Below are 243,793 nucleotides of genomic sequence, written 5' to 3' on the forward strand. Positions count from 1 at the left end.
TCATAAATATAGTTTCACTCTGTCTGAGGCTCAGGATTAAGTTTCCTCAGGAGTCGATAAACTCTAGAAAATAAGTCACTGGGCTTGACTGGCCAATCAGAGTAGGACTCATGCTTGGCTCTCAGTGTAGTTCTGTGCTACAGCTCAAGTATAATTGTACCATCCTTTGGTGTTAGAGTCAAAGGTAAACACTGCAATAAACCAATGAAGTACCGCAATAATACTACCAACTGATGCTGAAAGCTGTTTAGTAACAAAGCATTCTTCACATTAGGTATTAAAAATTAGATACATATAAAACATAGTGACAGCATTATGAGCATTTCTCTCAAGGGTAAAAATCAGATGACTTCCAGAAATATTTCTTTCTCTATATCTCTCTAAAAGGAGGAAGATGAGAAAGATATAATGTTAACCCAGAAACTCAATAATCTCACAATCTTCATCATAAAAATAAATCTGTGCTGACCAATTTAGTAGATAAACCTTTTGTTTTGAAAATGAGCTGAGAGTATCAGCTTACATCTTAGCTTTTTTTTCCTTTTGTGAATACCAGTCCTTTTCAGGAGAAATCCATTTGGGAAATAATGACCAGAATGATATAGTGGAGGAAAGTGGCCATTTATAGAACCTCAGACCTTAGAGAGCTTGAATGGAGGAGCAGTTACAGATTTCATTTTTCTTCATCTTACATCCTAATGATTACTCCTCTCTCAGGAGTCGCACATTTAAGAATTGATTTTCTTAAAAGCCTTTCCAAGTCAGCATGCATCCTAAAGAAAGGTGTTCAGATGCCGATGCGACAGGGAAAATAATTGTGTGGTAGAGCTTCATGGATTTCTGGCAGCCAGTAATTATGTCCACACTGGTCTTTCGGCGAGGAACAAAACATAAATTTTCTGTGGGTTGCACGCGAGGTTTTTGCAAGTGAAAAGCAGAACAGAACGAACAAACAAGCTGTACTTGATGACCTTTTGACACCCACAGAAATCCCAGGGCGATATTGTTCATTAGTCTCAGCATCAGATGATGTGACAGTGTGCACTGGAAATAGCTTTTTAAATAAGGACGCCCCCAGAAGCCTGCCAAGGCTCAGAAAAAAAGCCCACCTGAAATTGGAGCACAGACAAGAACAATAAAGTGGAAAAACATAGAGAATATATAACTGCTAATCCAGATCAGAAGCAGTAAATATTTACATTTCCAAAATTATGGAAGCTTCTTAATATTTAAGGTTTTCTTTAGTGCATGTGCATTGAACTCACAGAGTTCAACCATCAACTCCTTTATGTTTTATAGTTCTTACAGTATGGGTTAGGTAATGAAAACATGATGATATTGTCATTACACAGGACAGAAGGACCCAGTATTTAAGGTGAGAAAGACAGTGGGATAATTCAAAACATTTATCTTTAAAATGAAGAAGCAGAGCTGGGGATTTGCAGCGGCTGTGGCGGGGCACCTTCCATCACTGGAAACTCTGGTTGGAGAAAAACACAGATAAGTGACCATGCAGTCTGACGGAGGAGGGTTATCCATGTGAGTCACTTACCTGGTTTATCAGTTCAGTCCATCTCTGTACAACGCGGAAGGATCCAGCCGTAGGGCTGGCAAATAGATGCTGTGGGTGCCGTCCGGAGTGTCCCAGGAAGCTGCAGTCCCAGAGGGCAAGCAGGAGTCCAGAAGTCCAATGCCTGATCAAGGATACAGATCAGAACAGGAACAGCCTGGTTCCGGGTTCAAGGAATGCACAGAGATGTCAGGCAGAACGTTCAGATGGGAACAGGCAAGCTCAGTGGTTGAGAGGCAGAACAGGTGAGGATACAGTACCAGGAACACCACGGAAAGCTAAAAACTTGCTCTCTCCACTCAGCCAAGACAGGAAGAGACACGTTCAGTGAATAAGAGGCAGATCAGGATCAAGATCTACGAAACACTGAAAGCCTCTCTCACCACTAGCTCCAGAGAACTAGAACATGAACCATGGCAGCAGCAATAATCTAAACCTCAATGATCTGGCCCCGATAGCTGAGACTGAGCCATATATCAAGAAGCAGGAGTAGGTGATTAGATGAGTGGAAATTGGAAACCAGGCAGAGTTATGCAGCTGAATGAAATGAGCAATTAGGCCAGCCCTCAGAGCCATGATTATGACAGATATAGGAATAAATCATTCATGAATGGATAGATAGATAGATAAGTCTTTATTTTGGATAAATACATATATGCAACCCTGCAGAATCAAAAAAACATTCAGAAAAAATATTTTACAATCAATCAGTATCCAAAAAGGGATTCATGCTAATCTAAGATGGATGTACAGTAGTAGGCGTCTGCAGTACATTTAAGAACAGGCGACAGTTCAAAATTTTTAAGGATAAAGGGGTAGGAGTCTGATGCAGCCCTAATGTAAAAAAAAGAAACAACAACAACACAAAAGAGAGGAAAAATAAGATTGACGATTATTCTCCAAAGGATTTTCACCTGTATTTCAATCCCTTTTGAAATAAAAACAATGCACCTGCTTGACAATACAACTGATAAAAACTGCCTCAGCAGGTTATACTTTGTAATAGTATTTTGGGGTTGGGTCTTTGCAAATCTACCTAATAAATATTTGAGCCCCTATTTAATTTGCTTAGTAGCTCAAGTAGAGTCAGATGGGAAATGTGTTCATTTATATTTATATACTGTTATCATGTTTTGTAAATCGCTAATTTTATTTGGTTAATTTTAGGTGATTCAAAGAAAAGGTAGATAACCCAAGCAGGTGTTTTTCAATCCAAGTGAATTTCAAGTGAACAAGTGAAGTGTGAATATGTTACAGTAGAGGTTCCTTAGATAAAAAAAAAAAAAACACAACTATAGAAAGCGTCATCAACATTTAAAGCTACAGTGTGTAACTTTCAGCGACATCTAACGTTCAGACTGCAGACCGCAGCAACATGAACATCTCCCCCCACCGCTTCTCCCCCCAGTACGGCGAGCGTTACGGGACAAAATGTCTTCCACGACGTCCGCATCACCTACCTTCTGAAGTGATGAGGTTTGTTTACATAGATAATTTTAATTCTGCCATCTGTTGTTCAGTACCGTCTCAGTTCATCTCTCTCAACTTGCCGTAGTTACTTTCGAGCGTAATGGGCGATCTCGCAATGGCTAGTTTGTTGGCTCTGCGCTGCCGTAGCGCAAAGATGTCTGCCTCCATGGCTGCGAGACCCACTCCTATGTAATTATAAAGAACGAATTCTAAGGCAACGCAAATATTAAGGTTAAGAGGCTGAGCTCATAGATGATGATAAATAACATAGTTATGTATAATATATTACATTTCTGACTGTATATCCCTGTAATTATTACACACTGTAGCTTTAAGGTTATTGGAAATTAGCATAAATATCTATTGATATTTAAATCAACATGGGTCATTTATGGCATTTGCAGTTTGGTGTCTGCTTGAAATACATTACAGCTATTTGGATGTTCAGCTTACATCAACTCATTACAGCTGCTAAGTGAATGTCTTTGTTCATTGTTCATGCAAACCAGTTTACTGGCTATCAAATATAATTTTAAGCTTTGTATCAAAAAGAAATATTGATCAAATTGCAGTGCGTTTTCGTTTTTACAACAACTGAATTTAACTAAACGTGGTTAGAGTTGAGTCTGACCGAGTCAGCAAATGACTGACTGTTAATCATAGTTTGACCCAAAGTAAAATGTCACTTACTTGCAGGAACTGTCCCCTCGTTTTCTCTGACAGAAATTTTTGGATTTTGAATTGCAGACACATTAATGTCACAGGTATTTTGCAGAAAAACATTGACAAAGCGTTTTTCACTCACGGCCAAGGTGACTTTATGGCCCTCAGGACTGGATTGACTATAGGGGAGAATTTGGCTTTTGTCATTGCAGCTCTCAAACTATAGAATGCTTTGTGACTGCAAATTAGAAAAGCCTCTTTAATCGAATTTTTTGAATCTGTTCTTAAGATCCACCTCTTTTCTTTGGTGTTTTAACATGTTTAAACTGTTAACTCATGTAATATTAGTTTAAGGTCTCTTTTTAACTGTTTCATTTGCTTTACTACCTGCTTTTATCTTTATTTACTTTTACTCTGCTTTTATTTTTCTTCTAATTTTTTGCTAATTCGCGTAGCATTTTGAATTGTCTATGTACTGAATTGTGCTATACAAATAAACTTGCCGTGCCTCGCCTTGCCTTAAAGTGTTAATCAGTTTTATTTTCTTCTGGTCAGTGGTGTACATACATTTTGTTGCTTAATGGTCATCTTATTTTTTGTAGACATTATTGTTTTTTTATTTTTATCTTTCTTTCTTTTAATTTAGCACTGGAAAAGCAGCTGTAGTAAGCTTATTGCCGTGGTGTTGGAGTTAAGGAATTCATTATACAGCTGCTTCAATAAATGTACTGCTATTAAGACAAGGGAGACAGCACTGTGAGGATCAGGTGCTTTGCTGTCTCCAGTGCATTTACACAATTCAACCTGATTTACTTTGGGGGGAACTCCTTAAGATTGAGGTAGAGGCATCCAAATTTCCTGGATTAACGACTACTTGACAAACAAACCACAGTTTGTTCAGTCAGGCTCATTCAGATCTGGCGCAAGACAGACCGCTAGGAGATCTTAACTGCCTACAGCTATCAACATCTACAACAACTCATTAAAAGAAAAAAGGAAAAGCCAAAGAGTTACTAAAACATTTAATTTCCCTTTGGGATTAATAAATTTTTTTTTATTTGAATTTAGCTAGTCCCAGCTGTTTTAATGTGCTCTATAAATAAGGTTGGAATAGCTTCGCTCATCATTCTTTCTGGCTGCAGAAGACTTGAAATACCTTCATGGATCCATGGCACCACTCACTACAGAACATTTCCAGCTTATTGACTTAATGTTGGCTCATAAGGCACCTCAACCAGGGTCAGGTTCAGACATAAACTTCACAATTTCTCCCATTGCAGCTAATTTGTGTAGTCAGAGGTCATTTCACCCTGGATTACATTTCCTCACAGCCGGAAAAAATCTGAAAGCTCATGTCATTTAAATTGGTGGGTTGGAAATTAAAACTCTGCGATGGACTGGCGACCTGTCCAGAGTGTGACCTGCCTCTCACCCATAGTCTGCTGGAGATAGACACCAGCGTGATGGATGGATGGATGGATGGATGGATGGATGGATGGATGGCTGACAGAAGCCCTCCATTAGTTAGCTAATAAAGTGAATAGCATTGAAATGTGCTTTTTACTTAATGTAACTAAATTGGTTAATAAATAACGCATTTATTTGAAAGGAGGATGGTGTTGAAAATAATATTGTAAAACCATCAAACCTCATAGACAAATAGTGGCCCAGTATATTTCATTAACAAAGATGAAGGTGAATCAAAATTTGCTATGGTTTTATTTACTTTATTTCATTTGGTGTAAATGCAACTAAGAAATAAGTTTTATGAAAACTGATTATCATATTTTGTTCAGATATGCATAATTGCTAACCGATAATAGTTTTTGCATGTTCAAATATGATTGATGTGCCTTTCTTTTTATATGAAACCTTTTTTGTGATTCAGTAGTTCCATTGCATCTAGAAAACAATATGTTAAATCAGTCTCAGTCATCAGATAATGTTTGTCTTTATTTGTTGTATTGTTATTTTTAAGTCTTTCGTTTTGGTAATTGGTAATTAGTGAATAGCACTAACAATTCTTGGATAATTGGCAACCCCAGGTGAATCCTGTTTCTATGTACAATGCCTGTTTAAATGATATACTGTCATGATCTGGCCTGTTTGCTCTCCCCTAATTAGTAATTCCTATCACCTGCCCTCTTCTTTCCCTGCCTCAATTATAATTTATTCCCCTCACCTGGATGCTCTGGTTTATATTCAGTTCAGCCTGAGCATTCAGGGCCAGATCATTGCTTGTCTTTCTGTCAGTCTTTCTGTTCAGTTTTTATTTGGTTCATGTCCTGGATCCTGGCAGCCAGTGGAAAGAGGGTTTTAGTGTTTGTCTCGTCTCCTGATCGTCCACTGTTCCTCCCCTGTGGAGTCCTCTGGGTTTTTGGCTCATTATGGGGGGAGGTTCAGTTTTTATCTAAGTAAGCCTGGCTCCTGGGTGGAGACCAGTTTAAAGTCTGCTTCAAGTTCCGGTTCCACGTCCTGTCTCGGCTACCCTCTTCCACTGAGCCTGCCTGTCTGCACCTGATCCTGTCTGCTCCTGTGCGTGACCAACTGGTCATGCTTCTGGTCCCAGTAAGACTCTGGACCCTCCTGGAAGCCTGTGGATGCCTGGAAGTCTGGACCCTGTCTCTGTTCCTGCCTGATCTGGATCCTGCCTGTTTCTGTCTGTTCCTGTCTGTTCTGGATCCCTGACCAGGATCAGCTTCCACCATCACCTCTGGGACTGCAGCACTGGGACACTTGTGGTCTGGACTGTTAAACCAGGTAAGTGACCAACACAGTTAATCTTCTATTGGTTGATCGTGGTCACTTACCTGTGTTTCCTCCCTAGAGTGTCTGAGATTGGGCGGTGCCCAGCCCCCCCCTGCCTGCAGTGTCCGCGAGCCACAGCTCCGCTTTTGTTTTGTTTTTATTTTAATAAACCTTTTGAACTTTCCTACTGACTGTCTCTCCTGAATACTGGGTCCATCTGTCCTCGGTTCATGACATATACATGTTTCAAAGAACATCAGAAAATTTGGTCCTGAAGACAGAAAAGGCATATTTATAAAACAAAAAAAAACAAAGATGTGCATCTATACATAGTACCACAGAAGATGCTGTAGTATTTATGCTAGGCCGACAGATGAGCCAAATGCATGCTTTGGTATCTGGTAGAGAGAGATGGGCCTACACTGATGTATGGCAGTATTAGGCTTGTCCCGATCCGATCCACGTATCGGATCGGGACGCCAATATTGGCAAAAAAATGCGTATCGGCAAAGCATGTAAAATGCCGATCCAGACTGCCGATCCGGTTTTTAAAAAAAAATCCAGTCCGTATTTTCCAGTTTCGCCGATTGAAACGATCAATTCCACTATTTTGCGCCAGTGTTCCCCTGTTTTGCATTTTTATTCAAACTTACAGTAATACTTGCACCTTTAACTGTTTACGGTTTTACTGCTCACTGTGCAATTTCAGATTGCTATTCATAATTTTGTCCAGTTTGTGTTTATCTCTTAAACAGGTAAGTATGTTGTTACCAAGCATTGTGTTTTATTCAATCTCACCTAATTTAGCTGGCTAGATGTTATCAAGAGTACTAAACCCCTTTTCAACATGAGTCTTACAACTAAGGCTAAATACTTTAACTTAAACTTAAATACATGCTCGGATAGGCTGGTATCGGTCGGTATCGGATCGGAAGTGCAAAAACCTGGATCGGGACATCTCTAGGCAGTATCATTTTAGATTAAATTGTGTTTTAAAACCCAGTTTCAAGAATGATTGCTTTTGGTTTCTTAAAATGCCAAATCCATTTGGACACAATGGTTGAATGACAAAATACCCTTTTTGATACAACATATATATATATATATAGCCACATACATAAAGCTATAAAGAAATATTTATATAAATACACTTATGTGGAGGCAAGTCATTGTGGTAGACATAGGGACATCACAAGGGACAGCAACATCAGAAAAAAAAAACATGAGAAACTAGACAAATATACCAGGGGCTCTGAGAAGAGCTGGAGAAAACCTGGAGGGTCAAAGTATCAGTGGTGCATGTGGTTGTTGGGGGCACTCAGGGCAGTGACCCCCAAACTGGTGGAGAGGCCACAGTACAATACAATACATCAGACATCTCGGTCCATAAAAGTGCAGGTCTTGGAACAACAAAGATACTGTGCAGTATGTGTATGTACATACATACACATAAATGTGTGTATGCCATATCGTAAGTGTCCTTGTTGGCTTGACCTAATCCTTTTATGAGATGAGTTCTTGCAGATTTAATTTAGATGTAGATGACAAAAGAAAGATGAATCCAGGAACAAAAAAACAAATCAAAACCAGGAGACGCCAGGGGGAAACACACATGAGGATCAAAGCAATGAAGAGAAACCAGTACTGAGGAAGTGAACAGGAAGATTATATATGAGGCAGAGCAAAGGGTGGGGTAATTAGCTAATAAGGAGCAGGTGTGGATAGAAGCAACTAGAAGCTAGGGGAAAGGAGACTGGCACAAGGGGGTAACAGAGAGCAACAAAAAGCAAAACAAAACAAAAAATACAAAACTGCTTAAATATAATAAGAGAACAGCTACAATGACACAACACAGAAACAAAGAAACCAATTAGCAAGAAAACACAAAATCCCAGTTTAACTGAAACCCCAAAAGAAACCATAACATCAAGGGGATTTAAAAATAAACCTGTTTTTTTTTTTTTTATAAATCTCAAATTATGTTTCAAAGCTCTTGACAACCTAAGTCATTTATAGTTTTGAGAAGATATAATTGAATGCAGCTCTGAGTCCTTTATTTTATGTGTTGATCTCGCATTGGATCTCGCTATTTACCTCTGCATTTAACCCATCCCCTTGCGGAGCAGTGGACTGCCATTATGTAGCGCCTGGGGAGCAGTTTGGGGTTAAGGTCTTTGCTCAGAGACCCAAAGTGAAAGTCTGTGGGAGTGGGGCTCGAATTCAGAACCTCAGGATTCCAAGCTCTATGCCCTAACCACTAGGCCACCACTCCCACTTAAAAACAAAATTGTAAAAAAACAACAACACATTTTTCCCTAAGTAAGACTGTAGAGCACAGCAGTTTATTCTGACATTAACTAATCATCCCTCTGTCACCCTGGGCAATGATCAATATTGCTTATATCAAAAACAACCACTGCTTGATAGTTTGATTATTACTGAAATTCATTAATGAACTTTATTGAAATATAAACTGAAATCTTTTGATACATCTGGATGTAGACCAGATATTTACCAATGGAAATGTGTGATTCATCCTCTAGATTGATTTTTGATAGACTATGATACTGATTGTTGTATGAAGTGCATGATATTTAAGTTAGTATCTTCAGCATTTTGCCATCTGAAATTAAAAGAGCTAGTTTTAGAAATCAAAAGAAGTTATATGCCTAAGGTAGTGTAACAAAACTGGTGAGACTATTCCTAAATAGAAGTTTACTTTCTTTTCATTACTAAATAAACTCTGGATAGAAATAATGCACAAGAGAAAAATGCTTTCTCTAAAATGGCCTCCAAAAAATAATTTGATCTGGAATAATTAATTCATAAAGTTAAACACTTCAGCTTACGAAATGCAGGACAATGTTTTGGAGGTAGTTTCCTGAAGTGCTGTGACAGGTGCAAACTCCAGGTACCTGACATGATGCAGGGAGACAGGGCGATGAGTCAACCAAGCCCTGAGCAAGCTCCCTCGTTTTAACCTGCAGCAGCGGCTCCAGAGCAATTATCTATTTATAACCTTCCACAGCAGGCCCACATCCACTGACAGGCAGAGATATCTGTCTTCAACCGTGCTCCTTCTGGCTCAAAAGCGTGTTAGAAGCATAATGCTAAATTCTCTTCCGCCTAATAAATGGTTTAATGGGTTTAATGGTACTGTCTTTAAGAGGAAATCTTCAACATATGCAGACTGCTTCCATAACTTGTTGGATACAGCAGCTCAGCAGCACTTTTTGGTGCATAAAAGTGGTAATTCTTCTTATTAAGCTAATAGGAGGGAGTGTAAATAAGACCCTCTCCCTGCAAGATGTACAGCATAAAGCCAAGATTCATCACCTGGCTTACCCGCAAAAACACACCTAGGGATTAACTCTAAGTTGTTCTTAAAAGAAAAATAATACATGAAAAGACACACTGTCAGTTTATGAACTATATCACCAGCAATGCATGGAGCTACAATAAATTTCACCCCTTTTTCCTTTTCTTCTTTTTGGCTCACAATCTCTATAGTGGAGAAAATCAATCAAGTTAAGTATCCTGCAACTGCTCTGTTATTCAAAGAGAGGCAGCCCCGCTGTCCAGATAAATTATCATTAGTCTTTCATTAATGAAAGTTTTCAAATCATGCCACAGTGAATTTCTGTAATTTAAACCCCAACTTGTCACTGCTATCCAAGTGACATGAGTCTCTGAAGGAAGGGGAGGGAAATATGGGTAGAATATCACATGATATGATGATTACAATGTACCAGTGCATATGCTGACTTTACACTTAAAAGCAAACCAGATTATTCTAAAGACAGCCAATAACCTTTGTTTAATGAGCTTAATATAAGCCACTTGGTAGCTATAGTAGCTGCAGAAAGGAGGGGAGATCTCATGTTATGTCTTTTGCATAATAGGCAAAAAAAAAAACATACCTGCTGGTGCAGTCCAAGTCTCAGGTGAGCACTTGGTAGTCTTTGCTTATTAAAATGTCCTTGATTTACCTCCACTGCCTGTTCTTCAGTGAGGAAGTTGATAGTGAAATTATAAAAGCAGTACGCCATAGATCAGTGGGCAAGTTTAAACAGAAACACTTTTTTCCACTTCATTTAAATAGCAAATCTAATAGATACAAATAAAACATTTTACTGGGATCTTAACTCAAACTAGGAATACATTTCATCCCTCACTAATAAGCTAAAAAAAAAATCCTAGATCCATATGAGAGTATAGATCAGGATTTAATAGAGATGATATTGCTAAAGTGCAGCTCAATGGGCCAGTGGGTAGCACTGCTACCTTGCAGCAAGAAGGTTCCAGGTTTTATTCCTGCCCTAGGGACTTTTATGCTTGGGGTTTGCATGTTTTCCCCTTGCATGTATGGGTTCTCTCCGGGTACTCCAGCTTCCTCACAAAGTCCAAAAACATGACTGTTAGGTTAATTGGCTTCTCTAAATTCTCCTTAGGTGTGAGTACGTGTGTTATTGGTTGTTTGTCTCTGTGTTGCCCTGTGATAGAGTGGTGACCTGTCTAGTGTACCCCCCCCGCTGGGATCGATCAAAAATGGATCGATCTTATTAATTCCTGATTCTCAAACTGTTGCACAAGTACATCAGATGATACTTGAGCTGACACTACTGACTCTCAGAAAAAGGCCTTGTGTTTCTGGCCTAAATAAATTAGCAGCTTCAGGATCTTTGAGACACAACAAACCCAATTAAATTACATTTGAATTTCAAGTTCTAAAGATTGTGGAATTTGCCAACAGACTGCTCAGTTACCAATTAACTCAATTATGAACATTTATTTGTTTTCTTCTAATTTAGTATGTATAAGTCATATAAATCTGACTTATAGTATTATTTAAGGCAGCTGACTTTTAGGACAAGGTCGCTAAGAAATTATGCATTAGATTTAACCTTTTTGTGGACCATACTTCTAACTTTTCTTAGCCAAGAACCAAAAAACTACAAAATGTTGATTAATTTTAACCGATCAAGCATTACCAGTCAATAAAGATGTTGTTTTCCATTGCTTTGGCTTTTTAAAGATTGTAACGAAGCTCAGATGCAAAATCGCCTTATATGTCTGTCAAGATGGTGGCACTTGAAATTAATCTACATATTTACTAAGGTACCAGTCTTTATAAAAGTCTGAAGAATGTTCCTGTGAAATAAATGCAGCTTTGGTATGTTTTGATCTAATCCTTCACGTTCTATTATTGTTAGATTTCCCATTGCTTTCTGAGTATGGGAAAGTGTTTCTGGATAGAATCCTTCCAAGTATCAAAACATCTTAAGCATCACTACAAAGTGGTATTCTGTCTGATAATGACCTTTCCCCTCTCATGATGGAGCACTTTTAGCTGATTTGGCACATATTGAATTTGTGTGTTGGATAATTGCTGGTCCAAAAGCCTGTCAGTCTCTTGAGACTCCTGGCATCTCTTGTCCCACCCTGGCAAGTGGCGTCTAGACACACAAAGGCTAATATCCTGAGTGAACGCTCATCGTGGGACCTTGAAAAGTCACATACTGTGCAACTTTTGAGCACTTTAAAGACATTGCTTTGCATAATGCTGGAATTCCACCAGCTATTATGTTTTTCATTATGACAACCTGCAATGGGACTCATTATATTAAGCTCATTTTCATTTTCTCTCTAGAAGTAAGAGGGTAATAAATCCATTTCCTTTAACATAATCAAGGCCCTTATTTTGCATTGGACCTTTATAAGTAACTGAATAATATGTTCTGCATAGTCCTCCCTAAAAATTACTTCTATGGGCAGCTCACTGTAGCATTTTATTGTTATAAAAGAATAAAGTATTCTGTTTCACTTGCTCTTTACGTTTTCTGTGAAAAAAGCAGCCAGTGCGTGAAGCTGAACTACATCTTTTTCGCCTATCCACTTTAACTTACTGTTCACCTCAAAGTTTCCTTATTCATCTGGCAAAAAACTTTTTTTTTGTTTAGGTATTATATCTTCAATATGAAATTTAAGCTATGGCTCAATAAGTTAGTAACGTCTGTTTAAGGCAAAACCTTCACTATATGCTGAGCTCCCCCCAATCTCTGCACCTGAGCCTCAAGCTGCTCATGCTGAAGTCAAGCTGCTTTCTGTACAATGACCTGTTTGGCCAAATGGATGAGCTTCTCACAAAACACCAGGCATCTGCACTCTGCAGTGCACAACAGCACCAGAAAATGGTTCACACAAGCATAAATGTGTTAAACAATAAATGATTAGTTCTCAAAAATCCTACATCCTATAACACCGGCCATATCTTAAACTTTACATTCTAGGGGTGTGAATACTAAGGTGCAAAAATGTTTTAATAAATCAAGACTGGAAGAGCTGTATGGTGATAAAACAGAAAGGACAACTGGGAGGATGTAAGTGTGTAATGGGTGCAAACCAAGCATGATAAAGATCAGGATAGCAAAGTGTTATGACATAAGTGATCTGCGGAAAAGCAAATTGAAGGACTCTGTTTTATTATAGAAGTCCTTGAGATTTAGTAGAAACCTATTATACATGGCTGTCACCCTTTTTCTTGTTTGCTGGTCGCTATCAATTGTACACTGTCATAAGTTTTAATTAAACTCTGGTGTACAACTCCTTATTAATACATATGCTGTATGTATAGAATTAATATAATTTTTATTTATTATAATATCTATCTATCTATCCATCTATCTATCTATCTATCTATCTATCTATCTATCTATCTATCTATCTATCTATCTATCTATCTATCTATCTATCTATCTATCTATCTATCTATCATCTAGTCTATCTTTCTGTCCACCATCCATCTAGATAGTCATACAGATAGTCATACAGATATGTACATATATACTGTAGATATAAAATTAAGGCGAATCTTTTCCATTTATTTTAATTGCTCACATTATGATTATTACTGGGACTTTGATCTTTAACATACTATAATACTGTTGTTTTTTCTGTTTTTTTTCATTAATTACATTCTGTAGCATTTTGTATCTTTTTTTTTTGACTTTTTGATTTGTGTCCTGCCTTGCTAGTGTCTTTTTATTTTATAAGGGTGAAATGATTTTATATGATAAAGACATGAAGGTGGGGTATTAAAGCTAATATCTGGATTAAACAGCAATAATGATGGAGACGCCTGTAGGTGTCTCTCAGTAAAATAGGAAATTGTGAAGGTTGGTAGGTGTTGTGGAGGAGGGGCTGAGGATGCTGTGGGGGTGATAAGGAGACTGATGAAACAGGATGGTTGAAGAAAAGCAAAATATGTGCAAGTACTGAGCCTGTTTTCTTGCTTCAGATTTGATCTTCTCATTCAAACTGACAGGTACAGACAATCACATGTCCAGCTTTGTGGATGTGATAATATATAGCCTTATGTATAAAAACAAGCATAAACATAAATTTTTTTTTTTACACAAATAGGCTAAATTAGATAAATTAAAAGCTTTTAAATTTATTAATAAATCTTACAAACCATTTACCATTGATATTTTTTCCTTTGGCTGTTTTGCCCATTAAAAGTCTTCATTAGAACATTGCTAAAATGTGTTGTCAATCAGGAAGTAACTCAAATGACGGACACATGGAAAAGCTGCTTATAATGTCCCCATCCCCACCCCTCCCCTTTCCGTGTAAAAGCCGACCAGGCCAGATCAAATTAAGTGGTTTGATACTTTCCCTGCCAATCCGATTAGGCCGATTAATTCCCAAAAGTGTTCAAATGATTAAAGCTGGTTAATGGGCCTGGGGAAGGTTCATGGTATCAGAGTTGGCTGCAGTATCCTACAGTGTCAGAGAAAAAAAATCAATATAAAAAGGTAACTGTAGAAATGGGCCTTCGTCTGACTTTACTTTTAGTTAATAGAGTCGTAACATGCTTGTATGGATAAACCTATGGGTGTTTTTAGTTTCCTTAAATCACGAAGCTTTAAGGAAATCACGGATGATAAATAGTGCATCTGCTCTGTGGTGACATGACGCCTAAATATAGAGTAGAAAATAGAGCAAAAGAAAGGGACACTGGGTAAGCCATAAATATTCACAGACCATCCTTAGTAATACTGAAAGAAATCAGGTTTTATGAATTATTTGATGTGAGTTTAATAGGGTAATAATAAACCCTAGGAAGGTATCACATTGATGGATCATGTTGATGTTTAAAACAAGTTTAAAGAAAAGAGAATTCTGCATAATTTTTACCAAAAAAGATATATGAGAAAGAGACAATTGGATTGAGAAGGTAAATAGTTGCAGGTTCCCTTCCAGCCTCCACGCTTTCAAACCATCACTCTGTCTTCTAATACACTCATCTCCGCAGGGAGCAGTATCCATCACAGGAGACGGCTGGGATGTTATGCTGCACAGTTGTGTGTATGTGTACACAAGGTGACTCAGGGAGCGACATAACTTGTGTGTGCCCTGTCTTATAAATGCAGCCCCATGTTTCCCCCATAAAGTGTCCATCAGCACCTTAATGCATTGCCCAGTGAATGTGACACAGCCTGGGCTTCCACATTATTAACTCTGGGTGTTTTTATGAGCCTGTGGATTGTGGAAGTCTTTTTCAAGTAGACATGTGTTATGTGTGCCCAATCGCTCTTTTAGTCTCTTTGGCATGTAGCATCAGAACCTTTTTAACCATTTCATATTATGAATCTAAACTGTAGACCATATGGCATTTAGGGAAAACAAAACCCATGGGGGAAAGAGGTCAGATAAAAAAATTATTAAAAAAATACCTTTCAGCCTTCCATGCCCGAACAAAATCTATGCTGATATATTTGTATTTTGAACACCACAACATCCTAACTATGAAACATGGCTAAGCAGTATTGTGCTGTGGGTCTATATAGCCCCAATTCACAACTTATGTCATCTCAAGCAATTTACAGAGAAAATTAAACCAGATCATTCAGTCAGATTGGTTAGTTTTATATCTAAGGAAAACCAGCTGATCGAATCAACTCATTGACTCTTCAGCAATCCCTCACACCAAGCATGCTTGTAGTGACAGTGGAGAGGAAATACTAACTTTTAACAGGAGGAAACCTCCAGAAGAACGAGGCTCAATGTGAGCAGCCATGCACCAAGGCCGGCTGGGCTTCAAGGAGGGAAGCCGACATAACGAAAGAAGCAGAGATACAAAAGGTAACTGTTAACTAGCTCCAGAGGCAGCCCCATCCAGGAAACAAACAGCCAGGCAGACGAGCTCCGAGCCTGCTCCCATGTCAGAGGTTGAAAGGGAACACACATAATGAGTCACAGTTAGAGAAAAAGGACTACACTGAAAAACAGGCCAAGCTCCAACAGCTCCAACATGCCATAAACAAAAGTGTTGATGGCAGCAGCACAGCTGATGTTTATCTCAAGGATGGTGTCACAGCCTAACAGGAACAGACCAGATGGGAAAAGTAGGGAAAACATAAAATTAGGAGTTTACCAAACAAATACTGAAGAATGGGAAATTAGAAATAGAATTAAACAGAATGAAAAGTGGCCCCTATGTCCTCCAGCAGCCTAAAACTATAACAGCATAACTATAGAGATAACTCATGACCTGACCCATTCTAATTATGGGCAATTTGGCCAAAACCGGTGATTTAAACAATGACAGGTATAAATTACTATATCATACACTGCCTGGTCAAAAAAAAAGTTGCCACCAAAATAAAAGGTTACTCACTCTAACACTTTGTTTGACCGCCTTTAGCTTTGATTACGGCACGCATTCACTGTGTTTTGATAAGCTTCTGCAATGTCAAAAGATTTATTTCCATCCAGTGTTGCATTAATTTTTCACCAAGATCTTGCATTGATGATGGTAGAGTCTGACCGCTACGCAAAGAACTCTCTAGCACATGCCAAAGATTCTCAATGGGGTTGAGGTCTGGACTCTGTGGTGGCCAATCCATGTGTGAAAATGATGTGTCATGCTCCCTGAACCAGTCTTTCACAATTTGAGCCCGATGAATCCTGGCATTGTCAACTTGGAATATGCCTGTGCCATCAGGGAAGAAAAAGTCCATTGAATAACCTGGTCATTCAGTATAATCAGGTAGTCAGCTGACCTCATTCTTTGAGCACATACAGTTGCTGAACCTAGACCTCATCAACTGCAGCCACCCCAGATCATAACATCACCCCCACAGGCTTGTACAGTAGGCACTAGGCATGGTGGGTGCCTCACTTCACCTGCCTCTCTTCTTACCCTGATTCGCCCATCACTCTGGAACAGGGTAAATCTGGATTCATCAGACAACATGACCTTCTTCCATTGCTCCACAGTCAAATCTTTATGCTCCCTAGCAAATTGAAGCCTTTTTTTTCCGGTTAGCCTCACTGATTAGTGGTTTTCTTATAGCTACACAGCTGTTCAGTCCCAATCCCTTGAGTTCCCTTCGCATTGTGGGTGTGGAAATGCTCTTACTTTCAGTATTAAACATAGGCCTGAGTTCTACTGTTGTTTTTCTTCGATTTGATCTCACCACACATTTAAATGATCGCCGATCACGATCATTCAGGATTTTTTTCCGGCCACATTTCTTCCTTGAAGATGATGGGTCCCCACTATTCTTCCAGTTTTTAATAATGCATTGGACAGTTCTTAACCCAATTTTAGTAGTTTCTACAATCTCTTTAGATGTTTTCTCTGCTTGATGCATGCCAATCATTTGACCCTTCTCAAACAGACTAACATCTTTTCCACGACCACGGGATGTGTCTTTCGACATGGTTGTTTAGGAAATGAGAAGCAAGTCATTGCACCAGTTGGGGTTAAATAACTTGTTACCAGCTGAAAGATAATCGCCCATGCAGTATTTATCCCATAGGAGGCTCATACCTATTTGCTTAGTTGAATTCACATGGCAACTTTTTTTGGGGGCCAGGCAGTGTACTTTCTCAATGCAAAGGCTCTAACCTTTAATGGACCTTATGTAAGGGATTATGTGTTAGGTAAACAATGTTCTAGGGATAGATTGCTGTAAGTCATAAGTTAACATCTATAGTGTCAGGTTCATGTGAATGCACAGATTTTCAAACATTAGTCAAACCAAGAGAGGCGTTTATTCTAATAATGTTTTCATTTTGAGCTATATATAGAATCAGCTTGAATGCAGTTCTTCATGTAAAGAGAGAGAAGGATGCATAGGAGTGAGGGAGCATTTTGTTGTTTGGCTCTTTCACAACGTGGGCGTTCTCAGCTGGGGATGAATAACACTCAAGCAGATTGTGAAAGAAATCAGCCCAAGTGGCTCATATGACATAAAACAGGTATAAGTAGCTTTCTCAGGAGCCAATAAAGGACAGCTTGTGCAACCGGAACCATTGGACGCGGGAGTGCGTAAAAATACCTCAGCCGGTAGACTAACTGTGTGAACTCAGGGAGATATGCACAAGCAACCAAGTTCGGAGATGTGAAGTCGACAGTAGATTTTACAGCGCACCGCCCACAACCACTAACTCAGCTGGAGTCAGATCTGCCTTCGTCGGAGTTGTTTGGCGCTCAGAGAGATAGACTGTGCGTAAAATCAACCAGCCAGACGCAGCAGCGCCAGTAGTGCCATGACATGCAGGATTCAGCGCGCCAAGTCCGAGAAATTTTACCATTTTACCCACACGGATATCTTGCACTGCAATGGTATTTGTTTCTCCAAACTGAGCGGAATCTGAGGTAGAGGATGGTCGGTTGGTCAATGCCTCTCTGTCAGCTCACCTGCGCTGAGGAACAATGCTGAGCAAATCTCCTGTTGGTAAGTTATCTGTATAATCCACCTTGTTTTGTGCGCAAACAGGATCCATATGCTTTTATGTCTATTTAGTGTTCACAGAATTATAACTCTGATTTGAAAAAAAAAGAAAAAGAAAAATCACCTGCGCTCATGTTTTGCGCATTTAGTTTATCACTTTTAAGTGAACCTACGTATCTCATAATTGGAAAAAAAAAAAAAATCTGTTTGAATACATTTAGAGACGATGAAGTAGAAACTGCTGCGGTCTAACATAACAGAGATTATTATTAACCCTGGAGTGTGAGCCCTCACTCAAGTGCACTTATTCTTGGATGTGTGTTGTGGCTTTTCTTGTCTAATGTAGTGTGTAATGGAATTCCTTGTTATCTGGTGTTGAGCTCATCCTTGGAGGCATGTGAGGATGGACACTTTGTTGTATTGAGTCTCATTATTGTGTGTGTGGGGTATGTGTGTGCATGTAGGCTCAGATTCAGTCCATATTAGTCAGGCATCTCCACAGCAAACAGCTGTGAAATCAAGCTTGGCTGCCTGAGTTTTGGCTCTCTTGAGGTCAGAGGTTTTAAAGGTCTGCTGCACATCGGTAGGTCATCTCCGCCTCTGAATGTCTGTCTCATAAATCATGCCCTGTACAGTTTTTCTTCTTTCTTGTCATCTGGTAGAGCTTGTTTCTTGGTTAATATTAATTTAGTGCTTCTGCCTCACTGGATGTGATTTAATTGTATAATCAATTAAATCATGAGAGATGGATTTGCTAGATTTAGGACTATCAGACTTGATGGCGTTGGGTTTGAAACACAAAACAGACCATTTATTTACTCAAATCGGGAAATGCTTTTGATTGCACATATTCTTCTTACTCTTTTGCTTTTTTAATCAAAGGAATAGTTCTGGATTTATGAAGTAATTCTCTTTAAGTAGTCCTGCAGTGAACATAAGCCAGGATTGGATTTCAGGTATTATGATGGGATTTGAAAGCATGTTCTAACTTCAAAAAGGCAAGAAAATATCCCATTTTCTGGTTTCTCTAACTGAATACAGGTTTTTAGATGCTTCAACGATTCCCTGTTTCCCTGTGATAGATTAGCCACCTGTTCAGGCTGCACCCTAGAAGCAGCACCCCTGTGACATTGCATAAATAAAGCAGTTTAAAAGATGGATGAATTCAAATAGATGAAAAGTAAAATACATTTTATGGCTCTAAATCGTTAAATTTAGAGACAATGGAGTATAGTCCAGGGTTATGTTAAAAACTAAAATTATACTCTTCTTATAGGAAGCTCTGAAGCATCTTTAATTTCATTTGAGCAAAAAAAAAATGCCTTGAATTTTTTTTATTGTATCCATTATCATTTATTTTTTACTTCGATGCACACATGTAAAAGCAGTGGAATTAGGAAATTCTTCTTAGATAAAGCATAAAAGCAATTGAAGAATTACTTCCTTTGTTTTGATGTCTTCTGTAGTCTAATGGCTTGACTATTGGAGACAACCAAACTTCCAAAAACCTCACAGAGATGTCTGCTAATGTTATGCAGTAAGAACATGTCATCATCCCGTCTGCAGTGGATGTGAATGATAATCATCTGTAATGGAACCAATCAAAATATTTCCACTCAAAGTAACTGTCTGATATAAAAGTTAAGCGATGCAACAAACATAAATGTGTTGCTAACTGATCAGGTTTCTGCTCTGACCATATAAACTTTTAATGTTCATCTTTTGGTGCATGTTTAAAAACCCAGTAAAGGATTAATTAATGATTGGAAGTCCTCATTAATTTCACTAATCAAATAACTCCAAGATAAACAAAAGCATAATCGCAGATGTCTGAGGTTGTTCATGTGGCTCTCTTAGAAAGTACAAATCTTTGTCTGAAAGCAGTATTCAAAAACAGGAAAATGTCATATATCTAAATCTGGAAAACTTTGGATAGACAAAAATAGAGCAAAAGGAATGATTAGATACTGTATGAGCCACCATTTCAGTATGTTGCTATATAACTATCCCTATAACGCTATTTCAATCTGAGAAACTCACACGAAAAGACAATTATGAGAAATTTATTGATACAATTACTTTGTCTTTGGCGCTCAGACCTCGGCAGGAAACATAGCACTTCATTTTGATAGATATGCATGAACAGGAACAAAGAATGGGGCTGTTTCCCCCCCAGGCCTGAAACTGGTGGTGGAGTGGAGATAGATGAAGTTGGTCAGTCTGTAGACTGCTATTGGTGCTTCTAATCCAGCTTGGTTATAGTTTTGTTATCAAACAAAAGTTATAATTAAACGCAGCAGGTCCTTTTTTAGATCTCAGGAAATATATACCTGAAAGAGTAAAAGGCGAACTGTCATTTCTTTTTTTCTCACTGCATTTTACTGTCATTACACTGTCACAAGTAAAGTACAACAAAATTCCCTCTCTGCATTTAACCTATCCCCTTGGGGAGCGGTGGGCAGCCATTTTCGGTGCCCGGGGAGCAGTGTGGGGTTGAGAGTCTTTGCTCAGGGAGCCAAGGTGGCCATCTGTCAGAGTGGGTTTCGAACTCGCAACCTCAGGATTCTAAGCTCTATGTCCTAACCACTAGAACACCCCTCCCCACTAATCAACTATTCAGCGGCACAGTAGCACAACAAGGGACGGTTCTTCCACCATTCCTTTTTTCTTTGCATATCTCTGACTTCCAGGAGAAGACAGAGTCCTCTACAGTTGTTGCTCAGGTCATAGATGGACAACTGCTGGCAAACTGCTTTGTGATATAGTGTGGAAATAATCTGATCCTGAGTGACAAAAAAAAAAGATAATAGATTTTAGAAGAAACAGTAACAAGTCAAATCCTATCATGGGAGAAGAAGTGGAGGTATTGATGAGTATAAACGCCTTGGTATTCACCAGGACAACAAACTGGACTGGAGATGCAAATGAAGCCGTCTACAAGAAGGGACAGAGCCGAGTCATCTACTTCTTACTTCTTAAGGAAGTTCAGCTCATTCAGTGATTGCAGCAAGATGCTGCATATACTCTATAATCTGTTGTGGAGAGTTTGATCTCTTCTCCCATCATCTGCTGGGGTAACAGCATCAGAGCAAAGACTTGACAAAGCTTAACAATCTGATAAAAAATGCCGGCTCTGTTTTAGGAACTCCACTAGAACCTGTTTAGATTATTTCACAAAGAATGATTTTAAATAAAATAAGATTATTTTAGACAGCACTGGGCATATTCTTCAAAAGACTGTTAAACAAAAACAGACTGTCTTCAGTCAAAGGCTTCTCCACTTCCTTTGCAAGACAGAAAGCTACAGGAGATCCTTCCTGCCTACAGCTATGAAAATCTACCTGTTAAAAAAAATCATAGGCATTACCATAGCATCCCGTTTGAATATTGAGTATTTTAAAACATCACTGATGTTATTTTAAAGTGCAAAGTAATATCACACCATGCTAAAAATTGTGCACATAATGGCAAGGTCTGATAAGCTCGTCTTCATTATCAGAACAATGTGACAGAATTGGTTTACTGATGATGAAGGTTGAGATATTATAGGCAGAGATTATTTTATTTTTAGATTACACGGCATTAGTGGTCTTATTTACAGTTATTATGAAAAAAGCGGTCCAATAAAGGCATGGGCTGAATTTATTTACAGATATATTAGTCTTTTATGAAAATCACTGTTGTCTTTATACAGTTTTTGTTTTAAATAAAACATTTGTTTTCCCTGTCATTGAAACCCTTTTATTCTGCATCAGACTTGTACTGTTGTACTTTATGTTTGCCCTTCTTCAGTATTATCCAGAGTATTTTTCACTCTGACATCTATATTTTTCAACTAACCTTTTTATTAAACCAATGATGATTTTCTCAGACATCTGGAAGGAAAAAGGTTATGCCTCTTCAACTGAAAGATTACCGGTGGCTCACTGCCTCCTACCTCAATTTCTCATAAAAAACAAAACTCAGCTTCTGTGTAATTAACCTCCTACTGAAAACGAGATCATGGTTTAAAAGATTTAAAAACTAGAATTTATATACGCTGCTATGAGATATCAGGGACTTGAGTTGTTTTAAGATGGCTGAAGTCATCTTTAGTCTTCTTAGACTAGATGTTAGCCCCTAAAACAATAATGGCTGTCTATACATCTCTATCAGAACTTCACTTAAAATCCTAAACAATCAATTTATCTTGTCTTTCTCATTCAACCTCTGGATGTGTGAGAGCATTAGAAAAACAAAACAATCAGTATACCAATCATTTTCTGACAGCAGGACCTGCTTTGTTTTCCTAAGGTTTCAGTATAGCCAATGTTAACACCTTTGAGGGATGTTTTTTCATGTTTGTATGAACTATGGAACTGTGTAAGTGATGCAACAGTAGAACATGCAGCAGATGGTGATTTCATGCCTCAGTCTGCTGAAAGCTTGTGAGAGGAACGCCTGTTGCCAATGTAAATGAAACACTTCCCGCAATGAACTACTAGAAATATACCCAAACCCGAAAGCTTTGTTTTCAGATTTAGCTAAACTCCAAAGCAATGCCCAATTTAAAAGGCATGCGCCACAGTGTTTTGGGGTTACTTTTGTTTTAATGTTGGTCAATAAACTTGTTTAATTTGTTTTTTTTCTGTTTGCAGCCACCAGACTGACGGAAATTCACTGGACCTCCACATTTTAATCCAATCCATAAGTCATGGAGAGCCTGAGCGAGCTTCAAAACCCCCTACTTGACAAAGCCACAAGACATGAGCTCCAGAATGACTACCAGGGGTATCAGTGTGACTACTCAAACCAGCCATACCAGGACAGCCTAATTGATTACTACTACACTGGAACCAGCAGCAAGCACAAGCCCCCCCAGTTCCTGGATGCAACCTCTCTCCATCTAGCTGTGGAGGCTTTTTACAGACCCAACTTCATCCTGTTCAAGGACAACGTCAGCCTCCACAGCAAGGACTCTAAGAATGAGAGCTTTGAGACCACTTTCACCGAGTGTAAAGACACTGTTTCATTTGGAGTTCCGTCAGAAAACACAGTGGACCTCAGTGTGCAGGGAGAGAAGGACCTTAAGATCCAGACGGTGTCATACGAGGTGGAGGAGGAGCAGTGTCCTGAGTATGAGGTTTGGGATCACACAAAAAAACAAATCATCTTTATTTAGCAGGCGTGGCAGTAGTCTTTGCTCCAGTAACAGGATACAGTTTGATTCAGTTATGCTTTATGTATTTACTACAATATAACACCTAAAGTGATCTAAAAGCACAAAGAACGAAAACATCTAAAGACATTCAAGGAATAGCCAGGAAAGGAAGGAATAGAAACACACCATCAGTAAAAATTTATATAAAGCCAAAAATAGCTACATGGATAAAAAGACCCAGTGGCTGCAGCTCAGCATTTCATTTATACCAGCCTGACTTAAGTGGTAGGCTATGTTCACCCAAAAGAGGAGGTTTTAATTTCTGTTTTAAAAATTAAGATGGTGTCTACCTTTAAAGTCCATACTGAAGGTAGTTCCTCAGAGAGACTCCTGATAAGCAAAGCCATTATCTAAAGTTCTGTCTCTAGAGCTAAACATTTGAAAGGGGATTTTTCTTATTATTCTTTTCAAATACTTATAGATGTTTTTGTCATAGATGAGAGGTTGAGATCTTAAGTGCTAATTGCCATCTTAACATTCTCTCACATTCAATAAATTGAGCTAATAAAGAAACACAACTTTTGAATCCTAACTTCAGACATTTCGTTGTAAAGGTATTTATAACCCTTTTACATTTTGTTCCTAATGCTACCACAAACTTAAATATTTTTCTCTGGGAATTTTATGCAATTAATCATCATAGAGTAGTGAATAATAGGGAAGTCAGATACTTTGCATTCATCCATTGTTTATGCTCACTTGTTCAAATAGGTTTGTGGTGTATCTGGTGAGCATGAGGCATTTACATACTAGAGGCTGTTCCATAGATTACCACAGGGAAACACACAGACATACAGGATAAACAACCACGTACAGACACACTTACACCTTAACCATTTTATAGAGACCAAGTATCAAATGATGTTTTTGGACTGTGAGGAAAGCCAAAGCACCTTAAAGGAACCCATGCATACATTAACAGAACAGGCACAGATTTTGAACCCAGGACCTGCTTGTTGTAAGGGATTAATTCTTCACCAACGTGCAGCCTACAGTATAAAATCAACTTTTATTTTAGTCACAGCCAGAAGTCTGGAACTTTCTTTTCCAGCATTGCTTTTATAAGGACAGACATTTATTGGCAAAGCTTGAATATAGCTCAAGTTCATCAGGTTGGAGAGAAATTGTCTGTGAACATGAATTAGATTAAACCACAGCTGTCGAACTCCAATCCTTGAAGCCCACTGTCCTCTTAATGAGCTGAGGCATATTGAAAAGAGCATGACTGCATGAGGAGATAGTTCAGTGATTTTATTTATCACACTCCAATGGCATATTTAGGGTCATTGTCTCCAGAGGGGGTCAAAATGTGCCCTAGTATCAAGTCTTGCTGCAGCAAAAAGGTTTTCTTCCAGCATTTCTGGAGTTTATATTTACCTATATAGCCATACGCTCTAATCTAATTCCCTGTTTCTTCTGTGAAAACCATTCCCACCGGATGATGTGTCCGAGTGGGAATGGTGTGGGTCCAGGATGAAGTAGCATTTGGTTTCTGCCAAACAAATATAGGGTGTTTTTCAATGTTTAAAAAGACTGCTTTTGATAAGTTTCTGAATAAAACTAAAGATGATTTTACATTTAGTATTGAGTTTAATAATGTAAAAGAAAATGTACAATAGTATCATGTAATATTATTATAATTTCTCTGAAGAAGGTTTACTTACTTAGGCTCCTGAAATTTTCATGCAGCATATTAGTCTTCTTTTGTTTTATTAATTTCCAAGAAATTTGCCTTGCTGATCTAATTAGTCCTGACCCTTTTAGTGTGTGGAGCAAAACTCCCTCAAAATGAGAGAAAAAGAAAAGCAGCTAAAGTCTTTTCAGAAGTGTAGAAAAACTAATTTTAAGCAAGGACGCTTATAAAATACCCAGGGCTCTGAGCTGGCAGAGGAAGAAGTATAGCACCCTAACTGAGCTGATGATCGCGCCAGCTCCTTTCACTCGGAGGCCTGGCAGATGGATAGGGACACTGAAGCAAGCTCCATTAATGCTGAAACTAATGTCCTGCTTTGAGGGAATTAGGCTCGACTCGACTGATGCATGACCCTTGTAGCAGGTAAGCCTTGAGCCAAAGTTTCAGTTCAAATAAACACAAATAAATCTGATGAATAGAGCTTTGATTTAAAAAACAAACTAAGAACAAACGTGGCTTTCTAGCTCCAATGTAAGTATGTCAGGCTCAGAACAAAAGGACACAAGTATTCAAGGTCGAAATGTCATGATGGGTTTTCTAAAGTTAAGCCCAAGATGCAGAACACTCACGGAGACACTGGTAAAAGTCCAAAGAGTTTATTTAATGACATAAGCACATGGATAATAACTGAAACAGTTCAGGCAGGGGACTGGTTCACTGGGGTCTGTACGGGGAACGGGAGATGGCTGGTAGCTGAGTTCATGTGAAGCTAAGCATTTAGCTTTAGGCTTAGCCTGGCAGTCCTGGGTTTGAGCTTCCAGCTCACAGCAGAGAACATCAGGGGAAAACACAAAGGATTACTCAGGCTGAGCTTCCAGCTCTTAGCAGGGAACAACAAGGGAAAATCCACGTGGGAACCTCTAGGGAAACTCCACACAGAAGTCTTCAGGCTTCATCCACGTAGGAATCTTCGGGTTGGCTCACCAGGGCAGATTAGCTGGTTAGACTCTCCTAGAGCTTCTGGCTTGAGACTAGTTTCCTGTGATGCAGCTCTCCCAGAGCTGCAAGCCAGAGACAGATTGCCAGAGGGACTGCTCTTCCAGAGCTTCACGAGGAGACAGGAGGTTAAGCTCATCCAGAGCTTCACGAGGGAACAGGAGGTTAAGCTCATCCAGAGCTTCACGAGGAGACAGGATTCCTGTGAGGCAGAAACAAGGAAGAGTTAGAATCTGATCTCACTCTAGAGATAACCAAGATTCTTCTGTCACAGAAGCTCAGGACGCTAACCAACAAAGATCAACACTGCGGCGTGGAATCAAGGTCAGGCAGGAGCTTATAAAGGAGAGGTCTTCTGATGAGAGGATTAGGAACAGGTGTGCAGGAAGGTTTCAGCTCCAGAAGACCCACGGCGCACTCTGCTGGAGACAGAGGGTAGTCTCCAGATTCCCACAGTAACTCAACCCTAAGGGAAAAACACAGAGCAGAAGAGGATCCTCGGCGCCCTCTGGAGGGCAAGCCTGAGGATCCTAACAGGAAAGACTGTCTGAAAGACGATTTTAATAAAATGTTTATTTATGATGGAACGGCAGCGTCTAAGTCAGGATCCCCTGCAGAGGGAGAACACACGTTAGTGACCACGTCTATCTGGCGGAGGATGATAATGAGTCACTAACCTGGTCTTATAGTTGAGTCTGTGGTCTGTTGGTTCGAGCCAGTCGGCTGCCAATAAGACGCGGCAGGCACTGCCCAGAGAGTCCCAGACACTGAAGTCCCAGAGGTTGGAGAACAGGCAGGAGATCAGAACCGAGCAGACAAAACAAGGCAGGATAATCCAGAAGGTGAAGCCAGGCCGGTGTCAAGGACATTGCTGCGGGTCAGAGCCAGGAGATCAGAGGTCCGAAGAGGTACTGAAGGGAAATCCAGGACGGTGTCGGGAATCAGTTCCAGGTTCGGTACACAGACAGGCAGAAATTCAGCAGGAGTCCGAGGACAGGTCAGGCAAACAGATTAGAGTGGGAACAGGCAGGCTCACAGGTCCAGAGGCAGAATGGGTCAGGATCAGACAATCAGGACGCAATCAGGTACGCTAGAGAACTCTCACCAAAAGCTTGAATAACCTGGAACTTATAACTGGTTAGAAGGCTGGGGAAATAGAGGCTGAAGCAGGTGGATAAGATGAAAGGTAATGAGTACTGGGCGGAGCTAGGAAAGTGAATGAAATGAATAATCAGACCAGACATCAGCGCCAAGATCATGACACAAGTACTTGTTTCATTCACTTTTCAACACTCCTCTTTGAGTTATACAAAATAGGTGGAGGTCTAAAGCTTATGGATATCAAAATAAGAATAAAAAAAAAGAAATGAAAAGCAATACAAGAAATTAAAAATTTACCAGGAAATTAAACTATTTTCTGCAACAAAATGGAAAATATAGCTAAACACACAGATGTTTGATATGAGTTTGACAGGAGAAAAATAATGGCAAAATCCCATGCTGGCCTCAGTCAACAGGGTGGCATCTGTGTTGAGGCGACTGTCCCCTCCTGAGGCCAACAAGGCATTGGAGAGAACCGTGACAGGGTTTATTAAAGGTTCAATGTCTCAGTGGAGCCCCCATCAGTTATACAGACAGACAGGTCCAGGGAGAGCAGCAAACCCAGCCAACAGGAGCTGGACTCAAAGAGACTGTCTGGAGGACTGAATGCATTAGTCTCTATGTACTGTTATCAGGTGTTCGCCACAGAGATAACAAAGGATTACACGTGTTTGTAGGTTATTTTTATGCAGTGATGACCAGCTGTTTGATTCATGTGGGCTGAGTTCATAGGACAGATAACAGGGAACCTTTCCTTGGCAAAGCTTGCCATTTCTAAACTGCTTGTAAAAGTGTTCCAATCTCCTGTTTCCCCAAACCATATAAATACAGGTACATTCTAGTTATGAGAAATTGACAAATACAATTTTTTGTCCTAAATCTGTTTATTGTCTTACAGCTAATGAAAATTCATTATGTGAAACCAAAAGAGTATTTCTACACAGAGCAAATTTGACCACTGAAGCTATTTGAATACCTCAGCAAGCAATGCACATAATCAAAGTTTTCTGAGGTCCAGTATGAAGGTTTGCAGTTAGTGATTATTTGGGGCAATCTACAGCACGTTGTAATAAAATTAAAATACCATTTTCCTGCCAAAATGATAAATAATAACAACTGTTGCAGTAAGCAAATCTCAGTATTTGTAGGCTACCATCAAGAAGAATAGACAAGCTTAGGGAAACTCAAACCAACCTACTATGCAGTTAAACCACAAACTCATAGCCTTGAAATAAACTTATTTAATTTATCCTGTAATTTTCTTAATTTTCTACCCTATATATATACTTTGGTTAAAAAAAAAAGAAAAAAAGAACAGCTTCTTTAGATTAAATTTCTTAACTTGTCCTCCTTATGCTTACTGGTTGTTCAAATTATCAGTCTTTTTCATACTTGTGTAGGCCATGATGTGAGTGACTGTAACAACATGGTTCTGAATTATGTTTAAATCAATTGATCCTTTGAAATTGCCTGAGCCACTGAATTTTGATCTTTGAATAACCAAATCAATCATTTGCCTTTGCATCATTGTGTGTGGAAAAAAAACTAAATTGATATAAGTTTAAATATTAAACTTTTAATGTATTGAAATGTACCTCTAATGATTTTTGCCAAATTAGTTGAAAGTATTTAATTGTGCTGTTTGTTTAGTTCAGAGGAAAGAAGAGAAAATTGACACGCAACAAGGATAACTTTGCATGCTTCAATGTCTCCTCACTTCTTTCTTCCCAGACTTAATTACCTGTAAAACGCTTGCTTCAGGTCCTGCCTTTTGCATTGATTTTTTTTTTCCACTCTCCTTTTTTTGTCCGTTTCTTCGATCCTTGAAGGCAGCAGCACGCCTCACAAATGAAACCTGCTCCTTATGGAGGCTATTTATTCAGAGAAACCTCCTCTAAGTCTCTGGGACAGCAGTGAAAAGTATAGCCTCCCCCTCTTAAAGGTCACTCAGACTGTCACACTGCTATTGTTGCTGTAGGCCCGATGGGTGCATGTAAGTCAGAGCAGCATTTAAATCCTCCATTCATTAGGCTGCAGAGCCTGTGGCTTTGAATTTTAGCATTAAGGGACAGTATATGCAGCCTGCTGAACACTCTCTGCCCTGTAAGACGCTTTGCACATTAAGGAAGGATTGTGAAGCTCTCTCAGGCTGGAAAAGCAATTTAGTACATAAATGACACTGTCTTCTCACTGTGTCTTGTGTCACCTCATGATGATGGAACAATCCGTTAATCCTGAGTTATCTGTCACCCTGTTCATGGGTGTTGACAGAGGCACCAAATTGGTTCCAGCCGACTGAATACGTCCTGTCCTAGGTGGTTTTGGAAAACAAGGGCAGAGACCCTGTCCGGAGAAGAGAGGGAAGGAGCAGGAAACATAGAAATGGGATGATGTGTCTTGTTAAGATACAACACTTTGAACAAGTTCAAAGAACATCTGACACTTGCATTCTGTAGGTGTCTAGGTCAAAATCAAAGCCTCATTTTCTTTTTTTTCCACTTTAAAATACGCATTTTAAAGCATTCTAAAATCTTATTTCTGCTTTTATTGATCTCTGTAAATGTGCTGTTTTCCAGAGTGACAGCTCCAGTGACAGTGAAAGTGAGGACAACTTCATCGTGCTGCCCCCTCGGGACTACTTGGGCCTGGCCATCTTTTCCATGCTCTGCTGCTTCTGGCCACTGGGCATCATTGCCTTTTACTACTCTCACAAGGTAAAGGGCCCAGAGACCCCGAGCCTGTCATTAATTCTGATTGCACTGCGTTCTCTTTAAGGTCAGCAGGCACAAATGCTCAGACAAGTGTCTGCCGCAGCCCATTTTCCACCCTGTGACCCTGTTTGCAATTGTTTTCTATGACTGAGTACATAATTTCAAATAATGCACCAGGCATGCAAAAAAACATTAACAGTGAGGTCTTTTTATTGCCTATGAGAGAAATGGGTTTTACGCATATTATTTTGAAGCTTTTATGTCATATTATTCAACATATTGGTTGATTTCCGATATATATATATATATATATATATATATATATATATATATATATATATATATATATATATATATATATATATATATATATATATATATTTATATATATATATATATGTATATATATATATATATATATATATATATATATATATATATATATATATATATATATGTCGGCCAGAATATAAAAACTAAACCTGAACATTAACATTCAAAGTATATGCACTGTCCAACTATAGTCCTTCTCAAATTCTTATAATAACCAAAAATATGTTTTTTTATATATATATATTAAAAACAAATGTATTTAAGACAAAGAAACAGAACATAGAACTATAGAATTAAAATGAGCAACTTTATTTTGAGCAGTGTGAACATAAGATTATAAATACAATAAAAGTTTGTGGTGCTGATTTAGATATCTATTTTTTTTTGTCTTGCCAGTTCTAACTTTAAAACTTTAACCCTACAGATGCTGCATCCAACATCTGTTACATCAGGCTCCACACCTGACTGTTCCCTTCTGCCTGTGAAATTTACAGTATACATACATACATACATACATATATATATATATATATATATATATATATATATATATATATATATATATATATATATATATATATATATATATATATATATATATATATATATATATATATATATATATATATATATATATATATATATATACATTTATTGTATTACATTTCAGTTCCACAGATGATCATTTAAAAAATGAAATGACAGGCTGCATACAGCTTAAAGTGAAAACACACAGGGTAATCAGAGGAATTTTGTATTTAATTGTTTTTTAAAAGACTTATTGACAAAACACTTTGGCAACTTTAGATGTTTGTTCAATTTTCAAGCAACTGAAATGTTTCCTCCTCCACTAAAAAGAGGGGAATAAACTAGATTTAACTTGAAATACTGCAGCTTTTAAAGCATTCAAACAGGATTACAACTAAACACATAATTGGAGCCTTTAAATATTAATTTAATGAAAACAAACTTTTGAATTTTGGAGGAAGTGTAATGAGACATATTATAACAATCTTATTTTCCTTCTAAAATTTTGTTTATTTCACAGAGCTAAAATGCTAATATGTTCACCTAAACTTGTGCATATGAAATATTTAAAATATATTTTATTGCATACAAAAAGGTCTGCTCACCTTAATGCACCCTAACAGCGTGTTACCACGAGTTGTTTTGTTGTCTTGTTGTGTCAACCTGTTTCTCTCAGCTGTCACTGAAGTTATCTGATTTTAAACTCCATCCAAACTGACTTTTAGTTTACTGAAATGCTTTATGACGTGTCATCAACCCATCACTACCATGGAGTAAACTGCTTACTTTCCCCCTCTTCATCCACATCTCCATGCAGCAGCTGTGAGCCTGTGTTTGTGGGGGAGGGTCGGTGCAGAGAGTGCGAGGGATAGGCAGAGGAGCAGAATCAGCACGTGGAAGAAGTTTCTCTTTGCTGTTTACAGCAACAAAAAAAATCGATATTGGCCATATTTTGGCCCATGTCAATTAATGAGCCAGATGTCTGATACATCGGCCTGCAGATTAATCAGTCCGGCTTTATTTCCCACACATTATGGTTCGTAAAAAGTCGGATAATTATGGAAATATATTGTTTTTCCAGACTTGCTACCCAGCCGTCAAAAAGTAGTATCCTGTTAATCCATCCTTCTGTCCATCAACCTGTCGGTCCTTGAACCATCTCACCATTAGTCTGTTGATCTGTCATCCATCCATCCATCCTTTTATTTGTCAGTCTGTTTTTTCCTCTGTCCATTGGTCCTTCTGTTAAAATGTGTATCCTTTCATCCATGCAGGCATTACTCTGTGTTACAGTCCAGTTCTCCTTCCATCCATGCATTGATCCCTCATGCAATCAGTCCATCCATCAGTCCATTTTAATTCATTTTAATTTCTTATAACAACCATGAAAACTGACGTGTAAGAAACAAGGACTTTGACAAGAAAAGGTGTTTCTTCCTTGAACAGTGTTTTACCATAGCCTGATAAACGAGACTAAATGTGAGTTTAAATTGTAATTTAAAAAGTGTAATTTTTAAAGTGTAATTTACTCAGGCCCTGATGAATGAGACATCGGAAGATTGTTAATGAGAACAACTCATTGTTTTTCAAACCTTGTCTTTGCCTATTGGCCAACGCTCTGACCAATGAGCACAACTGACTGTGACGTAGTAAACGTGACAGAAAGCTGGTGGGGGAGAGTAAACAAACAGCCTGTTGGTAAAACGGCGAATACGTCCTTCTTAAAAATTAATGAGCGTAGAGCCTCTTCCTGCTCATGTTTCAACGAAAACCCCAAGACTAATCCTTCCAAAACTGATTCCAAAGCTGAGTCAAACGAGAACTGTTCAATAGTTGTTGCCATCTTCCTAGTTGTGTTTTATCCAGCGTCGCGCCCACTTTGCATCCAAATATTCAAAACACATCTCTGCGTTGTGATTGGCCCGCCAGTTCTAGGGCCTGGGGCATTGACCGAGGCTAGACCAACTGGCAGGCAAAAAGGATTTTGGCCGGTGGTGGGTGGGGCTAGTTTACTAGGCTAGTTTTACCACATGTACCCCATTTTCTGTTATTCAGTTATTAAGAGATAAAAATATAAGGGAACAAAATCTAATGCATCAGAACAATAAAAAAGAGGTCTGGCTTTTCATTTATTCAATGACCAGAAAGACCAAACAACAGATTTGTCACTGTCAGAGGCATAATGACCTAATTGCTATGGTAACTAATGGCTCTGTAAGAGCATTTCTTGTTTTTTTCTCTTTTAACTGTGGCTTAACACCTACTCATACACTCTGTGCTGATGAGTAACACACAGCAGCTCATATCACTCTCTGCTTTGTTTTTTTAGACAGGCAAGGCCATCGCTAAGGGAGACTTCTCCAGAGCGGGAATGAGCTCCAGAAGAGCCCTGTTTCTGGCCGCCCTGTCCATTACGGTTGGAGCAGGGATGTACGTGGGGGTGGTTGTTGCCCTCATAGCCTACCTGTCCAAGCCTGGACATGTATAGCGCTTGGATCAACTGCTGTGGGGGAAGGGATCTGTTTCCCTGCATAAGCCTGTGTGAGGAAGAGAGGAAACGGTGCAGAGAAACATACCTAAACCATAAAGAGCAGAGGATGGAAATACTCCATGTGTGGATGGAGCATTATTTCAACCACATATTGATCCACACTTACTCTTTATTTCTGGTATGCAGCATTTCCAGCCAAAGGAAAAAGAAAAAAATAAACAGTTGTAGAAAAAAACACGATTTAAAAACTGAATTCAAAGAAAGATTACCTATCTCTATCCTCTTAGGCTTTCACAACAAGTGAATGTAAATTTTGGTGAATATGTTTATCCGTCTATCAGTGTCTCATCTACCTTGTAAATAGATTTATTGGTAAGCCTTTAGGAAGGTAGGCTTTATGGATTTTTTCCCCCCTTTGGGAATAAAGCAAATACTGATCACAACACGAGAAGCAAGAAGACCACAGAGAAAAGATAAGAGGTAGGAAGAGTTAAATAACACAAATCTGCAAAACAGCAGACATGGAGGTTATTTGTGTCTGTTGTGTGCTGTACTTGGTCAATAAATGCATTTTGCATGAATAATGAAAGATCTTTCATGTCTCACAGTCCCTTATTTTCATCAGAGCAGCTCTGCAGGTGCACAGCCAAGAGAGGAAAAATGGGATTTGATAAAAGCCTGAATCCAGAATATTTTTGCCACCAAAATATGAGCTAATTGTGTTTTTTATGGTAATCAAACAGGAAACGATCAAAGAAAGAATTAGGGAATTGATTCAAAAAATGGCTCTGAAAATGTGACATCTGTTCTACCGTTATACCAGGTGCCATCCATTGAAAGTACTTTTTAAACTTTCTTAATGCTCTTATTTTACATATAGTAGTGTCTGTTGAAAACCTCACATGTGCTTAGTGCTTTTTCTAAAGAAAAACATCTATTTAAAATGCAGCAGGTGTTCATCTTACACATTCTCATCATCAGCTTGATTTGTTTTTTAAATGAAGGTCCGGTGGTTATTTATTTAACATATATATGACTAGACATTTACAAAATATAAACAGAGGATTTTAATTAATATCCTCCAGAAAGTTAAGCCTCCAACTGACTGGGTATTGGACCATTTCACTTGGAAGAGTTTATTTAAACTCTGAAGTTTCTGGCATGGACGAGACTCGCAAGCAAAGTTGCTGAATTTAGGGTTTATATTGGCCGCATTAAAGAGGCATGATATTATCCTTTTATATTGAGTCAAAAACTGGTTTCTGCGCATACTGTACTTGTTATAATTTGTTAAATTTGCTAATCTTTTATTGTTTGGAAACCCAACTCTCTCAAAGTATCAGCTGTGCAACTATTTCATTTTGACACCTTCCACTGCAACTATACCGAACTATATATCGAACTATACCTAGAAAAGCAAGATTGCCCCGATTGGACAAAACCCAGTAATGGAGGATAACTATCCCTATGCATGGTGCATTTCTATTCTGCATGCATGTGCAGTTATTACAGATACAAATTTATAATAATTGTAGGAAATAGATAATTTTACACAGGTTTAGCTACAACTATGCCAACATTTGTAGCTGCACAAAAAATCCAGACCAAGGGGTGAAACAAATCGGTATGTTTAAAGTGGCACCCTAACGTGGGTCTTTGTCCAGCAAACCTGATTTAAAAGATACTTTATCTCCTCGATAAGTCAACACATTTTTCAGAAGCCCTAAAAAACCTAAAACAATCAGGACAATAGGACTAGAGAAACTTATCACCAAGTACTTTTTATTTTTGGGTCGTTCTTTGTTTTTGTTTTTTTTTATCTTACAGTGAAAATCTGATCGTTGAATGTTTGTAAACAAGTAAAGAGAGGATCCAAAATCAATATCTGAAATGTGCCCATAATCACTTGAAACTAATGTCTGACTGTGAATGCATATTGGAATTATAAATTTGCAGCTCAAATAGCAAATCCTGAAACAAGAAATTTGCATCTAAACATTCACTGAATCAAAAATCCTCCAGACAGTAATTTAGAGACTTAAAAACAAGTGACATGGGTCACAGTCCTTCATCACCATTTTCTTAAACACATGAGCATCTGTGGTTTATAACTAGAGAGAATTCTATTTAAAGCCTTAGCTTTAAAAAGTAGTATAAGCTTTAATAAGTAGTATTTTTTTGTGTTAATAAATAAAACCAATTTTCTCTTTAGAGTAAAGAGATACTTAAATCCAGACAAAGACATTTAGAGCAGCCATCATAATTCTTTGATGGAGCGTTTATACCCTGAGGGGAGTAACCCTTCCCGAAATAAAAGTGCTTTCATTCACTTTTAATGGTGGAATAGATTACTGAAAGGCTTGATAAATATGCTCCGGCTCATACCCTCTCCAAGTCACAGATTTTTTAGCCTTTGGTTATTTTTGAAATGTTTCTCCATTTATTAGATGGTAAAAATTCTGACTGAAATTAGCTAATCTTACTCTCATAAATAGCATTGTAATTTAGCTATTTCTATGTTTTTATTAACAGTAGCAGCATATATATAACACAACAGGATGAACAACAGCATACAGTATAGAATATAAACACATTACAGATTAATTTCTAAACTAAATGAAATAAAAAAATTAGATAGAAGGTGATTTTTTTATTAAATGTGAAATTGAAAAAAGTATAATATATCATATTTAGCATTGCAGGGAAATACAAACATTACTGGAAGAAGTAAAAATTAGCATTCAGAATATGTAAAAAAAATCTTAATACCTTCAACCCCAAAAATATTGATATTCAGCTCATATCCAGGTAATCTCAAGATAAAAAGACTTACAAATGTCCTGATTTTTATCGGCACAAAGAAAAATTTCACTGAAAAATATTTAAAAGACCAAAGGTCAGTGAATAGCTTCAGATTTATCTCCAAGCCTACCTTAAGAAAAAAAAATCTATATTGTAAAACATCAAGAACATAAATTCAATCAAATAGGGAAGCCTTTTATTTTATACACAGAAAGAAAAGATTTGACATATAATGGAAATGTAATATAATAAATATCATGAGTAACCACCAATAAAGATTCATGAAAGGAAATCAATTAAACTAGAATTATCTAAATTTCCAGGGTTTTATCAAATAAAATGTAAAGGTTAAAAAAGTAAGATGGATGATTTGAGTTAGTAGTTATTTTATGCTTAAGGTTTTTTTTTTCATATTTCAGAGACAATAATAAAAATATGAAGAAAAGCAAGGTTAAGCTCTATTCTAATGCATATGAAGATACCTGCTTTGCATTGAATTTTTATTAGGATTGCTAATGTTTAGAAGGCTACAGCTTACAAATACTGTAGCATCTAAACTTTACTAATTACAATAAACTTTTCTACTTCTAAAACCTACCTCTAAGTTTTTAATCTGAGGAAGCTACAGACTGGTGGGCCTCACTTCAAGCTTTTATTCAGCTTGGAGTTTTTTCAAGCTTAATAAACGTCAGAAATTATTAAAAGAATGATTTGCCAATGGTTTGTGCAAATTCATTTTAAATTCATCTTTGATTGTATTATGGAGCAGATGTCGAGGGAAAGTTTACCTTTAGCATTAGAACAGCCACAAACCAATGTATTGATTTTTGTTTTACTGTTGCACTTGCAAGTCTGCGCTTTAGCTGGCATGCCTCTTTAATGTCTCTGGGCATCACTCATTGCTAAGCCTCTAGGTGACTTTTGCTGCCAGAAGCAGGAACAAAGGATGTTCTCAAAAGTCAGGATGTCAGAACAAAATGAAAGCAGCACTTAAGGACTCCAGCACCGGGGGGAAACTGCCATGCATTTTTCGTTCTCTTACTACACCTGCTATCCAATCAAAGCACTCACCTCCAACGCTAGAATATTTAAAATAACTCTGTGATCCTTTAGTCCCCACACAGTTTTGCCAAGGAAAGCTGGATAACCCAATGTGAGAAAGAATTGCTCCTATCCATCTCAAAAACAGATATAAACTGTATTTTCTATTTAAAGATAAACCTACTATAGAGTATCACATGATACAGGGAAACAAACAAGAAGATAGTCTCCTAAATCTATATCTTTTGTAGCCTCCCTTCAAGCAAAGCACTAATGCATAAAATGCGGGTCGATAAGGGGGTAGACGGGGGCGAAAGAGCCACTCTCATCAATGGGAGCTGTATGGGGTGTTGGAGTGGGCTCACTCTGCAAGAAAGTGCAGGGCCTCGCTTGGTTTTTCTCTCCCTCGGTAGATAGGAAGCATCTCCCACGCTTGCTAGCACTCACAGCATCAATCTCTGGCTCAGACCACCAGAAGCAAACCGATTTTATTAGTCATCCACCCCCATGTGAACAAAAACCTTCAAAGAGGCAGTAGCAGGGTGAATGTAAACGCTATATTTCTTAAATGCAGTCAGTAAAAGTTATTGTTTTAAAATCCACTTTAAGTTTACTGCTCTAACTTTTTTAATCTTTCTAAACACAATATCCTATCCTTAACTAGCAAGTGAGCTTTTTCCAAGCTAAATTGCGTGAAAAACAAAGTGACAATATGGCCTATATCTTTTAATGTAAGTCCATCAAGTTCACAGAGACTTCCAGGATGTACTTGGCCACAAGATAATCTCATTTTGGCTTTATAAAGGATTGCAAACCATGATAAGATGACTTTAATCTGATCATGCATTTCTCCGATCAGATATGTATGAAGGATTGTCATCTCACTGCAGTTCAAAAATCCCAAACTAATTCTAATTCATTAATAATAATAATAGAAGTCCACGCTACTGCAGAAAATTCAGTAAAGGTTTAGTAACTGATAGTTTAGGGGATCTGTTTAAAAGCTCAGCAGTTGTAGTTTGGAAAAGCTTCAGAAAAGGGTTTCACTGAGATACTCAACTGTCTAACAATCCAGAGCAGAGACAGGTGTTAGATTTTTTTCCCCCGTAAGGTTTAAATGGAGAAAATTATTGTACACAGATGATGATAAAAGGTCAGACTGCATTCTGACCAACTGCATTCAAAATCAATATTAAAAGGCATCAGCTTTCTAAAGAAAGCCCACTTAGTGAAGTGACATCAACAAAAACCAGCATAATAGTTTTTGAAGGAGTTAAATTCAGTAAGAGCATCTAAAAGCTGTGGTGGAAGTCAAGACATGTGTCTATAGATATTAGAGCTTATGGATCTCAAGGTAATTTTCTAGAACAAGCAACTAATCCTTTATATATATATGGAAAAATAAGACACTTACTATATATATAGTGAGTGTCTTATTTTTCCATTCTGATAAATGTTCCATCTTTATATACCTCTGTGTTTTAATGCTTATTTTCATACGTAGTTGTTGATCTTTTTATTACTTGCTTAACTTTGCTATCTCCATGTCCTCTTGTATAGTTTTCATACCTTTGTGTCATTGGCTGTGTTTCCTTCAAGGCTCCCTTTTTTGTCGGCAAAGTCACATGGAAACCCCTACATTTATAAATCATCCATTGTATTCAGTCAGTTCTTTTCATTCTTGGCTTGAAACTAGAGAAAAAAACTGTCATAAGTGATAAATTGCTGTTTAAATAGTTAGGTGGCTGACATGCTGTTCATTTTTTATCATGAACTATTAAATATTTTTTTTGTCAAGAAACTTGGCTCAGAATTGACATATAAAATAAAAATACCAATTAAAATACTCTGGAAAGGAAAATCTGTCACCCTTAAAGCTCTTTAGAAAGTCTTTAAACATTGGAGATAAAAAAGAATAAGCCAACTAGTTCAAATACTAAGCATGGATAGTAAAGACTACCAATTCTCTTTTCTATATTAATGCTCCTAATTGGTAGAATTGCTAAACGGGGATGGGATAAATTTTTACTGTTATGCTGATGATCCTGAATGCAGACAAAACAGACGTTAGAGTATTTGGAATCTCTGGAAAAGAAGCTGATTAGTCAGTCACTTCATTTGGATGGGATTATATTGATCTCAGATAATAAAGCAAAAAATTATGCTGTTATCCCATGTCAAAGAGGTCTCTAGAATTTCTTCTTTCATCTCCAGAATATTTCAGAAATTAGAAATATCCTGTCCAGGGGTGATGCTGAGAAACTAGTCAGTATATTTTTTACTTCAAGGTTGGACTATTGCAATGCTTCATTATCACGAACTCCACAAACTGTAGTTAAAAGCCTTCAGCTGATCCAAAATGCTGCAGCCAGAGTTCTGATGATAAAAATCCTGTTATATTCAGAATAAAATGTAAAATCCTCCTTCTCACATATAAAGCCTTAAATGGCCAAGCTCCATCTTATATCAGACATATGATTGTTCCTTATGTTCTTAACAGAAGACTTGTTCTCAATCTGCAGGTTTACTAGTGGTTCCTAGAATTTGAGGCAGACTAAGTGACTGCTTTTAAGGCGAGGCTTAAAACTTTCCTTTTTGATAAAGCTTATAGTTAGAGTGGCTCAGGTTATCCTGAGCTATCTCTATAGTTATGCTGCTATTGGCTTAGACTGCTGGAGGACATCGTGACCACTTTTCATCATTCTGGTTCATTCTATCTCTATTCTTCCATTCTGCAGTAGTTGTTGATCAAACAACTGGATGAAATAAGAATTTTGAAATAAGAATGAAATAAGAATTACAATTTTTATAGGATATTTCATTTAAACAATGTCTAATAAAAATCTGTTCTTTTCAACCAGAGAAAGCCATAAATGGGCTTATTCCATTTAGTAAAAGATAGAATAATAAATAATAATAAAAAAGCTTCATTAATAAAGAGCTTGAGGGTTTTAATAGAACTGGCTGGTTTGGTTTTTTTTATCATCATTGTAATATCATACTTGCCACCTTACTCAAGGACAAGTGACAAATGAATAATATCTGTTCTGTTTCTTCACTTTTGTGGCTCCTATATTTACATTTTCTAAAAAGTATATCTGATTTTTCCCTTTTAGACTTATGGTGAAACAATATAAAGCAAGCAACCTGATAGGTTACAGAATCTGGATAGTCAATGTTCCTTTTAGAAGTGGATAAACCTCTTGTTATTGCATTGCAGATCAAGACCTTATACTTTATTTGGCAGATTAAAAACTCTTGCATTTTTTCGCAAGCAAGCTGATCATTTTTTTATGTATATTTCATTATTCCAGGGACACTTTCTAGGTCATCAGCAGCATGAGGCATGTCTCTCTAGCAATGGATGGTGCAAAGCTTGTGACTGCTGTCCTTTGAGATTTCAGCAGCTTGTTAAGCAGACATAAATAGAAATGAAGCTAGAAAAAAGAATGTTAATGGCGTCTGCTTCTTTATGAGATGCATATCAAAATACCTGATAGTGCTAAAATGAACCCTGAATCTGAAACATGTGTTTAGATAAATTCTACTTTAAAACGCAAGATTTTTAATTTGGAAAATGTTAACCTAAGTGGATTTTTTTTTTTTTTTTTTTTTACTGTCAGTGGACTAAAAGTTTACATTCAGGGTCATCTTTTCTCCAACAGGAATTGGGAAGCTAAACAGAGCAGGAGTAAAGATAGAGCAAAGCAGATAATCCTATTAGAATTAACTTTTTAAAACAATTTTTCTCTATTCTTCCGGGTCATAAATACGGGAGCACTTTGTGTTGTTATACCAAATAACATTGAAATAAAATACCTTGAGGTTTGTGGTTTTAATGGGATAAAATGTCAAAAAACATCAACAAGTATGAAAACTTCTGGAAGGCATCGTATCACTGATTAAATAAAAACACTGATATTTCGCGCCTTAACACAGCTTTTCAGCCCAGAGTTGTGAGAAATGATCTTACAGCCTCTTTCATCCGTGCTTGTTTTCAATAGTTTAAAGTCATATTTCCTCCAGGATTCCTGAGGCATTTTTCAGAAATGAAGACATTCCCCACAAATACCAGCATCAGTTTATGTTATCCCACTCTTTCACCGCACAGTTAAGCTCATCTTTGAGCCATTTCACAGATATATAGTGTGGCCACAGCAATGTGACTCACTCTTCTGTGGGACCAGGTTTTTGCCCAGATGCACTCTCCTCCCAGCTTCATCTTCAGGCTTCACTTATCACTCTTCAGCAACAAGGGAGCACTCTCTCTCTGTTCATATTTCACTTCTCTTGATAAGAACAAACTGCTTATCTGGGCTCCCAGCGATGTTTCAAACATAGTCTTTTGCCAGCAGCAGACTCCTTTAATGCACTGGTTCGATAAGACCTAGCAATATGTGATGGTTTTTAATTGTAGCACCTAAAACAGAAAGTAGTTATGGCTTGTGTAATAGCAACAGACATAGTTGAAGCAGGCATACATGCCCACAGATGGCCTGCTGGAGTGGACAGCTGCTGCTGTGGTGCCACACCTCATAAATCTTTCTGGGACATGTTGTCAGGTACAACTTCAAGAGATAACTGATGCATTACGACCAGACTGGAATGATAAGGACAAGTCTGAAATAGATTAGCTTCAGAGCTCCCATCATGCCACTTCATTGAGCACATGCCTTCAGTACTGAAAACAATACCGATTGTTTTCTGTTCTTTCCTTTTCTCTTACATTTCTATGTTTCTAACCATCAAATAACTCATCCTCAAACAAAAATACCCTGAATCAGTAAAAAATAGTTTTCAATTGTACAAAAAAATAAATTAAAATGATTGTGATTAGTCTTATATCACTCTAGAAGGATGTATCCCCTAATTTCTGCACAATAATGTTCTGAATTTGTAACTACAAAAAAGGATTTGAGGACCAGACCATTTTAATTGGATTTAAATCCAGGGGTAGGACACTGCAAAACCTTTATTGGACATTTATTTAGGGGTGGGGTGCTTTGGATTAATGTCCTGCAGTATAACCTTAATCAGACATCTTATTTTTTAAATTCCCTGCTGAACAGCCAAATCAATTAGTGCAAAAGTAATTCGAATTATTTAGCAAAACACCCCTATGTTTACGGTTGGTAGAATGACTTATATAGTTTTACAACAGATAATGAGACATAGAGCATTTCCCCTCTGGCCACATGATGTTTTCACAACAGTCTAGAGGATCAGCTGCCTGTTTTTTTAGTAAAGTTGAGGTTTGGCATCATGGATAGCTCTCTCAGTGATGCCATTCTTGCCCAGTTTCTTTCTTACTGTTGAATCATAAAATCTAACAGAGACAAGTGAGGCCTGCAGCTCTTTAGATGTAGCTTTTCGCTCTTCTGTGACCTCCTAATCGAGGAGAGGAGAGTCAGCTGACCACAGCTGAGAAGGTTCACCACCGTTTCATCTTTTCTCCTTTTGCAGATCCCTTTGTGAGTCCTAATGCTGTGGAATTTAGTTGTTTTACCCTCTTCAGACTGATAGCTGTCAGCAAGTGCAACTGATTTACAAAAATCAATCTCCAGAAAGCATGCTTAATTAAAGTTCAAGATTTAATAATAAGGGAATATTACAATTTAATATAAAGCCCTGATATAGCCGTTGTTCTTTGAGTGTGAAATTGGTGAAAATAACTGCCTGATGGTAGAATTTGTTTAAGGAGCTTAAATATTTATGTGAGACAAAAAGTAGAACCAGATCATTTATTTTTGTCAAATGCTCTTTAAGGTCCAATATTTATCTAAATGTTGCAGATTTTCAGATATTTGCTTTTAGGACTAATCAACTGCAAACCTTTTAAAATGCCAGCAGATCGACGGTTGAGCAAATAAACTCTCTTCACCCTCAGGAATCAATGTTTTGTCTGAGTATAATTTGTCTAAATCAAAACTTAACCAAGACTAACACATCATTTTCTAGCACATGGGGATTGTTTTTTTTTTTTTTTTTGCAGCCCTAGAAAAAGTAATGTTAAAGAAACAGATTACTGCCATCAAAAGCTCTTAATTGAGCTTAATTGATTTATACAAAGGATTGTATTCTGTCTGATCAACAGCATCATCATGAAAAGCAGAAGGTAAATGACAAAAGATAACAGTTATGGATCCAAGTCGGATCAGGTCCTCTCCTGATTTGATCAATGTCCAACAGAAAAATTATTTTCATAATAATTTTCCTCATAGATTACCAGACCTCATTGTCTTTCACATATACACCACATTCTCAAGGCTTTTGTTTTCAAGGTTTAAGGGCAAAAAAAGCAACAACACTGCCATCATGTGGTTGAGTTTATGAAGTGTGAGGAGTGAGACATAAAGGAGTCAAAGCCAGTCTGAAATTTGAGGGAATAACATTTTTGTATTACAGTCATTAAAGTTAACAGCAACTGTTCTCCTGCACATAATGACACAATTATGTATGTGAACTTATTCATTATGGTGGCCAAGGGGTGTAAATACCAGGTACATATATGAATTCATTCAAATTTACAGGTAAAAAAAAAAACAGGAAAGTAATGAAAAACATACTGAAGAAACAAAAATGAGACTAGAAAACTCAAATGTGGATGATGATCGTTTAAATTGGTAATAAAGCCTCCTACAAAGGAAGTACAAAAAACAGGGTTACACAAGTGTAGCGAAACAGCTTATGTTCTCCTTTAAAACCTCTCCAAAAATATGTGTTCACATTTGCATGAGTCAAATACAGACATCTGAAAAAATAATGCTTTTGTTAAACTCAATTAGGGGAGCTGTGCTTATATTGTGGCTAACCTTATGGCTCCTAGGGTGCAGGTAAGAACATCATGAGTTCTGTATGCTAAATAAGCAATACTGCTTTGGCTTATGTTTTCAGTGGTTGACACACAAAAACTGGTGATATAACATGTAACTCATCCACCAACCCCTGCAAGAGCTTCTGCTGAACTATAAAAACAATTCCTGGTTTCCTCTCTTGATGTACAGTGGTTCTAAAACACACTTTTGTCACAAAAACACACATTTCTCATGTATTCAGCAACATTTTTCAGAGGAGGATGTCCTGTCTTCACAAGGAATGCACCACCATTTAAAATTCTTATCTAGCTTTGTCCAACTTTGCACACGAGTAATTTTTGGTTGAACACTTAGGAGTCAGAGCTGGAGCCAAAACAGGCCACAGGTGAGGATTTCAGATTTAGTTCAATGGATGTCAGGGTGGGGTAGAAGTTGGTTGAGGACCCAAATGCAGAGAAGAACTCTCTCAGACTTATTTGGAAGATGGCAACAGAAACACAAATCCAGGAACCAAAAACAAGAAATGAAAACCAGGAGATGCCAAGGGGGGGAAAAACACAGGAGGATAGAAGCAATGAAGAGAAACCTGCAGTGAGGAGCTGCACAGAAAGATTATATATGGGAGGCAATACAAAGAGTGGGGTAATTAGCTAATAGGGAGCAGGTGTGGATATAAGCAACTACAAGCCAGGGAACAGAGACTGGCACAAGGGGGCAACAGAGAGCAACACATGAAACGAAACACTGCTTGTGTATATAACTAGAAAACAACTAAAATGAAACACAATATAAAAAAGAAACTGGGCTGCTCAGTGGAGCAGTGGGTGGCACTGCTGCCTTGCAGTAAGAAGGTTCCAGGTTCAATTCCCAGCCTCGGGTCTTTCTGCATGGAGTTTGCATGTTCTTCCTGAGCATGTGTGGGTTTTCTCTGAATACTCCAGCCTTCTCCCAAAGTAGAATGACATGACTGTTAGGTTAATTGGCTAGATTTTCCTTAGGTGTGAGCGTGAATGTTTATTTGTCCCGTTTGACCTCTTGCCCATTGACAACTGGGGATTAATTGTAAGAAGATGGATGAGAAAGAAACCAATTAGCATAAATCATAAAAATGCGAATGAAAATTTTAGAAGAAACTTAATCAGAACAAAAAAGTCAACAAAGGGCAGGATCATGACAATGGAGGCCAACATTGTAATGCATGGAAGGACAAAGAATAGTTTGTTTTTTGTTTTTTTGCTGTTACACATTGTCCAAAAATTTTAAATGGCTTAAAGTAAGTTTTTTGGAGAAGTAACATATACTGAAGAGTTTATATGATATGCTGTTTTTGTGTGTTCTGGTTTTTCTTCAGCAGCAAGTATAACGAGCAAGAGAAAAAGATATGTTATGATTTGTAATTTCTATTCACCAGTGTTTTTACACTGAGCTCACTCCTGTTTAAATGGTTCTTATAAATGTTTTGGTTTTCTGTTTGATGGTGTGCATAAGTCACTTGCAAACATAATAGGGTTCTGAGAAGGATTCATAATATTTGGAAAGTAAAGTTTGATTTTGCTGGTAATTGTTGTGGTTATGGGGATTACATTTTTAAATTGTGAGCAGACATCTAAGAAGAAGAGGGATGCTTTTAGGGAATGTGTAAAAAAAAACTGTTGTACAGTAAGAGTAAGAGTTCATCTTGTATGTGTTGCACCATATATATTACTTGCCTAAGTTAGAGGTGTAATACAATATACTGAACCATATATATCCATATATATATTGTTTTTGTGGGTTCTGAGTTTTTAAGTAAAAATTATTGTGTAGAATTTTTTACAAGACAGCCTGTATGAAGTATTATATCAAAAAAGAATGTTTTTTTGATATAACATTCTAATGTTTTTTGTTTTTTTTTATTCAACATCATGTATCATTATCTCAACAATGTTCAAATGGTTCTTATTAATGTTTTTTGTTGTTTTTTATAGTTGTTATTGTGTAATTTGCAAACAAAAAAGTGTCCTGTTTGGCTGTGACACCATCCCAGAGAGAAATATCAGCTGTGCTGCTGCCATCAACACCTTTGTTCATAGATGATGGAGCTTGGCCTGTTTTTCAGTGTAGTCCTGTTTCTCTGCCTGTTACTAACTGGATGTGCTCTCTTCATCTTCTGACATGGGAGCTGGCTCAAAGCTCTTCTGCCTGGCTGAGTGTTTCCTGGACGGGGCCGCCTGTGGAACTGGTTGACAGTTGCCTTTTGTGTCTCTGCTTCTATGTCCGCCTCTGTCTCCTTGAACCCCAGTCGACCTCGGCAGATGGCTGCTCACACTGAGCCTGGTTCTGCTGGAGGTTTCTTCCTGTTAAAAGGGAGTTTTTCCTCTCCACTGTTGTTACAAGAATTATTGGTGTCTTTCAGTCAAGTAGTCGATGCATTCAACTTTTCCTTAAATAGAAAACTTTCAATCAATTTTACTGAAGGATCTGGTTGAATTGTAAATTTCCTTGAGATGATGAATGATAAATGATGAACTGGCCCAATATAAATAAACTGAATTGAATTTGAATCCTGGAAGGAAATCGCATCGTTTGAAAAGTAAACTTTGATTTTGCAGGAAATTTTGGGGAGTGGGGTGAAGATTGTATGTGTGCTTTTTCAATAGAACGTAAAGTTCTTTGAATATAAGGCTTGTTTTTAAATAATACGTAAAATCAATTTTTAAAAGTGTCCTGACTAATTTGCACTATTCTGATCGACCCTATTTTCTCTGAGCATCCCGTTTATACCTTTGTTATAAATCTGGTCACATTGAGCTGATGACTATTGACACCCAGAGGTTTGGAGCACTGCTGGATTGCAGCTTTTCTTAACTTTCAGTTGTTTTTGCTGCTTGAACCATTTCCCTTTGCATGTGTTTTGTTCTTGTGTGTGATCATCATGTATGTATGTTTTCTTTATTCAAAGAAAAAGAGGATCATTTTAATAAACATAAAAATAACAAGGGAAATAACACTGAGAGCGAATTAATGGAATGGGATAGAGTATTAGTGCGTGTGTGTGAGTGTTAAAACTCATGAAAAGCAAGGATGTACTGAGTTGAATTAATTAAAGAAAAAAAGTCAATATTACATCTGAAAAAACGTAAAGAATAAGCAGATTTGGGGTCAATTAGTTCTATGACTAAAATGCTGTTACAAATGTAGAGCCACCCTTTGACTCAGGCTTTATGCTTGAAAATCATGTCAGGTATCCGTTCCTATAATTTGCAAAACATTATCAATCTTAGTTCAACAGTACTTAGTTTAGCTTCTAGTTTTTGCCACTAAGGCAGGAGTTTGGTAGTTTATCATAAAATTAAAAATAAACTCTTATCTCTTTTGGGTTATCTAAACTAAGAAAAAAATATCAAGTAGTGCAGGGAAAAGGCCTTAGTTGTAGCTATAGAATTTTCCAGCAGGGGGCAGAACAAAACTACATTTCCACAAAATGTGCCTTTGCCTCAAATCAGCATAAGATTGGAGCTAAAATACTTTGCAATATTATCTGCATAGATTTTATTTATCAAGGTAGTGATATCTCTCAAAATATGCATTAGACAAAATCTTTTCCTAAAGCTCCTCAGTCTCTTTGCATAGATTAAAAATAATTTTATGATGGTCTTGAAGCCACAAACAGCCTATCATGAGGGATATTGTCAGTTCCTCATCATTTTCAATAGAAACAGCCTGATCTTCTGCAAATCTGATCTAATATTCAACTCCACTTCCAGAGGATTAAACAGCTCTTTTGCACTTTTAGAAGTATAATCCTTGCTCTGCATATCTATTGGCCCCACTGAGAGATTGTTTTCCTATCTCCCTCAGGGAGAAATTTTGTATGCCTTATTTTTAGGGGTGGGCAGAGATTAAATATGTATAATGGCAATATTTTATTCAATAACAGGGATATGACTTTTAAAAACATTTCCGATATTTAATAAGAATCAGAAGTCTTTATTTTTCATTGTTTTTCAAGGGTACAACAGAATTTAGATGTACATTACAGTCTAAAGATAATAGCATTGGTCCATGTTTTAAATGTTTTTCTTTTCATATTGGAAGAGTTTTATGAACATGCCAAAATTATTGTCATAGGTTTGTACAGGATTTTGTTGTGCATATTCTTTGCAGTTTTCTGAGAGTTTTAATGGGCTTAGATCGTAGGTCTTCAAGAGGGGGTCCGCGACCCCTAGGGGGTCCATGGAGGTACTGCATGGGGGTCATTTTTTTTTTTTTTTTTTAATAGTTCCCCCTGCAATTTTTTTACACTAATTGAAATGTTTTTAAATCCACATTAACATGAATTCAACACACTGGAGTAAACCGATAAATGGAGACAGAAGATGTCTTTGTCTTGAATGCATCACAGGAGCTCTTTCAAACTGGGCACAGTTTCATTCACAACACCTGTCCCATCAACCAGGAATCAGAATCAGAAATACTTGTTACATTGCACATTGCTCCATATGTAATAGAGTGACTATAGGAAAAGTTTGACATATAACACAATTTCATACAATATATATAATTAGGGGGTCCCCGCTCCATCTCGCCATCAGTTTTGGGTCCTTGGCCTGGAAAACGTTGAAGACTTTTGGCTTAGATGGATATCAAAATTAAATTGTTTCAACTCCAATTAGAAAAAAACTCTCCATATAGGTTTTTTGCCATAACATCCACCTGTGGTAGTTTTTTTTTTTTTGTTTGTTTGTTTGTTGTTGTTTTTTTGTCAACCGTAACGTCTTATAAATGTCATTCAATGAAATTATGAAAAAATGTCTACAGTGCTCCAACAAAAAGAGGTTTCACGGTTAAATATTTCTCTTTGTTTCTTTCTTTTTTCCATACATATAAGGAATGTAATATCAGACAAAATATGACTTAGTTAACAAATAAGAAGGTTTCAAATCAGGCAAAGGAAAAAATATTTCCAAACAAACATAGTCCTGAATTTAAAAAGAGGAAAATCCTCCTTAAACGTTTTTTTCTTAAAATAAGTAAATTTTTCTTTGAATTAAGGGGGTAAGTGAGACACTTTGCCACTTTGAAATAAGAAAAAAACAATTGTAATGTCTTATTCCAAGTACATATTATCTAATTATCTTATTTTAAGAGTTAAGATACTCATTCCATTGCAAATCATCTTATTTACCTACTCAAATTAAGGGTAAATACACTTAATTTAAGAAATGTTTACTTATTTCTGATTGTTTTTCCAGTGTAAGGGTTGTGTCACCCTTCAGGCAATGCCTCCCATCGGGTGTTTACAGTAGAGAAAACCTGAACCCCTCATATTTCCTTAATTGTCTCAAATTGCCAAAGTGGATGATTATTGAGTATGATAGTCTTGTTTAAGGTGATTTACAGCAACTTAGTTGAATCCAAGTGCAGCCTTGGACTAGAATACTTATATTAAAATGTGACATAGCCTTTTGTGTAATTTTTCTTTTTGCTCTGTTCTTCTGGGTTATTTTATAGCGTCCAGAATGAGTCATGAATCTGCTCTTGGAGTAATTGATGGGCTGATCACTGCCAAGTTTACTACTCTTCCATGCTCTTTCTATTTGAGGATAATGGCTTTAACAGTGGTTTGTGGGGGTCCCACAGCTTGGAGTCCCTTTCTAGAGTAATGATGTCAATGACTTGGTTTCCCATCTGTTCTCTAACTTCCCTATACAGACATGCAGTGCTAATGTTCAAGATCTTTTAGCCTACTTCACATTGTTAGAAAGTTTTCTTTTATGTTTAGAACATCTTTCTGAAATCTTTCTACCCTTTTCTCAAAACTTTGAGCATAGAACCTTTTTTTTCCTTTCCTGTCTTTAGAACAGACATGTAATGCTTTAAGATGAACATACTCTTAATGAGATTAAATGAAATGAGACGAGATAAGCTGCAATAAAAAGGAAAAGTTGATGTGAACTTATTTTCAATGTACTTAGATGGGATGAAAAGACATGAAACAGGAATAGATGAGATTAGACGTTACCATGTGAGTAGGAGTGGGTTGATTCAGTTCAGGCGAGATAAACAACCTAGATGGTGTGAGATAGAGTCATGCAAGGATATAACGTGATAATATGAGATGAGATGAGATGAAATGAGAATAACTGATATAAGATCATAGGATAGCTGATAGGGTGAGGTAAAAAAAAGACTGAGATGAGATGAATGCAAAGCAGCTCAATGGTTGGTGTTGTCATTGTGAAGCCCTGTTAGCTTGATCAGAAGAGTAAAGGTCAAAGAGTTATGAATTTTCCGTCTTCCTAAAAGACCCTCTTCAACACATTAGCAACACCCAGAAGAAAGTGAAGACTTTCAATAGATAAACTTATTTTTGTTAAGTATTGTGAAAGTAGGATTAACAGATTGTGCTTCAGCATTTAAAAGTCATTTGAATTCAGGCAGATGTTGACCCTGCTTTGAGGCGTTTATTCTATTTCCCATCTCCCAAAAGTGCTGCTCCCCTCATTTAATCTGAAACCGAGGGCTTTCAACTGCCACAGATTACAGAGGGTTAACATAAGCATGCATCTCAGACCATCTCCTAATGACTGCAGCCAGCAGGGCATCAAGCTACAAAAATCTACATCTATCATGAATTAATGTCAATGAGGAGTTACACAGGCATGGGAAACAGATTTAATAAAGTCGTCTCTATTTTATGTTTTAACTTTTGACTTATACATAATGAAATAAAAAACACTGACATTTAAAGACTACATGAAAGACATTTTAAAGATTTATATATCCTTATATATACAGCATGATATAGAACAAATATTTCTCTTACTGCTGATAGGATGGTTCCTCTAAAATGCTTCAATTTAATAGTTGTTTAAGCACAGTCAGAAAGAGACACAAATTAAATTATACTCATTGCAATAAATGCACTGTTACATCTAGCTTTTACTCATCTGGCTGTTTTTAAGGTATATTTACAATATCGTCTATTGCTGCTACTCTGTCAGGTCCTCTAATATTTAAAGAAGAAACTGGAGAACGTCTGAAAACACATCAGAAAAAAGTGCATTTGCATCTTCTTGGTAGAAACCAACAAGTTCCTTTCACAAGTTAATAGAAGTCCAGATGAGGCCCAGTTAGAGGAAGTCAGTGAAGGACAGAAATCCGAGTCAGTTAATCCAGATTTAAACTAAATGTAGCTAATCCACAGCAGTCTCATTTCACAATGACAGTCTAGACTCTGAATTAGTTCTAGGGACTTATCTGCTCCTCTTCTGGACTAGTTGGATTACTGGCCTTCTCTTCAGGCCCCTGGAACTCCTGTTTGCCCTCCAGCGGTCTGTCATGAGAAACTGTCCCCAGCACTTTGGCGCTGTGCTCCTGAGCCTTGGCCCTTAGAGCAGCAATGCTGTTCTCTCTCAGTTCCTCTTTAGAAATGACAGGCTTTCCCTCCGACCTCTTCTCCTCCACTTCAACGTCCTCTGGCCTCGGAGCATTCGGCTGCTGCGGAGCATCACACTTTCCTGTTGACGGGGGAGCTGCTCCCTCTATGGACTTTTTGTGCATCCCTGTAAAGAGTTGCGGGTATTCAGATTTAGAATAACTTCTGCTCACTGGTAAGCCATCTTGGACTGAAAATAGCAAGCAAAAATAGTTCTGGTTTAGAATATAGTTACAGCAATTAATTACTTGTGTCTTGGATTTAGGTTCATGCTGGCATAATGACAACAAACGTGCATGAAATGTGCTTCAAAGTGGAAAAAAACTCTGTTCCTCATGTCTAAATGAGGGTTTTAAAGGTGCAAAAGAATGAGGATGAGGGTTTCACAAACTTTATGATCCAAGTCTTACCCAGCAGCCAGGGAGCACATGACTCCATGATGCCATCCTTGGCGGACTTGAGGATGGATTCAGGCAGAGGGATGGAATGCCTCACCATGGCTCCGTACAGTCCATACTCAGCCATCACCGTGCTGCGGCCCCAACATTTCTCCCTCTTCCTCCATTTGGCTCTGCGGTTCTGAAACCATACCTGGGACAGGAGGATTAATATCACTGGATTAATATCTGCCATGTTTATCTGTTTGTACTTACAAATGTGGGATGATTCCTGTTCTTTAAAACCTAAGTTTTTAATCCTTAGCACATCTTTTTCATTTTAATTAGATCTGGACTTTAACTTAGCCATTCTAACATCATATATGCTTTGATTGAAACCATTATCTTGTAGAGCTGGCTGCATGTAAAGGGTCACTGTCCTGCTGCAAAGTAAATCTCTGCCACCCTGTAGCAGTTTATATCCTATGAAAAAACTATACTTTTTTTTAAAGTTGATCAACATCTCTGTCCTACTAACACAACAGTGTCAATGTGAGCTCACCAAACACAAGGACTGAAGCTAAAACCATATGTGGATACACACACTATGCTGCCTATTAGGAATGGAGGTGAACCTGATTCTGTGGGCCTGTTTCTCTAGGCTCTTAAAAGCTGGTTAGGGAGCCAGCTTTTTGGTTTTTCAGAAACCACAAAGGTAGGCTTTTTAAGTTGGACAATGATCTAAGATATATTGTCAACAAACAACTAGATGGTCAAATGAGTTCTAAATAAGTTCTCCAGTCTACCCATGTGATCTTGCCCCTAGAACTAAATCTTAAAGAGAGTCTGTGACATCGAAATGGAAACAATATGATGTGAGAGATCCCCCAGGATTCTGAAGGGGGCCTCTTACAAATTGAATAAATCTCCCAGAAGTAGAACTCTGTCTTGATAAAACATTGTTTGTACTAAATAAAAACAGTCACCAATAATTGTGCAGGCTGTGCTACCACAGCAAAAAAAAAAAAAATCTGAGTAAGTCAATATTTCTAAAAATGTGCATTTTTTTATTGAATTAAGAAGCTAAGTGAGACACTTTGTTAATGGAATAAGACAATTTATAGTAAAAATAAGAAAAATCAGCAGTCTCTTATTTCAAGTGCATAATATAAAATTATGTTATTTTAAGGATTTTTAAAAAATCCATTGGCAGATCGTCTTATTTACCTGCTCAAATTATCTTAAGAAACTTTCACAAATTTTTGCATTGTTTACTAAAACTATATATTTTTGACGTAGAGTTTATTATTGTAATGAATAAATGAATATCAAAGATGTGATTTTTCTTTATTAACTTATATTTTTTAGAGAAATGGAAAAGCGTTTTTTATTTATTTTATTTTATATATATATATATATATATATATATATATATATATATATATATATATATATATATATATATGTATATAAGTGCATCAAATATCAAATCTGGTTTTTATTCCAAGCTTTGTGTTTTTTGGCAACATGTGTTTCAGTTCCTGTTAGTAACTTTCAATACGTATTTATTTATTCATTCCCATGTTGGTTTTTGTCATTATTAGTGTAACTCTTACTCCAAGCCAAATGCCATATTATTGATGACAGCAGATGAATTAGGTGAGTCAGGGAATCTTCTCTCTAGAGCTTTACCACAAAATGCAACATAAAGCAAAGATAACACAATGAACAGTTAGACAATCAACCAAAGCAAACACACTGAGTCAGCGACTTGGAGCAACTCCACAGTCTCCCTCAACCCTCAGCATTGAGGGAGGAAAAAACTCCTTCAAGATCTATCTATAAAAATACTGACTTACAAAGAGAGGTATTAAAAATCTGGAGAATGGACAAGATGTTTTACATAACACTCAACCTGGAAAGACTCACACAGAAGACGAGCAACAATTAGACTTTTATTTAAACAAGAAATATAGTGTTTGGTGCTCAGGCCTTGGTTGAAGGCAGCATATAGAGAATTATGATGTTATGACTGAGTAGATGAAATAGGATAGTCAGGGACCTTACAATGTCGGTGGAAAGTAGACCAAAGGAGGAAGGCATGACGAAAGCACTCTGGAAATGGATGGAGGAGAGAACCCCATCTTTTTAGAGCAGAATTCTAGATTATAATTGGCTATGGCAGAGGCATACACAGGGCTGATAGGCTTTCAGCAGCAGTGCATCAGAAGGCGACTGGATGAGAGGTGAGGCTGAATTAATTCTTTCTAATTTTTTGCTTCTTATTCATTAGAAAATGTTAATTGTGCAAAATGACTATACTACCCTTACCAATGCACCATAACTGCCTGTCCCTTTAAAAATTGACTTGATGTTTGTCTTAAAAAATGACAGTTCTGAGTAATGACCCCTGTGGAGCACCACAGCTTTCTCTCTATAAGCCAACAAAGATGCTTAGTGGACTGAGTGACACAACACAGAGATGTTACACATTCTGCCTACACACTTTAGACGGTTCCTATAAAAAAAAAAAAAAAAAAAAAAAAAGCAGGAGTCAAAAAGAAGCCATAAAAGGCACATGTATTAAATATTAAATGGTTAAAAAAAAAAAAAGATCAAACAGACTCAAAGATTTTTCTCCCCGGGCAGCTCTGATGATAACCCTTTCATATAAGATATACATTTTTTCTTCTCTTTTAGAAATTGCTTCTCTGTCCCTCAAAAGAAGCCGATGCGTAAAAGCGCAGAGGAGGAGCGACCCAGGGGCGCGCCGACGCTGATTGAAAAATAAGTTAATTTCAGGCCCAATCGATGGCGGGCAGGCGGGCAAATATCACGGGAAATTAAACTACCGGGACTCCGGGGAGAAGCGCTATTGACCCGCGCTAATAAATTCAATGTAGTTATTTCATTTGAACTCCCTGCGCCTCTCCATCGACAGCAGCAGAGCCAGAGCTCTTCTGATTTAACTAATTACACCCAATGAGTAAAATTGGGTGTTAATTTTATCCAGGAGAGAAGGGCGGGGGTGGGGGTGGGGGGTCTTATTTATTTATTTCCTTTTTATTATTTATTCGCGGCCATACTGTTTCAGCCCCCTAATGAGAATGAGATTGAAAAAAAAGGCGCCCCGGCAGATGGATGAGTTTAGGTCACACCGCAATCTTCTTCCGCCTTGATGGCTTGATTAGGTCGTTAGCGGCTCCTTCTCCGAGAACAAATTGTTTCACATCCAACTGCGCCTGATGAGAGATTATCTGTCCTGGCGAAGATGCTGCTGTTGCTGCGCAGAGAGGAGGAGGAGGAGGAGGAGGAGGGGAGCCTCCTTTGTTCAGGCAGGAAGTGGGCGAAAGTGATCGATTTGTGCGAGGAACCATTTTCCCTTTAACACCAGAGCAGCACTAAGAGGAACCTGTGCCCCTCACAAAAATGCAACAGCATGAGATAAACGCTGATTTAACGGCAGGGAGATGGAAATCTCTATTCACCTGCTGATTAGACATGCATGTATGCGCACCAATGGGTCTGTTTCATTCAAGATCATTAGTTATTCCAATAGGGGAAATTAAATGTTATAATTATACTTAATATTGCTGGAGGGGTTCCATATGCAGTTATGAAAGCAAAAAAAATTTGTAAATTGCACCTCGTTTCCTTTCTATTCAGATTAGAATGGATTTCTTCATTGTATTTTATACAGTATAATTGGTGTAAGAAAATACATATACACCTAATGATGATCAAGCTGTCTGAACAAAGATTAAAGTTCAGATTATGACCTTTCAGTTTAGAGAATTTCTTAAAAATGTTATTACCTCTTGTTTAAGATCTTACATCCAGCGTGTTTCTGTTTGAATTTCATACAGATGGAGGAAAGATTCCTTACAAATATGTATAGTATATGGAGATGGAGGCTCTTGCCTGGAGCTCTCCACCCCTGTATCTCTTGGCATTTGTTGGAAATATTCTGCTGAGATAAGGATCAGTAATTTAAAATTTTAAACATCTTAAATTCTTGTTGTTTGCATGTAAAAAAAAATAAATAAAAACACAGCAAAAGTGTTTTTGCTGTGTTTTTTGTGTGTGAATGCAGCCCAACGCAAGCAGCGTCTTCTGCCACACCTCCCACAACCAAAGACACACTATTTCCCCTCATAAAGTCTACTGTTAAAAAAAAAAAAAAAAAAATCACCTTTGATAGGATTATATTCTGTTATTCGTGCATGTGCTTGTTAAACCCTAATAATACCTGCCTGTTATGTGTTTAGGTTAATGTTTTCCCAAACAGTTTATCTAGCTAATTAGGAAAGCTCCTCTGTTAAAATAGAAAGTTATCATCTTCATTATGTAAAGAGATTTGGGACAGAGTGGATTATTCTTAACATATAGCTGTCACTGTGCATTTGGGTTGTCCTTGATCTAAGAACACAGGGTAATATCTTGATATTGCTGGAGCTATAGTGAAGTCTCCTCATGTACAGTATGATGTAATGATGTGAGATGTGACAGGCTGCATGTATAAAATTCTTTTTTTACTGGTATTCTGGGCCGACTTCCTGTGGTAAGGCTGCCATCTGTGAGCCATTTCTCTGTTCTGAGTGTCAAAATCTATTCTCATGTCTCATAGTAATTCAATACATAAACATTAAACAGTGTTTGTTCCGAGTGATCTATTCTATGTAAAGAACCGAAGAAAGAAAGCTTAAATATGTAAAAATAAAGCTTTTCTTTTCAAGTTTAATTAATTAGAAACACTATATTTGAAGAATTATCAAACTGATATTGATCTATCGTTAAAACAATGCATTCCAATTAGGCTTTTTTCAGATATTGAAAATACGATTTAAACGGGTAGTACCTATACTTTTCATAGGAAGGAGGTTCTATATTCAAAAATATATTATATTTCCACATTTATACAGGTATGATGCATTAACAGGCTTTACATGGAAAGTTGTGATAATCAACAGAAATAGAGTTGAATGGTCTTTGTATAAGTAATTTATAGTTCATTGGGTTAATTGAGATTCTGAAATAAATATATTTTAAAAACATTGTAACTGACTGAAGTAGTTCATATATAGATATGCAAGCATAATTAAACGTTTTATTAAAAATTTAGAAAAATTAGAGGTCAATTTTTAGAAGGGGTAAAAGTTTTATAAAATAAAAAAAACAACATGCAGTTTTGTCGTCTCAATCAAGGTTTATCCTACAATTAAAAAATGGGTCATTAAACTTGAATATTGCTTAAAAGTTATCATTTTAATAATGAATCCAGCGTAGGGTTTGGGTGGCAAAGGCATAAATAAGCAACAAAAATATAATTTTGGTAGGAAAATGACATAACGGTGTTGTCTTTCTGAGTGCTTGCACCAGCCTGAAGGCTGTGACAATCTGGGTGGTGGATATAATTTTTTTTTTTTTATCAAAAGCCTTCCCTTCATGAACAGATATGACCTTAAATGCTATTGGAGGTCATGTAAAATGTCATGATCCAAACAGGTTTGGGTTTTCTTCTTTTTTATTAAAAAATTTATTTATTTCTCTTTTCTTTTTTTTTGTCTATTTATGTATTTAATTTTATAGCTTTGTTTATTATCACAGTTTTTTTCATAAATATATACTACTTTGTTTGGAGTTTCTTAGTTTAATCTTGCATTGTGTTTTTTGCATAATTTGAAGTATTTCTGAACAATTTTAGTAGCTATTTTCCCTTCAGCTTTTAGGTGATGTTTCTTAATTCAGCTCTATCTATGAAATTGTAATTTTCCCTCAGCTTCTCTGCTTTCATCCTGTTAAAGCTGTTCCACATTTTCTCTGATAGCTCTATACTGTTGTTTATCACTCTCCACCTCTGCTTTAGTAATAAAAGTCCTCTTGTTCTCATTGTTCTTTGCAGGGTTCTTCTTTTCTTGCATTCCATCTATGTTCATCTGTGTGTTCAATGGCCTGCCCTCCCAGTGGTTTTCCCAGTAAGTTCTTGTGGTTTTTTCATAATTAAAGTAGTACTCCTTAATACCACAGCCTGTTTCTACAATTGGGGCCTTCTTAAGCTGCAACCACAAAACAGATGCCAACCCTGCAGCACAGGTTGGCATAGATTATAGTTTATAGATTATAGTTATTATTTATTTTAAATGTATACATTTTATTCAATTAGCTAATTTATCTATTTATTAATTTATTAATAAATGTATTAATCTTTTTTTTTATTGCAACAAAGCCTCTTCCCTTTCTACTCACTTTTTCCACAGAAACATTTGATATAATATGCTTAAAAATTAGGGCTTTAAATTACAGTAAGGTTTTTGCAGCAGGAGAGCTATTTTATGAATCTACTGTTGGCAACTTCAGCTACAAAAGTCATTGTAATAATAGCCTATATCTGATCTTTAGAAAAATTACAGTAATTTATTAAGTGCATGACAGCAACCCATCCATTTTCTTTTTTATTGTAACCTGGCAGTGGTTTAATCAGAGCTTTTGCTCTGATTATAAAACACAGAAAAATGCAAATAAAAAACATCTGTTTGTTAAATAGCTCTTAAAGCATGCAATAAAAAAATGTATGGTGGAAATATAAAAATTTAAATTTAAATTAAAATATTCAACACTTTGCAAGTATTTCCACTGGGCTGTGCCTATTTGGTTATATCCCCCGCCCTCCCCAGAGAAATAACAGATAAAAGTCAACTTCACAAAGATCTTCCTAATTCAAACAGAAAATATAACTGGCATTCTGAAAAAGCTGACATTTTTACCTGTATTCTGTCCTCAGGCAGCTCTGTTTTCATGGCCAGCATCTCTCGAGCGTAAACATCCGGGTAGTGCGCTTCATTAAAGGCCTTTTCCAGCTCCTCCAACTGATAGGAGGTAAATATGGTTCTGTGGAAACGGGTCATGCTGTTGAAAACACACTAATGTTGCACATTTTATTTTTTTTTCCTACTAAATTTGGGGATTTTGTCTACATTTCAACACATGAATAAACTAAATATATGAAACTCAAACATATGAACAATAAATTTCTGAAATTTCTGAATGTATCGCACTCTAAAAGGCTGTAGCTGTTTTCTCTAGTAATTAAAATAAACAAAAAATCGAAATATATCTTCTCGATAAGGAAAATGTCTATATATCTATAATATCTATTGGAATAACCGGTCTCTTGTAGGCTATTCACACATCCATTACAATAATAAAAATAAATAAAAAAAATAACACCAACCGGTGACGTCTTTTCTTGCGTTTCTTGTTCTGCCCTAAAGTTGATTTTGTGTGTTTTCGTTCGTTTGAAGATAAATCCTCGGAGTCTGGATTAAAAAAACAAATGGAAGCGTTTTAAGCAGCGCCTAATAAACTGATGCAGTGAAAAACACACTCTAAATAAAATCTGGTGCGATAATAATAATAATAACAATAATAATAATAATAATAATAATAATAATAATAATAATAATAATAATAATAATAATAATAATAATAATAATAATAACAATAATAATAATAATAATAATAATAATAATAATAATAATAATAATAATAACAATTTAGGCTAATTTCCCCTGTCATCTGTGTTTCAGCATAATTGCGGCTTTAATCCAGAGCGCTCGCGCGTCACCTGAGCTGGCGGACTGGCTGGGCTCCAGGGGCCTCGCGCCTCTGCTGTGCTGCAGGTGGACGTCCTGTCCGTCTGACAGCACTGTCTCCAGGAAAGCAGGTTGGCCGTAAAACGACGGAATTCCACCGGGGCCAATTAATCCCACCCCGACACCCACGCCGACTGTAGCGGGGCCCAACACCGATCTTGCGGCAATCAGGTGCGCCCCGGCGGGCAGCGAGCTCAGCGGGCTCCTCGGTGTGGTCTGCGGCTCTTTATTCAGCCCCAGGATCTCCTGGATGCCGAAGCTGGTGCACCTGTTCGCGGTCGGTGGATGGTTGATGCTGCTTTTCGGCTGGTGGCTGTTGTTCCCTGCATTTGCACCTAGAGATGTTTTCTCTGAGCGATTTAAACTTTCCGAAAGCAACGCACCCTGTTTCCCCGTCATCGTGGTTTAGATGGCCCCTTTGAAAATATATTTCTTGTTATGTCGCCTCACAGGGGGGCTCCTCGTACATGATCCTCGCTGTTCCACAGAGTCGTTTAGAAAATGCTCCTTTTATCCAACAGGTCCATCCCAACGAGAGGCTGCGCCCTGCAGCCAATCAGCTGCCAGTATTCAGGATTCCAGTGGATCATGGATGTTTTACGCCCTCTCTAACACATCTCTGCCTTTTGGAGGACAGATGCCTCCGCATATAACATTTACAAGAAAAATCTATTGTACATTTTTAGGCAATAGCAGCTAAAATATACTCTATTTAATTGTGTCTATAAAACATAAATAAAAAACAGAAAAAAAAATAAATACAGATTAAATAGATCCGACCATCTCATTAAAAGCTGAATAAAACCCTCCCCATGAAATCCCCACATCTTTGAAACGGTGCAGGTTTATAGAAAATTACCCCAATCTTTAAATCTGTATGCACAGCCTTTCATGGAAGGCATTACGCACACATGTAAACACACAGATGGATCCAGCTATGATCTCTGCCCAACCACCGGCTCACCATGGATGGATAATTGATCTCCAGATGCTCCAGGAAACTCATCACGCGCGAATCAAAGCCCCCCCAAAACAGGACAGCTGGAGGACATGGTCTCCATCCTGCACCGCGTTAATCCCACAGCAGCAGCAGTAGCCAGGTTCATTATTATTATTCTATTATTTTAATTATTATTATAGATTTTACGCAGATTAAATGTAAATAAATTAGAGAAATAAATAGTACTAAAATGAAGCTTTGGACATAAACATAACAATAAAAAGAAATAAAAGAAAATTGTAGGGAAATTTGTAGGGAAATTGTAAGAAAATTGTATAAAACCTCGAACTCAACGTTATTCCAGACATTTTGAATTAAAAAAGCCTCCTGGATGGGAAAAGAAACGTCTCTAAACTTGGAAACAATGTCCAGTGAATTGTTTTTAATTGCTTTTTTTGGAAATAAAAGAAAAATAAGACATTTAGCATAAAATATAGATGTAAAAAATAACCCTTGTAAATTGGATGCTGGTGTCACAACATCCATAATAGTATGAACTAAATGAAGAGGAATGAAAAATGAACATACAATAGAATATAAAAAAATCAAATACAAAGTAATACCAGCAGGATACTGAAAATAGTATACCTGTATACTTAAATATAGACTTAGAGAGATTTATTTGTCATTTTGTTTAGAAGTGTAAATAAAACAAAAAAAATGTCGTTTAGAACAGCTCTATGGACAATAACATTTTTGAAGTGCAGCCTTGAAAATTATAAAAAAAAAAAAAATATATATATATATATATATATATATATATATATATATATATATATATATATATATATATATATATATATATATATATATATATATATATATATATATATAAACAGAAATATAAACATATAACTGTAAATGTACAGTTCTATAATTTCTGAAAAAAATTATTTATACATTATAATTATTCTTAAGAATTTAATTACCAGCCAAACACACATGTATTTTTTTGTATGATTACACACAAAAATATACATGTCAAACTTTAAATCTTATTTAGCCACACTCACACTGCACAGGTCTGTAGTGTTGCTGTATAATAATGTCACAAGAAAAGATAACAAGCATAAGTGAATTCTGACTACAGCATTAACATCTAGACCACTAAAAATATACTTTAAGTCAATCCAATAAAATTACCTGTAAGATGAAGTGCTTTTTTCACAAGCGTAGAACCACAAATTCATCTTGCAAAGTCACATTTTCTATTAGTGAGAAAGAAACAACCATACAGAGAAAAAGAAAAAAAATGTTGCTGCTGCAATTAGTGCTGCAGCAGTAATATCTGCTTGCCCGGTTGAAAGTAATTAGGGCCTATTTAGTGGAAATTCTATTAATGAAGAAATCAATGTGATTAGGATATGCTAATGACGCGCCAGTCTTTAGGGATAGAGTCATTTATTAACATGGAAGGGTGTCCAAGAGAAGGCCTCTCACTCCATCATCACTCCTTCTGCAATCCATAGAGCTTATTTGTTTGTTTGTTGTGTTTGTTTATAGCTGAATGCTTTCTCTTCTGTTTTCTTCTCCATTAATCCGTCTTCGGTGAAATGGGTGCAGCCTGATTTACATGCAGAAAAGAGGCTTCCTAATAAGGCTCTAGAGGAGATTTAGTTCAGCCATTCGTGCAGATTGGGTCCCCCCATCAAAGATTTGTAAGATCTGATAGACGGCAGTAGATTAAAAAGCAAACATCTGCTGATTTTTTTTACTCCCTGTGAACCAAAGCCACTTCCCCTTCTGAACGCATGTGTCTTTCCCATTGCTCCATCCTGCTGCTGCCCTGTTGTTCAGCAAAAATTAAGATCCAAGGAAAGGTCTTAAAACCTTTAAAATCTGAAAATGTGTCAGCACAGGGATAATATCGTCCACTTACATGCATCTCACTGTGCTTTGAAAGCACCCGTTGAATCTTTAAAAGTGTAGGCCTATTTAATATCATGAGGGGAGGTCAAACCTTAAAGCTGCAGATCTTTGCACATCATTTTACGCAAATCTAAATACCAATGTTCTGCCAGAGCTTAAAGAAAGCTCTCCTGCAACACCTGAGTGCTGAGTCAAAGCCCTTGCTGTCGAAACAGGCACCAGGAAACCTGATGACAGAAAACATGCAGTGTTGAGTCAGGCGGAAAAAAACCTGAGCATGAGCTGCACTTGCAGGGCGTGATGTGATGCAACCTCCCCCTTCCTTCTATCCCCTCTCATCTCCACAACTTTCTGAATTTGCAATCCCTGCAGCTTTCTCATGGCCCCCCGACAACGGCGTGTTTGGTAGCTGCCTGTTGGCATTGCTTAATTAGGCGAGGAGTTGATTAATTTGCACTAATTGACAGCTAATTTAAGGACCTGGGGCACATCGGATTGACGTTTGTCGGGGTACAGTGGCATGTGAGGTCAGCGCTGACTCTCTAGATATGGATGGATGGACTAATCCCCCCTCACCACCCCTTTTCTCTCCATTGTGGATGACAAGCTCTGCGGGGGCTGACCCGTTTTCCCTGGCTGCGGGTGACAGGCAGCCACCAGTCCTGCACCGTATTGAGGATGTCAGAGAGCAGACTGATCAATGGGCCACAGTCAGCACCAACAAGTGTCAACATGCAACCGGTATCCAGTGACAGCAGAAAGGCTTTTTTTTCTTTTCTTTTTTGTGATTGCTAAACCTAAGCTGATCAGATGTACTCACAACAACCAACATAACAACATGAGGTACAGAGGCGGTTCCAAAACTTTCATAGGGGCCAACAGACAGGGGCCAATGTGCACTGAGGGGTGCAGTGGTGGTTCTAGGCCATTTTTTCATAGGGGCACCAATGGTTCATTGTTTAAAAGATCAAGTGAAACAATTTACAACTCTGTAAATATATCTCAATATGATTTAAGCTAAATGTGGAACAATTACATTTTTCTATTATTATTTAAATTAAACAGTAAAAAAAAATAAGACTGGTCCAAGGGACCTATCACTTACAGTGTCTGTGCCAGCGCATATTTATTCATTAAGGACCCTGTCACACCATGTCAATTCGTATGCCCAACGTCCCAGAATCTCCTAAAAAACTGGCATGCGCTGAACTTTCTAAATATCTTTTAAATTTTTAGGGCAATTTTAACATGCTCAACATTTCTCGATGTACTTGCCATTTGCCAAAAACGAAAGGGCGCCAAAAACATTTTACAGTTCAAATCAATGCTAATCACAGTTAACCAACAGATGATGAGTTTATGTGTACGTCTATAATTTCTAACCTTATTTTTAAGAAGCCTTTGCTAATAAAGCTGAACAAATAAACTCATGTTAAAATTAATTTATGATTCTATATAATAAATGCATTAAATAGGTTGAGCAGTTATTCTTTTATTGAAGACTCCTCAATGACTACAGAGAAAAATTACCCTAAAAAAGAATTCTGTATTCGTCCTCTTTATTTGTAGTATGTGAATATATATATATATATATATATATATATATATATATATATATATATATATTTTTTTTTTTTTTTTTTTCTGTAACTTTGTCCATTTTTGCTTAATATACTAACTTTAAAATTCCAAAATAGGACATTAAAACAACATGTTCCTTCAATCTTCAGGTGGTGAAATACATTTCAATGGGAACAACAAATCACAGGTGTGGGGAGGCAGATGATTCGCGGTAGGGTTTTAGTTAATAATTGGGCCACCTAGCAAACATTTTGGTCTCCAAAACGGACAATTTAACATGTGTTTTGGTTCCCAAGACAGCATTTTAGTTCACCTTTGGCTACCAATAGGGCACTTTAGCACACATTTTGGCTTCCAAGTTGGTACATTAGCATGCATTTTTTTCAGTAATCGGGCACAAGGTGGGGTGATCTATATATATTTTTTTCCTTTTTTGCAAGGTGGTATGTTTCTCCCAACAGGTAAGCCAGGCTGCCTTTCAGAGGCCGGGGTTGAAGCTACAGAGGATGTAGCAGCTTGTCTGTGTGAATCAGAAGGGGGATTAGGGGCTTATTAGCGGCACGGAGAGAAGTGTAAGTTGTTGGGGAGTGAGCTGGCTGAGCCACGGCGACATCTCCAGCTGAGAACAATCCGAGCCATTGTCTCACCTAATTACAGTGGATGGACTTCTTTTTGTTTCCATTCAGCATGCCTGTCTGATTCCCCTTTTTTTGCCCAGCCACCGGCTCAGACTACACTGAAGTTTGCTAATTAGAAAAGAAACGGTCATCGTAATTATGTCAACTTTTATTAAGCAACAAAAACAAGTAATGTTATTTGTTACTTAACCTAGCTTCCAGTGCTCATTAAACAGAAAGCATGGATGCCAGGATGTACTCTAATGTCTGGGTTGTTTTGATGAGCAAAGGAAAAGGTGTTGTATTTTGACTTTTGCTATTATTATTCAGATTAAACCCTGCCTTTATTAAACTTAGATGCTTTGGATGAAAAGTAACATGAAGTAAAAAAAAAAAAGTCTCTTCTCATTTTAAAACTTTATTTTACAAGTTGAATAATTACAAAAAGGCAATTCAGGTCTGAAAGAAAAGAATAAATAATGAGTAATTAATTGAAAAATGTTGTAAGACAGAGCAAAGTTTAGTAAAAAGAGAAAAAAAAGCAAAGACATCTAGAGGACAGAAGGTGTAAGGGTTTACTAGTTAAAATTAATACAGTCAAAGATTTGTCTGAAGATGTTAATGCACCGATTGCCTTGCAATCTTAAATGTCAGTCTTGTTGCTTGAAGAAAATGCATGGTCACTTCTTGGGCCTTTCCAATATGTTCAGAAACTTTCCTCTGGTCATTTCCCTGGCTGGAGAAAAAGAGAAAATATCAATTAGTTTAGATTATTAACATTACCTCAAATCGACAAGCTTATTGAATACCACATTTCTTTGACTACCTTCTAACAATCTTCCATATAAATGATCCACCTAACAAATTTGGATGCAATTTCAACAACATCAGATCAGCTACTTATTAATGGAAACCATGGTCTGTATTTTCACACAGGAAGACAATTAATACAAACATCTGTTCTTTCAAGAATGAGGAAAAAAACAACAGAAAGTTGGATGTAGTCAGATGTTATGATTGCAGCTTCAATTTATTGCCACTTGAGATTTTTACTGAAACATCAACATTACAAGGACTGAAAATCGAAAAGTTGGAAGAATAAAGTTCCACATATAATTAGAAAAATTGACTGAAATACGTCACAAGATAAGTACGAACCAAACTTCACAATATTGATGCAATAACAGAATCTAAAGAGTAAAAACTGCAATATTTCCACATAATGATGGAAACCAGTGGGACAGATGGTGGCTAAGAGGCCTGATGCAAAAGCCAAGTCACAAAGTATGTTCTTTGTTTTTCTATTTAAGCTAGCTTATATATTTAAAGGCAGGTAATATGAAGAACATTTTGTAAAATGAAATTTTACATTTATAATTAGGGTGATTTTTGATATCCTTTTAAAGAACTGGTTCTTAAAATTAGGAAAAGTAACCTCTGTTAATACTCTAGACTAATCGTTTTGACAGCAGTGGCCCAGTTTTTTAAGCATCATCATACTGATATAACTCCAGTCACGTTCATTAAAGTCAAATTTGTTCTATTGTGGTTCTTATTATTAAAAGTACCTTAAAGGAAAAATTTAAGCACATATTAAACAAACCTTTAACCTTTTGAACTGCAAATTTTATTTTAAGGGTTCGATGTGATATTCTTATTTTATTAGCTATGAGTGGAAAATAAAAATGAATAAAAATAGAGGCTTGAAAACATCAGTCTGCACGTAATTGATAAAGTGTTTCGCTAATGATAATTACTTAAACCACTAAGCTTAATGGAATAATTAAATGTAATGAATGGTTCTGTGTAAACAGCTGTCGTTCAGCAGAACTTCCTCTCTTTAGTTTATGTCATAAAAAATGATGGTGCAGTAAAGCAAAAAGTTATCATGATTTATTGACTGAACAGTACGTGTTCAGTTTTTAATCATCAGTTGAAATTGAAGTAGGGAGGTTTCTGAGTGACAGGATCAACACCCAGACTTGCTGAAGATCAATCTGATGTAGGTCCTGCATTTTTGTCAATTCTAACAAAAACAAACCAGAAAGTGTTGATCTTTCAGAAATGTCTTAGTAAAGCTTTTATTTTAAACAAACACTGAAGAATCATTTTCTAAGCCCTTCTATAAACTTTATAGGCAGTAAAACAGCCCATAAGAACAGGCAAACATCACACATTATGAAGATACTAGAGATTTCTTTAAAACTGGAGCATTATTCATCTTTATAAAACCTGTAAAGATTGTGATTAGACCTCCGCTCTCCACTGCCATCCCAATCTGCCAACAGTAGCTAATGAAAAAGTAGAAGCTTTTACTAATTTAGAAGAGCTGGTGAAGGTGAAATGGTAAAGGTGCATCTGGGCGTGTGAGTTTCATCACCTTGAGGTGTCCATCATAAGGTTAAAGATGATGCTAATTGGAATGGGATGAATTCCTTTTGCACTTTGCTGTCTCTTCAAATCACACTAAACAAACTCATTACCAACTTCTAGACATCCAGGGGGTGGTTTAGATTAAAATGAAGTCATTAAAAATAGGTGAGGAAAAGCAATTACACTAGGATGACCCTAAAACTGTCACTGCAATGGTTTCTCTTTGCTTTCTTATGCAAAAAACTGGAACAGGTAAATATTAGCAAGGTAATATTTTCAATTTCCAGGAGGTCATGACTTCCGTTTTGTTAGTGCTTCCTCCATCTAATAATGGGCTTAAAATGTAAAATATATCAAAGCTTTGCCACACCTCCTGAGATTCATCAACCAACTGAGCTGCTCATTAACAATGAATCGTTTTCTCCTTCCACAAGAAATGCAAAACTGGCTCACTGTGTTCAGACCTTTTTCTGCAAAACTTTAAGTTAAATCTGGGTCTATGCTTAACGGCTTTTCCGTTGACACACCTGGTTACAATCACAACAGATCTTGAAATAGTGATACAGAATTACAGAATTAATGGAAGAAATTCATTTTTTAATCAAGGCCAGATCATGGATTCCGATCTGGACTTTAAATAAGACTTCTCACAGAAATGTAAAAAATTCTAATGTGTAAAGTGCAGTCAGTTCTGCTACAGTTGTTGGGGTAGCAGCATCAGAAACACAGATGATCCAATAAACAAGCTAATAGATTGTTTGGAAGAGCTTTCCAGCTCCCAGTTATCAGCATCTACAATGACTCTTGGAACCAAAAGCATTTAAATTGCCTTTGAGATTAAAGTTTGTTAAAATGTGAAGTGTTTTCATTAAAAACATTCCACTGTGAACCTTTACAAACCAGTCTCCTCTTTAGCACCCTAACATTTTGTGCGTTCACACTGAATGCAAACTCTGTGAAAATTTCGCCAGTTCTGTCTGCTTTTGCTTGCCTTGATGTTTCCCTGGCCAGAAAAAGCATTTTGCACAGTTGGCAAATTCGCCCGGTGGGCGAAAGTCTCCTACGTAATAGAATCTTCTGATTGTTGGGTACACCTCATCATGGTAACATGGAGTGCAGTGTTTCTTTACTTCAGAGAGCCGAAAAAAGCTGTGATTGTGATTAAAGATTTTAGTGATTGCCCAATCCTGATATATGTATAAAAATAGGATTTTCTACACATATTTATGTTTTCGTTTACTTCCTTCTAGCATGCAAACCTGTATCTGGTTGAGTCAGAGGTAAGCTCACAAAAGCGTTTTATAAATTTTGTTTTTGTCAGACTGGAGGTGGGTCATTGCCTAGGAACCTTTCCAGTCAATAGAAGGACAGAGTCAAAAAGGGTGCAATTTTTTTCCTTTTTTACTGCTTACAGATAAAGTTTTTTTTCAATATCAAATCTAATACAACGGGGTGAATCCAAAATCACCAATGAAAAGTCACCTAATATTTTGTTGGAGGCAGAATTACCATTTGTACTGTCTGGCATATGGGAGTTTTGTGTTCACCTCAGGCCTGAAGATGTATCGACTCTTAAAGGTATAGAGGACGACCTTTTATTTCAGGGTGGATAATCTAAAAAAGTGTTCCTCCTAATTATCAATCATTCTGATTATATGTTTACGTAAGAACGTCCTACGTGCTCATCCCCAGTTAGCCATCTTTCTCTGTGCATGTGCACTTTCAGGTGTATATGTGTGTTAAGCTACGGTTTCAGAAAGTCATTGAAGCTCACATTTCTCACCACGTTTTTTTTTTTTTTTAAATGGCCGAGGTTTGTAAGAGAAAAAGTGTCTGAAAAATGTATGAGAAGAGAAGAAAGGCCTCAGAAGAGGCAGATATATCTCAGGATGCTTTGCACAGAGCTCTACTCGCAAAGCATAATGAGATTTTCTGTCACAGAGACCCGCTGTCGCCACAGTCTGTCGCCAATCAACAGCGGTGACATCATGCAGTAGAGGAGGAGTTACGTGACCAACGGGGAGCAAAAAGCAGTGATCATCTGTCCAAATGGTAAGTTGACTGAGTTCGATATATAGCCCCTGCTCTATATAGTGATTGAGGGATTTAGGGGTTAGGGTTGACGTTCGGACACAGTAAGCTTGTATGAGTTATGAGAACAGCAACTTTTAAACAGAGCGTGAACAAGGAGAAATGGCCTCATGTATGCTCTCGCACACGTTTAATAGGAGTTCCATCGCGGGAGAGGGTAGAGACTTCTGCATGTGCATTTTTTTAAAAATAACTAAGTAAGTAGCCTCCTTTTATCAAGGCTACAATGGTTCATAAATCTGTTTAGTTTAAAAAGCAATTCTAATGTTGGAAAGCAGTAACAGGCGAACCCAGATGCAGAAAACAAGTGCACCCTCTCTATAGCTCTCATTCCATTGGCTGGGAAGTTGCTAGGTGACGATCCAACTCAAGTCTGAGAAAGAGCTAAAAAAAAAAAAAATTCACAAGCTGAGTTTGTGAGCAGAGAGCAGTTTTTATGTGAGAACAGATTGAACAAGAGGAAAAATTAACTGTGCAAGAAGCATTAGATGTGGTGAAGAAGAGAAGGATTTGAGAGGAAGCAGAAGGTGAGTGCAAGTAGAGGAGATCCTGCTCTGAAAGTGAAAATGTGTGATATTGGTTATTGGCAGGAGAAATCATCCATAGTTTTTGTGCTTTGTGTTTATTTGTAGAGCGAGACACCTTTAGGTCATTTGAAAAATGGAAAATAGAATTTAACTTGGAAAATAGAGACCTATTTATATATTTACTAGTACAATCTTTTTATGACAGGGAAATAAGGAAAGGTGAGTCCTTTACCATTTTTGATATTGTTATTCTTTTCAGATGCCTATACTGGCCTTCCCACTCAGTGTCTAAGCTTTATTAAGATTCGCAAAGACAAAGTGGTAAGGATACATTATATGTAATATAAAAATCAAAGAAAAGGAGCTGAAGGTTATAATATTGATTGGCATGCCATGTGTAGTATAAAGCAAACAACTAGTTCTAAAAGATGGGGGGAATTTGGGTGGGAAAGAATCTCATATGGGTCATGCCCACAACTAAAAGGATTCTGGGACAGTGCTATGAAATAATAGACCTCAAAGCCTTTGTCATCCCCAAGGATCCCAAAGCATTTCTACTGAGTTTTCTGCCCACAGAGGTAATTCAAGAAGAAGACAAATGAGTCCGGCGACAAAGGCCATAACCGGGAACAGACCTAACCCTCTCCAGGCAGATGTTGCAGATTTGCAACAGCTAAATGCCACTTAGCTAATTACTCCACATCCATATTTTAAGCGCTTTTGTTACTCAGAAGTACAACAGAAGGACTTAGTTGTGCATTTGCAACAAACAGTTTCTCTCCAGCTCACCAGATAGCACTGCTGACTCACTTTCAACATGGCTGAGTCCTTGGTGTCACTGAAACAGAGTTTCTAAGCAACAGTTTCATGTAAGTATCACTACCAATTTCCATTATTTTTCTACATAAGATGAATCAGGAATGTGTATAGATATGACATATGCCAATTAGTAGATTTTATCTCCTCTGGGTTTTTCACCAGAGGCATCTCAATTTCAACGTTGTGGATTTGCAACGTGTGCCCAAACAGGTACCAACGCTACATGCTTTATGTACTAGTTTGCCTATAATTTGAACATTTTAACAGAAACTGCCTTCTCAAGAGGTTTTGAGATGTCGGTGGAGAAAACGTTTGAGAAAAAGTTGTCTCTAATGTTGTGAGAGAAATTTTTTTTTCGAATTTTGTTTTGTTAATTTTTTGTTTGTGACATTCAAATAAAGTTAACGTTTATATCAGATTCAGTCTTCAGTGTTAATTTACCACTCCAGGCCACTGTTGCAAATCTGCAACATCCCAGAATTCATTGCATGTGAAGGTCTCTCTCAAAAAAAGGTCTGAATTGTATATTACTACCCCATATGATCATTTTCTCCAAATATCAGATTTTTCCTGCAACTACTACTTAATTTGAGCCTGAGAGGGTTAAGGACCATCAGCAGATTGGACAATGGCTGGACATTGCACAGGAAATTCACTCGATGGAGATCAACCTTCTCTGTACGATTTTAAGGGCAGGTATTGATTGGCATGATTATATGTTGAGAAGCTTTAAATATAAATCTGTATAGGTATAACTGTATAGGTGTAATCTGTACTTGGTTGTGTTGTCATTGTTAATATTTTGTCCTCCTCTGTATGTGTTTTGCAGTGAAAACCTTGAATAAAAAGTCTAAAAACAACTAATTGGCTCCTGTAGCTAACAACTGCCATATACTACAATATTTCCCAACCTGAAACCTGTGCCAGATCCTTCAGATAAGAAGCCTTTTTCCTTCACAACATTAAGGGCAACCATCATAATTGTCATTACAATCGAGATAACTCGGCTTGTAGTATATCTCACTGCTTGCAGAGAAAAGTCTTGACGCCCACAATACATTTAGCTGAAACTGTGTTATTTCTGAGGATAATAAAAGTCAAATAAATAAATGGAGTTTTTAAACTAAAAGGAAATAAAATTGGACAAAACATAACTCTCATTATTACTGGAGATTGCTTTTTCAGTCTTACGATTGATTTCTTTAAACAACTTAACTAAAATATGGTATAAGAACTACATGAAGAGGTTAGAAAAGGTTGAAAGTTAGACACCCACTACAGCACACTGATCAGCACACCACAAACACATTCCCACCGATTCTGTCATACACTCAGAGAGATCAATACTGATTAGGGGGACTTAGATATTTGTTTAGTTGATTAGAAAGGTCAATTAGTAATTTTGCACTAAGTTAATCAGCATCCTGTTACGGCTGCCATCCATACTAAATGACATTGCATGGATTATGCCGGCCATCGCCTTGCCCTGTTGATTTGTTGGCATCTGATTATCATTTAGCTCTAACTGGTTACATTTTAAGCAACAACACAAAGTATGTCGCACAATCACAAAAGATAATTCCTAATTTCCCACAGTATCATTCCTCCATGGCAGAGGATTTAAGGGTCCTGCTTGGTGCAGAGCAACAATAAAGATTAACCTATATTTGCAGCAGCTAAATGGTGGCAGGAGGATGTTCCAAATGTTGCCTGTTTCCCTAATCTGTATAGAAATGGCTGAAGCCGTGTGCTTTAGCTCAAATGTTTCTACTTCTCACTATTAAATCATTCTCATTCAGTAAATCCCAAGTGGATCAGATGCAAATGCAGAGGGAATGGAGTTGTGTAACATCTTACTTTCCCCTTTTATGTCGAGTGATTCGAGTGTTACTCTCACAGCCCCCATCGCTGCTCCCCTGTGTATAAAATGAGAGTAATCATCACAGTCTCCAAAAGCTTCCCCGCCCTCTCCCCTGGCCACTCCTGCTGCTGGCCCCCCCACCCGGTCAGCTGCTTAGACAGATGACCAACTGGGTTAAGTGGAGTCCCGTCCTGGGCCCCGATTGCTCCAATTCACTTTCATTAGGCATAAGGGGGACATATCTGACCCCCACTGCCCATCTCCGAGTGCTGCTGAGCTATTATGGGATGTAAGCTTTATTTAATGGATTTAACATCCACTTCCACCGCCCTCCTCCCTGGGGACACAGAGGAGATGACACGCACAAACACTCCAGCACAGAAACACTTGAAGGCACACATATTCAACCGCCCCGATGCCCCCGCCTCACAACACATACACCTGACGCTCATGTTTGTGTTCAAAATTCAATTACCCACTTATTGATACTTCACGGGGATATTTAAGATGCAGACACGAGCTGTGATTTCCCAGGGGAGCCACTGGTTCCTCTTTATGTCCCAACCGAGAAGGCCCTCCCCTCCTCCTCCTCTTCTGATGCATTTTCGCCTGGCTGACAAGCTCACACACATTCACACACCAAAACAAACACATCTGCACCACCCAACCCCTGCCCAAGCCCATGCCTGTTCAAGAGGTGTCCTTATTAATAGGCAATCAGTCAAAAATCATTCATTAAAAAGCCTAAAAGGTTTTACACCTGCACTATGATTAGCTGGGAAAGAAAATCCAATGAATTCCTAATGCCTTTATGGAAATGAGATGTCATTTCCGATCTGCTCAGGGAAGCGGCAGGCAGGCGGCACTGGGGAGAAGTGTGTGTGTTATACTCTAACTCTTCCAGTCGAGATGCACATATCCACTGCAGGAAGCAGCAAAAAGTCTGTGGAGCCACTTAAGATTATCCAATGTGATCGAGACAACAAATAGAAACCACAGTTACAATAGTACAACTCGTTCAGAGCAAATTTGAACCCAAGGAGACGAAGGGTGGAAAAGTAGAGATGAGCCGGGACAGGAGCGGTGGCAGAGTTGGCAGGCAAGCAACACCCTGTTTCTCATTCAGCGGCTGTCAGCTAAGGCACTTCATAACCGGCCGGCCTGCAGTCAGCCCACCCTGATGGATTGATGGAGGCACATTAGCACGAATGGAGCCCATGAATGCAATCATATTCAGCAGCGTCCTGCTTTCTAATAGGTTGGAGATTGATCCTGAGGGTGAGGAGGAGGTGATAGAGAACGCGGGCCCATTAGGAGCTGTCATGGCAGGGTGCCCTTCAGTCTCTCCTTCACACTGAAAGAGGCAACAGGGGTCACCGGATGCATGCTGGGTGGTGTCAGAGCAGAGCAGAGGAGAGGCAAGCTGGGGGCTGAAAAAAGCCAACAGGTGGTCACTGGATGCAGTGACTCATTTCATACATAAACTTTTCACAATTGGAAAATTAACATTTACAACTTTGGTTGTATTACACACTTAAATACATACATCTGTACACATATACAGATATAGTAGCATGTTGCTCAGGATTTTCAACATCAGCAACAGGAATGATGGTTAAATCTGATGAGAAGAAGGAAACATCTAACTGAGGAGGAGGTTCATCTTCTAGGAGAATGACAACAACAAACATTCAGCCAGAACTAGGGCTGCAATAACAATTATTTTGCAAATCGATTAATTGGCCTATTATTTTTCTGATGGATTGATTAATAATCCGATAGCAAAAGGTTAATTAAAGAAGACTTTTTATGAAACTAAACCAGACGAAACTTAAACATTTCCACTTGAGTTCTGGATAGAGCATATTGATGGACAAAACTTTTTTTTTTTCAATCTCAAATGCAAACTCTTTATGTATTCCTTTATATTTTGATATAATTACTGCTCCAAGTGGGTTGCTCTTTCAGCTAAAGGCATGTATGTTTACAGTTAACGATTAATCGATTATTAAATTAGTTGACGATTATTTCAATAATCGATTAACACAATTAATCTGATTAATTTTTTCAGCCCTAGCTAGAACAATAATGGAATAGTTTAAATTAAAGCTTCTCTTAGATCACCTAATCAAATTCAAGATGATATTCCAACTCAACTCAAATTCTGTTGCAAAGTCAAAAGGGCGGAGATAGGGTCAATAGATTTACAAAGCTGATACAGACATACTCACTTGTAGCTTAAACGCACTGACTTAGCAATTAAATAAATAAAATATAAACACCACATCTTTCAAATATCACATGCAGTTAGTTTTGGAAAACATTTATCCTTTTAATTTAAATAAAATCCAAAACACATGGCAGTTTGCAGCGGGACAATATTAGAAAAAGATCGAAGGGTAATAATACAGTTTCAAGACGTTCAATCAAGAATTCCATGTATGTCATGTAACTCGCTCCAGTATAAGGGAAGATTCTTGAACAAATTTCTGTGATGGGTGTAAATATTTCTATTTGATAAAATTAGCTTTCTATTCCCTACCTCTGTATATTTACTTTTTACTTTATATTGGTCTATCAAATAATGCAGCAACAAAATACACTGAGGTTTGTTGTTGCAATGCATAAATGTACTGTGCGGAGAACAACTTAATATGTAGAAATATTGTTGTTAGATATACCAATAAACCATATAGCATCCATAAGCAGCAAGTTCTCCTGCCTCTCCCATTTTTACGAGTGGCTCAGAGATTTCGTATTAGATCCTTTTTCATTTAGTCCAAAGAAAAGCAGGAAATCTTTGTCTCCCATCGTTTCATTACGTACATTTGCAGCCCCCTTATCCGCTTCTTAAGTCGCAATAAACAAGGTCACTATGGTTTTTTTTATATTAGCATTACCGTAGATACAAAACTTTCTTTTGCATAATCATTCATATTTGGAATAAAGTAACCATTATGAAATCCATGAAGTTATACAAAACAATTTAAGGTGAATAATATTGAATTTACTGCAGTTAGATTGTGGGGGGGAAAAAATCCGCCTTTTTTTGGAATAAAATCGTAGCACATCCGACTGAAACAAGTGTTGAATGTTAGTCAGTGGCCTTGAGCTGACAAGAGAGCAAATGCCAAAACCCAGTAACTCAGCAGCCACCTAACCAGTCGGCTCAGTGGCTCAGGCCCTTCAGCACTTCCCAGGGGAACACTCAGCTTTCAATTACCTCCAGTAGCAGTACTTATCAGGCAGCTACGCTTTCCCCTGAGACACGGGGCTTGATGCCCATGCTCAGCAGCCCACGGCTGGGGCATTCATCATGGGGTGGAGTAGCAGCTGGGGCCTAAATACGAGGCACGCGCCAGGCCCCTCAGGGACAAACCGGGGCAGCGTCAGTCCACCACATTTTGAGTGCTGGCGAAATAAGGCAATGTGCTACCTCACCCCAACACATACAACTGACAGCAAAATGGATGCAAAAACCTGCAATAGAACAGGGTAATTTCATCTCTGCAGCAGGGTAGATGAGTTTGGCCTGCATTATTGCGCTCTGCCCATTAACCAGCCTCTTCTTTAATGATCCACATGTAGGGGTGGGGGGTGGGGTTAGGACGGGCAGTAAATCCTGTCCTCTACCCTCCCTCTGCCATGCCTCGGCACAGCGTGTTTACGGGCAGTGAAGAGTGCACAAACATGATGAAAAAGTAGCTGAGATTTACAGGGCCTCCCCTGACAGGCAGGAAAAGGAGAAAATTAAACCAGAGAGCATTAAACAGGCACCGATTACAGGGCTGCTCTGACACCAATAATAACCGTCATTGTGTCCCATCGTCCTGAGGTACATGACATGATTGCAGCGCCTTCAGTCCTGCGCCCATGACAGCTAACATCTTTATAACAGAAAGATTACAAGCAGCTTCTGGTTGAGGGAAGTCAAAGAGATTAAATAATTTTTCAACTAAATGAATTTACAAAATAGGGTCTGTGCAGCTATGACATATGCAACATAAATGATAGAGTTACCCCATCCTTTACTATTGCTCCAGACCTTTTAAATTTAAAGCATTTGAGATTGCAGTCAAATACAGATTTCCTTCCAATGCAGTTTTAACACCTTTAAATAACACCTTAGAACTGATTAGTATCATAAGTACTTAAATTTAACAAAGGTCTGAAGCCTTTATTTATAGTTTTCTTTAAACTTTAATCACTGCTCATGGATGATCACTCTCACTGCAACAAGTCACCTGACATGGAGGTGAAACATCTCTATGTATCTGCATTGGATTTCTCTGGATCGTTTAAACATTTTGTTACATCAGAACAACAAACTTTAACATGATTCAATGTATTTTTGATAAGTTAACCAGACTAATGAATATTGTGAAAATAAAAGGAAGCGCAAGTATTTTATAACCCCCATCCCCCGAAATATCAGAAAAGTGTTGTTATTTAAACTATTTAGATTAATATTTTGTAAAACCACAACAATTCCTTCTGTCTCTTGGTAAAAGTTGAACCCAACTTAGCACAAGTAAATATGTATGGCCATTCTTCTTTCAAATAGCTTTACCTACCGGTAATAAGACAGACTGGTTAAAATGCATTTAGAACAGAGAATTTCACGTCTTTTTTTAATCGAATTAAGCTCAGGACCTTAGCTAGGCCTTTCTAAAACAATGTGATATAATCTAAACTGTTGCAATGTAGATCTGGATGCATGTTTTTCTCGCTGCAATCGTCTTACAGGAAGTTGAATCTTTGGCCCAGTCTGAAATATTTTGCAGCTTCAAACAGATTTTATTCGAGGACTGGAAACCATTTAGATTTTTTTCTGACCAGTTTTCTTGTCCCAGTTTAAAAAACAAACCATGGTGCTTACACCACCATGTTTCATAGAGAAGGGCATGCAGTTTGCCATCTTTTTTTTTTTTTGGGGGGGGGGGGGTTATTTGGTCTTAAGAGAATCAATTTAAAGCATTTAAAGCAAGGTACTTTCACAGCATTACTATGCCTTCATTTTATTATTTCACCCCTGAAAAAAGCACCCAGGAATTTCAGATTTTTATTTGTAAAATCATTTATTCTTTCCGCTTCTTTGCACTATTACTTAAATTCCAAATGAAATTCCTTAAGTTTGTAGTTATAATGTAACAGAATGTGAAAACATATCAGAGGTGTTATTATCTCTCAGGCTACATTTCATCAAAGTAAAGGGCAAAGCAATACAATTATCACCAAGTGCTTTTTTTTTTACAGCCAAAATTTATACCGATTTTCCCTCTTAGGATCATCAGATGAGCACTTAGCCACATCTCTCTAATCCACACTCCATAAGGATTAGGGCAATAGAGGTGGGAGGGATTGGATTAAATAAATAGATTTTGTATTTATCAGATTCTTGGACATCTTTTCCTCCTTCAGTCCTTTTTGGCTCTTTACTTTTTTGCTTTCAGGAACAGTGACTTATATCCACTGTTTTAAAGCCTTGTGGTCCAATTGTTTCAGTCTTTTGACACAAACGCAGATTCTAATTTGCCAGGTTACAGTTGGAACAATAACTGTTCTGAATTAAAATAAGTATGTATAGGGTGAGCTGAACCTGCTTTAAATGTAAAAAAAAAAAGGTAGAGGAATATGAAAGAGGTCGATGCAGAGTGCAAAAAGTTTTAGCTCCATCTAGTGGTGATATTGCACAAAAGAGAGTCAGTCAAAACCATTTAAACTGTTTACATCAACTAAATATAAAGCAGCTACACCCTAAAAACTTAATACATTTTCAAAGATAAAATTAAAAACATATTTTCTTATGTTTTGGAGTTCTTCTTGTACTTACACTCCTCCAAACCCAGCTGATAAGCAAGATTCTGAAGTCCTTTGACCTTCTCCATCAGGTTGGCTGTGGTCAGACTGCCCAGCTCTGCAGACGGATGGCAGGGCACCAAATAAAAGCTCATAGTGAAAATCAACTAAATCAGATCCTGTTTGATGGTTTTAGAGATTTATGTTACCTTTCAACATTTCAATGTCCTCACTCTCCAGTTCTGCCATCCACTTTGGGGGCGAGTTTGTGATTGGCTGTAATAAAAAGATGAAACGGAACAGTAAACATTACAGGCTCCAGCATGTTTTACACAATGTTACATTTAAATCTACTTTAAAAGCTGCAAAGTAACCTACATTTTTATAAGATGCTGCAAATTCTGCGACTCCAGGCACTGTTTTAAAAGATATGAGACGGTTAAGAGGGATGCAATACTTCTGAGAAATAAAGGAAAAACAGAAGAAGAACGTACACTGCTCTGGCCACAAGTCTGGCGATGCTCTGTCCAAGTTCTCAAAACTCAGCAAAGATGATTCGAAATCATCTCCTGAGAAAATAGAAATACAATTTCTTCATTAAGTGTGATAATGTGTCTTGCAAAAATGCTCACGTCTCTAAAATTGGACCATTTTGCCATTCAACAAAAAAGTTTTACTGTCTTCAAATGCAAGTTGGATATTTATCTTGTTCTAAAAACCTGAAATCGGATACAGACTTGATTAATACTTTAAATATAACACCCAGGGCTGGGTGATATGGCTTAAAAATCTAATCTCAAGTTAAGAAGAGAAAAAATGGCTGATTAAAAGTATTTTAACGTGATAAAGTGAGGAAAAAGTTTGATGTATTGTTGCCAGGAACTGCAATTACTAAAAGCAACATAGGGAAGCAGGGACGTCTCAATCCGATACTGATATTGAAAATTTGTCTGATATCTACCAAAATAAAAACCTACAAACATCAGAATACAATGCAAGGAGGCTGATGGAAAGGCTTCACTTGTATTTGCTTTGTTTTCAGTTTTTTTAACCTATTGGTTAATTAAACATGGATCAGTCATTCTCATATATAATATTGTTTACTGTTGTTCTCTGTTCCAGTAAAATGATTTGATCAAATCTTTTCCAACGTTTTGCACTAAAAATTAAGTTATAAAATTACGTATGATTCCTGCTTATATATCGGGTTTAACTCAGTATCGGTAAATACTCAAAGCTGCAATATTGGTAAAGGAAAGCAGTTTCAAGCACTTTAAAATTGTTTTAATTTTCCATCTGTGTTGGAAATGAATCCTCCAAAACACAAAATACATTTTCTCCTCTAGTCAGCATGAGGTGCTACTAACTAATTTCACTTGGTAAAGACAGTTTAAGCTTCATTATAGCACAAATTGCCCAAATCCATACGCCATTATACAGTAGCTGTAAGTCAGAAAAACGTTAAGCGGCCGTCTGGAACACGTCAAATATGTTGTGCCAGCGTGTTTCAGCGTACTTAACACTTACTTAACTAGGGATGCACGATATAATCGGCCCCCTATCAGTATCGGCCTGTATCGGCCTTAAAACTGAATATCGGACATCGGCCACCCCACCGATATTTAACCCGATATTTGATCAGCTTCTGAAAAAAAAAAAAAAACACTACTTCTTCTTCTTCCTCAAAAACTTATTTTTTACAGACTTAAAAACTTCTAAAGACGAGGGAAAAAATATTGATACATTAAAATATCACAATATCTTCATATGCTGATATATTGCCATTTAAAAACACCATATCAATCTCTTTTACTAATGAAATATTGCTATATGTCATCGTTATGCTACGAAATCCCCTGAAAATTCACGAAATTTTGCCATATTTTGTTGATATATTGACGCGGTATGCAGCCCGCTGTCGCCATCCGACAAAGGCGACTAATAACAAAGATGGAGCAGGCGCCATGCAGTGGAGTTACGTAACTAAAGGAGCAAAAAGCAGTGATCATCTGTCTGAATGGTCAGTTAACTAAGTTCACTATAAAGTTCACTATATAGTCCCCGCTCTATATAGTGATTGAGGGATTTAGGGGTTAAGGCAGATGTTCAGACACAGTAAGCTTGTATGAGCTATAAGAACAGCAAATTTAAACAAAGTGTGCATGAGGAGAAATGGCCTTGTGCATGCTCATTTTTGAGCAAGTGGAGAGGGCAGGTCACAATTTTATATTATCATAATTGTCTATCTTTTGTGTTGTCTCCTTTCTGAATTGAGCGAACAAAGACACATGGGTTCCAGCAACTTGCACTCTCTCTGCTTATCATCCTGTAGATTTAATAGTTCTCAATTAAACTGTTTTTCTTCTAAAGGTTGGACCACTAGCAGAATTAATGCTGCCATTAATTTGCATGAGCATAGAGTTTCCTTCCAAAATAAACTGATCTAAAGCCAGCTGTTTTTTTTTTTTTTTTTTTAGCTTTTTTGTCAGCTTCCATCTGGACGCCAATTATGTGTTAGTAGATGGAAACTTACCAAGTCTTTTTCTGATGGAAATCTTTTCCAGTTAAAAGGCAATGACTTGAGGGGGGATCCTTAATTGATATTATCACCTATTAGCCTGTTTAGTATTACTATCATGGCCAACAATATAAGATTGCTTTAAATCTACATGGAAAATATTGGTATAAGTATAACTAGTAAGTAAATAAGAAGACCTGATGATTCATTGCAGTGCTTGAGATGACATTGATTGTAAATAGGCTTCAAAATAAACTGAATTGCAGCTTTCAAAGCTAAATTTAGAGGATTTCTTGTCCACTCATAGATGTATGGAAAAAAACATCAAACAACAGACTGCAAGTATTATTTGTTTTACTGAATTACAATTGTGTACTGCATAGGACGCTTAAATATTAATACAAGCCGTTAAGGTTTGACAAATAAAACGCATCGATAGATGGTTGTAACAGATGTTTTTTCTTCTGCAGCTACAGACCAGCTGTGTTTGTTTGCTTCCTCAGAACTGGACACTAACGCTTCTGGTTTCAGTGAAGCCTTCGGACAACCGAACACCTCTAAACAGTAAGAATACCTCATTAATACTGCTGGGTTTTCGTCTTTAACCGTCGAACTGAAGCACGTTTAACTTGGTTAACATTTTCGTGAGCCCATAAGATAAAGTAAAAGATAAAATTAAGATATATTCGGAGCGTATCTGTGTAAGGAATTAGAATTTACCTCCATTCGGAGACGCCATCTTCACAATAACCACGTGACGAACCACAGCCAATCAGCGGCTCTGGTTTCAAACTACTTCGCAAATACACCACAAGAGGTCGCACTAGAGCTCTGGAGGTACATTGACTCATTCCTCTTTTTAAAATAATGTAAAAAGCCCACATTATTTAATCGCAGTTTACCCAAAACTTGTTGATCTTTATTATGAAACTAAAAGCTTTATAAGACTATAAATATTAGACTTTTTTTTTTTTTTTTTTTACATCTTGTCATTTTAAAACCAAATAATGTCCTTTTCTTTTTTTAATTGCACTTCATGCAAAATACCAGTGATGCTCAAATCTAGAGCAGTAACTTTTGGATATGTTCCTGCTTCAAAATACCTAAAGAAAATGGCCAAATGACCTCATAAATATGTTATTTATTCACAGGCGTAACTTTCTGAAGGACTGGTGTGGACATGTCCCAACCAATAATTTCGATACATAGATTTTTGCAATATATGGGACAAATTTCTGCATTTTATTTTGCTGCTTTTGAATGAGGAAAATCACTAATGCAGCTGAAAGGAAAAGTATCCATCAATCAATTCACATTTTTCTGGATGGATGAATGAAACTGAAATTGTGTTCTAGGGAGGCATGATATATATTGCTGTTTGCATCGGAATCGGCTGTTATTCTTCCTTTTTTATATACATTAATGTCTGTCTATAAATATAAATGTCAGCGTATTTTGGTTTTTTTGTGTTTTCGAAAATAGGAAAGCAATTAATTCAATAAATATATGTTTGAGCTCATTTTTGGAAAATACAAACCCTATTGAAAGCGTTTGTGTGGATTAACTGTATGTCCATAAGCCACCACCCTAAAAGTGTCCCTACCAACATTCATCACAAAGTTACACCTTTGTATTAATCTCTGGAGAAGCATAGTAAGTAGCCAATAATTAGACTGAGGTGTGCTAAAGAAAGGATGCATCTAAAAGTTGCAGGGTCGCTCACAAGCTTGGAATTGGACACCCCTAATACAATATGGTCCATTGTACCTTATAAAAAAAATGATTCATGGTTTTCAAATAAGAAATCTCTGAAAACTTTGTTGAGGGTCAATATTTTTTCCCCAAATAGAGGACAATCTGTGTTGGTTAGATGAGTCTCTGCTTCAGGACTCATTCAAATGTTTTGCAGAGCTACTGAAGCCTTTTAATCACCCAGTTATTTAGGTTGACTTGGGATTTTCCTAGAGAACTTACTGTCATGTTTTGTGATAACTGTAAAAATGCTTTGTAAGACGCTTTGGATAAAAGCCTCTGCTAAAGGTATAAACATAAACATAGAGGCATCGCTGCATAAAAAAATCACTTAAAATATATTTATATATTTAGAATGATGAGTCCAACTCATTGTATTATGAGCTTTTCCAACAAGAAAAAAAAGAACAATTCAAATCTATCTATATGACATTCATGCCCATGATGAATTATCTAAACTTTTGAACTGCACTGTACAACATTAGTTCCAAGATCTTAAAGAAATGACTAAAACTCCCAGGAGTCCATCCACTTAAGGCCAGCCATAGCGCTGCCTGGCTGGTGTGCAAGAGGACCAGTCATGCCGTAGGACAGCTGATGAAACAGGTGGAAACTGAGAACAGAAGAATTATGGAGAGTCAAGTGTAGAAGAATCCATATTGATGTTACAAAGCACAGACTAAACAGTCAATATAACACAAAAAAAGCTGATATCTTCTAAAAATTTGTTTTAGTTTGATAAAGAAGGTAGCTTCAATAGGTGAATTACTCAGAACTGATTAAATAAATCAACTTTTAACAATTTGTTTAACTGTTAAAAAGGTTAGCCATTCAAGGTGCATCAAATGGAACATGGTATAATACTTAAAAAAAACACAAACAATCTCCTAAAAGTAGACTTCACATGAAAGATTAACCAATGCTATATAATGAATATGTTCTTTTAACAAGCTCACCTGTAGAGAACAGTAAATAAAAGTCCCATCTGCCCTCCTTTCTGCAGCCAATCAGAATAAGGCTGGCATAGCAGTAGATCAGCACTTCTCAGCAAAATATCTAATGTAACTCCTGTAAGACAAAATTTAAAAAAGAAACTTAAAAAAAAACAGATAACAACCATCCAGGCAGGCATATCAAAACATTCATTGCTTCCTTCACTTAAACATTTACAAATATTCCTTTCCTAAATCCTAACAATGCTTTACAAACATGAAGGATCAATAAAAACCTTTTCAAAGTCAATCCTATTAGAATAGTTAGATCTGACCCAATAGTGCCTCTTTAGTTAGTTTATAATAAATATTTGCCTTATCAATCTAGATTATGTAAAACAGTTGCAACAAGCAATTATGATGATTATATAAAATATGCAGAGATGGCAAAAGTACTCACTTTCCGTACTTGAGTAAAAGTACAGATACTTGTGTTAAAAAATACTCTGGTAAAAGTGGAAGTACTGATTAAACGTCTTTACTCAAGTAAAAGTAACAAAGTACAGGCTTGTAAATTTACTTAAAGTATAAAAGTAAAAGTAGAAACCACTTTTTTCATGCCGTTGCCTACATTTTAAATGGATGTCTGCCAATAGGACTAGATCTCCGTTGTGTTCATTTTCAATCATCTCGTCGTCCATACTACTATGCTAACGCCACCGCCACCAAGCTGCAATGATTTGCCGCGAATGAATACCGCCGAATCTGTCGATTCATCTGTAGTGGTGCGTCAAATGCAACGTAGATTCTCATCCAATTAGATTGAATTTGGTATTGATGACGTGAAAAATAATAACGGTAACTCCATTGAAATGATTCAAAACTAAAGTAACGAGCCAATTTTTTTAAATGAAAGGAGTAGAAAGTACAGATATTTGTGTAAAAATGTAAGGAGTAGAAGTAAAAAGTCGCCATAAAAATAAGTAGTAAAGTAAAGTAAAAAATATCAGAAAAATCTACTTGAGTACAGTAATGAAGTATTTGTACTTCGTTACTTCCCATCTCTGAAAATATGGGAATATGAGCTTTCCCTTTGTGTGAGTTCCTTTTAAAAGGTATGAGTAAAAATAAATTTAACAGGCTTAGTGCTGATCTAAAGTTTACTTATATTCATCATAGACATGAAAGTCTTTAATTTGAGACATGCAATGATTTCTTTGAAAGATGGAAAATCCAGATGAAGACACACCAAAGAACTCCCAACTCATCACATATGGATGCTTGGTTAAGGTATCCCTCGCGTCAGTATTTGACGCACAGGTTAAACGTCAGGTTGCGGACAGTGTATCACGTGACCCGCAACATCAAAAAATCAATAAATAATTGAAGTTCAGCCTACAAAGTTACTTTGGTTGTTTTAGAAGTGTATGGTAACATGTTAATGGGGGTGTTTGTATATATTTGGGCTTTGATGATCTCTTAGTCTGTGTGTATTATAGAAATCCACAATAAATCAAAGATTACAGAAGTCTGATTTATCATAATATCACCAATCAAAATAAAAAAAAGGTTAATAAATCACTAAAAGTCCTAAAGCAATGGGATTATTATTTTTTTATTATAAATGCATGCAAACCTCTGTCAAGCACTTCATCAAAAAGTCCTCACTGAGAAATCCAGAAGCATAAAAGCCCTTTCTCATCCTAAGTAGCTTTTTATGCTACTCTTTTTTGTGCAGTCAGTTTCATTAAGTCTCTTCTCCTCCTGTTCTTACTTAGATTGTAAAAGGCCTTAAAATGCTTGAGAATTAAGCACCTGTTAGCATAGTACTGAAGAGCATCGCAGGAAAGTAGTGATGATAGTAGAGGACACGGCCCATGACGTAGAATGGGATGTAGTGCAGCAGCCAGCCAAGAAACAGAAGTCCCCCTCCTCCCCTGAGCACATCCGAATGCTCTGAAACATGTAAACATTTCTATTTAAAGGTCAACTCATCCTCATATCTCTGCAAAGACTCAAAGCTGCAGTTTACCCATTCTCTTCTGCTGCAGGGGGATTCCTCTTTGAATGGCTACAGATGCCACTGCCACCATGATGAGATACAAGCCTAAAGTGGCCAGGTTTACCCACCAGACAACCTGAAAAATAATCCTCCGTGTTAGCACCAAGAACAAAAAGAGGGTTTTTTTTTTGTTTTTTTATAGTACTTACAGGGTTTCCAAGCAGGTAAATGCGATTTTCTGTCTCATTAACACCTGAAAACCGCAATCCCTTCACCAGACAAAAAGAAAAACATTTGACACAGATAGAAACGCAGACTGAAATTTGTGAAAAAAAAAAGTAGAAATAAGAGCTGGCACCTGGTAGTTGATAGGCCAGTGCCAAGGTTTGGAGTTCATTTCATTGTCTTTAGGTTTCAAGCCGCTATTACCCTGGAGTGAGAACATTTTCATTTAAAAGGAGCAGGTTTTTAATCCCTTAATTATCTTTCAACCATTACTTACCCTTATCATGACTATATGAGATTCCAGCAAGATTTCCAGGAAATTAGGCTTTAGTAGAGAAATACTAATGTTTGGCACTGCAAAAACAAACCAAATGATATTATGAGATTAGTAAAACATTGCATGTTTTCAAGACAAATCAACTTGGATGACAGGATTGCATCGTACATCTGGGATTGATGTGATCCTCAATGTTCCACTGGGAGCTGGGAGTCTCCTTCAGGTAAGGACTGCAGGTCACCTCCACCTGCTCCCAGCCCCTTGAAAGAAACAACTACATCAGCATATCAATCCTTTAGGCGCAGGTTTAAAAAAGGGACCAACCAGAGCTGAGGCGACAAGTAGATTTACCACTTCGGAAGAGTTTTGCCAGAGGAGTAAAGCACACATCCTGTGGCCTTGTGGAGAAAGCGAACTTTGCTGCGCAGAACTTTCACCAAGTCACCCTTCCGACCTCCGCAAACCTCCACCTTCCACAGATCGTTGGCGTCCCCCATTCCATTCTAGAGAAAAACAAACACTGTTATTTTATTTTCTCTCTTTTCTTGCACTCCCCCCCCCCCCCCGTTCTTATCCCTTTCTTTCTCTCTTTCTTTCTTTCTTTCTTTCTTTCTTTCTTTCTTTCTTTCTTTCTTTCTTTCTTTCTTTCTTTCTTTCTTTCTTCCTTCCTTCCTTTTCCATCTCCGTTGTACACTCTTTACTTCCTAAATAATTTTCAATAAAGAGGAACTTCATAGCAAGAGTCATAATGGCCTGCTTATGGAAGCAAAGCATCTAATTCCCAGATAAATATTGGCAAAAAAAAAAAAAAAAAATACAGATACAGATAAAAGATACGTTAAGGTCCAAAATCACTATCTTTACTCCCCAACATAAGCCCATTTTGCAGCATTACAGCAGCAAATATCAATGGATTTAGTTTGACTTACACAGGAGAGACTAGTACAAACAATTTTATGGATATAAATCAGACCTGTCAGATTTGTTTTTTTTTAGGCCTCGGATCTTGGAACCTTCCAGAAAATTCTGCTCCCAGTTTTGCTCACTTTATTTGAAACTGTTTTAAAATAAAGCAAGAACTATTTTATCCCCCCTGCTCCGTTGTTCACACTTGGTTTTCTTCAGAGATATCAAAGGAAAGGGACATTAGAAGTATCATCTGTGAAATCCTTAGATAACCTAAGCATCATTTTCTTTTATAATATCCACATCATTGGTTTGCTGCATAAATCCACAATAAATAAATTACGATGAAGTGTACCGATAAATGTCACCAAATGTGAACATTTCTACAAGACAAATGTTAGAGAGGGACTCACTACTCCATAGCCTGTAACCTGGAAGTGCTTCTTGGTCAGCGGTGCTTGATGAAGGTGACTGTGGAGGTTACGGGTTGTTCTGAAAGAAACGATGTGATTAAAATCAAACAGGAATTAAACTTCAGGCAGCAGAGCCAGGTGTGGTACTCACTCTTTGTGTTCTAGGCGAATAAGGTCTCCATGACGAACCAAGTCAGGCGTCCCAGAGGGAGCTAATACAGAGATGACAGAAAAATCTAAATAGCTAAAACTAATTATTTAAAAAGGCTCTCCTGCCACCTATTTCTACTATCACAAAAAAGCAGAAATTAACCTTAATTAGAATTTTGGCACAACTAATAAACGGTACAATTTCAGACCGTCAATAAAAACAACTCTCTTACTCTCATTTCCTGGTTTTCGAACCAACCACATGTTGTTGTAATCCTTGTGGAGGTAAGCGGTCACCTGTGGACGAAGAAAACTGAATAAAAAAGTCAATTTAATAATTTAAAACCGAATGCTGCGGTTATAGCCTGACCTGCTGCTGCTTCGCTCCAATGCCCTCTGGGTATAAATGCCAGTGGGAGTGCAGGTAACCTCCTGCAATGCGCAGATTTTTCACAGTAATGACGGAGCCATAGGCTAGGTCTGCATCAGAAAGACAACATGTTCATCAAATAAGGAAATGCACATGAAGAATGAATGAAAGGACAACTGAATTGATTTACTCATCCACTTTAAAACAGAAAATTGCAAATTGCAAACTGAAAGTAGGAAATAAAAATTGAAGCACTGTTCCTAATGTTTTATCTATTTTCCTTCACTCAAAAAATACACTCAAAATAAAGATTGGATGCATGAACATTTTCTATGGGAGATTATGACAGTTTATATGCCTGCAATAAGACTATTATTACTATTTTTGTCCCCTTCTGTTAAAGACAGAAAAACAGAATGCTCTTTCAAAAAACTTCACATTGATAAAATATTACAAATACATACACACATTTACATAAATGTGCACGCACCCACATTATAACCAGTCTCTCTGGATAATGCAGCCAGAGGAAACTTGAAGACAAATTAAAGGAACTGTTCTTACAAAATCGCAAACCCAAATACAGAAGTTTAAAACGCTGAAATCGAATAGGTGATGTTTCAGATCAAATGTAAAAAAAATGTCATTTATATATAAATCTACATGATTATTAAGCATTGTAATACTTTTCTATTTAATATTTATTTTGAAAAACTTGCTCAGATTTAATTTGCTTGACTGTTTTATTTGTAAACGGAGGAACCAATGGAAGTTTTCTAACATTAGTGAATGTAGATTTCTGTGCTTCTGTGCATCCTTTTGTGTGTCTCCTGGTTCTCCAACCTCTAAAAGGAGGCTGAATGCTCAGTAAGAGGGATGTAATCAGCCTGGTTTTCATAGATGAAAACGTTTATCCAATATGTCTGGATGAATAATCGACTGTAGCAGTAAAATGCATCGAGTAGCGATGGGTCCAGCACCACCGATGCTTCAAGGTCATAGAGTGTCGAGTATGTGTCGTTGCGCGTATCGTTTAAAGAATGTCACATGAGCTGTTTTGATCTGTATATAGGCATATCTGTCAATGGGATACATCTGCAAAATGATCTCAAATTGATTCTAAGTAACTTTTCTTACTGTAATTATTGGTTTGAATAAATATTCATAAATCCTAGTCCACAAGCATCCTTATTTACATGTTCACTTAAAATTGCATATTATGATATACGTTCAAATTATTTGACTGCATCTATAAATATCAAAAGAAATTTTCAAACAAAAAAAATTGAACATTTTATGACATATCATACCAATATTATAGGTACTCAAATCAGTGTTAGTGGTCTGTCAGATAGGCTGCCTGTAGGGATTTTAAAGGTGTCGGTATTCAGCATCAACTCAGCATCACTATAGTTTGGTAATGAGTCAAAACGCTTCATGACTCCTCATCAAACCATTTCTACCATGGAGATTACATGTTTTGAATCAAGGCTATAAATAAAATGAATTGAATTAAAAGATTTTTTTTTTCACACACCTATCCAGACCTGGAAAATTATCACAGAAAATTCAACAACTTTTAAGACGGTAGGAATCCTGTTTGAGTATTACCCCTTTTCCACAGGCTTCGCTAGACCCTTATTCATTTCCAGACATTTTCAATGTTGCTTATACCAGTACCGTAAGTACCAGTAGTATTTTTTTTAAGCCTTACTCCTTTCTGATTCTACCTAATCCTGAACAGGCCAGAAAAAGCACTAATGTCTGATAATTGGTGGGGTGGAGTAAAACTAGGCTGACTGAAAAAAGGGACTATGTTTTATTTTTAAAGGAGAATTCCGGTTTTTAACACTTTTAGCCCATTTTCTGTAGTGTCCAGGATGAAATCGAATGATCGACACCAAAATTTTGACAATTGGTCCTGTCTCTGATATTTGGCTCATGCAGAATCCCCCCCTGGCTGCTTCAGAATGGCTTCCATAGTGCATGTCCGATAATGTCCTTAAAACAACCTTAAACGTTCTTTTTTTAAAATATGCTACTCACCGGGTCGTCAGCGCTGTTCAATGACGTTCCCAACAAAGTTTCGTGAAGAAAAACCGTTCCTGTAGTGTTTTATTTAGCATTTTGTAAATCCCATTGAGTTCTGGGATTTAAAAAAAAGCATATTTTAGCATATTTTAAAAAAAGAACGTTTAAGGTTGTTTTAAGGACATTATCGGACATGCACTATGAAAGCCATTCTGAAGCAGCCAGGGGGGGATTCTGCATGAGCCAAATATCAGAGACAGGACCAATTGTCAAAATTTTGGTGTTGATCATTCGATTTCATCCTGGACACTACAGAAAATGGGCTAAAAGTGTTAAAAACCGGAATTCTCCTTTAATTCCTTTAGAAGAAGGCAATCCGCCAAGTTGCCCTACTTTGTTTTCACAGAACATCAAAGTTGCTTTCTTTCACACATAAATAAGATTTTTGTTTAATTCTGAGCTGCGTTCAGGACTCACACTCTGGCATGGACGCGTTGTACAGATTGTTCCCAATGAGACGTGACTGAAAGGCAGAACTAAAGAAACCATCACCTGGTCCGCTGGCAAGAGAAAAAAAAAAAAAAAAGGCTGTGGGAGGTTGTTTTTTTATAACGGTTTTCACATCAACTTTAACTCTCACTCTTACCTTTTATTCAATAAGACAAAGTGAACTGCAAATATTGTCCCGTAGAGCAACAGTGGAAGCAGGATGAGCCCAACAACACGGGCCAAGAAGTGCTTTGCAACATCCATCTGTAAAGCAAACAAGAATATTAAGCAGGAAAATCCCCAGTTAATTTCATTAATGCACAGTCTGCCGTATCTATAAAAAAAAAAAAAACTGTGGTTCACCAGTGAGAGACTCAGGTCGCCTAAAACTCCCCAGAGGTCTCCGACTGTGTTTAGACCCACCAGGAGGATGACAAACAGACCCACAAACTTCACCCCAAGAGCACCAGCAAGAGCAGCACCACACAGCATGAGCCACAGCCACCAGGAAGCAGTAAAAGGCCTGAAAACATGTCAATTGAAATAAGAATGAACAGAGTTAAAAAGCTCAACAGCTTTAATTCATAGATAATGACACATAAAGCTTGTTTTCTCCTTCCCATTTCACAGGGGATACCTGCAGCTCTGCTGGTTGAACTTGACCATACTGAGAACTGCTGCCATGATGAAGAACATGAGGATGGGGTCTAACAGGATGTACTGAGAGATGGTGATGCAGCCCGTATCTGTCAAGCAGATGAATATCTTCAGCATATTGAAATAAACAAGTCATTCATTCTGCTAAATAAAACAAAAATGTCCTGAAATTTTTATTTGATCACTTTTTGTATTTTTATTTTCCCCAAGAAACACAAAAACATTCTAAAAGTATATGTAGTTGGTTTGAATCAATGCATGGTGTTATAAAACTTCATTACAAACCAAATAGGAGCAAGGTGGCTGCGATGACGGCAGCATTTTGAGAGCGGGACAGTTCCTGCACAATAAGGAAGGCAAAGACCGGCAAAAAGGATCCCAAAACAGCACAGAACTGGAAGAAAACAGGCAGATGTTTAAACACACAAACATATGACATATATTTGATTTTTTTTTCAAATCTGTGACACACTACTGCTTAATTGAAATGCTGCATACTCCTCTCATCCTCCAGTAATTGTGGTGTTCATATTTGTCTCCTGGCTTCACAAAAGGAAAGGTGCCATCATAGCCAGTCATATAACCAGCAAGAGCAATCAGCATCTGCAACAGAACAACACATCATCTGACGCAGAAGGTCCACAAAAAGGTTGAATCTCTCTTCTTTGCACTAAACTACAAATTGGTCAAAGATATCAAAGACCTGCACAAGAAGTGGACACATCACCCCCCCATCAATTAAATGATTGTTGTTCTTGTGAGTTTTAAACCAGAAAAATATAAAGGAAAAGATTCTGCACTTTATTTTACTCTTGCAAAATTTCTTCTCTTACATCTAAAGTTTGCTGTGCATTTCTATTGTGATAACCTCTAAAAAAAAATCATGCAACAATTGCTCTAAATTAGTAAATAAATTCCCACCTGTGTGTAATTTAATTTTAGTAGATGAAAGATAATAAAGCAATATCTCATTCTATTAATTGTTCCCCATAAAGATCGGGCCTTCAACAGACGGAAAATCATGCAAAGTCCAGTTATTACCAGCAATGTAGAGAAAACAGTAATGATAAAAAATGTCCGATTATATTGAGATGAAAATAAATTATTTTTAACCACCTGGGGAAAAAAACAATGCATGGCTAAAAAACTAATACTGGATTACATTAAAGCATTGGCATGCAGTTGCTCTCCATCCAGTGGGCAAAGATATCACTCTCTAGATGTGCAAAGCTAGTAAACACATGCTTCACAAGGCTTGAAGCTGTAATTACAATAAAATGTTGCTTTTTAAAAGCAGGATTTTACAGTGGCAGTTGTAGTTGGAATTTAAAAGGTTTTTTTTTCATGGGGCAGAGGACAAAATAATAACAAACACACAGGGTAAATAAAATGTGAAAGAGTGCATTATTTGGTGCATTAATTGAGCCACAGAGCCAAGGCTGCAAACTTCTGATGTAACAGATAAAAATTCTGATCCTATTTCCTGTGACTGAAGCTGAATACAATTTCTAAATAAAGGTTAGAGTAAATTCTAAAGGCAAATTATTAAAATTGGTCCAAGGGACGAATCGGTTATGGCCGCTTTTATCAGCACAAATCATCATCATAATAATTTTATTTAGAGTTATACCCTTTACCCACTGGCCAAACAAACCTGTTTAAACCCGAGATCAATTGGCTTTTAGTGGCCATAGAAACGGCTCAATGACACCAATTAAAATCTACTTTGAATGGCTCGGCTCTGATCAGCATACAGTGGGAACGCAAGACTCTGGTTGAGCCGCTAAATTATGTGATACCATTGAGGGCAACATGTAGGCGTCAACACGTCGCACCAGTGGCGTCTGAAATAACACAAAACAACGCTGCGCCATTTGCTAAACATGGAGCAGCACTGCTGAGAGAGATAAGGATGGACGAAACAACCAAACAATAAAGCACCCTTACTACGCCTTGGCTTCCTTAGATATTGCTCTCTATTGTTTTCTGTTGCACTGGTGACATCATCACACTAACCCAGTGTGATGGTGTCCCCAGACACGCAGCAGTAAGGGGGCAAAGGCCACACAGCTTATCAGCAGTGGGTCAGACCAGGCTTTTTTGTTCATGGATAGAGAGCCAAATATCGACTGTTAGCGGGTCGACCCAGGTTTGAAAACCAGTGTTAATGCGCTAATTTCAGTGGGAAAGACGCTATACAATGCAAAACCTGATAAAGTAAACATTTCTTAAAAAAAGTCTAATTGCCCTCAAGTTGAACAGGCAACTATAGGATAATCTGCCAAAAGGTTAAGTACTATTGCTCATAAAATAAGATAAATATATATTTAAAATAAGTTAATGGGGTTTAGGGATCTTTTTTTATTATTTTAAATGTAAGCCATCTTGTTCGATTTGCAAATTGACTTAATTGCCTGCACAAATTTTAAGAAAAACTTACCTAATTATATTTCAGCATATGTTTTCAGTAGAGGGGGTCCTACAGGGGTCCTGGCTCCTGTCGGCCCCCATGTAGAACCGTCCCTGACAGTCCACTTGCAGATTATTTATTGTGAAAAACAATAAAAACAATCCCCCTCAAAACAATCTCCCTTTTAACTCCCATCCATCCATTATCTGACACGCTTGTCCCAATTGGGGATGCGAGGAGTGCTGGTGCCTATCTCCAGCAGTCAATGGGCGAGAGGCAGGGTACACCCTGGACAGGTCACCAGTCCATCGCAGGGCAACACATAGACAAACAACCATTCATTTCCATGCAGAAAGACCCTAGGCCAGGAATCGAACCCAGGACCTTCTTGCTGCAAGGCAGCTGTGCTACCTACTGCCCCACTGAGCAGCCTTTTAACTTCCATAACAACCATTGGGACACCCTAACCCTTAGAAACACTGAATTAAGGGCCAAGAATGAAGCAACTGATATGATGATTGATCTCTAAAGTCTATTAAAGTGATGTGCAGGGAGCTCACCTTTCCAAGAGGAGGATGCACATCGAAAAAAAAGGTTCTGTTGATGTAGTAGCTCCCCATCTTTCCAAAGTGAGTTTCGTCCCAGCTGAAACACAATTAAACATTAATAAAAGATGCTGGAATGGCGTATAAACACAGGAATTTAGAAACATTACTCACCACACATGAGGCGGATCTGTTATCTTATAAAGACGAGTAGCAAAAGACAGTCCTGTTACCAGGATGAGCAGTAGTATGTTTGGGGAATCAGCCCTTGTTCTGGCTGATAAATCAGCAGGTGAGCCATTTGAGGAGGGGGTTTGATCTCCTTGCTTGTTCTTGGACACTGGGGCGGTTAGAGATTGATGGGTCTGCTCTACTGAGGGAGACACTTTACGGTTTCGGACCGAAGAGGTTTCCCTCTTGTTGTGCCAAAGAGAAACGCATCCTTCTTTTGCCATCAGTAAAAAACACGGTTTTATACCAGCAGACCACCAAAGGTGTAGCTATAGCTTCACGCGGCTGTCATGATTCTCTGCTAACAGAAGCTAACAGCATATAGCAACTATATACATACAACAGCAGGATTCACCTCTCATTCTTATAAATACTGATACATACAATGGTTCTTCTCTCTCTTAACAAATCAGCAGACATTGTATGAGTTTTGTTATTCTCGAGTAAAAAAATAAAATATCAATCAAAACTTTACCAAAGTAGCCTGTCAGTAAAATAACACATTACTATATCCAAGCAAGCTAATGCTAATAACCTAAATATACCGTTATTAGTTTGAAAAGCAGCAAAATGTTACAGAGAAGCTCTACTGTTAAACGTTGGGCACGTTGCCTTCTGGGAAATGTATTTTTTTTTTAATAGCTATGCAAATTATTTGCTGGCGCTGCTTTGTGGGACAAAACTAAAATTCCCAAAATCCCAATCGGGCTATTCCCGTCCCTGTACGGGAAGCCGGAGGGATCAATTAGTGGAGACGATACAATGTTTGTTCTGTTTAGTTCCTCTACATGTTTTTCTTAGAGGAATAAATATTTTAAACAGGAAAAAGAGGAATCATGAAATGACTGAGATAAAAAAAAAAAAAAAAAGTAAATGTAAAAACACAAGGTGAATGGTTTCTGGTAGCTCACTTTTATAAATACGCCACTAGAGGGCGGAATTGAACAATACTTTATTTTATCATCACCATTGTAACAGTGTCTGCATGTCTGTCTCTAGATTGTTTTTATTATGTTGTTATGTGATGGACCAAAAAAATAATGTACAATTGAAGTTATCTTTTTTTTTTTTTTTCAAACTTCCAAAATTATGTGTGGTGGAAACTGTTAAAGATAGGCTCTGTGTATGAACCCTGATGATCTATCTTTCCGGTTCTTTCCCTGAAAAGAGATCACTCAGGACAAACTCTTTAAATAACGCTTCATAATTTATATGTATTAAATAACCAGGAGACATGACAACAGATTTTGATAGAAATTGCTTAGGGTTACAGGATTGCAGCTGATCACCTCTGGGCTCACCTTTAAGGAAGTGGCCCAGATTAAACAGACGAAAAGGCATTTTATACATTTCTAGTCTGCCATATCATCATATTTTACATCATACACATTAGCAGATGATTAGACATCCATGGCTCCCACCCTTATCAATATAGGACACCGCTTTTATTCCATTTCCAAATCTTTGAAGATTATAACTGCATATCCAGACAGAGGAACTTTCCTAATTAGATTAAAACGTCAGTTCTGACGTGCAACAGGCAGCCCATACCAGGGTGTAATAAACTCACACATCTTCAGTGATAATTATCCTAACAAAACCTAACTGCACTTCATCCTGAACCTGATAGAGGTGCTTTTCTTCAGCATCGATGGGAATTCTGCTCAGGTATGGTGGGAAAATGGACATGTAGTAATGGACTCAGAACCAAACTTTCAGTGGAGAATAAATATAAAGTCTACCAACTTTTACCTGAAGGACATTTCCAGGATCAAAATACTACTGGAGCCTAAAAAACACGTAATCCATACATTAATTTTTAGCCGCATTGATTACCGTACTACAAGAGTGTCTTCACTGCCTCCTTTATCTCAAAGAATAGAAAAAACTGTTAACTATCAAAAAGGAACAAGTAGTGTAGCAGCAAAATGCATTTAAGAAATTGTTGTCGTATCCACCTTCCAAAGCTCTCTGGTCTTTAGAACCAAACATGTTAAAGCAGAAGTTCGTTTTTATGCTTCAGTTATGTGAAACAAACTGCCAGAAAACTACAAAAACCATGAGTTTGAAACTCATTGGTTAGAGTTGCCCTTAAACATTGATTTCAACCAGTAAAAGATACATTAATAATGTCAGTCTGATGTTCAACTTCTCTTTTATTTCCCTAATTATACCACCACAATGTTCATTTTTTTATTGTTTGTCCATCATGTAAAGAACTTTAATTGTTTTATCAAAATGTGCTATAGACATAAACACGCAATTTTTCAGAGGAAATCAGAAGTTTTTTATTTATTTCAATGACTGATACAGATTACAGTCAAATGGTAAACAAAATAAACAGTCATGATATTGACAACAGCTTTACAACAATGCTTTTGTATGAAATGACTATTGTTTAAAAGGCTTTAAATAGCTCAGCGTTTACCGCATTGATAGACTTTCAGTCTAAACCAAGCAAATATTAAACAGCAGAGCAAAGAACAGTTGGCTTCATATAAAACACTGCAAAACCTCATTTTAGAAATCCAAAATAAATGATATTTTGTATAAGTTAACAGCTTTTTTCGTCTTGTCAAGGTGTAATCAGGCCCTTGTTTCTTTGTTGCTGATAATACTTACTAATGATTACTGATAAGCCTTTTACTGTATGTAGGACAATGCTGTTTAGAATCCATAAATTAGATATCGATTGAATAGAAACTGTAAAAAATCATATTTGCTATTAAAACGATGCTGCAAAGTTGTGATTGAGCCGGTGCTTGCTATAAAAACAGATTTTTTTTTTAAACAGTGGTGCCACTTGCAAAAACAAAAGTATAAAACTCATAGTCTGCTCCACAGGGCAGGGTATACACAGAGTTCCTATGGTACAGTGTCACTCTTCTCATACAGAAAAAGATATGCTTTAAAAACATTTTTACAGACAGATAAATCTAGAAAAGCTAAACAAAATGGTGGATTTTTTTTGTATTTTTAAGATTTGATGAGTAGTGTCAAATCTAATATCAATGGTACTAAATAGCATTAAGAGAATATGTAACAAAGATCATACATGATACTTAATCTGTACAGAACATATCAAACTTCTTCATTAAGGCCTTTAGGTTTCCATACAGCATTTTTTAAAGAACTCCAGGTAAAGATATTTTATTAAAGCAGCATGATACGCAATTAAAATGTGAAAATACAGCCATTGATTTAAGTACATTTATTCAGTGGGGAAAATGTAAGGTAAAAAATTATAATTGAAAACTGATTTTTGTGCATTTCCACAAACACTATAAAGGTTAAACGAGTTGAATTTTTTTTTTTAAAACAAGTGTATGTTAGGGGGGAAATATAGACGTCATGTGGCCTTGTCATTTACATTATCAAAATTAACCATAGCAAACTGCTATTCACCCTAAAATATATAACCGACAGTTCGACACAATATAATGTTGTGCTTTTTTGTGTGATATCTTTTAATACTCAGCTGAAAGTGCGATTTTCCCATCACTGTTCTAAAGGTTGGAAGAAGAAATTTAGGAGCCCCTGCTCTCTTATATATGTCCCCAGAAGTTACCAATATAATTCTAGTCAGGTAAATAAAATGGTAATGGAGATTGCTTTTTTTATATGTTTTTCTGATAAGCAATTTCTGTGGGAAATCTGTAGGAAATTGCGGTAAGCAATATCTTTGGGAAAATGTCCAATGCAAAATGACAAAAATTACACACAATCTTTATTTCAAATCGTTTTTTTCAAAGACTTTATGATGCAAAGACGACCAATATGATTCCCAAGGGCTTTTTGAAGGGTAACAGCCACGCATCAACAGACCTCTTCCACTGTGCTTGACAATGGAAAGGAATTGCTTCATCCTTTCGTTTCACATTACACTCAACTTAAAGGTTTGTTGCTGAAAAGCCCTTCCATAAACCTCTGTCACAAAGCACTACAGCTTTAAGGAAGAGCCTATTTGAACTGCAGCACACATGAGCTTAATAGTAAATTACGTTGGTACTGTGAGATGCGCTATTGGTTCTTTTCTACGTTCTGTGGTAACAGCTGCTAGAGAAACTACCTCTGGCTGAAGTTTGGGCGATCTGTTCAGCCTAAATAAACTTCACACTATTGATCTAAAGTGTTTTAATTGCAATAAATTACATGTGAGGCAGTGACCCACTGGCCAGCTGGTTGTGCAGACGGTCTGTAATTTATACATTAAAGGAATAGTACACCCAAAACATGATTAGCCTTCATTTTCTACTCACCCCCATGCTGAACAAAACTCTGGAGTACTTTTTTGATATCTCAAATGCATCTGGAGATCTGGGAGGCTTCTTGCTGTCTGCTGACATTCAAATAATGGAGGTCTATGGTGACCGAGACAGAAAGGTCCACAAAAGTCCACAAAAACGTGTCAATATTCCTCCATACTGCTCGTCCAATGTAATCCAAGTGTCCTGAGTGGGTAGCATCCAGAATTTACTCGAAACGAAGTCATTTAGAACGTTTTAGAGCCTAAACAGTAGTGTATAGGATTTCCTAATAGCGCCCCCATGCGCGCTCACGATTCTACGGAAGCTGGCAGACCAAACCGGAAGAAAGTGCGCATTCAGCGTCTGCTCTGCCGATAATGCAAGCGTAGAAGAAGAAATGTGCTGTTTACCTGTGCAAAGAAAGAAACAACGAAAGAAAAATGTCTGAGGACGTCAGTGTTGAGGAAGAGCAGGAGTTCTCTGCCGAGCTGAATGCGCTGGTTTGGTCTGCCGGCTTCCGTAGAATCGTGAGCGCGCATGGGGGCGCTATTAGGAAATCCTATACACTACTGTTTATGCTCTAAAACGTTCTAAATGACTTCGTTTCGAGTAAATTCTGGATGCTACCCACTCAGGACACTTGGATTACATTGGACGAGCAGTATGGAGGAATATTGACACGTTTTTGTGGACTTTTGTGGACCTTTCTGTCTTGGGCGCCATAGACCTCCATTATTTGAATGTCAGCAGACAGCAAGATGCCTCCCAGATCTCCAGATGCATTTGAGATATCAAAAAAGTACTCCAGAGTTTTGTTCAGCATGGGGGTGAGTAGAAAATGAAGGCTAATCATGTTTTGGGTGTACTATTCCTTTAAGGCTAGAAATTGGCCACCCCAATCAATACCAGGATGCAATAAACTTATTCTGCATCTAGAGGAGGAATATCAGCAGGAAGAGGGTAATTGCCTTCGCTATCTCAGCTCTTTTGGAAATCTTTAGTCATATTGAACCAAACTGGTAGGACAGAATGAGTTTCAAATCTAGTTGGTATAAAGGAAGAGTCCAATGGTTTATATAAAGATTTGTTTAAATCAAGATTCAACTCTTTGGGGATCTTTTTCCCTTTCTTAGCATCCTTCTCAGTAATTTTGGTGGGAAGATCAATATTAGTCATGGTCTAGCTTGGTCTCCAGAAGTTCCCCTTATTTATGAACCTCTGGACTATTTATCTGCCTGTAAACATGACCTTGTACACTAACCTTTTATTGTCTTATGAATATTAAAACACGTGTCTAACTTGAACTATGTGCTCTTCTCCCCATGTTGAATAATGCTGAATATAATAAGGTTTTTCAGGTCACATCATATAAAACCCAACGAGACCCCAGAGAGGGAAGGTTTTATGCAACTTTCCTGCACAGTCTTATCAATACCAAGACATAAAGCATAAATGCAAAAGAAGACTTACATTATTTTTCTTTTTATAAATTAGTCATTACTATTTTGAAAAAAAAAAATGTAGTTTTTCTTTCTGTATTAAAGAAATTTTTCTATGAAAGAAAATATTTTGACCCTATGCTAAATCAAAATAAATCTAAATTTAATTTCACATATCTTTACAATTAGTGCCATTAAGTGAGGAGGGTTCTTAATAGAAACATTGGCGTGGTCAGAAGAAGGATTAATTTCTCTGGTTGATACTAGTGTATAAATTACTTTTCTTGTTTAAACCTGATATCTGCAGGTATTATTTTGCTTTTTTTCAAAATCTTATACAGATAATAAAATGAAGGCTGCATTTTTTTTTTGTTATTATTATTATTTTTTTTCAAATTAAGGCATAAAACAGACCAATACTATTAAAGAAACAAATAGGAGATTAGGGAAAGAATTTCTTTCTCAAATGGCCCCAAACAGCCCACTTACTGCTCCATTTCCTGAACATCTTACAGAACCTCATATACACGTAGAGTCTGTCAAAGCTTGTGCAATGCCAAAGCTTTTAATGTGAAAGTTTGGCTGCTAGGTCCAGACATCCTTCAAACTTTAGCTTGAATCCTTAAGAAAACCATTGGTAAGAAACATTCTGATGTTTGTCGACTCAAATAGATGATAAATGACAAATTATTCAACTCCTCAAAGCGTCTTTGCGAAAAATTGAGAGGAATCAAGTCTAACCTCTGAAACTGAATGCTTTATATTTTTCAGAGGCCTTTCTTGTAAATAAAATAAATAAAAAAACTTCAAGAAAAGTTAATTGACAGATAAAATATTGTGGAAAATATATAAGCAGATCAATTTGCCTGGGGTCACTGAATATATATATATATATATATAAAAATAGTCCCAAAGACAATCCCTTTATGGCAAATTGATATACGTTGAACAATTAATTCCATGTAATACATTCACTGCACAGTTCCTGTTATTTTTTTGAATGTGTAATGGGGGGAGGTCTAAGAAAAAACGTTGGTATGCTTGTGTCTGCGAGGAGCATGAGAGGAAAAAAGCTTGGACGAACAGTGTTGCTGTTGGAGGTTTAGTGCCAGGCTCTCAGGGGAAAGAGCACAGGGATGGTGGTTTTTAGAAAGCAGGAAAAGTCTGTTTCTGTTTCACTTTTCTGCCTCCCTGAGCGAGGACTCTGGGATGGCAGGGATGCATTTGTGTGGCTTGGCGGAAGCCACAAAGCCCGGCAGGCAGGTGCACTTGTAGGACCCCTCTGTGTTGATGCACTGGCCGTTCTGACACAACGGGACCTTGTCACTGATGTCCTCACATTCGTTGATGTCTGCAGGGAAGAAGGAGACATAACAAGCCAGTGAGCAGGGTGATTCAACAGCTGCCAGCAGCACATCTGCTGCTGAGTGGCCTCATGGGTGTTAGAGCTAACATAATTTATATTTCCTACTCGTTGGTCTGCTTTCTTTAATTCCTCCCTTCCTTCCTTCCTTTTTCCTGTGATTTGAGCATTTCCTGTTATACTGAATTTCTCAAAAGCAAAAGACTCAAGCAGATGGTGACCACTAAGCTGTTAACCTAAATAATAACTTCCAAATGAACCAAATGCAACAAAAATGTAGCTTGATGCTTTCAGTGGGGTTATATTTTGGTGTTGTGAAATCTAAAAAGCTCTTAAGAGGCCAATGTTCACTTAGGAGGAGCTATAAATCATGCACCTCGTATAATAAACAGTTTTTTTTATAATCAAAAAGTAATAACAGGGAAGTTATTGTTGAGACACAACCATAGGAAGCCATTTTGAAGTTTGCCAAGAGCAAAGTTGATGAAGATGCTTTGATCAAAGAAGATAAAAATGAAATTTGCTATAAATGCACCACATGCCAAACCACCAGAAGTCATTTGGAAAAATTAATCTCACTCTTAAATCTGATGATGGCAGCGTCATGCTGTGGGGATGCTTTTGTTTAGAGGTGCACAGTTGATTGAGTGATGGATGGAGGTAAATACAGGGTGATGCGGAAAGAAATCCTTTTATGATTTGGGCAGAGCTTTCCTAAACATACAGCCAGCGCTACAAAAGAACCATTTAGAAAGTTCAAAGAAATTCATCTGTTGTGTGGTCTATTCAAATTGCAAACTTAATCCTAATGCTTAATCCAAGCATAAATCACAAGAGAGACTCTAAATTTGATATGTACAGATGTCTTCCATTAAGCCTGAGGTTTTATTCAAAAGAAGAATTGGCAAAAATACGGTTTTCTCAATGTGAAAAGCTTGCAAAGACATGTTTATAAAGGTATGTTGCTTTTGTTTGAGCAAACTGCTTCTCTATAAAATCATGTCTTTGGGACTTAAATCACAGTCAGATCACTAAGTCAAACTTGTATTATGATCAATTATTTTAAGATCTATCTATCTATCTATCTATCTATCTATCTATCTATCTATCTATCTATCTATCTATCTATCTATCTATCTATCTATCTATCTATCTATCTATCTATCTATCTATCTGAGAACTCAATACTTAATCTGAAATTAAAACAGTTAAAACACACAAGCTGTGTCAGCTCCTTTTTAACCTCAGTTGTTTCTCTTTGACATTTTTGGAAGATCTGATTATCTTTTCCGAGCATTCATTCTCAAATGACCCCCGTTCTGTTTACGTCATTTCCTGCCAGGGAAAATGCAAGGGGTGATATTTATAAAACGAGGCATGGCACAGGTTGCACAGCTCCCACATGTTTCCTGAGAGTTCAGTCACTCTGCATGGGAAGACGGCTGGCCTTGAAACCGATAAGCCCATATGGAGACACAAGGCTGCAATCATGGCATTACATGACTGCAAAACAGTCTCCCTTTCTTCTAAAACAAACAGAATATATTCAAAAATATAGAATATCACATATGATATATGTGTGGCTAAGATTCAAGGCCTCCTCACTCCTGGCTGAGGGAGACCTGGGAATTTCTAACTAAAGCGAAATGCCCAATGGTTTTAAGGAGCACACTGCTTTCATTACTCTTACATAAAGCTTAATCTAATGCAAGATTGTTATAGTTTGTCCTTGAGCTACAGTAGATAAAAGAAAGGATTCAGAAACGATCCTAAAATATAACTTTGCAGAGTTCAAACTTAAAGACTGTGTTAAAGGCTTTTGAGACATACTGATTGGGGTCAGAGGCTCTTATTCTGTGTTACTTGAGATTCATAATAATAATTGAATTTACTTTACTGAATTCACATTGGAGAAATTTATCTCTGCATTTTACCCATCCAGTTGGGCAGCAGTGGGCTGCCATCATGGGGCACCCGGGGAGCAGTGTGGGGTTAAGGGTCTTGCTCAGAGACCCAGAGTAGCAGTCTGTGGGAGTGGGTCTTGAACTCTGAACCTCAGGATTCCAAGCTCTATGTCCTACAGTAACCACTAGGCTGTGTTGGGATCTGGAGATTCTCCACCTTCTCCAGCAGAGTGCGCTGTGGATCCTCCTGGGCTGGAGCCCTCCAGCACAGCTGACGCTCATCAGGAGGCCGGCCTTTATAAGCAGCTGAAAGACCTTGCTTCGACGCCGCAGTGTTAGCCAAGTTTGGCTAGCGAACCTGAGCCTCTGAATTTACTAATAGTTATCTTCCTAGAGAAACCTTATTTCTAATTGCCTCTATCTTCTCGCTCCTAGGAAACCAGTCTCTCAAGAGAAGCTCTGGATGAGCTTAACCTGAATCTGCCTGCCTGCCCTAGAGAGCCAAACCTGAAGACTACATTCTGGAATCCACCCGCTGCTCTTGGGAAAGAGCTAATCACTTCAACCAAGGTCTGTTCACTGGAAGTCAGAAGTAAGACGCTGCTGCTGCCTAAGCACTCTGCTGAACCAACAGTCTCTGGACCCAACCGGTTCCCTCTCTCAGAGCAAACCTGGACCTCTTCAAGGTATCCACTGAAATATCTGAAAACCCATTGAACTTATCTGCATACCCAGCTAACCAACTATCCGTCTCTGCAGACGCCAGAGAATCCTGCCCGGACCAGAACCTGAATCTTGTCTTGTTTGTGTGAAACTTTAATAAACTCTGTTAAACCTTTTACCAAGTCTCAGTGGTGTTCTGCATGTGGGTTTATCTCTAAACCGATCATGACAGGCTGCCCCCCCCATTGAAGTGATTTAAAGCCTTATGCGTTCTAAAATAATTGGGGATGAACGTACCTATGCAGGCCATCTTATCCAGGTTAAGTTCATAACCATCGAAGCAGTCGCAGGTGTATCCCTCTCGAAAACGAACGCAGCGTCCGTTTTCACATCCGTTCAGGATCCCACATTCCTCTGCCCGGAGGCCCTCAAAGCTCTGGTAGCGCTCTGTTTAGACCAATAAGTTCATATTAAACAGACTTTATATAATTCAGTGAGTCCAGTTTTAGGAACAGCTAAGTTAAAGCTTGCTTTCTGCTAATTGCCTGCTAATTTGTGAACCTGAGCTGTTTTGATCTAAAAGAAGAATTAACATCTTCAGCCAGAACCTTGGCTAAAGCCTTTGGTTTACACTTACCTCTACCTGTATAGGGATCCAATGGTTGGGGCTGGTTCCCACCTGGTCGTAGGACAGGGACACGAAAGGGTGGTTCGGGCATGTTGTAGTCGCTGTCAGGAAATATGGGAACACTTTCAGGAATTCCACCACCATAGTTATCCCAGTAGGGAGGAACCTCTGGGCCTTCGCCGTAGTCATATCCTATCCGCTCTCGAAGACTATCCGTTCCTTCTATCCGGATGTTGCACATTGAAGCATAGTCAACTGTAAGACGAAAAGTGAGAATTTGTTACAACTAGCTAACATTTAGGAGGGAACCATAGTCTGATGTAATTCTGCTTCTCACCAGTTTCTTTCCCGGGGCAAAGTGCACACTGACCACTCCATGCAAGTCCGTACAGACAGCAGCATTCAGTGAATGTGGTTCTGCGCCCATGCATCGGGTCTGCGCACATGTTGTCTCCCTCGAGTCGACGCCAACAAATATCCACATGAACATCCCCAGGAGAATCTATAGCGTATTTAAGAGAAAGGAAGGGGAAATACTGTTGCCATTTTACCACTTTAATAGGGACATTTTTTAAAGTATAACTCACCCCAAAAATCTCCTTTAAAAAAAATACTCTTTACAAACTGTTCCTTAGGGTACTATAGTAATGTAAGTTGTACTGATTTTTTACATTTCATGTAAACTTGTTCCGTTCTGCAATATTTGTCTAGAGATCTCCTCAAGAAGACATCTGACTTCCTCTTAAGGTCAAATGCTGGCCTTTGTAGCTGAAATTTTCCTTTAGTTCAAATGATATGTATGTGCTTACATCATCATAGCCCTGCCTCTGCAACACCAGCTTCTGGCATCACGAAGGCTACGTTCACACTGCAGCCTGAAGTTACCCAAACCAGATTTTTTTTTGCCAATATGCGACCTGTATCTGTTGTTTTCATGTAAGTCTCAACAACACAGATCCGATATTACTGAATCTGAAACGTATACGTGTTTGAAAGACCAGATCGCATTCATCCAACCTTTATGTCATTAATACTCAACATAGGCCGCTATTCTGCATCCTGCTCACAGAAGCGAGAAGATAAAACAACAACCCTGATGGATGATAATGCAGAGAGCAGGCTTTTTTCCTGATCTTCTTGAAAAGATTGCACTGTTAATGTAGTGGTTCCAGTTGGAAAAGTAATTAAAGAGTCAAAGTCATCCATAAACACTATCATTTTTACTTCCATAAACATGGTGTGAATGCAGCCTAAATCACCACTTTGAGCCAGCAGGGCCTTACAACTGCTGGATAGGGGTGGGAAGAATCCTGCACCTCAAAAAGACATGCTACTAGAGTCCCTCTGATAACTTTAAATGATCTAATATGTCAAATTAAGCTAGCTGGCAAGTTCACACTCATCCCCACACCTCATTGTTTCTTGGCAACAAAACACTTTAGAGTTTTTTTCTTTTAATTTGTCCTAGGGCATGGTTAGACTCTTACAATAGGGTGAGTTATACTCCACATACAATTTATATTCAAAATAATAAAGAATCAAACATATCAAAAGTACTGCATATTTCTAAGTGTCTGACCGTCTGTTGTGTTGTGAGTTACACAGCGTTGCCGTGTGTTGTCCAAGACTAATGGGGGGCTGCAGAAACAGTTGAACGATCCTGCTGTGTTCATACACACTCCATTTTCACAAGGGTTCTGTAATCCGCATTCATCGTAATCTGAAAGAATACAAAAAAGAAAAGCACAACTCCATCAGGGGAAATTTAAAACAGGTGTATATATGAGTATTCATTCTGAAATAAATAAAGACTAACTAGGGTTGGGCTTGTATTTAGTGTGAGGGTCCTATTAACAAAATAACAGAGAAAGGACTGGATAGATTAGAGCTCTTTGTTTCATTGTGCTGCACACGTTTAATCACAGGATAAAAGAAAGTAATTGATTTATAATAATTTATCATTTTCACAGAATAAAAATAACTAAAAAAGGAGAACAAAAGGAAAAATAAGAAGGAAGGAAGGAAGAAAGAAAGAAAGAAAGAAAGAAAGAAAGAAAGAAAGAAAGAAAGAAAGAAAGAAAGAAAGAAAGAAAGAAAGAAAGAAAGAAAGAAAGAAAGAAAGAAAGAAAGAAAGAAAGAAAGAAAGAAAGAAAGAAAGAAAGAAAGAAAGAAAGAAAGAAAGAAAGAAAGAAAGAAAAGGATGCTCAGACCGTAGAAAAGGGAAATGGGATTATTTTCAATACTTTTTATTCAATGCACTGCAAAAACAATCTATATTTCTTAAATTAAGTGTATTTGCCCTTAATTTAATTTAAATAGATAAATTAGATTATTTGCTAATGGAATGCATATTTTTTCTCTTAAAATTATATAATAGATAATATACACTTGAAATAATAAGACTTTTCTTATTTTAATGTAAATGTCTTGTTCCATTGGCCAAATGTGTCACTTATCTCCTCAATTAAAAAAATGCACTTTAAGAAAAAATTGTTAATTTAGATTTATATTTTTGTGCAGTGTATTGGCCCCTCCACCATCTAGCAAAGCTAAAGCATATACATTTTTCATAAAAACACAGAAAAGACAGATTGGAGAGAATTCTGATCAGGATAAACACTTAAATCTCATGAAAGACATCAAGGTCAACTTGCAAATGTGATTTTGCTAAACACTTTTATTATTTTATATTATATATTTATTATTTATATGCATTGACTCCAACCTTCAGTTACCTTCAGTTAGACCAAAATTTAAGAAGATTTAAAAATGTAGCTGTTTAAAATCTAGAAAAACATGTCTGCAGACAATATTATAACTGTAGTCATTCATATCTGTTTATTTTCTGAGTAGCAATTTCTTTTAAATTAAATTTTGTTCCACATTGTTATTTTGATACTCAACAATTTTAATCTAAACCGTTGACTCACCAAGAGGGAGACATAATTTTCTCAAACATTTTTAAGAACTGTTCTAGTGGTGCTCGCACAACATCAGCTAATAAAAGAATGATAAAATTGCAATATACCTGAGATTTTTATGTAAGAAAATGTACATTCTTACCAACACACTCTAGTCTGACTTTGTCGTAGAAATACCCAGAAGGACAGTAGCAAGTATATCCTGCAAAATAATTGGAGCAGTCTCCATTCTTGCAAATCTCAGGTCCAAACATCTCACATTCATTTGCATCTGGAGGAGAAATAGATCCATGCAGTGGAGTCAATATAAATACACAGCTTGGCTGCTTTAACACAAAACTATGCTTTCTTTTAAAAAGACATAATGTATGATAAGACATGACGTAAGATTGCATTTCCTGTTTTTGAAGATTCATCTTCAATGTGTTTACCTCTGAAATGCAGATGTTCTACTGAGGAAGCTAATAATCCACTGCCATGAGGACACAGCTGGTTGTAATCATCTGAAAAAATTATAAAATTCACTCACTGGTGAATGAAAATTAAAAACATCTATTTTGCTATATCATAATCCAGAGTGAGCCTGGTGCCTTTACCTTGTCCTACAAGAGGACAGGTGTGAATCTCACAGTTGTCCCCCCAGCCGGCGCCGACTGTACAGCAGCACTCCTGCTTGGTGACGTTGTGAGACAAGACGTTGTTGCAGAGGTTGGGATCTTTCAGGTTATAATAGCAGTCCTTCCTCTCTTCAGCAGTGGATGTAAAGACTGGTTTAGAACCATCAACAACTGTAAATAACCAAAGAAACATTTTTTTATTAGGAAGAGAGCGCATTTTTCAAAAATGAGGTATTGTAAAAACAAGGTTTCCTATTTTTTTTGCAGTGTTGTCTTATATTACATGTCTCATATTACAGAAATTTAATTACAGAAAAGAAAGAATACGAAACACAATTATTATTGCTATTTTCACTCTGGCTCCCTGGAACGTTTCTTTAGATAGAAAACTTTTAAACCAATCTGTCTGGATCATTTGATTTAGTTATTAGGGATTTTGGGATATTTTTCTACAAAGAATACTATTGTATGAAGAAAAAATGCACAAATCATGGAGCACTGCAAAAACGTTCTGAAAGGAGTAAAAACGACTTAAAATATCCTTAATTTGAGTAGGAAAATCAGATGATGTGCCAACTTAATGAGAATTTTTACCCTTAAAATAAGATAATTAGATATTGAAATAAGCTATTCTTTTCTCTTATTTTAAATATAAATTGTCTTGTTCCATTGGCAAAGTGTCTCACCTACCTGCTCAATTCTAGAAAAAAAAAACCCAACACATTTTCAGAAAGAAATGACTTACTTAGATTTGAATTTTTTTGCAGTGAACAAATGGCTGACCAATAATACTCCAAGAGAGCATAAAGCCAATTAAAAAGTGCTGGCTAGCGAATTATTTTACAAAGGGACGAGCTTGTATTTCTATACATTGCTTCTTATTAAAAAAATCATCACTTGAAAAGTACATTTGAAAGTTACTCAAGTTCCCTTTGTCTAAAATTAAAACTAGTTTGCGGATCCAAAATATTAATTGCGACCAAAAACTCAAAAAAAGAAGGAATCTTAAAAGGGACAAATACTTTAAGTTAAGCATCATCACACTGTAATAGGTGTAAACAGCTGCTGCTTTCTCCCTGCATCCATCAGCAGGCTCTGTGTTCCTCTCGCTGCTCATTTGTCCACAGTGATGGGCTCAGGCATTTCACTCCTAAGCTGCTGGCTTAGCCCAATGGAAACACTGGCATGTGAGTCAACACACCAATTCAGACTCACATGATTGATTCACACACGTCAAAAGCAAACAGAGGAATGTGGCAAAAGTGTACAGAGAGGCATAAACGGGATTTAGTGGCCAAGAAGGAGAAAAAACATCACGACTATGGGCGCGCCACTCAATAATGTACGCCCAATATTGGGTATACAGTCTGTATTTCTATTGGTTAAAAGTCTTTATCTTTAATTTTGAAATAAAAATATAACATATATTCTACCTCAGTGATTTAGGACAATTCAGAAAAAAAGAAATAAAAAGTGTTTTAAGCTGTTGCTGCTTTGAAGTAAATCTTATCTTTGTTTGTCTTCTCCATAAATGTACCAGGTCTGCAGATTTTTTCCTTGGCTCCACTTTAGGACTTTCTTCAGTATTTATCTCAGGGATTAGGTTAATGCAAAAATTGTAGGTGAACTACCTAAAATCAGTCACAGCCCTTAAAACAAATGGATCCAGACAGGTCTGAAGCACAGTTACAGAGAAGGCTATGTCCTCCTCGTCAGCCTTGTTTGGATAATAAGAGACGGCTCATTAAATCAGGGAAAACCCCGTCTCCCAACGATAGGATGGAGAATTAAGTCCTCTGACTGCTCGCACTGCTCATGTACCCATAGAGCGGCACTGCCTGGTTTCAGGATCAAATTCCTCATTGTCGTTGGGGCAGATGCACAGGAAGCTTCCGTCAAAATTCTCACACAAGGCCTCCCCGCACAGCGGCGAGCTCATCTCGCACTCGTTCAGGTCTGAAAAAGGCAGGACAGGAGGTCAGGATCAGCAAAGTTTCAGACATGTAGTAAACTTTATTGGCATACAGTCACAGTATAAATAACAGCGGCGCTGTGTCTACATGCAGCAGACAACTTAGTAAAACACTTGGCAGTACAGAGTGAACAAGATCTTGGTATAATCAGAAACTACAGAGAAAATGAAAAGGTGGCAGAAATCCAAAGAGCAACTTTGAAAGCAAAAAATCCTTAAGCCCAATATGAAAGGTTGCAATAGAGTCTGGCTACTTTGCAATAATAAAAAATAGAGAGTGGTTGGGAAATGTTGCACAGTACAAAATTGAAGATTTGTACTGTGCAAATGATAGACTGAACACTGCTCTATAAGGTATTTAAAGCATAAAATATTAGCAAAACCTCATCTCTGATCTTTCTGATGTATTTAATTTTTTGCTCATTATGATACCGTTTTACATAATTTTTTTCTAATAAACCTGCAGTGAGTTTTGGACATAATTTGCTGCAATGGATTAAGTCTATCTGAGCAAAGGGAGCAAAATACATCATTTTACTTCCAGTTTAAATTTAATTCACTTCTTTATTTAGATTTTTTTTACATTTTAACAAAAAACAAAAGTTTGTAGTAAAATAGATTTGAAAAAGGCCACCTTTATTAAAACACTAGAGTGTATCTTACTAGTTTCCACTCAGTTTACAGTGATTATAAATGTATTATTGCTCTAAAATGTAACCATAGTATTGCTGTTTGCTCTTTCTCATATTACTTATCCTCCCCATACTCAGTTAAAAATCAGTGCCATGGCTATTCTTGGCAGATAAGTATTTTTCTTTTTCATTCACATCCTGAGAAGAATTCCTCACTCTGTTTTTCTAGCAACCAGCGCCACCGACCCTGGATGCCCTCCTTTAGCCCAGGTCTGATTCCTACTACAGCCAGCATCGAGTAAGGAGTGTTCCCTTTCTGTTACGAAACCCGCCTTAATATTCCACCTTAAATCTAGATGTCATTCTTATTGATATGTCATGGTTTTATTTATGTATCATCTTGCAATTAAATCCTGCATCCACATAAAAATGTGGATCGGAAAATATGTTCAGTTAAAACCGGTTCTAAATCTGCAAAAGATCAATTTATACCCATCATGTGAGGAGCTATGACAGCATTCAACTGCTGTCATAGATATTTAGGTAAGTGTTTGTTTAATAGCTCTTTCAAAATGACTGGCATGACTGATCAACAGTTACTGGAAACATTTACTTTCAGTAATTATTACAAGGTGTCAGAGAACATACTGCCAACAGTTCTGGCACTTATAGAAATACTGGATCATTTTTCCAAGACAATAAATGAGTGAGTAGAAGATTATTTTTGTTTATTTTTTTCAGGGTTTGTGCAACAACATATGGCATTTGAGCTCATATTTATACAGAAATAACAAAAATTCCAATGGAATCTCAAAATAAGCTCTAAATTTTGTGTCCTAGGAAATATACACATAGTTTTACACAGTGGTAAACAGAAATGTTCAACCACACCCCTTTTTTTATACCCTTTTCCCAAAATATTTAGATTTTAATGTTTTTCTAATGACCGTTTATCTAATACACAACTCTGGTTAGTAACTGGGAGAAATGATGGTCTTTATAGAACACATAAGGGAAATTCGCAAAGCTTTAGCTATTTTTTTGAGACATGCTCTGGATTCACAATGCAGGCCGCAATAAATCTTTGTCGATCAGAATAAAATCTCTGTGTCAATCCAGCAGAAGGGAATACATGCACCATGTTGCACTCATTAGTGCAATTTCTCAGTCACAGACAGCAGATGTAGTGAGTTGTACAGTACATATAGAGAAATGTTTGACTTCACTTATTTTAATCAAAAGACAGCTCAAGGTCCTAACCTGGAAAGGAATTCCTTAAACTTTAAAAAAAACATCTACCTGGAGGAGTAGTCAATAAATGATAATGCAGATTGTTAAAGACAGTAGATTGATGCACGTTCAGTAATAAAATCACACAGTTAAAATCCTGCTAATTTTAAAATAAGCAGACACCTTTTATCAAACCTAGAGGAATACAATGTCTCTTCATCTTCATCTCAGATGAGCTGTAGGATTTAAATGATTTGGGTTTCGGCTTGTCAACAATCTGCTGGTATTTTCCACATTCCTATAGTTTGCATTGAAAAATAAACAAATTCAATTTGAAAGAATTATTTAATAAAGGAACATTTTCTTTAAATTGTTTCAGAACAGTAAGGAAAAACTCTAGAAAAGCTTAGAATTTGGGTTAAATATTTTCCAAGTGTATTTAAGTATGGGGAAAAGGATAAAGAATATAAAAAGTTTTATATCAAAACAATAAATGTCTGCTTGCTTCCTTACTGAATGCTACCTTATCTTCTCTTTCTCCTTGTTTTAGTCTTTAATACATTTATAATACTTTAAGTAATAAGTTAAAGAAGGTGGAATTTGTCTGCAGCATTATTCCATTGTTATTATTGGTTATTTATTTCAGCTATTAATCTTAAGACTGGAATGATGCAATAGCTACCCTCATTGAAGTTTACAAACAAAAATAAGGTTTACCCCCTCAGAATTCCTTTACTTAGCCAAGCTGGCAGTGAAGTATTTATAAATTTTTCTTTCACCTAAGCCAAAATCAGCACTGGCTTTCTGCAAACAATTTTACAGGGCACCCTCTGTAATATAACATTTTGCCCTTTGAGAATATTTGGCTTTTTTTTCAGCTATAAAATCCAGATGTAGGTTGTCATAAATATGGACAAACCTTCCACTTATAGCACAAATAATGTCTCGTTTTTTTGAGCAAAGTTAAAGGTGATACAATCTTAGAGGTAGGTCTACCTTATTCTCAACATTCTTATTCAGAAAGCTCCACCTCAGATGTGTTTTGAGTTCTTAAACACTGGATTATTTAATCCTTGGCAGATACATACCCACACATCTAGTAATATCATCCGATGGGTTGGTGTAGCCTTGGTAACAGTGGCAGCGGAAGGAACCGTCTGTGTTCTCGCAGACGCCATGATTCCCACAGATGGTCTCATTTGCGCATTCATCAATATCTGAAAGAGTGGTGAGCACAAGATTAATATTGATATTCTCAATCTGCAGGGCAGACATTAAAGCAGCTTCCGTGAACATAGACCTCCGCTCTCCAAAATAAATACACCACATGCAAACTGCCAATCAGACCACAATATAACAGCACATCACTGCCTTTGTAAAATATCAGAAACAATGTACGGATGGGGTCATTCCTTTGCAGTTCATCATTTTCCTTGAAATATTCAATTTGCAGCCAACAAACAGAGTGTGGATCTGGGAAGCAGGAAGTTAATGTTCTTCATTGTGGCGAAGGAGTGAGAACTTCCAGCCAGCATCCAGATGTTTTACAAGCTGCTTGGGGAAAAATAGACTTCAAATCTGGCATCAGGGCGTGTTTCGACAGTTTTTTGGCAGATATTGAGTCCAAACTTATCAATACATTTTCTAAAATGATGAAATTGTTAAAAAATAAAATATCTTCTGAGAGCTGAAGGTGTTTTTTAGAAACTCTGGCAGATGTCAGGCACATTGTACGGCGGTAAATCCTAAAGCAAGTTTAATAAATGTGAAGAAGTACATGCTATTTGTCAGTGTGAAGGAGGCTTGTCGAAGCTGTTAACATTGGACCTTCTCACAGATCTGCTGATTCCCCACCAAGTGCTGTTTAAAGGCAACATTTGTTAGCAATTTCTTACATACATGATTTAGTATTTCTTGGCATCTCCTGCAGCCGGATGGAGGCCAAAGGCCGATACGGCAGTAGGATGAGGTTGATTATAATTGTTTAAAAAGCAATCAGAGAGTTTATTGTTCACACTTTTGTCACATGAATTTGTCCTCTGCTCAGTCAGGCATGCCACTGATTTCGGTTTGTCTGTTCATAACTTGCCAAGCAGAGTGGCATACATTTTCAGGTTTCAGTTTTTTCCTTATCTTAGCAAAATTAAATTAGGGTAAAACATCAAGTCAATTTAAGTTTTAAATGAACTATTTGATAGAGAAAATGCTCCCTGTTCTTTACACACAATAAACTACCTCAGAAAGTATTCATATGCTTGAATTTCCTCAGGATTCTTTACAACAAGTTTAGTTTAATGGTACTTTGTGTGATAGGCTTACTCAGAGTAGTGAGTAATCCTGTGAAGTAAAAAATTAAAAGCTTTGAAATGGGCTCCAAAACACTTTACAAACAGGAAAATGAAATGTGTTGCATTTGTGTTCTTAGTGCTTTCAGTCCCTTTAATGTGGCAAATCTGTAGAACATCATCAAGGGCTTGCACTTTAAATAATCTAAATAAGGAGTGCTTGTTTGAGGAAAAAGAAATCAACTCATGGAACAAGTTGGGGTGCTGCAGTCTATAAACAAAGATTGTGCGTGGAATCTTTGTATATAGGTGTTAAGTTAAGACGTTCACACAGGAGATTGGAAATTGGTTGAAATTGGTCATCGAAAAGATGAGGTTCTAAACCATTGAGTTGGATTTATTAACGATAATGATAATAAAAGGAAAATAATTAGCATAATATTTAATGTTTTTAGTTGCACACTAAATAAGTATCCTAAAGTGCTCCAAATAGAGTTAAAAAATATTGAAAATAAAAGTAATATGAAAATTATACATTAATTATAAAACCCGAAAAAGCTCCCTTTGACCCCCTGCTGACAGAAGAGGAGTCGGATTTAGAGCGAGATTATGCTCTAAACAGCTGGATTTACCTCCAACCCCTCACAACTTATTTGAGACTATTTCCCTGCTAAAGGATGAAGCCTCCAACATGTTTTCTTCTTAACTTCATCCACCAAACCATTTCTTTTTCCCAGAGACCGTAACCCCCACCTCATCAGGCTTTTGCTGCGGTTACTGAACAGCAACAATCAGACTTTCAAAATCTTGGATCTTGATTTACTGTATTCCCCAACCCTGTTTAAAAACCGCTCCGCAAAATTCTTGAACCTGTGATGAATAAAAATCTCAGATCAGGGATAAACCAGATGCAGGTCACATTTTTCAGAAACAAATTTATTAAAACTTTGGGGGTTAAGGATACCTTTACAAAGCACTGTCCTGTCTAAATAAATCTTTATTTTGCCTCTGAATAAATGCTGTGTCAGTTGAGGAAAGATAGAAAGAGGCCCAGAGAAACCACAACTTGTTCGATTTGAACGGTGCACACAGCCAAAGCCCTGTCTTCTCCTGCAGAACAGACAACTGTCTTTGCAGAGCTCTGGGGAGAGTTAATCCTGAGCCAGAGTTTCTGTTCTCACTTGGAAATGCCTCTTACATACCTCAGGGGTCACAGACAGGGGCTCTCACAAGCTAATAAAACTGCAGAGACAAAATTGTCTTTGTTGATTGAAGAACTTCACACAGGAAATACTAAAGACCAACATTTCTAGAATAAAACTGTGGTCTACACTGCTTATAAGATTCGAATATGAGGCATGAACAGACACATACTTGACCAAAAACCTTCAGTACACTTGATTTGCATGCTTGCTTGAGAATTGAAGTGAAGCTGAGAAAACATTTGGAGAAATATTCCTGATGTAGAGTCTAGGGCAGGGATCTGCAACCTTTCATATCCAAAGAGCCATTTAGCCCCGAATCTGACCAAGTAAAAGTTGTTTAGAGCCTGAAAATATAACCTGACTTTTTTTTTTTTAAGCCTTTTTTTTATATCTCATATGGGAAATTAGTTGCCAACAAATTATGTATTTTTAGCTTTTAAAATAATAATAAACACATAAATTCCAAGCTAATTCAAAGAAAAATTCTTCTAAAAACATACTTCTGGTTCTTTTCATGTCATTCTTTTCCATATTGTGTTTATTTCCATCTTGTGTTTAAGAAAACATTTAAGACTAGTACATTATTTAGCTCTTTATATACATTTTAGCCACTATTAGGAGCCGCTGTAGGGGGTCCAAAGAGCCGTATGTGGCTCTGGAGCCGCAGGTTGCAGACCCCTGGTCTAGGGTATAATTATTGGTAAAGAGCTAATGAAGCATTTTCATAAATAGTGCAGAACTCAATTGGAGTTGTGAGTGTTGAAATCTTACCGGCATCCAGTTGGGAGGTCTTAGAGGGAAAGCTAATAAACAAACTCATCAGTGTCTGGAGGCAGCATTTCATTCATGTGTAAAACGGAACCTAAATCTGCTGTAAACCATATGCTGCTATGAGATGCAATCATGTTATCATCCCTGGAGGAATGCAAGCATTGAAAACACAGCAACTTTATGGCCTTTATTGTTTTTATATCTGAATATTTGAGTGAAAGGATTGCTTGACAAGCCATCTGGATGTGTCATATAATGAGAAAAGCTTGGTAATCACAGCACTAATGGGTTTGAGCAAAACAAACAAACAGAAAAAACATATAAATGAATATAAAAATACTGTTTTCATGAAAGAAAGATTTATTTAAGGACACTTTTTGTAAGAAAAATAACTGAAGGAGGAAAGAGGGTGAGGAGTTTAACAGAGATGGGAACAGCTGATGTTAACAAGCATGCATCCTTGTAGTCTGACCCAGGAAAACCTGCTTCCTGGATCCAGTAGTGGTTTGATTTCAGAATGGATAGGAATTATAAGGACATCATTGTTCATGTGTCCATATAAGTATAGTAACGAGGAAAATACACAAATATGAGATTAATAAAGTCCACACTTTCCCATACTGTGTAGGAAAGAAGTGGAATTATTTTTAAATGTCAGTAGGTGAGGACTGGGTGAGGTATTTCCTTTAATGGAATACTTGTAGAGATGTAGTAGTGCTGCAGTTTGAACTTAAACACTATCTACCTTTGATGGAACATAAAATCCTGCATGGCTGTGATTCCAAAGCCCAATTCTCAAGATCCTCTCTCCTGCATGTCTTAAACATTTCCCTGCAGCCACACACTTGACTTATATGAATGAGTGATGTGCTACGGAGGAGAATGCAGTCTGCTGCTTCAACAGGGTCACATGAAAAATGTGTCTCTAGGACAAATGTGTCTCTAGGTAAGAAAGAACAAGGGCAGACTAAAAAGCTGATTTTTATTTCTACAATATATTTAATGGACAATCAAAAAATGATCAGAGAGGCAGCAACACAGAGGGAGCAGTTGTAATTTCAGGTTTTTACTATTTTTCATATGCATTTGCTTAAAAATCTCCTGTATTCCACGTTGTGAAAGGAGAAGGGAAAAAAAGACGAAAGCCTCTTCCTCTATAAAACAGTAAAATAAAACCTAGATGAAGCCAAACTTAACCATCAACTACCATTTTAATCCTAACCTTAACCAAAATTTAATTCACACCGTTTCTCTAAACTGACTTGTTTAAATGTGAGTCCACAACATTAAGGCCAGCATTTGGTCCCCACAAGGCCTGTTCTAAAGTCCCTATATGTTCTATAGTCCACAGGTCCTGTCCTCAGAAGGTGAGTAAATATGTCAAAAACAGTCCTTAATAGGTAACATAAATAAGTACACACACAGACCAATAGAAATTATGTGGCAAAATCATGTGTGGTTACTTTTATATAGAATCATCTAGAGTTCATGTTAAGGTGAAAAAACTGAAGGGCTCCAAATTCCTGTCTGTTTTCCATCCAGAGCCCTAATTTGTCTGCAGAATCAGTGAGGTTGACAAAGGTTTTCCTTTTTAACCAACACACTTGATCCAAATATGCATCAAAACCAATAATAGACTGGCTTCACCTGAGGTAATTTAACGTCTTTAAGGGAGTTGGACTGCAGGATGATATCTGACAGAAATTATGTGCAGTTGTCTGAAGAGGCCCTTTTGGCAAATTATGTCGTCATAATCCTGAAACTTCCAAAAATGATGAGTTACCAGTAAAACTACTCTAAAAAAAAAAAAAAAAGTCACTACTGGGTTTAAACACTTTAAAAAATAGGTTATAACCCCCCAAGGATATATCATATCAAAGGCGTAAAATTTATAAAATGTTTTGTTCACAAGACAAAAGTGATGACAAGTTAACTGAAATATTTATGATCTGCTTATGGTAACAGCAACAGGGCTTATCTGGTATATCATCAGCATACAGCCTGGATGAAAAATATTTGCAAAAGTTAGCAAAGATGTTAAAGTAACTAATTCCTATACATTTATGAGGTTAGGAGGTTGGCAAGATTAAAACCGCAGACAATTTCCTCTTTAAGGCAAGCCTTATTAAAAACATGGCATAGCTTAAGGGAAGTTATGACTATGAGTGTGACTAAAAACTAAAAACAATTACCACAGCATCATGGAGGGCTTGTGTGCCCTCATTATAGCACAATTGCGGGTGACGTTTGCGGTGGAAAAAAAACAACTCTGTTTTTCCTTTTTATGTCATGGCGCCTAAATCTAAATGAGAGCAAGGAGCAGAGCCAACGACAACCGCTGTCCCCTTCGCAGGCGTAACACCAGCCTTTGCAGAAACAGCAAATTACAGCGTCTGCTCCCTTTTTAAATATCGGCTGATTTTTACAAGCGGACAAAAAAGCCATGAAGTAAGTGAGCTCCCCTCCTTGGATTTTTATTGAAATGACGGCAGCATCTCCCACATATCCCCATTGCGGGGTGAAACAAGCTGCTGTTGAGTGAGGTGTTGGGCAATCTCTAGGTCATATAGCAAGATCTTCAACTGAAACTGTGAGTCAGAGCTGTATTAGGTGTGTTTGATGCTTATTTTCTTTAGAACACAACCAGCATCCAGGTTGTATTAGGCAGACGGTCAAATAATTCACACCTCATTACTTTAACAAAGTAAAATGCTGCAGGGTGTCTTCGGCCAGGTTTTATTACTGTTTACTAATATTTCTAAACAGTCTTCAGTGCAACCAATGAATTCAGTCATATATTCAGTAAATTTTCACATTTTCTGATGTTACAAAAACATGCCTGTGGTGTCTCTGAATGAGCTGCAGAGATCTAAAGTTCGTCTGGGAGAAAATTAGACTCAACCCGAGAACTATGAGACCAAGGTTTGGTCAAACGACACCAAAATAGATATTTTTGGCCTCCCTCCTAAACTCCATCAGTTGAGTACCAAGAGTGTGTTAGTCTATGCTGCATATTTGCTAAATCCAGGAAAGATCAGGCTTCAGCTTCTGTCTCTTGGTGCTAAATGAACTCCATTGGTAAAAATATGATACTGTAATCAGTTTCTGACCTCGCATTAAGGTTTCCATGATGGGACTCTATTGTATGTATGCTCCACATTTTAAGAGTGTTTTCATTATAATCAGGATTGTGTCTGTGTACGGGAAGACTAGAAAGGAGAGATCAAAGATTTTTTGTCTCCACCATGTTGTTGATGTCATTTCTATGTGGAGAGAGGGACTGTTCATACACAGTGGGAGGTTCTAAAATTAACTGAAATTAATTGCCTTCAGTAGTAATTTATGTTTAAAACAATTCTACCTGCATTTAGACTTAGACTCAACTTTATTGAGTCTACTGTAGTTTATTGAGCTTACTATAATTTAATTGTAATGCACAAAACAACTGAGAGCCTTAGGGTCTTTTCTAGCAACCAAACAACACAGTAGACTATAGAACATAGAAACATGTCAGAAACAAAGCTGTGGGGAATATCAAGCAGACAAGACAGCTATCCACCATGTTGATTATCTAATTGTCAACTTTTTAATCAATAATTGGGATATGGATGGAGTATAGCCCTGTTATGAACCTACAACCATTCACAGAAACTGACACACTGGGCAAGGATATTAATCAATGAAGCTGCTAAGAAGCAAATTATACCTCTGGAGGAGCTGCAGAGATACACAACTCATCCAGGGGAATCTATTAATGAGATAATACAAATCAGGCCCTTCTGGATAGGACACAACCAATAAGCTATGCTAAAAAGAATCACATAAGTACTTTCACTTGCAATATGCCTTAAGTCAGGGGTCTTCAACGTTTTCAAGGCCAAGGACCCACAAACTGATGGCGAGATGGAGCGGGGACCCCTAATTATATATATTGTATGAAAATGTGTTATACCAAACTGGTCATGTAATGAAATTTCTCCCTGGGATTATTAAAATATTTCTGATTCTAATTCCTTGTTGATGGGACAGGTGCTGTGAATGAAACAGTGCCCAGCTTGAAAGAGCTCTGGTGTGTCACTGAATTTGTGCATTGATGACATCTTCTGCTTCCATTTATCTGTTTAATACAGTGTGTTGAATTAATTTTAATATGAATTTAAGGACATTTCAATTAGTGGAAAAATTGCAGGGGGGGAATATAAAAAAAGTCTAATCAACCAAAACTTTCGCTACCCCAATGCAGACCCCATAGGGGTCGCGAACCCCGCCTAAAGTCAAGTAGGGGACATTACAAACACCTGGAAGAAGATCATTTTTTTCAGCTGAGAGGAAAGCAGATTGAGTATCGCTTAATTTAGGGCGGGTCGTTTTATGCTATGGAGATGCTTTAGATTTACATTCTTTATCCAGTCTAATTGATTATGAGCCACTTTGCAAACGAGGAATTAAAAAAAAATGCAGACACAAAGTATTAACTAAGTGGGGCTGTACAGCATGTAAGTGCATGCCTTATTTTCATTCCCCTTCATAATTATGCCCTAGTTTATACTAGTCTATCAAATAAAATTCCAATACAAGAGCTTGTGGTTGTAACGTTACACAATGTGAAAATGTTCAAGGGGTTTTAACATTCTCGTAAGGCACTGTACATCATTTAATCACTCACCGCACTCTCCATCAAGCATGCCAGGCTGGCACTGCATGAAACACCGGTAGGAACCGATAGTGTTCTCACAGCTCCAGGTGCCACACACTGAGCTTCCAAGCTCTTTACACTCATCCTGGTCTGCATAAAAGAAAAACAACAGAAAACATTATTTTTCAAAATCTCACAAAAAAAGGCTCTAAATTTAGCTTCATTGTGAGTCAGAAACAGATGCACACACCCCACACACATAGTTGTATTCCCCCTACTGCTCGTGCGCTCATAGTGTAATGTCTGCTCAACAGGAGTTGGCCAGGACGTCTGTGGTGTAGCTGTCCGAAGCAGGCAACAAAAATGGCCAAAAACAATATTTTCACAGTCACCAAAGAACTTGTGAAGGAGCTAAATGGAGACGTTCCAGAGGGAAAAATGCCTGCTGCTCACAATGGGGTCATTCATACTTCCCTCAAGGGAGTGGGAGGTCAGAGCTTCAGCCATACAAAACTCTCAGCCTGGGGATCATGGAGGAAAGCCTCTACGCCAATGTTGGGCACTTTCACAGGAATGGAGTCCTTATGTGCGATAGATAATCAATCTTAGCCAATGGCACTACGCTTAAGCCCAAATGTAGCATGACCATCAAACAGCTAACACTGACACACTGGTTTACACATTGAGAGGAAAGTTCAGGGAAGAGTTTGAGATCAGCAACCACTATGATGGGACCACTACAACTGGACATCAGCAGAGCTTCAGGTCAGCTTACCTTCACACTCAGCTGAGTCAGTGCTGAACTTGAAGCCGGCTTCACATAAGCATAAGAAAGAGCCAGCAGTGTTCAGACACTCTCCTTGAATGCACACATCCTCTCTGCTGCACTCATCCACATCTATGGTAGGAATAAAGAAAAGAGAAAGGAAAAATTACAATAGGTAATCCAATATACACTCTTATATTGGAGCGTATACTGGATTTCAGTGTTCATATATAAGCTAAACTGGACAAACAAATAGAAGCATTTAAAAAAGTTGTTTTTTTCAGTCTTTTATTTAAGGTAAAACTGTTTTTATCTTTTAACCTCTTTTAGCAGGTTTTATTCTCTTTCATTTCTAGCTGTCAGGACTACTACAATGCACTTCATTCCGGCATTAGCCAACAAGCACTTTCTCGTCTGCAGTTAGTCCAAAACGCAGCGACTCGTCTTTTAACAGGGATCAGAAGACATCAACACATTACACCAACTCCTGTATCTCTACACTGGCTCCCTGTTCGTTTTAGAGTTGATTTTATGATTTTATTGTTTGTGTTTAAAGCTTTGAATGGCATGGCTCCTCAATACATTACTGACCTCCTCCAGATTTACTGTCCGACACCTGCTCTAAGGTCTGTGGGCCATCTTCAGCTAATCTTCAGCTAATTGTGCCTAAGGTGTAAAACCTGCATTTGGCCCCAGACTTCGGAATACTTTGCCCCTCCATAAACTAACAGCCTCCACAGTGGAGTGTTTTAAGTCTAGTCTAAAGACCCACTTTCACTCTTTGGCATTTAACACTGTATAATTGTGTGGTCCTCTGTGTCTTATTTATGTATTTATTAATTTTCAACTCTTACTTCTTTTTTGGTTACATTCCTTCCTTTTTTGTTTTTTTTCTGTTTGTTTTTATGTACAGCGCATTGGAAAAATTCCTTGCTGTTAAATGTGCTACGGTATATAAATAAATTGATATATGCATTTTTTTTCAGTTAAAGATGATTATTTCAGCATTATTTCATATTCATTATTGGTGATTTATTTCAGCTATTCATCTTAAGGCTGGAATGATGCAATAATTAACCTCACTGAAGTTTAGAAACAAAGTAAGAAACCAGAAACACAATCCACATGTTGTAAATCATATATACACCGACTCTGACATTTGGTTAAATATCCTTCAGCGAGTGGCAAAGAAGTCAGAGACTTTTAAGCTATCAGCCAACTTCTGGATCAATTCTGGCCCGATATTTGAACAGTCCCCTTAGCAGAAGTGATAGTTCTAATTTAAAATGCCTGGTTTTATAGAAAATAGTTTTTTTAAGTTTAGTCCATGCATTTTTTACATTTAAGGTCAGGGCCATTCCAGATATTTAAAAAGGTGTAATGTCATCCAGATTTATTCATCAAAAAAAATCTGTGTTGATGTATGTTAAGGGTCATTGCCTTATTGGAACGTCCTTTTCCATCCAAGATTTAAACATGTCACCTAAACTCTCATCTTTCTATGAAATTATTTTTGTTTGAATGTTCATGAACAATGAACCGAGGCCACCGACGCTCAAACCAATAATAACCTGCCAGATGCCTTAATAGCAGCCTAAGTGTTCACTTTTAGTTTTCCACAGAGAAATGCTGCATTAAATTTGATGTCTTAAGAATAATCTAAATTTGCAGCTGAACACTAAAGCATTCAAATGCAATCTGGAGAGAAGATTAATGGTCAGACAAAAAAAAGTGGAGCTATTTGGATAACACAGAAAAGAATGAATAAATGTGTAAAAACTGTAAAACATCATGCCACATGGTCTAGGAAGCATTATTCTGAGGGTTAAGTCTCTTTAACTGCCTCCTACATATACACACACCCGGGAGAGTTTAAATGCATTAATAAATATGAGTTTCAAGCTGATGATGATTATAAGAAAACTTCTGATTTAATCTAAAGCCTCTGAGCCTGTAGAAATGAGAGGTGCATGCTTGATTAGGTATAATTGGAGTGTAATGACAATGATTAACATGGTAAAAACATGGTGTGATAGGAAAGAAATATGGAGAAATAATAATTATCGTATTTTTTTAAATCAGTAACAATCATATTATGCTTAAGGAAATAAAAAGGTAACAATTTAAAGCATAAAAATGTAAAACAGATCATTTAAGCCACCAGAAAAGAAATGCTTTAACTTGATGAATAAAGCTTTAACTCATGAATCTTTGAAAAGGGAGAGGTTTATGGTGCAACTTGCTAATCTGGATCAAGTTAAAAAGAGTTTCAGTCTTTTGTCAGTTTTTTATTATGCATTTTCCATTTTGGGAGCAAGCATCATCTTGGTATTACATGCCAAAGCCCATCTTTCATTCATATGACCTCACAAACCCTTGTCCTCCCCTCTTCCTCTCCCTCATGTCAGAGAGGTCTGGGTTTCATTGTGTCAGCACTGTACACACTGTGGCAGACTGCAAGAAAACATACGACACCCGCTGATTTATAGTATAATTAGGGCTCAGTATTTGCTGTGGCGGCAAGCCAAAGTACCTGACACAGCCTGGGCAATTTGCTCAAAGTGTTTGGATGATATCAAAAGTGCTGCATAACTAACACTTTGGTTGAAAGATGTCCACATTTTACGACTAACTATAGATCTCCACTGAAGTGAATCTTGGCAAGAATAATGCTGGACCTCGCCTGCATTTAAGGGAGTTACCTGCCTCAGCTCATGTCTGGATAATGCAAGGCTAGACAATCTCACATTTAGTTAACTCCACTTATTACTTGAAAACCCCACCAGAAACAACAATGATCCAATTCTCATACCCTGTCCTTTAATTTCACCTTTGTTCTTTTTTAGCGAAAAAAAAAAAAAAAATCCTCTTCTATTGACATTAAGGCTCAATTTGTTTCCTATCTGATAATGTGAGTTTGTGGTTGGAAAAACATCAAACTCATGTCTATGCTGGGACAGTTGATGGAAGATGTGGCTCATTACACTCAGCCTCAGGACTACTTGGTGAGAACAGCCTTTCTGCAGTAAATTAGAAACTACATGTAAGGCAGAAGGATGTAGTTTAAAAAGTATCTATACTTTATAACAATTTGTCATGAAACAATCACAGACTTAAATGCATTTAAGTGGAATTATATTTGCTAGAAAAACAAGATTGTCAATGTGAAGTAAAAGGAGGGTGAGTTTAATGAACTCTAATTAAAATTAAGTTATAGAGAAATATCCCCACATCATTATGTTGCCACCACTGTGTTTCAGTGTGTGTGTGTGTGTTTGTTTACTATGCATATGTTTTGATCTCCACTGACCAGAACACTTTATCGACACGTTTGTGTCACTTATGGGGCTGGTAATAAAACCACATCCAACCAAAACCAATTCTGCAATTCTTCCAAAATTCTCCTTTCTACTCCTCCAAATACCCCAGATTTGTGGAATACACAACTACCGTAGTAATCCTATGATTAGATTATTCCTCCTGAGCTGTGAATATTTACAGCACTTCCAGAGTTACATTTGGCTTTCTGGCTGCAGATGATGCATTGCTCAAAGCCCAGGAGATTCCTTTAAAAACTAATCTAAAGGCTTTACCTCTGACCTGTCGCTTGTGTTCATTGGACAACATGATGCCATTTTTGCTTATATTCCCAAATTTTTCTTTAAAAATAAGTATATTTATAATGAGATAAAATAATGCACAGGTGGACTTTATTATTACTAAACTCCTGAAGGGGGTGGGGTTCTTCAGATTTTATGCAGAAGTATTGGGGTAAAGGAGACCTGAAGCAAATCAAACATGTAGATTTCATTTGTTAAATATTTCAAAAACCATGCATCATTTTCATTCTAATTCACAATTTTGCACCATTATGAGTTGATCTCACACGTGGAATCCGAATAGAGTACATGGAGATTTGCGGTAGCTCAAAGTGTTTCCATACTTTTAAAAGGAAAAATGAGAACAGTGATTTAATCTCATAAAAGTGACTTAAAGGAGATTGCATCTATCGACTCATATTAAAGTTATGGTGGAGGATTTTTGTGAATTTTTGAAAAACACCAACCCACAAAAAAAAAAAAAAAATGCAAATACACAACCCTCTACCCACTCCCGAGAGGGAACGCCTATTAAGGGAGCACGCGAGAGCCGATGTCTACTCTTGCACGCTCTGTTTAAAAGTTGCCGTTGCATCACTCATACAAGCTTACTTTCAAAAAGAAGATGCAAGCTGTGCAATTTTTCCACTATGTCAGACTCACCACAGGTAAGTGAAAATGGGGACGAGCACGTAGGATGGCTATAAACATATCCCCAGAATGATTGACAATTAGGAGGACCACTTATTATGTGGAAAAAGAACACCCTCAACTATACCTTTAAAGTATACAACTGACTTACATAAATTTAACAAAAAAATTTGAATGATGATTTCCCATTACCCTGGCAGCCAGGGTGGCCCTCGGTGGGGATAAATCCATCAGGACACACACAACTGTAGGAGCCCTCCGTATTCAGACAGTTTCCTTCTCCACAGATCCTCGGCATGTTAAAACACTCGTTGATGTCTGTCACAAACAAGCACAAATAGACTCACACAGCTGTGTCAACATGCCAACATGTGGTAACCCATGAAAGCAGAAAACCGCTAATGGTATATGTCAAATTTATAAATACCTCTGCAAGTTGTCCCATCTACTAACTCCATTCCAGATGGGCATGAGCAGCTATAGGAGCCAATGGTGTTTGTACACTGGCCTCCCAGGCACAGACTGCCATCCTCACATTCATTCACATCTGCAGTTACACACACACACAGATGAGATCAATGCATCAGTTGTGTAAGTTCTGAATTATTTGGTCACACTAGAAATCCGCTTTCTCATGTAAGACGAAGAGCTTCCAGACCACAGCGAACAAATCATCCATCATGGCCTTCAACAGCGTCTTACCAGAGGAGGGCCATGCAGTGTTGGAACAGATGACTGTGAAAATGACTTCATGGAGATCATAAATTCTAGTGACCATAGCCAGACATCCCACTGTTTCGTACCTTCATGCGAGAGGCCGACAAATGCTGAGTTGAATCCAGTATCACCGGCCATGCAGGAGAAGGAGCCCTCTGTGTTCACGCAAACACCTGCGAGGCAAACACCTGGAACCTGGCACTCGTTGATGTCTTAGAGAAAGTAAGAGGAATAAAGGGTTACATAAAGCTTATCAGCAGAAAAATCACCAAAGAGTCTGGTTTTGTCTTATCTCCTTGAATAACTTTAATGGATAGGTGCGAGCCAGCTTGAAGTGCTTCCATACACTAAGCACAGTCTTCCTTATTAGGTTGCACTGACAAGCTTTATAGAAAAGAGTGGACAGATGAGAATGTGGGATGGTCATTAAATTTGCAATAGCATGTTATTAGGGGTGACACACAATTACCAAAAGCACAAAAAGACACTTGCTTGCTGATATGTGATCACTGGAAATTCCTTCAACAGAAACAGACTATATTTTTTTTTATTCTAGAAAGTATAAACCAAAGTAAAAAAGCATATATTGCTGACATTGTTGAGCCATAAAACCAATAAATATTGAAACTTGAAAAAGCCTAACCCCCTAAAAACTTGAAAAATGAAAAACGCCAGTGGTCAGTGCCAAGAGCCCCTAAGGGGCTGGGGATAAGTGTTGGGATGAGGAGTAGGGATTAAGCCAGTATGTGGTTAAGGACATGGAAGCTAGCTTAGCTTAGCCATATTGAGGCATGGAGAATTAGTATAGAGGGAGTCTGGTAGTTCATCATGTGGTCATCATCATCATCATTTCAAGCTGAAGATGCTGAGATGCTGGGGATGCAGCAGAGGATAGGATGACCCACTGCAGAGTTGTGTGTCTAAATTAGTTGTATTTTTTATTCTCACATGAAAACATGAGAAAATGAATATTCACATTAAAATAGCTCCCCATAAGTACCGATTTTACTGTTTAGTTACAAAATGGATCTTGGCCTAGTTTATCAAAAAATACATATGTTAGAGAACTATGTTGAACAGATGTTAAGTTACTTGTTGGGGACACAGAAAATGAAGGTTTGGTTTTGTCCACATCACATCTCCAATTTGATTGACAAATGGTAAATGGCATGTACTTATATAGCGCCTTTATTCAAGTCAGCAGACTTGACCAAAGCGCTTTACACTACATTCATTCACCCATTCACAGACACACTAACACACTGATGGTGGCAAGCTACATTGTAGCCACAGCTGCCCTGGTGCTCACTGACAGAAGCGGGGCTGCCATACACTGGCGCCACCGGGCCCTCTGACCACCATCAGAAGACAATGCAGGTGAAGTGTCTTGCCCAAGGACACAACGACACTGAAAGTCGGAGTCGGGGCTTCAACCGTCAATCATTCAATTTCAGGGCAAACTTCTACACCCAACGCCACTGTCGCCCCAACATAAGGAATGTGACCAAATGAAAGATGTCTTATTGTTTTTGTGGAGGACCAGACCCTGGAGACATCCAACTACAGTATGTAACCCTTCCCACCAGGGATCATCTTAGGATCTCTCTGAACAGACAGAAGGTTATATTTTGGGATATGGATGTGTTACTACTGGACCTGTTTTATTCCTTGAACTGCTCTTGGATAGTTGGAAGACAAGGACAATCACAGCATGTGTACCATGAACTTAAGGCCCTAACATAATGTTATAAGCAAATTTAAGTATCTCTAGAAAAGTCTAACAGCCACAAAACTGTATTGTAGTTTAATAGATAAAGTGTTTGGGGGAAGTGATTTAGTGGATTTAGGGCACATAGCTTGGAATCCTGAGGTTGTACGTTTGACACCCACCCCCATAGACTGCCACTCTGGCTCTCTGAGCAAGACCCTTAATGCCTGATTGCTCACTTGGTGCCAACTGCTCCCCAAAGGGAAGGGTTAAATGCTGAGATACATCTCTCCAAGGTGAGATCAAAAAAGTTCAATTATTGTTATGAATAAATACTTATTATGTGTTTGAAAGTAAAAAATGCAAAACCATTCCTGGGGATACCTTGTTTCCTGCAGACATTTCAGTAGTAATTCTAGTTGGAAATCACACATTTTCAAGATGGATGCTGCTACAAACCCTAATGTTTCAAATTAGAGCCTTTGCCTTAAATAGTTATTCAACACTGTCTTCCAGTTACAGGTAGACTGAGCTTGCCACAGAGGACTTTTAATCCCTCTGCAGGATGTTGGCTTATTTGGCCTTCAAGCTAGAGCACTCAGACATTGTAAAACAAATATGCATTTTTAAACTCAAACTTCAGTTGAAAGACTTTACTACATGTGCCTTTGTCATAGGTGGAACTTTTTTTATGCACAGACAACCAATTTCACCTTTTTACATTTAAAATTTCTAATTTTTATCCCAGAAAACACAAACAACAATCTTAAGCTGAAAAGAAAAAAAAAAGTAAAAATGAAATCATGTGTCCTTTGTGTCATTGAGATAGCTGTGTTTGCCTTCATCAGGACAAACTTGCCTTAGAGCACTGTAATAACAGGGAAGGCGGTGGAATTCATTTCACATTAAACCCTTATTATTTTCCATGGCACCAGATACATCCATTAAAATCACATAAAAGACTGACTTGGACTTGTTTTGTGAAAATCATTTCCCTTTGCAAAGGCATGTATTAGTGGGGGATCTTCCTCTCAGGCTAGATCCACACTCTGGTATAAATGACAAACTGCATGTTTGAACCTCTTTCATGTAATCATTGCTTTCTTTTCTTCCAATGAAGTCATGACATATCTATGCTCATGGGATTTGTCAGAGCTGCCATTGCACTGCATTGATCTAACAAATTATGTCAAGAAGGACTTAAAAATGACTGTAAATATCTTTGCCAATATTTCCTATGATGACTGGAGCCTGATTACAGGTATGTTGATTGTTTTTTTTTACCTTCACAGGTGTGACTGTCCTCAGACAGTTGGAAACCAGTTCCACAGCTCCTGCAGGTGTAAAATCCTGGGGTGTTAATGCACATCTGGCCGGGACACAAGTTACCCATTGCGCACTCATCCACATCTGGAAACAAATGCACATCATAGCAGAAAATCACCATCACTGGATTCCAATAAATAAATACTGCCAGTTGCAATCAATTAGAAAATGGTCTTATGGGCTGCACTATCTACAGGATAGTTGCCTGACATCATCCTGTTCTATTTGAGGTTTAGTGTCTCACTGGAGTGAGCACAGATCAGAGAAGTGATGCCAAATGATGGAATACTCCAGGATCCAGCTATGATGTTATGTCTGAGAGGTATTGGTTTAGTATGAAGGTATTTTGGCTCCCAGCTGTCACACCTGATGCTCTGTAAACACAACCTAGAACAGCACTGAAAATTACATATGAAGCTTGGCGTACTCCTACTTTCCTGAAGCTCATCTGGCTCAACTGGAGGCATGTTTGAATAAAAGCACTGGCAGTAAACACTACAAAACTTCAGCTCTACCTTCACACTCTTGTCCATCAGCAGAAAGTGTAAAACCAGGCTGACAGGTGACACACGTGAACGAACCCTCTGTGTTGGTACATTTTCCCTGAGGACATGTAGTTGGAAATGCACACTCATCGATATCTGTTGTGAGACAATGCACATATTAAAAAGCTCAAACACACAGAAGCCATGTTTATACTTTTTAAAAATGCATTTTCAATTAAAAGAAAAGGCCACATATGGACAGTAAAAGACTGGATAAATAGTCCAGAACTAAGCAGGACAAAAGCTCTAAGCACACAGCCAGAGCTGCACTAGAAGAGTTGAAAAAAACCTTTAATAGCACATAATATTTTTATGTGGATGTCACTAACTGGAACTCAATACAAAAAGGATTAGAACCAAAAAGTTATATCAGAGCATATTGACAACATTTGGTAGGATGCAAGAATTTATTGTACAAACTCTTTACGTTGAAACTTGCTGAGCTCAGGTTAGTTTGCTAATAAAACAGGTGTTCAAACCTCTTAACCTCAAGACTTCTGCAGAGAATTTACTGTATGTTTTATTTTTATTGGTAAAAGATATAAAAATGCATGCAAGTTTGACCTCCACTTAACAACTGTACTTTGTATTGATCTAGCACATAAAAATCCGGATAATACACAAGAGTTAGTGGTTGAAATATGAAAAAGAATGTTAACTTCTTTAAGGCGTGTGAAAATTTTGTTCAGGAAAAATGATACCTATTTAATCATAAATGAATCTACGCTTTTTTCCCATCAAAATCAGATTTGTAATCAAGCAGTTAGTAAATGTTACACAGAAGTCTTATTACAGGCTATCATTTTTAACTAGAAGTGCTAAATAAACCAACCTTGACAGAGTTCCCCATCAAAAGACACTTGATACCCTGCAGGGCAGTTCTCACATCTATAAGACCCCTCTGAGTTTAGACAGATCCCGTTGGAACAGGTAGACCGTGACTGGCACTCATCAATATCTAAGGAAGACCGACACATAGACACACACATGCCTTTTTATTTATACTGAATACAATCTGGAGAGAAACCCATTTCATGGGAAAGAAAATTTCCCTGAGTGGAGAGATGTGCTGGGAAACTCTTTAACAACAGTAATGGTTTTACAGAAAGAACTGCTGGAGAATGAATGTACCGTCACATCTCTGCCCGTCCTCAGACACGGTATAGCCAGCTTGGCATCGGGTACAGATGAACGATCCCTCTGTGTTAGCACACTCCCCTTTAAAGCAAAGGTCTCCCTGTGCACACTCATTGATATCTGGAAACAGAAAGGACAAATTCCCCACAAGTAGGTGAAGGTATTATCAACTTACAGCAGTGTTTGAGCAACACATCAGATTAGTGCAAATCATTACAAAGATCTTTTCTTACCTTCACACTTCAGCCCATCAGAGGATGGTCTAAACCCAGGCCCGCAGTTCTGGCAAATATAGGACCCTGCTGTATTGATGCAAATCCCCTCTGGGCACGCTGTACCAGATGTACACTCATTGAGGTCTAGAAAGAATTATGTGAAGTATATTGTGAAGACATGATGTTACTGCTTGAACACCTTCGTTAGCAAATGGTTATTCGCAGATGAGTTATACTCATGATTTCTAACAGACCTTCACAGGATTTCCTGTCTGAGGAGACTTGGTAGCCAATGTTACAGGTGCACTCATGGGTGCTGTCCAAATTGACACAGCGGCCGTTCATACAGACTCCCAGTAGCCCACATTCATCCACATCTGGAAAAATGATACAGGATAAAGAAATAAGGATTTCTTTTTAAATGGCCGCAAACACTTCTGTGGCAATTTTATAAGCCCATAGAGGTTCCTAAAGGTTTCTGTAGCAGCAGAACTGTCACAAAGCTCCTGCTAAGTTATGCTGCATGAATACCCTCTGACTGACAGGTACCTTGACAAACATTTTCTGGCGAGAGCGTGTAGCCGTAGAAACAGTTGCATATATAGGATCCCTCTGTGTTGACACATCGGCCGCGACCGCATATGGTTTGGTTCAGGCATTCATTGACATCTGAGAAGAAAGAACGGCATATATTAAATGAACGGGAACAGGTTCACAACACAATATGCTTTAAGTGAAAATGAAAATACAATCATACAAGCACATACTGATTTTTCATCTGTTTCAAAAGCATTAGGAGTGATTCAATGACTCTTTAGGAGGCCACCAAGCCCAAGAAAAAAGCATCTGAGCCACTAGAGGCATCCCTTTCGGACCTGTTCCCAGTGCATGCTGTACTCCAAGAGGGCTGCCCTCTGTCACAGGTTCTGTTCATAACCTTTATAGACAAGATCTTTAGGCACAGCCAAGGGCCGGAGGGGGTATGCTTTGGGAACCAGCGGATCTAGTCACTGCTTTTTGTGGATGACGTGGTTCTGTTGGCTCCCTCTTGCCAAGACCTACAGCATGCACTGGGGCTGTTGGCAGCGTCCGGGGTGAAAATCAGCTCTCCCGACTTGGAGGCCAGGTTTCTTGACCGGAAATAGGTGGCAAGTTCCCTTCAGGTTTGAGGAGATTTCATGCCTTAAGTGAAGGGGTTCTCCCCTCACTTGTGAGGGTGCAGGAGAACAATAGATGGATCGCTGCGGCTGTTGCTATCGGTCTATGATGGTCAAGTGAGCTGGATTAAAAGGCAAAGCTCACAATTTACTGGTCGGTGCACGTTCCCACCCTCACCTATTGTCATGAAATGTAGATCATTACAGAAAGAACAAGATCCCAGATACAAGGAGCCGAAATGAGCTTACTCCGATGGGTGGCTGGGCACTCCCTTAGAGATAGGGTGGGGAGCTTGGTTATCCAGGCGAGGCTCGGAGTAGAGCCGCTTCTACTCCACATCAATAGGAGTCATATAATGTGGCTCGGTTATCTTTTTTCAAATGCCCCCTAGGCACCTCCTTTGGGAGGTGTTCCAGGCATGTCCCTCTGGGACAACACCCAGGGAATGACCCAGGACTCGCTGGAGGGACAATGTCTCTAGGCTGGCCTGGGAGCACCTTGGTGTCTGGGGAGAGGAAAGTCTGGGAGTTTCTGATGTGACTGCTGCCTCCATGACCCAGTCCCAATGAGGCAATGACTTTGAGTAGGGAAATGTATTAAGTGTTATTATTTGCATTTTCTTTTGGATAAGATAATGCTTTATGGTAAGAGAGACACAACAAGGTGTTCAAAGGAAACAGAATTTTTTTTTCTCTCCAAAAACAGAGAAGGAAGGATGTTCCTGAAATGGGATACAGAAATGCAGAAAAAACTATGTAAAAGAGTCACAAAGTTGCTATTGTTGTTCCAGCCACAGGCAGTGCCAGACATCCATCAGTGTGGTCCAGCACTTTTTCTATAATAATCCAGCATCACTCAGGCCTCACCGATAAGCCCTGACAAGAGAACAGATCTGTTTTCCATATCGCACCAACCATTAGGCTTATCCTCGATTTGGCCAATTGGGCCTAAACAGCTGCACTACTCTGCTGTCAATTGACTGAAACAAATACTTGAAACCAAAAATCTGAGGCTGCCTGTCTTATGTGACCCCCGGAGTGTTAAACATAAACTGTAAACCCTGGTTTTACCTTATTTGTAAATGTTCAGTTAAAAGGTCTGCAGTTAATCCTCATTTACAGATATTACACTGTTTAATTCTGGTTTTACATTTTGCTTCCTGTTTGGATTAACTGAGTGTGCAACTGAGTGTGCAGCTGTTCAGAGGATCTCCATCTGAAGTTAAGTTATTTTCTCTGTGATATCTCTGTATCTAAGTAACTCTAACTGACTACTTTAAAACATAGCACCTTCTGCTGCACTTTTCTACTGAGCACTTGTCAGTTTCACACGGTTTTATTTCTGATAGCAAGAAGTAGCTAGCCTAGGCTAGCGCTAGCTTAGCATTGCTATGGCTTCTCTCTCTCCCTCCCTTGACTCTTTTCCAACTCTTCCTTCTTCCTCTCCTCTCTCCTGCTCTCTGTGTCAGATGTTCAGTTATTCCTCTGCCTCCTTTAGTGATAATGGGATGTGTAATAAGTGTAGTATTTTTGTAGCTTTGGAGGCGAGGGTGTCAGAGTTAGAATCCAGGCTTCAGGCTGTTGAAGTAGGCCCCCCACGTAGCTGTCCTCCAAAAGTGCCTGAGCAGCCAGGCGATTGGGTAACTGTACGCAGAAAGCGTAGTCGTGGATCTCTGCCCACTGGTCACCACCAACCCGTTCACGTTTCTAACCGGTTTTCCCCACTCAGTGACACACCCACTGAGAAGCCCACTCTGGTGATTGGCAGCTCCATAGTCAGAAACGTGGCATTAGAGACACTAGGGACCATAGTCAAATGTTTGCCGGGGGCCAGAACGGGCGACATCAAATCCTACCTGAAACTACTGGCTAAGGATAAGGTTAAATACAGTAAGATTGTTATTCACGCTGGTGGTAATGACACCCGGTTACGCCGATCGGAGGTCACTAAAATTAGTGTTGCTTCGGTGTGTAAGTTTGCCAAAAAAATGTCGGACTCCGTAATTTTCTCTGGTCCCCTCCCTGATCTGACCAGTGATGACATGTTTAGCCGCATGTCGTCATTCAATCGCTGGTTGTCTAGGTGGTGCCCTGAAAACAACGTGGGCTACATTAATAATTGGCAATCCTTTTGGGGAAAGCCTGGTCTGATTCGGAGAGACGGCATCCATCCCACTTTGGATGGTGCAGCTCTTCTTTCTAGGAATCTGGCCACATTTATTAGTCCTCCAAAACCCTGACCACCCAGGGTGCAGACCAGGAAGCAGAGTTGTAGTTTAACACACATCTCTGCAGCTTCTCTACTGTTACCCACTCTTTACTCCATCCAGACAGTGTCTTGCCCACGACCAAAATCTAATAAATTAGCAAAGATTCCCAAAGGAGTAAATCATGATAATCTAATTAAAATCAAAATAACTCCAATTGGGGAAAAAGTTAAAACAATTAAATGCGGTCTGTTTAACATAAGATCGCTTTCCTCTAAAAGTCTACTAGTTAATGACTTGATTTGTGATAATCACATTGACTTGTTTTGCCTTACAGAAACCTGGCTGCAGCAAGAGGATTATGTGAGCATAAATGAGGCAACTCCTTCAAGCTATTTAAATTTTCACATCCCCAGAAGTTCTGGGCGAGGAGGAGGAGTAGCAACAATCTTCGAGTCTGACTTACTGATTACTCCCAAAACAATTAATTCCTACAACTCTTTTGAACATTTAACCCTTAATTTCCCTGATCCAAATTTCAAGGCAAGAAAACCTCTTCTTTTTGTAACTTTGTATCGTCCACCAGGTCCTTACTCTGAATTTTTAGATGAGTTTTCAGAGTTCCTTTCTGATTTGGTATTAAATACTGACAGGGTCATCATAGTGGGAGATTTTAACATCCATGCTGACATTGAAGGCGATAGCTTAAGAGCAGCCTTTAATGCTATCTTAGACACTATTGGCTTTGTTCAAAATGTGAATAGTCCCACGCATTCTCATCTTCATACTTTGGATCTTGTGCTGACATACGGCATAGAATGTGAAGAAATAACAGTATTTCCTCACAACCCTGTCCTCTCTGACCACTTTCTAATAACCTTCAGGATTACTTTAACAGAGTTCTCCTCCCCCAAAAGAAGGTTCAATTTTAGTAGATCTTTATCAGATAGTGCAGTTATAAATTTTAAAGAATCTGCTTCACTTTCTCTCTGCTCTGTGTCACTGAGCAGTGCTGCAGAGTGCAAAAGCTTAGCTTATTCCCCTTCACAGGTTGATGATTTTGTTGAGGGGGTTGCTAGTTCTCTGCGTATTGCCTTAGACAACGCAGCTCCTTTGAAAATGAAAACCGTTAAAAATAGAAAGCTTGCTCCTTGGTTTAATGCAGAGCTGCGTACTTTGAAGCAAAATGCTAGGAAACTGGAGAGAAAATATCGCTCCACAGGCCTGCGAGAGTCCTTCCTAGTCTGGAAAAATGGTTTACTGCTGTATAAGAGGACCCTTTGTAAAGCAAGAGCAGCATACTTCTCCTCATTAATAGAGGAGAATAAGAATAATCCTAGATTTCTTTTTAATACAGTTGCCAAACTCACCCAGAGCCATAGCTCTGTTGAACCGTCCATTCCACCTGCTCTTAGCAGCAATGATTTTATGGGATTCTTTATAAATAAGATTGATCTTATTAAAAATAAGATCATAAGCACTCCTCTATCCGCGATTGTACCTGAGGTAGTCATGGAATCTGAACCGGGTTTAGACTGCTTTGATCCAGTTGAACTCTCTGAATTAGCAAAATTATTGTCTTCATCTAAGCCTTCAACTTGTATGTTAGATCCAGTTCCAACCAGGTTATTTAAGGAGGTATTCCCTTTGATCTCCTCCTCCATTTTAGATGTGATTAATCTATCTCTGTTACAGGGATATGTACCTAAAGCTTTTAAGATTGCTGTAATTAAACCTCTGCTTAAGAAACCGTCTCTTGACCCAGATGACTTGGTCATTTATAGACCTATATCCAATCTTCCTTTCTTATCCAAAATTCTTGAGAAAGTAGTTGCCAAACAAGTTTGCGATCACTTCCACCATAATGAACTTTTTGAAGAGTTTCAGTCTGGCTTTAGAGCTCATCATAGCACTGAAACAGCTCTGGTGAAAGTCACTAATGATATTCTCATGGCCTCAGATAATGGACTTGTATCTGTGCTCGTCCTGTTGGATCTTAGTGCTGCATTTGATACAGTTGACCATAATATTCTTTTAGAAAGGCTTGAATATTTTGTTGGAATTAAAGGAACAGCACTAGACTGGTTTAAATCTTATCTATCTGATCGAATTCAGTTTGTTCATGTTAATGATAGATCTTCAACACGCTCAAAGGTTACCTGTGGAGTACCACAGGGATCAGTGCTAGGACCAATTCTCTTTACTTTATAAATGCTCCCAATTGGTAGAATTATTAGACAGCATGGGATTAATTTCCACTGTTATGCTGATGATACCCAGCTATATCTGTCTATAAATCCAGATGAAGCTAACCCATTACATAGATTACAGGCATGTCTTGAAGACATAAAAACCTGGATGACTCTTAATTTTCTGCTTCTGAATGCAGACAAAACAGAAGTTATAGTCTTTGGACCAGAGTCTCTGAAAAAGAAACTGATTAGCCAGTCACTTCATTTGGATGGGATTAAACTGATTTCAGATAATAAAGTAAAAAATCTTGGTGTTATTTTTGATCAGGACCTGTCATTTAAATCCCATATCAAAGAGGTTTCTAGAATTTCCTTCTTTCATCTGAGGAACATTGCAAAAATTAGAAATATCCTGTCCAGGGGTGATGCTGAGAAACTAGTCCATGCATTTGTTACTTCAAGGCTGGACTATTGTAATTCTTTACTATCAGGAAGTCCACAAACTGTAGTTAAAAGCCTTCAGCTGATCCAAAATGCTGCAGCCAGAGTTCTAATGAAAATGAAAAAGAGAGATCATATCTCTCCTATCCTGGCTTCTCTTCATTGGCTTCCTGTTAAATCAAGAATAGAATTTAAAATCCTCCTTCTCACATATAAAGCCTTAAATGGCCAAGCTCCATCTTATATCAGAGATCTGATTGTTCCTTATGTTCCTAACAGAGCACTTCGCTCTCAATCTGCAGGTTTACTAGTGGTTCCTAGAATTTCTAAAAGTAGAATGGGAGGCAGATCTTTTAGTTATCAGGCTCCTCTCCTGTGGAACCAACTACCAGTTTTAGTCCGTGAGGCAGACACCCTGTCTACTTTTAAGGCTAGGCTTAAAACTTTCATTTTTGATAAAGCTTATAGTTAGGGTGGCTCAGGTTATCCTGAGCTATCTCTATAGTTATGCTGCTATAGGCTTAGACTTTTGGAGGACATAGGGACCCCCATTTCATCATTCTGCTTCATTCTCTCTCTGTTCTCCTATTCTGCAGAATCTGTTAGTTCAATCTCTAACCTTCTGCTCTCTCTGCTTTTCCTCAGAGTAGCTTTGCCTCGTCTGTTCCTGTTTGGCTGTGACGTCATCCTGGAAAAAAACATCAGCTGTGCTGCTTCTATCAACACCCTTGTTAATAGATGTTGGAGATCGGCCTGTTTTCCAGTGTGGTCCTGTTTCTCTGACCGTGACTGAGTGGATGTGCTCTCTTCGTCCTCTGGCATGGGAGCTGCCTTGGAGCTCGTCTGCCTGGCTGTGTGTTTCCTGGACGGGGCCGCCTTTTACAGCTGCTTTTTGTATCTCTGCTTCTGTCTCCTTGAACCCCAGTCGGCCTCGGCAGATGGCCGCTCACACTGAGCCTGGTTCTGCTGGAGGTTTCTTCCTGTTAAAAGGGAGTTTTTCCTCTCCACTGTCGCTACAAGCATGCTTAGTGTGGGGGATTGTATTTGAGTCAATGAGTCAATGCAATCAACTGGTTTTCCTTAGATAGAAAACTTTGTATCAAATTTACTGTATTATTGGTTGAAAATGAAAGGCCTTGAATTTAATTGTTGGAATTTGGCGCTATATAAATAAACTGAATTGAATTGAATTGCTATATAACAGCTGCAAACTATGTTAAAGCCTGAAAATTTTTTTTAAGAGTATTTGCAAACACAAAGCATCATAAAGATCACTGCATATAAGTTTGGACTAACATCAATAGAGTACTTGCAAGGTTTGCTTACATAACTGCAGATTCAGCAAGACAATGCCATAAACAAAGTGGCCAAAGAGTCCAACTTATCTTTGGAGGAGCTGCAGAGATCCAAAGCTCTGGTAGAAGAGCAGTCTTAAAACAACAACCCTAAAAACACACTTTTCATTTTTTTTTTTTTTTTTTTTTTTTTTTTTTTTTTTTTTTTTTTTAATTATAATATTTTCCTATATTTTTTTTTTTTTTTTTTTTTTTAAATCGGGGCAATGGGTGTTTGGGTTTTAAAATTTAATTGTGGCTAGTAAAAAAAAAGCTGAACGGAACGGGGTTGGGGTTTGGGGGGGGAAAAGGTGGGTTTGGGGGGGTTAAAATTTTAGGGGTTTGGTAATAATGATTTGGGGTGAGGTGTTAAGAAGGTAAAGGTTTGGGGAAAAGGGCTCCGGGGGCCGGAGTAAACCTCAAAACCAGAAAAAAATCAAATACCCAAAATGGTTAAAATGAAAAATTAAAATAAAAAAAAAAGAAAAAAAGTGGGGGGAAAAATTTTGACCCCCCCCCCCCCCCCCCCCCCCCCCCCCCCCCCAATACTGAAAAGATTTGGGTAATTGAAAAATTTTTTGTATTAAAAAATAAAATTTAAAAAAAAACACCCAATTTTGTTTTTCAAAAGGGCTGCTTTTTTTAAAAGACTGAAAAATGTTTGAAAAAACTGCAACAGTGTTATAACTTTTTTTAAAAAACCTCAAAGGGGCGCTTTCAAAAAATGTGGCTTCCAGGTTAAAGGAAACCCCCAAATTTTTGGCCATTTACTGCACGTCCCGGGGAATTAAACATTTCTCCTTTCATGTTTTGGGATCTTGGAATTACTTGTCAGACAAGGACACATTATTCCCCTCTAGATTAATAGATCAGAGAACCAAAAGTATGTCCGATCAGGTCAATGTCATAAATATTTTGTCACCTAACAACAACTTTTACTTCAGTTAGCTGTTGTGCTTAAGGGGAGCTCAGACTGCTCTAAAGTAGTGGTCTAGGTCACAAGCCTCATTCAGTGACGGATCTCTAAAGTTATTTAAGCAAGTTTCAGAGCAGAGCAGCCCGCATGTAGCATTGATACATTCCAAGTGCTTTATATCAACCCCCAAAATAATCAAATATATATCAAATTAAGCTAATACTTGGGTCAAAAGTTACACAGTGTGGCTTTAAGTGCAAAAATAAGCATCACCAACTGAGAAAATTCATAATAAAAAATTCAAAAAGCTCCTCTAAGATTATTCATAATATTTTCCGTTAGTCATGTGCACATTTCTGGAATAGATGGGGAGCTTGGATTTCCAAACAAATTAGAGGTGTGGAAGGTCATCAGGAGGGGAATGGATATGTAACGCCAGTAGGGATGTTATGTAAGAGGGCTACTTTCAGGTTGGAAGCTTGTGTTAGTTTAAAGACTGTGTTAGTTTTAAGAAAACGCTCCCTATGTGTACCGTAGCGACCATTTCTAATCAGTGATAGGAGCCTTAAACCACATTGCAGACAGCATCATGAGTGAGAGGGAAAGTTTATTTATGTGCCATGACCTCCTTGCAGTAGGGAACCAACCTTTTGGCCCACTCGTACATCTCCTGTGACTGCTTGCTTCTCTCACCTACCCCGACGGCCGTAATAAAGCACGGCTTGCCTCTGCTGGGCTTCACATTTACACTGGTCAGAGCTTTCCAACAATAATACGCTGTTTATTTAAGGTTTGAGCCAAGAGAAAAATATTTGGACTCTCCCAAATTGAAGTATTATAAACAATCTTTTTAAGGAACCGCTGATATGAAAAGATCAGCAATAACACACAGAATGAGGTTAAACAATAACAGGAATATGCAGCAGCAGGGAGGATACATGGAATCACTAAAGGAGCAAAGAAAGTGGGGGGCCATCGGATATAACCATCATTAGCTATGATTTTATGCTGTAATGTGAGCTTAGGAATGTTCCACATAGGACCTAAAATATCCAATATAAACGCAGCTGAAGCAAAAGATTTCATTTTATTTCTTATTTTTATGCACACCAGTAGAGAGAAACCCTTTGAGCATTAGGCCATTAGGCTGCAAATTCAATTCAGCTAATGCTACTTGGTCAACTGCACTGCATCACAGGCAGCTGACTGTTCTCTAAGTTGTTTTATTCACCTCATCAATGCCAACAAAGAAAAGGAGTTACGTCACCATAAACTATCAAAAAAAGGCATTACGACACCAGAGGGAAACCCAGCTTAATTCCACAAATCAGCTTGAAATGTCCTGGGGTCCCTGTATAAGGGGGTTTGGTAGTGGTCCTGCTGTTTTGATGGGGTGTTAGGTTGCCTTACCCACACATCTCCCACCGATGGGCCTGAAGCCCAGGCCGCAGACCTGGCACTGGAAGGAGCCAGGAGTGTTGACGCAGATTCCATTGGGACAGGAGCTTGGATCTCTGCATTCATCTATATCTGCTCAGGGAAAAAATTAAAACATTATTTTATTTAGCTGTTACTAAAACAAGCTTCCTTAAACAATGCATGTATCAATGGAAGAAAGTGACTCAGAGATGGAGGGAGCTGAATGGTTCTCTGGGCTTTGAGCAGAAGAAAATACAATGCATGTTTTAAAAAAAAAACCCAAAATAAATGGTTATTTTGATGCCTGAACTCAACTCTGTGTGTATGATTTTGTGCTGATTCAATCAAATTACCTTCGCATAGGTCCCTCCATGACTTGGCGTAGCCGCTGTTGCACTCGCAGGTATAAGATCCTTCAGTGTTGATGCACTGGCCGTTCTGGCACTTCTTGGCCATGCTGCACTCGTTGATGTCTGACAAAACAAAGGGAAAAGAAAGTCATTGTTTTTTCATTATTTTTCAAATAAACAACACAACAAATAGAAAATGTGATGTACTTAAAAAAAAAAAGAGACTTGAGGATGACTAAAAAACATGACATGCCCTTCTGAAAACTGCCCTGTGTCTCACCTTGACAGAACTTCCTGTTCTGGGTTATCACCTGGCTGTAGCCGCTGTAGCACTGACACGTGTAGGAACCATAGCTGTTTATACAGCGGCCTTTCCCCTCGCACGGGTCCATTTCACACTCATTTACATCTACAAAGGGAAGAAGCAAAAGGCTTAAATTGTGGCAGTATCTGCCAAATAAAGCAAGGGCTTCAGTCAAGGCTTCAGTGAGACGTTTTCACATATCCAGGGTTGCTCGTTTGGCTGTTGTCAGGAATCATGAAACAGGATAAACCAAAATGCTGGGGAGGATTCTCAGTCATCCAGGTCACAGTAATTCCAAAAAAGTTGAAAAACAAACCACTGGACTTTGTTTTTCAAGTTTTAAGGCGTTTTGCTTCCCATCCAGAAAGCTTTCTCAATTCAAAGTCTGAAGTAGCGTTTGAGTTAAACCAAAGGATCCCTTTCAGTTTTGCTTTGCTTAAATTTTCTATACTTCTATGCTGTGTCACAACTAGACAAAGCCTTTATACAGATCAGCATCATAACTTTGATTGTGTCCATCCATAGATAAACTGAAAACTTTAGTTACTTTAGTAGTTTGATTAAAACTATAACCTTGTGAATCATTTAGATTTATTACAGTAAGAGAAATGTATTTAATATATTCCATTCTCATGATTTTGGGAGCCAAAATTGAAATTCGATTACTCAAAAGAAAATGCAATTTTAACATAGATGTGAAGGCCAAAACAATCAGAGAAAAGACTGCTGATTTCAGAGTAGTATAGTACTGGAACCCTCCACATACAGGAAAAGCCAACAAAGGTCGTTTCTTAACAAGGTTCTTCACACAGTGCTGAAAACTATGAGTAGAAAGGAAAATCAGTTATCGACTGCAGCTGGGGTCAAAGCTTTAAAGGTAGCCACACACAGATGAGTTACTTCTTCATCAGAGAAAATTCATGATATACCTTCCTCTGATTAAGGAGAAACCAGAGCAAGACTGTTAGTATTATTTAGTTATGTAAAGTTTTTTATTAAATGTTGGAAAAGCAAAAAAATAAAAAATAGTCAAGGTCCAGTGAGTTTTTTTAGTCAATGATGATAAAGGGGGATATTTGACCTCCCCTATTGGTTCACCATATTTCATTGAGTCCAAAATATGAGCAGCCATGGACCAAGAAGTTTTATTGCACTTAATGCTCTCTGGAGCTGCCAAGCTTTACTAAGAGGCCGATTTCATTCTTCAGCAGGATTTGGCAAAGAAAGTCAAAAGTATGAATAATTGGTTTAATGTGTTGATAAGTCAACAAACCTGCTTGACGAAATTTCAGAGAAACTGGAATTTGAGTTTTTTTACTTAAGACATAATGATCAAGAATAACAGAAATAAACTGTTGAACTACAAATCAATTAATAAATCACAAAATCGTTAAAAACTTGGTTTATTTAAAATAATCATTTATATAAGTGGAACTGAGCAAGACTAATCACAGTTGCTCAACTCGGGGTGGCTGTGACACATTGAGTAGTCATCTTCTAATCCAAAACTTGAGAGTTAAATTCCAGCTTTCTCCTACCATGTGCCAAAGCCATTATTTGCAAGCCAATGTACAGTACATTGTTGTATGTACTGTATGTGAGTGCATGTATATGAGCAAGGTTGGATGAATGTGGCTCTAATACAGAGTACTTTGAGTGGTGACTATATCGGTCATGGCTATAGAGATTCAGTCCAATTACATCATATACACATTATACCCAGTCTGGTGTTTTCAGATGTCTTAATTTTTAATAAAATACAATGATTATTTGCTTAAAGCAAATAAAAAAAAAATTGAGATTAGAAAATTACAGACCAATCAGACCAATAATAAATTATTTTTAATACAGAAATTTGATCTATATGGAAAGTAGGTATATCACCTACTTAAAAGTTGTTACAAAATTTACTTTTAATCTGGCAAAAGAGCCCCATCATAATATATATTATTTAACATGATATGATAATAATTTCCATATATATCCAAATATTCTGATCTATAGATATGAACCTATGTCTCCTCCTTTCTTTGTTACTCACCAATGCAACTGTTCTGCAGTGAATTGAGCTTGAATCCTGCCTCACAGTCGCAAGTGTATCCAGACTGCACAGGAACACATTTTCCTTGGCCACATATACTTGGAGAAGTAGTACATTTGTTAATGCCTATGAAAGAGGAAAAAGATGTGCATGGTCATTACCCAAAAAAGGACAATAACATTTCTGACCCGACATTAAAGGGGCCGTAAAACATTAAAAAGAGCATTCCTGAAACACATGGAGCTCTGTGGGTAACAGTTTTGCTAGTTTATAGGTGGAGACTTGGTCTGGTTTAACAACAGTGTAGAGGTCTAACAGGTGGTTACAAAGATTAATAGCAAAAAAAAAAGGGGTCAAGCACCACCAAGCCTGACATTAGCTTCGATCCTGCCTTCTAACTAAAAGGGGTGAGATAAAACAAAGACATGAGTTGATTCTTAACAGATGAGAAAAGCTCTATCTCTCAATGACATCTGTAATTCTCTTCACTCCTTTAATCGGTCTGTTAATCATAATTTAAAAGTTCTTCCCTTTTTTCTTTTCACTTATTTCACTCTTTTTTTTTTTTTTTTTTACATTTGACCTTTGTTCACTCATGATGACAAACCCATCCTAGAGGCACAATCACCCTTGGTTTCCTCCTTCCCTATGAGAAGCACATAAGCTCAAAGCCAATTTGGCTCTGAACTACGGGTCAAATAAAGCTCTCTCCAGCTTTACTTTGGATAAGCTTACAAAAATGCCTTATAAGAGGTCCCACTGTCTGCCAGCTGTTGACAGAAAACATAAAAAATGAAGAATCGGGCTTCTTTTTTAAATGGTAGCGCTACAGCCCTCCTCCCATCAACTAATTTAGATTTAAGATGTATGTACCGTTATGACATAGCTTATTTTCTTTACTGCTTTCTTTTTTTCTTACCAGTGACGGAAACCCGGGGGCTTGTTTCTTTTAAACCTGGTCTCAAGTTGAAGCCAAGGGAGTCTGGAGAGGTCTCTACAAAAAGGAACGAGGAAGGTCTTAAAATACTTGTTTATAAATGAGCAAAAATAAAAAAAATATTCTGGCTACTACTATATAATTAATGTACAAACCTTATACTTAGGTAACCTACAGTTCATACATAATTCAAGGCCGTTTTTGCATCACAGGATAAATGAAAGAGTTAATATTTTAATTAAAAAGGGCTTACTGATGAAGTACTAAATGAGGCTGATTTCCCCCAAAAGAATTTCTGAAGCTTTGGCTTTTATTAGATACTCCATTATAAGATGTCTGTGACTTGAAATGTCAAATTTAAATGAAGATTGTAAAGAAGTATGTAGCAATTCCTAAAATATATCTAATCATCTGCACAAAAACTTTGTATTGTTCAATCAACTGAAATTAATCAAAAGCTTGGATGTTGAAATGAAAGAGATATAAAGATAAAAATATTTCAATAAAGATGTGTATCAAAGACTATTACACCCTCAACTCCTAATACTTGTTTAGTTAATGGTTTAAATTATTTCAAATTTTACAGAATGGGACTGAACTGGCTCCTGTAGCATGCTGCTTTTCGCATGACCTCGTGCACATGCTGTGCTAAAATAGTCAATGTTGCCAAGCACAGCTTAAACTCTAGCTGTAAAATGTTTACAAGGTTTAAAGCAAAGTATTAAGTTTGTGATGCAGGAATACAACTATTTTTTAAATTTTTGGCAGCACACTGCTGAAAATGAAATAAAACATGAGCCTCTTTTTGCCTGTCATACTAAAACAAAGTGGACATGCTTATGTTAGTTAAAACGTCAAGTTTTAAACAACAAAGGAGAGCAGATATGCAGATGTTATCATAACTGAGTAATCAAGAAGTCACAATATATCAGAGCATAGCTGTGCATGTGCAAACATAGCCAAATCATTAATAAATTAGTTCAAAACAACATTAGACATTCTACTGTTAGCATTGTCCCATTACAATCAATTTATATCAAAATGCATAAAACTTGCCAAAATTAGCTCAGCGTGTAATTTACCCTGCATGAAAAGTAGGAAGTAATAAGATGACCTGCTAGGATCAGCACAAACTCAGTAAAAGCTAGAAAAATTAATCATACTAATGGTGATTAATCATTTATAAAGTAATCATTAACTAATCCAAAATTCAGACATTTTATGAATTTTTTCTTTGTGATTTTTTTTACAACATTGGAAGCTAGCACTGCACTGATTTCAAGTCATCCAGACAAGGCAGAGTTTTAACAATATTATATTAGAACTTCATTTTTTTTAGCAGCAGATGCATTCTACAAACAAAAGATGAGCTATAATATTGTGTTGTAATAAATAAAATATTATTCTTTTTAAAAAAGTGAACTGAATTATATGTGTACTTACATGTTTTTTATATATTTCATTGACTCGCAAAGTAAGTTGATGTGGTTAGAAATAAATTCAGAATGTAGTAATTTTCCATGTTGTTTTTCGATTATCGAACAGACCAATTAATTGAGTACTTGATTAATAAACTAAAAGTTAAGTGCATCTCTAATTAGCAAGTACTATCAAAACTAAGTGTAAACATGACAGTATAAGCATACATGGAATAGCAAAAAGTCATGTCAAAACAGAAAGCAGACATAATGCTTTAGGTATGACCTTTTTATCAAGAAGCCATATTAAAAAATTATTTAGAGCATGCTATTATAAATTTTTTTTTTTTTTTGGTGAAAGTTTCATTGCAAGAAGCAAAAAAATGACTCCTATAACTACAAGCTTTGTGAAAAAAGTCCAATATGTCTTTAGAAAAACTTAAGACTGTTCAACAATAAAAATCTTTGGAGGCATAGTAAAGTATCTACTGCTTTAAAGAAATAGAGATATTGCAGCATGCAGAAGCTAAGTCCGGGAATTTAAGGGAACATTATTCCATGCCATAATAATTAAGTAGTTATTATTCTGTATAAATATGGCATTACTGATTTATTAAACTAGGAATCTACTTGGAAATTTGTGTTCTAAAATTTAAGATTCGTTAACTGATATTTATAAAACTTTAATCAAGACATTTCTGCATCATGTATTAATAAAAAAAAAAAGTTGTATTGTTAGTATATAAAAGCCACGCAAAGAACATGAAAGGAAAAAGGAAAAATAATTGGAGCAAATTCAAAGTATAACTTATTATCAAAAAGATGATGCATTAAGAGGGGGGTAGTCACAATAATTTGCAGAGGGTGAGCAGCTTTATGATATAACCTTTTTGTAATAATTTCATGCTTTACATCAATATAAGTCATGCCTTAAGGTTTACAGCTGTATATTAAATATACCTTTATTATAAAGTGTTACCTGCTGTTTCTTACAACATCAGGTTACCACTTATTGCTAGATGGTATAAAAAGAGCTCACTCTTTTTCAATTTTTAAAAACAATAAATCAAAATAAATCAAGATGACACATTAAATGTAGGCAAACTCTAGACTTTAATGTCAATATTTTCACTGGCAGGAAGGCAAGGACTGAGACTGCCACTGCTGAGCTGGGGGAATTCATAGCAAACACATTACATGTCTGCGCCTGACTCTAATACTAAATCAAACTATGCAAGTCCTTAAACGACAGGTTTGGAGTAATGTTCTAGTGGATAAACGAAGGAGTGAACATTTTACCTGGATTGTAAGGTGGTGAGTCGGTCACAACAGCTGGCTAGAAAACAGACAAATATTACCCATGAAAAACAGTTGAGGCTACATTTTTTACCGTCGTATTAATTTCTTGCCTGCTCTTATTGGTGAAGTCTCTGCTAATTTATTGTGTCTGTTGTCTACCAAAATGTGGTTTAAATATGTTACATAATCCTTACAAGCCCAGCAGCGAGTACAGCTTACGCATATTGTCCTCAGAAAGAATAAAAAAAAACATTTCAAAACTATATGCCAGGAAGTTGACAGAGAGAAAAAAAAAACTCACCGGCATCAGAATTTCCACATCTGCAAAAAAAAAAAAAAAAGGAAGAAAGAAAGAAGGAAAGAAACAAAGAAATATGTATTAATTCTCAACTCTACTAAACAAGAAATTTCCAAAAAGTCTTTTTTTTCAAAAAATAAAAAGAGTAACAGCATATACAGTACCCAGTGAAAGCATGCATTCATTTAAAAATAAAAAAATCAGTTTTCAAGGAAATATTTTTTTTTCAATATTGTTATCATTTAGTCGTAGGGAAATGGTTGTTCTAATCGATGCATTTCCGAATTCTCCCAAGTGGTGCCCGACTTTACACGAGTGAATAAAGGGGGCGGGATTGTTGTGGCGGAAGGTTCACAGGCTTTTTGGTTGTGGTCGGTGTCTCGGAAGCATCTTGCTAAGCACTTAGCAACTCTGTGCTAGTAGGTTCTCAATGGGAAATTCCATTGGGATCAAGTAGCATTAAATTGGTGACTTAGAAACGACAAAGTCAAGGAACACTATGGACAGCGGAAACATGCAAGAGGAGGAGAGTTTTGTGTCGGAGGTCGTGGATGACTCTCCTCCGTCATACATTTTTTATTAAGAGGAGGAAAGTGAGGACGAGGACATTGTGGAAGAGGACGCCAGGGCGGCAGAAGCTTGGTTTGGTGTAGAAGGCTTATAGCCGTACATCTTTAAGCTCTTGCCTCGCAACGCTACCAGTTCTGTTAGCTCTACGCCTACCGAAGACACAGACGTCCATCCCCGTGAACACTGGAACGTAACTCTATGGTAAAGTAAATTATTATTATTTCTTATTTCAACCTTTGCGTATATTAGCTGCAACATTTGAATCAAGATGCAATGACCGAAAACATTTGATTGACAGATGACCGTTGATATGTGATTGGCCGAATTTAGGTGTACAAGCTGACGTATAATTAACTGGCCTGCAGAAGATAACAGAAAAAAACCCCACAGATTTTAAGAGACAATTTTTTTTTTAATAGAAATGTTCTAACTTTTGGGACAATATGGTCTGATAAAGAGTTCATTTATATACATGTTTAAGCCAGGATTAATTGACATTTGAATATGACTTCCCTACGACTTAAAGTGATGCACCAAAACGACAGAATAGCTAACGTTGAAGGAGAATTATGGTGTTGTTATGTATGATATGCATTTGCACTAACCATCTTTCCTCATATATATTGTATTACCAGTTGCCCTGATATATCTTAGTATTTATTAAATAGGGTCCATGTGGTTATAATTTAATCTGAGCATAAACAAGTTTTCCTGCGAAGACCCAAGAGGTTTGTGAGAGAATATTACTGAACAAACAGCATCAAGAGCACCGGCGAACACACCCAAGAGGTAAGCAATAAAGTTGTGAAGACATTAAAAGTAAGGCTAGTTTAAAGTACAGCTCATTATATGAAGATATAAAGAGTATATTCTAAAGTTGCAAAGCTACCAACACATTGCATAAACAATTGTGCAAGGAGAGCATTTATATTTGATTGTGCAAATAGACCCATGGTAACTTTGGGAGAGCTGCAGAGATCCAGAGCCTTGGGGTTAGGGTAGATCTCTTAACAGGATAATTATTAATTGGACACTGTGTACATCGGCCTGTATGGGGGAGTGGTGAGAAGAAATTCATAAGAAGTCATGGTTGGACATTTGGTTAAAGGTGCTCTAGTTTAGTGAAAGCAAAAACTTTTAATTGTTTGGACAATGTACAAATGTTTCACTATATGGGAAACATGACGATGGAAAAAATCTTGCTGTTTGGATATTTTTCCTCAGCAGGAGTAAGTTGGTCAGAGTTCATGGGAAGAATGATGGAAGTAAACACAGAATTTAGGCTGCAAAGGATCTAAGTCTGCAGATGAATTTCACCTGTCCTGCAGGAAAACAACTCGAAACACAGACTGAGATTCAACAGCATCAAAAGGTGGATCTACAAAGGGTTAACACAGAGGGGGCTGAATATAAATGCATGCTGCTTTATGTGCAGGACATCTTCAAAAACATGCAAAAACTTTTACTTCACATTTACACACCAGTTTATTTCGGTATATCTCTCATCCTCATCTTCTCCCAAAAGACAATAAAGTTTGTGTTTGTAATGTGAAAACAATGAAAAAAAGTTTTAATTTGAAAAGGTTTTATTTAAGCCCAACTTCAGAAAACGGATGCTTAAGAAATGAAAACACAAACATGGATGTGAAAATCCTTGATATGAAGACAAAAATCTCAAAATATTTATAGAGCTGTGTGGTCAAATAATAAAAAAAACAACTGATGCTGCCAATAAAACTATGTCTCCAGCTTTAAGTTAGGAAAATATATTCATATAAAAGAGATGTTCTGTCTATGATATTTGCGAGGTGCAGAGAAGCCCATCAGGGTTTCATTTTATTGGTTAGGAAAGAATGTAAACAACTTTGAAAACTGTTTGTGGTTGTATAAAAATGTACTTGGGGGTATCAAAACATCCGATTGATTTTTGGCTTATTGGGAGAAAAGTAAAAAGTTACCTGATGGTAGTCGATGTGGTTGTCGACCTGATTCTGCAGGATACTGTGGTGTCTCGGGGTACTGAGGTATTCGAGGTGTCTCGGGGTACTGAGGTATTCGAGGTGTCTCGGGGTACTGAGGTATTTGAGGATTCTCTGGGTACTGGGGTATTTGGGGTGATTGGGGATAGTTGTTGTGTCGTGAGGGCTGAGAGGATGGGAACTCAGAATACCCGTCCTCTAGAGTCACTCCTGTTCTCTTGAGCTCGACATCTTCCAGCTGCCTGAGAGAAATCTGCACATCTGAGCGTGAGTATGTGTATCCATGACCAGCTGGGCAAATCTCCTTGAAGTGGTCTGCAGGAAAGGAAGCACAAGAGCAAACAATAAGTGATAAAAACCATCATATTTGCAGTAAGAGCTAGCAATAATCAGATTCAGTCTGCCATCTGCGAAACAATGTCAACAAAGCTGTCTTCCACATTTATATGTATAACATATCAACCCCTTATGTGATCAAATAGCAAATTTACTGCAGTACTTCTAATGTTTTCAGGCAATTTCATTTCTCTACATTTAATACTTAAGGATCCAGACTTTTTATAATCTCTAACAGTTGCCTCAATCAACGATTTCCTGACTGTATGCCAACTTTTCAATTCACAAGTCTTTGCTTATTACTAGGTGATCTTAGGCTAGGTTCACTCTGCAGGTCTTAATGCTTAATTCCGATTTTTGTAGCCTTAGTTGACATTATGCCAGAGTTTTTTATAAATCTTTTGGAGATTTTTCTTTTAATTTAATATTCGTTTTGTAATGTTTGTATGTAATTACTTGAGCCAATGTGCCGTGCTTTAATCTAAATTTCTTCATTGTAGCTCTGTAGTATGACCAGGTTTGCCTGCTTGGAGGTGAATCTTTGCATTAGTCTGAGTGTTTCTTTACCTCTAGGTTATGGGAGATTTGAGAAAGATTGTGGTAAAATCTGCATTTTAAGACATACACATAACAATGTTTCTGAAGCTAGTAGTGTATCATATAACAGTTATTGACGCATGAACAGAGCAGGTTTAGAGGTGGGAGAGTAAGTGGCTAATGGGGGATTTGGCGAGCAAGATTAAAGACAGCAGACTGCACCTCTTTGTTTCTGAGCCCAAAATGCTCCAGCAATGGTGAATCCATTAGAAGAGAGAAAACCTGTGTCCCCTACCTGACCTACACTGGTAACTGCGCCAGAGGGATAGAATCTGGAATAGAAATATGAGCAATGACAGATATGTGGTCCATGTAAATACAGGAAATGTGGATATGATAGGCTAGTGGCTGATGATGTTAAAGTGGAGGGAAATGAGTGTATAAGTGATGAGGATCCACATCTGAAGTGTAGAGTAAACTTAAAAGATCTCCTTTTACTACGTAGGTCCAGTGCTTTGCTCTGAGCATGGCTTTAACATCTTGTCCAGCCATGCAGACGCATCACCTACAATCATCCAGCAACTATATACAGCACGGAGGTCTTTGAGTAGGATCTCATCTAGAAAAATCCCCAGAAATCACTTGGCAGCATAGAGGCTTCATAAAACCAATTCAGTTTCTCTCAGAGACTTTGAAGATTAGATCTGAAAGAAGGAGAAGATGACAACTACTTGCCATGTTTCACTTGGCAGTCAGTGAATTTTCTGCTGTGCATCTTTGCTTTCCGAACATTAGCAGGGTTTCTCTCTAAGGGCTGGAGCGATAACACATGGCTGACTTTCACCATTATGCAGCCTCCAAAATATGAAAACTGTTATGTATTTGGTCCTTTTCCACTCTAAACACATCTAGTTATTTTGAAATACTTTGCATGCCTGGCAGACAGGAGAATGGTGACTGAGAGATAAATATTATTTGCTTGTGCTCTACTGACCATTGCTCTCTATCTGATAGTATTACATGTAAAGTTTCATATCTGCAAAAACATTAAAACCTGCAAAATGTTTCTTGGCTGGGAGAGTAAAAAAAAAGAGAAAAAAAAGAAGAGGCATATTTTTTAGACAGCACAAAGACATGCAACAGAATTTTAAAGAAAACATCACCTGAACCAGGCAAAGGACACCGCTCACATCCATCCCCCCAGGCCTTGCCAACACGGCTGCAGCAGCATATCTGCTTGGTTATGTGATTAACAAGAGGTAGAGAGCAGATACCAGATGAGACCGATCGGTAGCATGAGGCCCTGCGGTCAGACACTGCCTTGTCAGCTGAAGGGAAGTCAGAAGATCTATTATATTCTCATAATTGACATTTTTTGGGGGGCATTTTAAATCAAGGATGAAATCAAGTATTACTCACAGACGCAGTGGCTCCTGGCGGCATCTAACATAAAACCTGGTTTACATGTGCACCTGTAGCTTCCTCTGGTGTTGAGACATTCAGCATTCTTACATATCCCTGGTAACAGGCACTCATTGATGTCTGCAAAAAAGCAAAAAAACACATTTCGTCAGACGTCAAACAGAGAGAACCTTCTAATTCTGGAAAAACCATGAAGTCATTTCTGAACTTGAGCTGAACTTCCTGAATAAACTTTATACATCAAATCTAGTGCAATGTACTTCTCGGGAAGTACACAAAGCTTTCGTGCATGCATGTCGGCAGACATGATGAAAGTCAAGGAAATGCACTCATTGTGCAGGCATTAAAACATTTGCAATAGATCTTGAGGCTGTTGAGAGCTGACGAAACTTGGAAACATCAAGGTTGTAAAGTTGTTTAAAACCAACAAGATGAGATGATGAGGGAGAAACATGCATGATAAATTTATATTTTTTCTTACCCTGTTAAACATATTTGAGTTTTCATTAAAACCCAAAGACCATCCCTAAATGTGTGAAAACATGTCTTTCTTAAAGGCTCAAACCAAGGGTTTATTTCTGTGCATTGATAATGAACAAGGATACAAAGATAATGTAAAAAAAATTCAAACGTATAAAAAACAGTGCCTGATAACAGCACAACAGGATAATTAACATTAGGCAGCTATGGTTGAGACAACCAGCTAGTTTTACAATAGTGGGATGAAAAGAGAAAAGTTGGTTTTCCATCTTTTTTTTCTCCACACTTGTTTAGACAGCTAGAGGTAACACAACCTTCTTTAATGACCATGGTATCACAGTTGATAAGCCAGGGAACAGGCTTTCAGGAAGGAGTACAACGTTCAATCTTAGAAATAGCAAAACGGACTGTGAGGTAATATGGTATAAATGGTAAACTTTTCCCACTGCAGATACACAATTTTAAATATCTCTCCTTTAGGGTGACTAATAATCAATCAGCACCTGCAGTGATCAGTCTGTCAAGCCTCCAAAGTTCCCTGATGACACCACTCACATCGGACTTATCTCTGATGGTGACTAATCCTCCTACAGGTGGGAGGTTAACCATCTGGTGACCTGGTGCAGGGAGAACAACTTGGAGCTCAACGCTCTAAAAACCGTGGAGTTGGTTGTGGACTTCAGGAAGAACTCCCAATTGACACTGTGGAGTCATTTCAGCTTCCTGGAAACTATCATCTCACAGGACCTAAAGTCGGGGCTGAACAGACCCCACTTCCTCACCGCCTAAGCCGTATCTAGACCCACAGCATATAGCGCAGATCACGCTAAAAATTGAGCATAAATCTAAAATGTCTGCGTCAATCTCAGTGCGACACACTGCTGCGGGGAGTATAACCTGCCCTTAAGGCGTGCAGGGAAGATTGTGGCTGATCCCTTGCACCCAAGCCACAAACTATTTCAGACACGTCCCTCTGGTAGGAGGCTGCAGTCCATCAGGACCAAAACCTCACACCACAAGAACAGTTTCTTCCCATCCGCTACCAGTCTTAATAACAAGACCCAGGGACCCCCCGTGGGACTCACACTGCCTCTCTCTCTCCCCCGTTCAGGACCTACAAGCTACACCAATGTAGAATCTCCAGACCTTCTGCATTACATTAACACACAGTCTACTGTGTATATAGTATATATCTATATACTATATATTGTATGTTTTATATTGAATATAGCTATAGATTCTGTACTTTGTCTGTGCCATCAACACCAAGTGAAATTCCTTGTAAGTAAAAACCCACTTGGCAATATATTTGATTCTGAATCAGATTCCTGATCTCTAGTTTTATAGGATTAAGTTAAAATTAAAGGAGGGGTTCATCTATTCTGGAGTCAGTAAACCAAACATAAATCCTGTTAGTGTGTAAGGCAGGAGAACAGGGGACATATTTAAGGTGCTTAGTCATGCAATCCCACTGGGACCAGGCAAAGTTTGTTGTTCTGCCGTGTTAAACAAAGACTATATCATTAGGTCTTTTCCCATTGCTTTGATGACTGGAACCCGATAGCCCGCCACCACAGATTTTCCCCAATTCTAATTAATCTGCTCTTGTTTGCTTGTTTTGCTTCCTGCTGGAAAAAGTGAGCTTATAAGGGATTTGAAGCTGATAAATTCTGAGGAATGAGCAAATCCAAAGGTCACAATGCTCCTTTTGTTTCTTATGGTTTCTTCTTTTCTATGTCTGCTTCCTTTTTACATTTTGTATCTCTTCAACGAAGCCCAAGCTTTGAACTTAAGCCTGAGCCATTTTTTTGTTTTATCACAGTGTAAACACACATGCCTGTATTGACATAAGCTATTAATTTGACTGAGCCCAAGATTGAGCACATGCTATGAAGACAATCAGGTGGACCCCTGATGGAACTCCCTACATCTACAGACTTCTGGTCCGTGTTGTGAGAAAAGGTGCTGGAGTGACTTTAAGTTTAAGAAGCATCTGATCAGTGTACAGGTCAGAATTCGTCACATGGGGTCTTTAATGCGCCATTCGGCCTGGTCCCAGATTAGCGTTATTGTTACAGTCTACTGCTGAGATGATTAAGATTGAAACTGACTTTCATGACAACCTGTCATGACCAGCACTAATCTCAAGATCTGTTTTGAGTTCACGCTTGGTTGCTCGTGCTGGGTGTAGGTAGCCTTTAACATGATTGTTTTTACAGTCTAATTGCAAGGAAAAAGGCACGTTCACCAAGTGTCAAACAGTTTCTCTGACCTTACCTCATCTTGCCTTTTCTTGACTTGAAAAGTAAAGTGCATGTAGTTACTTGTGAAATTGTTCATGAAGTGTCAAAAAAAAAAAAATCAACGAAATCCAGCCTCTTTTTCCAGTATGCATCAGCTGTAATCAGGGTTCCTAAACTTAGTTCAGAGATTACTTTCTTTAGACTTTTCTAGGTTGCATTTGCCAGAGTTCTCAGGTTAATAGCCCAAGAGTCTATTTCAAATGTGACTGAAAAGGTCCATTACAACATTATGCAAAATATGTCTGGAGAAGCTTTAAATACCTTGATCCTGCACAGAGTCAAAGTAAGGCAGAACAAAAAGAAAGGAGTAAAAGAAGAGCTGTAAAACACAAAGAAAGAAGAAAGGAGGGAGATCATGTAGAAACGGTTGAAAAAATGAAGAATTTACGCAATAAATGTATTAATCATTGAAGGCAAAATAGGAAGGTGAAAAGGAAGTAAAGATAGATGTACATAGGGATGGAAAGGTGGATAGAAAAAAGGGCTATAACACATAAGGAAGGGAATGGCAGAAGGAAGCCAGAAAGGAGGAAGAAAAGAAAAGAAAGAAAGAACTGCCAGGCTTCAAATGAAAAAAAGAAAGAAAGAAAAATACAAAGGACTAAAGGGGGATAATAGAAAGCAAGGAGGGGCAATTAGTTAGGAAATAACTATTTTAAATCCAAATATTTTCTGTACTCATTTTTGTTATTTTCATTCAGAAATTCCAAACGTGGAAATCAAATGTCGTACTTTTTTGTGCTTCACACTGCATAGGTCCCTTATGTAACAGAGAAAGTTGGCTTCATTCAGACTTCAAAGCTTCAAACTAGACCAAACAACATGGTCTAAAAATGGAATCTATTTAAGGATGTCAACAGTGGTTTACAAACACACATTGTTAAGAAGCATAACAGGCAAATTAATATTGATCCGTCAGGGAGTAGTTAGGATGATGAATGTCAAATGTGAGTGTTTTAAATTTGCTGTTAGATTTTATTTAGATAATTCAAGATGTCAAAAGAATTATGCAAGACTCCCATCAACTATTCTTTGAAGTGGTATATGAGTAACACGACCTTCTACCAGTGCAAGTTTACCACCCACAACAGAGCTTGCTCATGCATTTCTGTTGGCCTTTCATCTAACAAGCACAGCTACACATGGACCATTCAGCTAGATGAGTTTCTCCAAAGCAGCATCTAAAGATAAGGAATAATTCAGAGCACTCACTGAGTCCTTGAAGGGAGTCTTTCACACTCTGGGGAGGATATCAATAACTGCATTATTTACATAAATACAGTTCTTTAAAAAAGTTTTTATATCCCAGCTGCTCCTCAAGATTTTTTTAAGCTACAACCAGAAGTTGAAATATTTTTATTGGGCTTTTATTTAACACACGCATAACAGGGGAGTCACAATGGTGTTAATTAAATCCAATCATAATGTATTGCATTAACATATGCTGAAAAACACATTGAATATATTACTAAAATGGTTAAAAATAGCTGTTGTGAAGTGCTCTGGAATAATAAACTCCATGATTGCTTTTTCCTCTCTGTTCTGAGTCCCTTTAGGAACACCCTCCCTGGGGACAATGTAAGTCGAATCTTTTAGCGTGTTTGGCCATTCAGCATCGAGCAGCTAATTTCATGACCCGCCTTTGCCCCGCCCCTGCTCCAAATCTGTCACTTCCTCAGTGGAATTGACAGATTTTTTTTTATGTTACCTATTTCTCACTGGTTGCTTCAATGCACAGAGGCTCAAACCTCAAAAGGGATTTCATATATACTGTAGAGACTAACAGGGCGCTTCCTGCTCCTCCAAAGTGGCTCAACAGCTGAATAATGCGCAACACACTCATGAAATCAAACGCATTATAGTGCAAATTTCATTCAATTTATTGACTATATTTAAGAAATTTTAACCAATTACTTTATGAAATTGACAGGTGGAGATTTAGCCTCCCTAGTAATCAATGAGAAATTCAATCAACTGTTTAAATAGTTTAATAGAAAATCACTTCAAAGGTAGTTAGGGAACAATAGTGGAAAAAATCTGGAAGAAGTTACACCTAATGTATGTTACCTTTAACAAACCATCCCCATTGCGATACATGGCCATGGAAGCATCATGCTGAGGGCATCCTTTTCTGCATCAGAAACAGTGAAGCTTGCTCAAGTTTTTTGTGCTCAGTCTTCTCAGACTTTTCGTTTGTGGCAGATGGCTGCTCCAACTCAGCCAGGTTTTCTTAAATGCTATTTTCCTGTCTCTTGCCTCTAAGTAATGCCCAATGTGAGGGACTTCTTTGTAGTTAATGCAATAGATTTTTTGTTTGCTGTTTGTACGTCCAGCAGGAGTCATTTCTACAAGTCAGTGACTTAATAATTAAGTTAACTGGACAACAGATAGAGGTAAATACAGTAAAATATCAGAAGATACAAAAGCGTTAGGATTAAGTTGCAGTTTCACCCCCAGCAAGAAACAAACCCTCAAGATAAAGCCAGAGCAATACATTTAGATGGAAGCATATCTAGTCAAAGTCTAGACCTAGATTATGGCCCCGTCCACACGAAAACAAAACGAACACGAAACGCTAATATTTTCCAGAACGTTTGTCGTAAAGACGGAGACGTAAATAAAGTGATCGTCCACACGAATGCATGAAAACGCTGCAAAATGTATGCCAGGCCTGTAAGTGGCGCTGTGGTGCCAAAGCAAAAATAGGCGACGAAATGTTGGGCATGTGCACTAATATTTATACATGGTTGCCCTGCGGGTCCATTTTCGTGGTTCAGTCAAATTCAGGTGCTGAACTATGTCGTCGATATTGCTCTGTTCTTCCTGGAGATATTCCAGAAGAAGAAGATTCTGCTGTAAGCCCGACAGCAGGGTGAGTAGCATGAGCAGCAACCATTCATCACAGTACGGCGCCATTGTTGTTGTGATACTGTGTCGCGCATGCGTGTTTAGAGGCGACGCTATGACGCATGCGTGTAAAAGAAAAAATGCGGTTAGAGCTTAAAGATGGAAACGCGAAAACGGCGTTTCAAAATCTTCCCACTCTGAAGGCTGAATAAAAAAAAAGATCGTTTACAGACCCCCGAAACGCCGGCTTCGTATGGATGAGAGGCTGGTTTGGTGAAAAATTTGTGCGTTTAGGCCAGGGTTTGACTTCGTGTGGACGGGGCATATATAAAGGAAGATCTGCTGCTGTTCATAGATCAATATCTAGTTATTTTCCAGATAAAACTATTGGATAATTCTAGTCTCTAGGTGGGCAAAGCAAGTTAAACCACAACCCAAAAAACTGAACCTGCATTTGCAGCAAAAAGTGGTGAATGAAAAAGAAAACTCCAATATAGGTTACAAGTTTGTGGTTAAAACGAGAAAAAAAGTGAAAAAAGCTTAAGATGCATGAATACGTTTACAAGCCTTTTAACAGCAGTAGATGAGATCTATTATGAGACAAGCATTGCTCTGTTCCAATAAAAAACACAACAAGCAGCTGAAAATAGAAGCCACACTTGGGCACGCTGGACGCCGTTCTGAAAGTAATGAAAAACTCCCACAAGAAGCACATTTTTTGTCCTTCTGGCTGCTGGAGAGAGATGTGAAACTAGGACTCAATGGAACAGCAACAGCTACACAGTATGCAGACTTTAAAGCAGTGCAGTAAATATTATGGGCAACTGCCATTTATGGGTTGTTTCTAACAGAATGAATGAGTGACTGGAAAGGGAGAAAGCTTGAAACAATCATAAAAGAAAATTTTAGAAAATGTATTGGCTAGAGATTGTTTTACTGGAAAATAAAAGTGTACTTCTATAATGAAGCCTTTGCTATGTGGGATAATTTTCATATGCTCAGCATATCAAAGAAAACACCACAAAATCTGTGCAGATCAGGAAGTATGTTGAACCTACTGAACCAGATGGTGAGATCTGTCATGGAGGTGTCCAAATCTGCCCACTGAACCATTATGTTATTATACTCCATAGGCTTCAGTAAGCACTGCCTCTTGGATTATGACACTGTTAATCAAGTCAATGGCAAGACTCTAAGCAGACTGTTTTTTGTTATTTCAAGTATCAACATCACTCTTGTCAGCCTTGAACCTAGATTAAAAATCTGCATTCTTTTCCTTGATTTGCAGTCAATGCTTATTTACTAAAGCCATGAACCAAGAGGAATGCACTGAATACTGTAAAATGAGACACACTACAGAGCAGACATCGTGTTTTTGCTTGTTAGATCATAAACCCTGATAATAATTTGATGTCATGCTGCTGTGAGATAGAACTATCTGCGTGTGATGTTTGAAGCTTTTTGGAAAGAAGGATGGCTTTGCTGGTTTTCTAGTGTTGGAATATCTACAAGCCGTAGATCAACTAAATGCAGGAAACACTAAAAGGATCACAAATACTCTCCCTTCGTTGCATGTCGATTGAAACAAAGATCAGATTAGATAAGAACTCTGATCTAATGTTGTTATTGTCCTGCTACAAATAGGCAGTGGATTAAAAGAATAACCTTTTAATTGTTTGACTTACCTTGACAGTGGGTGACATTCATCCTTTTAAACCCTTGGGGACATTCAACTTGACCATTCGCAATTACTGCATATGCTGCAAACAAGAAAAAAAGAAATTACTTAACAGTAAAAACAAAGAGAAAAATAAAAAAAAGTAGAAAAAATGCTTCAGAAAATGAGCTCACAACCAGCATTTCAGAAATTTTCACATCCTTTTATTTTGACTAAATGATTCTATGTCTTCACTAAATAAAACGCATTGAAATAATGTAATAGATCTTATGGGATGGAACAACAAAAAGTGTTACATTATTATAAGATAGAAAAAGAAAGGGATAAAGGATAATAAAGATTTCTTTTTCCAAATGTTTTATTCCCTTTGAATCTACTATTAGTGAATAAAAAAGTGCAACACTTGAATTAAGTAATGGTGAATCCCAGTAAAGCACAAATACCACTAGTCTACAGCCTCTTTAGCTCAGTATGGCAAAAATGTTAAAAAAAATTTACGTTTTTGGACATCAATGTAGCTACATTTATTTGATTACCCTGATTCAGGGCTGAAACAATTAATTGGATTAATCGCTTATAGAAATAATCCTCAACTAGTTTAGCAATCAATTATTCTGTAACTGGAGTATAGAGACCGTAAAATGTGCCTTTAGCTGATATTTTGGCCCACTTAAAGCAGTTATTATACCAAACAAAATAATAAATAAAAAATATATAAATATTTTGCATTTAAGATAAAAAAAGAAAAAAGAAAACTGACAATATGCTGTATCAAGAACTCATAAAGTGGAAAAGTTGAGTTTAATGATGTAAAGACTTCTTTAAGGAACCTTTGGCTATCCAATTATTAATCGATTAATACAGTAGGAAAAATGATTGACAGATTAATCGATTTGCAAAATAATCATTAGTTGCAGCCTTAGCCTGATTGAATAGGTATAAATGTCATGGTTGGGGAGGTGTGGCAGGGGGGCCCATATCCAATTATCCTGTCCCAGGCCAGACCAAGGCTGTAAGCTGACCTGGGTTTAAGCACACTTACAAGGCAAAGCCTGAAAGAAAGAAAAATTAGAGGTAACCGAAGCAGGCCCTTGAGAGACTCCTTGGGGAACTATATAAAAAAAATTATTCTCATTTGAATAAGCATATTTTTGCTATTGCCAGAGCAGAACAGATCAAATGGTGTGTGTCTTGCAGATTTGTGCCTGTATTTGCCTCGATGCAGTCGAACGGTCGATGTCAAAGACCTGAATACATGCAGTCATGGCTGGCATGACAAGCAGTCATGCCTCAAAAAAAGAATTTATTTAAATAATAGAAAGGTTGGTGTAACTGTTACATGGTCAAAACATAATCTGTTCTGCAGCAGGAGTGTGTATGTGTCTGCAAGTTTGACTAGGACGGAGACATGGAGGTGTAAGTGTGCAGTTTTTTGCCTGTGCAGAAACAGAATAGCAGTCGTAGCTGAACCTTTTGTCGTATACACAACGGGTTTTTCAGCATTTTATGATGAAAGATCCACCCCATGATTTCTACGAGCAGAATGTGCACATGCATGAAGAGAGATTAAAAGAAGGATGACATATTGTTGGTATGACAGGACATTTTATTTTTACAGTATTGTCGGTTCATATAACAGTCACAAAATTAGAGGGCTTAAGGATAGTCAGATTGTCTTACAGTATCATTTACCTGGGATGAATACTTCCTATGTAAAAACAAGTTCAAAGATCAGCAAATTAAGTTGAAACCATTAAAAAAAAAAACTTTTCCAGCAGGACAATGATATATAACACAAAACTAAAACCAAAATTTACTGATTTAGTAGAGTGTATTTTCATATATTAAAAAAGCAAAGTCAAAGTTAAGATGAGATATAATTTTAAATTTGTGGCAGGACTTGAAAAGAGATATTCATAGACTCTCAACACACTACAGTTTCCTAGAATTCTGTTTCTGGAAAGTCTGGAAAAAAATGTATAGAACTTTCTGGCTTAGATTATTTTACTACACCAATCTAAATAAATACACAATATCTGGAAAGCAAGCCAAAATATTTTTTGATTTCCACATTGTGAATGTCAAAAAATAGATATATATCTATAATCCAGACTTGTATACTGCCAACTGTATGTTTGCCTTTCAGTCTCTTTTTTTTCTGCCTGCAACATGCGGTTTTATGTTGGACATGTCATGTGGTTTTCTTATTGAAGGGCTTTTCTCCCTCACATTCCTGCCTTCCTGAAAGCCCACCCTTATGATACACCACACCCACCCATGACAGACTGGACCTAGCAATACATTGCTTTGAATCTGCAGCCAGGGCAACGAATTTGTGAAAATAAATGTGACGCATGCCATTTACTAAAGGATCTTTGCTTTACCAGCAAAAACTATGCAAACCTTCCCCTGTGGACTGTTTCATGAGACAGTGTTTGTGAATGAAAGGTGGATTCGAATGATGTAAAGGGCCATCTGGATCCCTAACAGGTCCGGACACGATGACACCTGTTCTTTCACTATGTCACAATTAAGCAACACTGTTTACAGCAAACAGTCTGTGCTTGTTGAGCAAAATAACAACCTGCAAACGATTGTGTTTAATTTTGGCTCAGGTAACTGGAATGTCTGGTACATGAAAAGTTTTTTTTTGGGACTAGGGTCCTGGAAGTTGTATTATGGTCCCGCTGTTACCCAGTCGACCAAGCAGGCTCAGTGTACCTGAGGAATGACGGAGCAGAAGTGGGTCAGGATGAAGGAGGCAGTCTCAGAGGTGGGGGCAGATGTGTCAAAGTAATGCATCTCGTCCTGTACGTCCATCCCCTCATCTTCCCCAACACCCTCATAATCCTACTCAGAGGATTCAGAGTAATTAGTTGTTGTGTTGGAGCGATGGGCATGTCTTCCTGCAGCGACGGCATCAGGAAAACTCAGACCTGAGTGACAGAAAGTTGCATGTGCCAAGGGAAGCCCAGTAGGGGAGACCGCGGTGTCTCAAAAAAGCTTATTAGCTGGCAGAAAAAGACCTCTGTAGTCAGTGAGAACTTAAATGTTTTAAAAGAAACAAGTAGTAAAAAAAAAAAATACAAACGCCTTATGTTTCCTGAGAATTATTTCCCATATATCGCTTGGCTGACAGAGCTCACCATTTCCTGATGTGTGCCCTAAAAGTGGCTGTTACTGGAGTCCAGTTGGGTTGATATTTATTGTTCCCTGGGGGCAATTTGTTTGTAAAGTGTCAAAAACCAGCTGCTGAACTTCAGCACACAGATGCTTTCAATGACCGGACTTCAAACTGGCTCCCTTTATTGTTTTCAAACAACATGGGTCCTTTTTTTCTTGCAGAAACAGGTACTTGAAAGCAAATATTCTAAAACATTTAAAATAAAGTATTTAAAAAGTAGTGGCCTCAAATTATGCCATTCTGACATACTTGAACTTTGCCTTCCTAGGTTAGCTCTGTTGCTATAAAAAAGAAGACAAATATCTTCCATTGAACCTGCATGAATTGCTTAATCTTTTTCTATCAGGAAGTCCTCATTTTAACATGTAGAGACGGACAGAAAGGACCCATGCAGATGAAACAGTGAAAAGATTATGCCTAAAATTAAACTGCCATATATTAAACTGCCAAGTTTCTGACATCTCCAGGAGTAAACAGAATCGAAGGAAATAGGAAAAATTATATCCAAAAAGTAACAGTTGCATGGACCAAATGCCTTGTTGATATCAGTGGTCAGAGCTGAAATGATTACGGTGAAATGATTACTTTTACAGCCTAGGCAAGTAGAATTGCATGAAGAATGTGTCCAATGTTAAATAAAACAAAGTAACAGACTAAGGAACGTAGGTTCCCCAAATTTGAACAATATTAATTTGCAAATAGATCTAATGCAGCATTCAGGTGTTATGGTCCAAATATGGTATAAATGACATTAAAGTATTTTCCTGTCCTGCTTTGCATCCATAGTTTATGCTGGTCATGGTGGTATAATAGTGTGGAGGATATTTTCTTTTTGTGTAATATTTGGGTCTTTATGTATCAACTGAGCATTTTTTTAAAGTCATATTCTACTATAGCAGTGCTGCAGCAAGTGTCCATCTCCTAATGAACACAGTGTAATCCATCATCCGAGGGCTGCTTCCAGGGTAACACAAAATGTCCAGAAGCTGAAATAATTTCTGACTGGCTTCTTAAACATGAGAATAAATTCTGTATGCTCACATGGCCTCAACCATAAACCGATCTTAAAAATGTCTGAATTAACAGAGCTCCATATGAATGTGGTGATGATGAGGAGATTTGCGTCAGCTGTATAAAATCTGCAACACCTTTATGATGCTATCATGTCAATGAGGACTCAAATCATAGAATACTTTTTTATAATGAATCGTTATATTACATCTCTACTTTAAAGAGTTAAATGTCTTACATCATACTTTGTTTTAGCCATCCAAAGGTACCTAGAGGCAAAAGAAAATTAAAATGATAAAGCAATGCCTTAACTGTAGAACTAATTGGATATCAACCTCAAAGACAGCAGTTGCCTTCAAAGCGAAGCTGTCTCTCCTAGTCTGGATGCCACCCATTTTATGATGTCACTGTATCACACCACTTCTGAAGGCTGAACCGTCTGAGACCTCTTAAAGGCCAAAAAAAAAAAAAAAAGGTTTTCAAAATTTAGACATGAGCTAAAATGTCTCCTAAAAGAGCCAATGCAGATCAGGGAGGGGATAGTTTATAGACAACAGAAGTATTTATCAGAGATGCATTAATTAAATAGCTATTGCTATTAGTTAAAAGCTAAAACAACTTGGATGACATAGGTCCCTTAACGCTGTTCCCAAAGGAAGAGAAGGTTTGGTAAGAAGTTGCCTGGTGTCATGATGGACTCAGACCAGAACCTTCAGAGGCACATCAAGGCAATTACTAAGTCATTGATTTATCAGCTGAAGAACATATCCAGGATAAATGAACTAATGTCCAATCGGTGTCTAGAAACACTCATTCATGCATTTATCTTAAGTAGAACTGATTACTGAATCAGTGTCTTTATAGGTCTGCTTAAACAGTCCATCAGACAACTGCAACTGATCCAAAATGCTGCTCCCTGTGTTCTCACTAAAACTAAGAAAGTAGAGCAACTCAGCCCAGTTCCGAACTCCTTCCACTGGCTCCTTGTAGCTCAGAGAATAGACTTTAAAATTCTTCTGTAAGTCTATAAATCACTGACTGGACCAGAACCTCAACAGGTAACAAATCTGTTGTCAGTGTATCAACATCCCAGACCACTCAGTTCTTCTAGTTCAAGCCTACACTGTACACCTAGAACTAGAAACAAACATGGAGAAGCAGTTCCTATGCCGAACTTATCTGGAGCAAACTCCCAAAAGACTGTAAAAGTGCTGAAAAACTGAGTTTTTTTAAGTCAAAGTTAAAAGCCCATTTAATTTAGCCTTCGGCTGTTAAAGTTAAACTGCTAACTGAGGTATCATTAGTTTAAGGTTGTGGTCCAATTGTTTTATTTGTTTTACACATGTTTTTTATCATTATTTGCTTTTATTCCGCTTTTATTGTTCTATTTTTTAAACTTATTCCTGTGAAGCACTGTTTAAAATGTCAATGTGCTGAATTGTGCTATACAAAAAAAACTTGCCTAGGCTTGAACAGCTCATCTTTGGCTTTTTTTGCGCTTAGAGGCTCTCAGTCAGCATTTACATCCATTTCTACCATAAAATAATTATCTGTACCCCTGAGTAACACTCCTGGTAAAAAATAATACCACCTGTAGCATAGGTTAAGAACCAGACGTTATTTAGACGTTGTTTTTAGGCTAAATCTGGTCGGGTTGTCATAGTCTTGGTTTAGTCCAGCAACTTTTGTTGAAAATTGGGCTGTATTTGTTCAATCTGATTTTGTACCCCTTTAGTCCAATAATAGATGTTGAACAACCCAGTGTTCAATGTCTGTTCAACGTTTTCACTTTTTGACCAAATGTAGAGCTTTTTTGGACGTAAATCATGTCGCCTTTTCAAACAGATTTTGCTCCATTATTTGTCCAGGTTTAGTGTCTGAATAAAACAGAGGGACAACTTGGACTTGGGATTAACATTATTTTACAAATAATCTAGACATTTTTTTAAAGTTTTAATAACTGTGCCATTTCCATGCTTCAATCTATAATTATCTGATTAGAAAATGTAGAGCTGATTAGGCAATGGCTTGCAAGAGTGAGCTCAAGCTGCGCATCATTAGGGTCACCATTGGGCACTGCAGACCCAGACTTGTCTGGTTCCACAGGGAGGACAGACAAAAACCTACCAGTTGTTGTCCATCTATTTAGCCCTATGAAACAAAAGATTTCATCACCCCTAACTAATTTCACATCTCCATTCAATTGTGTCCTGCATTCCATTGGAGAACAATCATTAATATTTGCTTAAATTCTCTGATCTGAACATGTTTTTCAAAAATGCTTGATTGCCTGAGTTGAGCCAACTTGAATCAGGAAGTCCTTTAAGTTTTGTTTTGATATGAAGATTAATTAGCTCAATAAAAAGCCCTTAAGGGTATTATGAATGAAAAGACAAGTTTAAACACTGAAACAGAATATTTAAGGGAGAAAAACAGCAGACTAAGAAGAAGTGGAATTCAGAGTAATTTGTGTGCCTAAGCCATCCAGAAATCTTTAATAGCTGAATTTATTGAAATCTATCTGTAGACCTCCCAGATGTTAGGCTGCTCCTCTAAGACGATGGAGTGCTCTGGTCCATCAATCAGAGGCCTGAGGGCGCTATGCCAGCTTCTCAGGAGACTTGCTTGCAGACAACCACAGTACTGAGCTTTCTCACTTAAAGTACTGGAAAAATTGAGAAAGAGTGGAAGATGGAAGGAAATGGGATAAATGCCATTCATAGAATACAAACAGGACACCCTTTTCTTAAGGGTAACCTTGTAGGAAAACTGTTAACACCAAAGCTAAGATCTACTTAGAAAACTTCGTAGAAAAGTTTTAGTATGTGCCTCTACAGGATACACTAGTGACATAAAAAAGACAAAGGGCCAAAATAACTCTTGACATAAAGTGAAATGGTTTAGCTTTTTGACAGAGAAGGAAGCTTTTTATATCCAACACATGGATGAAGCATATTACATGCAGTGTGTTTAATTAATTCCTGCTACTGAAGCTAAGGCTCTTCTGTTAGTGCATACACTGAATTAAGATTAAAATCATCTTATTAGAATGGCAATCTAAAGCTGCTTTAGATTGATCATTTAAAAATAACAAATATTGTTTTAATAGTTCACCAACTTACATCACAAAAAATAGCTTTAATTAGCTGAAACACATGTTTTTTTTATTCATTAAGCTATGCATCCTCATCTTTTTTGCTTAGTTTGACGATTTAGACAAAGGCCCTGGTTAGAGGTACCAATGACAGTATGAGCCACATCAAACACATTTGAACCAGACCCGCATTCCTTTATAATCTCCAACTCACTGTGAAATATTAACCACCTGGGATCCTTCCAGGAGAAGGCATGCCACAGTGCATTCTTGTTTCTTAACATAGCTTGGCTCCAATTAAGAAATGGCTTGCAAATTTCCTATCCATCGTCTTCCAACTGGGATTAATTTCTCATCCCAGTTAGGGCTGCTTTACCGTGATTAGCCACGCTGCTTTCCAACTAATGGCTTCATCATTTTAGCTGTGAAAGAATGATACTAAGACAACATCAGTACATAAAATGCTGTCAGAGATATGTGACATCTCTATCAGATTACAATGAGAAGCTGCGATGGAGTTGTTCCAGCCCATGTGTTCCGTTTCAGAGGCCAAGTAATCCATTTTTTGGATTATTTGGCTGTTAACAACTATTCATGTTTGATCAGAGCTAACAAAATTAGGAAGCACAAGCTGTGGCCTCTCTGTGGAGGTTAGACTGAATGTTTTGGGAATTGATGGAAGATCTTGCAGGGATGAGCTCATGGGGGAAATCTGGAAGTGGTGGTAGTCTGTTGGCCCACTAGAGAACTTTCCGTTTTAAAAATTACACTACCCTGTTATATTGTGAATGGAACTTATAGAAGATAATTTAAATCTTCTTTGAAGTAGAAAAAATGTAATGAACTGTGTGCAGTCTGCATTCAAAGTACGAGTTTGAGTTTGACCAGTACCAACACCTGCTCCAGTAGCTGTGGGAATACTTCGGTCTGTCCAGGATCCAGGTATGAATACAGTGGCAGAGTGATGGATGAGTTTTTGACAAAAAAAAGCTTTATCTTCACTGCACCGTAAAATTGCAAATTTTCCTTTGCTCAATTCTCAGTTCCGTTCAGATCTATCCTTGTGTCAAACATACCTGTCGCTATTCCACTTTGCTCTCATCACCCAATTCGCGCCATTCACATCACTTGATATGTCATTTGCCATCACTGCCAAAAAGAACCAAAAGAAGAGTAGAATATGAACTCTTTGACTTGTGGCAACAGATCAAGGAAAAGCTAGGTCCCTTTGGGTGTGGCATTTAATATTTGCCCCAGGGACATCTGATGTAAAGCCTCCCAGAATCGCTGACTTACAGAGTCACAGGGAGGATGCTGCCCATCAGTGACAGATGGAGAAACAAATGGCTTGTGAGACTCCATAAACTGTAAAACATACAGTAAGGGAGAGGTTGCCATTACACTTACAGGAAGTTGGGCTCGGTCAGATTTGGGCCAAAGCAATTTGATGGTACCGCTGGAATTGTTTTATTAGCATCCAAGTCCAATAATCTCTACACCAGTTTCATAAATTGCAATTATACAATGACTTTGGAACTACGTGCAGACCCACTCCACCTCTTCATGTCAGCCAGAAGGATGGCTTTAACTACAGCTTGTTCTGCTTGATCTGGATCTCATTACTGCAGGAATCCTCAGCATGTGACTTTTAAAAGTCCTGGCTCCTGAAGGCTTCGTCTCACAGTGAGAGGGGACAGACTGGCATTCTTGCCTCTGGAATGACCGCTCTCCTCCAAATACACAAACACGCAGTGATTGCCACAACAACATAAATTCCTTGTTCTTTAAGGGTAATAATGTCCAGCTGCATAATAAAATCAACAGTGAAATGCATAAGCAGTGAAGAGATTCAACAAGACTTTAGAGACACACCCGAACTGCAACAGAAGCGAAGAGTTTTAAATAGTGGGTCAAATAAAGCTGGCATAAATACACTGAGTTTATGTTGAAACAAGAAGGAAAGAATAAAAGCCCTGAACTCCATAAATTTGTGCTCAAGCTATCATCTTCTTTGGGTATTAAAAGATGATATGGTGAGCTTAACCTATAGCCAAGTATTATTTTACTGACAACAAAACGCCCAATGGCAGCATTGCCACTGGGTGAAACCCAATCTAAGACTTTATGGCATAATTATCACATACTCAGTGAGAAACACAAAAAGCTTGTGTAAAGCTGTAGGACTCCTCTCTGTGCTAAAAGGTCAGAGCTGAGTAATTCAGAAAGAATATACTAGAGCTTAATGATAAATCCAAGGTCTAAACTGAGAACAATAACAATGAAAGAGAATTGAAAGTATTTATCATGTTGAATCTTTCTCTAAGGCCTTTCGAAGACTGCATGACATCATTTTGACTGCAGATTTTCCTTTCTAACACTCTTTTTATTCTTATTGTGTTTTCCTGCGTGTGATCCCTATCCTACAGCATGCTGCCTCTCCAAAAACAGCCACAAAAAGGAGCAATCAGGCTATTCACTCTTTTTTCACCCCCAAAACATCAAAGGAAAGAGAAGAGGAAAACATCTGGGAGCCAAAAGAGATCACACTGAAGACACAGAAAAAGCAGGAATGAGGCAGGCTGAGGGGGAGCCAAGAAGGAACGGATAGACAACTATTATTGATGGAGGAGACAAAAAGGGTGTGTATCTGCTTTCGATTAAGGTCCACTCAAACATGGCTCACCAGCTGCATATGCGGGCATTGTCATAATATTATTGAGAAAACTAGGAGATAAATGAATCTGCAATGCAAGGACAAACGGTGAATACAAATTCCATTCAGAGCTGTCAGGACGAGTGGCAGCCCTGGTGTAATATGTGGACAGTTTTGCCACCCACCCAGCCTGCCGGCATGTAGCCACCCTGCTGTTTTTTCTCAAACCTACCACAGCTTGGTTTGGAGAGCCCTTAATTTTCTCACTCTTTAAAGGCCACACTGGGTCTTTTTGTTGCCCACAAGATGAGTGGCACGCCTGCCAGGATCTCATCAGTATGCTAAATGTGTTTTTATGTGCATCCAGGGTTTAGTTTTATGGAACTGAAAACCGATTCATTTTAGTCTCTGGATGCAAGCTTCAAGTATATACTGTATCTGTTTAAAGAAGACTGCTCTGTACTAGTGATTATCACAACTGTTCACCTTTCAATGGTTGTTTATGTTTTTTCAAGGCTATCTGCGGAGTAAGTTTGAGTCAAATCTCAATTCTTCAGAGGGGAGGTTAAAATTACATTTTAAACTAAGTCTCAAGTTGTTTTGGCCAAGAGAGAGGAACAAATCCAAATAAATATCTAAATTCTAAGGAACTAAAGTCAAAGTCAAGGTATAATGTTCTTGAAGGATAAGTCAAATGAACTCTAAGCCTTTTGAGGCTAAGTTCAAGTACAGTATAGTCTCATATCTTTGGGTGCAAGTTTGGGAAGCTCAAGTCTAGTCTCTAGCGTTCAAGGGGGAAATGTACATCCAAGTTGAGTCTCTGGTTTAAGTGTCTCTCTGATTTGGGTCTCAAGTCTTCAAGGTATAAATTTAAGTCATCTTAAATCTTTGTAGGCCATGTCAAAGTGGAGACCTAAATCTTTAATGGCTAGGTCTCAATTATGTCCCAAGTTAAAAATTTACAAAAACAAGTCAAGATTCATGTTTTTAAGCAATAAATTAGAATTAAGTTCCTATTCTCTAATGAGAAATGTTAAGTTAGGTACACAGTAAAGTCTTTGGGGCACAACTCTGGGTCTTGACTTTTCCCTGCCCCTTGGACCTGTAGTTCTTAAGTCCATAAAAGGTAAGTCCAATGCAGGCATGTAACAGTCAAGTGCACAGTCTTTAAACAACAAATCTATGCCAAGTCTGTAATCTTGAAGAGAGGTCTCTATTTCTGAATGGGGCCGAAACCAATTAAAGTGGATGAAAGGTAGTGCCCAAAACCCAAGATAACATATTATTATCCATTTAAAGTACATCAGCAAAAATGAGGAACACCAATTAATGGAAAATGAATGAGATAAACAATATCTGCTTTTGTTAAATTTACAGTTCAGAAGTATCTTTGTAAGAATGCTAGCTTTACAGCAAAAACATACAATTGTTGGCTATAATTTTACTTATTCTGAAAATACCTAAAGTCATCTAATACATTTAATGCACTCAATTTGAAAGCATTCATGATCTTGGAACTGATGACTGGCTTAATTATTCATTCCATTCACCTGTCTAACTCTGCCCGGTTTCGAATCACTGCTCATCTGACCCACCTGCTCCTGCTTCTATTTAAAGTGTTTGTATCCAGTTATAAATCCAGATTATTCTTGTTCTCTTGAGCCAGGGGTGAGAGGGTATTTAGCATACCTTATTGTTTCTGATTTCCGGATCCTGACCTATAGGAAGCAACTAGCAAAACAATAATATAAAGAAATCAAAAATAAAGTGAAATGAAAAATATATAAATTGGATATGCATCAGATTTAAACATGTTATATAACCAAGGTTAAGAAAAAAAAAACGTGTTCTGTCTGATTGTATCTAAACTTAAGGATTACCTGGTTTGGTTGGACACTTCTGGCACTTGTTCAGACCCCAGGAGGCACCCACACTTCCACAGCAGTCATCCTGTTTGGTTAGCCCTGGCAGAGGTTTGCCACACTGCAACAACACAAAGCAATGTTTAAATCTGTGAGGCAAGTTCTTAGGATTACAAGTTTGAGTTTGCATAGTTGTTTATCTTTAAAATGTTTTAACAATGGCAAGGCTGTATGCAAAGCTATTTTAGAATGCTTGAAGAAAACATTTCAACAAAGACAGAGTCCAGTTTTGCAAACCTAAATCTTCTATAAACATCTTTGCATGCCTCATTTGGGTCTTTTTCATGATGGTTTTTAGAATTTTAGCTGATACCTATGATCTAATACAGCAGGTTCCCATTTGGAAATATGATTTCTCACTGGCAGAAAAAAGGGAAAAACTTTATCCTAATGCATATTTATGCTTCTTTTGTGCCCAGATTCTGCTTCTTTTTTAACACTGTGACCATGAGGTCACAATGTTAAAGATAGCATGCAAAAATAGCTGCAAATAGCATTAAAGTAATCAGATGCTCCACTAGCTCTAACATTATCCATCCTCATGAATAGACATCTCTTTTCCAACTGGGTATCAGTACATAGCGTTTGCAGTTTCTATACTTTATCTTGCTTTTACATTATAAAAATTAAATTTTAAAGGGTATTTTAAAGGAATATAGCTAATATGAATCAATCGCATTTGTCAAACTCTCTCAAAACTTAACATGTTGAAGACTGAGGGCACAATTACTAATTAGTGACACATCTTCGCTATGCTCCGCAGGAAAAAGGCTTACATGCCACCTTGTAAAATAAGTTAAAAAGTTAATATGCTTAATGAGTTATAGCAAAACCAAATAGTGGCTAATAATATAGTTATTATCTTTTGACATAGGAAAGCAAAGCAGTTAGGTACTATAGTTATTTATAGATAGACTGTCTGAGCTGGGCCTTAAGGGTTGTGTATTCAGATCACTGTACAATCTTTGAGGTTTTAATTTGAGCTTGTTTAATCCGCAGAATTTTATCATCACAGTGTTGACATATTTGGGTTGGCTACTGCAATTGAGTTTTCCTCATGTCAAAAACGGCACAGTTTGTTTAATGTTTAGGTTTCAGCCAGGCGTGTCAAAAGTACTCACATTCTTTACTTAAATAAAGCTCCTTTATTTAAATAAAAGATTAAAAACAACTACTCGTTCTACTTTGAACCTAAGTACAAAAGTAAAATGACGTTTTTGCCTTGAGTGACACAAACTAACTTTCAAAATCTCTTCTATGCACAGAAAACAGCTTAATTTGACTGTTTTGGTCACTGTGTTGGTGAAGAAGAAATTAAATATCAGTCAGAATAATATAGATTTCATTAAACAGAAGTCCAGTATAAGCAGTTAAATCTTTTTCAGAGCTCTGGTATTCATAGCATTTAAGTTGCAAATAGCAGGGTTTAGCTTTGGCATCGGTTTAGTTCCAATTTACAGTAAGCAAAATGATTGTAATAATTTAGTAGAATTCAGCCAATTTTGCAAAGAAAGTATTTGGTTTTAATGGTTTAACTTTAGTAGGGGTGACAGTGCATCCAAAATCCTGCATCCTTGAATGTAGCTGGTTGTAACCCCAGATCTAGCTCTCTCTATCTTTGTGTCTTTGGGCATGTTGGACTTGCATGTCCTGCTGATGGTGGTCGGAGGGTGGCACCTGTGTATGGCAGCCTTCCTTCTTTCACTGAACCACAGGGCAGCTATGGCTACAATGTAACTACAATGTAACTACCAGGGTGTGAAAGTGTGTGTAAATATATGAATGACTGTAGTGAATGAATGTATTTTTTTGAAGTCCTCTGATTTGACAGTAAAGGCCAAACAGGACCTTTATTCAAGTTCTTCATATTTGTGAAACACATTTAGCAAATTCTAGACAAATAAACTATTTGCAACCTAATTTAATTGCTTACTTTCTAACTTTTGTATTAGTCCGGATGATTAAAAGCAAATAATGATCTCTTTGGGTTTTGCTTCAAGTGAGCAAAACATTATCTTTATTTAGATTAAAACACTCATCTACATGCTTTTCAGAATCTTTCAAAACCTTTCCTTGGACAATGGCAGCCTTTACAGTAATTTTCTCCCTTGGCCTGTGCCCATAAGATCTAAATGATAAAAAAAGAAAAAAATCAGAATCAACTTTAATGACCAAGTTCAGGACCACACACACTGTGACTTTGGCTTGCATTGCTCTCATTGCAATCAGCAGTTCAAATCACTGTCATGTCCTGAGTTCCTGTTGCAGACAGCAGATCTTAGAGAAGGCAGAAAAACTGTAAGGATAAACCACTTGTCCCCTTTGTACACTGTAGTATCAAAGTTTTAGAGTAATCCAAAATACCAAGTCATGAAAGTTTAAACATTGCATCTTCTCTCAGGTATGAAGAAATTTTACATTTTACAAAGAGCTCCAGACTTGACATAGTGCTCAGTCAGCTGTTACCAAAACTATTTTTTCACTAGAAGACTACCTTTCTTTCACTTAGAAGGAATTGTCCATTATATTAGGCTACATCATTAAAGGTATGAATGAGGATTTTTCTCAGAAATTAGGTGTCCAGATTCATCTAAAATTACTGATGGCTGGCATTCTTGCACTTATGGACCCCTCGGTGTCATGGTCGTGGTTCTGTTGTACTTTACTTTGCTCCTTGTTTTCTAGTTTCATTGGTTTAATTCCTATTTTGTTGTAGTTTCTAGATTTATGTTAGTTCTCAGGTTTTTCTGTTGTTGTCCTCTGTCGCCCTACTCATGTGTTCCTTTCCCCTTGGCTCCCTCATTGTCTCCTCTCACACCTGCTCCTTATCCGCTCGTTAGCCCTGCCTTTGTCTCAGTCAGCTATTTATACTCTCCCTCTGCTGTCACTCCTTGTTGGTTCCTTGTCATTGCTGTCTTCCCATGCTGTTGTTTACCTCCCTTGTCTCTCCCTGGCTCCTCGTGTTTGGTTTCCCCAGTTTCTGTTTGATTTACATTATTAATTGGATTTTTGGATTCCTGCCTTTGTTTTCTGTTTTTTCATCATTAAAACTGCAAGAAATCTCCTCAGCCTCTCTGCCTCTGCATCAGGGTCCTCAAACCTCAACCAAACCTTGAAACCCGCCCAAAAAAATTTTAATCCTTAAACTGTATAAAATGGACACTTGTTTGTCAATCAAACATTTTGCGTACGTACCCCCAGTTCGTTATTTACGTAGGCTCCAAGTGCAACTCATAGGCTGTTTGGCTAGTGGTGTGCCATTACGTCGAAGCACGAAAAAGTACTCCAATGCTTGTTTGCTGCTGCGGCTCTTTGAGGCCATTTGTTCACTGTTTTGTGTAAACTTGAGCATCAATGGCTGAAAACAATCCTGATAAACCTAACTGGAAAAGTTGAAAAGAAGAGGCGTTTCCAGCTCAGAGAACTTTTGCAAAGAAGAGGGCACTGATGCATGTGCACCACTCAAAAGTATACAGTGGTTGGACATGTCTTTTACCACAGAATCTTTTTTCCTACCCTCAAGCGTTATGAAACACAGAATTTATAAATTAAATTTTTATTCTCTGATTACAGAACCATATCATTACACCTGCAGGTGGCATGTCAGTATCCAGGCGGCACTGTTTTAATTTGATGTAAAAAAAAAATGTAATCAATGAGCTCTATGTGAAACTAATCTAATATTGAAATAACATTCTGAAAGGTTCACGAGTATGTTTCCGTTTTAAACTTTGAACAGTTAGACATCCATTCAGTTCACTTCATAACATTGCGCCTTGGCTTTGTTGTTACACAAAATGTGGAATGTTTTGGTTTGGGTCTGTCTGAATTCCTCAAATTAGAGTTTGGCCATAAACAATTTTTATGTTTATATGTTTGTATGAGAGAGATGGAGAGTGCAATGAAGGGCGAGCAGACGGGATCTGGTGATGTACAGTACACGTCTGTGTGTATTAAAAGGACATTTAACAGAATGTTTTGTTACATTGGTTGATGGCAAACTCCAATTAAGCATTTACAACATATGTTTCTGTGACACAGCATTTAGAGCATTTGTGCTCTTGGCTTTTATTGGTCTTTTAATTCATTTAATCCTTTAACCCTTTAATCAATTTCATTGGTCAGTAGAACCTTGATACCCAAACTGCTAAAGATTCTTTCACTTTGTCTTTAATGCCATTTTTATAAATTAGCGCCGTCTGCCAAGCGCTGAAAGTCGTAGCCTTATATGGAATCATCGGGGCAGTAGCCATGCAGATTTGCAATTCTAATGAACGTGCGCTTACTTATGCGCAGATGGAATGCATCAGGCTTGGGAGGATCATTTAGGCAACTATCTGAAGTTAAGAACATTATTTGAAACTGATGTGGAGCACACGTAAGAGCCCACAGTAGGAAAAAAAAGTGAGAGAAAGGTATGACAACAATACGTAAATGTTGTTTCTTAATATCCACTGTTACTTATTACAATACCTGTCCATCCACTGTTTCCTGAAAGCATCTTCCAATGTTTCCATTTTGCAGGATAGGAGTCGTACTGTGACCGTTCGAGTGGCCATTGCTGAGCGTTAGTCTGCCGTTCTGTTCCTTTGTGTGTTCATGTCCATTTCCAGGCTGGGAGCGCTGTTGGACAGAGTGAGCCCCCTCAGTGATAGCTGGTCTCTGTCCATGCTGGACTCGGGCTACTTGGTGAATGTGGACCTCAGCTTCTGGCGGATGCTGAATGTGGACGTTTACCAAGGATGGGTGGAGAGACACTTGGGACAGAGACATCCAGAGTTTACACAAAACAGCAGATGGTTTACATTTTGAAATATGCAATATTATGAGTCGAGTCATCAACATCTAAAGCATACAAATTGTATTTACATTCTCCAATTTTTAAGCTATCAGCTAACATCGACCACAAAGTTCTTCAACAAATACTTGCTTCATCTGCAAATTATAAGCTCAAGAGTAGACTGAGAACTCCTGTCAGTAAACTACTACACAACAAGGAGAATACAAGAAGTTTAGGATTTTCTGGTTTAAATCAAATCAGTTGAAATACCAAAAACAGATTTACTGTAGAAGATGTTGCAATGTCTAGAACGAGCCCTTTTGTCTTTCTGACAGAAGGGGAAGCATCTATCTTCAGGGTGTGCCAGGGTTTTTTCCCAGAATCCTGACCCACTCCCATAAATCATAATATTTTAGACAGTGAGCAACGTCCAAGTAAAAGATTCAGATTTTATCAAGAGTTTCTAACAAGGCTCTCTGCTTCTGGGTAAGAACACACACCCACACACTTATATGCAGTGACAAAACAACATGGATGTCTGGCTCTAATAATCTTAATCTGCTTTAAGATATCAACAATAATAACATTATTAAATGGGGGAAAAACTACTTAATCCAAAGGGGGAAGTAAAGTAGCAAATCTTTCATTTTCATATTTATAAAAGAACGTGCTGTCTCTCAGCTCTGATAACCGCTGCTGTTATGATAAAAGAAGCCTTATCCAAACTATGTGAGGACTTCCACTGAGTCATTCATTAGTTCATTCGCTTAAAATAGTCTGGCCTCAACATCTGTCCCACAGGAGCAGAGCTGTACCCGATGAAAACTGAAAATCAAAAGCAAGCCCTGTAAGACCTAAGAGGACAAGAATTTGTATCTAGAATAATGTTGATAGTAGTAGTGGGACTAATTTAATCCAATATCATACTGGACCCTGTAGTGGATACCATACAAATTCTTGAAACTTATGTTTGGCTGAAAGCAAATGAATTACAAGCCATGTTCCTGTGTGGCTGCTGGTCATATAACATGTTTGCAGTGACGTCACGGAAAATTTTTACTCTTTAGAGGATTCGACCTCTGATAGCGACTTGTTGGGTGTCCCTGAGGAAATGCATATTTATAATTCAGCAGTCACAGAGCAAGGTTGTTAGAGTTTGAGTTGCTAACAACATACTAATTGTGCGAAAATGATTAAAACCAAATTAGCAAAATACCTTCATAAAATGTTGTGACTTTGTTTTTATAAACTGGATAAATAGTTTAGTGTTGAGCTGTTGTGTTTCACTTTTACTGTTAATTATGATTACCTTGAAAATGAATTCTCTATACTAAATAGAAAACTCTCAGTTCTCAGTGTCTGATGTTACAGTCAGTCCTCTTTACTGTGCTAAAAGTGGCATAAAATTCAATTTTATAAACCTTTAAATCATCAGTGGGTTTGCATTGGACATTTAATAACAAAGGAAGCACTGATTATTTACATGAGAGATATATACAAAAGGTGGTATATGACCAATTGTTTTACCATGTGAAACAGCAATAATATTATAAAACTTATCTTACAGCATATTTTCATTGAAAGAGTTACTTTGACTCAAAATAGTTCATTCCTTTTAAAGCATATGATTCAGCTCCGCTATCTCTCTCTAATTCCCATTAAATAATGTTAGTCTCTGTTTAAATACTGCATAATGCCCATGTGATATTGGATAAAGAATTTATAAAAACAGAGTTTACAATAAAGCTGCGGTACTTTAGAATATGAGCTTTTTTATGAAAATAGAGGTATTACTTGGGTCTTGCCTGGAAGACTTATTAGTGTGTTTTAACCCTAAAGAGGATACAAAAGAAGCAGCCTACCACAGCTAAGAGGTAAACCGCTATAGTCTTTAAAAGAGACATTCGATTGCCCATTAGTTTTTTTTTTATCAATTCAAAAATAATTTCCCCCTGTTGATGTTCCCATGTATTTACCTTGCTGATTGGATAATGGCAAAGTGTATGTGGAATGGGAAGGCGATTTCACTCCCTGGTGTCCCGTATGTTTGTGGATGTGAGGAGTGGGTCTGGGAGGTGGTGGTACCGACAGGTGACAAAACTTCCCTGTTGAGTTTGTTGGACACGAACACAGGTTCCTTCCAATGCATTTGCCTCCATTCATGCAGGGGATTTGACAGAAAACTGTGAAAAGAAGCAAAAAGTGAATGACAGGAAAAAAATAAAACTCCCATTTTTAATTGTCCATTGGTTGTCAAAAACAAGGAGCAGGTAATAAGGAACATAAGGGTCAGAGCTAATAGGAAGGGCCTAAGGCTTCCTGTTGGTAAGGTTTGTTTGCAAACAGTAGCCAGTGGTCCTGCTGTTCACCTCCAGGCAACTCATTCCAGGTGACATTTATAAAATGCCAGCTTTGTTCCTTATTGCCACACCGCTTGAATTGGTATTCCTAATAATAGCTGTTTACAGTTTGATTCATTGGTTGCATTTGGAGCAGCCAGATGCACTGCTTTATTAAACCTTTTAAAGGTCTTAACTTTTGGCTTAAGAGATGGGTGCCAGGTGAACCCCCTGAATGCCTGGATCTGCTCCCATCCACAGATTAGCTCTGACATGACCTCTTCTACCACAAAACATCAAAGAAGTTGAAAGTAAAAAATATATATATATTCCCTGCAATGTGAACCAATATTTTTCTGGGACATCAATACATCTAAGAAGGACATTTTTTAGCAGTCTGCAATAAAACAGTCACACATATGATTGTTTGTTTTAAAGGATAACAGATATCCCAAATATCAACTTATTAGATGATGAAAGGGCCTCATTGCTGCAGCATCACGCTGTGAGCTGCATCCTCTCTGTCTCTTCGAGGCAGACAGTCCGACACTAACAAGGTGCAAAACAGGAACTATAGAAAGTCTGGATAGTCTCGATGGCATGTAGAGAAATGAGCTCCATGTAAACAACATCAAAAGCAGGAACACTGCAGGAGTACGCAAGAGAGGAGAATGGAAAATAAAGATCCAGGAAACGACGATTATAAGAGATTAGTAAGAAATATTTTAATAGAAAACAGTGGAATTGGTAGAGAAAGAAACATACCAATAGGAAACACAGGACTCAGCCAAAGAAAATCAGCAGGTCAGACACACAGGAAGGCCTCCTGCAATTCCACATGCCAGCTAAATTATCAGCTAAAGGGGGCTATTAAAACTCAATGTGTCCATGCTGCTCTGTCAGACCAGTTCCAGCCTGGCATGAATTATTCTTAGACCAACATAGTTCTGATGACTCTGTCTGACCATTTAGCAGCCTGTAAAGAAATACACTTTTCACTTCATAAACAGACTGCAGTATATTTTAAAGGAACAGGGTGTGAATCCAGAGAGGCTGTTCTAATTATTCATTCAGGGTTTATTGCACCATGCAGGAAACATAACAACAGCATGAGATAGCTGTTTGGTGTCTACTCAACATTCCTGGATATCCACACACACCCAGGGCACTACAGAATTCCAGCTTATGTTCTATTAACACATGCTTTTATGTAATCACTCAAGATTTCTGGAGAATAGACAGAGGCATGAAGAAGCATACTGCACTGGGAGGCGGATGAAGTGCAGGGAATGTAATCTTTTTGGGAGGCTTCTGTCAAGAAGTGTTTGGAATATCAACCACTTGTTCTATAATCCATTTAATAGGGATCTAAATCTATAGCAACAGCCTGTTTATAACTAATAAGCCAGCTGGATTTGCAGTTAAGATCATAAAGTAAAAGCATGGTTTAAAGGTATATGTGACATTTTTTTTCATTCATGTGCCAGTAGCTCACTCCTTTTGTATACAAAGTTTTTTACAAGTTTGCCTCATCCTACTGGTGTATCATTTTGTTATTTTTGTGTTTTACGCTTAGTTTGTGCTCAGTTTGTTAGTAAATAAAGCCCTTCCTGTATATTTACAATAACAACAGAAGTATGACACGGCACATTAATCGCAGGGGTTAAACAAGGTCTGGGCTAAGCCTGGCTGCACCTCCAGGGTGAGTTTTAAAGATAATTAAGAAAATTGGAAGATACAATGTGACAAAAAAGCTCAAAATAAAAAAAAAGAGGATTGACAGAGGAATCTGACTTAAATAGCAATTTGAATACAGTTTCAACATTTTTGTCAAATAAAGCAGAAGATGCAGAACCATTTAGATTGTACTGCTGATGAATGCATTAATAAATATCCTGATTACTACTGATATTATTGATAGCAATGCCACTCTTAGTCTCTACAGTCAAAGTACGATATGATAGACTGACTGAAATAAAAAGAGTGGGGGGCTGCTTTCTGTCATAGCTTCTAAAATCCAGAGGACCACTCAAGATCAGATTGAATGCAGGGCTCAAAAACAATGCACTTACCGGGAAATAACATTTGAATGCATTTAATTTGCTTTAACTCCAACAAAAAGGCTTTAGCCTATGACTTGGTCATTTATTTTATTTAAATATTTATAACCTGTTTGCATTTTGTTGGACAAGGAATCTTCTTTGTCCTTGAAGTCCTGATAAGATTATCTGGGCAGCATTCACTAGAACTTAAAGTTGCTATTTCTTTACTATAAAGTAGGAGTTACTGCATAGACCTCAGGTGGAAGAGTGTTCACAGGAAAACCCTTCGTTGTGTACTCCACAAATTTATTTTTCTGGAAGAGTGGCATTCAAGAAAACATCTATTGTTTAAAGAAAACCCAAAGGAAGTCCCCACAACCTATTTAGGGGACACAGTAAACAAGAGAGAAAAAAGGTCCTCTTGTCAGAAACAAAAACTTCACCGAAACACAATATCTGATGGAAGAATTCATAGTTCCCCTTAACCACAGCATTCCTACCACAGAAAATGAGGGTGGCATATAGTGGAAAAGTTTTCCTTAGCAGGCTGAAATAAACTGGTCTATGCAGAGAATAAGCTGGATGAGCCTAAATATCTGGCAGCCATGGAAGAAAACATATTGGAGGCTACAGAATGCTTGAGAATGGGCTGGCAGTTTTAGCTTTAAGGAAGACAATCAAACATGAGGCCAAAAGTATAAAGGAATGAGTGAGATGAATGGGCATTCATCTATCAGAATGGCCCACTCAAAGTACAAACCTAGAAATGTTTTCAATTTAATATGACTGAGATCAATTTTGCAAGAAAAAACAACTAAATGTATCTCTTTACTATAGATGTGCAAAAAAAAAAAAAGTTTCACAATAACTTACAGCAGTGAGATGGTCAATAAGACAAAATACCACAAATACATAAATATATTAGTCAAAAACTTGTAAAAATGTAAAACTGGTTGACACCCCTGGTAACTCCTTTCATCTACCTACCTGTCCAACAATTCAAAAACAACTAAGCTTCTGAAGTCTGCATACTGTAGATAGTCTTACTATTCCCTGCAGCAAGAATAGGGTACCTACTAATCACATGTCTAAGTCAACATCCTACTGAGTCCATCTTTTTATAAACAAAAGAAAACCAGCTATGGATGCAACTTACATATAGTTTTTATGAACTGCCCCTTAAATTTTCCCCTGGGTAACTTAATATACAGTATGAAGATATAACAAAACAAAAACAACATGTCACTGGAGGTATATGAAGGATGTAGATGTTTGCATGTGTGGCAAACACACCTAACTTTTCTCTCCCTATAACATATTCTTAACTAGATCCTTAAACCTAATGTGAAAAACCAGTTGTGTGACACTCTTACCCTTGCACTGACCACCCTCTCCCTTCCCATGGATACCGTTCTGTGTGAATTTGGAGCAAAGCCTTCTGGATAAATGGCAGGTTTAATGTAATCCCCATAAAAATCCTGTTCATGCTGCTACTCTCTCTCCTTCTGCCTCTCCGTCAATTCTTTTATTCATTTTTGCTCTCCCAGAGAGCACATTAAATGGTTAACAGCGGGACCAACCACAAGGTGCAAACCACAAAGAGATGGGGCTAAGTGCCGGGAGCGTGGGACCACCAGCTCCACGTGTGTGTCTATGACAAGAGATTAGCCCAGTTTTACACGGCTTTTCTACTCTTTAACACAGGCATTATCAGTTGCTGTTTTTTTTCTGAAGAGTTTTAATATAGAGCTCAGGATTAATCTACACCACTCTGGTTGCTCACTGAGCTTAGTGTGCAGAAAAGACAGCATGCTACTGGGAATCCATTTTGTCCAGCACACCTCATAAAAGAAGAATGAGATAATAGAATCGAGACACACAAAAAGTGTGTGTGAATTAGAAAGTAAACAGTGGAAAGAAGGCAGAAAGAGTAAGAAAAAAAAATAAAATGAACAAGAAGAAAAGCAGGATTTGAGGGCCGGGAGTCAACACTCACAGAGTCTGTAGCCTTGGTTCTTTGGCTGCTGCTGCTGTGGCGTGTTCTCGCTGTATACAGTGGTGACATCTCCCCTCTGACAGCTGTTATAGCACCGTCCGCCACTGCACACTCTCCGGCAAACCATAGGTGTGAAGACAATCTTAATACGATCCAAGTTGGAAGTGAGATTCGCTCCTGGAAAACACAAGCACATCTGCTTCAGAAGAAGCAGCAGCAGAAGAAATGGGCTGTAGAAGAGCTGCATCTTTCCTCCAGCTCAGCCTCTCAGTGACACACTCCTCATCTGGATCAACAGGAGGTTTATAAGTACGCAAGGGTGTGTGCTGACGGTCAGCCCGTGGCATGTTGCAGCCGGATGAGCGATGTGCCACAGGCCAGGGAAAGGGGCTGGAGAAGAGAACTGTTAGGTGTTGGGCCGTGCTCCAAGTGCTTTATCTCTTGCAGAAGGTGTTTTGGATGTGTATGTGAGGGAGACAAAGAGAGAGTAAGTGCATGTGAACATAGTGTAATGGTGGGAATGCATTCAACAGCCGCTGCCCTAGCACACAGCAAGAAAAAGAACAGAAGCCAGAACTTCACACAGCTGTTTCCATGGGATACAACATTTGAGAGTAAAATGTAGAAATTATTAAGGTCAAAGTGTTTCAGCTGCAAGAAGAGGCACCAGAGGTCAGCGCACATCATTATGGAGAAGTTAGTTTAATGACCCACAATGAATACAACAATGATATAAAACATCTGCCTGAGTGCTGCTGACCACAGAGGCTAATGTGGTTATGTCCCAGTTTAACAGGGTGTGTTTGTATTATAGAAATCATCTGGAGACCAGCATCTGTTGATCTTTAGCTTGATGTGCTGTAGCCTGTTGGAAACTTTAGAAATCCTGTTCTATTTCCAGTCTGTAAACATAACAAGAGCTACCAGGTTGACTCTCCGTTGCAGACCCTGTCACAGTGTTGAAGACTCAAAACTACTTTAGGATTTAGCTGGCTATTTAAGATGAAACCAGGTGAAGCACAGGAAAGTTAGAAGCTATTCCTAAGTAAACAGAATTTTCTATGATACCTTAAAACATCAGGCTGCAAGAGAGAGGAGGATTTTCAATAGATAACAGGAAGGCTGAACATACTAAAGCAAAAATGCTATAATTCATCCATTTGAGTTTATTTTTAGTAATACTAGTAGTACCAATCATGCAAATAAAAAAAAAGTGCAGTAATTGTTTTTCAATGTCCACTCTGTAATCTGATTTTTATTATAAACACTGACCCTGTATTTCGACGTCTCAGAAAATAATCTATAACCCATTACAGTAAGAAATACTTCAATCAAATATCGTATATGTTACACTGAAACTTCACAACCTCACCATTAACTAATGAAATTTGTGGAATAACCATTAAGTCAGTCGAAAAAACTGTGATGTGTACATCTCTAATTTGATTGCATTTGAAACTGTGGCAAAATAGGCAGAATTTGTTGTGAAATGTGTGCTTTCTTCTACTTACCAGTTGGATGTAAGACATTGTTGAACTGTCCCTGCATATGGCCGTCGCTGGAAGGTCTCTGAGCATTGAGGGACGGTGTATTGCTTTGTCCGTTTCTGTGGGGATACCGGTGTCTGTTCTCACTACCATGGCTGTTAGCAAAGCCATTGCCGCTGGGCAGGGCATTGGAGGTTATGGGCTCAGAGGATGAGGGATAACGCTTGACAGTACGGGAGGTCCCAGTTTGCTGATGAGAGGAGTATGTGGACCCTCTTCTTGCTTGAGTCCTATAGAAAATATCATCACAGCAGAAAAAAATGATAAATTTCCAACATTTAAACTAAGTAACAGAATGGACACATCCATTCAAAAAACACTGCATGTGCATCACTGTGAAATTAAATTAAGTGAGATGCAATACAGTCCTAGTTTGTCTGATTTTATAGATGAGATAAAACAGTTTTTAAGCTCTTTTAGCTCAAAGGACTTAATCTTCTATCTGCTGCATATAGCCCCAGTAATCATGGAGACTGTACGAGACAGCAACAGCACTATAAGAGACAAGACTATTCTTTGCATTAGGCAGCAGAAAGGGGAAATAATTAATACACCCCCTTTATCAATCTATGTATTTGTGTGTTGTTGTTTTTTTCATTACCCATGGACAGCTGTGGCCAGGACAAATGGAATGTCCTGAAACTTTAATAGGAACGGAACAACAAGACCATGGCGGAAAGGGGCATGTTGTATCCTAGTGAGCACTCGATTTCAGGTCAGTTTCACAACTTTGAAGCTGAGTTCATGTGACCTAAAAGAAGGAGGCATACAGGCCTACCTGAACTTTGGGAGTAATTGTGGTATGCTGGGATCCACCCACACCAAAACATCTGGATCACAGTGATCTGCACTGACAGACAGAACCAGACAAAGACAAACCCTGCCGGACAGATCAGAGGAGCCAATCCACAAAACACACCTGCGTTCCAACAAGGTACTTAAGGTTATAATCAAAGCCCAGATGAGGAATATAAGCCATTCATGACATGTTTGCATGTGATTTGTGAGGAACAAATCACATATTTACACACTGAATACACTCTGTTGAGCTACAGACATAGAGAAATAACCTGGCAATAAGAAGATTGGACAGAAATATCCACATGCCCACACACTTGCAAAATGAAAGCAGACACACACACACACACACCCTGTCCCAGCTGTACACAAGCCTCTGCAAGTCTCTTTTTTTACAGAGCACATTCCTGCTGTTAATTTGGACAGGACAATAAATGAAAAGGGGGAAAAAGGAGGCAAAGTTATGACAATGGTCTATCATTTCATCGTTTCAATAGACTCCAAACAGCACATGCAGCTGGCAGCTGCTCACCCAGATGCAAAATCTAAAGGGTGGGTCCTTGGCATTTGAAATGACACAGGGAAAAATGAGGTTCCGATGTTATATTGGTAAAAGGGTGGTCAGGTACCAAACCCAGTTACAGTTTCCAATCCAAGTTATGGTTGGCTCAGTTCCATTGCTAATGCTAAAACCTGGCCTGCAAGCATCCTGCTTTGCTTCCTGGGCTTAGCCAGATGTTGCTCCTTCCGACACATTCAGATGGCAAAATCACTTCCTCACAGTATGAGCTCATCATCATCCTCCCTGCTTTTTAATCAAAGGGAAAGCGGGGATGGGGGTGGTGATGTTGACCACATCCAGTTTCATCATTAGGAACTTCAAGCCCCTAATAAAGTTCTAGGTGAATGACATTTTCAAGTTCTCCCTGAAATTACAGTGACCATGGTAGGATATATGTGGTATGCTGTGGTATCCCTAGAGTTTTAAATAAACCAGAAATTGTGCAGCAAAGAAAGGTGTTATGGGTGAAAAGAATAACGTGTTTGGTTGTGTTAAACATTTTTAGTGCTCATACTGTAGATCATATTTTAGAGCCCAATGAACATATTCTTTTCACTGTTTTTAAATCACTAATATCCGTTTTTGGTAACAATTAAACCTTTTTTTTTCTATCCTCTATCCTGTAAATAGGATTACTATAATAAATAAACTACATTAAATCTGGACTGGTTTTGTCTGGCAGTAAGCACATTGGACATAAATATCCACATGCCTACACACTTGCAAAACGAAAACAGACACAAACCCCCCCAGTCCCAGCTGTACACAAGCCTCTGGCCATTGGCCATTTTATTTTAAAAGTTATTCTTTTAACACATAAATATGCCAAATACATGTGTTTCAACTTACTGGCTACAGATAAAATATGCACTTTAAGTAAAAAAGTTATTCTACACAAAAATAGTAGGCCATGGAAGAAAACGGTTGGAGGTGACCAATTTATTCTCGCTCACCTTCACAGCTCTCTGCTGGAAACACATCTTACACCAGGATTATAAAAAAAAAAAGTGCATTTTGAATTTAATGAAAAAAATCAGTAGCTGTTAGATGAGGTACAATATGTTCCAGCAACAGTAAAAGCAGAGCAAAACAGCACAAGCAGGAAGTCAACAGGCAGACCATAAAGGTAACCACAGCTGTAATGTGTTAGTTATTTTAAGAAGAAAATACTTTATTTCACATTGTTTACTACTTTTATGTGCACCCTGTCAGTACCAAATGTGTACCAAATTGATGTCTGCAGATTACTTTAAATCAACTATGGCTCAGTCCAAATGATTCCTCCACATGTTTACCTAATTAGCTTGAGCTGTAACATTTTTTCAGTGTATGTGACCAAAAGCAGGAGACATCTTTACTGTGGCTGCAGTTAGATTGTATATCAACATTTTAACTTCAGAACCACAACTTGAGTCACATTAGCTTGAAGTAACTGCCGTGACAGATGTTACACTCAGATCTACGGTTTGAGGGCCACATTACCATAAACAATGAGTAAATCAAGAGGTGATAATGTGAAGAGAAATGTGAGATAGTTAATGTGACATTCATATCCAAATGCCTCTCAAAATAAATAAATAAAACAAAGAGGGAAGAGTCTGCATTTCTGAATTCTTACATAAGGTCTTGCCTAGTGAATTTTCCAAACTGATGCTCTAATATAGGATTCTTCCTTTCTTTTACAAGTTGGGGAAAAAAACTATTTTAGTCTTAACTTTAAAAACTAAAGAACAAATTAATGAGATCTCTATTCTTTCTTTGTTGTGGGAAGATATGGTGATAATTCCAGTTGTCTGAGTTTGATATATTAAAGCAAATATCGTCACTCCTCCTCAACTTTTATCCGCCTTGCAATTTCTTTTTGTCTTTGAAAATTTTAGAAATATTTTTTGTGAATTAAATGAGTCAAACTTTTCAGTGCTATAATCCTGAACAGAAACTAAAAGGAACACTTGTAAAGATGATCACATATACCATATCGGATGGTTGTTGCAGTTCTCTATATACTGAATTTATTAGCTCTGTGATTATGTTTATTATAGGTTTTATAACAAGGGTGGAAGATGTGAGAACATCTCTAATGAGATCAACCACAAAAACAAGCCCTTCAGTATGATCTAATCTGTAGCAATTTGCTGTTTTCTCTTTCGCTCAGGAATTTTGAAAGCCTTATAAAAGTCCTACTAGTCACTCCAACAAGCTTTTTTGCATGGAATCTCTTTGAGTTGGATTCTTATTGTACTAGTTTTATCTGCGCAAGAATTTATACAGCACTTTGGAGAGAAGTGGTTTACTTAGAAACTGAACACTGAAGCAAGTTGTTCTTTATAAAATGTCTTTAACATAGACCATGTTCTTCTGAAATATATCTCGGACTTAAGCTAGATTTTAGTTTGGTATACACATTTAAAATAGTGTACCGGTATTAGGAAAAAAGCTATTTTTTCGACAGGAGGCTGCGGTCCACCAGGACCAAAACCACAAGAACAGTTTCTTCCCATTGGCTACAAGCCTTTTCAAAAACAACCCAGAGACCACCGTGACACTGACACTGCCTCTCTCCCTCCCCCATTCAGGACATAGAAGCTACACCAACGTAGCATCTCCTGCGTAAGATTACACAAAGCCTAATGTGTATATAGTACATTCCATATAGTACATTGAATGTTTTATATTGCATATAACTAAAGATTCTGTATTCTGTATATATATATATATAAATACAAGTTAAAATTCCTTGCAAGCGAAAACTTACTTGGCAATAAACTCTGATTCAGAAAAATGACTCTAACTTCCTCCCAATATATTTATCTACATAAACCTTAGGTCTTTGCTTTTATTTGGAACTGAATACAGAAAATGTATAGAAAACCCTGAAATACATTTGTGTTTTATTGCATTAGCTAGAAAAAAAAATGAAATTAATCCAACTTTTGATATATATACTATTCAACTGAATTAAAAAGGATTGTTGATATTGTTTATAACAAAATCCTCCGTGGTGAAGTAAGTTGCACCACTGATTTCTATGAATGTAAACCTAAACCTTATTCAATTCATAAGTACTTTTAAAGGGGTTCCTTCAACTAGATGTTGTAGATTTTATTAGCTCTATATAGCTAGGATCTTTCATAGCAGTCTGTCATACAGCAGTTCTAGAGAAGACTCTCACTTAAGACACCCTGATCTTATCTAACAGTCTGATAACAGAGGATTCTCAGAGTTGTCCATTATTTTCTTTATCATATTAAAATGTGTTCTTTGTACATTCATCTCCAAAAGTTCTAGGGATCTTTCTAAAACAAGATCTTTTTTTTTTCAGCTTGTTGAACTTCTTTTAGTCATTTGCACTGATGTAATCTTTTGTTGGGGTAACAGCGTCAGCGTAAATTATTTGACGAAGACTTAGGCAGTGTCTTGCTGCAAACTCTAAAGGACCTAAGCAATTTAATGTAAACTTGTGTAAACAGGTGTTTCAATAGTCATGCATGACTTAATATTTCACAGATAAACGAAAAGATGGGACATTTTTATAGTAAATTCACAATATAGAAAAAAAGAGAAATTGTGATTCTAATTAAAGATTTTTTTTAAATAAAGCTTACTTTTATAGAATTGCACCAAAGAGTGGCATCTTGAGGTCAACAAGTCTCCTTAATGACTAACATATGCTCTCTACATCCTAAATGATTGCTTGGGAGGCATTCCAGAGCAAAAGCTTGTTCAATCCTACTGTTAAAAGTTGATTTGAGGAGCTGGCCCAACAGCAGTGAGGCTTTTTAATGACATCTGATTGTTGTGGTAATATATGAGTAACACAGATAGATTTAACAAAAAACAATAGAGATGGGTCTGATATAAAACAAATGAAATTAAAAAAAAATGCCCACTGTAGGTTATAGTGAATGAGAATTACCTTTTTCTCTTTCCTTCTTGCCCTTTTTGGCAAAAAATGTACTGTGGAGTATTTTATTGCCTAAGTAAGATGCACCTCCATGTATAAAAATGTTTTTACTGATCATTTGCACATTCACTACTTTTATTCAAAAGACTTATTCATTAAAATCAATTATGAATAAATCACAGGCCAAATGTTTGAAGAAAGCATGAGCAAAAAAGCTTCCAAATAAGTATTTGGCTCAAAACACCCATTTTCAGTATTATTCCATTCATATGTACATGTGGAAAAAGACCTCATCACACCACATCTGAGAAGATTACAATAACTAACATCTATGGCCAAGAATCGAGACTCAGCTAAAATCATCCAAAGTTTCCAAGAGACGCTTAAGTACTGCTTTGCATTTTAGACTGTTGATGCATTACAACATGAGTGCATCAAAACTCTTAATGTCAGACAACATGGATGACAGTTTCAGCTTCATGTCCTGTTGAACCAAAGTTACAGGAGGACCCTTTAGGAGAACAAGTTGGATCTCTGTTAAAGCTTTGAATTACACTGCCAATCAAAATTTCAGGTAAACCCTGAAAGCTGTTTTTTTTTTTTTTTTGACGTTTTGTTGCGTGTCCTTGTTTAACCACTAATAAAACACTGTAGTGGAGACATGGAAAGCACCAACTCCAGTCGTTCAAGAGGCGTTTCTGTAAGTTGTCCACAAGGAAGCAGCTACTTCTGAGACAGATGGGGGAATTCTGGATTTATCTAATCAATTTATCAAGCATTCGCACACACACACCCACATACATACATGCATACATATGCTGACCCAAATCTTCAGGAACTGTTTACATCTTAAATTATCTCCTTAGCCCAGTGTGCTTGGCGAGGCCTGAGCAGTGTTTATGTGGAGCATTGCTCAGAGACAAATAGGCCACTGATGATTCATTCACTAACAGTTCTGTCTCTGAGGTGCTTTTATGATCATCAACCAGCATTAATCTTCCCAAGAAATAAAAAAAATGACAGTTGCCTAGAACCCACTTCTGGCCTTTAAGTCAAAAGAAAGGTCAGTACGATGACGTTAAATGGTTTTAAACCAGCCCTTTTCAGCACTTAAATCCCAGCACAGTCACAACTACAGGTGCTGGTCATAAAATTAGAATATCATGAAAAAGTAGATTGATTTCAGTAATTCCATTTAAAAAGTGAAACTTGTATATTATATTCATACATTACATACAAACTCATATATTTCAGATGTTTATTTTGTTTAATTTTGATGATTACAAATGACAACAAATGAAAATCTCAAATTCATCATATCAGAAAATTAGAATATTGTGAAAAGGTTCAAAATTGATGGCCCCTGGTGCCACACTCTAATCAGCTAATTAACTCAAACCACCTGCAAAAGCCTTTAAATGGTCTTTCAGTCTAGTTCTATAGGCTACACAATCATGGGGAAGACTGCTGACTTGACAGTTGTCCAAAAGACGACCATCGACACCTTGCACAAGGAGGGCAAGACACAAAAGGTCATCGCTAAAGAGGCTGGCGGTTCACAGAGCTCAGTGTCCAAGCACATTAATAGAGAGGCGAAGGGAAGGAAAAGATGTGGTCGAAAAAAGTGTACAAGCAAGAGAGATAACCGCACCCTGGAGAGGATTGTGAAACAAAACCCATTCAAAAATGTGGGGGAGATTCACAAAGAGTGGACTGCAGCTGGAGTGAGTGCTTCAAGAACCACCACACACAGACGTATGAAAGACATGGGTTTCTGCTGTCGCATTCCTTGTGTCAAGCCACTCTTGAACCACAGACAGCGTCAGAAGCGTCTTGCCTGGGCTAAAGAGAAACAGGACTGGACTGCTGGTGAGTGGTCCAAAGTCATGTTCTCTGATGAAAGTAAATTTTGCATTTCCTTTGGAAATCAAGGTCCCAGAGTCTGGAGGAAAAGAAGAGAGGCACTTCATCCACGTTGCTTGAAGTCCAGTGTAAAGTTTCCACAGTCAGTGATGGTTTGGGGTGCCATGTCATCTGCTGGTGTTGGTCCATTGTGTTTTCTGAGGTCCAGGGTCAACGCAGCCACATACCAGGAAGTTTTAGAGCACTTCATGCTTCCTGCAGCTGACCAACTTTTTGGAGATGCAGATTTCATTTTCCAACAGGACTTGGCACCTGCACACAGTGCCAAAGCTACCAGTACCTGGTTGAAGGACCATGGTATCCCTGTTCTTAATTGGCCAGCAAACTCTCCTGACCTTAACCCCATAGAAAATCTATGGGGTATTGTGAAGAAGAAGATGCAATACACCAGACCCAACAATTCAGAAGAGCTAAAAGCCACTATTAGAGCAACCTGGGCTATCATAACACCTGAGCAGTGCCACAGACTGATCGACTCCATGCCACGCCGCATTGCTGCAGTAATACAGGCCAAAGGAGGCCCAACTAAATACTGAGTGCCGTACATGCTCATACTTTTCATGTTCATACTTTTCAGTTGGCCAACATTTCTATAAATCCTTTGTTTTTATTGGTCTTCAGTAATATTCTAATTTTCTGATATGATGAATTTGAGATTTTCATTTGTTGTCATTTGTAATCATCAAAATTAAACAAAATAAACATCTGAAATATATGAGTTTGTATGTAATGTATGAATATAATATACAAGTTTCACTTTTTAAATGGAATTACTGAAATCAATCTACTTTTTCATGATATTCTAATTTTATGACCAGCACCTGTATACAAAGCTCATTTTTCATGGGGATGTGTTTGAGAATAGCAAAGTCTGAGCCGACATCCAAACTGGATTGTTTCTTCATAGCAGCTAAAGCAGAACATAGACTAATATGATGAGGCATTTGGGTCACAGGATGGAGCAATGTGGCTTCAGACAGACTGTCTAAACAGTACTGTGTAACAGCAGGCAGGTTTCTGGCAAAACTGCCCCAGACTGGGTCATACTGTGATAATATATCACTCCCAGGCTTCTCACTGCAAAGTTGGATTAGACACTACCTCCAGAATGACAAATGGGAAACTTCTGCAAATACTGAAAATTGTCAACCAATTAACCTTTGCTTAACTCGTTGATTTATTAATCCAAGTTGTTGTTTTAACAAAAGTATTAAATGCTTTTTTAACTTCTCGCTAACATAGTGCCTCAGCCAAATGGCCACAATATAGAATAACTGGACACAATTAGGGAAATTTGAATCCTGCTTGGTAAATGGGCGGATATGATGGCAAAGACCAAATACTAATCAAAGTTTGCACATATTTCACTCTTTGAAAGAGAATGTTGCTTGTTACAAATACTGTTAGGATAGGAAGATCATCAGTCTAGCTAGAATGAACAGTAGAAACATAAAAAAAAGTGAATTTTTATACAGCAGCAGCAGAAACAATGAAAACCTTGTGCTGCTAAATCACTACAAACACTGGCAAAAGACACAATTTATGAGTACACCAGGGATGCAGATCTTTGCAGTCAGTGGCGGACCATCGTGTAAAGGATGCATAACATTTCAGATCCAATGTTTTATTACTGTCCCAGCGATTTAAAGCATTTCTTAACAGGTAGGATAGCAGATTTTTGGATTCAGATGGCGTCCTGTTAAGGCCTGAACCTTAAAACCTTAAAACCAACAGTTAAACCAGAGACACTTGTGAAATCTCCGGAGGCACTTCCACTTCTACTCAAGATTTTATACTTCAAAATGACAAAGGATATATTCCTTTGTGATGTTTTCTGCAACAGATGGAGCTCCAAATTTCAGAGACAAATAGGGGGAGTGCAGACTGTTAAAACTAGCCCCGAGAGGCGTTATTCAAGAGCATTAGCAAATGCATACATACTTGACTCTTGTTCATGTTATGTTTTTCAAAGCTCAGGGGTGTTATGAATCTCAGATATGTCCAAGACATTAGCAAATGTTAGGTTTGGAGAAGTGAAAATATGTCAGTGGAGATATTAATGACTGAGTAATTAATAATAACAACCCTATTAAAAATGTTTTGTACCTTGTTTGGTTAATCTATTCTTCTTAATAGTGCTTGTAATCTCAATTAGACTACATAGATAAGAAACAAATTAGTCTAAGTTTGTTTTACAATGTTTGTAAAAGCATGATTTTACTTTAATGCTTGTAGTATGGATACCAGGAAGAATAGTCCCTACTCTGGAAGAGACTAATTGGGATCCTTAAATAAGATTATTCTTGAATTGCTGAAAGATTAATTGTTTACCTTCCCTTTGAGAAAAGGATATGCTGTGATTTTTTTTTTACATTTAATTTAAAGCAAAAATCAAGAACCTAATTTAACCTAATTGCAGAAAGGTTTACAAAAACAGAAAACGCCAGAAAATATCTTTACTTTCATAATTCTGCCATAATACTGCCAATTTTTCAGTGACTGAAGAAAAAGGAAACATGAAATAAAAAATAAAAACATAGTGGCATTAATAACAACCCTAACAAACTGATGCTATTAATATCGAACATGATTGTAATGTAACTTTTATTAAAAGTCTCTTGAGAAATAAACTTAGGGACATGTGGATAATTTTTAAGTTCTTATAAGAGAAAGCAGACAGGAGAAATTAAAAACAAAAACAGAAGGCATGCTATAGTCTGGAATAGGGCTGCCAACGCATTACGATATTCCCTACTTTGGATTGAGAGCCAGGTGATGTAAAGGAAAACAAAAACACAGAGAGGAATTTACACCAAATCAGATTAATATAATAAATTATGCACTACCAGCATTATCATTCATTAGATTATCGTATTTTCCAGACTATAAGCCTGTACTTTTTCCCACGCTTTGAACCATGAGGCTTATAAGAAGGTGCGGCTTTTAGGTGGATTTTTTTCTAACCATCAGAGGGGGAAGTCAAAGATGGAAATGAAAGAATAAGTGGCTAATTTTTGTTTAGAAAAAGAACATTCTAACAGCAGGCATGATGGAGAGCAAATGTCCCAAATTCAGATATTTATTTGCCTCATTTAAGTTGCCGAACCAATGAAGCGACTGGGCTCCACTTCTGCAGAGCAGAAATAACGAGCTGACAAAGCCCCATCTTTCAGTAGAAGCTCTTACTGATGCGAGCCAATAAACTAACAGGATCTAGCATTTTTCTTTGTCCCTACTCTGGGGCTATATGTAGAGCACCCCCTATAGGTTCAGTGGGAGAAAGTTAAGTAGATACCAGTGGCTTATAGCCCGATGTGGCTTATATATATCCGTTTCCAGTTACAAAAATAAATAAAAATAAAGTTTGGGCGGGTCTTATATAGGGTTGCCAACCGTCCCTTGAAAGATGGAATCGTTCCATATTTAGAAATAGAAGTACCTGTCCTGTATTTAGTGGAAAAGGAACACACTTAGTCCCATACTACTGTGAGAGTAAAAAAAAAAAACAAGGGCACATTAGATACAAAACTTACGGTAAACTTGTTCCCGGGCCCTGTTCTGCATGTGACCAATGAGCTGACAACTAATAAGTAACGATCCAGAACACCCTCATCCCATTGCAAAGTGTTTCTCACGGAGAAGATCGTGGGAGATAACAGAGCAGTATGAATGGAGCAATTTAAATGCTAAAGAATGAGTAACTGCGAACAGTCTTCTGGAGCACGTCACTCAGGAAAAAGGATCCAGGCAGTCCAAAGAAACAGCAGAGGTGGATGGAGGTTCTTCAGGCAGCTCATTCCCAACATCCAAGCTGCTGTGTCATTTGTCCTCAGCATCCCATCTTCCACTTTTTTTTGTGGAGAGGGTTTTCTCCTTAATGAATAACAAATGGACTGATGTGCAGAACAAATTTCCCCCCCGGATTAATTAAAGCTGAAATTATTGTCAGCCTCAATTATGAACTGTCTTGCTCTGAGTTTTACTCTGCAGCACTCAAAGACAAACAACTCCTAACTGCTGCAAGAGCTGAGAGGAAATATAAGTGGAAAAAGGAGGCAATTGCCACATTTGCATTGAGCAAATAATTTTTTTTTCTGTTTTACAACTGTAGCCTACAGTAATTGCATTTAAGGCACAAATATGTTTACAAAGTTGCACAAGTTTGGTGTTGCACCAAAAATATGCACTATTTATTTATTGTTATATATTAATTTTTACAGCTTGAAGTTAAGCAGGACAGGCGTATGTTTAATCTAATTAAATGCAGATTTGAGTCAAATAGTAAAAAACAAAAAAAATCATTAAAAAATATATATATTTCACACACAAAGGGGGCTAAAAAAAATCTGCATGCCAGGAGGGGCAAAGGCAATCAGATCAGTTGAGGTGTCCCTTTTTTTTCCAGGGAGTTGGCAACCATAGTCTTACAGTAAGGTGCACTCTATAGTCCAGAAAACACAGTAATCTTGACAAATGAATCAAGCTGGTAGATATTCAGAACTAATTTCTAGTTCAAGATCATCTCATGCCTCTCTGTTAGTCTCAAAACTCAACGGCCTTGGGACTTAATGGTTTCTGTAAGAGAGGGCGTCATGAGGTGCTAATGATCTAATCAAACTGGCTTTAAACAACAAGCAACCTTAGTCACAGACAGACGGTGAATGATCCAGATTATTTATTTTTTGCAGTAGCCACTTCTACGGTCTTTTGAGGATGTTTTGAAAGTACTTAGTGAAAAGGAGTTATTGAGAAACCAAGTAAGTATCTGGATTGTTTTTTCACTCCTGTTCAAAAAGAAAAAATTTTTAGAAGGTGAAAGAAGTCTCTGTGAGAACAAATATAAATCCTTTCACCCAGTCAGGGCACCCAACCATCGTTACCACGTGTGGTCAAACCCCAAAGTGGTTGTCTCATTCCTCAGGCTCTGTGCAGAACAACCACATCCATACATCATACATTTCTTCCAATAAAATCCCCATGACTGATCTGAAGCATACATGGGCAACTATAATACCCAGTGGCAGGGAGATTTTGTTGTGTGTTCTGCATAGCAACAAGGTTCTGCAACAGGATGGTCGTGGTAAAGTTTCTGTTTATTGGAAATTTAAAAATAACTCCACAACTGCCACTGACACATTAAAGTTCTAACCTAAATTACAGCTTTTTGTAAATGTTTAATTTCTGGCTGAAAAGGTTTTAACTCTGAGAGATTTTCTCACCACTTGTTTTGCAGAACAATCTGGCCTCTTAAAGAACTTTCTAGAAAGTCTTGATAGTAATTAAAAGATATAGCATACAATCATGCCACTTTTCCCAAATCAGTTCAACGGAAATAAAAAAAAAAAAAGTTTCTTTCCATAGAAACAAGAATTAAAAATAAGTTGAGCTCAACTAAAACAAATTTCCTCTGTACATTTGGTCACATACGGCCAAACATCAGAGAGCAATTAAGGTCCAGTCTTTGATAAAATCTTCAGTCATTTCGACTTGTTTAATTGTGGGTCTTGGCAGAATATTCCCCCTTGTGAAAAACTGGGTGTGTCCGAGGCTTTATCGTTCAACGATGGAGGCTGGACTAAATCATGTTCTCACTGTCTGGACGTCTTACTCACAGTTGGCTCGTAGCACCAGAAGCATGGATGAAATAAATCACAGTGAATGGGAATGAAAAACAGAAAGAGTTCTTGAAATTATTTACTAACCAATGGCTGTTATTTGGATCAGGAAAAAGTTATATGTAGAAAAATAAAGAGATAAAGTTCCACTTCATTTTGAAGGTATTGCTTTACTCACCAGCATGAAAACAGATTTTCAGTAAATTTGACCACATTGAGGTCAGCAGACACAACATGGTCAAAACATATGACCAAACAGTCTAGTCTACTAAAAGAGCTGTGACATGAGTAGAGCCTTCCTTATCATCAAGGGGTAAATAATGCTGCCAATATGACTGTTTTCACCTCAGTATTCATAAAGTTTGGTTTTAAAGTAAAAGAAATCCAGAAAGCTGCTATTCTCCATTGAAGCAGCACAGTGTGGTTACTGTGGTTAAGGGGCTTGATTCAAAATGCCTGGAGACATGGTTAGCTGTGAGGCCATTTAATATTCCCTGGTTTATTATAGTTGCTCTGATCATTCACTTAGTGAAATGCCACAAGACAGGTCAGCAGGAAGAGCCATTGCAAAGTGCTGACTGAGGCCATGTCTGTTTGCTGCTCAGCGTCATGTGTCAGTCTGCTTTGACAGTATGCCAAAGACAGCTTCCAATAAGAGAGTAGGAGGAGGGAAATTTTCACCAGGGACAAAGCACTGATTTTGAAACTTCAGCAGAGGTTCATAAAGAACAAAAAGCTCTGAGTGTAGGAAGAAAGTGGGCTAATACAAGGATAAGGAGTAAGAGCCTACAGACATCTAGAACCATAAAACATTAGATGCTCATTAATTATATTTAAGTGCAAATGTGAATCCCTGCATTCATAAACTGAGGTCTTATTTAGTCAATGACAGAAGTCAAAATACTTTGAGGTCGTCTAAGAAAAGCAAAAACAAAAACTCTTGCAATGTCTGGATTTAGCCTTATGGTCTTTTTATACTGTATACAACCTTTTACAATTATTCCATGACACACTATAGGACGTGAATTTAATAATTGTTGGTAGCGCGTCAATTGATATACGAAAAACTTACGATCACATTTAAATGCTAAGTCACAACAAATGAGGCAAAGCAACTTTATCAGCAAGGCAAAATCAAAATATGGCATCCATCTGTGTCCCCAGAGTCAGTGAAACAAATCAGGAGGAGGAGGAGGAGAATTTTATTGTATTTAGGGCTGGAAAAGAGAGCCCAACTTGGGATACTAGAGTTTTGTACCTTTTTACCTTTATAGACAATATTGCAAATATATGAACAAAAATGCTGTATTTGACATAAAAAAGAACATTAAGCCGGGTTATCTACTATTCCATCCTAACTCCTTCCAAAAAATCCCCCAAAAAATAATAAAAAGTGCGAAAGTGGGTTCTTCAAGGTAAAAAGTGATAATGATCGGGTTTTTCTCATACACCCCTCATACCTATAAAATAATTATAATCTTTAATTTGAGGGGAAGGGCATGCAAAATTTGGCAGAAGATAAATAACACATTTCAATCCACAGGAAGCAAAAATAGCAGAGGAAAAACAGAGTCGACAGTCAGACCACTGACATAGGTCGGAGCTTAAAGAAAGGAGAGAATGCTTTCTTTTAATATGTTTTTTTTTCTTTTTATATATATATATATATATATATATATATATATATATATATATATATATATATATATATATATATATATATATATATATATATATATATATATATATATATATATATCCATTTAAAAGTTCACATTTTCATTTGGCTCACCCAATAAATAATGGCCCACATAAAAAGAAAAAAAACATATTAAAAAGAAAGCATTCTCTCCTTTATGTAAGCTCATATATATATATATATATATATATATATATATATATATATATATATATATATATATATATATATATATATATATATATATATATATATATATATATATATATATATGTAATCCTAACCTAAAAAAATATAAATAAACCTTTTAGTAAAGTAAAATCCTAAAAGATAGTGTAATAAAGCTTATGTAATAAAGACCTCTGGAAATCGATGTTAAGCCTAACCAAACAGTGGGCCATACATCGTAAAGCTAGAATGAATAAAGTGGTCCCACACACAGCCATGCTTTGATTTACAATTTCAGCACCATACTTTATTCTAGCAGATGATTTTGATAAATGTCATATCCATCTGTCCAGTACTGAAACTGTTGTGCATTCCGGAATAGCTAGCCTTCCTTGTATAAGCATTGTGCAGTATTTTGGTTACCCAACAGCTGCAGAATCCTGGACGATGAGAAGGATTTGGCTTTAGATTCAGACTTCGCTGGAGCTTTAAGAAAGTTTCAACTGAGAGACAGACAGACATATAAGTCCAGTGCTTTGCCAAGAGATGTCTGTGCTCCTTTGTTTCGACTGGCCTTGCAGGAAGCCAATCCCTCATGGGACTCATTCAGCTCCATCTAGTTAGGAAGATACTTACCAGCTCCTTCTGGCCCTGCTCATTTAGAATTAAAGATTCTGATATCCAAAATTCTACAGTAAATCTAGTCTCACAGTAAAAAACAAGGACTTCAACAGTCTTGGCTGGCTGTTTCTGTGATATGTGATACACTTAAGCCCAACATTTCGTTCTCTTGTCCGACATATTGAAGGATCACTCGAGGACAAAGCTGTCTTTGTAAAGCCTCAGCAAGCTGTTTGACATTAAGTCTAAAGCAAATTAGGTGTGGCTTAGACCCCTTAAATATAAGATGCTAAAATTTCAAAATCTTTTTCGCATCACAAGAAAAGGTATTTGGGGGAAAAAAACACCAGCTTTGTTTTGAATATATAAAAACTATAAACCATTTAGCCTACCGATGCAATGATACCTCTCGTAACAGGCTCACGCTGAAATCGGTGTGGTTGTGGTGCAGCAGTGGTGCGGGTGGCATAAGAAACTAATATCATTCAAACCATGTGCACTCGCATTAGCTACAGTGCAGTTGTGATGTAGTTAAACGTCCTGCAAATCAGCACATTGATTCCGCAAGAAGGATGGCCAAAAGCAGCGGTCTCCACATCAAGCCCCTGAATTTCCGAAGAAAAGCAGGAGAAGTCAGGCACCAGGCAGAAAAAAAGTCCTGGTGACTTTCAGAATAAAATCAACCCATGCAACCTATGCAAACTTGACTAGCGACACTAGAAAATAAGCTATCTGAGGTGCAAGAGGGATATTTATGCGCACAGATTACGAGTTTTGCCTGAAGCAAAACTCGTAATCTCCTGGAAAGCTCCTGGAAAGAGTGTGAACCCTGGCAAACTTCTTTTTTGTCAAAGTCAGAGCTGCAGTTGGACCACTTAGGTGGCAGCATATGGTGTGAGTGACTTTTTGTAGCTCACTTGCACAGTTACTGCACTGCAGCCACACCGTATTAGTGTGAGCCAGGGGTAACTGTTTAAAAGAGGCAAAGAGTCTTATTCTGAGAAGAGCATACAGCCCTTTACGACCTGTGGGAATTGCCATACCTCTGTTTAAGGAGCAGCCAAAAAGCAAATCAAGGGGAAAATGCCTGATATCCTTGAGTAGAAAACCATACAGCAGGTTGGTACAGTAAGGATACTTTTCCAAGTTCCATGTTTTAATTTTAGACAGTACAAGGTGTATATTCCATCTCAATCATAGGTATCAGAGTGATATCGTCATTTCTTCAAAGTACCTCAAATATTATCTGCAGGCGAAGGTTTTGACAGCAGCTCTGGGCAGATGGTGGTGTGGTTTGTCTGAAGTGGCAGTGAAAGTGACTAGTGATCCATGATAAACACGAAGAATTCCCACCGTGACCACAGTTTCCTCTAAAAAGCAGCTGGGTGGGTATGTGCAAAGCCTTGAGTCAACAAGCCACAGGACCACCAGCCGCATTAGTCACCAGTAAAACGGCAGGGCTGACATAGGCATCGCAGATCATGCAGGGAAAACTACATACATTGTTGTTTTTTCTAACTGGGTGTTTTGTTCTTGTTTTTTCATGCAACAAGATTCAGTCAATTTTTATACTAATTTTTCATCCTACTTTCATTACTCTGGATGTCATTTTAGCCAGCGCTATGTGACAAATTTTGGACAAAGTTTTGTCAAGTCTGAGAAAAGTTACCAAATAGGAGAAATGATAATGTGTTGATGCTGTAATATTAACTGTATGGTGATGGACCAAGAAACTAGCATGATTGTCCCTGACCAATGATCAACTGGTTGCAAAATCAAAAGTATAATGTTTCTTATGGATAATGCCCCATTCAAAATTCAAGATGGAAAGAGAATATTTTTATGAGAGATTTATAGGTTTACTTCATTCAGGCTTAAGAACAGGAAAAAAGAGCCTTTCAAGCTAGGGCTGGGCGATATAGAAAAAAAGCTTATCGATAAAAAAAAATGCATATTGATCGATATCGATAATTATTGAAAAGACTTGAAACCATATTTTATGTGCAGCTCTGCCTGAACATTTTATGATATTGCTAAATGATTTAATTTTAATAAAGAACACAAACACAGACTTCCAAATAAATCTTTATTTAACCAACTTTTTTAACCATAACAGAATTGTTTTAAAGAAAAATAACTTAAGAGACCTGAGTTATGTTATTAAATACTGACAAAGAATAAACTAAAGTGACCAAAATAAATTTAAACTAAGCTGAACCTGGTTCCTGCTTTAACCTGAGTTTTTACTTAGTTGCTGGCCCCTCAGCATTTTTCTCTCAATTGTTAGAACTACGTGGGAAACTGCCCAGAACTCAAAATATATATATATTTTCCCGAAATTCCAGAAGATTCCTCGGAGGCGATGCAGAGCCGCGCCGGGGCCTACACAGCTCGTACTCCTGCGGGTGTGAGCCGCTGAGATGATAAAAAAAAAAAGTTGGTTGTGTTATCAGACTTCGTTTTTACTGGTTCCCTACAAACTTTACAGTTGACTGTGGTTTGTTGCAAGTTGTTTCCGACTTGCCATGACCGAAATACTGCCAAACTGTCGAACTACAAAAACCCTTCTTTGGAACAATTTCCTCCGCCTCTCCTTTCTTCGTCATCTTCATGTGCTCTGTGTTGTGGTTTGAGAGGGTGGCGCTTTGTGACGGTGCACCTGGGTCCGCGATTGTGATTGGTTGGGAGGAAGTAGTGACTAGCATAAACCTACATGCTAGGCTACAATGAGAAGGGAGGAAAACTGCGTTTCTTTATCGAAGTTTTATCGACTCTCTTTTTTTCTATTGCGCCACACGTCTATCGATCGATATATATCGTTATTGAATTATCGCCCAGCCCTATTTCAAGCAGATAGCAGGAAGGCTGAACAAAGTGCAGCCAACTAACTCTAACTCTAGCTTTTTTTTGTTTTATAACACAAAATCTATATTCTGCTGCTTATCTATCAGAGTCAGCTGGTACCTATCTCCAGTAGTCTATGGGCAAAAGGCATGGCACACCCTATACAGACAGGCTTCATTGCAGGGAAACATAGCGGCATATAACCATGCATACAGACACTCACACCAAAGAGCAATTGAGATCAAACCCATTAACCTTCTTACTGCAAGGCAATAGTGCTAAAAACTGTGCCACTGTGCAAACCTGCTAAGCCAATCTCTGGTTTAAGCAAATGCATATTGAGGTCATTGCTTAGAATGCATGAATATAACTAATTGCAAGATTAGGTGCTAAACATGTTTTAAATGTTAGTTATATCAAAATTTGCAGCACAAAACCTTCTCTGTTACTTTAAGCTTCCATTCCAAATGATCCTCATCAGTTGGTCTCAATGATATATTGTATATATTTGCTGCTTTTCATCTTAGATTTTAGCTATCAGTAGGTTTGGTGGGCTGTCATTATTCAATAATGTAACATATTACCAACAAGCAAAATCTGTGATAGTATTTATTATATTTAAAACTCCATGAAGAAACAATGTATGGTGATTTAAACCAAAACCAAAAATGAACAGTTATAAACTCTTTAGAAATATGCAGTCTCAATGCCTGATCCAAAGAGCAAAGTGAAGTCAAGCTGGATCTATAAAGTGATGCACACAGCAGTGTTTACATCCCTCCAGCACAATAGCAGCAGGCCTGCATCAGTCTGATGTGTCAGTACACAGCTTAAAAGGAAAGTATCATAAAGAGTCACTTCAGCAGGAGATAGAGAAACTTTGGTTATAATGACTAGATGGACGCTGGTAATTAATGTTCACCGAAAACCCCAAACTAAGTTTAAATAAATAACCAGCCTGTTTAACTAGTGTGGTAAATTGGATGTGTTCTCAGTGTGGTTTTTATCATTTGCATGATCTAAACTGGAATGTCAGCAGAAATAATAGGTTGCTTCTCTATGAAAAGTCAAAACATAGGTCAATAAAAAATTTTTTTTGAATTTTTGTGGCACTACTGGCTTGTTTTGTGGACAGTAGTCTGACAGGAAAGGGGATATGAGAGAGGGGGAGAGACATGCAAGTTGGCCACCTCGAGGACTAAGGCCTCCATACAGGGGTCGTGTGTGTTAACCACTGTGCCTCCAAAGCACGCCCTCAATGTCAAATTTCAAGAAAAAAAAATTTCTACAATATAATCCATGTAAATCTCCTTTTTCTTATAAATTCAGAGTTTTACTTGAACTAATCTAATATTGTTCTTTGAGGAAAAATATCTCTGACTTGAGCTTATACATTTTGCCATAGTTCAGCCAATAACTAAACAGCTCACCCTAAATGCTCTATACATCATTATAGAGTCGCTTTTCTACAGCTGCAGCAGGGAAGCAGATCTGAATTTATGGGACAATAGAATCTGCTAGTTATAGGGAAAACAAGGAAAAAAACTTGTTAAAGGCTCTATGTTACCTGAAACTGCAAATAGATTCCGAAACAATGAACCTACAAGATGGTTTAGATAAAATATGCATAAATTAGAAAGGCCTATTCAAAGCCCAGATATAAATCCACTCTATAATGAGAGTAATGTCTGTTGTTGCACTCTCTCAATTTGGCCTTGCAGGTGCTATTAAAAATTTGAGTTTTAGAACTTGCAGCTCTAACTTCAGTGAATCCGGGTGAATTGATGCAAAATCACACCATCCTTCTCTGTTGCAACAGCTCTGCTAGCCAGGTACCTGCTGGCAGCCGTCCTGAGTATGATTATGTAAGCAAGACCACAGAGATGACCTTAGCAGGCTGACACATCCTGTTCTGCCCTTTTCTGTTTCCTGCAGAGCGCTAATGTCAAAGAACAGTGGGGTGAGTGGACATGACATGGAGGGCTCAGGTGGTGAATACATCCTGTGTGAATTATCACAGTTTTAGCTGAACAAGGAGTATCCACCACTAACCCTGACCTTCAGACTGGATTGCACAGGATCTGGAGCTCACAGGGTTCCCAAACCTTTTACTGCTAACCTTAGGAATCACAAGATGTGTTTAAGTCAGAGGAGAAGAATGCTATTTGTCGGCCAGATGTAAAGATGATTGTTATACTTCATTTAAGATTTCAAATCCCATCAGAGAAGAAATGTGGGACACTGGGATTAGTGTTTAAGTTCATAACTCAGAATCTCATAGGACTTGTACATACAGTATAAGTAATACCTCATATGTTATATTTGCATGTATTAACTCCCTTCCGGACCTGTGTTGTAATTCACTCCATGATTCCTGGCTGATGGAATATTTATGTTTGGACTAAGGATGGGAACCTTAAACAGGTCAGGGCAGAAACTGATTTGGAAGTTCTTAGATAATAAAAGAGAATTGTAATATATTTATGCTGAGGTTTTTATGTTACGTTCTGTGAACCCTGTTTTGGAAGTGTGTCTGTGTTTTAGGAAAGAGTTCGATTCATTCCTAAACTTTCCTTTAGTTGCCTGTAGCTTCTAGGACTTGGAGATAAATCAAAAAGCACCAATCAATCAAGCAGTATTTGCAGCCATCCACAGAGAAAACCGTATGTTAAATTATGCTCCATTCTTTAGAAAAAGTACTCCATGCATAACAGTAAACTTTTACTTGTTGTATCACACTGAGTAAAACATTGTTGAAATGTTCTATTAAAAAAGGAGTCATTTTCAAGAAAATAATTACTTACAATCTTGATTAAAACTCCTATTTACAGTAAGTGTAAATGGGATCAGTAGCAAATATTAAAACATGTAGCTTATTTTCTCAAAATGTCTCTTCCTGAGCGACATCCTTCCACTCTCTCCCCGCTTGTTTGTTTTTCTCTTTTCCATTTATTGTGAATGACCTAATACCATTTATCAAGCAGAGCAGCTCATAAGGTACTGCTGTCATTATGGGCCTATTTTTCTGGCATGCATGCCTCTTACTTTTTCCAGCACTGAATAAAAACGATATTTGAATATATGGGACAACATCTGCCCCTTAAAAAAGTTGGGAGATGGACTCTCTTCTCTGACTCCTTTATTAGATCCTGGCACTTATTTTGCCTTCTGGTTATTGGTCTCTGCGTCCTCACATCGCTCATGCTTTCCAGGCTTTTGCAAAGATGGATCTTCAACTTGATATTTGAAACCAAGAGTTGTATCCTCTCTGTACCTCAAGGGAGCATGGTTTCCCCCCCGGAAGATCGTGCTAAACCGAGGGAATGTCAAAAGAAAAGAAATTGCAGCAGTTCACCATGACTCCAATAACTTACTGGAAAGAGCAAGGCAGGTATTCCAATAAAATTCAGATTAATGTTGCAGTGAAGGCAATTTAAGCGGGAGTTTTTATTCAGACCTGAAAATGATTAAGTGCACTGATTACTGGAGTCTATCTTGAGTTAGTTAGAAAGACTGAACCGGACGGTCAATGGGATTAGTCAGCTTCAGGAAAAACATGACAACTAACACAGTCATTGTGGTGGTATTTGTGATTCAGGAACACTGTCTGCTCCTTGCAGCATTGAGCCTCCAGTCCGGTCTTCTTGTATTTACCCCAGACCCATGACTCAGTACACAAATATGTCCTGTGAGTCAAGAACAAAGAAAACATATGCATAGCAACTGTGCACTCTCCAGAGATCTTGTATTGATTAGAAGATTTACTATGACTTGGGGATAATTGTTTTGGGAAGGAGGATGTAGAAAATGAGTTTTTGTGAAGTGGGTGCCAAAATATTCAGCTGAGTTTCACTGAGCTACCACAAACACGTGGGTGCTTTGCCATCATCATTCCACAACACCAGCAAGGGCTCAAAATGACATAAGAACTTTGCTAATTAGCCAGAGAGTCATCATAAATGTCAAATATGATTGAAAATTAGTAAATTATGATCTCACTACCCAAGTACATTTTGGCATTTAAACAACTGGAAAAGCAATAGGCCTAGTTCCAAAATAGAGTCAAAATTGACAAGATAAGTCCAGACTTGCAAGCAATATGAATCCATCAAAATACCCCCGGAATCAATTACTCGGTTTTTCCTTGATCGGAAATACAGCTCTGAACGTGGAAAAGTCATTAATCAAACCAAAAAAAGCAATTTTCAACAAGACTATATCTTTAACAGTCAGACATGAAGGCCAAGGAGCTATTAAGCTTGTCTGATCAGCAGTCTATAGAGAATATGCTGACCACGATGAAAGAGACCTTTGTCTGGACAATTATTAGTAAAAAAATAAATACAAAAAACTGAAGCAGTTAAAAACTCAAGCATTATGAGATAATAAGTCTGTCTGGTAAGGCATTAAAGTTTCCTAAATTTCATAAATTAAAGCTGAGAAAAATTCACAAATTGTTTTGTTTTTAAGCAGCTAAGGATTGCTTGCTTTATATAGCTTTTTAATTTTATTTTAAGTGTAAGATGGCAAGATGAAAATGGCATTTCTTAACATTTTCTTTCAACAATGACTTTTTTTTCCTGTCATTTTTTAAAAGGTTGGATCCACCCTGAGCGCTCTCAGGCCATTCAGCAACCCAATACTTTAACTCAATGAAGAATGAAAGTTTGCTAATCACATTATCAGCAGGGTGTAAGAAATGAAGTAATATATATCATATATAAAAAGCAGTATAAAAAGGTTACTGAAACTTCAACAACTTCACTAGAAATATATTTTCTTATCTCTTCTTTCTAGTAAAGATTTTCTGAATAAGCACAGACTAGAATAATTTCAGTATGGATCTAAATTGTCCAGGAAACAGTCATGGAGACTGTTTTTTTATTTATTTTTCAAAGATAGCTGTGGCAATGTCGTCATTAGATCCCATGCAGTTTGCTTCCCGTCTTGGCATTAGTTGATGAATGCCTCTGCCTGCTGCATTGATCTCTCATCCAACTGGAGAAGCTTGAAAGCATTAAGGATCACTGTCAATCCTTTCAATACTTTCAGTGTTTTTAGCATTAAATACAACAGGACTACCAGAAGTGGACTACCATCTGTACTAATGGATACTAATTACCTCACTAGTCATCAGCAGTATGAGGACATGCGGCTATGTTTCCTTTGACAGGTTGGTCTGCAGCAGGGGAGAACCACAGGGAACTGTTCTGGCACCACTGCTGTTTACTGCCACCTTCAGAAGTTCTCGAATTACTCTGTCATATTGGGTCTCATGATAGGTAAGGATGAATCAAACAATTCAGGCAGCTGACTCTGCACTTATAGGTGGTATGAGATAGAGGAACAGTAAGAAAAATAACACTTTAATATCACTATTTGAAAATGTCTCCCACCCAATGCTGTTTGAAGCTCCTGTAAAACCTGCAGGCTCCTTCAGTAAAACACAGATGCACGCTAGAGGCAAAAAAAAGTACTTCTGCAGATCCCATTGCTGCTGTTAGACATTATAACCTTCCCTGCTAACTACAAGTCTAATAAGTGTTTACAGCCATGGTATATTAGCACAGTTTCTAATCTGCTCAATATATGTTCTGTTCTGCACAGATGTTAATGACTGTTTGCAACTGCTTTTTTTTTTTTTTTACCTGCTCTGGAAGTGTTTTCAACAACTATGTTTATCTGTGCAGCTTCTCTATCTCCCAGTAAACTGGCTCTTGTTTTTTCCTTTGTTATTTGAGTGTGCCCTTTTATAAATATAGTGTTTTTCTTTTTTTTTCCTTCTGGGATATGTTTTTGTCTTCTGCGGTAGAATTTAATTCTAAAATCTTTTCATACTTGTCTTGTTTGTACCTGTAAGCTTCATTTTTCCAATGCTAGAAATCTTAAAGGCTTATCTGTAATTTGTAAAAATCAACACAAGCGGATCATGTCTGCAAGCGTCCTTTAGTACTAGTAGATCAAAAATCTCTCCTTTCATAGGGTATATGTTGTTTTTTAGCATGCCTTGTATACAAAGTTATTGTAGCTAGAAAAATAAACATATTTTCCAAAATAAGAAGAAATTTCATGTTGAAACATATTGTTCGTTGTTTTTTGTGTGATCAAAAGGAATCCATACCGATTATGTTCAGCCAATTTCAGCAATAAAAAAATTTTTGATTTTAATAGAATGGCTCCTATATGTAGATTTTCTTGCATTGAAGAAACACAGTTTGTTTAGGAAGCAAATTTAACCAGTTTATCAATAGCAAACTTTACAGATTTTGGAAAGGCACTTCATCTAATATATATAATATGAAAGTAAACCCTCTGGGTATAACAGGAAACAGCTGAGGAGCTACTTACGCAGGCTGCTTGGTGGTCACTGGTCGCGGTGTCTGTACCTTGATGGTGTCAGCAACCTGCCTCTCTGAGGGCCTTTTCTGTGGTAGGTCTCTCTGGAAAGGTTTGGTGCCAGGCTGAATACGCCTCAAAGCGCCTCGCTCACGAATGTACACCTGCTCGGGGGCCACCTCCTCACAGCGGGGCCCCTGGAAGCCTGAGCGGCACACACAGGTATGCGGTCGGCTGCAGGAGCCGCGGTTCTGACAGGGGGGCTGGCAGTCGGCTGGGGAGAAAGAGCAGAGAGGGGGATCAGGTTCTCAGCAACATACACTGTAACATATGGTCCCCTTGTATGAGGGAGCAGGAGAAATGACTTTTCCTGATCATAGCATAGGCGGTTCATATTGAATTGATTCAATAAAAGGGCCTCTTGTTTAATGCTTTCCATTTTGTAGGGAGCATGCTGAGGTTGTCTCCTTCAATCACTGCTGAGATTTTAACCAGCCTTGTTTAGTCTAAATGTATATGAGCACTTACATTAATTCTCCAGGAGGTAAAACAGTAAAACAAGCTTGTGGATTACTTTAGTGCTGCTGGCATTTTCACTCTGCCAGTTGTTGTTTTTTTCTGATCAAGAATTAAGCCCGTGCTTTCACTATAACGAGTGACAGCCTAAAAACAGGCCATAAAAACACAGATCATAAAATGGCACAAAAATTTATATCTGTTTGCTTAAGGCTGACTGAGAAAAGCCAACATGGCGCGGAGAGCTGTCTGTGCTTCATGAGGATCAGATACCTTCAGTTGGAAGGACATTAACTTATACGCTAATTTACTTTAACCTTGAGGCAGGTGTGGGGTTTTTTTGGGATAAAACTGTGCATTCGTCAACTACATTAATATGCATTTGCACTGTGGCCTGCAGAAAAAAAAAACAACAGCTTGAACTTTTTCTTATGTAAAAATTATATATAAAAACAAAGATGCATGTGCATTAATCCACCCTGAATTAATATTCTATAGGACCACCTTTGGCTGCAATTACTGTCCAATTACTGCTGCAAGTCTTTTGACATTTCAATAATTTTTGTATATCTAAACTAAAATGTTGGAACATTTTAGGTTTTTTGTTTTGTTTTTAAGATCTCTTCTTTTTTATTTTGATGTGAGTGTGTGTGTGTGTGTGTGTGAGTGTGTGTCCTTTCTAGCAGACTAGCACTGAAAAAAAGTTTTACTGGTGCCAAGAAGAAGACTAAAAGATTTACTTTGATGGGAGAATTATGGCTTTCTCTTAAAATGCTCCATTTGATATACATGTGTATGTAAAGACTTTTATTAGACATTATTTAGGGTCCAATGGCCATAGAGATAAAAAAAAAAAAAAAGTAAAAGAGAAAGAGAAAATAGAAAAGGAGAGGAGAGAGTTGCAAAAAAAGATTTGCTAAGTAGCTGTTGCTCAATCAGACTGGATTGGGAACATCTCCAACTAGTAAGTTCCAATTCTTACTAAATATTCTTGAGTGTATTTTAGGGTTGTGCGTTTGACTGAAACTTTCTAACACAGTAATAAGCCTTTTGTATTTCTAGCTTAAACAGTATTTTTTGGGTAGTTATTAGGCTAGAGGACAGCTGCCCCGGCTACATGGGATCTGAAGACTAACATGTTTCCTTCAAACATTTCCCTTTATAAATTCCATTAATTGTTCTCATCAACTCTTAGCAACATTTCTGTGTCTGGAGAAGCAAAGCATTCCCACAGCATGTTGCTGCCACTACCATGTTTCACAATAGGGGTGCTGATGCAGCAAATACTTCACCATTAAATGTCTCTCTGCGTGCTACTCTTTAATGAAGCTAACGTAGCAACAGACTCTACTGTATGATCTCAGCAGCTCCTCCAAAGTTACCATGGACATGCATCCCTGATATTTGCTCCTTTTAACCTAACCTGGCAGTTTAAATATAAGACCATGTCTTGGGCTGTTATATTTATTGTACTCTTTCTGTTGTCACATGATTGATTAAACAGTGCTCCATGTAATGTTTAAGTTACTAAATAATATTTTTTTATAAAGAACTCAAACAAAGCTAATGCATAATATATTATCAACTGTCTGAAATCAAAGACTGATTAAGTTACCTTACATTGAAATAAAGATACTCAGCATCTCTCCACAAGCCCCACTGAGAGCCGGCCTTTGCACTCCATTTACTTTAAATCAGGAAAGACACTGTGGCACCCTATTTAAAACAAGCAGGCTGACCTAGCGTCACCAATGAATGTAGCTTACAGCACTTGAGGATTTATGACACTGTCCTCAAACACTACATTAGGCCAGTGGTCTGCGGTGGCTAAAGCAAACAGCAGCGCTCTGTCAACAGCTATGGAATGCTATTGACACAGATGCTGTGAACAGTGACAGATCGCAGGCAGGAACGCTGCCACGGATCTAACTGGCAGCCAACAGGGATTGCACTGGTTGGAAACAGTACTTTATACCTGCTGCATACTTCCTGTTATTCCATTGCTTTACGGAATCTGGTCACATTGTTATGATATGACTCTTAAAATCAAAGGTCAAATATGTTTTCCATCCACGTTTGAATTAAACTCCCATTTACTGTAGATTATCCGACTATCACCAAATAATAGAATAAAATAAGCAAACTTGATTCATCCAATCATCTTATTTTCTTAAGTATTGCCTTTTTTTTGATGAATTGTAAACATTTAAATAGAGGGGTTGGGAATTGTACAACTCGATATGTGATCCAAATTTTCTGTTATGGGATAAAGTAGAGGTTGCATGTATTTTGCTTTGGAAAGAAGTCAAATACCACATAAAGCATGGGCTGACTAAATGCTGCTGAATTGTCCCAAGGTCTGCTCTAGATCAAGTTTTGGATGCAGCTCTGGATCAATAGGACACAGATTCCTTGGATATTATGTTGAAATGCGAGTGAAATGTGAGTGAAATGTGAGAGTTCGTCCAATAAAACTCTCCCAGCTACTATGAGAAACAATCAAGAGCTGATAAAAATGTTTTATGTTTAATAATGCATGTTTATCTTAGAGGTGCAGTATTGACAGGAGACAAATATGTTACCTTTACTGATAACAGCTGACAGGTCAGTGACTCTGGGCTTGACATATGGCCTCACATGCAGCATGCACTGCAGTGTCATACAGTGCCACTGCCTATCTGTGTTTGTCTCGGGAGTCCTGCCTCTGGGCTGTTGAACACATTGTCACAGTAATTGCTGTCGCGCAGATTTCTCTTGCACATCATTAAAACTAATTGCCTTGCATTCCATCCATTTCAGAAATATGTGCAGCAATTATTACTTTGAGAGAGTAATCATAAAATGAGAATCTGTCGGAAACGAAAGAGGAGAAATGGCAAACATTCCTGGCATTGCCACTTCAGCCTTAATTATGCCTGAGATAGATTGGCTTAGTTTTCTGGAGAGTGTGTCGACATCCATTTATCTGAAAAAAAAGGAAACTATAAGACTGTACATTTTAATTTTATACATAATGAAGCTATAATAAATTATTGATGAAAAACATAAACAAAAAACAAACCCAAAAAATAACAGCCTGATATTAAGCATGACCTCTCATTTTAATGGCACTGCTTGTGAGGGGTTGCAAATTGCACTGAAGAAAAACATCCCAGGGTGATGGTATAGTGTAGGCCATAGTGATGGCTGCTGCCATCACTATGGCCTACACTATATACAGTATGACAATTGTTTTAACGTAGATTGTTTTCAGATGCCACAAAGTACACTGATAATATGGGAAGTGGTGGCCCTGTGCTCAGATAGCAGGGCATAGTCCTAGTGAGGGCGTAACGTTTATGCTTCAAACTTCCGACTGTGACTGTGTCCCTGAGTAAGAACCATTTACCCTGCGATGCTCCCTAGTTGCTGCAAGCTGCTAGGTTTGCTACGTTGATTTTCCTTTTTTTAGCTTTAATTATTTTGTTTTGCATGACATCATAGGTTGTTGCAGGGTCGCTTCTGGCCTTACGCCCAATGCTGACCTTAAGTGAGCTTAAGAACATTTATGAATTAAACTACATTTGAAAACAACTGTAGAATTTAAGTGTGGCGTTTTATACATCTCAGTGAAATCATGTCAAATTTCACAAAAAGGGTTTCCTACAGTATTATCTAACAAAATGCTTTACAACATCTTTTTATTAAAATAAATGTAGAAGAAAAATCAATGAGAGAGTTAAGTAGCTCTGTTTTAAAGAAAATGGTTAAATAGGCAAAGAGATGGGTTGCACAGTGGAGCAGTGGGTAGCACTGGTGCCTTGCAGCAAGAAGGTTCTGGCTCTTCCGGCCTGGGTTCTTTCTGCATGGAGTTTGCATATTTTCCCTGAGCATGTGTAACTTCTCTCCAGGTACTCCGGCTTCCTCCCACAGTCTAAAAACATGACTGTGAGGTTAATTGGCTTCTCTAAATTCCCCTTAGGTGAGTGTGTGTTTGAATGGCTGTCTGTCCTGTTTGTCTCTGTGTTGCCCTGCGATGGACTGGCGACCTGTCCAGGGTGGACCCTGCCTCTCGCCCATTGACAGCTGGAGATAGACACCAGCACCCCTCGCGACCCCAGCAGGGATAGGCGTGACAGAAAATGGATGGTTTTTAAGGAGATACCTTAAGCATAATTTCCTCTCTGTGTGAATAAAACATACCCTTCAGCATCTGTGAAATTTTGGCTTCCACCCTTTACAACTTTTTGAATGGTCCTTTTTACGTTTAGATTTTTTACTGAAAGATTGAAATATTTTACAGAAGTTCTGGACATATTAAATGGCAATCACATTTTTGGAAGAAAAAAGCATTTATTAAGAGGCTCATGTCTACTTCATAAGTGATCCGTAAAAATGCTCACAGATGGTTATTAGGAATACCCACTAGTAGATTATGACGAACATAATCTAGCTAATGACATCATGCTAAACTGTATGCTTTTTTTAAATATGCAATATTAATTTCTGTTTCAATTAAGGAGTAATGTTTCTCTTTGGATAATAAATCAATGCCCATTTTTTTTTTTTTTTTTTTACATCTGGTCTGTTCTTACGCTTTGAGACAAATGTGCAGTGTTAAATTCAACATTATACATCCAGATATACAGGTGCTGGTCATAAAATTAGAATATCATGAAAAAGTAGATTGATTTCAGTAATTCCATTTAAAAAGTGAAACTTGTATATTATATTCATACATTACATACAAACTCATATATTTCAGATGTTTATTTTGTTTAATTTTGATGATTACAAATGACAACAAATGAAAATCTCAAATTCATCATATCAGAAAATTAGAATATTGTGAAAAGGTTCAAAATTGATGGCCCCTGGTGCCACACTCTAATCAGCTAATTAACTCAAACCACCTGCAAAAGCCTTTAAATGGTCTATCAGTCTAGTTCTATAGGCTACACAATCATGGGGAAGACTGCTGACTTGACAGTTGTCCAAAAGACGACCATCGACACCTTGCACAAGGAGGGCAAGACACAAAAGGTCATCGCTAAAGAGGCTGGCTGTTCACAGAGCTCAGTGTCCAAGCACATTAATAGAGAGGCGAAGGGAAGGAAAAGATGTGGTCGAAAAAAGTGTACAAGCAAGAGAGATAACCGCACCCTGGAGAGGATTGTGAAACAAAACCCATTCAAAAATGTGGGGGAGATTCACAAAGAGTGGACTGCAGCTGGAGTGAGTGCTTCAAGAACCACCACACACAGACGTATGAAAGACATGGGTTTCTGCTGTCGCATTCCTTGTGTCAAGCCACTCTTGAACCACAGACAGCGTCAGAAGCGTCTTGCCTGGGCTAAAGAGAAACAGGACTGGACTGCTGGTGAGTGGTCCAAAGTCATGTTCTCTGATGAAAGTAAATTTTGCATTTCCTTTGGAAATCAAGGTCCCAGAGTCTGGAGGAAAAGAAGAGAGGCACTTAATCCACGTTGCTTGAAGTCCAGTGTAAAGTTTCCACAGTCAGTGATGGTTTGGGGTGCCATGTCATCTGCTGGTGTTGGTCCATTGTGTTTTCTGAGGTCCAGGGTCAACGCAGCCACATACCAGGAAGTTTTAGAGCACTTCATGCTTCCTGCAGCTGACCAACTTTTTGGAGATGCAGATTTCATTTTCCAACAGGACTTGGCACCTGCACACAGTGCCAAAGCTACCAGTACCTGGTTGAAGGACCATGGTATCCCTGTTCTTAATTGGCCAGCAAACTCTCCTGACCTTAACCCCATAGAAAATCTATGGGGTATTGTGAAGAAGAAGATGCAATACACCAGACCCAACAATTCAGAAGAGCTAAAAGCCACTATTAGAGCAACCTGGGCTATCATAACACCTGAGCAGTGCCACAGACTGATCGACTCCATGCCACGCCGCATTGCTGCAGTAACACAGGCCAAAGGAGGCCCAACTAAATACTGAGTGCTGTACATGCTCATACTTTTCATGTTCATACTTTTCAGTTAGCCAACATTTCTATAAATCCTTTGTTTTTATTGGTCTTCAGTAATATTCTAATTTTCTGATATGATGAATTTGAGATTTTCATTTGTTGTCATTTGTAATCATCAAAATTAAACAAAATAAACATCTGAAATATATGAGTTTGTATGTAATGTATGAATATAATATACAAGTTTCACTTTTTAAATGGAATTACTGAAATCAATCTACTTTTTCATGATATTCTAATTTTATGACCAGCACCTGTAAATATGTGAAAAACACAAAGCATGTCAGGAATGGGCCAAGTTTAACCATGGTAAAGCAATATCAGAAGTTTACTTTGGTCATATTTACTCATGTTTATTGTAATCTAACTTTTGAGTTTTTCTCAAAATAAAATGCAAGTAAAATAAATCTGCAAGCAATTAGATTTTTAACCAAAATAGATTCTGTATGACTGAATATAAATGCTTTTGTCTTGAAAGTGCTTTAAGGTGATAGTGAATTATTGAAGATAAATAATTCCAAACTAATTGAATGGAATTTCTATTTTTTTTTATTAGGCAGACAAATAGATATAATACTGCACTGCAAGGAGTTTGATTCTATGCAAATTAAATGTATTTTCATTTAGGTTTTTCTTATAAACAGAATAGTGAAGACTTAAAAAATATACATGGAGGGCTTTATTGCACTGCTTAGGAGAATCCTGACATTTCCATGCATTACTACACCTAATTAAGGGAAGCAAAATGCTAGAAGGTTATATTGTCAATACCTATTTTTATTTTTATTCCTATGTATGTTAAGCTTTGAGTACCTCAATTAAGTCAGTCCCTTTGGCTTTATTATTTTGTTTTTCTATTTGAAATTTGGCTAGAAGTGTCTGAGTTGAAATGTTTGAATCTGATTAAGGTAGTCAAGCTTTCCCTCTTTCCACTGGATTATATTTTCATACTTGTACTCGTTTCTCCTACATTACAACCCAACAGAGATTTGCTCTTACCTCTCTCTGACTCAGAGGTAATGCAAACCATTACATCTTTACAGCCCTTTCATTGAGCAAGGTGGAATCTGAAACCAAAATCTAACTGAACTCTTAACTGCAGAGAAATCTCCTACGTGTCAAATGTGGAGCTTCCAAATGTAACCTGACAATTCTAAAATAATATTGGTAATGAAAGCACAATCAGAAAAAATATCTCTCGACTGACTAAAAGCATTACATATAATTACGAGATTTAGAGGCTAGAAAATCCTCTGGAGATGAGAATTTAGTTGATTATGGAAACTTAATTTATTATAGTGTCTAGATTTAGTTCAGAAAAAGAAAATATTGGCACTAACATTAGTCGCTTAGGTAAAATACAGCATTTGGGATATTTTGTGAGAGCGGCAGAACAAATTATTAAGGTGCAAGTTGGTGAAAGTGAAAGTTTTTCACAGTTCTTGCTGTCACTTGCAATGATGGGCAAAAACATTTACCGTAAAGCAATCGCATTTTTTTTAACAGAAGCATGATCTTCCTACTTAAATGGCATGCTGTGTTGTCTTTCCCTTTCTAAAGATTATCTAAGAGCGACTGAGCTCTGCATCACCTCTTTTTTTATATGCTGGTGAAGATTCTCAGTCATCCAGGTCACAGTCATTCCAAAGAAAACTTAAGACAAGCCACTGGACTTTGTTTTCCAAGTTTGAAGACGTTTTGCGTCCCATGTGCATGTTTTCGAAGCCATAACAAGGCTTTTGTTGGGCTACTCTATAAAGCCTGGAACCTAACACCACTCCAGACATTTTGAATTAAGAAAGCTTTCTGGATGGGAAACGAAATGTCTTCAGACTTGGAAAGCAACGTTTTTTTTTTTTATCTCCTTTTTATACCTAAACGAAAAAAGACACTATGGATTATTAATTCCTATGATTTAGTGAAGCCTGTTTTTTATGCTCAATACAAAAATAGGGAAAAAAAGCATTCAATGTGCTGCAGAACATTTGGAGAGGCCATTAAAAATGTAAATATAATGGTCTGGTCTATCTTATTATTATTAAAAAAACACTGCATGGATTATCCAAAGTGGATATTGGAGTTGGGAGCATGATATGGGTCAGCTTGTCAATAAAGGGTTCTAGAAGCCCTCATATAATTGAAAGAAAGTGAAAACACTTTTGATATCCTGAGAATATTCTGAAGATCAGGTCAGAGTGGATTTTTAGAAAGAAAATAAAGCAACACACACATCTAAATACCGGGTCAATCTCCTGACTTGAATCCACATTTTAAAAAGAGTGATCAGAGTGCAAGGAAAAAGAAAATTCAAGATTTGAAGACAGTTTGTATTAAAGAGTTGTTCAAAATGCATATTTGGTCATGTATTTAAGTTGTATGTATTACCTTGGTTAATACACAGATCTAGTTTGAATTTAATGTCAATAACCCCATTAAAATCCATGTACTGTATATTTACTTAGAAAAAATGTGTGCAATACTGATCTGTATCAGTTAGCTTTACTTTCTGAATATTGATGAAATTAAACAAGATTTTTAAATTAGTTTAAAGTCATACAAGAAAAAAGTCATCAAGATGAAGGAAAAACTTTTGATACTAAGTCTGGCAGACCTCCTGTGTTGACAGCAGAGGCTTTTCTTTAGGGGTCACCAAAGAACAAGACAGATCTCATGAAGGAGGTCACGTGTCCAGAATTGTGGGAGGCAAAGCAGAGAGACAAGCTCGGAAATTCTCCTTTCATCCAAACACACATCCAGTGAGGAAACAAGACTTGGTCTATTGAGCAGTTAATACAATTGCCCTGCAATGCTAATCATTTCAAGTGAGTGTAAATCTCTTTCCAACATGTGATTTCCACATGGCGCCCAGAGCTAGCGCCATCATTTAGGCCAGATCAAACAATGACTGCCGTCTACATCTCTGCAAGTTTTCACAAAACTTCCCTATTCTTTCTAATAAAAGCCAGAGAAAAAAGAGCTTATAACTCTTTCACTGATCTTTCATTTGCCCTTTGCGGGAAATCACACATGTATAATTACCCAGGTTGACCAAATTAAGATGTCTCTGTCAGTAGAAACAGTGCAGGCTTGTCAGGCCAGAACAGTAGTGAGAACTTTTACTCACTGAACCCACCTCAAGTCTATGAATACATTTTGATAACCCAAATCTAACCCATGACACAGTTAACATTACTTTCAGGCATTCCATACCGCTACCCTCAAACTTCAAGATTCAGCTGCTAATGGGCCACATGCTGGTGCGCTCCATGGATGATATGTGGATTACCGGGGGAGTGTGCTGGCAGACTTGTAAAGCCGACTCTGAGAAACGTGGTGTTCACCAGAAAACCCCAAGGACGTCATCTTCCTGAGGGGGTAGTTCGAAGGGGAGGGGGGTACACCTCCCAACAGCTTCCATATGGTCTTTAAAAAGAAGGGCGTGATGATATATGGTACCTTACCAATACATAGCACTGTGAGTGTGTCTGCTGTAGAGTGAGAAGGGTGCTTGTTGCCTTTTTTTGCACAGGAACTGTGTATCGCCTAGACTTGATTGACACTTCAACAAATACATCTCTAGCTGCCATGACAACAGTTTATCAGAAGAAAATCCAGCGTTATAAAAGAACATTTTAGACTTCTAACGGCAAACATATAGCTTAATTAGCGATTGGATTAGCTCAAGGAACATAATTAGCCACTTTCTTAAAATGCCAAATCTTTTTAGAAACTTTTGCACCCCATAGTACTGTGTTGCTAACATGCAATTTGTGGCTCCACATGATCTTAAATGTATTCATTTCTATTTAAGCCAGATAAACTATTAAACATACCCAGAGCTCCCATACTAGTATATTTAGTGATGTAAGCCATGTGTATGTTTTTATATTCATTCTTTTATCCATCGCATATTTCTATCTCCTATTACCTCTTTTTCTATGCCCAAGAGAAGTTCACATCCTCTATCTTCAGTCACTTTCCTGTAAAGAATTGCATTGCTGTCAGGCTTTGAGAGCACTCCAATTTCCATAATTCACAGAGGCAATATTAAGCCCCATCTACAGATGTTATGGCCCCAAACTCTTCCCCTACAAACCTGTAAAAGTAACCAACTTGGGAAATTGGCTTCTTTGTCTAAAATGAATCTAAAGAGTCAATTTTCCTGATTTAAAATTTTCTGATAATTATAATTTCTGAAAAGACACAAAAGTCCTCTCCTACACCTTTAATGCATTTGTTGCGTTCATTTGATAGATTATGAGTTATTTATTTATTTACATTAATATAGTTTTGAGAAGCATATCGCTATGCCTCTCTCTTCGAAACAGCACATATAGGCATGATTTGATGGTGAATAGACCTCCTTTCCAACACACCTTTGTCAGTGGTGGGAATATGAAAAATATGTGGTTCAGGACATCAAAACAGAACATCAATTACAACCTACAAACAGATGCTCCAGTTGGGGCGGAGAAAGCAGCATTCCTCGTATGGAAAAGCCAACCCACAGCGAGCTGTCCGGCCTTTGTGTTAATGATGGGGTTTCTGGACTATGGAGTGTTTATTCATTACAGGACCTGTCAAATAAGCTATAACTCTCTAAAAAGAGTGTCATGGCCTCTAAACTGTAAACTGTGCATTATTTACAAATCCACAAGAGGACTTAGTGGCAATCTTAGCAGTACTTTTCAGTCAGGACTAAATGACATCACTAGAAACAACAAATTTTTTAAAACCTCCTTCTGTTCTCATAAATCTGACGTCGTTGCTATCTTAACATCAAGTCACTTCCCTAAATTATTCCAAATATGACCAGCTCTCTTGCAACAAATATTCTACAATTTCGTTCTTCATATATTAGAAAGATTTAAAAGATATTCAAGTGTTATATAAAAATGCTTTTCTCTAGAAAAGGATGGGTTCATGGGGATGTTTTTGTCAATGCCAAAAATGAAAACATCCAAATGACATAAATTGGAATTTAGAAGGCGGAGCAATAAGATTTTTGTCGCAGAACAGACTGCAAATGATACCATCAAAATATTTATGTTTCAAAGTCTGGTCAGGGAGGCCAGCGAAAACGTAAACTGAAATGGTTTCTAACCAACTATAAGATGGTGAACGTAAATATTTGGATGCTGTTTTTTAAGTCAGAAAATGCTCACATGTTACAGTTCTTTTACAGCTGCCTCCCACATGGAAGATTGAACCAGGATGTCCAAAGACAGAGAGCAATTCAAAAAGCTGCATTGCTAAATGTTATCAGCACTAGGGCTGGGTAAAAAAAATGATTTAATTAATTTTGAATCGATTCCTTTGCATTTTTGCAAAATCGATGTCGAGGGAATGAGATCCATTAGTTTTATAGTGACGCGCGTGACTTTCACATTCAAATGAGCAGGAAAGATGCACTTAAGATTATTTCAAGCCAGACAGCTGCAAATATAGCCAATAGGTTGATTAAAGACATTAACACCCTTAAAACGCTTAACACGCTTATTAACGCTTTTCACAAACAAGTTTGCACTTTTGAGACAGTTTTGTTCACATCTCACATTTAAACTGTCCGATTTACAAGTGTGCACTTTGTGTTTAATATGACAGGAAAAAATAAAATACATGAGTATTTTGAAACACAGCTAAACCACTTTCATTGTTGTAAAAACAGATCGAAACAAAATGAACCAATTTAGAACTGTATGAATCAAAATCGAATCAATTCAGGACTTTGCCGAAAATACCCAGCCCTAATCAGCGCTAGTGCTACATTTAAAAGCTGAATATTTGCAAAGTAAAGAAAATTATCCTTAGTCTAATATCTAAAAAGCTGAGTGAACCAGAAGCGGATAGCTCTACACCAATCAAAGATTCTGAATAAAAGTTTTTGGATTTATAGGATGATAGGTGTGTGTGGTGGAGGTTTTTTTTTCTTCAACCAGGGGTTGCCAGTCCAAACCCCTAACTCTCTCCATCTCAGTTGATATGTCTTTGTACCCTGTTTCTTTTTCACAACGTCCGAGTATGAATGACTGAATGTATTGTAAAGAGCTTTGGGGTCAGACCATTTACCACCATGTGTGCATCCAGTGTTGGATTTCTGCCATTGTGAGGTTCAGGAAGATCAGTGTTGTCTGCTCTTTGATGTGTTAGCAACTTTTAATTCTTGTGATATGACGCTTCTTTCTTCCTGAAAACTTTCCACAATTGTTCAGTCTCCATCCTTGGTAGGTTAGTTTGTGTGGTATGACACTGCCACTGAGAGTACACTTAACTGGCTTAGTGGAGAACAGCTTGTTTATTTGTCTGGCTTCTATCTCCTTTGTGTACCTCTTCAGTCGGGCGCCAGTCTTCTACTCCACAGTACACATTGTCCATTGCTGCTACTCTTAAAGTTCTCTTTGCTAAGCATCTCAAGGGTCACTAATGTTGTACTGTATATCAGCTCATTGGTTTCAGTGATGGACACAGTAAGGATCGTACTTAGTGCTGTATTCACATGATTGAAGAGATCCTCTGGGGCACTTTGTTTAATTTTGCTGGCTGATGTTGGGGTTGACAGGGTCTTAATTTAGCCATCCTCTGATGTCTCTTATTTAGTTGTTCTTACATGTTGGGGCTTGGTACGGAATCCCTGAGGGGGTTAATGTTATATCCTCCATCTGACTTTGTGTCTTGGCCTCCCCTTGCCGTAGTTTTTGTGTGTTGTATCTCCTGGCACACTAGTGTTGAGAGCAGCTGCCGTTTGTGGATGTTGGAACACTGAGCTACTAGATGTTTGGCTGTTAGTTTAAACTGTGGGTATCAAAGAGTCTACGTTTCCCACAGGCTTTTCATAAAACCCTGTTGACCAAGCTTACTGGAGTAGCATTCCACTATTGCCTTATTAACTTCTTGAGTCCATGTTTTCTGTGTTCCACTAGCCCACTTGTCCTCTTGGTACCTTCTCAATTGACACAGACCTTGTTTGACCAGGCAATATATATATATATATATATATATATATATATATATATATATATATATATATATATATATATATATATTGATCTAATTTCTCCCAAAAAGTTTGCAAAACAGATCATTTAAATGTTATACTTAGCAATAAACCTACTGTTACTTACTTTTACTTCCTACCTCTTTTGACTGAGCATTGTTCAGCGAAAATAAGACACATGATAACATATTTACCAATTTAGCTATCCACATTTTCGCGACAGAAAGTTACCTGACAAAGAAAACATTGCAAACTGTAACTGGAATCTTAAAAAGATGTGAATCTAACAAAAATACACAATCTGTTGATGAGAATGAAATTAGATCAAAGATGTAAAGATTTGGGGCCTATTTTATTAAGTCAAAGTCATAAACCATTTGCCCAGACTATAAAATCCCAAACTACTTACATAATCAAAGTTGAATCAGTGGCTAATAGTAATTAAGATAATGTATAATGATACTGCAACATCTCTTGGTGATATCACCCACAGTAAATGCTTAATTGACTGAAAGCCTCATTCAAGAGAACAAAGATATTATGTTTTTTTTTCTGCAAACAAATGAGAAAAGACCAATCAGATTCAAATTACTTTAGTGTAAAGGGGCCTAAAGAGCCTCTAATGTAATTGTTTTGCACTGTAAACTAAAGGTTCACAGCGGTAATTAAATACAGATGCACAGGAACATAATTGATGGTTGCTGTATTTACCATCAAACGGGCAAAATATTCAAACTTGCACTCCAATTCCACCTCTAAGTAACTTACTATTTTGTAAACAGGAGCCATTTCCAACATAAACTGCCCATTGATAGAAAATCTGCTGGTAGTAAACCAACATTCCTCTTCCTCATTTTAGATAATTACTGTTTTGGCACCTGTACAACATACCATGGCTAACCATTACCGGCAGGGTAAAGTATATTCAAACCTTATTGTGTGATTAATGTTATCTAATTAATCATGAACTGACATCTGCAGTTTTTCAGACAAGTTTGTATTTGAAACAGGGATATGAACATCATTATAAATTGCAAGAAATCCTGTTTCTAAACCATCTGTTATTATAAAACCTACCAGCAGTTTGGTAAACTTGAAACGACTTCCTAAAGTTTTTAAATTTGGTCACATCACAACCACAAAATGTATAGTGCATGCTTTGATCTAATGCATTTCATTTTAGCTGTGGTGTGTCCTACTGGCTTTGGAGTTGATGGAAGGTGAACCTCAGCTCTATTCCCACACCTTTTGCAGGCCCTTACACCCCCCCACCCCCCCTCCACTGCCATATGTCTGGCTTCATCAATCTCTCTGACAACTTTGACAAACTTCCCTCCCACTGCTGAAGTAAAACATCCATTCAACATGATGCTGGCACCACTACATTTGAACCTGGTGTTTTTAAGGGTTTGGACAGTTATCTTCATCTTTATTTATTTTTATTGATTTTTTTTTTTTTAATCAAGGCATAAAAGTTCAGTTTTGACCAGAGCAATTTTCTTACACATTTGCCCCAAGCCAAAAACCGTAAACAGGACGGTTAATGGTTTATCTACAGCCCTCTTCTTGCCACCCTTCCAAAAAAAACTGCTTGCATACACACAAAATAAGACCAAAAAAAGTTATATTCTATTCTATTTTATTCTAAAAGACAAACTTGGCTTGAAAATGCGCTGCCCTAATGCAAAGTGGTACGATGTTTTATAGAGAGGAGAAAATTGGTGACACAGATGTTGACGGGTGGGGAACCAGAGCCAGGTTGCATCATCATTTCTCTCACCCACTGAATTTCAGTTAACTTGAAACTTTTTTCATAGATCAACTACATCAGACTTGAAACTGCAGTGTGATATATGCTGGCACTGACATTGAGGTATGTACAATGTTAGCATGGATTCCAGGCAATGTTTTATAAATGAGACCCCAGATCTGTGGAGCGTATGACTAATAGCAATACCTGTACATGGTTTCCCATCTGAGCCGTAGATCTCTGCAGCTCATCTAAAGTTACCCAGAGCTTTTTACTTTATAAATTAATCCTCTCCTTGTCTGGTCGGTCTGTGTGAGATGACCATTGTGTCTTGGTATGTTTGCTGTTATGATATACTTTTTCCATTTTCAGATGTAGGATGTAAATTAACAGAAGTTTGGGGCTAAATATATTTCTTCAAATGCAAACTCTAAATTTCCCTAACCTGTCTGCTGTATCCCAACGCTTTCATAATGACGTTGGTTCATTGATGTTCTCAGAAAAAAGGTGATTTAAGAAACAAAATCTTAAGACCAAGCCAAAACGTTCAATTAATGTGCAATAATGCTGATTTTTTTTTTCAAGCCAATGTTTAAACTTTTAAACTTTCATCTTTAATCAGGACTGTAACTTAACCAGAGGACAGAAAAGTTAAATAAAGCAAAGGAAATTAAACCTTCATTGTAACTGGCAACACTGGCTATTTTCAGAACTTAATTTTATACACATACAGGGCTGGTAATCATCTATTCTCAACTTGTCAGGACATGGACAGCGGCAAGGTTTCAACAACAATATTTTCAGCATCAGCCCACGCAGACGGATGTATTTCTTTGCTTAATGTGTTTCAATAGAAACAACAGCAGGCTTCCTGGGTAGAAAATAACAATCCAGTTCCTTTTATATTTTTCTTTTTTAGCCAAACCCAGGTGGATAGGAAGGTATCATTATAAAGCTTCCAGCTGACACTTTGGATGTTAGACATTACATCATCCTCCTCAGTAGGAAGTTCTTAAATAACTCTGAAAATGGGAGGGGGTCTCATGAGAGACAGATTTGTTCCTTTTCTTTCCCCTACTGTACATTTTGTCTTACACTGCTATCTCCTTAAAAAGCATCCTGGGTCTAAGGCAGTAGCCGAATAAAACTTTCCTCCACAGAAGACAGATATTCTAGTCACTATTCCATTCAGTGGCACCTTGCCAGCTGTGGACCTATTTCAGAAGTGGATAACATAGCCTCCAGACAGACTTTGGTGAGGGTCAAGCTCTAAGGGGGGGCCAGATGGTTTGGACCCCTTGCTTGCTAAAATGCACTCTCCTGCTCTGTAACAGTAACGTTTCTCTCTCGGTATGTGAATTTATGTTGAATGTAACATACAGTCTGTGCAGCATGACAATCAAGCGTGATCGTGCAATATGTGGATCGAGCAGGAGGGAAGCAGACCTGATAGAAAGACTGCCGGGCAACTCAACCCTGTTGTGTAATTGACCAGTGAGAAAGTGTGTGTGAAAAGTGTTTGCATGTGTGAAGAGGAAATCATTACCAAAAAGGCAGAGAGAAACAGTAAACACATTCCCTCTTGATACACAGAGATTTCCATTGCAGTGTAGGGGTTATCCTTTGACTTGTAAAATTTTAAAATAGCCTTTACCACAAAAAAAGCTGTGATTGCAATCTGTAATTAGAGTCTACAGGAAACTGTGGTGACCATAAACATAAAATGCAAACATAACATGCAGTGACCAACCCTAGTGTACTCATTCACATAAATTCAGACGGCATGATCTTTAATGACTGTATGCGTTAAAGGACAAACTGATTCACTGATTCGATGCAGTATATGTGAACAAAATAAAATAATTGTGATTGGGAGTGAAAATTAGATCTATCCACTAATTCAACCCTACAAAACAAATGACTATACATCTGAACTAGCAGGCTGAGCTAGTAGAGGATTTAACAATGAACAGAAAGAGGATTTGGCATTGAAGAACTGACCAAAACATCCATTCATCTATTTTCTGTCGCGCTTATCCCTGTCAATGGGCGAGAGGCGACGTACACCCTGGACAGGTCACCAGTGTATCACAGGGTAACACAGAGACACACAGGACAAACAACCATTCATGCACACAATCACACCTAAGGAGAATTTAGAGAAGCCAATTAACCAAACAGTCATGGTTTTGGACTGTGGGAGGAAAGTGGAGTACCTGGAGAGAACCCACGTATGCACAGGGAGAACATGCAAACTCCATGCAGTAAGAATGCAGGGAAATTTCTTTTTGTACAAATTTACTATCTGAAAGCTGTACAAAATGAAAATTCATTTTGTAGACATTCTGTGTATACAAAATGACAATAAAAGTTGTCTAAGTCTAAGAATAGATCCCTGAACCTTCTTGCTGCAAGGCAGCAGTGTTACCCACTGCACACTGTGCAGACCCAAACATATCCTCTGAAATAATGGTTGGAGGGGCAGTTGCAGCAAAAGGTGGTTCTAACTTAGTGAGCTGAACAAAAATACCCAGTTTACTCTTTAAATAGTTGTTTTCGGAGGAAAAATGTACAAAGATCCCCACAAAAGACGTAAGCTTTTGAGTTTGAAACTTTATGATTTGTTTGAAAAACTTTAGAATTGTTTATACTATTGACAAAATGGCAAACTGGCATTTTCTAGACAAAAAGGGTTAAAGGATATAAAGTTTGCATGTAGCATACAAGAGTGTTAAAAGTACTTACGTTTTATGCATCGGTTGGTTCCTGGAGCCACTACCCAACCAGAGCAGCACTGGTGTCCTCCACAGACATTTGGGCTAAAAACACATGTATGGAAAAAAGTAAAGTGAGATTATGATGGTAATTATCAAGAAAAACTTTCTTAATAATTCTTCCATCTACTTTGCATTCAAAGTTGTTCCTGTTTAAGATGGTCAGGGCAGTGAAGCCCATCTCCAGAGTTGAAATAAACGACAGTGGAGGACACCAAAGACAGGTCGCCAGTCAATCAAAGACTGGTTGCTGATACAAATAGAAACATATAGGCATATAATTCTTTCCTAGGGGCAATTTAGAAACTCCAATTAACGGAACATGCATGAAATCTAAAATACATACAATCTTCAGACAGATAGGCCACAGACTGCATCTTCTCACTGTGAGGCAAGAGTTCATGGATACGTGTGAATTAGAAAACTCTCTAACGAAACAATGTCTCTGTATAAAGCTGGTGTAATTTCTAATCCTTCTAGTATGACTTGGCCTGTGGATAAAAACACCTCAGAGAATCAGCTGCACCTAATTCTTTTTAATAATTTTTCAGAAAGCCCTGTCTTACTGTGGACCAACAAGTCCCCATTCTGTTAGATGGAAATCCAAACTGAACACAAACAGAGTTATTTGAGCCTTGCAGGGATTATGTGAGACACGCGGGACATGAAAAACACTTCGCATTTTCTATAAATCACTCAGCAAATGAGAGATGGCAAGTTTTAAACAGCCAGAACTGGATTCTTTGCACCCTCTAATCCGCACCTGTAGCCCAGGCCAAATTTTTGTAGCAAGGCAGATTAAAAAGGCACCAGACCGCAAAGGCAACTCCAGAGCAGCAGTTAACGTGCTGGGATGGATCTGCGCCCCATCATCCTTTCACAAGATATTACAGTAAGTGGATGTCTGACTCATGGTGATTTGAGAAGATAACAGGGATTGACTCATTGACCTCAGATGGATTGCACTTATTAGATGCTGCAAGTGTTCCTGAGGCGTCATAGGGATAACATGCAGCCTTTTGGGCCCTCTGGCAAGCTTAGCTTTGTCATTAATCAAGCACATCAGGCCAAGCCCGTGCCAAACATATCAGTCATCACATTCAAATTCCATCAAGGGATTTCTGTATGTAATAGAGACGCTAATGCTAAATTACTACTAGGCCCCATGAAAAGTATGTATATGAGCAGTTACACCTTTTGAATTCTTCTTTTTTTTTTCATTTTTGGTGAAAGGCTATCAGAATAAATCTCAAATCTGTGAAGAGCATCCAGAATAAAAAGTCCATCTGAGTGAACTTGGATGTAATTAAGGGTTAAGTGTACCTGGTATGCCAGTACAGTGAATCCAATAAACAGGAGTGAGAACTCCGAGAGGAAATGTGTCACACATTCACTTTTGCTAACTGGCAGCAGATGATTCATCTGAAAACGCTTGAATACGATCCATAAAACTTACCGTGCAGACTACTATGAGGCAGTGTTCCCCAGATTTATGCAACACTTCTTTTATGGTTCCCCAGGACTAAAAGAAACCCATTCATCCTCTGCTTTTTTAGGTAGAGAAGCAAGCAAAGCGCTTCCCAAATGCTACAGCAAAGCATGCTGCATATAATAATGAGGAAATTGTTTACTTTGAATAAAGGTAAAAATAGACAATTATAAGTGGGGACGCTATAATTAGGAGTTTAGGCATGTTGGATGGAAAATAGATGGCTGGTGACAGTACTTTCATGCATAAAATGTACATGGATTCATAAAAATGAATGGAGTTTATAGTAATACGCATCGGTGAAAATATAGATATATATTTTTTTATTCAAAAGAGACTCAAAATGACTTATTGGTGTAAAAAATAGTATTCTCCCACTACAGAGCAACGAAATGAACTATTTGCATTTAACCTATCCCCTTGGGGAGCAGTTGGCTGTTATTGTGCAGCTCCTGGGGAGCAGTGTGGGGTTAAGGGTCTTTGCTCAGGGACCAAGTGTGGCAGCCTATGGGAGTGGGGCTCGAACTAAGAACCTCTGAATTCCAAGCGCTATGCCTTAACCACTAGGATGCCTCTGCATAACAACAACAAGTTAACAAAATTATCTAAAAGCCCACATGTAATGCTTCGCTCTAAATATATTCAAAAGATGATGTGACGCAAAGTTACTGCTCTCTACATGTCTGGAAAAGAACACTAATTTCGTTTATGGTTTTGACTGTGCAACAGAAAAAGCTAGTGAACCTCCCAAGGAGTGGCTGACCTACCTGAATTACTCCAAGAGTTCATCAATGACTCATTGAGGAGGATACAAAAAGCAAGAACAACATCCACCAAAGAGAGTAACTTTGGATCTATGGGACAGGTACTTATTGAAAACCACTCTAGTGAAAAGATTTGCGGAAAGAAAAGAAAAAAATGAAACACCTTGATGCTTTGAAAAAGTTTTCTATGGAGTGAGGAGAATAAAGTGAATCTTTTGTCTGTCTTTATACATGCGACGTAAAACAAACAAATATCATTTCAAAATTCCAACACAGTGGTGTTCATGGGGAAGATTTGCAACCACAGAATCTGGACAAGCAAATCTGACTTGCCATAATTTCATAACCGTGACTCCCACTTTGTTTTTTCACCTCTGATTACCTTAAAAACAACCAAATTAAGGATTTTTAGTGGTCAAGTAAAAATAAGCTATTAAATCCCATTCAAATGCTAAGGCAGTGTTGAGCAAGAGGCTCATTCCTCAATAAACATTGATGTGGCTGAATATAAAAAGATCATGCAAAAGAAAAATGTGCTAGCAATCCAGGCAGAATCTAACAGATAACAAAAGAAAGCTTTTTGTTCAATTGCATTTTTTGTTAATATTAGTCAGAGTGTAATGTCCGTATTTATGCCTGTAACATTCTGGCCAGTCCTCAATAGCTACTCTCCTGCAACGTTAAGTTGCATCCCTGCTACTGCACAACCATATCCCACATTTAGCTTGTTGCCAGCTCTCTGCAGAGCTGAAGGGCTAAAGTTTTAATGAGGTAATTCAGCCGCTTGATTAGGTGTGCTGGAGAAGGGCCGCATCATAGTTGCAGGATAGTAACTCTAATTAGGACCTTGGAATGTGTAGATGAGATCAAAAAAAAAAAACAAATTCAAGTTTTTGCATCTTTTAGGTAAGTTTTTGTTATCATCCTGTCTGGAAACCAATCAATTCATATGTATAATAACAAGAATGCTGGTGAAGATTCTCTGTCATCCAGGTCATAGTCAAAAATTATTTTTTAAATTGAAAAAGCTTCCTGGATGGGAAGTGGACCATCTTCATACAAGACTGGAGAAAAAATAACATTAGTTTCACCATTTGAAGTTTTATATCATAAAACTATCTTCAATGAGAATGAGAATCACATGGCTGAGTCTATGCTTTATTGGCATCTGTCAAGGTTTAGTAAGAAACTAAGCATGATGTTTATCCTCTTCCCATTAGTTAAATCCATTTGTTAGCTGTTAAAAATGAAACTCTGATAACTTGATCACATAATCAGTTTCCTCAGCAAAAACAGCCCCGTTGTGACACATTTATAATATACTGTCTGCAGCCTAAGGTGAGCCATTATAATCCCTCTCTGATTATTATATAAATATTCACCATCCAACTGGGTTCAAGCCATGTCCCTGTGGAACATGCAAGAGAGGATACAGAAGGCTTCATTTAACAAAATGAAAAGTGCTCCATTGTGGAAACAACCCATCATCATTTTAGAGTTAAACAGAAACCAAAAAAGAAAAGAGCCACTGGAGAAACAGGTGTTTCTGATCATGGTGCGAATTTGCAAATGCTCATGAGCCAAAGCTCTGCCTGAGCCGCTCTAATAAATGGTCACAGCAAGAACACAGAAACAGGGGCACACGGAGAACAGAAGTGCTGCCTCTGTATTACTATGATTTGTGTAATTATACAGAAAGGTGTAGTGGAGACAGTGTGATAATCCCAAACCAAACATCCCTCACACAGATGGTCCCTTCGTCTTCACACCATCTGCTCATTCTTGCACAAATTGACATAACTCAAGTTCATATATAAATCAAGAAGGCCCTGCAGAGGGCAGTGATGAAAGCTGTAACCCCTTGCTCACACTGGCTCCGGTGCAGTTACCGAGCCGACGGAGACCGCAACTCCCGCACACCCCCTCTCACACCGCCCTTTTGACTACGGTGCGGTGCGGCTCTGCGGCTCCGGCAACAGGTCCGGAGATTTAACAGAAGTTCACTTGAGTTCACGTAACTTCACGCGATAACACGGCCCAAATAAAGGATTTTTGCGAGAGCTTGTTGCGGAGGGCTCCGGCACGCCGCAAGGATAGCTTTCTTGCGGAATTTTCTGCAGCGCCGGAGTGTCTCGGTAACCGCAGCCGGACAGCTCAGCAGCCAGCAAGAGAGGTTTACGTCTTTTTAATGACTTGGAATCACTGCGGCGCCGCACCCACCGCACCGCAACGGTAAGACCGGAGTCGGTGTGAGCCTGGGGTAAAGGTAATTAGCATGTCCATAGCTTTTGTCTGGATTATGTTTCAGAGCCACTGCAGGAATAGGGCTTTAACCCGAATCAGAAACCATTTACAGCTTTCTGAACATACCATAAACTGTATTATCATTAAATACATATAGCCAGCCTCCTGCAAAGCATTGAACCTTAAATCAACCTGTCAATATTATGCACACAAAATCATATGTTTTAAAGATTTACAGTTTATGCACTCACAAATTGGTATGGACTCCTATTTTATGAAATACTGTAGTTATGCTTAGAGCATGAAAGTTATAAGTCTGTTGTTCTGCTGAAATCTAAAGAAAGCCCAGGTAGCTTTAATGGCTAACTTCAGCTTCCCTGAATCGAATGCTTTGATCTCTAATCTTCCATGTATTTACATGTAAAAACAAAGAGCAGTATGCCTCTTTTCTTCCTAAACCAGGTAAGAAACTCCTGATAATGACTCCTGGAGCATCTGAAGGGATGCAACAGCTCTAGCCGACATCCTGATATGTTGTTTAAGGTTGGAAGCAGCCCACACCTTGTAATTATTTCCCTATGAATAGGCTTTGTTGACAATCCTCATAAAGGTGGAAGTTTTCCGACATTGGTTTTAAACTTTTTTCAATACTTTTTCCTTCCACAAAATTTTCATAAAATATGACTCCCTATGAACAGCAATTTTCACCATGTGCTGGACAGCTGTCAAATCAGCAGTCTCTTCCCATGTCAGTGTATTCATTTTAATAATGTGATATTTTGTATTTGCCTTTCCCTAAATTGAAAACTGTAATCAATTTTACTTTTTTTATGATAAGGTTGTTAACTGAAGCTTAATTTGTATTTACTACACACACACAAATAAACTGAAGGGTTTTAAACCTATTTCGCAGCTACAAAATGTTTTATTATCTTGAACAATACTTGCCTATATGATACTATTACAACAAAAATGATGTGGGTTTTGTTACATCATATATTGGTTTCTCTTACATTTAGAAAGATTCAAACAAATGGGCCACAACCGCAGCACAGCAAAATAAACGGACTCATGCTGTCTGCGTAAAAATAGGTCACTCAAATTCCTGATCGTATGAATACGCATGAGGTGAAAACACAACGTTTGACAGAAAGCTGTCACTCTTACCCAGCCAGTCGCCTTGAGCTGGAAGAGCCGGGCTTGCTGTTTTGCCTACGGTTCACTCTGCTCCTCTGTGGGTGTCTGGCGGTGCGCTGCGCCCTGTGGTGCGGCGTGGAGACCAGGGCTTCAGCTGCGGACGCGCTCCTATGTTCCCCTTCACTGGTTCCAGGATCCAAGGGTGCTTTGGAAGAGTTCCTCTGACTGATCTGCTGGTTTGGGACCACCTGGCTGGCTCCGGTCCTCCCACCTGTTACCTCTTGGTCACCATCGCTCACCCTTATGAGCGCAACAGTGAAAATCATTAAAACAGCTAATCCGGTGCGCTCCATTTCAGCCAGTTTTGAAAGAAGCGCGCAAAATAGAAGCAGATCGAGTTACAGTTTTAATGCAGGACCAATAAAATCTTTGCAATTTTTTTTTTTAAAGAACAAGCATCCTCTCCCAGCAGTGAAAAACACCAGGATAACTTTTAATAATGCCCAGGTAACACTCATTCAGGTTGTAAAATAAGCATCTAAAGTAGAAAAAAAACATATATTTATATATATTATTCTCTTCCAATGCAGAGAGAGCAAAAAAAAAAAATCTAGGCAAACATTATTCCATCTGCTTTGGTGTATTTATAAAAAAAGAGGCACAGAGAGAAGAGCGGCTGAAAGGCTGCTGAAGCTGCGCTCCAAGTGAGAGTTTGAACCGTGCTCCCATGGATATCACCTCCTCCTTGGATCTGAAGTCACTGGGAGTTTTTTTTTTTTTTTTTTTTTTTTTTGCATGCGCTTTGCAAGAAGTAACACCCCCTTGTGTTGCATCCACATACAAGTCCATGCGGCCACACATATTTCCTTCTGCCAAGTTACATGATGGGTTTCTTACAGCAACTCTTTTGAACGCATTTGGACTGAACGCGCATGCAGCTGCTTCGATCATTACCGTCCATTTATATTTGAACTGACAAACTATTACAATGTCATAAAATTTAAGATTACCACAACTTCCAGATGTTCTCCTGTGAGAGTTTGCGTTTGTGATTTTTTTTTTTTTTTCTGAATTAGTTTAAATTTAGGCTGTGGATTTTATGTACAAATGTGCAACGTTGCTATCTGAGATTTCCTCCATTTTATAGTCTTGTACTGTATTTTGGTAACTCACAGATTCAACTCTAACCCAAACGTTGGAAAACTGGTCAAGTTATGTAACAGATCACATTCCCATTCCCTCTCTGCATGCTGCATCATCAGTTTCCCTCTTACTGACTGGAAACAACACATTTCTCCTCTCCCACAAGATCCTAAACTGCCCAGAGACAGTTGGCAACTTCCTTTCATGTAACCCACAAAGATGCATGGTTTTCGCTCTCATCCATCAGTTTCAAAACACAAAATGTACTATGCCCATTCATGCTCTTACCCTAAAATAAAAAGAAGACTGTAACTTTTAGTACGTGTTTCCATAACAATCATATACCTAAAAATAAAATACAGTAAAACTGGAGAATGAGGTTGCATATGGCTTGAGCCTGCCATGGCCAGCTAACCTCCAATTAACCATAAGGGTGACCCAAACCTGCAATATAAGTGCTATAAATGAACCTGTTATGGTCAAAGGTTTGCTAGCACCTATCATATGCATTGCAGTCAGTACTTGAGTTGAGGGGGGATGGCATCAGCCTTCTTAAAAAAAATGTTAAACATCATTCCCCTTCTTAAATGACCATCCCCCCCCCATACCATCCTCTGTGACATTTTATTACTGAATGGGTAAAATCTCTACCATATATTGTCCTTTCAACATTTGGCGGACTGTGGGCTTACAAGTAGCCTGAGCAAAATAAATAAAATCAAACAAGTGGCCTACCATGACTAAGCTGATCCCAGTAGAAATTTGTCCTCTGCATTTGTCCCTTTGTATGTAGGGGCAGTGATAGCCATGCCAGTCCAGAGACTGACTGCATTTTTACTGTAAGGTGCATTGGTCAATGTCAATGACCGGCGTACCTGACATGTAACAAACATACCATGCATATTGCTTTAGGTTAATAAACTATATTAATTAGGTTATGAAATCTTCCAAATAAAAAAAATAAATAATTTCCACCACCCCCCTTCATTTTTTTTTTTTTTTTTTGTAACAACTAGACTACTGATTGCAATTATATGCATTGGGCTTTTTTAGTGATCCATTTGAAGACTTGGATGTTTTTTAGAATGTAGAGATTATGTTATAAATCAATTTTAACAAAGTGTAAAAACCGTAATTAGGTGTACACGTTTAAACCGTATCCATATAATCTTAAAATTATATATGCAGCTTTGTTTATATAAACTCACAGAAATGTTTGGTGGATTTCTCTTTCGCCATTTTCAGATAAACCATGGACCCTTCTGTCCTATTGCCCATCATAAAAGCTATCTGATTTTTTTGTTGTTACAACAGTTCAAATGTGTCATTAAAAGCTCAGTTATCACCCCATTCATGGCCAGTGTAACTAAACTTCAAATTTGGACTGTACTGCAGCTTTTCATGCAAGTAATGATTTACTTCGTACTGGTATTTGAAAGTTTTCACACTAAGCTGTTATTTAATGCAATCCATATAACAATATTGCAGTCTAATCTATTAAATATGAGCTAGATTTCTGCATTATATGCCAAAGTTTGAGCCATCAGAGAGGTCAGCTCATTAAATTGACTTTTCGAGAAAACTCATTCTATCCATTTGGGGTTAATTAATCATTTCATATTCCATTCATTCATCCAATGTCTCGCCCTTATCGTCATATTGGACAGGTCCAGTCTTGGAACCCTAAACACCTCTTTCTACAGCAACACTTTTCAGCTCATTTCGGAGGATCCCAAGGTGATTGGTGAGAGAGGTCTCTAAATTCTCTGAAGAATAAATTAAAAGTCATGTTAAGAACAACTTTCAGCAGTGAGATTAATGTTTTTGACCCTGAGAAGGTTTTTATTGCAATGATCAGATTTTTGGTGTAAATGTCTATCCAATAGAAATCCTGTCTGTTATATAAGCTAACGATACTCACCACAAGAGAAACAGTCTGCTAGCATGTTGTGCTCTTCAAATACAAACACAAACTGAGGGGTTCAGGTTAGATTTGCTGGCACTATGCTCAGTGATGTTGGTCATCATCATTCTACCTTCAGTTGTCTCAACTGCTAAACAACACTTAGAGACAAACTGAAAGCAGAAACATTCTGCAGCGGTGCATGTTTCCTGCTCACCATGCATGGTAAATATATCTGCAGAGAGGTGATCAGTGAAATGGCAACCAGGTTAGTTCAGTTAAGAGAAAAAAATGCAACTGTGCTAAGACCTGAACTAAAAGAAAACTGATTATCAACATAATTGTGATTGAAGGGCTCTATCTACAAAGGACTCCAAGGATTCACTAAATCAAAGATATCTGCGAAGATTCTCAGTCATCCAGGTCAAGGTCAAGCTTGAAAAGTTCAGTTTTGGCAACTTGATGTTTCTAGAAGACATTTCACCCAAAAGGCCTTTTCAGTTCTAACAAGTGGTGGGGAGCACCAAGATTTATAATTGATGATATTAGTCTCAGTGCTTCCCACCACTAGTTAGAACTGGATGACAGCCAGAAACTTAACCATGAAATTATAGACTGAAAATTTATATCAAATTCAAATATCACTCTAATGATGCAGAGATCACCAAAAAAATGGATCACATATGATACACTTGGCTTTAAAGGTATAATTAGGTTACAAACCAAAATCCTAAGCTTTGAACATTTCTCATGGCAGTACACAACCCATTATGTAGATAAAGCAAAAGTAGGACCCTTCATTTTGAATAAATTAGCGTTAGGTGGGGGAATCTGTTCACAGGACAGATACTAGTTGAACATCAAACAAATCTGGTCTATTTAGAAAATTGTTAAGGAGAAAGCTAAAAGATAGGTATTTCGCGTCAGGATGGGGACACAGCATGTTCACTAAAAATAAACTTTGTGGTTTCCATGTTAAACATTCATCCGCGCATCGCCCTAAACAAGCCTTCACCAAAGTTAAAGATGGAAATAGCTGTATCATGCTGAAAACAAGCTTTTCTTTACCCGGTACAGAACATGTAGACCTAAATACAGGACCACCATGAAAGCAAACCTGTCAGACGTTGTTAAAGCTTTTAGGATGGAGGAGACTTTTTCCTTCCATCTGGACAACAATCCAAAACTTACAACCTGACCTACATTGGAATGATTTAGATTGAATTATATGTATGTTAGAATGAACAAGTTAAATTCAAGACCTATATCCCATTGAGTTAGATGACAAAATTTACATTTTCACAAGCCTCCTCTAGCCCCTTTAACTGAGCTTAAGCAATGTGGCAGTTAGCAACACATTTGAACAAGATGTGTTAATACATCCCCAAAAACATGATTTGTGCTGGTATATAAAATGTTTTTGACAAAATACAAAAAATATGTTATTGAATAGGTTCAAAGTCTGTAAACATCTTTTAAGGTACTTTATGTGTTAGAGTCTAAATTGTTTAAATCAGAGCGATCCAACCTTAAAGGAAAATGGAAATATGAATCAGAATTAAATCAGACAAGTTAATCTGAGCCCTTAAGTAGGCCTACTTCTAACAATACCAATTATTTACTCATTAGGTTATCCAGTTTCCCTCTATATTGCTAAAGCTTTGGCATAACTTAAAAAGCTCAATGTATGGAAGTAAATATGTGCCATCAGAATTTGAATAAAAAATACCTCTGAAATTTGAATGTTGTATATTAGTGCTTACTTTTTCAGTATTAAAATAAATTCAGAATATATTTTTAACCTAAAAAAAATTCAATGTCATTATTTGTACATTAAAAAAAAAATTCAGTGTAATTTTTTTTACATGGTTGCAATTTTCAGTTATTAAAAAAATTCACATTCCTATTTCAAAGTGATAAAATTTTCAATATACATATTTTTCACAGTTTAAATTTTCAGTGTTAAAAAATTCAGCATATAAAAAATTCAACTTTTCAAAATTCAAATGCAATATTTTCGTTGTCCTCCAATTCCACTTGCTCAAATTCACTGTCTCAAATTCAGCGTCTAAAAATTCGCTGTAAAAATGGCCAAGGTTACTTCAGGTCACAGACATTAGCAATGGATGTCCGATTCCAACATCCACCTAATCACGTGACACAACCGTCATATTGAAGAAGTACCAGTATCACCCAGGCTGGCGACCATGGAGGCGAACTCAAACCCAGCGGTGAGTTTAATGCTTTCATATTTCTGTAGTATATTTTATTTTGCGCATGAAGTTTGATACATTATCTTAAAGCCTGATTTAAAACACTGGTTTGGGCCGTTGTTAATCTTACACCGTGTAGTGCCGGCATATTACTTCTCGCTACCTCCGAGCACCCCCCCCCCCCCCCCCCCCAAATTTCCCCCGTTTTATTTCAAAAAGAAATACCACTTTTCCAGGCAGTCTTAGTAAAGTCGTAATTTTTCAGGAGATGCTACCGCTAATGTAGTAAGCTAATATGGCTGCCTTGTGTGCTTCAAAGAGGGGCTGTGAACAGTTCCGACCCCACTCTGATCAGCTACTGTATTGTTAGGTGACTTCATTTATGAATTAATTAAGAAATTTATTGTCATTACAACATCATTCAAAATACCAGTTACCTACCAAATTGTAGATTTATTTGTGCTTGATATAGTTTCTACAATTTTAATGGGAGAAGAGCACAGTAGGCATCGACTGCCTGTCTCAGTCTCACCTAAGACAACATACAAACAACCCAGAAAGTCACCACCCATCAGTTCTCTTTAAAGATTCTAGACTTGGCGCAAGGGGTATTTCTTTTTGAAATAAAACGGGGGAAATTGGGGGGGGGGGGTGCTTGGAGGTAGCGAGAAGTAATATGCCGGCACTACACGGTGTAAGATTAACAACGGCCCAAACCAGTGTTTTAAATCAGGCTTTAAGATAATGTATCAAACTTCATGCGCAAAATAAAATATACTACAGAAATATGAAAGCATTAAACTCACCGCTGGGTTTGAGTTCGCCTCCATGGTCGCCAGCCTGGGTGATACTGGTACTTCTTCAATATGACGGTTGTGTCACGTGATTAGGTGGATGTTGGAATCGGACATCCATTGCTAATGTCTGTGATCTGAAGTAACCTTGGCCATTTTTACAGCGAATTTTTAGACGCTGAATTTGAGACAGTGAATTTGAGCAAGTAGAATTGGAGGACAACGAAAATATTGCATTTGAATTTTGAAAAGAATTTTTTATATGCTGAATTTTTTAACACTGAAAATTTAAAGTGTGAAAAATATGTATATTGAAAATTTTATCACTTTGAAATAGGAATGTGATTTTTTTTAATAACTGAAAATTGCAACCATGTAAAAAAAATTACACTGAATTTTTTTTTTTATGTACAAATAATGACATTGATTTTTTTTTAGGTTAAAAATATATTCTGAATTTATTTTAATACTGAAAAAGTAAGCACTAATATACAACATTCAAATTTCAGAGGTATTTTTTATTCAAATTCTGATGGCACATATTTACTTCCATACAATGCCTTCTAACTTAAAGCACCAAAAATATCTTTTGATTAGATGATGGTTATCCATCTGGATATTAGTCTAGAAACACAATCTCATTTTAAATTAACAAAGAAATAACCCTGGAACAAAATAATGTATCCATAAAGCAGTTTGTTTGACCAAAGCGCTGGGGAGCTTAGATCTATGTGTATTCAAAAGGTTTTCTTCTCTTTGATGAGAACTATTTTGCCAAAGAATGTGATTTATTTGGCAAAGAGAACTTGGGTATTTTCCTGGTCTCAACTGCAGCTGCAGGGACACACATGAACTAACATTTAATAGCAGTAAGGCCAGCAACACCCATTCATTTAAAACCCTGTTACATTTTTTATTATTTATTATTTCCATGTAGACATGAGGATCTTTTAAAGATTCAACATTTTTCTATTAATTAATGCAGCTCTTGAGCAAACATGAATAGGCTGACAATTTCAAAACTAACATCTGAGGCACAAGCATGCCTTTTTATGTAATCACTGAAGATCGTTGATGCAGCCATTAATGTTATAAAAATACATATTAACATAGTCCCGGTTGATACAATTTCCAGCATCTGGAGGAACTTTAGAATAAATGCTAGTTGGATGTCTCTGGCTATGACCAACACTTCTATACAAAGAAGTCTTTGAAAGCACTGGCATGACGACTAAGCCACTCCTATCGTCTTTCAGATTCTGCAGAAATATTAGTGCATTACAGTGTTTCCCACAAGGCAAAGAGCTGCGCTCTGACAATAACTTAAAAACTGGAAATTTGTGTGTGATTAAAGAAAGCTAATGTTTGATTTTGTTACCATGGCATTTCTTTTTTTCTTTTCAGATTTCAGTTATCTGATGCAGAGTGTCTGTTCGAAGGAGTTTCAGTTTTATATCCACTCAGGCTCAACTGACTTGCCCATCATCCCTGTGCAAATGAAAGGTCAGGGTTTGAGTGTGTCTATTGGAAAGTCAAACAGTATCATTACACCCCCGATTGTAGGGCTCCCATTATAGATACAAATCAACAGTACATTTTTAGTTTCACCACCAGAATTTCAATTGACTTGTCAGTCTCTGTGATGACTTTCAATGAAAAGCACCAAGAAGGAATTTCAATCTCCTCATTACCTTTTTGCTGTTTGTATCAAAGGCCCTAAGCTCTCCTTTATTTGTTCCTGGAGCTGGCATAATGTGTACATTGTTCATAGTGGTCAGGGGAAACTTGGAAAAAGGAATTGCTTTTGGCAAAGAAACAATTTGCAAAATGCTGAAGTTATTTGTTTTAATGTGAGTTTTTCTTCTTTAAAACCTGAAAGGTTTTAATGTGATGGATGGGCAACCTCAGGGAGGGAGTACCCACCTCTTGCCTATTGATGGCTGGCATGGACTCCGACCCCCATTGTGACCAAAAAGGAAAAATCTGATTGCAGTAACAGAATGAATGACAGCTTACTCAATGAAGAAATTTCAAGAAAGACCTACATCATGCTTTGCCTCAACCACCTCCCCCCATTTCCCCAGGCGAGGTGGTTGACTGTTCATCTCAAGCTCTGGTCCTCCACCAGACGCATTGTGAGCTCACATTCTTTACAGTATCTTTGTTGTTTCTTGACACAAGCAACAATGGTATTCCTCTGGGCAGAAATATCTCTGATGTATATTTGCTGATTAACAATAATCACAATGCCTGGTTCAATGGCTATGTCCATTTTGTTGGTTTATATCTGGAGGTGCCGATGGATTTTAGGACAGTTATTTTCCCAATACCATGTGAGGTAATTCGCAGTTTGATTACAGTCATTTTTTAGTTGGTATCCCAGTCAGTAACTCAGTGGAGGCTGCTGGACTATTTCCGGGCCATTTTGCACAGCCTGGTGTTAAAGATCTGGGCCCTCTGGTGCTCCAGGAATGCTCCTGCACTGCCAGGATCTTTAAAGAGCAGATCTAGGGACCCAAGATGCAACCAAACATAACAATGACTATTCAATCATTTATTAAAAGCTAAATTTAGGAAATAGCAGGAAACCAACAGCCAACTTGGGGATGGGCAAAAGTTCCATAATAAACCAATAACCATCCCAGAATCGGTGGGATAAGGGGGAAACTGATTTTTGGTTCCTCAGTTTAAGAGGCTGGTGACACTGGAATGACATCACTGAAAGCTTGACAGTTTTGAGAACCACCAGTGTTTGAATGGGGAACTTTTCTCCCGAAACTACAGTAGCAAATTACACTGGAGTAATACTTAAATAGAATAATTCCATGGAGTAGCCAGAACTCAGGTAAAAGACCCTGGGTTGATGCAGTTGAATCAGAGGCTGATGAGGTCACCAGAAATCAAAAGCATAGGGAATATCCGATGAGAGCAAGGCAGAACAGAAAAATCCAGAACCCAAACATTAGATCCGGCAAATGACACTGGGCATTTACTCACTCAAAGGCTTCCAACAGTCTGGCAACTCCTTGTCCCTGGTGCAAGTGGCAACAGGCAAGATGTACCAGGGATAGTTGTTTTTTTGTCAATCTGTAACTCGTGCTGGTGCAAGAAGTACAGTTCGCTTTGTTTAAAAAAATATATGAGAAGGATTAGCAGTTATTTCAAATCTTGATTGAAAACAATTTTACTTGCAAGGTTATAACAGTTTCACCCATGACACCCAATTTAATGTTATGAAAAGAACTTATATTCTATTTTAATAGATTCAAACAGGGGAATGATGAAAGACAACCGGTCAAGGGAGGTCTATGTGCCTTTGCATCTTGGTATCTAATCCAAGAATATATCCATCAGTCCATCTTCTCTCACTTATTCCGTCAGTGTCACAGTGGGGCCAGTTGCTATTTCCAGCAGTGTATGGACAGGTCGCCAATCTGTGGCAGGGCAACACAGAAACACACAGAGACACACACACATACACACACTCAATACTGTGACAATTTTGAGACGCCATTTTACCAACAGTCATGCTTTTGGACTGTGGGAGGAAGCCGGAGTACCTGGAGAGAATGTGCACAGGGAGAGGGTTAGGGTTAGTACCCATGTTCTTTCTGCATGGAGAACATGCGTACTCCATGCAGAAAGAACCTTAGCCGGGAATTGAACTCAGAACCTTCTTGCTGTAAGGGAAAAGTGCTACAAACTGTGCCACTTATTTACTATGCTATTTATTTTTGATATATTATGGGAATTCCTTTGAAAGAAATTAAATAATTTTTTTCATCACCTCTCATGAGCTAGGAGAAATAAAATCCTGAAAGTAAGAGAAATGCATTTTTTTTACACTCTGATGGTGGTGTTCAGCTACAAACAGGTTTTAAGTTATTAGTGTAGAGATGTTGCCGAGCTCATGCAGAGGCAGGGCTAAGTTGCAGAGACAGAATCATGCATGAGCACAGATAGCAGAGCAGACATTAACTGATTGTGCCTGTGTGAGGTGCACACTACTTGCAAGTGGCAGGTCTCCCTGGAACTTGTACACAACATATAACCGTTGCATCTTACTTTCCTTCCTGGTGATAGTTTTGTATTTTTCCCAAGGCTGATGAGTTTTACTTTGCCACGGTGTCTCAGTTGCTGTCTGAGTCCTGAAATCCTGACAAAGTCCTACGACCAAAGTAGCTTTTAAATCAATTGCATATCACCACAACTTGCACAGTAACGAAAGATCCTGAACGATCTGTGCACACCAATTCACTTTAGCATGTTCAACTGTTATGGGAATGATTAAACAAAAGTTTTGTCAGATCGTACGCCAAAAGAGATCCAGTGTATTAACAGTTTTTCATTCTACAGATTCTCAGAACTTAGCTCAAGATTTGTGCTGCTATTCTAGAGCTACAATGGAGCTCTTTACTGGTTGAATAATTAGTATTAGGCCATGAGGTTCATTAGGTTAATGGGCATTTCTTGGTAGGTTTGCCTTGAGAAAGTTTTGCTTGTCATGCCCTCTGATTTTACTAAATTTATAAACACTTGTCCTTTGTTAGGTATTTCCCCCAGGCCCTAAAAACAGCATTTATTAAACTGCTGTTGAAAAAGGACAAATTGGGCAAACAAGTACTGCAGAACTACAGTATAACTCACACCTCCTTCAACAGTAAGATAACAGGAAAAGCTGTGTTTCAACAGTTCAGCATCTTAACAACGACCAGTCGCTTTGATGTCTTTCAGTCATGCTTCCCCACAATATCGACTACACTTAGTAAATGAGTGACTGTTGAAGAACAACAGCGCTTGCATTACTGGACCTTAGTACAGTGTTGGACACTTTAGATAACTTCATTCTACTAGAGCGCCTGGAAATGTTGGCCCTTCTGCTACATCACTTCATTTATTTAAATCCTATTTGAAGGACACAGAACTTTTTCTCTCAGTAAATAACTTTAAATCACAGATTACAGAACCCACAGCCGAGGTTCTTCAAGGGTCCCTCTTTGGTCCCCTCCTATTCCATAGCAACCTTCCCCCCCTAAGCTAGAACATATGCTATCATACCTATGCTGATCACACTCAGCACCACATTAAATTGTCACCAGTTGACTATTTATCCATTCAAGTGGAGAGAAGAAATCAATGCATGGATCTGCCAAAACAGTTTTAATTAATGCAGTTATGCTTAATAAAAGCATAACTGCAGTCATAATTTTTAGACCAAAGGAGGGGTCAGGACACAGCTTCTGTTGCTTTAGCTAGAAACCACTGATCAGTCACCATTTGATGGTGTAGTTTGACTCAGATCTGAATCTTCAGAGGCACATTAAGAAAAGTGGCCTGGTATCACCAGAAGAACAAAACTAATCCATATGTCTATCTTTAGTCGACCTAATTACTGTATCAGTTTCTTCATAGATCTGCCTAAAAGGTGGATTCGACAGCTGCTGTTGATCCAGAATGCTGCTGCCCATGTCCTTACTCAAACTAAGAAAGTTGAGTTCATCACCCCAGCTCTAAAGTCCTTACAGTGGCTTACTCTACGTCAGAGAATAGACTTTAAAATACATATGTTAGTCTATAAATCACTTAATGGCTTAGCCCCCAAATACATTACAGGCTTTTTGTCAGTTTATTAACTGCCCAGACCTCTCAGGTCCCCTGAGTAAAGTCTA

The 243,793-nt window shown here is 37.8% G+C and overlaps 5 protein-coding genes across 6 annotated transcripts; 1 reads left to right on the forward strand and 4 right to left on the reverse strand.

The window, feature by feature from the left end:
* Window positions 1-17,657: 17,657 nt before the first annotated feature.
* Window positions 17,658-33,784, forward strand: LOC119787483 (synapse differentiation-inducing gene protein 1-like). The gene is made up of 4 exons (XM_038291370.1): window positions 17,658-18,201; window positions 22,836-23,320; window positions 29,705-29,842; window positions 33,030-33,784. The coding sequence occupies exons 2-4, from the start codon at window positions 22,892-22,894 to the stop codon at window positions 33,186-33,188; spliced, it is 726 nt and encodes a 241-aa protein (XP_038147298.1). The 5' UTR covers window positions 17,658-18,201; window positions 22,836-22,891; the 3' UTR covers window positions 33,189-33,784.
* Window positions 33,785-50,483: 16,699 nt separating this feature from the next.
* Window positions 50,484-59,840, reverse strand: vsx2 (visual system homeobox 2). 2 transcript variants are annotated; one of them, XM_038291371.1, is made up of 5 exons: window positions 59,271-59,840; window positions 58,878-58,962; window positions 58,411-58,534; window positions 51,680-51,860; window positions 50,484-51,459 (listed from the first exon to the last, which is right to left on the reverse strand). In XM_038291371.1, exons 1-5 carry the CDS (start codon window positions 59,695-59,697, stop codon window positions 51,080-51,082), a joined length of 1,197 nt encoding a protein of 398 aa, XP_038147299.1. In that variant the 5' UTR covers window positions 59,698-59,840; the 3' UTR covers window positions 50,484-51,079. The 2 variants fall into 2 exon arrangements, with proteins under 2 accessions (XP_038147299.1, XP_038147300.1); XM_038291372.1 differs by having other exon boundaries at window positions 50,484-51,396; window positions 59,271-59,837.
* Window positions 59,841-64,767: 4,927 nt separating this feature from the next.
* On the reverse strand, window positions 64,768-81,146 carry lin52 (lin-52 DREAM MuvB core complex component). Its single transcript, XM_038291393.1, has 6 exons — window positions 81,074-81,146; window positions 78,330-78,404; window positions 78,214-78,251; window positions 78,045-78,111; window positions 77,870-77,953; window positions 64,768-65,101 (listed from the first exon to the last, which is right to left on the reverse strand). The coding sequence occupies exons 1-6, from the start codon at window positions 81,090-81,092 to the stop codon at window positions 65,046-65,048; spliced, it is 339 nt and encodes a 112-aa protein (XP_038147321.1). The 5' UTR covers window positions 81,093-81,146; the 3' UTR covers window positions 64,768-65,045.
* Window positions 81,147-82,441: 1,295 nt separating this feature from the next.
* Window positions 82,442-94,462, reverse strand: pomt2 (protein-O-mannosyltransferase 2). The gene is made up of 21 exons (XM_038291358.1): window positions 93,687-94,462; window positions 93,528-93,612; window positions 91,056-91,160; window positions 90,843-90,951; window positions 90,538-90,646; window positions 90,264-90,423; window positions 90,058-90,164; window positions 89,889-89,971; window positions 87,381-87,490; window positions 87,244-87,307; window positions 87,012-87,072; window positions 86,861-86,939; window positions 85,893-86,044; window positions 85,710-85,801; window positions 85,542-85,618; window positions 85,398-85,469; window positions 85,249-85,308; window positions 85,070-85,175; window positions 84,853-84,993; window positions 83,062-83,173; window positions 82,442-82,718 (listed from the first exon to the last, which is right to left on the reverse strand). The coding sequence occupies exons 1-21, from the start codon at window positions 93,965-93,967 to the stop codon at window positions 82,613-82,615; spliced, it is 2,271 nt and encodes a 756-aa protein (XP_038147286.1). The 5' UTR covers window positions 93,968-94,462; the 3' UTR covers window positions 82,442-82,612.
* Window positions 94,463-99,813: 5,351 nt separating this feature from the next.
* Window positions 99,814-232,469, reverse strand: LOC119787539 (latent-transforming growth factor beta-binding protein 2-like). Its single transcript, XM_038291457.1, has 41 exons — window positions 232,102-232,469; window positions 226,409-226,482; window positions 208,436-208,697; window positions 183,918-184,183; window positions 182,407-182,583; window positions 178,006-178,212; window positions 175,723-176,006; window positions 171,208-171,310; window positions 159,393-159,467; window positions 152,075-152,197; window positions 151,819-151,983; window positions 149,762-150,097; window positions 147,237-147,256; window positions 146,936-146,972; window positions 144,201-144,275; window positions 143,282-143,407; window positions 141,217-141,345; window positions 140,940-141,059; window positions 140,578-140,697; window positions 131,470-131,589; window positions 131,175-131,297; window positions 130,939-131,064; window positions 130,700-130,825; window positions 130,401-130,526; window positions 129,539-129,664; window positions 128,982-129,107; window positions 126,076-126,201; window positions 125,700-125,819; window positions 125,465-125,590; window positions 121,032-121,154; window positions 120,287-120,406; window positions 112,448-112,576; window positions 109,347-109,481; window positions 107,505-107,696; window positions 107,340-107,411; window positions 107,051-107,179; window positions 105,567-105,707; window positions 104,325-104,489; window positions 103,997-104,242; window positions 103,657-103,806; window positions 99,814-100,780 (listed from the first exon to the last, which is right to left on the reverse strand). Exons 1-41 carry the CDS (start codon window positions 232,422-232,424, stop codon window positions 100,605-100,607), a joined length of 6,045 nt encoding a protein of 2,014 aa, XP_038147385.1. The 5' UTR covers window positions 232,425-232,469; the 3' UTR covers window positions 99,814-100,604.
* Between the last annotated feature and the right edge of the window lie 11,324 nt (window positions 232,470-243,793).

The sequence above is a fragment of the Cyprinodon tularosa genome, unplaced genomic scaffold (assembly GCF_016077235.1).
Source record: "Cyprinodon tularosa strain WSP-4 unplaced genomic scaffold, ASM1607723v1 ctg3, whole genome shotgun sequence".
NCBI lineage: Eukaryota > Metazoa > Chordata > Actinopteri > Cyprinodontiformes > Cyprinodontidae > Cyprinodon > Cyprinodon tularosa.

Excerpts from the sequence above, each read along its gene's own strand:
- pomt2 (XM_038291358.1), bottom strand. The coding sequence starts at position 93,967 with ATGGCAAAAGAAGGATGCGTTTCTCTTTGGCACAACAAGAGGGAAACC. Across the intron at positions 90,952-91,055 it reads ATTACTGGAGGATGAGAGGA|TTCTGTGCTGTTTTGGGATC; the intron begins GTATGCAGCATT and ends GTTTTCTTCCAG. Across the intron at positions 85,176-85,248 it reads TTTACCTGCTTGGAAACCCT|GTTGTCTGGTGGGTAAACCT; the intron begins GTAAGTACTATA and ends ATTATTTTTCAG.
- LOC119787539 (XM_038291457.1), bottom strand. The coding sequence starts at position 232,424 with ATGGAGCGCACCGGATTAGCTGTTTTAATGATTTTCACTGTTGCGCTC. Across the intron at positions 226,483-232,101 it reads AGCTCAAGGCGACTGGCTGG|CCCAAATGTCTGTGGAGGAC; the intron begins GTAAGAGTGACA and ends ATGTGTTTTTAG. Across the intron at positions 143,408-144,200 it reads CCCCCGGGTTTCCGTCACTG|GCATTAACAAATGTACTACT; the intron begins GTAAGAAAAAAA and ends CCTCTTTCATAG.
- lin52 (XM_038291393.1), bottom strand. Across the intron at positions 78,112-78,213 it reads TTGCAGCATCTTATAAAAAT|CCAATCACAAACTCGCCCCC; the intron begins GTAGGTTACTTT and ends TTTTTATTACAG. Across the intron at positions 65,102-77,869 it reads TCAGCTGGGTTTGGAGGAGT|CCAGGGAAATGACCAGAGGA; the intron begins GTAAGTACAAGA and ends CTTTTTCTCCAG.
- LOC119787483 (XM_038291370.1), top strand. The coding sequence starts at position 22,892 with ATGGAGAGCCTGAGCGAGCTTCAAAACCCCCTACTTGACAAAGCCACA. Across the intron at positions 23,321-29,704 it reads AGCAGTGTCCTGAGTATGAG|AGTGACAGCTCCAGTGACAG; the intron begins GTTTGGGATCAC and ends GCTGTTTTCCAG. Across the intron at positions 29,843-33,029 it reads CCTTTTACTACTCTCACAAG|ACAGGCAAGGCCATCGCTAA; the intron begins GTAAAGGGCCCA and ends TTGTTTTTTTAG.
- vsx2 (XM_038291371.1), bottom strand. The coding sequence starts at position 59,697 with ATGACGGGGAAACAGGGTGCGTTGCTTTCGGAAAGTTTAAATCGCTCA. Across the intron at positions 58,963-59,270 it reads CAGCCAGTCCGCCAGCTCAG|ACTCCGAGGATTTATCTTCA; the intron begins GTGACGCGCGAG and ends TTTTTAATCCAG. Across the intron at positions 51,861-58,410 it reads TGCCTGAGGACAGAATACAG|GTATGGTTTCAGAACCGCAG; the intron begins GTAAAAATGTCA and ends CTCCTGTCCCAG.